The 233165-nt window shown below is 35.4% G+C and overlaps 8 protein-coding genes across 10 annotated transcripts in view; 4 read left to right on the plus strand and 4 right to left on the minus strand.

Moving 5' to 3' along the window:
* Positions 1 to 5391, minus strand: part of LOC128991988 (dopamine beta-hydroxylase) — a 15896-nt gene extending 10505 nt beyond the window's left edge. Inside the window, exons 1-4 of the mRNA XM_054415312.1 lie at positions 5352 to 5391; positions 2215 to 2444; positions 1581 to 1727; positions 80 to 340 (exon numbers count right to left, since the gene is read on the minus strand). Coding sequence (XP_054271287.1) covers positions 80 to 340; positions 1581 to 1727; positions 2215 to 2444; positions 5352 to 5391 — 678 coding nt within the window. The remainder of the gene's footprint in view (positions 1 to 79; positions 341 to 1580; positions 1728 to 2214; positions 2445 to 5351) is intronic.
* A 9118-nt stretch (positions 5392 to 14509) lies between these two features.
* Positions 14510 to 53121, plus strand: LOC128992935 (glutamate receptor ionotropic, kainate 2-like). Its single transcript, XM_054416681.1, has 17 exons — positions 14510 to 14985; positions 17777 to 17929; positions 19388 to 19572; positions 20119 to 20276; positions 22372 to 22513; positions 23325 to 23480; positions 35685 to 35837; positions 36760 to 36981; positions 38681 to 38887; positions 45351 to 45435; positions 45562 to 45697; positions 45889 to 46032; positions 46591 to 46804; positions 49486 to 49717; positions 50324 to 50439; positions 51938 to 52081; positions 52945 to 53121. The coding sequence occupies exons 1-17, from the start codon at positions 14913 to 14915 to the stop codon at positions 53080 to 53082; spliced, it is 2658 nt and encodes an 885-aa protein (XP_054272656.1). The 5' UTR covers positions 14510 to 14912; the 3' UTR covers positions 53083 to 53121.
* Positions 53122 to 53543: 422 nt separating this feature from the next.
* On the plus strand, positions 53544 to 74078 carry LOC128991580 (glutamate receptor ionotropic, kainate 2-like). Of its 3 annotated transcripts, XM_054414592.1 has the most exons (18): positions 53544 to 53867; positions 57263 to 57415; positions 58140 to 58324; positions 59166 to 59323; positions 59619 to 59760; positions 60894 to 61055; positions 61828 to 61980; positions 62552 to 62773; positions 64813 to 65023; positions 65570 to 65650; positions 65936 to 66071; positions 66935 to 67078; positions 67191 to 67404; positions 68427 to 68582; positions 69597 to 69672; positions 71266 to 71381; positions 71995 to 72141; positions 72410 to 74078. In XM_054414592.1, the coding sequence occupies exons 1-18, from the start codon at positions 53795 to 53797 to the stop codon at positions 72599 to 72601; spliced, it is 2721 nt and encodes a 906-aa protein (XP_054270567.1). In that variant the 5' UTR covers positions 53544 to 53794; the 3' UTR covers positions 72602 to 74078. The 3 variants fall into 3 exon arrangements, with proteins under 3 accessions (XP_054270567.1, XP_054270569.1, XP_054270568.1); XM_054414594.1 differs by lacking the exons at positions 53544 to 53867; positions 57263 to 57415; positions 58140 to 58324 and adding an exon at positions 58412 to 58476 and having other exon boundaries at positions 72410 to 74077; XM_054414593.1 differs by lacking the exons at positions 53544 to 53867; positions 57263 to 57415; positions 58140 to 58324 and adding an exon at positions 58504 to 58628 and having other exon boundaries at positions 72410 to 74077.
* A 6540-nt stretch (positions 74079 to 80618) lies between these two features.
* On the plus strand, positions 80619 to 137622 carry LOC128992936 (sine oculis-binding protein homolog). The gene is made up of 6 exons (XM_054416682.1): positions 80619 to 80788; positions 92438 to 92491; positions 93648 to 93804; positions 135475 to 135603; positions 135639 to 135879; positions 136245 to 137622. Exons 1-6 carry the CDS (start codon positions 80720 to 80722, stop codon positions 137350 to 137352), a joined length of 1758 nt encoding a protein of 585 aa, XP_054272657.1. The 5' UTR covers positions 80619 to 80719; the 3' UTR covers positions 137353 to 137622.
* Positions 137623 to 141138: 3516 nt separating this feature from the next.
* On the minus strand, positions 141139 to 155770 carry LOC128992118 (probable cysteine--tRNA ligase, mitochondrial). Its single transcript, XM_054415537.1, has 10 exons — positions 155296 to 155770; positions 153439 to 153734; positions 152270 to 152483; positions 149823 to 149956; positions 148811 to 148942; positions 147935 to 148071; positions 147659 to 147784; positions 146524 to 146631; positions 143086 to 143271; positions 141139 to 141247 (listed from the first exon to the last, which is right to left on the minus strand). The coding sequence occupies exons 1-10, from the start codon at positions 155586 to 155588 to the stop codon at positions 141188 to 141190; spliced, it is 1686 nt and encodes a 561-aa protein (XP_054271512.1). The 5' UTR covers positions 155589 to 155770; the 3' UTR covers positions 141139 to 141187.
* Positions 155771 to 162420: 6650 nt separating this feature from the next.
* LOC128992937 (uncharacterized) lies at positions 162421 to 175687 on the minus strand. The gene is made up of 11 exons (XM_054416683.1): positions 175616 to 175687; positions 173950 to 174056; positions 172329 to 172498; positions 171515 to 171632; positions 168347 to 168530; positions 167026 to 167169; positions 165679 to 165884; positions 165139 to 165218; positions 164268 to 164360; positions 163870 to 164061; positions 162421 to 162841 (listed from the first exon to the last, which is right to left on the minus strand). The coding sequence occupies exons 1-11, from the start codon at positions 175685 to 175687 to the stop codon at positions 162561 to 162563; spliced, it is 1647 nt and encodes a 548-aa protein (XP_054272658.1). The 3' UTR covers positions 162421 to 162560.
* Positions 175688 to 213995: 38308 nt separating this feature from the next.
* Positions 213996 to 217735, plus strand: LOC128993580 (cytochrome c oxidase assembly factor 5-like). Its single transcript, XM_054417560.1, has 4 exons — positions 213996 to 214103; positions 215346 to 215475; positions 216565 to 216666; positions 217601 to 217735. Exons 2-4 carry the CDS (start codon positions 215368 to 215370, stop codon positions 217640 to 217642), a joined length of 252 nt encoding a protein of 83 aa, XP_054273535.1. The 5' UTR covers positions 213996 to 214103; positions 215346 to 215367; the 3' UTR covers positions 217643 to 217735.
* A 2721-nt stretch (positions 217736 to 220456) lies between these two features.
* On the minus strand, positions 220457 to 227650 carry LOC128991850 (geranylgeranyl transferase type-2 subunit beta-like). Its single transcript, XM_054415070.1, has 8 exons — positions 227550 to 227650; positions 226155 to 226262; positions 224682 to 224780; positions 224060 to 224158; positions 223190 to 223348; positions 222872 to 223016; positions 222208 to 222407; positions 220457 to 220946 (listed from the first exon to the last, which is right to left on the minus strand). Exons 1-8 carry the CDS (start codon positions 227550 to 227552, stop codon positions 220761 to 220763), a joined length of 999 nt encoding a protein of 332 aa, XP_054271045.1. The 5' UTR covers positions 227553 to 227650; the 3' UTR covers positions 220457 to 220760.
* Between the last annotated feature and the right edge of the window lie 5515 nt (positions 227651 to 233165).

The raw sequence follows: 233165 nt of genomic DNA on the forward strand, positions 1-233165 counted from the left end.
TGATCATACAGACATAAATTTGACTTTATTCCTATTTTCAGTCACCCTTGAAAAGATCACTTTGAGATAGAAACCTCACCTTTACAACATGGTGTTTGTTCCTCAGTTTGTCAGACAGTTTGACCACTCTGCACCAGTAAGTAGTGTCCGTGGAAGGTACTCGGTTGTTGTTCTCGGTAACCGTGACAGCCCAGGTGTCTCGAGGCAGAGGCACCTCTCCCGCCAGGTTCTTCAGCAGCTGAGTTCGCTGGAAGCCGTGCTTGGCGGAGGCGAGGTTGAGGCCCTCGACCCTGAATAGCGGACCTGCGCCGGCGGCCCACACGATGTGCGTGGTACCCTCCTGATCAGTGATTGTCAAATAATTTACTAAATAAATGTTAAAATCTATTTATAGTTGACGCTCAACAATACTTGCTTTGCCTTCTTGGGACCGGCACTGACACTCACCAAGAGATACTATATGGGACCCTCACCATCCTCCACTCTCCCTCTGATTTCCTCCCTCTGCAGAAGGTAATTTTCTGTGCGTTTAGCATAGGTTACAGTGGGAAAAACATCCACTAGCATTATATCCCCAAAATAAAAAATAAATTAGATTTTTTTCAACTTTCGAAAGTTGTAACATTCTTTGATTATGTCAAAAATACTAGTTACCTAACCAGCTAACCTAATCAATTCAGTTAGCAATGAAAAATAATTATATACAAAGTCTAATAACTATTTTCTGGTATTGTTATTGCTATTGAAAAATTGGGCCTTGCTACAACAGTTGCTGTAGCAGTAAAAAGTTATTGATTCTTCATTGCGAGAGGGCGTACGGTACTTAATTCTTTTATAACACGCCACACTTTGTAATAGCTGTGAATATTAATCTATGCTGTGAACAGTTTTTAAAAAGAGGATAGCATTTTAAATGTGAAATTATCTCTAAAACCCATGAATATCAAATTAAGTTTAAACAGAACAAGAAGCTAGTATTTAATTGAACTATATAAGGAAAAACATAAAGGCAATAATAAATAAAGAAACATTAACAGGTATTACTTAAACAAAAATAATAGTCTAATCCAGTTTTATCACCTCATATTTTATGCAGCAAGCTTTTCAATCATAGGCAGCCCAAAGGTGTGGTATTGGGGGTATTGGCAGGAGGCTTTTTTTCCAAAGTTTGCTGACAATTTAAAAGAATTGTTGATCGCAGAACTACGACTAGAGATGATAATGTAATTTTCATAACTAATAATGGTAAAAAACGTACCTTGTCAGACAATCATTAAGATATTGTACTGTGGTGTCGTGTTTTAAAACTTGCTACACATGTATCGGTGGTTCTTTAAATACACCATCGTCAGGATTACAACGGATTGTGTTGTTGTGTTAGAATTGTGTGTCAATGTACGTTTCTTACCATTATTAGTCATAAAACACAATCCTGGGGCTGTCAAAATTAATTATATCTCTCAAAAATATACGGCTATGGCAATACTTCCAACTGTAGAGCATATACCATCATGGACGTGGAGTAAAATAAATGTAAAAGCAACTTATGTATAGTTCAACTATATCTGGTCTGAACTAACCTCAATAATGTAGTCATGTCCGTCACAGGTGTCAAATTTTCGGTTAAAGACGAACTTGGTGATGTTACGGCTTTTGGAGTATCCAGCTTCCCCACAGTCTTGCTGCTGATCCCTATAGATGATCCCATGTTTATCTGTCCAAGTATCCTGTAAGGAATATCAATGGAGTAAAAATTAATTAACCAATTTGTAACACCTAACCCTTGAATATGGGAGTAAAAGTAGTTGATTCAAGAACAAAATGCTAGAAAAGTGTGTTCACATTTTTATTTGACTGATTCTTTGTGGATAGAAACTATTCGTTGTCATTAAATATTTTACAAAAACTGTTTAGTGCAGGTTACTGAAATGTGCATGAAGGATGTAGGATACACCAAAATACATTATGCAATTTTGTAAAACTTGTCCATGGTTACAATGAAAAATTAACTCATTGCCAAAAAATAAATGTATACAGCTCCTATGTTTCAAAATAAAGACAAGGAGGTAAGAAACTATTTGACTAACCATCCTTACACAACTAGACTAACTAACTACACACAAAATTATCCCGCCTTTATGACCTTAGGTCTATTACCAACATTTTACTCCAACTTAAAACGTGTTATTCTCACCAAAAACGCCATTAACTGACCTCTAGGTGGAGTTTGCCATGCCAGTCGACCCACAGCACACACAGGTCAGCGTCAGTGATCTCCCCGTAGTCAGAGAAGCCTAGGGCTATCCAGCTCGTGGCCGGGACGTGGGAGTGGACCTCTAGTGAAACTGTCCCAGCGTCGTAGTCCAACGTCCAATACAGAGTGTGGAGACCCTCTGAGTCCAGGGGGACGGAGAATGTTCCCGGGGGCAGTTTTCGTGTGAGACCTGGGGAAGAACAATACTTCTCTTATTTAGCTTTTTTTTTTATTTTGACGACATTGTAGTTTTTTTCAAAGGGCGCACGGAAGTGTTACTATCTCATTTGGTCCTTTTGTAAATGTCATTTTGTGGCCATAATGAATCTGCTGGGAGTAAAATGAATGCCAGCATAATTACCAGGTTCAACTCAATGTCACTTCAATGTGTAAATAAGTAAACTAGGCTTATGACGATTTTTATTGTATTTAAATGCCACTTTTACTTTTTTAATATGAAAATTTCGAGAAGAATAAAGTACGTTTATATTTTATTAGGGAATAAGTTAAATTTTTTTTGCTGAATAAAGCGTGATGTGGCTTAAAACCCCCACCCATTCCTTTTCAAAAATTGTAGTACCGGTACCGGTAACTTACAGTTTTCATGAACTTTTTATATATATAAAAAATTATTAATGTGCAAATTTCATGCATAAACAATTATCTTACACTCCAGAAGATAATCCTATTATGAGTATTTCTCTGTACTGCAGCAAAGAGTGGACAAATAACTATTTTACCACATGTATCTCTGTAACTAGTACATATTCAACGCTAGTACGCAAAGTCACCCGTCCTTTGCTAAAGATAAAAGAAGAATAGTACTGTAGTGCAGCATAGTTATTTGTGTAACTAGTGGGCGAAGTAGCACTTTTGCTGCACACGAGAGAAATGTTTACGCACTTGCGGTAGGCGAGTGTAGACATTTTCTCGAGTACAGCAAAGGCAGTTTTCACTCGCGTTACACATTATATTTTTCCTACAGTTAGCCTACTATACAGCACTATTAGCACATAAAAAATTTTCTTTCAAACACTGTACATCACGTTTTTAGGTTAGGTTAAATCCAAACATTGAATGAAATGGGAAACGCTGCACCAGCTGACCGTAGTCGTAAGATCATTTTCAAGCGTACACGTTTCAACGTGCCTAAAAGCACGATGTTTTAAGTTGTTTGATTGGAATACTGGTGCGGCAAAAGTAAGTAGATGCAGCAATTAGCCAAGCCATCCAAGCTTTACCTAGGTACTTCTGGAAAGCATCGATATATATGGGTGTTAAACCATTTCTCTTAGCTCTCTGTTCTTTTTTATTTCGACCTCCGGGCCGTTATCTTGAACTGGTCTGTATATTTCCTCTGCACTTTATTTTAAGGTTTTTCGGTTCTTTGGCCAGTGCCCAAGTTTCTGAATCATCAGTACTACGGGGATAGTAGGTATGGTATGAGTCGACTTTGGTTTCTGCTGCAGTTTATTTGACAGTTTTATAGAGACCTACTACACCGATTGACGCTTTCATTACCAACCAAAATTTTACTATGCCGACATACTCACATTCAAACATACAAAAAAAGAAGTATCAACACGTAAACCACTTATATCTTAAACAATTAAGCGATAAACTGCTGAAAAAATATTTCCCGAATATGAGTTGAAATTTGCAATGCATAAACTAAATACTTACACAGATTGCATTTACGACAAAACTTGATTAAACGCAAGTGTTTGAGATGTTTAGTTCAAAATATGTGTAACACATTTCCTGATAACGCAGATCCTTCACGGTAAGGGAAAACTACCTACATTTTAAAGTGAAATAGTATATAGGCAAACACCAACGAACAATATTTTTGTAAACAAACAACTCGTAACATAAACATTTCAATTACAGTTAGAAACCAGCTGTTAGTTAAACCACCACTAAAACAACTTAAACTCGTCCGTCGGCTGCTAGACTTTTTGAAAATCAAAACTTAAAAATTTCAAAAAAACTGAAACCCTAAACTAAAACTATGGCTTCAACATTCCCTAGTTCTCAAAATTATCTTTCTTTCAACACAAAAATCATAACAATCCGTAAAGTGGTTGATTCAGAATCGTGAAATAAAAAAACCCTGTCACGTTTTAATATATAGGATGACGATGATGATGAACTAAGTAAGCAAACCTTACTCATATTCTATTTTAGGAAATCATACACCATGCAACTTATGTGTGTTTACAGCATTGTAGGCCTACTAAAGACTTTCTTTTAATCGTTCCTAAAGATGCGTGCCGGGTTCGATAAATGTTGAACTATTATACTACTTTCAATCGGTCAAAACCGTTTAATATTGCACTCTTGTGTTCCGAAAAATAAATGAAGCGCATGCTTCAAACTCTGTAACATTTGTCTGAAAAAATATTGTGTCCTGGAGGATTTGAAATATGTAATACGCCTTCTTGCAGTATTGAATATTATTTTCTCTGTATAAAAGAAAAAACAATTTGTTCTTAAACGAAACATGGGATCAATGATAAGTAGTTTATTAACAGTTAACAATTTAGTAATATTATTAACTATTTATCATTACTCCCTTGAATATGACGTCTAAGGACAATTATTATATGTCGGTCTTAGTCACTAACAAGACTACAAGATCGCGCCACTCATCCTTCACTCATATTTGGGTTAAAATACGCACATAGTGGCGTCCCCATCTTAAATAGTTGATTAACTGATTGATTGCTATTTGAAGCTACTACAATGTACACGATATTGGCAAAAATATGGAGAATTAATTATTCCATATGCTGTAAACTAGTGTTTAGTGTTAGGAAAACTATTGAAAGAAATTCCTCCAGAGAATGTTGGAAGTTACTTAATTGTTATGAAGACGTACATATTTAAAATATTTAGAATATAATGTGTTCAAATAATTAAATTTAATATTTATTAAAAAAAAATATTTTGGGGGCTCTATATCACGATAGTTTAATACAAAATACAGTACCTCAAACGTATTTAAACTATGTCAACATAAACTACTACCATTCAAAGCTACTACTTAAGTTTTTAAAGCTTTACCAACTAGTTTTGTTGACATGTTTAATCTTACCAGAAGATAAGAGAGTCGACAGCAATACCACAAGAAGCATCGCGTCAGACTGAAGTCACAAGTAGGGGATGCAACCTGGGTCAGGGGGTGGGTCGCGCAACTCAAAGGGACAGGGGAGGGTAAAGTTTATAGGGCAAAAAGAGGAATTCGTTCACTTATAATAGTTATAAACATACCATTAAATCTCTTCCAAATCAGATAAGTTGTTAAAAATTCGCTAAAATTAAACATGAGCTTAAAACGTAAAGTAAAAAAACGCATTCCTATGAAAGTATAGTCAGTTGCAGTGAAAATCTTCGCTGTAGAAAAGGCATTTAAGCCTAAACCAGTTAAGCATTTACGAAAGAGTTAACTTATATTATAAAGCCTGTTTTGAATTAAAACTTAGCATTATACGTGAAAAGCCGGTAAATTATTTGCTCTAAAGCTCAATGAGTCGTTTAGCTTAACCTCTAGTGAATTCATGGTTATAACGTCTGTGCCCCTCGTGATAACCTCAAACTTAAACATGTCTAATTAAAATAAATACTATTTGAAATCCTCATGAGAGATTTTCTGACAAAAGTAAGTTGACTGTGTATAAGCTACTATATACAGGGTGTCCCGGAACTCTCTACCAATATTTTAGGGCATTGCTCCTGGGTAAGAAACATACCTAAATATCATATTTAAATTGTCCGGAAGTCCTTAGTTACTCACACAGCCGCCATTTTGTTTTTTCCAGTTATTAATTTTTTTCTAAAGAATGGTTAAACATACGAAATGGAAACTTTGTACAAACATTAATGACGACTAGACAAAGCTACAAACAAATTATGAAGATTTTTCAAATTCATAAAACAAAATTGCGACCATTTAAAATGTTGTTTCTTAAATAGCTCAAAAACAGTTGATTTTATAAAAACTTTAAATGGCCGCCATTTTGTTTTATGAATTTGAAAAATCTTCATAATTTTTTTGTAGCTTTGTCTAGTCGTCATTAATGTTTGTGCAAAGTTTTCATTTCGTATGTTTAACCATTCTTTAGAAAAAAATTAATAACTGAAAAAAACAAAATGGCGGCTGTGTGAGTAACTAAGGACTTCCGGACAATTTAAATATGATATTTAGGTATGTTTCTTACCCAGGAGCAATGCCCTAAAATATTGGTAGAGAGTTCCGGGACACCCTGTATAGATAAATATATACGCTAACACGATAAATATATACGATAAATGGATGCACAACAGGGATTTGAAAATCAATATGGTATTAAACCGATTGATTGCATTACGCTAACAGCTATTTTAATGACTCCCCAAGTAACACAACTAATTCTATACATAAAGAACAATAATTTCAAAGTTAATATAGGTTCAAGTTGAATAATTATTGTTAAACTATTCCTAATAATGAAATGTATAATTAAATTTACAAGTTCAACAAGGCCACTACATAATAAGTTTATTTCTTTATTATTATTTTATTACTACAGTCATAGTTGCTAGCTACGTAAACGAATAAAAAATTTTCATTTCACAACATACTTCATCTATTGTATGATCATTACCTATTTATTCATTATCTATATAAATAAAATTAGAGTTTTGTCTGTACATTGCTCAGAATTATATACTTTTAGGTTATTTTTACGTTTTATACATTAAAGAAGCAGAAACGAGTCTTATCTCAATTTCTGTCTGTCTGTCTGTCTGTCCCTTTGTCTGTAACACTCAAGATGGCATTTTACGCAATCTTCTCCGTGAAAACCAGAGTACATATCAAGATCCAAGTCATTTTAATGTATTCACTGGATTGGCGAGAGTGTCTTTAGTGATTTAAATATAGCCTCACTACTTTGTAAATAAAATTACGGACGTTCAAAATTGCAGTTTTGTGCGATTTTTGTCAAATTTTCGTTCAATTTTTATCACATAATCGTCTATGAAATAACGAACAGCTGTTCGGATCAAGATTATATTTTCTAGCTGTCAATGACATGTTTACAAATGTTGTTTACAAATACCGCAACTATTTCGAATCACGTTTTGAAAGCAAATCCCAACCAAGTGAGATTAAAAACGTTTTTCTTACAGAACGGATTTAATTAATCGCAAGTGCAATAATATAGTCTAATAGTGTAACCGTAAATGAAATTAAATAACTAGACGTCGTCCAAATCGGAACCAGAAATTCTTTGAGTATAAAATGTTTCTTGAGTTTTGACAACCAGAAAGAAGAAGACCTTGAATCAGTGTTGTATAGGGCTGTGACACTGAAATGATCGTCGCCAATAGCTTACAAAAAAGGTTTCCACTCATTGACGGCGCTTCAATGGCGATTGTGTAAAGTGTAAAGTAAAAAATCACAACTGCAGTGGGTGATTGTAACAGAGGTTTAACAGAGGAAGTGCTAAACTCGCTTTTCCAATGTGTCACTTTCTGTTTCTACTCACCGTGTGATGCAATCGCTGGACCATACAGCCAATAGGCCCATAGCTCATATCTTGGGTACGTAAGCCTACATATTTATTCATAACAACCTTTTTGACGACGATCCTTGATACCGGTACTTTTCCATAGAATACATGGCCTACCTACTTAAAAAATAAAATTACAAATGACCAAACCCCCAACATTGTGTGATTTTCGTCACATTTCCTTCTAATGTTAATAGATATACTAATCATTGTTTAGAGAATGCGTAATCTATTAAATAACAAAAAGTTGTTTGGGTAAGGTTGCTTCTTTTTCAAACTGACACCGATAAGTTTACGCTATAACTTTTTACGAGAAAATCCAAAAGCAAGAGATCAATAACCTCGGGACTAGATATTAATGTATTTAATTGGTCCGATTTACTGTAATTCTTAGGTAGGTTCTTACGTAGGTACTGGTTCTTTTCCTTAGAACCGGTAGTTTACAAATTAGATATCGTTGGTGTTGCACCTTATTTATTAGAGCCGTCCGTATTCAATTTAAGTGATGTCTTAACTCTGTATAAGTTTTGCTTTTTCTGCCTGGATTCCAAATCTTAGCTTACCCGGTATGCTAAGAAAATGATAACCTATTTGAGTAAAACATTTGTTGGGCAAACCATCATGAATTGTTTACGCCTTTATATTGTTTATGTATCAATAGTTCGTGGCCTTTGTTGGATTGTTGTATTGTGTTGTTTTGTTGTATGTTGGTAACGCATTAATGTCCTTATTTCTCAGTGTTTCACGGAATGGACAAGAGCACCTTTGATACTGAAAATGTCAACCGGAATAAAGTGTTAAATGGTGAGGTTGAGGTAGTACTTTAAATACGTTTAAGTTAACCGATGTGGAAAGTAACTTTCAATTATAGGCCTACTTTAGGGCTACGCTTCATGGATCTATAAAACATTTTTAAGTTTAATCATTGGACATATGTAGGCCTACCAACACGATCCGGGTGACATTTAATTGCGAAGCATTTATTTTGGCTTGAACTGTCAGATACTGTATTTGCGAAGGTTTATATATAATAGTTTTGCCAGCATATCTGCAAATATGCAAACTAATTGCTGTTCTTAATCTTAATATAAGAAGGTTTCAACTGACTACTATAAGATCCCCGTGCGTAGAACGGGCACACAGCTAGTGAATATATAAGATAATACTTTGAGTCACATCTAAAAAAATAGGGAAATTTTAATAAATATTGGGCAATATATTTGATTGTTTAAGAGTGGCATAAAATGGCATCTCATGAAGCCGTAATCGGTTTCCCCTGTGAAAATTTAGTCAGTAATTCTCAAGAGTACTTAAAAACGTACTTAAAACAATTTGATGAGATTTCTCATCACCAATAAACTGCGTATACCGCTTTGAAACTTTCTTTGAAAATATTATTTTTAATTTAAAAAATATATAGTATGTATATTGCAGTATTCTCTATTTAAGTTGATTAAAGGTATCACCCAGTAAAGAAATTAATATGGGTTCTATGGTTTTCCTACTCAATAATGAAATCTATCTTTTTTTGTCATCCTGAAAACATGAAACACTGAAACTAGCACAAAAAGTAATTGTTTCTTCCAATTAAAATTCATTAACAATGTGTGTATATTGTAACTGTGAAAACACGTTTTAAATTATGATATCACGGTTCATTTGTAGTCCAATCGGACGTAAAAATAAAGTTATGGCTCTTAGCCAACATTGAGCGGCAGATAGACATAGACTCAAGACTCTCCGCCCGTAATAAAGACCTGGAATGCGATGATGAAATTCCTCAAACGCCGACCATCTCCTGATCAACTGCGTCAATGACGTCACCGCCCGCAAATATCATCTGATCTCATCGTCATTTGTTATTTGCTATTTAGAATATGATTATTGAAAAATCTACAACAATATGCTAAAATGTTCTTTGCTCTTTTTATCTTGACCAAATTCTAGTATAAATAACAAGAATTCAGTAGACGTAAGAGTTCAGAGTCCAGTAGTTCAGAGTTCTAGTTCGTTCAGGTATTAGTACTGGGGGACCGAGCCTTGCTTGGTTGTAGTTAATTATTGTGTGTAATAGTTAAAGTAAAACAATATTGTAAACAAACATTTTATAATTTACGAGAAATATTTTTATGACAAACCATGGACATACGAGTACATTTGATTGCTGAAATAAAAACAACTCTGTAATGTAAAAGCATGCAATTAAACAAAAAGAAGATACATTTTTATGATCTTGCTTACTACTCGCACAGAATTGTTCTCCCTTCTAGTCATTGAAACCTCGACTTTTACTCTCACTAAAGACAGCAGATAAAAATATGATACAAACAAATCATATTAGTTTCAAAATGGCTTGTGACAACAATATTTCGCCTTTTCGATACTACTTCTAAATAAATTGAGATTCTGTATGTTTTTATTTCATTGGGATTTAGCATACGGTAATAGTTTTACGTCAATTAAGATGTAATTAGTTTACTTGGAATGCCTCAGTCTCAGTACTTCAGCGATTATGGTTTGGTGGGAGAGAGCCACGATTACTAGAAAAATACTATATTACATTAATATATTACATAATATTAAAAATACCTATTACAATATATAATACAAGTTCAATGATAACCTTTCTAGAAATATTAATATATAATAGGTTTTTTCTAGTATTCGTGGAGAGGGCTAAGTAAAATAATCAGTATTTGATCGGAACTATTTTCCTTATATCGAGTAAAGTAATCTTCAGTGTAATCTTAACATTTTCTCAATAGTTACCACTGATGTTCTCCTTTTTTACTTTATTTTTTAATTTGCTGGTATACTGTGGATGGCTTGTTATAAACACATATGAGTAGTGACTATTCTTTTGTTTAATTTTTCATTGTTATTTTGTTCACCAACATAGTTACTTAGCACACCCCTAAGGTCAATGTTAATTTTTTTAAATTTTCAAATTAGTTATGTAGCGAAATACGAATTTTCCTGAGGTAGTGTCCCCAATCACGTTTTAGGGCTATAAGTACCTAATTTCTAATTTTTTTTCAAAACCCTTCCGTTGGATTTCGAGATTTAAATTGCAGAGACAGACAGACAGACAAATAGCTCGTAGTAGAGAATCTGGTTTTAACTAACGAGTCTATTTGTACCTATAAAATTGAATGCTTTTCATCTTTTATTATTTACAAGTCATACTTGATATGAATCTGACACATAGTGCAAAAATTGGTTCTATCTATCACTACTTATATACTAGGTGTAAAGTAAATTGCTTTCGAGGTAAGTAACTAATACACAAAATCTTTCCAGTAGTTTGTATACACCCTGTATATACGAGATACAGTATTTGTATAAACTAATAGCAAAACTCCTAATAAATTGGTTGCTTTTACTGTACACCTAGACCAAGGTACGAAACCATTGAACTCAATCGTTTTAGGGACTATTATATGCCAAAAGGATCGTTCGTTAAAACAAGTAATGTGTGCGACATCTCTCGTGAAAGTTCTTCAATTCTATGAGGTGAAAATGCGGATAAATCTTATAAACAAGCATTTAGGCATATTGAAATCAGTTTGCTAATCTTAGAATAGGGACCCTGGTGGATTTCATGTAGTCTATGCCCTGCGCGAGTTTAGTGTGAATTTGCTTTCATAAAAACATAGATGTCTATGATAAAAAGCACGTTTGAATAAAATAAAACATCTGGGTGAATGGGGTATTTTAAACTATTTGAGAAATAAGCGATTCACTTTTATTTTAAACACGCGATGCTGTAATTTTACTAGGTCCTTTAGAAGATTAAATTGTTTTATCCTTAACTCTAAAAAATACGGTTGTTTCGTTCTTCATTTTATAATATGTTAACTAATCGTTATGTTATTTGATAAGTTCTGGATGGACCTCATCTCTATGAGATTACACTGATAACCACTTAGCTCATAGTCTGTACTGGTTTACCAATAATCATCTACAACAAAGGTCTTATGCCAAAACAACCGCAGCGCAAACAGCTTGTGGTTAACTACTGATCGCCATTTAGCTCATAGGAAAATCAAAGCACTTCCTTGTAAATATGTTACATTTAATTTTAAATTTGAATACTTATACAAAATTTTATAGCGAATTTCCCTTATATGGAATACACTATTACCGTAGGTCTCATTGTAAGACCTGGACCCGGATAGATTTACATTAATTTTCGATTTGAGGTGCCGCCGAGATTCCAAAACACCATTCGGTTAAATTTAAGGATGTTTGGTTGCGATACGGTGTGATTAACGTCCTCACTATTGAGTATTATGAATATCCGCAGTACTATCCTTAATAATTAGACCAATTAATTTGTAATTAGAGTAAATAGTATGCTTCAATAACGAAGCAGGTTGATGTGGATCTGTAGACATATGTGTGTCCTATGTGGTTTAGACGATAACTTTTGGTTGTTTATAGAAACTCCGACACTCCTAGGAGGAAGACACAAGTATTAGTTTTGTAGTTTCGACTGGCTTCGGCGACCAAATTATCAAAGGACAGAATGACAGACAGTAATCAGCAAGTGTTGCGGAGAAGAAGAAGAAGTGTTTGCCAAGCTTAATACTACACTGGGCATTCACATAAACGTGTAGAGCATTTCTGTTTTAGATAGGCCCTAATATCAATTACTAGTCAAAGATAATATTTAAAACAGAAATTCTTTTGTTATACAGTGCTAAATTTATGTTTGTTCTTGAAAATGAAATAACCATTAACATTAGTTGTTCTGAAGCACTTAAAGATATGAAATGTTCCTAAAAATAGAGATGAGAAATGGTCAAACTATATTTGAAATAAAAACGCGTTGGTTTGTGCATTGAATTGTATATTCGGGAAGTGTATTTAAGTCAAAATTACTCAAGCTAACTGATATGTAAAGAAACTAACAAATACTTCTTGTTATTTTCAGGGAGTTCTTAAAGAGTGTAGTTTAAAGAGTTCTGTTCTGCCCTGCTAATAAAGAAGGCAGTAAGTGCAAAATTTTCGATTTTCAGATTTTGATGTAATTTAGGGTTTTTCGGGTCAGGGATTCTGAATAACGCACTTAAAAAGCCGTATCTACAACCGTTTCTGAGATATGGCAGGTGTATATTGCAGTATATACATCATTTTTCAACCAAAACTAAGCTAAAAGGCAGTAACTATAAAAGCTAAGCAAGAAAGACAGTATCTGCGATGTAGATACTGCCTTTATGCTTAGTGATGTACATCACGTACTGCCTTTTTGCTTAGCATTATGGGTATAAATGAGGAACTAAAAGCAGTTTTTACCAGCTGAGATTATGTTGTTGTGTTTGTGTTTACACTGTTGTTTGTAAATATGAAAATGGCTAGTAGTAGTTAGATACTGATTTTTAGCTTAGGGTCCTCCTATTAGCACTAGCTAAGCAAAATGGCAGTATGAGCAGATGCTGCCTTTTGGCCTAGCATGAACACAAATATTTCTAAGGACAAAAGCAGTATGTGCATTTTTATATTGACCCAGAGGAAAAAATGTATTTTTTATAGTGTCAATTGAATATTTAGGCCTAAGTATTACCTAAGATAACAAAAAATATTAGTTTAGTATTCACATGTGTCAGGGCAATGGCGGCAAAGTTGAGGTCATTTTCTGAAAATATTCACTTTTGCACATACTACCTTCTTTCTTAGCAGGGCAGTGTTATTGACTAAGAAAGTAAGTAAGTAAGTAAACTTCTCATTCTAGTATAATCTGAATTTTATGTGTATTTCGTCTCCGGTGGCGATATTTTCACTCGAGAACGTTGAGGCCAAATAAACCTTTCTCTATATTTTTAGGACGTTTAATTAATTTAGGACAATAATTAACCAGCAAAGACTAATTATTTTCTTTAACAGTACAAAACTCATAGCATTTTTCAGTCTATAACTTCAATATTAAACCAAAATTCAAAACCAAAAGATTTACTTTTTTACAGTTTTGGTTGTTGAAAATTAAAACAGTTGATAAAACTATAACAAATCGTTGTTTGCTTACGTCGGAAAAGTCCAAAAAAGATAGTAACTATTACTTTCGTATAGTAAACAATCTTTTTCAGAAGTAAACAATGATGAATTTTCGCGTGTAAACAGGTAAAAAACATGTAACGAAAACAGGTCATTTCACATTAGTAGCAAAAAAATATTACACCATTCCAGTACTTTTCAATAACACTATTTATAGTGTTGGTGTTTTTGTTACCTATTGTGTACGTGTGTGATTGTTAATGTACTCTGTTGTTATCAACTACCTGATGAAATTGTTGGCGAGATGATGCCAAAAGCGTCACTTCTGTAACGTCAGAAAATAGCTCCTGAACGTAATGTGTAATGTGACGTTTGAATACAAATTACACACTCAATTTCAGATACATGTTTTCATCCCGTTTAATTTATTCATGTATATTTTATAACTGAATTTGTTACATCAAGTTTATCTTTAGTGAATGTTGTCTTTATTTGTGATCAATCTAGCTTCTATTGATAACGTGTCCATTGTAGTCCAGTAGTAGGCGGAACTATCTAGTGAGTGTTGGCTCAATCGTCAAGTTTTGAAACGAGATCCGGCACCAAGTGGACCAAAACAAAACAAGAGTTGCGCGCGCGCACCAACGCGCTCTCAGAACGCTATACGGCTACAGCCCAGTGGGTGGAAGACATGCGGGTATACGTCTATAGTATATACGTATATAGTACACGCGTAAGGGAAATTATAGGTTTTAATTATTTTGATATATTTTACTATAGTTATTATTGACAAAATTGGTCAAGCGTGAATATATAGTTTTTGAAGCTAGATTACTAAGTTTTGCAGTTCATACCTACTATACATTTTATACGTCTCATAGGTAACGATTAAAAGTTCGAATAGGCCTAAATGTATGCAATGGCTGAATTATAATAAAGTTGTAATTTTATGCATTGACTAGGCAATTTCGTTTACAAGTTGTTTCTTTCTAATCATAAACCTACACAAGTTTAAGTAATATTACCAAGTTCATTCGTTCGGTACTATTTCTTACTTTTAAAACAGTCGATAAGAGAATCGAGACAGTGGACGTAGATGAGTGTTAACAATGCGAAGACAGTGTGTTCTATTGCTGACTTTTCTTACCACCTGTTGTGCGGCTAAGGAGGAATGGAGAATTGGTAAGAATCAATTGTTATTGTTTATTTAAATCAACAACTGTGTTTGCTTTATTATTTTGTTCACCTAACTATCTTTACTTGTATACTAAAACAAGAATAATCATTAATATAAAAATACCATTAATTTAGTTATTTTAATAATTTACAAGGAAAAACTATATATAATAAAGTAATAAAGATTGTATTTTCATTTTTTTATTTATCATACTTTGAGCGATTTTTGTCCCTTATAAATAGCTATTTATAATGAACATATTGTAACGGGTCATTTGATCTCTTTCGCTTCAAAAATGAATAGTTCCCAGCTGTATGGTAACATATAATAACTTTTTATTTGATCAGTGTATAACCAGACTAAAAAGTGTTGTTCATGTGTTGGACCTGAGCTACAGATTTAAATTATTGATCAACTAGCTGTAACCCGCGGGCTTTGCCCCGTTTAACTTCTTAATTTTCAAGATTATCTCGTTCGCATGGCTCAATCACGTCCTGGTTGAAGTTTGTTCACTACGCTCACTCACCTTTAGGTTGGAGCTCGTTCGCTACGCTCACTCACCTTTAGGTTGGAGCTCGTTCGCTGCGCTCGCTTGCCTTCAGGTTCGCTCGTTCGCTACGCTAACTCGCCTCCAGGTTGAAGTTCGTTCGCTACGCTCACTCACCTTTTGGTTGCAAATTAGCTGTTGTCATAAATGTAAAAGAAATAATAGTGCTGCACCCTGTTGGTAATCCTTGTAACTTTAATGCTATTGAACATCATGATAGAACAGAACCAACTTGTTTAATTGAAACAGCTGTTAAGATTCAATAATTCCATTTCTCATAAGGTTAACATGGGAAGCTCCAGAGCCACTGGGGCGGAGCCCGAAAGGATTTTTTAAATAAGAATATGCCTATATGTTAATCGGGAATGTGAGCTATCATCATGCAAAATTTCAGCCCAATCCGACCAGCATTTTTCGCGTTCACTTGTCACAAACATACATCCATACATCCATCCATACATCCAAACTTTCTCATTTATAATATTAGTAGGATTATCAAATCTTTGGCAAGACTTGATGAACAAGGTGATTGCTTCCTCCCAATTTTTTGTTAAATATTTTACCTATTGTTCTTATATTCTTATCAACAGATTGTAAAATAAATTCTGATACAAAAAAGATTACTGGAAAATAAGGTATTTTTAATGGTTTAGGCCTACTCGTGAGTTTTTAGATTGTCTACAAATCTTCCTACTGACATCTTATGACATCACTCTAATTAAAACCCCCTTAGACTGTTGTAGTGTAATTGTTTTAGACTCTTAGAATTAAATAAAAAAACTCAAATTTGGATTATCTGTAAAGTATTTTATATTGCAGTTTGAAAAACACGATAATTCACAGTGTCATTGCATCTTCTAACAGCTTATTTATTTATGACGATGCTTAAATTCTCTAGTTTTGTGAACCACCTGCGTCAAGTGACACATTTATATACTACTGTCTCTTTTAAAATCCATTAATTTAAAAAACTATAATATCAATGAGGTTACTTAATTTAAATCAAACTTAATATTTTCACCTACTACCGTTTTTTTAAAGTAGCCGTTTCAGTTCATTTCTTAGAATTATTGTTCACATAACATCATAGTTTTACTCATAACAACACAGATTGAGATAGAGAAGAAGTAAAATTGTAATGATTTAAACTTCAACTAATCAGCTATTTTGGCCAATTTAATTGTTGAGTGGTGCAATTAGTTTTTGGTACAATGTTTGTTGCATCACTGTCAGTGGCAATGAGAGGCTATAAACGAAAATATAACCTCTCTTGGACGTTATGAGTAGTGATTTTTAGTAATTAAAACACTGTCGTATGTAAAGTAGTGTACGCAACTCGCGTAAATAGTGTTAAAAACACTCGTAGAAAGTTTTAAGTCACTCGCCAAGGCTCGTACCTTAAATTTTCTGCTCGTGTCTTTAACACTAGTTTTATGAAATAGTTGCGTAAACTACTTTGGTTATAATCTAAGCATATTTTTCTTAAATTTATAAAATAATAATATTTAATTTAAGCAAGTTTTATTCAACAAACTCGATCGTATTATCCAACTCAAACTTCAAAAATTCTAAAATACTTTAAAACTCGCTTCATAGGAACAATTTTACAAAGTAACTGAGTGAACAAAAGACAGCAAAAGAAAGTTTTAGCCCAAGTTTATTATAAGCTCGTGACACTTTGAGTTTGGAGAATCCAAATGGCCCAAGGAGATCTGCCAAGAGAAGCCATAAAACAACACTCTTCCCCTAAATATAAACCGCTGTATACCTTGTTTACACCCCGAGAGTGATGTTAGTGATTGCTAAGTATAAATTACTCCAGACCATAAGACTTCCAACATGCAACTGCCATAAAAAGATTCTTGGGGAAAAAGAAAAGCCACATATTGGGAAAAATATTCTTCGCAACTGCTTTAATTACACAAAAATTAAAATTGCTAATTTGTTCTGTTGAATACACACCTTGTGGCCTTGTGAAACATGACTTACCTTGAAGGGATCCCTCCCCCAAAACCAGCTCAATGATTTACAAAAAAAGTCAGAATATTTTTCTAAAACGTTTTGCCCAAAAATTGGTACTCAGAAAGCGTGCTCAAAGGTAACATAAAAATCCTAATTAAGTCTACTATTATCCAAAGCCAATTAATGAATAAAACATTTTGGCAAGGTTTAAAATATAGGAGTTTTGTTTACAAAGGTAGAATAACACACCCCCACTGCAAACTACAAAATTATTGTTCATTTTGAAGGTGGGCTGTTCGAAGAAGACGCAAGCTTCTCGCAGCAAGCCTTCATTTATGCGACAGACTGGGCCAATGAGAGGGAAGACTTGCCACAGTTCGCCCTAGCAGCCGACATCACACAGGTGGATTACTTTGACAGCTATCAAATATCTCTAAAAGGTATTATAAAAAATATCAGTTACTCTTTGACCTCTTGCTATTTTGATTGAAATAAACTAATAAACTGTGTTTTCTACCGACATTGCATTGAGATAATTTTTAGAAAGGAAATATTATTTATTTTTATCGGGTAAAGTTATTGCCATAATATGGCCTTTCTTACAAATTGTGTAGCTTCATCATTGACTTTGACTTTAGATATAAATCAATTTGGACTTCTTCTTTTCAAGGACTACAACTATGTTTTCCGAAAATGAAACTATCTAAAAAATGAAGTGTTAGGTTAGAATCAAGCTTAAAACTTCAATAATCGTGTAGTGTCACCTAAAAAGTACCTACATAAATATAAACTGGCAGTCGAATAACGGTAAAGGTACAAAGGTATAATCGTTAAAATAAAAATATTTTCGTCATCCAAAATACAAACAGTAACAGACGTAGTTACATCATTTGTTTATGTTTATGATCCATACCGGGAACGTTTATATTCGTGGTTTTGTTTTAATAAACTATCTCTGTTTTGATAGTCGTGATTTTAAGTATTCGGCACAATGAAGACAGAGCGTTGCTCGGCGTCGGTCGCCTGTTTACTCCATCGAGCACTTAAGACCTAGTGCTCGCTGGTTTACTCAGGCTAAACGGGCTAAACTACTATTACGCGCAAACTCGCAGTTATAAGGATAGCATCTTACTAAAAAGCTGCTTATTTGCATTAGCAGAATTGAAAACCAGCTGGAAGCTGGAAGTCATTTTGAGAGGTTATCCTTACATAACAATTATTTTGTTTTCTAGCTTTGTTTGTTCATCAAGCAATATGACGAAAAATATAGATCACCACACGGGTAAAAAGGGACATTTTAATCCTCGCTCATTTACCGACTTCTGCTTCGTCTCGATTGTAAAACTTGACCTTGAATTAAAAAGAGTCACTTTAGGCCCTAGTGATGAAATTACTATTTGTTGTCAGTTGTACTGGATGAAACAAATTTTTAGCCCATAAAGAACTTATTTACAATTGAAGGAAATCTTCAAAGCAGTTATTGAGATCTTTGTGCAAGCAAGCATACACAGCAAAAATTGCTCATAATATATGAGGATAAGATGGAAGTAAATGACGAAGTTGTTCACTACAAAGAAAGTCTCAAAAAGAAAATGACTACGGTACGTCCATATTTTCTAATGTCAAAAAAACCAAAACTATTACTAGTGACATTGTTACAGCCTTCAGCCTACAACACTTCTGGTTGGGAGGACAGCATATGTAGCAACCATGGATAGGATATGTTTCATTTGACTGAACATGAAGAGTCCATTTTTACCCCAGGGCAAAGGAAACTAAGACCCTTGACAAGATCTCTTAAAATGCAGTTTAAGAATAAGATTAATGTTGTGCTTTTGACCATGATAAAGGAAGTTTTCCAGAAAAAATTCCAAGTTATATTGAACATTTCTTTTCAGTATGTAATATGCTGGGAGGAGGTGTCGCTGGAGTGTTTGGACCTCGGTCAGTAGACACCAGTGACCATGTCCAGTCCATCTGTGATGCCATGGAGATACCTCATGTGGAGATGAGATGGGACTCTAGACAACGTAGAGGCTCCTGTCTGGTCAATCTGTTCCCTCACCCTTCTACAATGTCCAAGGTGAGTAGACTTGTGAGGTAGACACCAGTGACCATGTACAATGTCCAGTCCTTCTGTGATGCCATGGAGATAACTCATGTGGAGATGAGATGGGACTCTAGACAACAAAGAGGCTCCTGTCTGGTCAATCTGTTCCCTCACCCTTCTACATTGTCTAAGGTGAGTAGACTTTTGAGGTAGACACCTGTGACCATGTACAGCCCATCTGTGATGCCATGGAGATACCTCATGTGGAGATGAGATGGGTCTAGACAACGTAGAGGCTCCTGTCTGGTCAATCTGTTTCCTCACGCTTCTACATTGTCTAAGGTGAGTAGACTTGTGAGGTAGACACCAGTGACCATGTACAGTCCATCTGTGATGCCATGGTGATACCTCATGGTGGAGATGAGATGGGACTCTAGACAACAAAGAGGCTCCTCTCTGGCCAATCTGTTCCCTCACTCTTCTACAATGTTCATTGTTCAAGGTGAAAAGCTACAAAATTCCTTGACATTGAAATAAAAGTGCATAAATCTTATTTGATTCTTTTATGAATGTTTTAAGGTGTTTGTCGACCTAGTGAGCATCTATGAGTGGGAGAGTTTCACGATTGTGTATGAGGACAATGATGGACTTATCAGACTGAATGGCCTCCTTACCTACTATGATCATAAGGGATATCCCGTCACTGTCCGCCAACTGGACGAGGGAGGAAATTACAGGTGAGTTTTACGCCAAAACATAAGTATTTTTGAGTTATTTATTTAGTTCTAACATCAACACAGATGCGAGGTGGGTAAGACGAAGCAATTAGAATTCCTTATGTTAGTAATTGAAAAAAATAAATAATATAACAGAACTAATGCCATTATAAGATAATATAACCAATGTGTAAATCATAAAATAATATAATATGAAAGGGTAGACTCAAATCAACGATATAGAAAAATATGTCAAAGAATAAAATCATCTTAAGGGATAGGCATATGCAGTGGCGTAGCCAAGGGGAGGGGTTTGGGGGTTACAACCCACCCCCTGGGTGTCCCTACATATATATATATTACTGTTGAAGTAAATATGTTTTCGTAGTATACTTTTATGCTAACCAGTAAATAAAGAAAGTCCCAAACAATTTACCTAGTCTTAGAAATATATTAAGTGTTTTACAAAATTTTTCATGTCACGGCAAAAGGCGTTCACTACGACTATATTCACCAAAAGCTATGATGAAACGGGGCGGGCATTGATTCTATCACATGTAGCCATGTAGTCAGAGCTGGAACAGTACAATAATAGTGGTTCCACTTCCACCAGTTCTACTCGCTCCCCGTTCCCACTGTGGATTCGCTAGTCGTCATTTTGCGCGGGGGATTAGTCTGGTTTTAAGTGTCACTGTCAGTTGTCAGTGTCGCAGTGTTTCCATTCGCGGGATTATTATCCCGAAAACGGGATTTTTAGACCTTGAGCGGGATTAAAACGGGATGCGGGATAAAACGGGATTTTCGGCTGTGACGACTATTTTTATTTTTTTCTACTTAATTTTAGAGAAAAACTAACTCAAATTGATTAAAAACTGTAGCCAAATATAATAGTGATGTTTAAACAACTTTATAAACATGATACGTTAAGTATAATACTAGGTATTGTATAAAAAAATCATGCGGGATATAACGGGATGTTTTACAATTTAAAAGCGGGATAAAACGGGATTTCTCGACCCAGTAAGCGGGATTATTTTGTTGGTCGTGTGGAAACACTGAGTGTCAGTACTCAACTCAGTAGTCACATAGACACTAGACATATCACCGATGCCCTTACTGCATTAGTGCGTGCGTTGTAAAACAATTGACCGTGATTTGAGGTTGTGAAATTTTAGATAAATTACGTATCGATTATTGGGTGTTGAAATATTACGTTATCTCATCATTATCCTTGTGATTAATTACATATACATATCTGAAGTTGAATTAAAAGATAGTCCTGAAGAATGAGTGATGATAATTGTAATCGGCCTGGAAAGAAACTGAAGTTAGGCCAAAGTTAGCAAAATGAAAAGCAGGCAAAACTATTAAGAAACTATTATAGTTACATTTTTAATATTCTTCTGTAAAACGGTAACAAATTTAAATTCATGTTTAAACACCTTAATCAAATAGGTTAAATACCTATAATAAAAACTCAATTAAAAATCAATTTATGTTTTAAAAATTAATTTGTCTAGATTGCATAAAAACGCTAGTTTACAGCTATTATTTTTCAAATTTTTCCCGGACCCCCCTCTCGACTCGGGGGGTATTCCATACCCCCAGACCCCCGACATGGTCACGTTGAATAACCTCCCCCCTTAACGTAATCCTGGCTACGCTAATGGGCATATGTTATTCGGAAACAAAACTAGCATCAACTATTAGCCAAGCATTTTATGTGCAAGAATGGCCAAAATTAAATTTGTGGATGCTTGTAACTATTACCATTGACTGCATACTAAACCATTGCTATTACAGTACTATAATTACCAACTAAGTTGGGAACACTATTGTGCATATTTTAAGCTAAGACACAAGAATGAAAATCGTGTCAGATATGTCTTGCTTAGTCTTTTTAATTACTATAACATTATAGTTTGTTTCTTTAGCTAGGGCAATTTTTTTTAACTTCAATGGCCAAGAGCTGCTGGGTCCAGTCTCAAATTTTAATTTTACCCTCCAAAATTCCAACTGTAAATTTAAGGATTTTTTTGCTAATTAAGTGTCTTAAAACATGTTAAAGTCTAAAGGGGGATAGAATTTTGATTCACGGATTTTAATTAAATTTCAGGCCAACTTTTCGGAGGATAAAGAATGCTAATCAGAAGAACATTGTGTTGGATTGCTCAGCAGATATACTCTTTGATGTATTATTACATGCACAACAAGTCGGCTTGATGGGTGCGGACTACAGTTACATTATAACATCTCTGGTCAGTACAACAAAATCCTTTAAAATCATCCACATAATAACACTGTTGTTAAAAATCTGCGGAAAGAGAGAAACTCACTCAGTTGAATCCAACAGTAGGCTAGTATTTTGTATAGAATTACTAAATTAATTAGCTCTGAATCTGAAGATAGAATAAGTGAATAAGGGTTAACCTTAAAATATGAAGTGAGACACACTGGCAGTTATTGGGTTCTACTTTTTTTATTTAAACTCAAAACTTCTTGTTCTTATTGTTGTTTATCTGGTAATGATCTACATCAAGAACTCACCAACACACTTTTATGACAACTGAACCAAAATTTGTTAGTTTATTTTTGTATGTTCGCACACTAGCAAAAGTAATTGTAGATTTTAAGTACCTATAAAGAATAAGTGGCAAACAACTTAAATGGTACAAAAAGAATAAATGAATAAAAAATTAATAAATAAAATAAAATAAATAAAATATAGATTATTATGGAAAAATTTGTACAAAGTGCTTATTTTTTAATTATTATAATTTTTTTGTCTTAAGAACCTAGGCACGAGCCCAGGATTGTTTTTCATATTACTTCAGGCTAGAGTTCAGGTTGCGACATTATCAGTTGGATAAAATTTATTGGTGATTTGGTGGGATTTACACCCGGGACCTCAGGGACCGAAGTCCAGGGCTCTAGCCACTAGACCAGCTTGCTCCCCCACTACTGTTACCTGACAATTATGCTAATATTGGTATATACTCTCGAGATATTAATCTTAATATGGTAAACTATTAACGGCACCAAGAATTTCAGAAAATATTTGTGTTACAGGATTTTCAAACTATTAACTGGGAACCATTCATGTACGCAGGAACAAACATAACTGGTGTACGTTTGTTCGACCCCGACAGCAGCAAAGTGAAAGACGTCTTGAGCTTCTGGAAGGACAAAGACAAAGACCTCCAAATATCAGGTGAAACTTTACGTGTGAGTAATCCTACAGAACTGGATCTACCAACTAAATTTATAACTTTGGTTGTCTTTGACTGAGAATTTGTGTGTAAAAGCTAAAAAATATGAAATAAATTATGGGAAAAATCTTTTAGAATATTTATTTATTTTTTGGGCTGAATAGTTGTGAATATTTTAAAAATATATTTTACCCCAACAGTTTGTAAGATTCACAGAAAATATTTATGTTCCTCTTAAAAATCATCGGTACAAAAAGAATAGTTTTCATAGAATCATCGAAATCAGATATCACACTGGCTTGTGCTTCTTCACTGGTATCAATTGTTTTGTAATAGTCAAAATTTAATCAAATTTTAAATATTAAAAAGTGCTGATCAATTATCATATTAGGACTCCATTGCAAAAGTTTTCTATTTCCACATTTAATTAACGATTAAATCATATAATACTAATTCAAAACAAAATAATTTTGTATTATCCCAGGTTATTTTACAGTTAATTGAATGAAATAAGAAGAAATGTAACCAATAGCAACAATGAAACTCAAATACATTTTTAAAGAAACCATAATCTAAACATTGGGTCCAGAAGCTTAAGTTGTCTGCTTATTTGTAGTTGATTATTTTTTAATGTCTTTTTTTCATTGCCTATTACTACGTCTAAAATAAGTCTGGCAAGGTATTAGATATACAAATAATACAAAATATATGAACACAACTCTTGATACATGTTTATTTCTTAATAATAAATGTAAACATTGAATTATTTTAAATATGAAATTATTCCAGTCATATGATCAATATTAAATAAAAGATAGATTATTTGGAATATATAACAATTCCTCCCTACTTATTTAAGAGAATGTTCATTTACAAGTTCATCCTTTTAATTGGTTTTCTTATTCTCAATGAGCGGCGAATTTTAGGGACAGGAACATCTGGTTGTGAGTTTGCATTGGACACTTCAGCGTCTTGTTGTGTACTTGGCTCTTCGGCCTCTTGTCGGCTGCTTGTACGATGGATTGTACATGACACTTCATTGTTATGTATAGGGCTTTTTTCCTCAATATTAGGCATAGTGCTTGCTGTAGGACCCGATGTTTCAGTGTCTATAGTTCCTTCCCAGCTTGGGGTGTTACTTGAGACATTTTCTGTATCTTTTGTGACTTTTCTGAATTGCTTATTGATTTCCTTAACATACCGTACCTTGTATTTCCCATGAATATAGGTTGTCTTGAACAATTTTGATTGGTATTTTGGAATATTAAAGTTCGATTAGTTTGCTTTGGTGGTACTTTGGCTTTTGGGTCGCATCGGTTGTTTGAACTTTCTTGCCTTGTTTGTGTCAATGAGCTAGGTAGAGGGCTTTTGTAATGAGTAGAATCTTTTGGCACTTGACAAGCTCGAAGTTGATTGAAGTGGCGTTTTATTACATACCCATCATCAATTTCTACGAGATAGTGAAGTCGTCCGAGTCTTTCCACCACAGTTCCAAATTTCCACAGAATGGATCCTGCGTAGTTTCTTGATTGTACTCTTGCGACGCGTACTTTCTGCACTGGAAAAAAATAATATTAAAAGTAAGTGCAGTCGCAACCGTTTGCCGGGGATAGCTCAGCCTACGATGGCTGGGTAAAGTTCCAGGGTCTGCGATAAGGTCAGGGAAACCACTAGGCCAAAAGCCGGGTCTAACCGGTATAGGACTGGCTCATACACGGGCACTGTGAACAAGTCAAAAACAAGTCACCAAAACAAACGTGCAATAATCACTACCAGGCCTACGCCGATTCTCCACACTCCTAGGGGGTCGTTGCTGACTACGCAACTCGGGCTTCGTCCTAACTATCCAATAGTTAAGCCTAGAGTGCCTAAAACACGGTGAGTTACACGACGACTTGCCAATAAAAACCACAACGCGTGTTATCACCAGGCGGGGTCTACTAGGCCACTATAATCCAATACACAACTCTAATGCCCAAGCTAACAATCAAACAGTTCACTCAATAATCGTACCACATAATAATATACAAGTACACTATAGGTCGAGTGACTACACCACTAGTAGCTGGTCTCAATAAATACCAAACCAAACAAGCAAAACTAAATGGCAATTGCACTATTAAAATATTGAGCTACTTAGTAGCAGATAAATAAATATTAAATACGTTCCAAACACTAGATAAATATATTATCTGATAGCCGGTACTCCGCTATCCAAGCTACCAAGATAACGTGTTGGACTACCAAACAAGCTGTTCAGGTTAAATTAAAATAATCAACTGAATAAACAATAACAACCCTATTACTGCTACTGCTACTACCAACTTTATGTTACTTAGCTGGGCTTCTGTTAATTGGCTAATAATATTAGCTACTAGCCTACTGGCCACGTGTTTCCAACTACGCACGCTAAATCGTGCAGCCTAGGTTTGTCGGGCCTCAGAGTTATTAGTAATATAACTAACTCTAGGTATAACGCAAAATAATATCTACTACAGGCAATTAAATTATATTATTTGCGCTCTAGCACCTGCCCAGAACCGTCAGGAATACACTTTAATATTATTCCTGACTAATATAAATCCTAACTACCGTCAGGCTTTGACCAGCACGGTTACAACTCTAACTATCGCAATTATATCAGATAATAATATTATCAACTCTTAAACAAAAATGTAAGGAACGTCGTCCACTCACCAATAGTGGGTCTGTACCCAACTTACACCAACACTCGGCGCGATCACACCACCAACGTACTCCGACACCACTGTCACGTACACTCCTCTCTACGTACACCACACCGACGTATCCCAGTCGTCCACAAGACACCACACTATCCTCACTGTCCGGGATCCACGACTCGAATGTCCGTCCTAGGCTATCCTGAAAATCTAGGATATCCCAGGCTTATCGGCACTGATAAGCCGGGTCAAAGGGCGCTCGCTAGCTTCGCCGCCGCCGCTCGTTCACCTCAACAATCGGTGCGCGGCCAAATAGCAAAAATATACCCCCCTAGGGAAAATAACTCGTTACACTCTCTCCCCAATATTGTAATGTTTGTTAAATATTGGTTGTTGAGCCTCATTTTTGTCATCTTCGCCAGGCCTTAAGAGATCTAGCTTGGTTCTCAAGTTCCTGCCAAACATTAATTGTGCTGGGGATGCACCAGTACTCAGTGGTGTAGTCGGCGACTTCTCGCCCAACCAGGTTAACTACGGACCCAGTGTCCAATAACGCCTTAAAAACGCTGCCCATCAGCACAACTTCAACAAAGGGCCTTGTCTCCGAAACCAGCCGGTTCTCGTCTACTCCACCAACCAGGCTGTCTAGTTTTCCGAGCCACTCGGACCACTCTTCTGAGGTCGTTCGTTTTGGGTGGCCTTGCCCAGTTGACCTCCTGATATCTGAGCTGGCCTGCCGTTTTCCGCACGACATCCACACTGACTCACCGTCAAACCAGGTTCGCCACACCCAAAACAGGAGACGGTCCTTGGTTTACCACATTCTCGGGCAAAGTGACCAATCTCCTGGCACCTAAAACATTTCACCGTCCCCTTTGGACCCTCAGGCACTCTAGCTGCTGTCACGGGCCGTTGACCGTGGACCCGATTCAACTTCGAAGCCACCCGCCCAAGCGACTCAGCTTCCGGAGATGGTCTCTCGAAACTCCGCTTCTCGACGGCGGCAGTTTCGGCACGCTTCTCCACCTTCTTTTTGTGTGTGTAGGCGGTTTCCAAAACCAGCGCTACGTTCAGAGAAGGAGGAGGTCTAAAGGCCACCTTCTCTCGCAGATAGGCCTCGTAATCTTCGGCTAACTCAACCATCTCGGCCAGATTGCGGAAGTCCCGCCGTCGCACCATGAGTTTGTACTCTGGTCGCATGTTGTTGTAGATCAAGTCCAATCTACCATGCTCTGACAACGTACCGCTACGCCTAAGCAAGGTACTTATGGCAACAACGTAGTCCCGGAAGTGCTCGCCTTCACCCTGTGTCCTTTTCCGGATCTCCTCATCCAAGTTCCTCCAATATCCTGGTGGGAAGAACTGGATTTCAAACTGACGCCGGAAAGCTTCAAAGGAATACAGGAGCTCCTTGCAATTCCTGTACCATAGAAGCGCTGAGCCTTGCAACAGCTCCGGCAGCGCTCTGAGCAGGTCCTCTGATGTTATAGAGTACGAGACCATCAGCTCTTCAAGGCGCTCCAGGAACGACACAGGGTCTCGTCGGCCATCAAACCTTAAACCCCACTTCCGTACCGTGTTGCATACTTTGGAGCAATTCTTTGGCTCCACCCTGCTGGCCTCATTTGAGAGCATATCCAATCCTCGTGGCAGCTCCAAGCTAGAAGGACGGACTGGTCTCTCTGAATTATCATTGGGCCGCTGCCATCCCTCGGGTCTACTTGGTAACCCAAAGGTAGACAGCTGATCAGCCACAACAGGGGACGTAGGGTTGGCGGGTCTTTCGAACCCATAGCCGACCTCATTACTCGGCGAGCCCCTTGCCTGTCGCACCACCGATGCCAGATGTTCTCTAAGAGTCCGGGTATCAGTCTCCAAAGACAACCCAAGGATCTCTTTAACCGCCTCTAACTCACTGCTAAGTCCCACTATCTCTGCTTGATTCGATCCCGTATTACCCAGTACCTGAGGTACGGTTCTCAGGGGGTCAGGAAGCTCCACAGTTGTAGTAGCCGGCGGTACATATGTCGGTGCAGCAGCCCCAGCCGTACACAGCCTATCATCGCTGTACCGACGGGCATTCCGCTGCTTCCAAAACGACGAGAATCTCTGCCGTAATTCCGCAGAAGTTCCAGTGGTCACCAAACCATACTGGTCCATCGTCCTCATGAGCTCCCCTTTCGAGAGGTCATATATCCAACCCACGCGACCGTCCCGGGGCTGCGACCCCAAGGACATAGTCGCTGGCGCGGAATAAGTCAGAGACGTTGTCACCGTCGTAGCCACGACCGATGAAATAGTCGGCCAAACGAGCGAAGACGCCGGCCACAATGACGATGTCGTCATCACCGACAGTTCGGAGCTAACCCCAGAACTAGTCGTAGTAATAGCAGACGTAATAGGCGTACCGCCCAGCACAGACGTCGTACTCGTAGTGACAACCATATTTAAAATCCGAATACCACGACTAATCCGCAAAAATAAGAGCGAAACCAATTAAAATATATTTAACACCGTTATAATAAATCAAACCAATTATGGGTGTGAAAGTCAAACCACAAATACACAATAAGGGTTCTCACTCAAATAATATCCAATGATAAGGCTCAATTAATTAGCAAAATTAAAATTACTAACTAATATCTATGTATACAACCACTAAATAAATTAGGGTTCACAACACACCACGCTGAAACAGAAAACAGGTTAGGCCTACCCAACCGACTATAAAATCACAGCAGGTCTGCCTAAAACTCTGCTCAACAGCTCAGGTCCGCAGCCAATCTGCACAAGTCCGCAGCAAATCTGCACAAATAAAATTATTTTGTTCGGGCGCCGTTAATACGTCAGCAACTCAGCACCACTGCCAACCTCAGTCCCTGTTCGCAGGCGCCATCTTGCGACGCGTCCTTTCTGCACTGGAAAAAAATAATATTAAAAGTAAGTGCAGTCGCAACCGTTTGCCGGGGATAGCTCAGCCTACGATGGCTGGGTAAAGTTCCAGGGTCTGCGATAAGGTCAGGGAAACCACTAGGCCAAAAGCCGGGTCTAACCGGTATAGGACTGGCTCATACACGGGCACTGTGAACAAGTCAAAAACAAGTCACCAAAACAAACGTGCAATAATCACTACCAGGCCTACGCCGATTCTCCACACTCCTAGGGGGTCGTTGCTGACTACGCAACTCGGGCTTCGTCCTAACTATCCAATAGTTAAGCCTAGAGTGCCTAAAACACGGTGAGTTACACGACGACTTGCCAATAAAAACCACAACGCGTGTTATCACCAGGCGGGGTCTACTAGGCCACTATAATCCAATACACAACTCTAATGCCCAAGCTAACAATCAAACAGTTCACTCAATAATCGTACCACATAATAATATACAAGTACACTATAGGTCGAGTGACTACACCACTAGTAGCTGGTCTCAATAAATACCAAACCAAACAAGCAAAACTAAATGGCAATTGCACTATTAAAATATTGAGCTACTTAGTAGCAGATAAATAAATATTAAATACGTTCCAAACACTAGATAAATATATTATCTGATAGCCGGTACTCCGCTATCCAAGCTACCAAGATAACGTGTTGGACTACCAAACAAGCTGTTCAGGTTAAATTAAAATAATCAACTGAATAAACAATAACAACCCTATTACTGCTACTGCTACTACCAACTTTATGTTACTTAGCTGGGCTTCTGTTAATTGGCTAATAATATTAGCTACTAGCCTACTGGCCACGTGTTTCCAACTACGCACGCTAAATCGTGCAGCCTAGGTTTGTCGGGCCTCAGAGTTATTAGTAATATAACTAACTCTAGGTATAACGCAAAATAATATCTACTACAGTCAATTAAATTATATTATTTGCGCTCTAGCACCTGCCCAGAACCGTCAGGAATACACTTTAATATTATTCCTGACTAATATAAATCCTAACTACCGTCAGGCTTTGACCAGCACGGTTACAACTCTAACTATCGCAATTATATCAGATAATAATATTATCAACTCTTAAACAAAAATGTAAGGAACGTCGTCCACTCACCAATAGTGGGTCTGTACCCAACTTACACCAACACTCGGCACGATCACACCACCAACGTACTCCGACACCACTGTCACGTACACTCCTCTCTACGTACACCACACCGACGTATCCCAGTCGTCCACAAGACACCACACTATCCTCACTGTCCGGGATCCACGACTTGAATGTCCGTCCTAGGCTATCCTGAAAATCTAGGATATCCCAGGCTTATCGGCACTGATAAGCCGGGTCAAAGGGCGCTCGCTAGCTTCGCCGCCGCCGCTCGTTCACCTCAACAATCGGTGCGCGGCCAAATAGCAAAAATATACCCCCCTAGGGAAAATAACTCGTTACACTCTCTCCCCAATATTGTAATGTTTGTTAAATATTGGTTGTTGAGCCTCATTTTTGTCATCTTCGCCAGGCCTTAAGAGATCTAGCTTGGTTCTCAAGTTCCTGCCAAACATTAATTGTGCTGGGGATGCACCAGTACTCAGTGGTGTAGCTCGGTACCGAAATAATATTGCACATAGTTTTTCATGTAAAGTGCCCTGTTCAAACTGCATGCACCTCAGTTTTGTCTTGAGTGTTTGGCAAAATCTTACCGCTTGACCATTTGTAGAGGGGTTTCCTGGTGCAATGAATCGTTGTCTTATTCCTTGGCGTTTACAGAATGCTTGAAACTCTGCAGATTTAAAAATTGTGGCATTGTCACTGACCAATATTCCTGGTAGGCCATGGTGACTGAATATTTCTCTGAGGTAATGAATAGTACTGGCAGTTGTTGGCGCACTTTTTATCGGATATATTTCTGGCCACTTTGACCTGGCATCTACATCAATCAAGAAGTTGTGATTCAGAAAAGGTCCTGCGTAATCCATGTGGACTCGCTGCCAATTGCGTTTTGGTATTTCCCAAACATGGGTAGGAGCCTTCTCTGGATTTTTCTTATTCTCACAACATGCCTTACAACTTGCCACCATACTCTCAATATCTGTATCAATGTTTTTCCAGTAACAGTAGTTTCTTGCCAGACTCTTCATCCGCACTATTCCTACGTGTGTTGAGTGTAATTCTTGGAGGATTTTAGGTTGTAGCTTTTTTGGAATGATAACACGATTTCCTCTAAAAATAATTCCGTCTTGAAGTGATATTTCTGGGTCAGCGACTTCTCCGTTTAGGAGCTTTTCCTTTAAGCGAGAGAGTTCTTCGTCAAGTGATGTTTCTTTTTCTATGTCTTTAGCCATGATTGTATCGGTTGCTATGCAGTGTATTGTCTCTCTTCGAACAGTGTAATCTTCGTCAACCACATTTATATTCTCTTCTTTTATTGGCAAGGGATGTCTTGAGAGGTAATCTGCATTACAGTGGTCGTTTGATTTTTTATGTACGATCTCATAATCAAATCCTGAAAGAAAATGAGCATATCTAAGCATCCTGGATGAAGTCAACAATGGTAGTTTCTTGTCTGGATGAAATATGGTCATCAGTGGTTTGTTGTCAATGGCAAGAGTAAACTTCCTTCCGTATATATAATCGAACATTTTTTTACACCCCCAATATACAGCAGTTGCTTCTCTGTCCAATTGGCTATAGTTGCGCTCTGCATCAGTGAGGGATCTGCTGGCAAATACAATAGGCCTCTCTTCATTATTTGGCATTTTATGAGACAGCACAGCTGATAAGCCAACAGGGCTAGCATCTGTAGCAAGTATCACGGGTAAGTCTGGGTTGTATGGAGTAAGGACTGTGTCACTTGCTATCTCTTCTTTAACACAATTAAAAGCTTTTTCACATTCCTGGGACCAGTGAAAACGTTTTTCTTTCCTTAGAAGCTGATGTAAGGGATTTAGCAGTGTAGATGCATCTTTGATGAACTTTGAATAGTACTGTACTAGTCCAAGGAATTGACGCACTCCTGTGATATTTGTTGGACGGGGAGCATCCTGGATTGCCCTCACCTTTTCTGGTGATTTCTGGATACCATCTTTGCTGATGATATGACCCAGATACTGCACCTTTCTCTCAAAAAACTTGCATTTTTCAACATTCACATGTAGATTGTGTTGTTCCAATTTTTCTAAGACCTTTATGAGCCTGGATTTGCATTCTTCAAAAGTGCAGCCTTGTACAACAATATCATCAAAATAAGCCACTGTCCCTTCAAGATTTTGTACGACTTGGTCAATAAATTTATGAAATTCATTTGGGGCAGTCTTAATTCCGAAAAACAGTCTTTTTGCTAGATATGTACCCTAATGTGTGGTAATTGTCTGGATCTTAGAACTTTCAAAGTCCACTGAAAGATGTAAATAAGCCTTGTAGCCTAAATGTCTAAAGTGCAAAAATAGTTTCCATTTCTCATTTTGTTAAGGATATCCTCTATTCTTGGTATTGGATAACGACTGTCATGTAGTTGTTGGTTCACAGTTACCTTGTAATCCGCGCAAATACGGACCGCTCCATTTGCTTTTGGAATCACAACAATCGGTGTTCCCCACTCAGATTGATCCACTTTCTCTATTACGTCTTCTTTTTCAAGTTTATCTAGTTCATTCTCAACAGCTTCTCGAAGAGCATGAGGTACTGGTCTGGGTTTTAAGTACACAGGTCTTGAATAATCCTTTAGTTTTAAAGAGCATGTAAAGTTGGGTGTTTTACCAATGCATTGTTCAAAAACGCTTGAGAATCTTTGCTTGATAGATTTGACAATAGTGTTGGTATCAACCTCTGGTTTCTTCATATTAACAAGATTAATATTGTGTAAGTTAATTTTCAATTTTCGAATCCAATCCCTTCCAAGAATAGCGTTTTTAGGTAGATTTACAATGTAAAATTGTAAAAGTAAAATGTAAAATTTGTCCAGTATAAGATCGAAAAAGAGCACTTGTTTTGTAAACTGGAACATGTAAGTCTAGTTTCTTGAAGTCATCATTATTTATTATGCTAACACGACTTCCGGAATCACACTCAAAACGTTGCTGTTTACCATTTAGAGATATGTTAATCATCATTCTGTCATCTCCTTCGTCATTCTTCAATACATTTATGATCCGTTGAACGTCGTATTCATATTCAGAATCAATTTCATCAACTCTTTTTACATTTTTCTCTGAAGACTGTAATTCCTGTATTCGTTTCGCTATGCAAACCTTTTCTATGTGTCCATCTTTATGACAATACCTGCAATTTAGTTCATCTATTAATCGGCAATTTTGTGTTTCGTGGTTATTCCTTCCACAGTGCAAACAGACATCTAAAAGTCCAAGTCTTTGTAGCCTTTTGTTTTTCCTGTCTTTCTTTTTGCTTGAGTCATTAGAGAAATGGTTTTTGGTTGAGAAACTTTTATTCTTAGGGCCGATATTGTTCTTTGTTGTTTTACTTATTTTGTGAATGTCATTCTGGTTATTACTAGTATATAAAATCTGGTTGTCAAGTTTTGATGCCTCTATAGCCAAGGCGATTTCTAAGGCTTTGTCAAATGATATTTCCCCCAGTTGTAAGAGTTTTTCTCTGATGTCCGAGTCATATAAGCCTCTGATGAATTGAGCCCTGAGCATGAGGTTTATAACTGATTTTGTACATTTTCCTTCTTTACACCCAGATTTGAAATCTGCTGAACAAGCCAGTTGTTTGAGGACTGTGACATAATTTGTGATTGATTCATTTCCATCTTGTAAACGGGATAAGAATTTGTGCTGTTCTGTAAGTATGTTCTTCTTTGGGCTTAGGTGCTCATATAGTAATATAAGTAATTCTTGATATGTTTTTGAGTCTGGTTTGTCTGGAGATGTTAGACTACAGATCAGATTGTAGTGCTTAGCACCTAAGCAATTGATTAAAAATAAACCTTTCAATTGTTCAGTCTCTGAATCATTGTCTGTCAATCCTTTTATTTAAAAAAATATTTCTAAACGCTGAGTGTAGCTTTCAAACGTTTCCTTACTTTCATCATAAGCATCAAACATCAAGGCATTGCTCTGTAGTAGTTCCTTGGTACTATGTTTTGATCTAGGCTGTTCTGTCTGTTGACTTGTATGTTGTGTCATTAATGTCATAAAACTGTTCAAAGTAGATATAAGGTCTTGTATTTCAGTCATTTTCTTCCTCGTCTCCAAATTATTAGATATACAAATAATACAAAATATATGAACACAACTCTTGATACATGTTTATTTCTTAATAATAAATGTAAACATTGAATTATTTTAAATATGAAATTATTCCAGTCATATGATCAATATTAAATAAAAGATAGATTATTTGGAATATATAACACAAGGTTTGCAGGAATAAATATTGGAGAACGGGTGCAAAATAGTGTTCAAAGTGTCTTTGAAGTTTAAGTATGCCGGACGTGATCTCATTAATTATTTTAGAAATCTTTCATAGCCATGTTAATTGGTTATAAGAAACAACTCAAGGCTATTCTCGGTCTATGTAAGCTCCATTACCCAGCAGTTATAAGAGTCAAAAAAATACAGTTTCGTTTAAATGTTTACACATATTTTACGTAGACTTTTGTTTGAATTTTTAAATTTTCTATTATAACCAATGAAAAGCGGTTGTTTTATCATGTATGAAAAAAATAGAGGGTCTTGTGTATTCTAAGTAAAAAAAACAATGTTATAGTTTTTTTTCATATTTTTCCATATTAGTCCTTTCACCTAATAAAAAATTACTTGGACATTTGAAAACTTAAAGTACAGTGTGGATAAAAACGAAAGTTTCTAAAAAACAAAGTTTACTACAGTAGACTCCCTCTTATCAGGACACCTTTTAACCGGACATCGGTTTAAAGGTCGATTCACACACATCAGTCCAGTCACAGTTCCGTTACAGTCCAGTTGCAGTCCAGTTACAGTCCAGTCACAGTTGCATCCGCAATTTCTCAGTCAATTGTCCGTCAGTTGGTTTCAGTCAGTCTTCCGTCTCTAATATTTACAGTAATTTACAGTCAAAAAATTTAAATTTTAAACCTATATTCTATTAAATTATCATTGCAATTTTTACAATTTTTACCAGCACATTCATTGGTTTAACCGGACTATATCTGCATGAAGTGGGCGGTATTGAAACAACTGTTCTCAGGGGAAAGATTTGAGAACAGTGATCACGTGTCTAAATACAATGCTCTCCTAAATTTAAGTTGAATATCACAGTAAACAGTCTGTTTCAACAAGTTTTTGGGGACGTCGGTTTATCTTGAAAACTATAATATAATTGTACAATTACCTCGTCACAGCTCCGTAGTTTCCGTATATATATACGGAAACTACGGAGCTGTGACGAGGTAATTGTACAATTATATTATAGTCATCATTCAGCTCAGGGGCTAAACCATGTCTATTGATATCTTGAAAACCCGTTATCCGGACTGGCCTCGGTCCCGAGGAGTCGGGATAAGAGGGAGTCTACTGTATTACCATAGTTGCTAACTATGAAATATTTTATCAAACAACATTTTTTTTACTTTAATATTAACCATGCTATTTTTCAGACTGAGACAGCTCTGATCCATGATGCAGTGTTGTTTTACGCTAAAACCGTGGATCAGCTGTTGAGAAGTATGGATATTCAACCTAAGCCTCTCAGTTGCGACACCAATGAGAACTGGGATCACGGCTACAGTATCATCAACTATATGAAAGTGGTATGTTAAACAAATGCTACTTAGTCAGTATTGCATCTTTCAATGATAAAATTCTACTCATAATTACCAAAATGCCAGTTATTAATTTATAGTCATGCTAAATAATATATTTCACTATTTGTACTTTAATTTCATGAAGGCCTAAAGAAAAACGCAGTGAGATAGAATCTGGTAAGTGGCTGTTTAGCTTGGAAACATTGAAGTCCCTGACCAAGCAGCCATAGTGTGGCTTCATCACGTCCCAATGCCACAATAATAAATTATTAGTATCAGTTCACCGTTTGTTTTTCTTGATCCTCTATTACATGCTTTATACTTTACTTTATACTTTCTTATGAAATGGTGACCATACTATGTAGGTATTTTAAGCCAAGTATGAATGGAGATGAGTGTAGGATGAGTTGTACAGATGTACATGTACAGATCTGAGCCATAAACTTTACTTCAACTAATTGGTACTAAACCCCATTTTTTACTTTGACCAACTTTGGCAACTCACAATATTTCCGATCATTTCAGTTTTTCACATTCCCTCTTCATCTTAATAGTTGTTAATATAAGAGGTCACATGGAATTTTCCAAAACCAATAAATCAAGTATATTGGTTTTATTGTTACAACCAGTAGTTAGGGGACAAGTTAAATAAACTTTACAATATTTTTTCTATGATATTGACTCCAGGCTATTACTACAAGTTCTTGACTTTATTGAACTGGATGGAAGTTAAGTACCAAAGTACCTCATATTCTTTGCCAGTCATCTTAAATCCACCATGGTGGGTGAGCGCCTATGCCTTTGTTATCTAAAGCTATGACTGAGAATGTTTTTATTTATTTTTTTTTATCACACTCGACTCAACTACCGGCTAAATGAAAATCAATTCATACTTTAGCTAGAAAAGTTATAGCAATACATGTTTCAGAGTGAAATGAATGGATTAACAGGCCTAATCAAATTCAACCATGAAGGCTTCAGAACAGACATTAAGTTGGATGTAATTGAACTCACATCTGAAGGTCTGGAAAAGAAAGGAACTTGGAACACCACAGAAGGAGTGAATTTCACGCAGACTTTGGAAACAGAAAGTGAAATTGCTACTAAGCTGGAAATGAGAAACATGACTTTTGTTGTCATGATATCATTGGTAAGCGTATTATAAAAATATTACAGTATCCCAAACAACTTAAAATCACTTAAGTCCTTCAACGTTTAAAAAAGGGATGTTAGAATTGTCTTGCGATATTAAATTAACATGTCATCTTTGACTTCAGCATCCAATCAATTAGGCCTATGTCATTCAATACATCATGAAAGTTTTAGTCCTACAACAAAAATAGATGTGTATACAACACCTCCTATCCTATTTCCCCTTTTTCCATTGTAAGAAATATAATTTTTGTCATCACAGAACGTGTCTTCACTGCATACATCCTCATGTTGAGTCCTGCCAATGTCACAATTTTACAATAGAGGCAATTCGCTTAGGTTTAGTACAAATAATATTTGGCCACTTTTACCACCTTTGGGTGAAGATTAGTTAATATTTGTATGGTTTCTTGATATTTTTGTTTTAAATTGTCTTCCATATAATTTTTCTTTATGAAATACTAGCAGAGTACCCGTCCTTCGTACGGGGTTGGCATATAAGTATCAAATGCTTATAGCAGTTATGAGTGAGGACATGGTTTAAGAAATTTCGGTTCTTTTTGAAGTTCGTTCGCTACGCTCACTCACCTTTAGGTTGGAGCTCGTTCGCTGCGCTCACTTTCCTTCAGGTTAGCTCGTTCGCTACGCTCACTTGCCTTCAGGTTAGCTCGTTCGCTACGCTCACTCGCCTCCAGGTTGAAGTTCGTTCGCTACGCTCACTCACCTTTTGCTGTTGTCATAAATGTAAAAGAAATAATAGTGCTAGTGCTGCACCCTGTTGGTAATCCTTGTAACTTTTAATGCTATTGAACATCATAGAACATAACCAACTTGTTTAATTGAAACAGCTGTTAAGATTCATTAATTCCATTTCTCATAAGGTTAACATGGGAAACTCCAGAGCCACTGGGGCGGAGCCCCGAAGGATTTTTTGGGATAAAAATATGCCTATATGTTAATCGGGAATGTGAGCTATCATCATGCCAAATTTCAGCCCGATCCGACCAGTAGTTTTTGAGATTAGCTCATACAAACACACACACAGACACCACCTCTTCTTTATAATAGTATAGATTTGGCACTTTCTGAGTTAACACAGTCGCTGAGGCTGGGTCCTCGGTGACGGATGGTGTGCTGTAGTGCACCAGGCTGCATCACCAGGGACACAGCACGCAATGCATTGTTTGCCGAGTCAGTGTGGCTCAGGCTCTCGCCGAGGACCATTGGTACACGTTAGTATAGTGTCTCTAATACCGGTCTATAATTGTGTGTAGGTTGGTAGTGAATTTCCCTGTAAAATTGGCAATACAATAGGATACTTTTTAATCAGTGCAGCTATCTGTGGGTCTTTTCTTTTTGCGAGTTATGTCGACTCTCATCATAACGCAGCACATTACCGCACGTTATTTGCTATTCGTCAGAACAAAATATTTGAAAGGCAATCGGGTTTGTTCGCCGCACCGGGGCTACACTTGCCATTGATGGGCCGCAGCGAATGTGCTAACTAGTGTAAATGCTTTAGATAATAACCATGTCCGCGCTAAAGTATTTTTGACAGAACTAAGAACTAAAGAACTCAGAACTCTAGATGCCAGAAAATATTTTCATAAATACATTGGCATGTCAGCAATTACATCACAACGGCACTAACAAAAGAGTGAAATCTACCTTTATTACTATATTTTGTTTGTTTCCAGATAGACCCACATGCCATGTTTAAAGAGACAACCACCAAGCTGGAGGGTAATGACAAGTATGAGGGGATGGCAATAGATGTTATACATGAACTGTCTCTCATGTGCGGCTTCAACTACACGTTCCGAGAGCAGAAGGAGGGGGGCAGCGGCAATCCGGACCCTGTCACCAACAAGTGGAACGGAATGATCGGAGAGGTCATCTCTGGGGTATGTAGTGTATACAATAATAATGTACCATAATGTTGCCATTTTTACGATATTTAGATTTGTGTTAGAAAGAGTTGGCAATATGTTTTGCATTTGTGTCCTGACTGCGATCAGGCGACTGTGACGTCATATCGTATGATTTCAATAAAGCTCCCGGATTGGCTACAACCCATCACGCCACTATTCCCTCCACGTTTAACCGCCGTTCCAAAAGTTTCCTTGCTGACCAGTCCTCAAGATTCCAACAAACCGTAAACATGTAGTCGGCCGGGTTTTATTTAATTCCCCAAATGGTGTTTTTATTTCAAGTCATTGCACCCCAAACGTTCCAGTGGCGACGAGGTACGAAAATGACTCAACGCGTAAAAAGTTTTTAAGTGATTTAAGTGACAATAGAAGTGCACCGTAGCAAGGTACGTGTGTTTTTAAAAGTGACAATTGAACTTCTAGTGCACCGTAGGAAGGTACGTGTGTTTACAGAAGAATTCGGTCAAGTTAACTTCGAACAGTGCGTGTGAGTGAAACATTAATGCCGCTTGATGAGAACCTTATTGATAACTTTGGAACTTTATTAAATTTCAAGATGTCGTTCATCGGTGCGATCGGTCCTTTTGATAATTCAGAAGAAACGTGGGACTCGTATATCGAGCGTTTTGAATTGTTTGTTACATGTAACGATATTACCGACGCTAAAAAGGTTAGTACGCTTTTGACGGTTGTAGGAGTGAAAACTTATAACCTGCTTAAAGACCTATGTACACCAGACAAACCTGCTACTAAGAGCTACGAGGATATTGTACGGATCATTAAGGGACATCTTCATCCAAAACCATCTTTTATTGCCGAAGGGTACAAGTTTAGTCTACGAACACAATTGGAGCATGAATCAGTCGCTGATTACATCGTCAACCTGAAGAAACTCTCTGTCAACTGCGAGTTTAAGGATAAACTACCGGATCATCTTCGGGACAGGATCGTAAGTGGGTTGAGGGACGACGCCACCAAGAAGAGGTTGCTGGGCGAGGAAGATCTCACCTACGAGAAGACGGTCCAAATAGCCACGTCAATGGAGTTGGCGGCGAGAGACACCGCGGCCCTGACCTACCACAACACGGGGGGAGGAAGTCGTCTCCACAACGTCGCTTCGAAGCAAGAGCAGCAGCAGCGGAAGCCGTGGCAGCGCTCAAAAAGTGAAGTAAAGTGCTATTGTTGTGGTAAATCTGGTCATTTAAAAAGTGAGTGCCGTTTTAAAAGTTTATCTTGCAATTTTTGTAAGAGGAAAGGCCATTTAGAAAGCGCGTGTCTGATGAAGAAAAACAATGGTGAGTCACAATCTAAATTTGCATTTAATGATAAGCGTAAAGATGGACAAAAGAACTGTACACCTAAGTTTACCTCTGGTAACAAGTCTCATAAGTATAAGCAAAACTATGTAGAGAACACAGGTGTCAATGACAATGACGATGATTATAGTGATTTAGCTAATTTATTTTCCATAAATGATGAGGAAAGTAAACAGAGGGATAGAATAAAACCTATCACGGTTAATCTTAAAGTAGAACATACTGTATTGCCATTTGAGGTTGACAGTGGAGCATGCGTGTCAGTAATTTCTGAAAAGTGTTATAACGATAATTTCTCTGATCTCGAATTAATGCCCACTAATTTAGTTTTGAGCTCCTATACAAACCAGCCAATAAAACCTGTAGGAAAACTTAACGTAAATGTACAGCATGAATCTGAGCATAAAAAGTTAACTTTGTATGTTGTGTCTAAAGGGGCTAATCCTCTAATGGGAAGAGACTGGATTAGGGAACTAGAAATATCGATCCAAATCCCTAAAGAAAATAGTTTGAACACGGTTGAAAAGCTAGATCAAAAACCTGTAATTGTCAGTAAACTGTACAGTAAATTTCCTGAGGTATTTACTGATGTGTTAGGTTGTTACAAGGGAGATGCAGCTAGATTAGAGTTGAAGGAAAATGTAATTCCTAAGTTTTTCAAACCCAGACCTATACCATTTTCGATCAAAAGTAAAGTGGAGTCTGAGATTGATCGATTAGTAAATAATGGGATTTTAACTCAAGTTAGCAATAGTGAATGGGGAACTCCAATTGTGCCTATTTTGAAAAAGGACGGAAGTATAAGAATATGTGGCGATTTTAAAGTAATGCTCAACCCCTATTTAGTAGTCAATCGCCACCCAATTCCAAGGATTGAGGACATTTTTAATAATTTACAAAAAGGGGAGACATTTTCAAAAATCGATCTTTCTCAGGCTTACACTCAGGTAAAGTTAGACGAGGAATCAAAGAAGTATTGTACAATAAGTACATCGAAAGGATTGTATATTTACAACCGAGTTCCATATGGTGTAGCATCCGCCCCGGGAATATTTCAGAGTATAATGGAACGCATTTTAGCTCACATTCCCGGCGTTGTTTGCTTCCTAGACGATATTTTGGTAACAGGAACTGATGACAAACAGCATTTAGAGAGGTTGATTCAAGTGTGTGAAACTTTAAAGAATCATGGTTTAACAGTAAGTCAAAATAAATGTCAGTTTTTCTGTAAATCTGTTGAGTATTTAGGGTACATATTAAGTAAACAAGGACTAGGCACATCTCCTAGTAAAATTGAAGCTATTGTAAACGCCCCAGTGCCTACCAATGTAACTCAGTTAAAAGCTTTTCTAGGTTTAGTCAATTATTATTCTAAATTTGTGCCAAGTATGTCTACCATTGTATCCCCACTGTATCATTTACTCAGAAAGGACACTCCATTTGAATGGAATTTATCATGTGACAAAGCGTTTCAATTAATTAAGAGCAAATTAGTTTCAGCTCCTATTTTGGCGCATTATGACCCAAATTTACCCTTGAGGTTAGCTACTGATAGTTCTGCCTACGGGGTCGGAAGTGTGTTAAGTCAAACGCAATCAGATGGATCTGAAAAACCTATTTGTTTTGCGTCAAGGACATTGTCTAAAGCCGAATCAAACTACTCTGTAATAGACAAAGAAGCTTTAGCTATTGTGTTTGCTGTTAAATAAAAGATTTAATCAGTATTTGTTTGGTAGAAAATTCACACTAGTAACAGACCACAAACCATTGTTGTCAATTTTTGGCCCTAAAAAGGGACTTCCGGCTTTTGCAGCTAGCAGATTACAGAGGTATGCTTTATTTTTAGCCAGCTATGATTTTGACATACAATATGTTTCCTCTCAGGGAAATGCTTCTGCAGATTGTTTATCTCGCTTACCTTTGCAAGCCAAACATGTTAACGAACAGTATGAGGAAAATCCTTATGTAGGAACCTATTTGCAATTTTTAGCGGAGGGAGATATTCCAATTAGTTTTGTTGATATTAAGAGGGAAACACAAAAAGACACCGAGTTAAGTAAGGTATTTGGCTATGTCTTGTATGGCTGGCCTAATGAGGTAAACGAGGAATTACGACCTTATTTCATAAGGCGGAGCGAACTAACTATTGAGCATGGCATATTAATGTGGGGTTATCGGGTTGTCATTCCAAAAATGTATAAAAGGGGACTGTTACAAGAATTGCATTGTGGACATTTAGGGATAGTCAAAATGAAGACTTTAGCCCGTTCTTATCTATGGTGGCCTTCAATAGATAAAGACATAGAAGAACTTGCCAATAGTTGCTCGCAATGTCTCATGGAACGTCAAAGCCCGTCAAGGTCATATTTACATGTATGGGAATACCCAAAGTCAGTGTGGCAACGATTACACATAGATTTTTTAGGCCCTATTAATTCAAAGTTGTATATGGTTGTAGTTGATGCTTATAGTAAATGGATAGAAGTAGAGGAGGTCAGTTCCACATCTGCCAAAGTAGTCATAAATAAATTGAGACCTATGTTTGCAAGGTTTGGAATTCCGGAACAGTGTGTCACAGACAATGGCCCTCCTTTTACATCCTGTGAATTTAGCAAGTTTCTTAAAGCTAATGGGGTTAGGCATACGCTTACACCACCTTATTTTCCCGCTAGTAATGGCCAGGCGGAAAATGCTGTAAAAACAGTAAAGAAAAGAATAAGAGGGGCTTTGTTTTCAAATCAAAATCCAGACTTAGCTTTAAGTAGATTTTTGTTGGCATATCGAAATGCAGTACATAATACAACCAATGAAACACCAGCCAAACTAATGTTCGGTAGAGTATTGCGAACTACATTAGATCTGATACGTCCTTCTGTTAGTAAAACGGTTTTGTCAAACCAAAACAAACAAGTTGTAAACAAAGGGGGCAGTCAAACTAGAGAACTGTCAATAGGACAGCCTGTTTTAGTTCGTGATTACAGGGGAAGAAATAAATGGACACAAGGTGTAGTGATTAAAATGTTAAGTCCTGTATCTTATTTAGTAAAATTAGACTCAGGTATTGTATGGAAACGCCATATTGACCAGCTGGTCGGGTTAAACACTAAGGTAAATTTGAATGATCAACAGAATGATATTACTAGAGAGGTAGTGTTGCCTCCAGCTGAACATATGTTTGACCAGGATGTTGGTAACAATGCTCAGTCAGCTGGTCGGGCTTCACCCATGAGACCGGAAATGCCGAGTACACCTCGTACTCCAGGACGTAGTAAACGTAGTAGTACGCGCTCATCGCTTACTCCACCGGACGTGACCTTTACATCACCTGTACGATCAGCTGATCGACCCAAACAAGCATCGCCATTGAGGCGATCTGCCAGAGAAATAAAACCTCCTGAAAGGTTGAATTTGTAAATATTTATTTCTGTGTTTTGTTTCCAATTTTATCAAAGTTGTTTTGTTTTAATGTTTATTGTTTTGTCTTATTTGATTGAATCATACAATATTGTTTTATAAAAGTGTTTTTGTTTTAGGCTATTTAATGATTATTTAATTGGTTTGATGTGTTGATAAAAATTGCGTATTTTAAGAAAAAAATATTTTAAACTTAAAGGGGAGGAAATGTAGTGTATACAATAATAATGTACCATAATGTTGCCATTTTTACGATATTTAGATTTGTGTTAGAAAGAGTTGGCAATATGTTTTGCATTTGTGTCCTGACTGCGATCAGGCGACTGTGACGTCATATCGTATGATTTCAATAAAGCTCCCGGATTGGCTACAACCCATCACGCCACTATTCCCTCCACGTTTAACCGCCGTTCCAAAAGTTTCCTTGCTGACCAGTCCTCAAGATTCCAACAAACCGTAAACATGTAGTCGGCCGGGTTTTATTTAATTCCCCAAATGGTGTTTTTATTTCAAGTCATTGCACCCCAAACGTTCCAGGGTAGGTGATTGTTAAATTGAAGACATGTTTAATCAACAACTCCCCTCTTGTGCACTACACCTTGGGGCCGTAGTAAGAAAAGTTTAAGGCATTTAGTCTTTTATTGAAGTTTATTTTTTATAGTTATTTTACACTATCTAACAGATATATTGCGGACACTTTTCATCACTAATAGTGAACAATGTTCACAACATGGTCTGGAAACTGACAGGAGAGAGTTAAAAATTTCTTTGATACTTTCTCATACGATCCCAAAACATCATGAAAAGTGTTTTTTAGTAATTGTAATGGAAAATTTTCAAAATATTCTGTAGATAAGGTTAAACCATAGTACATAGGATTTTTTTCAAACTGAGCATTATTTGTGAAAGTTAATAAAATCCAGTATTTTATTTAGACAGTAAAATAATACAGCAATTACATCTTACAAAAAGGTTTTAAAGTGATTGTTTGTATGACTACAGGCATAGCAGTGTATTTTATATGAACGAGGGCTTAAGTCAAACCTTTGACTATTAATACAACTTCTGTATCCAACAGTCAATGGTCACCCTCATGTAACAATCCCCAAACCTTTCAATTTCCTCACTTAACACCTCAGAGTGAAAAGAACAAGAGAGAGTACACCTAAAGAAGGGTTTTAATAAGTTTTAATTTATTGTATTGTGTTATCTGATGAAGATCGGCTGCAACAAACAATTATTTATAAATTGGTATTGGACCGCTTTTAAAAAGTAAATAGGAATTTGTTGCAATATAATATATTTTTTAATGACCACTGCTCCAGCTCCAGGTATGAGACAGATCTTACGACAATTTGATCAAAACAAAAAGATTTAATTACCCCAATATTCAATTTCTGGTTATGATAGTTGCATTTATTGGATATAGCTTTAGAACTCCAACATAGCACCAACAAGCCAAAATAAATACATTATATTCATCAGCTCAATCGACTATAACTCTTACCTCTTACCAGAATTACAGACACTCAAGATTAGGGGATAGATTATTTTCCTATGCCAAATTTCAACAAAACAATTAGTTTTACATGCTTAAAGTACTGTATTTAAAATAGCGCTGGAAATGGGTAACATAATCTAATAAATGTCAAGTTCCTCTAAATTTTCTAGTGTTTATATTTAATTTATGGTATGTTTGATTATAGAGAGCTGACCTGGCAATAGCAGATATTACTATAACCCAGGAAAGAGAAAAGGATGCTGACTTTACTTTGCCTTATATGAATCTAGGTGAGCCAACTATAATATGCTTACACTAAGGTATATACATTTCTACAGTACAAGAATTAGTAATAATAATGTAATGTCTTTTTTCAGAATTTAGCATGGTGAATAAAAGTAACCTTTTTGTTCCAGGAATCAGTATTTTGTACAAAAAACCAACAAAGTCTCCAAGCTTATTCTCATTCATGTCTCCGTTCAGCAAAGATCTGTGGCAAGCGCTGATGGCTGCTTACGTTGGGATCTCTCTGCTCATGTATATAATTGCCAGGTATTAATTGAGACTATTTTGCAATGTTTATAGACATAATTAAACTCTTTCAACTAATAAAACCCTCAAAATGTGTCAAGCTCATTAAATTAACATTGGTACATGGTTAAACTGATTTATCATAGTGGTCAACATTTTTATTGCAGTCTTATGGGTTGAATCGTTTGGACATAATCTTATTACCTTTCCAGGATAAGTCCCAAGGAGTGGACCAACCCTTATCCATGTGTCGATGAGGGTGAAATAGAAGAGTTGGAGAATCAGTTCAGCCTCAACAATTCCTTCTGGTTTGTGACTGGCTCCATCATGCAGCAAGGGTCTGAACTGGCCCCTATGTGAGTGGATGACTTTTGAGAGTGATGTAGCTTCAAGCATTGGTATGAATTGAGTGACCCTTATGGCTTATGGCTGACTAGGCATTAAGCCATGCAATCGACCATAGTGTGGATAAGATGAGCCCATAAAGTTCATTAAAATCATCCCATTATATATGTCTCAAGAATGAAATTATATCAATTTTTCATTTTCAAAGAAAGTTTTGTCTTTGACTGGGCACTTTGCTTAAATCTAATGAGAATTTCCTTTGTACAATAAATACTATTCCATGTTGTTCCAAATAAGTAGTAGAGAAAGCATAAAAAATGTTAACCATATATGGATTAAGAAACTGATCTTCCATAAGCTCATAGAAGTAGAGGTGAAATAACAATTATATGAAAGCATTTTTGACTGAGAGGTTTTTAAAAGCTCCCTTCATTGACTGTCATAAAATCTTTGAATCTTCCAGAACACAAATCTCTACACCCTTCTTTAGGAATTTTGATTAGTTCTTCTTATCTTTATAAACATATTCATGAGTATTTTCATAGTGGAAAATATTTGTTAAATTCCAGTTCAGTATCCACTCGCATGCTGGCGTCTGTGTGGTGGTTCTTCACTCTCATCATCGTCTCCTCCTACACAGCCAACCTGGCCGCCTTCCTCACAGTAGAGCAGAATGAAGAGATATTCCGCAATGTAGAGGAGCTGGCCAATCAGAAGCCTAATGCTCCTGTGTTTGTCAAGTATGGTGCCAAGGCTGGTGGTGCAACTGAAGGATTCTTTAAGGTAGAGAACTCGGGTCATAAAAAGTACATTTGATTTGACAACAGTTTTTATATTGTTTACTCTTAAAGTACTTTTTGTAGTGAAGTAAATGATTAGCTCGCATTGAAATAATCTTTTTTAAAAAGGAAATTCTGTAACAGACCTGAGTGATGAACAACCACGTTTTTGGCAAGAAGTATTTTACCATTAGATAATTAAAATTACAGAAAGTAAATAAAGGAAACGTCTTATAACACTTAAAACATATATTTACGCTTATACTGTTACTCACAAGATGGTAAATATACATAAAAGATGGTAATTGGTGATCGATTTTGATTGGACACTCCAATCATCATTAGACCCAATAGGCGAATGACAAGAATCTTGAATGGCGTCCCTACATATATCCTACTGGAAGCTACTGGAAGCACCGGCCAATACATTTTTATAAGTACAACTGGAGTCGAAATTTACTTAATCAGCTTATTTCAATTTTTTTTTATTTTCCTTATAAATATACAATTCTCTTCCCAAGCATTCATTTCATATCCTTTTTTACAACTCTTTAAAATACATAGACTATCCTCCATTTTTCCTATTGCGTGGCCATTTTGTAACAGGTGTTGTGCGACATTTGATCTTTCCGATTTGTTGTTCCTCCACGCAGATATGTGGTTTTTGAAGCGGTTAACGAAGTTCATAGTCTGTCCTATGTAGAAGCTATTACAAATCGTTACAATTGATTTCATAGATGCCCGAAGTGTCGAATTTATTACAATCTTCTATTTTAGGGTGCAGCATTTTACTCATGGTTTGTATTTTTTGAACCTGCAGCAGTCCTTTCTGTTGTAGCCCCCGTGTAACTAAATGTGACATATCTGGTGTTTTCCTCTTTCATCTCTCCTAATGTTGTTCTGCTGTGTAGTTTATTCTGGCTATTGATTTTTCTCCTCGTCTTTCTTGCGATGTCCTCTATTGTCTGGGTTTGAAATCCATTTACTTGTGCGATCTTCTTGATGGTGTTCAGTTCATTCTTCCTATTGGCTTGGCTAAGTGGGATATTATATACTCGGTACAGCATGGATCTAAAAGCTGCGGTCTTGTAGATTGTTGGATGAATAGACTTGCTGTTGATTGTAGTGTCCCTTTGCGTGGGTTTCCTGTAGATGATGTCTGTCTTTTCTCTCTAATGTGAGGTCCAGGAAGTTGATCTTTTGGTTTTCTTCAAACTTGTTGGTAAAAGTGAGGTTCGGACCATGTGTCTGAATAATTGTTTCGTGCTCTTGCTACTGGGCTTGTCTGAAGATAACAAGAATGTCGTCTACATATCGAACATACAGTTTTACATCATGATTCTTCCTTAAATTCTTTAACATTTCTTTTTCCTTGTGCTGTAAAAATAGTTCAAGTTGAGGTACTATGACAGATACATAAATAAATTTTTAAAAAAATCTTGCCTACAATTCTTAAAACAAATTAGATCCTGAAATAATTACAATGCCCAAAATTCTTATTCCTATATTCTATGTGAGGATTTTGCCTTCTTAACTTTAGAATCATCTAAGCTATTATTTAACCCCCTCTTTCACACCAGGTGCGGGCCAGTCCCGTATAGTCAATGCAGACTCAAGACGATCTTTCACACTAGCTGCCCAGATCCGGGTGTGTTTCCAGGATAAAATTTTGTGGTTTTTGAGTCTTTTTGAAATTTAAATTAATAAAAGAAAGATGGTCATGCTTTACTTGTTGTGTTCCAAAAGAATGTACATTGCTCCCATGAAGAAGTTATTAGGATCAAAGTGGTGTGTGTAAAGAGGCAGTGATATCGATTGTATTTTTTAAAGTTGTAGAATATCCACAGTATATTTGTTTTTGACTCTAAACACAGCTCTCACATTGCTTCCATTACTACATACATACATAACTATGGTATGCTTTCAGAGTTTTGGCAAATTCATCCCTATAGGGAAGAATATTTCTTCGTAGTAACAAAGCTTACAGAGATCATCTTACTCCATTCTGCACTCACCCTGCACTCATATTTGGGTACATATGTGGCATCCCCATCTTAATAATTGATAATTGATAATAGGTGGCACAATAAAATTCAGACCTTGGCCCATTAATTTTTGTTTTGGTGAGGAGAAAAAGTAGTTCTGTAGTAATATTTATGATATATGTATATTTTATGAATGTATAAACTTTGAGGTTTAGCTAAAACAACACTTCATTGTCTTCCCTATAGAAGCAAACGTAAGTGCTGAATAAAACTAATTTTGATTTAAATATGAAATAAATCAGACATGTGTAGTGAAATTATAAAAAATTAACCAGCCAAATGAAAATTGTTTGATGCGACAGGGGTATTGTTCCAAATCACTTGCCCTTAAACCAAACCAAAACATAATACTTGACCGAATCTAATGCTCGATATCAATTTCTTCCTACATATTGAAAACAGAAACTTCCCTAATAATTTAGGAAGAGTACTAGGAAATCAAGCACAATCAACCACTGATAGACTCAGACTGTCAAAACTACTGATTTATGTCCGGGCAGATCCAGCCCGGAACACGCGTGTGAAAGCATACATAAGAGCCAGTGTTACCCCCATGCAATATTTCAATCATACCAATCAATTTTAAACATTGTCAGTTTACTGATCTCAACTACAAACATTAAAATCAAGGTTTGTTTAGTCATCAAACCACTCAACATACCAGAGGATGTGGCAGTACATGCAGGAGAACTATGACGACGTGATGATGAAGTCTAACCGTGATGGTGTAGACAGAGTACTGAGTGATGCTGATGAGTATGCCTTCTTGATGGAGTCTGCCTCTATAGACTACGAGGTGCAGCGGCACTGTGAGCTGAGGCAGGTCGGCAACCCTCTGGACAGCAAGGGCTACGGCATTGTCATGACTAAGGGTAAGTTTTTTTTTATAGAAAAGCGAAAGAATACTGATCCTTACTCACAAACAAGTTGTTTTCAAAGGCTAGACTCGTGTGATAGAATAGGATGCAAGAACACAGAAAATGCACTAACTCATTACAATCTAGTCAAACAAGCATTATTTGTTAATTAGGTGTGCTTTAAGTATACCAAAAATTCAAAAAAGGCAACATATGCAGCTATAAACTCCAAAAATCAGTAGTACCAATGTATATTATTAGGATTATTGGCCAAAGAACAAGTAAAAATAAAATTTTAAACTTGTTGGCTTTAGTTTTTTGCTAAACACATTGTGTAACTATGTGTATTTCATTGCAGTCCCAAAGGAGATGTTAAATAAAACATTGGTTTACAGTTGTCAATTTTTTGTCAAACAAAATATGACATTTAGGAAAATTGGAACAATAAAAATTATGAATTTTGAGTTAAACTTTCTTTAATCAGATAGGTTTTCTTTGCGTGATTAATAAACTGTCCATTACATAGTGAAGTTGTCACCTACAGTACACTACACATAGGTAGGGGCCTACTGCAATAATGTAGACACAAAATTTGGCTTTACTGGCTGTATCGGATTTTAGGTGCTTGGTACAGAAATATTCTAAGTAGCAGTGTTATAAAGCTACAAGAAAAAGGAAAATTCACTCAGCTTTATAAAAAATGGTGGAGAGAAAAAAGAGGTGGAGGAGCATGCAATGTAAGTAAAACATTGACTGTACTTGTTTTAATTGTATAATACAGATGTATAATACTGTTTCCTTTCTCATAAACTAACATTTCAACTATCTCATACTGAAAAGACTTATACCAAATGAGTGAGGGAGATCATTTGTAAACAAGATGAAAAGAACGGGGCCCAGCACAGAACCCTGTGGAACACCCCTTACATACAGGTAATAACTTTGATCTTACTGTTTGTGTGTAGATCCCTTTTCAGTGTAACTTATTTAAGTTCAACCATCTGACTCCTTCCAGTTAAATAGCTCTTGAGCCACTCTGCAGTTTTCCCACCAACTCCAATTTTTCTCAACTTGTTACACAGTTGTGTATGATCTAAGCAGTCAAATGCTTTGCTGAAATCAAGTAAAATTGCGCTCGGTATGTTTCCTTCTTCTAGATTATCTATTACATATTCAGTTAGCGCTATTATGGCAGATGTGGTTGATTTTCAATAACCTATACCAGAGGCTCATTTACCTATGTTTTCTATAACAAAAATTGCTTCAGTTGGTCCATATAGACAAGATGTACTGTGTCCTAAAAATTAGTAAAATAAGAAAAACTATAGAAAATATCGATTTTCATACAGTCAATGACATTATTTTTGCATGATTGTCATAGTTTTATGCAGCATATGGTGTCGTTTTTTTACGATTTTCCTTTGTAATATTGGTCACAGAGCATCAAAGAAAATTTAACATTCAAATTATCGACCTTTTTTCTAAGTGGAAAATGCCAACAGAGCATTTTGATGGGGCTATTGTTGTTTGGTGAAAAAAGTAAGATAATTTAAAATCATAAACACAACCTATATAGCCATATGACCTACCTTGAGAGTAGATCGGTGTTCAATTTTTCATAGGGGAATTTAGTAAACGCTATATTGCACCATCAAGGTAGAGAGTGACGAGTGAGGACTACCTATCTGGCGTTTGGGACTTCTATTCTCTAAAACCGCTCAACCTAATACTTTAATCTGAAATGGCGACCATACAAATGTAGGTATTTTAAGCCAAGTATGAATGGAGATGAGTGTACGATGAGTGGCGCGATCTTGTAGTCTTGTTAGTGACTAAGGCCGACATGTTCCTAGACACAGCTGTTAATTATTAATATCCCATACAGCCAATGGCAACTAAGGGACCTATAGTTTATAGTGGAAACAAATTGGTCTAATTATCAGGATAGTACTGCGGATAGTCGTAGTACTCACTAGTGCGGACGTTAATCCACACTAGGGAGTTTCGCATACAAAGTGCATGCCTATAAATATCCACAATTTGTGACCTCCTATAGTAGCTGGATTACAGGACGACGCCACCGTTTAAGTCTATGCTATAATCTAGTTTGAAAAGACCTTAAGAATTAAGCTTCAAATTTGGAGCCTCTTAATTAATTATCAAATTACAATAAAAGTGAAATTTTAGATAAAAATATCTATCATATCCTTTGCAAAAATATCTTCTATTTGGCAGGATGATGGGGATGGAGCAGACGCAGTTCCATTGGATCTGGACAATGTTGGTGGGGTGTTCCTGGTACTGGTGTTTGGAACATTACTTGCTGGGGTCTTATCTCTGGGAGAACTGATGTTTGAGGTCTTCATGAAGGAAGATAGGGTAATTTAATTTAAATCTACTTTTCTGTGATTTAGTTAGCTCTTCAAGCTCCAACAGCCTATGTTAATAGGGTGCTGGATTAACATAACTAACTTTCACTTACATCCATATAATTATAACTGAACTAAAACGGCAGAAAGCTATAAACCTAACATGTGCTATGACCTGGGGGTCATGTTTTTAACTATTATGCTTGGGGCAACCAATACTGTTAGTCCAACAGAGGGCAGTCCCGTCGATGGTCGAGCTAAAACATTGTTTTTCCGCTGGAATGAGGGTTCAAATGACATCCGAGTCAGGTTGGGTATGCAACTCATGTAAAGTGCTTTCTGAGGCAGAGTCCCACGTACATTTAAGGTTGGTTGACTCAGGTTGAAGTTGCCAGGATGGGTGAATTCTTTGTGTTTTGCACGTAAACTCAAGCGGTTTGCTACTTTTTGTCTAGGTATCTTACTGAACCAAAACATTGTTTTGTAATAATTTAGATTTTTATACCACAAGCAAATTAAGTTACTAAATAATCCCTGGAGTTCTAAAGGGTTGAGTTTTAATAATATTTTATCATGAGAGAGTGTTTTTGAAAATAACTTTTTACTATAGTTTAAGTTACTAAAATAACCAGTTACTTCCTACTTAGGAAAATAATGTGATACTGTATATTGTTTCAATTAGTTATTAATTGTGTGACACCCCATGGGTTAGTTGAGTTTTTCATATTTCTTATATTATTATATATTTGATGTATTAACTTTCATCTATGTACTGTGACCTTGTCTAGATTCTATTGCAAATTGAAATTGTATAGTATACATATCATGTTTAAGACTTAAGTGAATGACTTATTTAATTTGGTTATATTTTAGGGACCTTTTTGGAATGAATTAAAACGAGAACTGAAGTTTGTGATCAGCTGTAAAGGCACTGTGAAGAAACTAAAAACACCATCGGAAGAAAATACTTCTGAAGAAAACTCAGACCCTACCAGATCTTTCCGTCTTTAGTTATTAATTGTTGGGAAATCTAAATACAATAAATTGTATGACTGCATTTACTTCCCTGACTTATCTATTTAGTTCATCCTTTAAAAAACTCTTGTGTAACCATTGGAAAAGGAATAATTTGAAACAGGACAGAATATATTTCAGATTAAATTTGACGACAAATTTGATTTCTAATGTTATAAATATATCTTTTATTTATTTTGCTCAAAAGATTGGAATATTTTTTAAAAGCTGTATTATAATTTATTGATTTTTCTTTTCATCCCTTTGTAAAGGGTAGTTCTATTTCATCAAGCTGTTTGTATACTTGTTTGTAGTTAAGTCCAGAGAAGGTATTTACATTATAAGCCATTATATTTTCACAAGGCCTTCATCCATCATCAAGTTACTAAAGTAAATAGGGTGAGAGGCAGAAGAAAAGTAGACAAACATTCGTTACTTGGACAGGTTGGCTGTTGAAAATAGCTTGCTTGGGCTGTCATGGCTCGCCAGTGTCTCTCCGACGTCCAAATTTAAACGATTTCGCATCCACAACATTCAACTTTTAGCTAAAATTGTGTATGTTAAGTTCTCAATGCAAGATGAAATAAATTAGGATCTTAAACAGTATGGCTTTTGTCAATAGTATAGTGCAACATTTGTCAAGTATTCTCTTTCAAAAATTAACGTAATGTTTTTCAATTGTGATTTTTAAGTCAGTGTATCTGCCAACATGTGGTTTTTGTTGTTTCTACTTCTTACTTCGGTCGAATCGAGAAATGACCATAAGGAAAACCTTACAATTGGTGAGTAAAAGATAATTCAAATTTTTACGATTAAATTTTACTTTTTTTATGAGATTTGCTTGTTAATATTCATAAAACTTTGCTGTATGATATATTTTATAAATGTAAGATATCTTATTTAACTTTATTATTGTTTAAATTGGTTTGTGACAAACCAAATTTTACACACTTACTAAAAGGAAACATATTTATTGACTCTTGGTTAATTATAACTCATATATATTGTGAAAAAGTTTTTATGTAAAAACTATAATATAAATGAAAAAGGATTAGCTTGTCCTAAACTCGAAAAGAGATCAAATTTATGTTTTAACTTTTTTAAACAAAAGATTTAACAAAAACGTTGGTAAATTCGACAGGACTAAAAACTATAAACACTGGACATATTTTGCAGGGTTTATTACTGTCAGTTATGAACTAACAATCAGCTTTTCTGCTGTATTTTAAAGCTATGACAGTTTTAAAATATTAAAGTAACCAACCACTTACCTCCTTCACCATTTAAGGTTTTCTAATTTGACAGATTTCTCAGTGTACCAATACAACACAGAATTTTTAAGTAATCATCCAAAAAGAACTTTAAGGCAACAACCCTTAGCCATTTGTAACATTATTTTGCTGTTTTAAAAGTAAAAAAAAACATGTTGTTCAACTGTATACTTAATTTTTATAATTTGTTGCATTGTATATTACTTATTCCGCTACTTAAAAAAAAGTATCTGTTATAAAAAATAATTAGTTTTAAACTCGTTGTACAACTAAACCTATACAGTTATAAAATAACCGATTTTTCAATGGGTCTTTGGAAAGCTTTAGATTTGTAGATGGACCCTATAGAGATTTGCATATAATTATAAAAGTGTTTTTTTCTAGGATTTATGGTAAACAATGTTTTTAAAAAACAAGTTTTTCATCACATTTTGTATTTGGAGGCAACTTTTGGCTGCCTTTATTGATTATTTTCACAAAATGCATAATGGTAATTTATAGAAAATGTTATTCTCTTTCAGATTATTAGTACAATACAAACTTTGTACAGCCAAATCAACAGTTTACTGGACCGATTTTATTAACTAATAGTTCAATGGAGAGCTTCATCCGTCTAAATTTGAAAATAATTATTGAAAGTTAAATTTTTTAATGACTTATGAGAGTAATGGGCTTGCCAGTATGCACATCTAAACACATGGAACATGTGCTAATAATTCAACATCTGGTTGTTTATTGTTATTTCCTTGATCCTTATAACATCCTTCCTTGTTATTCCTTGATTTATTTCCTTTTGTTTACATTTTGTTGTTTGCATTTGGATTTGTGGTTAAAGTGTGTTTCTTGTGTTTCGTGAGTGTTTCTACAGTTATCTGCTTAATCTGTAACATTATTAGTGAGTAAAGTGGTGTATGGATTTCATAACCATTATATTTCTAGGGAACATTGTATATATTTAACCACAACAGTTTCTGTTGCTAGTTTTGTTTTTTTTTTAACCTCATGAAATCATTACCGGTAATCATTTAATTTTATCTGATGAGTAGGTCAGCATATTAAAAGATGTTTGCAAAAAATCTGTACTATAAGGTGTTTAAATTTATGTTTAACTTGCTGGTGTTGAGTGATAGCTGATGGAGAAGAGTGGAAGTAGCAGAGTTTCAATAAATAACTCAGCTGACAAGAATATGGCCAAACTGCCATAAACAACTCTAAACTATTTAGACAACTTCTCTACAACAAACAATCTATGCATACTTAGGGTTGGGAAACTACTTTCTTCTAGAAATATTTGATATTTTTTCTCTTAAACTCAATTCATATAAATAATATACATTTTTTGTGAAACTCACTGAAAAGTTTTATCTCATGGAACCGCTAATATTTTTGTTGAAGATTGAATCTCTTTAACAATTTTTTTTGAAATTCCAAACAGTCTGAGTAGCGGTAGCAGATATTTTGAGGTACAAATTTCTGAAACTTTTTACCCCAGGTAAGGTGCAACTTTCATTTTTAACAGTTTTGCAGGAAAAGCTACCGCTTTACTTTGGTTAGATTAAAACTAAACAGTACCTACATTATTCTTATTCTTCTGACTTTAACTGCCTGATAGAATCTCAGTTAATGTTAGAAGTATTTTCTTATGGAAACTGACCAGCCAGTAGGACTTAACTGAAATAACAATTTTTACAAACTTTCACCTCATTAAATAAATTATCTTTGTCCCAATCAAACAAATTTTAAATGCAAATATTAATTTTGCAATGTGGATATTTCATGTACACAAACACAAACCATTCCCTACACTGCATTGTACTTGTGAAAGGAAGTTAACAGCACTCATAAAACTATAATTTATACAAAACCTTCCACAAGTAGGATGTACAATAAGATGTGAGCGTCACAGTTCTATTTTTGCACTCCTTAATTAGGCGGGTCCATTTCGAGGAGGTTGAGTTGCACAATATGTGTCTTCCCAATAGAATTAAACATCAACATCTAAAAAAGTCACTAATTACATTTTGTAACCGGCTCTAGAATATAAGTATTCACAACATAACAACAATCAAACTTATGCACAACTTTATACAATACCTATTACTCAACCAGTATTACATCAACTAAAATATTTTATTTTGATTCCTTTCTCTTTAATTATTTTATATTAAGTTTGGGATGTTTTTATTGTGGGCTATTTTGTCTGACTATCAAAATGGTTTTTTGTGAATGTCAATTTGTGGTTGTTTGATTGTCAAAATTATTTTTGATCTGTGTTGGCTGTGGGAGGAATTGTTGTTTTAAAAATTATTGTTCTTGTTTGATCGAGAAAATAACCATACAAATAATTATTGTTGCTTGATAGTGGAAATTATTGTTACTATATTGAGGAAATATAATCGTTCATAGGTCATTTGTAAGCTTTTAAAACCTGTTATTATTGATTTTTTAGAGAGTTAACAACATGGTAAAACTACTTTCTTCGTAAAACTAGCTTTAAAAAAATATGTGAACAATATATTCTAGTAACTATTTTCTCTGGCTTATTTATCATTGCTTCAAAACAGAAGTAAACATTTGTCAGGATTTACATCAAATGGTTAACATTTATATAGTTTCTATTGGTAAATTCTTACAGTTGCAATAAAGAAGCTTTTTTGAAATTATCAACAAAATTCTGAACAAATTATATTGTGTTTTCAACAATTAATTACTTTAAGAATAATTTTTAAAATAAATAATATGCTAAATATATTTTAATGAACATTTTGGACATTATAAATATTTGAATATCTAACATTTGACTACTCAAAAACATATTTGAAATGTGTATTTCAAATTTCAAAAGTCTGGACTGAATATGGAATCAAATTGGCTTGCACATAAATTAAAGGTGTTGAATTTTTTAGGAGGATTATTTGAAGAGGATGCTGGATTTATGCGTCATGCATTCATATATGCTACAGAATGGATAAACGAAAACCATGTTCTTTCTCAGTTCAATTTGGTACCCGAGGTTCAAGATGTTGATCCGTTTGACAACTATTTAGTGTCCCAACGAGGTAACTATCATCATACCGGTACCTGAATACAATGTTTTCAAGCTGTCTTTTTTTTTAAAGTTTGTATTTAAACTTAAACTTAAAGTGAAAAACTAAATGCCAAGCATTCCATCTGTACATTTTATTTTAGTTCGGAGTGTTTAGGTACTAGAGCTAAATGATGATGATGAAATTGGGTGTGGGCCTTTAATCCTTGAGCTATGTGGGTTTGTCAGATGAATTGATTAAGCAATAATTGAGCATGATAAATTCATTATCATATAATACACGCGTAAAAGGTTCCCAAATAAAAGAAAATACTGTCCAACACATGGAAACAAAAGGTCTGTGCTAAGAAGATGGAGCTAACTTTTGAAACTGATAGAACTCACGTGGTGCATGACATTACAAAATATGTTTCAATGTTTCTAACCAAGGAACTTACATAGTGGCAATATAATGGGTTAGCGGGTGGTGTGGTGAGTAGGAAAGACTGTGAATCATTGGCATTGAATTACTGAGTTTCTGTTACTTCAAGCTCAAATGTATCGTTCAAATCATCATCTAGATCCAATTCATGCAAAGCCTCTGAAGCCCATGGGTATAGTGAAAGTTTTGAATTATTAAAATAAATTTTTGAATTTACCTTGACAGAATAAACTGCCACTTTGGTATGATGCAGTTATTAAAATTGTAATTTATGAATTCTGAATTTTTTTTATTTATTTATAACTTGTTTACATAGTTTGTGAGATGCTGGGAGGAGGTGTCGCTGGAGTGTTTGGACCTCGTTCAGTAGACACCAGTGACCATGTCCAGTCCATCTGTGATGCCATGGAGATACCTCATGTAGAGATGAGATGGGACTCAAGACAACGAAGAGGCTCCTGTCTGGTCAATCTGTTCCCTCACCCTTCTACAATGTCCAAGGTGAGTAGACTTGTGAGGTAGACACCAGTGACCATGTCCAGTCCATCTGTGATGCCATGGAGATACCTCATGTAGAGATGAGATGGGACTCTAGACAACGTAGAGGCTCCTGTCTGGTCAATCTGTTCCCTCACCCTTCTACAATGTCCAAGGTGAGTAGACTTGTGAGGTAGACACCAGTGACCATGTACAGTCCATCTGTGATGCCATGGAGATACCTCATGTGGAGATGAGATGGGACTCTAGACAACGTAGAGGCTCATGTCTGGTCAATCTGTTCCCTCACCCTTCTACAATGTCCAAGGTGAGTAGACTTGTGAGGTAGACACCAGTGACCATGTCCAGTCCATCTGTGATGCCATGGAGATACCTCTTGTGGAGATGAGATGGTACTCCATACATTACTTTTTACCTTTAGGGATCTTTACAATCTATTTGATGATAAAAGTACAGGTTTGTTTTCTCATAAAGTAGTTTATACTTTTCTACAGGAATTTAAAATGAAAATGTTATCTTCAAAGTTAATTTCTGCCAGTTTGGTCATTTAAAATACATAGCTTGACAGAAGCTAAAGTGGCATACAAAGATTTTCCAACCACCTCAACTCAAAATAGCTATAGCCATACATAAGTTTAAACCGAGACTCTGTATAAGGTGTTCATATTGTTTTAGCATTTTTTAAATTGCTAAATAGGTGATTTCATAACTTTTAGAAATACCTAAAAAGTGATGACTTTATAAACATTAAGGAATAAATTATTTCACTTTAATATCTTAATAAAATTTTTAACAATAAAGGTGTCTATTTATAAACATTTTATGATAAATCTTATTCTTGTAGGTGTTTGTAGATTTAGTGAAAATGTACGAGTGGGAGAGTTTCGTGGTTATTTATGAGGACAACGATGGACTTATCAGACTTAACGGTCTTCTGACATATTACGACTACAAAGGCTATCCTGTCACTGTAAGACAACTGGATGAAGGAGGGAATTATAGGTAAACAATAGATATTTAATAATTAATTGTATGGCTTAATACACTTTTTGTTCACCATTTTGTCCCTACAATATATTGTCTGCATCTATCTTGAAAAAAAGGAATGATTTTCACACTTCTGTTGATAGGAAACATTTTTCTGTGCTTGATGGAGAATATTTTTATGTTGATAAACTGTTGAAGCTCATTGCTGAATTACTTTATCTCTTTTTGTGTTTAACAGTATCACCAATAGTCACAATTTGTTGAGTGCCATAGAAAATAGTATAGTCCACTTTTACACTGATTTTTGTAGGCCTACAATGAGAAGAATCAAGAACACAAATCAGAAAAACATTGTGTTGGACTGTTCTGCCAATATTCTATACGATGTACTTCTACATGCTCAACAAGTTGGGTTGATGGGGGTTGAGTACAGCTACATCATTACTTCTCTGGTGAGTAAAACATAGCACTTTGGTTGTAAAGCATGACTACTCATTTGCTGACTGGCGTAAATTGAATAGTTTTTTTACATTTTGTTTTTATTTTTTTACTCATCTTTACAAACACAAAGATTTACCCACAAAACTGTTATTTGTCCATTAAATTTACCACAAACACACTTGCTATCACAGTAACCCTAACATTTTGTTTATTTATTTTAGCTCTTTGTTCAGAAAGTTGTTTTCTAAATAGAATAGTCTGACAAGGAGCCATGTTGTCACCTGCTTCTTAACACGTACCTGCAAGAATCCCTTTGGCGGAGGGTCGGAAATGTGATGCAGCCTCGGCGCACCAGTGAATCAGCAAACCCAACAGGCATAAAAATATTTCAGTTTTGACAGCGCCAAAACAGCGGCGATGATGGTGCTGAGATACACCAGGAGTGGGGGTAGTTTACTGAAAAACTCACAGATAGCATTACTGCCTGGATCTGTAACCAGTATCTTTGTAATGTGGCTCGAAGAAAAAAATCCCCAAAAACTGGAAAAAGCGTTGCCAGACGGTATTTTACAGGAAATTTACTACCAACCTAAACCCAACATACACCAAATTAAAGTAGGACCAGCACAACATTCTGACATAGTTTAGTTGATCACCGATAAATGCGGAGGTTTCCCAAGACCAACTTGTATAACACTGCACCATGACTTCGACCAGAGTTGTACGCACGCTGTGCCAGTACAGTGTGACTCCAATCGAAGTCGTCAGCAGCAAACGTGTTAAACAGTCTGGGTTGTTCTCTCTTGGGTGCTCTGGTAGGTTGTTGAAGTACTATAATTTTAAAGATTATCTTCTACATTGCACTGGCAATCTCATCACCTCTATCAGGTGTTTTATCTTTATCAATATCTCCCAAAGGTTTATATTGTTTTGTTACACAATGGCAATGCATCCATTGTCCTTTTGATACAAATAACAAATGCAATTAGGAAATGTTTTCATTTTGATTGTGAAGCCATCAAAAGCCATACAATAGTAACTGTAAAACCCATATATCAATTTTACATTACTTTCAACTTTATAAGTACCGTACCTATTGTATCATGAGACATGAATGTATAAAACTATTGTGTCTGTTCACTAGGATTTCCAGACAATTGATTTGGAACCTTTCATGCATGCTGGAACCAACATCACTGGCATTCGCTTCTTTGATCCAGAAAGTGAAGAAGTTCAAGAAATGATGGCGTTTTGGAGGAGCAAAGAGAAAGAACATGGCTATGAAATCACCAATGAAGTTTTGCTGGTAATCAACATTATGTCGAGTGTTAATTTTACAATAAGTTCTATCATAGAATAAATAAACAAGGTAACTAATAAGCTGATCCAAATATTGATACAGCATTAAGCTCATATTCTGTAGGGGAGCGAGCTGGTGTAGTGGTTAGAGCTCGGGACTTCAGTCCCTGAGGTCCCAGGTTCGATCCCCGCCAAGTCACCAATGGATTTTATCAAAGTGATAATGCCGCAACCCCTAGGTCTAGCCTGAAGTAATGTGAAAAACAATCCCAGGCTCGTGCCTAGCGTAAAAAAAAGCTCATATTCTGTAGGAACCAGAGTACACAGTACATTCTAGAACAAATTGAAACCTAGTATTTTTTAGGCAAGGAAAAGGGGTTATTTCATTAAAGGTATTCACAACCCATAGTAGTTACTGTGAAATTGTGTTTTAAACAGAAATATAATTGCAAAAAATATTGATATTATAGATTAACAAAAACATTTTACAAAGTGTGTCTAATCCGTTTAACAGACTACTTTCAACCATAATTTGCGTTTTAAAACTACTTCTTCTGTAAGAAGTAAACCATTTTATTTAGTTGTATTTATCAGTGGTGGTTCCAAGGGAGGGCTACCAATACCCAATTGGACCTTCAAAAAATAAATGCTAACATATGTTTTGTGCTTAAAAAAAGGTTTTTGGATACAGTTCTAAATGTTTCCAAGCCCCCCTCCCTCACCATGTGACAAGGTCTTAGAACCGCCAATGGGTACTATAATATTATTTTCACTTGTAGGCAGAGACAGCTCTTATCCACGATGCAGTCTTGTTGTACACCAAAGCGATCGATCAGCTGCTGAAAAGCTTAGAGATTCAACCGAGACCTCTCAGCTGTGACAACAACCACAACTGGGAACACGGCTACAGTATCATCAACTACATGAAAGTTGTGAGTATTGTGTTGTTCTGCAAAGTTTAAGTTTACTATGATAGCATAAATTTTCAAAATTGACAATGGGATTATCCTTCCAACTGACTTAAATATTGGAAATATTTTTTGTAAAGGAGCCAAATTTGTGTGGTGTTCCAATTAATCTTCTGCAGATTCTTAAGGTAAAAGTAAGTAAACAAGAATTTACAGTTGATTTTTCATTCTTGCATTCCAAATTTTAGAAGAGAATCCAAAGTAAGGTACTTTAACAATATTTCATCAAACTACTGTCAATCTCAGGCAAAATATTATATTGGTACAGTACTGTAGTAAATTTATCGTGTATCATAATTTAAATATGTTTGGTAGTTATTTGTTTGCAACCTATAGTTGGAGAGGTTAACACAATCCCAATTAAAATTTTTAATGAAATCAGCTAAAGGTTTAGCATGAAAATTTGACTCATAAATTAGTAAAATACAAATTCAATAATTTTATATAAGTGACATTCCCAATTAACAAATGAATGAGGTGTGGATTCTATAGAAACTCTATAAATGGTTACTAATGTTTTTCTTGGTGTTCTTAGACTGAAATCACTGGCATGACGGGGCTCATCAAATTTGACCATGAAGGGTTCAGAACAGATTTCAAACTTGATATCATTGAGTTGACAACTGAAGGTATAATGAAGAAGGGAACATGGAACACTACAGAAGGAGTCAATTTTACGCAATCCTTTGATACTGAAAGTGAAGAGAATGCTAAAAAAGATCTTCGAAACGTCACTTTTGTCGTTATGATCTCAATGGTAAGATGTAGATAAGTATTTTTTAACCACACACATATTTTTATATTAGTAGGTGATATGTCATTTTTGTTATTTTTTGTATGTAGGCTGATATTTGGTCCAACTTGTATGTTGACAGATAAAAGAGAAATATTTTTTTTTTTGTGGTGCATTGGTGCCTTTAGGAATAGCCATAACATTTATCCACTTAATCAAGAGCAAACACTTTGTTTACTTACTTTTAAGCTGAATACGTGAGTTTAAAATGCAGTAAGATTGCGTTGCTTTGCTACTGACTATGATCAGCTGGTTTTTAGCTAGAGCAATTTATTAAAGAACAATCTATATAATTAATACGCTACATGAAAATTTGTCGGTTGAACTCCTCCGCCATTTATTAACCGATTTTATCCATTGACGTCTCATTGGAAAGAGCGTGTCACGTAGATTCGCAAACTGGCCTTACATTTTTTTAAAGTTCCTTGGGCTCTGCCCCAGTGGCTTTGAAAGTTCCTATGTTATCCTTATGGAGAACTTAATTGTTTACATTTTGATCAGCTGTATAATTTAATTGCTGTTATTTTTTTTTTAATTCAATGAAACGCATTGAGTACATTTATTTACCATTTGAGTTTGTGTAAACACAACCCCCAAGATGGATCGTGTTAGTATGGTTGTATCTTAAATTTGTGTATTTATCGTTGTTTTGTGTCGCTATGATGGATCGTGTTAGCATGATTGTAACTTACATTTGTGGATTTATCGTTGTTTTGTGTAGCGATAATTTGTGTATTTGTTCTTTCTTTCTTTTAAATGCCTCCGACGCGACGACAACGAAACATAGACAGGAGGCGTAACCGTGGTAACGACCGCAACTACAGAACAGTGGCCCTAGGCTTAACTCATCACAGTCAGCACCTGACCCTGGAAAATCTCAACTATTAGGTTACAAATGTGCCATAACACTACCCCCCAAAACGACTTTTCGTTCTCAATTGGCCCTCTATCAATGACCTGTGTTGCCTGTACAGCGAGGCATTTTGAGAAGGATGAAACCGGCCGGAATGCTTTAGGTTTATCAATTACGAAGATAAACATGGTCTGAGTTACACACCAGTAATCTTTGGGTTGTCTTTTTTAAACTCATTGTAAATATGACTGTTATTCGTTTTGAAATAACTCCTGTAATACTTTGCAATTGCTCGAATTCGAGCAACATGTACACTAGTGAAATGATCAATACAAGAAGGTCAACTGGGCCGACTTTCAAAATGTCAAAGCTCTGTTGCATTTTCATATGAATTGGCAATCTATTAATTTATTACCAAGCAAGCACTAGCTGTAACCCTTCAGAAACCCAGCTATATACAGTAACATATTTGCAATGTAGTTTGTTCCAATGGTCAAGTATGGGTTTTAAATAGATAAGACGGGCCATCACCCCAAACCAAAAAATACAACCACTTTAAGTTATTTCCTGAAAGAGTCTTGATTCCCAAAATTTATAATAAACATAATTGTTAACTAGGAGTAGACCTCTACAATGCTCGATTTATCACTAGGCCGGGCCTAGGGCTGCAAGTGTATTGAACAACAACTTTTTTTAGAACAAAAATGGAATTTTAATTTTCAAAATTTAATAGTTTGTCACAATCCTGGTTGACAATGATGTGATGTGGTTGCTGGAGATATTCTAGATTTGGCCATGATGGTGGATGGTGATAATGTCCATAATGTCCCCATTATCGTGGGAAAATTTTTAAAATTTCACAACAATCGCAGTAAGCTCCACTAAAGCTCGGGTTTAATTTGACCTAGTACCGCAAGTACCCTAAATAGCCCTATCTGAGAATGGTGTGATGGGACCTCATGCAATTTGATGGAATTTCCACTGAAGTCAATAGTTATAGTTACAGAAATTTGTACTTTTTATAAACTATTTGTTTACAATCCTCTGGTCAACTGTAGTATGATACCAGTTCTTTGCAATCCGTATCCTTCAACCCAAGTTTTATCTATGTCTTTAATATTACTGCTGCTTACAAAATTTACCTGAACAGGTTGATCCTCATGCCATGCTGAAGGAGACTACCACAAAGCTGGACGGCAATGACAAGTACGAGGGGATGGGTATCGACGTGATTCACGAACTGTCTCTGATGAACGGCTTCAACTACACCTTCCGGGAACAGGAAGATGGAAGCAGCGGGAACCCGGATAAAGTCACTGGCAAGTGGAATGGGATGCTGGGAAAAGTCATAAATAAAGCAAGTATATTTCAGCATTTCTTATTTTCTTAGAGCAAAAAAAGTGTTAGGCCTATATCATATTTACTATTTCAAAAGTAAACATTTTATTTTTTTTCTGATACCTACAACTACAACCCACATAATTTTCTTTTTACATTTAAATTTCCAAATTGTTTAAGTTATTCCTAAAAATATAATTGCACAGTTTAATAGTAATTACAGCAGCTTGTATTGAATTAAAACACCATGATTCATGAACTGTCCCTGAGAAACAGCTTCAACTAAATTGTACAGAAGGAATGTAGGAATCCTATGTACATAGGAATCCTAATATGCTTTTATAAAAACTCTCTTAGAAGAATAAATATACATTGTTTAGAATACTGTTTTCAAAAAAATATTATCTAGATAGGCAGAGCAAATAATCGAATCAAGAAATAGTGAAAAAAATACTTCTCCTGACAGAAAGTTTTTAAGCATTTATTTATTCTACGATTTATATATGTGTGTAAAAACTAACATTCTCTCAAGTTTATCAAACATTACAATAATTGTGTGGTTCAGGAAGCTGACCTTGCTATAGCTGACATCACTATTACCAGACAAAGAGAAAAGGATGCAGATTTCACAATGCCTTACATGAACTTAGGTAAGAGATTCAAATAATTCAATCTTGTTGTTAGTTTTTTTTTTTATATAGATTTAATGTAAAACTTTATCTGCTAATACCCTGAAAAGTCTTGTAAATTTTCATAGGCAAGTGCCCTCTGAAGACCTGACTTGATCTTGACTGGACTGACTAGAAAGATGGCAACGATGGGCAAAACCAAACAATGTAAAAACTATCTATCCATAGGAAAATTAATTTTGTAATCCCTAAAATATAATGTTATTTATTGTACATTATTTTATTGCCATTTTCCTCATTTTCCAGGCATCAGCATTCTCTACAAGAAACCCCAGAAGTCTCCCAGTCTATTCTCCTTCATGTCTCCATTCAGTACTGCAGTTTGGCAATCCCTGATAGCTGCCTACGTTGGAGTGTCTCTGCTCATGTATATCATCGCCAGGTACATGTTATTAATCTATATTATTATAAAATTGAGGTGATATCTGTCTGTCAGTCTGCGCGGCTGCTAAAATACTAAACCGATACGCCAAAATTAAGCACAAAGATGGTCCACATATCTAGGAACGTCATAGGTCAATTCACTTCCCTAAGTTCTTCTCGGGATATGCCCCTTGGATGTCCAAGGTATTGAGGTCAAGTTTCCAAATGTAAATATTTAATTAGTTCCATGGAAGCATGGGAAAATTCACAATCTTTGTTTACCTTTGTGTTGACATTGCAATGTAAACAATCAGAACTTTGACAAAATCAGACTGCTGATCCAAACAAATAAAATAAAATATCTTACACAAATATGTGGTAGGTTTATTTATTCTTAAACTTTGTCAGATTATTTATTCTAAAACTATGTCATTGATTATGGAAATGAAGAAAGATTCTATAACCGTAAAATATGATCATTATGTTATTGATATATTTTAATGTAAACAGTAGTACAGTTATAATGTAGGTCATACTTTTTGTATACATTTGGTGGCTTTTTATTCATAAATTTGAACCACTTAACTAGTGTTTGGATTGGGCGGTATAGTATGTCTTCCTGTTGCAAAGCAAGGGTACAGCAGCTAGTTCCAAATATTTTGGGACATTTTCACAGAATTAGTTCGTAACCATGAAAGAATTGTTTTCAACTACTTATAAAACAACTAAAAACAGTAAAAACATAATTTTCATCATTTATATATTTTGTTTTTGTATACGTTTATAACATGCAAATGTATTTTATTGTGTATCTCAACTATGTTTTTGTCCCTAAAAATTACTATAAACTCAGCAAATGTAACATATAATGTAATTTCCCAGGATAAGTCCCAAGGAGTGGACCAACCCATATCCTTGCATCGATGACTCTGAAGTTCAAGAGTTGGAGAATCAATTCAGCCTGAACAACTCCTTCTGGTTTGTGACTGGCTCCATAATGCAGCAAGGATCTGAACTGGCCCCTATGTGAGTTATACTTCAGGGAAAGATATTGGACTAACAAGTCATAAAGTCATCTCCAGTATTTTTTGTATTTGATTTTTGCTATTTAGATCCTTGAACTTTCCAATTGTTCCAGTTCAGTATCCACTCGCATGCTGGCGTCTGTGTGGTGGTTCTTCACTCTCATCATCGTCTCCTCCTACACAGCCAATCTGGCCGCCTTCCTCACAGTAGAGCAGAATGAAGAGATATTCCGCAATGTAGAGGAGCTGGCCAATCAGAAGCCTAATGCTCCTGTGTTTGTCAAGTATGGTGCCAAGGCTGGTGGTGCAACTGAGGGGTTCTTCAAAGTAAGATACTTCAATTACTTAAATTTCTAATTGTAACAGTATACACATTTTCAAGTTTTAACCATTGCAATGTGTTAGAGGTAATTTTACAATTTAATTTACTTTATATCCTACAATTCAAACATGTTTTAAGTCGAAGGAGCTGATTTAGTTTCCGAGGGACTACTCTTAAGCATGTATAATTATGTTACAGCTAAGGATACATGAAGTAGACTTCCCATTTTAATGTGAAATAATAAACCTATTAGGAGATTTTTAGCCTCACGGTAGTGCATTAATGTTGACAAATTGTTTTTCATTATTTCATGGAACGTTTTTCTGTTACGGATTTATCTACTTATTCTGCTAAAGTTAGTGATATACAAATAATAAATGGTGTACATGAGAACATTTTGGCTTTAAATATGTCATAAAAGATATTACTAGTAAGTGCTTAAGTTTTTTGCGGAAAATTTATAATGATGATAAGTCTTGAGTGTGACATACGATGAATAATCATTTTTATAAAAAACCCTCAATAGATATTTCAATATAAGTTTGCCAAAAGACTGTTTACTGATTAACATAAATCATATGTTTTAATTGATTTTTTTAAAAAAAGATAATAGTTCTGATATAGCGTCTCGTATTCCTGGTCAGAAACCAATGAAAACCTCCCCACTCTTTCGCAGAAGTGGTTCTCATCGGTTCTGACCAGGAACCTGAGATGCTAGTATAGTTCAGAGTGTTGTTGATTAATGAAAGAAATAAAGAAGATGGTTTTTTTTTTAACAGTTTGTCAATTCTAAAGTTTAATATTAAGTAATCGTCTGAGGTATCAAATTAAATGAATCACGTTTATTGACGATTTGAAGTATAAGGGAGGATGATTTACCTATGGTAGTACCAGAATAAACAGACAACATGGTACTTATTCACTCTATTGTAGCCTAGTATTTAAAGTTGTAAAATTATTTATTTGCAATATCAAAAACACATTATTGAAATCACATTGTTGTTGTCAACTATTTGTAATGTGACAGTCTTCGAACCACTCGACATATCAGACCATGTGGCAGTACATGCAGGACAACTATGAAGATGTGATGACAAAAAGCAACAAGGAGGGAGTAGACCGAGTGCTCAGCGACACTGAGGAGTACGCCTTCCTCATGGAGTCTGCGTCCATAGACTACGAGGTGATTCTAGAAAATTTTACAGCATATTTTTTTTAGTTTTTACGGTGAATCCTACACTCTAGGTATGAAGAATGGTTGCTAAAATTCATAACTCTGATTCAGATCACCAAAGGGGGAAATGCACTGTGACTTGCAAGATTTTTTCTTCACTGGCTTGTAGCTCCATGAGCTTCTTGTTCATCCCCATGTTCCAACAAATTAACTAGCTGGTGGGATCTATGTGAGGTGTACCCTCAATATCTAGTTTGTAGCTGCCAAAAAACTACCTCTTTTTGGGGGTCATCATCACTTTTTACCTTTTTAACAAAATCCAAATTGTCTTAAGAGTCTTCATCACCCCGCGTTTTGGGGATATGACCTTGGGGGAACGTGTTGAGGACGGGCGGGTAGCGCGAGGTCATTATGCGCGGCATTCTGAAAACATCGTAAGCACACGACTACTAAATCAACACGTCGCTGATTCATCTGCCGCCTGAGCCAAGTTTTGTAAAAGGCTAGTAGCAAAGTAGCCTCCGACAAAACATGTAAATTTTGATGTTCTTGAAATTTTGTATCATTGTAGTTTCAACTACAATGATACAAAATTTCAAGAACATCAAAATTACAACTCTCAACAATATAAGCTCTCTCTATTCATAGTTGTATTAGAGCTCTTTTACCTCAAAAGGTTGAAAATGAAAAAAATAATTAGTTTTATCAGTGTCTAAAAGTGACTCAATTTACGTTACTTTAAGATTTTTTTGTACATATATTATTGATTTTCTTGGATATATCATGTATTAGGGCCCTAGAACCAACATTAATCTGTAAAGGAAAAAAGTTTTGACATTATATCTTCACACATTCCACCCGGAGCGAGGGACGTCCAAGGCATGTTTTTATTGTTTTCGCAGGGGCGAAGTAGACTCTTAACTAATTCTAAGTCTTAGTAAGGAACGATTCCTACAGTTCATTCATCAACTAAGGAGAAAGTATAGAGATTTGTGGTGTTCATGAGTTCTTAATACTTTTCAGGTGCAAAGGAAATGCCAACTGAGACAGGTTGGAAACCCCCTGGATAATAAAGGATATGGGATTGCAATGCACAAAGGTATGTTTAATAGTAACAGTAAAGTTATATTCAATATTTTTCCTGTACATGAATGTAATATTTTGATGCATGCTATTGAATTTAAACTCATTTTGCTTGGTTTAACCCTTTTTAAGTCCCAAAACTTGACATAAGTAACATCATGAGTAACTTAAGACAACCTTTACTTCCAACCTGTTTAAACAAACACAGTTCAACAGCTGACAACAAACTGTGCTTGACATTAAATTGCTGCTGACTAGAATACAGCAATTTAGGATTGTATCGTTCATTAAAGATTAGAACTACTACACTAGGGCTATATGTAAACCAGTAACAATGTTAGTGTGGTGTAGATTGATGGTTCAAATCTTTTCATGGCTAGAGGCCAGATCTAGAGGCTGGAACTCATTAACAGTTAACCTCTCTGAGAGCTGAGTAATTAATAAATTAATTAATTCTATATCAACGCCCAGTGGCGTAAATAACAACCCCACAAACCACAGCAGTGCGGGGGACACCGAGGTCCGATTGTCCGCTCACCGCAATCACGGGAAAAGATAATGTTGTTTTCGTGACCGCGAGAGACAAAGATAACTTCTGCAAGACCAAAGAAGATATTCATGACTTTGCCGCATTGATGACGTTGTTTCCGTGACTGGGAGACACGAAGATGAACTAAAGACCAAAGAAGATTATATGTCTACAAGACCACCGATGATGTAAAAGATGTTGCCACAATCACCGAAAAAAATTATGAATGACCGCGGGAGACGATGATCATGTCTACATGGACGTAGGAGATATTTAAGATTTGGCCGCGATCACAGAACACGATAATGATTTTTCCATGACCAAGGGATGCTAACATAACATGTCCGCAAGATTGTTTTGGATTTTGTAGCAATTACGGCTTTTGCTGAGATAAACAAAAAAAAAAACATAAGGGGTGATTTTTGGTTGGGGGGACACCATACACATGTTCTGCAGAAGGGGGGGGGGGGTCAATGTCTACCCTGTCACTGAATCTACCCTGAGTTAAAACACAGGTCCATTCTTTCCGAGGACAGGAACATCAAAAATACACAAACAATAATTAAGTTTACAGCGTTGTGGGCTATGGAAACTCCATGGAGTTCATATGGAAATCTAAAATTTACTTCTAATAAGTGAAAACATTATATAACAATACAGAATTGTATTAAGAATTAACTAAAACCATAGACAAATAGAATAAATATAGACTGTCAAAGGAAGGTTCCACCATGTGCCTCTTGAGCATGCTCGTTGTTCGATTCGCTATCGTTGTGGGCTCCTTGCCACAGACAATGGAATAAACCATTAAAGTATTATATTGTCTGTGTCCTTGCCGTATGCTACCAGTGTGCACAGTAACTACACGGCACTCCTAGCGGTGGACGCCAGAATATATGCTAACCGCAGTAAAATCACAGAAAATCAACCGTCTATATTTATATATTTTGTCTATATTTGTTCTGTCGGTCTGTATTTATTCAATTTGTTCATGCTAACACTTACAAATCAAAACTTGGTAAGAGCTTATCAATCTTGGCCACAGCTGTTTAAATGTTGTTCAGCTGTCAGTTTTTTCAGGAGCTTGGTACAGAAACATTCTCAGCAGTAGTGTCATAAAACTCCAGGAAAAAGGTAAACTCACTCAGCTGTACAAGAAATGGTGGAAGGAGAAGAGAGGAGGAGGCGCCTGTGACGTGAGTTTATTTACTTATTCTTACATAGAGAAAGCTATCTTGTTTTAGTTGCTGGACACTTTTGTACTGAAACTTCTCTCATGAGAAAAAATGTATTTTCTATTATATCATTGGATGGATCAGAAAAATATCTTTTACATACTTTTACATGAAATTGTAGACAATATACATAAGCATATGATTCTTATTTGAAATGAAAAATTTTGTTTTAAGCAAAACTTAGTCAAACAACCCTGAATCGATGCACTGACTACTGATGTTTTGATTCATGATTACATGAATAACACACTCTGTCATGTTTTTTTTTTTTTATATATATACATTGGCCCACTTAAAACCCTCTGGGGCGGAGCCCTTTTGACGGATCTGCACCAAACTTCACACAAACCATCTTCGAAAGATGCTTAATAATGCCTGAGAGTTTCATTACAATCTGTCGAGCCGTTTGGGAGTCCATAACGTATATACATATATAGTTCCTCTTGCATAGATATATCTCGAGTAATGTAATCATGGGTCCAAGACAATCACTACAATTAGGCCTACAGAATGCAACCATGTAGCATGTAAAAAATATTAAGCCAGCTGATGTTGTATGATGTTGTCCGAGTAGAGTGATGGAGGAGGCGGTGGTGAAGCCGAGGAGTTGGATCTGGACAACGTTGGTGGAGTGTTTTTAGTATTGGTGTTCGGCACCGCCTTTGCTGCCTTGGTTGCATTTGCGGAGTTGGTATATGAGGTCTACAACAAGGAGGACAAGGTATTATAGATTTATTTATTTTATTTGGCTAATCTAAAACAAATTTAATAATTAATCTTAGCTTAAAAACAAAATACTTACAAATTATGTGCTCAATTAACCGCATTCGAAATGTTAAATTAGTGATTAATTTGCAATATGTACTATACTTAGTGTCTTTCCGTTGAATAGTATTATTTAAGTCTGTCAAAAACCTTATAGTTTTACCTGGAAATAATTTTCATTTCACTACAACAGTCACACAACTAAAATGTGGATTATTTTCCAGGAATCTTTTGGACAGGAATTGAAAAAGGAGTTAAAGTTCATCCTCTGCTCAAAAGACACGGTAAAACAACTCAAATCATCTGAAGAGGAAAATAACTCAACTGACGAGATTGTGGTTGACAATTTAGACACTGAGAGAAAATCAAAAACCCCTAATGGTCTACGAAACCGAGGATCTGAGGAGTCCTTATAGTGCTCTTAGTAAATCAGGAGATAGCAAATCAAATGTTTATTCAAGTTAAACTTCAATACAAATAATTTTGGCAATTTCATACAATTGATACTCAAATTAAACCTATTCTTCTACGGTAAAATTTAAATGCTACATTTTAAGAATATACAAGGCTGACCGAAAAATAAGGTCATAATCAAAATCTCTTCACAGCCAAAAGGACTAGGTCAATGAAATCTGAAACCGATGACATGTTCCTTACTTCATCCACTGCTATCCTAGCAGGTTCCTATCCCCATAGGACTTTTGGTCCGGTCATAGTATTCGATAATGTTGTGATAGGAAATTGGCGCTCTTCTGCCAACAATAAATCTTGTGATTAGGTTTCTGTAGGAAGGTGAACAAGGCAATCTCTGTTGATTACTGTTGTGAGTTCATGGATTTGGTACTGACTTAGAAAATGTGCATAAGTGGCTTAGAAAATTTGAAGAGGGCCATGCACATTTGCTCAATGGGACATGTTTATATTTATGTTTATGTTTGCAGCATGTTTATAATTTTCCACCAGTGATTGAATTTTAGGAAACTCTGCTTTCTTATCTGAATTTTGCTCAAAGGCTGACAGTAGACCTTAATAGTCTTATAAATAGAGATGTCCTCTATCAGTTCAAAAATCCCTTTTGTTCAGTCACGCCATAATCATAATTCAAATGTCCTCTAACTTTGGTCACTGCTGAAACAAGACAAATGAATGACAGCAGTTGGCCTACACCATGAAAAAACATTTTGTGCAAATATTAAAGACTACTTCTAAACTCTCATCACCCCTTGCCCCTTGCATACATTTTATACCCCCCACCAGCAAGAATAGTTAAGCAAGTGAAGTAAGGAACATAACGTTGGCCTTAGCTTGATTAGCTGCGACAAGAGCATGATGAAGACCTTAATTTATGGAAAACCCTCGTTTTCTGATCAGCTTTTTTTTAGATCTTACAAGGTCAGAATTTTGCTTATGCTTGTAGTCTATACAAATTTCAAACGATTAATTCAATTTTAGTTAATTAACTATCTGTCTTCAAACCTCTATACAGCGAAGTGTGGTGACAAATGGTAGAGAACATGTTAAACTATAATTGGTAAAATAGTTAAAAATATATACATTGTCATTGTGGTATCATGTCGACTTAAAACTACGTTTCCAGTTTAGAATTTATTGCCCAAATATTAAAACAACTCACTGAATGATAAGTTTTCTTCATTTTGTAGCAAGATATTAAAGATGAACTTGCACTATTATTCAAACCTTATGCAACATGTTGTTTTTTAGTTTTATTTATGATAAGCAATTTATTATTTCATAGGATTTTAAATAATATATGAAAATTCAGAATATTGTTCTTTATATCTACCTTGCTATGTAAAAACTCTTAACAAATTTTTAATTTTATTGTGAACTCTTTCAAAAAATATTGGTTATTAGTACACCTTTATGATTTGTAGACTTAAGTATTTTGAAAACCTAAGTAGAAGTGCTCAGTATTATTAATATTTTAGGTCCTTTACTTATCTAGTTACTGTATGACTAATATGAACCTAATTTTTGCAGTTCTAATTTCTTACCTTATATAAAATAAAAGATAAATGCATTTATGTGAAATATTAATTTTATTTCCCATATCCAAAGTTAAAGATTCTACATTTATATCAAAAAAATTAAATTGAGAATTAAGGTTTGATTTCATGGTTTAAGCAAAAAAGGTCTTATTGTTTGTGCTGATAATTATTGAAAACACTTAACAAATGTGTGTAAGTCTTTTACAGTGTTTTTTTTTTTTTTTTTTTAGCTTATAATAGATTATTTTGATTAAAACAAAACCTAGACCAAAAGTACTGTCCTGTTGAAAAATTTAATTTGGTTTTAATTCTCCTAGTTGGGGAATGACAAAATTCTCCAACATATAAATGTAAACATTTCCAGTGATAGATAGTGTTTTTCTTGAAAGAAAATGGCCAATTGGCAATCACCCTGTTGATCTTGATAACAATGGGGGTTCTCAGTTCCCCATATCCTAACCATTTACTTATTAACTTTCCCAGATAAGTGAAAAGTATCTCTGTCTGAAAAAGAAATTCTCTTTACATAATTATTATTTTGAGCCAAACAGTCTTGCAGAGTCAAAGAAAAATCTTTTCAGAAAATCAGGTCGTTTGGGGTAATCTTTTGTAAAATTTTAATTTTGTAAGAATTTTAGGATTTTGTGTACGGTAGAGTGTTTTATTTTCAAATCACGTGCCACACATCATGATTTTGTTTTGACTTTTTATAAAAATGTTTGTTGAACACGAACATTTCGTAGCATATTTTCATCGCTGACACTGTTGTTGTCTTTAACTTCCGGTACACAACGCATTTGTTGTAGCCTACCTAATAAAAAAATCCAAGATCATGGATTCAAATGTTTGAGGATTTTATATTGTGAATGTTTAGTCACATGTCGGTTTCCCAAGTGACCGTTTTTGTGATCACCGATCATCTGTTTTAGTTGGAAAGTTCCAACAGAGAGTAATAATTGTGATTATTCAAAATAAAAAGATAGAGACTCAGAAGTTGCTCTGAGAAATAACAACTACTAACAAGCTAAGCAATAAAAGTCAATTTTATTTACCTATATAATTTTATTTATTAGTCTCAACGTTGCTCCATCCATATCCTTATATATCCCCTATATACTCTGCTGATGTTTCCAACAGATAATCCAGAGCTGAGCTCACACTAACGGTCACTGGTTGCAACCATAGTCACCTCCCCTATGTTGTCACTGAATATTATCGCTTTTAGGCTCTCTTCTTTATCTAGTTGTACTTCAGCTTGTAGATTCTGTAAGGAAGCCTCCAGCACCTCCACAATAGTTAACGCAAATATTTGTAATCTCTCTTTAAGCTCTAAGATTTTTCCATTGATTTAAACAGCACCCTTTCAAAATTCCTAACTTTTGGTCCAACAAATGGCTCTAAGCTGCTGAGTTAAACAGTGCTTTACACAAAGCAAGCTTGAATTTGATAGGAGAGAAAAGATTGTGGAATAAAACCATAGCTGCTGTTGAAGGTGCATCTAATTTTGAAAGATTTTGTTTTATAGCCATCCTCAAATGATATGCACCTTCAACAGCAGCTATGGTTTTATTCCACAATCTTTTCTCTCGCATCAAATTCAAGCTTTCTTGGTGTAAAGCATTTGACACTAAATATGTAGCTAGCTTAGCTTTTGTGCATTTTAAACATTTATTATCCAACCAGTTATGTTCTTTGCCAAGATGAGTAGATAAGCAGCGCAGTTCAAACAGGGTCTTTTATGCAGATTGAAAACATCCTTCTTGGGTGATGAAAATTGGGCAGAGTCTTTGATCTACCATGCAAATCCTGTTTCAGTTTCTCCTTTTCTTTCAAAAGAGCAGAGTCTGCTTCAGCTACAAAATTGTCAGGGATAGCTCCAAATCAGTTTCTTCTCCAAGATTGTTAATTTTCTTTGTAAAAGTATCCTGCGAATTGGGAGTTTGACTTCTGGCTGAAAAGTTGTTTAAGGAAAGAAGTGGCAAAAGTTGTAGTATACTTCAAGGGCGATTGGGAGGGACATAATAAAAAATGTACAAATAAAAAATGACGCCTCCATAATGGTAAATGCTATTTTGAGACAACGGCTGGGTATAGAAACTCGGTAGAGGTGTCTAAAGAAAGGTCATGGTCTGTAGATGAGCCATCAAAAGAGAAACATGGTGAATTCCCTTGGGGCTCTGCCCCAGTGGCCTTTGAATTCCCATCCCATGTTATTCTTATGGAGGAAAACGGGGTTTTTGTCACAGCTAATTTGAGAGAACGGCTGGGCGTAGAAACTTGGTAGGGGTCTCTAAAGAAAGGTCTTGGTCTGTAGATGAGCCACCAAAAGAGGAACGAGGTCAATTCCCTTGGAGCTCTGCCCCAGAAGCCTTTAAAGTTGCCTCCAGATTTGTTTACATTACGACCATATGCATAATTCTACACTACTTTTTAATGAAACAGCTGTTAATATTCAAATTGTGATTTATTGAATTTGTCAAAATAAAGTACAGTATTTGCAATTGGGTTTTCTGATTTTAAAATGGGTTTTCTTCTGCATCGTGTCATGTTTTGCAATATAATGTTCTATTACCAAATCAGTGGAAAATCCTATTATCACAGTAACTCTTTTCTTTTGGAGTTAACTTATATCTATTGTATGGGTTGGTTTTTGCCTTTTTTACCACTTCTTGGAGATTGTACATAGGTGATATTCGTTGGCATATTGCATCTGTAGACGAAACTTGGGTTGGTGTATAGAATGGAAAAGAGTGAGAAATCACTTGACAATTTGATATAGGCTAAAAATAAAACTGAATTAAGACTGTTCTACATTTCTTGATCAATCATTGAAATAACCGATTTGCAAACAATGGAAACATAGAAAAAGTCATAGAACACAACCAAGTTAGAAGAAATAGAAAAAAAAATTTTTTTTCATTATAATCGTTATCATAGACAACCTAATGCGACTATGAGAGGGAAAAATTTATTGAAAACACTAAAAAAACAAGATCAGCTTTTTGAAAAAAGATAAGATATTTACAAAAGATATTGATTATATCTAACTGTTGTGTAGATTGTGAGTATTTCCATAATCTTTGAGTCGCCTGTAATGCAATTGCTCGAATTCGAGCAACAGGTACACTAGTCTATATATTAATTTGAAACTGTTTTTTCTTTGTGACAGCTAATTTGAGAGAACGGCTGGGCGTAGAAACTCGGTAGAGGTGTCTAAAGAAAGGTCTTGGTCTGTAGATGAGCCATCAAAAGAGAAACGTGGTAAATTCCCTTGGGGCTCTGCCCTAGTGGCCTTTAAATTCCCATCCCATGTTATTCTTAGGGGGAAAACGGGGTTTTGTCACAGCTAATTTGAGAGAACGGCTGGGTGTAGAAACTTGGTAGGGGTGTCTAAAGAAAGGTATTGGTCTGTAGGTGAGCCCTCAAAAGAGAAACGAGGTAAATTTCCTTGGGGCTCTGCCCCAGAGGCCTTTAAAGTCCACTCAGCAGTTTTGTTTACATTACGACCATATGGATAATTTTCCCACTACTTTTAATGAACCAGCTGTTAATATTAAAATTGTATTCACAGGTCTACTGAAACCAGCGAGCACATAATAATAATAATACTGAAACTGTCAAAATTAAATGTTTACACATTATTATTTATGATTTTAAATTGATTTTCCACTGCATGGCAAGTTTTTTTTATAGTTTCAACCAAATGAGAATTCAAGAAAGAAAACCAGAAATTCATTTATTGGTATAAAAGTTCTCGATAATCGGGTTGAAGTCATAGATGAGGAGAATGAGAGCTGTGTTGAAGTTTTGGAATAGACTGACTACGGAGTATGTTTCATCTATGGTTTTGGTGAAGTGGGTAATATAATGTCAATTCAGGTATTTAAAAAAAAGTGTGAACAGTGTTTTTACTTTGCTGTACACATGCAGCTAGGTCGAACAACGCATCTAAACCTCACTATATACAAAACATTCGGAAACACAACAGTGCCATCATATCTCATCGCATTTGCATAATTTGTTACCAAGGCTGGACTAAGTTATGGATTTGGTTCCACAAATGTTCAAAAATTGTCGTCAAATTTCCTACAATTATGGTTCATTCCATCCACGAAATACATGCACAGCTTTATGTGATCGATATGGCCATTGCAAAACTACCCCATATGTTAATCAATTAGCAAGTAAGTACAGGAATGCCAAAAACAGTGAACAGGTGTGTGGTGGAACGATGGAAGTAAACGTTAGATCTGTGTATGCTACAGGATGATTAAATACATAAGTCGATGTGGCAAGAGAAAGAATTAAAATTGCTTGGATAGAAGTAAGAATGTTACTGCTTTCTGGAGAATCAGATATATTTATCAAATAGAAAAAAAAAAAGATTTAATATGCCTCCCCACTGATAAAATTCTGTATTTTTATGACCAAAGATGGTGATTCACTTATACAATCCAAATACGATCTGAATGATTTTCCCAAAGCTGATAGAGCCAGTTATTTTAGTAATATTGACTCTTTCCATCAGATGAGATACAAATAAAATGAACTCCTTTCCCCATATAGTGAAAGAAGCTTAAACATGAACTAAAGTCATGAACAAGAAACAATTGTAAGACTCCTGAAAAGCCTTTTGGGAAACCTAAAGCCGTTGAAAAGACAGAAAATATTGAATTCAACAAACAAGTTTTTTAATGTACACTATTGTCTTACTCATAATTATGTTTTCCTCCCTAAGATTTTAATAACTTCACTCTATCCATCGCAGTTAGCTGAATTTACGTAAAACCTCAAGAGTAACCGTCGATTTCGACGGGATTCACCTAGTCATAGTTTTATTGTGAACATGTCTCAATGAAAATAATAACTTAAGAAATTTGTTGTCTGTGAGTTTTATATGCTGATGTGTTCTGGATAAAACAAGTCCATTTTGAAAATTTCAAAGCTAGTCTGCTCCCTACTTTTCTGTTAAGAAAGCTGAGTTTTTTTTGCAGCAGAGCGAGAGCGCAATCTTCAATGAAGACCACAGTCAGCTGTGCTAGGTTTAGAACAGAGGCAAAATCTAATCTTTCAAGTTTTTAGGAGTAGGCTTAAATGACTACCTAATGAGTCTCTGGCTTACACGATGGGTCTTTAGCGAATTGTGAGTATGATTTAGGACTAGTTTATGTTACATTGTTTAAATCTGCTAATAGTTATAATGTTGTGTTATTTAAAATGTTAAATATGTTTAACTAATTTTGTTGGGCTATTTGTTGTTTTTGTTTTTTATTGACTGCAGGATTGTGAGCGCAGTACCAACGAATCCAAGATTTGTTCAGAGGCATCTTACATAATATTAGGCTACTATTTCATATTCAGATTCATTAAGAATTTTTAATCATGTGTACAAATATCCTAAGTAAAAATGTAGGCCTACAAATCAAATGTGAATACTTTCATACACATTTTGATACTAGTAGGTCTAACTTTTCAAATTGCAATTGTGCAAGACCAAGTGGTGTGATAAGGCTACAAAGAAACCCAAAATTACTCTGCTCCTCCCTTCCAGTGAAAAGCTGCTATTTATTCTGTGGGTTCTCTACTTTTGTCAGATTTTTTTGGTATCTTATAGTTACTTTACATGACAAATAAATAAATCCTTAAATTCCCACAGCTCTTTGAAATTAAATGAAATATGTGTTTTCTTGTAGTATGAATATTATATTATAGTAACACTTTGGCTATTCACCTGTTCTTTGTTGAGTTTTTTGAAGATTTTTAAAGTAGTCAGCTGGGATTTTGGTATGTAAACTTGTATAATTATGCTACCGATATTTACGATTTCAAATTCATATTATCATTGCATTTAAACTCATACTCTATTACGTTTTATATCTATTGAGTAATTTTTATGTGAATGTAATCAATATACCTTCAGTACCCACACATCAGTCAATATAGTCAATTTATTGTTGTTGTTTGAAATTATTATTTATTTGTATACCTTTTGTTATTTTGTCAGTTTTTGTTTTGTTTGGCTAGGTTTGGCATTGTTACTGTTGTTTGTTATTAGATCATTATATATTGTTCATTTTATTCCTAATATTAAGCACAAAAATTGTTATTATCAATTTAAGTCATCCTGAGTTTATTGTTTTGTTTTGTATGCTGTAAAATGGAGATGTCCGTTGAAATAAATAAATAAATAAATACTTAAATTATTAACGAGTCTGTAGTATTTTACAAATACTGAGATTTATTTATTGAAGTTATATTGAAAGTTATATCTCTTATTGAAAGTTATATCATTCTAACGATATTTTACATTTGATCAACATGTCAGTTTGGTTTGTTGTGACATGGCATAAAAAGGGATTTTTTCGCTGCGTGGGACATGATGGTCCGTTGTGTTGGTAGCACTGGCTGTATCCGCCTCCTCAGTCGCAATCGCACAGTCGCTCACACCGCGCGAGTGGGGTAGCATTGTTGTCAGTGTACTGTTGTGCGAAGTGTTGTGTTAGCGCGGCGTGCCCTGTCCAGTACATGGGCAGCAAAACTACGCAGCCCGCTGGTCCCAAGATTAAGAAAGAGACTTCTGATGAAGAAATTAAGGTAATTTTGTTTTTATTGTCCTAAGAAAATTATAATTTAAGGTTGTTATCAGAAAAGTAAACCCCGCCTTATTCATATTTACCTATGTCACAGTTTCACTTGTTTAATGTTGTACTAAAACAATAATTTTAGTTTATAAATATTCAGACAATCTTTTTATTTTAAATTTTTTTAGATATCAGAATATTTTCCTCAAATAATGTAATATTTTTTCACTTTTGAGAAATTGATTGTGTTCTTGACAGTAATCAGTAATTAGCAAGTATTAAGTTATACCTCTAGACCTTTTTAAAGAGCTTAAAAAAAAACAAATAATTTAGTATATCAAAGTGTTTTTGTACGGTTATTGGTAACGGAGAAAATTCAAAAAATTGTAAATTTAAAATTTCCATGTTAGGTATTCTTGTGGAGAATATTGTAAACTGTTGTATTTTGCTTGTTTGTGGATATATTTTGATCAAACTTGGCAAATTTATTAATTTTATACTAAGCTATTGATATTTTACTTAAATACACACTTTATTAGTTTCCTTGTAGCAGCAAACCTAGGTAGCCTACTCGTTAAACCTAATGTTATTTAAATAAATTTAATTGAAAATCAATTCAGACAAATGGAAATTCGCTTAGTCGGCAGGTTTGCTGCGGCGGGGGTATTTTTTTTTCATTAGGTGTATAAAAATATTAGTGATTAGCTTTTTGGCTTTTTGCTTCGAGCAAGTAGGCTATGGTGTCATTTTTAAAATCGTCAGTCTGGTTCCGTTGCACAGCTTGGGTGGATTTAAGATTCGCATTAGTATTGTTGGAGTTCCCCCTTTTAAAGACAGTACAGGTTAATGACCAAGTGGGAGGCATTCGAATACCTGAGATTAGCACGATTATTATTCACTTAATAATTTATGTTAGATTGTAGTTCCAAGAGTCTGACGTTGGATCCCTTAAGACCTTCTGGGGCGAAGCCCTTTTGACGGATCTGCACCAATTTTCACACAAACCATCCTTGAATAATGCTTAATAATGCCTGAAGGTTTCATTACAATCCGTCGAGCGGTTTCAGAATTACATAGGGTACATACATACATACATACATACTTCCTCTTTTTTAGATGTAAGACTAGGATTATAAGATAGCAACCTGGGTAGCTTATAAGCGGCTTGCGCTGATAGTATGATGTGACACAGTGATACATTGTTGATTGTTGGTATTAGACCGACCTACCTGGCCTTTAAACGTCTTATCATTGTGCCCCTGCAGTCACCACTGTATTACCCATGAGACACTTAACAACAAAATGACTACTAAGACAGAATCAAATACTTATTTAATCTAAGGCTATGCAATTTTTACGAAACCTATTTAAATGCGACTTCTCATGCTCCTCGTAGCTCATCTAAGTACTAATTGGTCCTTATTACATAAATAGGGCTATGTGCGAGCATTTATTTTAAATTGCTTTTATGCACCTTTTACTAAGACATCGGTGGATGAAATTGCATACATTTGAGTTTGGCTTGATCAACGGTAGATCTAGTTTGATGGATCGTCAGTTTATCACTAGAGTTACGTGACCGTAGTCCAAGGACTAAAAACTTTTCAGGGGTGGTTACTTGGGCGGTTAACTTGCACGCCCCAATCCCAGCTACAGATATTGCAAAACTTACTCTACAAGAGAACATTCACATTTTCCACCCTCCAAGGAACAGGACGAACTGTCGGGTCGCCGGAAGACTGCCCCCTGGACAACTAACCTCCCCCCCAGAGCAGGTTACTACGTCATGTTGACGTCAGAGGGGACAGTTTTCCAGTCACGGACAATCAAGTTTCGTTGTCAAACTGTTCTAAACTAACCTAATTTAACCAACCAAACTTGCTGTAACATTTCAAAATTCTGTACGATATTCCCCACATGCCTTTTTTGTTGTTATCAACGGAATTACACGATTTAAAATTACAATTACAGAGCATCACATTTTGCTAGGGGGTAGTATTCCAGTTGCGGGCACGGCTCCCATATTGGTTAGTTGGCAGATTTCGTGACGTCACGTTTCACCTGGGGGTGGTTTTCCGGAGGGGTAGTATTCCGCATCCCCGAACTGTCCCAGTAAGCTCACCACCCACTGAACCGTTACCAACATGTCTCACCAAACTTCCTCACTTTAAGTTTACTGTACTTCCAATTCTTTTAACAATAATTCAGTTCCAAAGACAAAATTGGGAATTTACTTTAACAATCCCATCCCAGCTCAGACTATTGCAAAACGTCCAACTCCTTCACTTAAATGTTGTTTTTCTATTTATTTTTAAACTATCTCAGTTTCAAAAGCAAAACGCCGCACTATAAACGTCAGAAGGGTTTGCTCAAGTACTCAGTGTTTCTTTCATGGGTACCCAAGGGGATTTAATTTTACTGTTCCATACCAGCTCAAACTATCGTCACAACATTCATCGCACAAGAAACATCCAAGACCCAACTCCCTCACTTGAGTTGACAGTCCATTTATTTTCACGCTATGACTCCAGTTCCAATGTCAAGAGTACCCTATCCACTTGCGCTTCAGAGTCTGGTAATCAATTACAGAAACTCAGAGCTTTGTTAGTTCCTGACTTTTGCCCAGGTTGCGCCGCAGATGCAGGTGTCATGTTTCTTCTGACATCCGACACCGCTATACCCCCCCCCCCCTCTAGATTGATGGCGTCCCCTTACACACGTATCGAGTTGCCGGTACACTAGTACACTATGTTGAATGTGAGAGGCTTTGAAATGAAACCAGCAATAGGTTTGATTGTTTAGGTGTTGTAGACAGTATGGTGATTAGTGGATCAAGGATACGGAATATTGTATTACAGTACCGTATTGTATACCAGCTATATTAGAACCATTGTACGTTGATATTCTTAAGTGTGAGAAAAGGTTAGTTCGGATGGAAAAGTTTAAGTTGAAATGCAAGAATGATTAATCTGAATATTAATCATTCGGTTGTGTCACAGTTCTGGGTTGTCCATGAACAAGTAACTTTCGAAATTTCAATAATTCGGGTAGCTATCAGAATTAAAAAACGACCGTCAATTCATCAATCTCGGGCGAGCTTATTAAAAGTAATATTTTTAAATTGTCAGAGATGAATAAATTTTCAATCACTACTCCATTGGTTTATACGTGTTGATGGGTAACATGTACGCCAGTGGTGTACTCGAGCGTTCATTTCGTCCTAGAAAATAAACACTGAACAAGAGGAATGAACTCTTTAAAAGGGTTGCATTAACATTTAAAAGCAGCGGGCATCGAGGGTTTCGCGCCAAATGTTTTGCAACCTGATCCGGACAGCTGATGAGAGGCGAAACTTTACCCTCGCAAACATTGAAACGTTCTCCCCAGTCTGGCCCCACCCTTGACTTGAGATATCGCGTGTTGTTTAAGTGCCAATGTTAAAATCACTTATCGGACATTGGTCATATTACAGACAAGGTAAATGGTTAACTTAAAACTTAAAACACTGTCTGAATCTCAACCTCGGTCTGCTAGATTCGTCAAATGTTTCGTCTTGGTTCGACGGTGGAGGAAGATTGGACTGTTGATGTACGAGTCTCTACTACCGAGTTGGTCTTCCAGCTACCCTGCAGACGTGCGTTATGTCCAGTTAACTTGCAGCATAATCACTTAGTTGGTAGACACACTTCATGTTAGTGCAACAAAAATGCATCCTCAAAATTCTCAAAATTAAAATTCGTTCAATAAATTTGCAAATTTGCAAATTCCTTGACTAGGTTCTAAGTATGTAGTTTTACATAATAAAGTAGCAGTTTGTCGTCGCAAGTCATACAATTTGTCATAGAAAATAAACTTAACAAACTTTAACTTTCTAGTGTTTCAGCTTGTGTTCATCTTAAGTTTTTGTTTGTATCCTACATGGAAAAATCTTCTTTACATTTTACACGGTCAAACACTAAGCAAATATGTTTCGCTCAGATTTCAGGAAACAAAGGGTTTTTTGGGACTATAAGAGTTAATTTAGTTTTATTAGTTGAATTGAACAACATTGTCAATAATACTGTTTGGTTACTATTAAGTTTACTATTTGGTTATGCCTTATTTCTTATAGATTATTCTGGAAGTCATAATTTACTCTTGTAATTGACAGTTAGTTATGATTGTAGATTGTTGTGTGTAAGTGAGAGTAGCTTACATATTAAATTAGGGAGTGTGTTTTATCTAAGGTACAGCCTCTGCCAACTCATGACTGCAATAATTAGACGCAACATGCTGAGCACTTTATTTCACTTTGACATTTCCACGACCACAATATCGATTCCTCAAACTGGCATTTCATCTGTTCTCATAATTAACTACTTGAGCAATTCGCCAGTTCTGCCAAATCCAACTCGATTAGATTCCCGTTGATCGCGAGCGCCAGTATTAACGTTGCACGCTGATCTGTGCTCAAATGTTCAAAGCCAGAGGCAAGCTTCCAAACGAGGCCGCCTGGCGTCAAAACACCGCTCGAATTTGAATTATAACGTCACAGCCAAATTTAGAGCTCACCCTAGCCTGCCCTACCTTCCCGTTGAGGTTCAAAGTTGTTGTGTCAAAAACATCGTTTACTAAGAATTTTTGAATTTTCATGCTAAAAATTAACAGATAAAACGTCAGTTTTTTTAATGCTTAGTTTCTGTGATTGATTTGAACAATTTTCATATCGAAGGAACGAAATTTAATTTTTTAGTGTAGCCTACAAATCTAAATTTGTAATTATTTTCTAAGGAAATATTTTCATGCATGAATTATGGTGGCCATTTTGTATTGTTTGTTCAAATGTACACAATCGTGTTTTAAAAGCGAGGCGCGGCCAAGTGATGATAACCACTATTTTGTATTCACAACGATGCGACGAGTATTTTTCTCCCATTCAATCGTGAAACTAAAAATCCTACTCACAGAGCAATGTACCTCACTGAACCCTTTTCTACATCTTACAAAATGTGTCTCATTGACTCTATTGCACTAAAGTAGTTCGTACAACTGGTCTACAAGTCATTAGAGCGTGGCATTTTCATCCTGGAACCCCAATTTTAAACTCCGTCGACGCCCAATGTGTTCAAACTAGCCTATATAATATGAGGTTCAGAGCTGTAGAATTTAGAGTCACTACACCTCAAAATCATCCTAACTAGAAAACTAAAACTTGACATTTTTTGTTTTATCTAAGATCTGTATACGAATCAGGGAACTCACTTTAACAAGTCATACAATACTTTATTGAATCACTAATAATAGTTAATACTAATAAATCACTAAGAATGTTTTAAGTTTATTTCCCTTCGACAAGCTATTAAGTCTAAATTGTTAGTAAATACAAAAATGGAACTTTTTCGTGGATCCAAACACAAGTTCACCAAAAGTATTCATTCCTTTACAAATCATTGCTTCCAAGTAAGGCAGCTTCTAAACAGCGTGCGAGGGGGATGAGACGCGACCCAGCGTGTTCAGTGTTCAGTTACAGTCTAATGTTCTGAAGGTTTTTGTTTATGAAAGTTCACACGACGCCATTTGTTTACGCGCGTGTGTGTGTGCGTGTTCGTGTGTGAGAGATGGAGGTGTGAGTTTCAGTCTGGGATCAGTTTCCCAAACATTCTGGCGGCAATCCACGATGAAAATACTTCATTACATCCCGAGGCGGTGCCCGGCTGATCGAATTACGGACTACTCTGCGCTTCGTGTTTGGTAAATTGATGTCAGGTAAATAACAGGATCTTAGATGAAATTGTATGCTAAGAGGCATAATGTTTTAAAATGAAAAAAATAAACTGATACGTGGGAGATACCTTATACGGAGGTTACTCGCTATATTTCATGTCTAGTGAAGCTAAGTCCTGGACCCCTGGGACATAGCGTTATCACACCCTTGGTCCTATCCAACACTGCCAAACAAGTGTTTGACGATTACATTTTTCATCTCAGTGAGTCATAAAGCGAGGGGGAACCACTGATCCGGTAGCGGGATGTCTCCAAACGGGAGCTGATTTAGGAACCCTAACCTAGCCAACAGTTAACAGGGGAGTGGCGTTTTACTTATCACCATCCCTCGGTTGCCAGTCTATCACTTACTAGATTGAGTACGATTTATTGACCCTCTGTAGGTTAATCTAATATACATTTGATTCTCCAAGAAAATTGCGATCGGCTGGAATTGAACCCCGGCCTCCAGTTTAAAAATCTCTCTCAGTAAAGCAACCATAAACTATACCAGTGCTTCATAAGTGCTACCTTTGACTATTTGCTACCAAGCCTGTAATCTATCTATCTATATATTAATAGGCAAGCATGTTTCTTTAAAACCTTTTTTCTCAGCTCGTGTGCATCGTAGGGAAAATCTACGCATACCGTTAGAAAGCTATTTTCCTGTAGGTGTGCAGAATCCCTTTATAAATTTAAATAGGCTCAAAGATAAGCGCAAAAATGAGTTTAAAAATTTGAAAAAATTTACATGGATCTTATGCGTTGCCATGCTGGTGACGAAATAACAACGAAATATAAACAGAAAATCAAAACAAATGGAAGAAACTCCAATCACATGTTTTATTTACAGTGTGGGGTGAAACATTAACATAAGTGAGTACATTACATATTTTTGGTCGAGTTTCGACCACTGGACATTACTCGTATATTATTATATGGGTTGCTTTAAATGGGCGAACAAATGAGTGATGTGGAGTAATAATTTGGCACTGCGCTCTGTTTTGATTCATAATTTCGTACACATTTATTCTCTTTCTACCACCAGTTCTATAAAATGATGTTCTATAAAACACCAGTTCTAATAGTTGGTGTTTATTCTTATCTGTTAGTGTATTCAACAACAATAATGTTTCATTTTATGGTCATCCATTTTGTTGATCGAAACTCATGTTGCTCAATTGCTCAACTCCTGCTATAATATTTTGGATACACTGCTTGTTGTACACGACGTTTGTTAGATACGTGTTTATAATTCGCTTGTACTTTACAGTCATTATTAGTCTTCCAGAAAAATTTGTTTTAAACCAATTACGAGCAACCTTGAAACTACATTTCTAGCAAAAAACGCCGTGTTTACGTAGCTAAATCACTTAAATTTAAATCACAGTATTAAAAAAATATTTTATATAACTTTTTTATTCTCTTTAAGTGCACAATAATTGTATACTACCTCAACAAATTTCAGAGCGTTTAACACGGAAAAACAAGCACAAAAAAGTGGTTGCGCCGTATTTCAAGAGATATTCAGACAGCGGGTTAGAAGTGGCAGTCATCGGAGATGGAGTATTTTCTTGCTCTTCCACTAATTGTAACCTGAGCGTCGACTGATGGATGAAGCTCCAGTAACGTATCACGTGACTCCCCCGTCCACCCCTCACACATACACACACACTCACACACACCCTGCCCAGGGGCCGTCCAGGAGACCGCGATCGTGGACTCTTAGGAAAAGTGTTTGCATTGGAATTAACTCAATTGTTTAAGTTATCGTGTTGCTCTTAGTGGAAGGAGCTTTCCGTCCCAGACAAAAAAAATACACAAAAATGTAGTTTTCCGGGTAAATATGGACACACAACATAATGCCAACCTAATGAAATACTGCGTTTATTCCTCCAAGACAAAAAAACACAACATGATACATTTTCTTTGAACTATGTTGCCACTCATGTCAAAAATAAGGGGAGCGAGCTGGCGTAGTGGTTAGTGCGCGGGACTTCAGTCCCTGAGGTCCCAGGTTTGATCCCCACCAATGGGTGACCAATGGATTTTATCCAAGTGATAATGCTGCAACCCCTAGGACTAGTCTGAAGTAATGTGGAAAACAATCTCAGGCTCGTGCCTAGCTTCCTAGGACAAAAAAGTGTACAAAAAAAACTAAAAACGATTCTATTTACAACTAAGGGAGTCTATCTTAACGTGAAAAATAGAAGTTGTTGCTCTCTGTGGCCTTATGATCAGGGACACCAGGTCCAGTTCCGAACCATAGAAGCAATGCATGAAACTGTTCCGGGCTAGAGAGTAGAGATTCAGGAGGAACATAAATCAAAATCTACGACCTTAATTACTATTTTGATAGAGGGTACGTTAGTCACTATAAGGAAGGATTGCGTATAACTTCTTCCAAACAGAGATACTGATAGCATAATCAATAACAGGTAGTCGCACGTCGGACGGTCCAGTGACAAAGTGTCGTCTGATACTTTACACTCTTACACTTCACCCCCTCCCCCTCCCCTCCACCCCCGTCTACCCTCTGATAAACGATACCGTACTCTCCTGTTCTCGCGTAATATCGAATTTATTTCAGGTTGAAATTTCTCACGTGCTCGAGTAAGCGGAGTTAATGTTTGAAATGAAAACTCAGTAAACAATCCGATACTGCTACTGTATTATGTTACAGATTCATGTTTGCTGTTATTAGTCTACATAGGGAACGTAAATTGTTGTGCTAATTGTGATGAAAAAAGTGTTACGGTTTAGTTAAAATCGATTACTTTCAAGTTGTGTTAATGTATGAATGTTTAGGGATAATTTTGATAGTAATTTAGTAAATAGTTTTGAGTGACTTACATATTTATATGTGTCATGTATATAATATTGAATAACAACATACTACGCAGTAGGATAATAATTTGAGAGGAGTGTGTTTGTAGAGCAAGCTAAAATGAAAAAATAAACAAAGCACTACTTATGTTAAACTGCTCAAATAGCTTTGTACATGAAAATAAAGTTGATCAGTTGTTTTTAAGACTTTCATTGTATTAACAGAAGCTATAGTATTTTAAGAGGTCATGTAAAGGTTTAAAAATGTAAATAATGTTTTGAGAAAGTGAATGATCAAAAATATAAACCCACATCTATTCCTGGTGTAAGGACCCACACCTAAATTAACAATGCACCAACTACGCAGTAGTAACGGTATGTTGTGCACTCAATATAGAAAATCCTCCTACACTTCAATTAAGTGGGGGTTTGAGGAGAGGATATAGTGTAGTGACTGCTTCGCACGGGTCAGCTTATATTTGAAATTTAAAATATCAAGGATATACCTTATTGTTAGTTTCGAAAAAAAATCACACGAAAATCCAGAAGTGTACCTTATGAATAACAATAAAATTAACTGAATATGGCCATAGATAAAACATAGGTTAGTCTATAAATATGGCATCGTGAAATTACTATACTATTGCATCCAGAAGCTAAACACACCACAATTACAGTAAAAGTAAATTACTTTATAATTACTTCATTGTGTTCCCGACTACACATAGGAAATATTTTACTTCTCTCGGAACGTACAGAAACAAGAGACATTTCCAATGATCACTCGCGACGTAAGCTTTTCATTAGTCTCAACCACACAACACATCAACGTTGTTCAGCCCGCGGCCTCAGTGGACGGCAAGGCTGGAAATTATAAAGCGGAGAACGGAGGTTCTAATTTTCAGTTTCGTACTAATTATATCAATTTTGTAGAGAAAACGAGTCACGTACCCTTTAATTTCACTGGATATCCCCCAATGTCGTGCTGGATTTGCGTTTTTGGCAATATGTTGGTCTTGTGTAACGGGATGGGCTTTAATTTCCAAGAATACAAGGATAGTATAACTAATAAGTTTGTTTTTTGAGCGGAGCTAAACGAAACTCTTTGGAATGAACTTTAATGCGAACTTTCTTACAATATCTCGCAACAGTGGCCTAACGAATCTATAAAACAAAAACGTCAGAGAGAAGACAAGGAGATCAGCGCAATGTTTGGCTACAGTTGGTGTAATCGAGTCTGGCCTAGGGCCATTTTACGTCATTTAAAAGAAATCTGTTCCACTTCAGTTGTTTTTACTAGTTTCTATATTATTTTGGAATGCCTTGCATTATTTATATGGTAACAATTCCAGTACCGGCAACTAAAATAAAAGTTATGAGGTTTTTTGCATTTATTATTATCAATCCTTTTTCCATTGTTCTTTCCTCTCTACAGTGACTCACTCTACATTATAACTTGTGTATCTTATTGCCGAATATTATATCCTGCAGGAAGCAATACATTAGCCTATGTCTGCCAATCATCGCGTCTTCCTGTAACTCTAGCTTTGCGATGACAACACCAGGTTATTGGACGATCAAAAATATGCTTCCACGATTTAAATAATTTAAAAATAGTTTCCGTTCATTGTGTATATTATAATATCATCATGTCATTTTAAAACAGTCATCATTGCATGCGATCTATAATCCACTATAGTAAACATACTCCTTGGATTTGTTATCGTTATCAGTCAAAGACAGCTTTAGGTTCTGTATCGGTACGAGTATATGTAAAACATTTTCTATGTTTAGGCCTACTATTGGTGCAGTGATTTTTGTCACTGACTTCAAAACTGTTTTAAGAAGCTGGGCCGTGAAATTGTAAAATATAATATTTTAAGTTAAGTGGTATCATTCAGTACAACCAAAGAGTGCAACAACACATTGTAACATGCCCTCAAATAAAATTTGTATCGCCACCGAATCAATCGTTAACGACCTCGGTTCTCCGAGCATTAACACTCATTGTAACCTGAATCTGATGTTACTAGACGTAAAGTCTCCTTGCAATATTCAAAGTCAATGTTAATAATTCAAAGCTGATTCGAATTTTGATGACATTACCGTAACAGTAGTGGCATTCCTTCACCATGTTAAAGCTGTCACCAGTTTTAGAATAGTACGTACTGTATATGTAGAATTGAGCCAACGAATATGTGCGCCCTCTGTCAAACACTCGAATACGCACACGTTTAGCCAAACCAAATTAAAAGTCTTGTTGTAAACTGTAGTACACTAAATGTCACAACAAATACCATAGTCTCAAAAACTAAAGAAGGGATGTGAAATTTAACCACAGTGCACTTTGTTAGCGGCTCTTTCAACTATATTCCATTTATATGAGATTGGCTATTGGTCCATAAAGATGGCACTGAAGACATTCAGTATCCAAAAGTCGACGGTGTTACAAGTCTCTGGTTAGTGAGGTCACATGTTCTCGGAAGTGTCAGTAGGTAGTGTTCTCACGACACCCGAGCTGGGATTCCTCGTCAGCTTACTGGCAGACCGTGGTCTCGGGTGTACCATGGGACACCAGGGAGGCTGCCAGAGGACACCTTGGATACGAGAACCTCTCAGGTCTCCGGTGATCCAGCGTCAGTCTTGGTATTGTGAGAATGTAAATAGTAACCAGCGATGACCTGAAGTTAACCACCTTGTCTCTTGTAAGAAAACCTACACTGAGGGCAGTTGTGAGTAGGATGTACAGTAGCAGAAGAATTTGTAAAAACTTCAAACTTTGAGCAGAGATTCACAAATTCACAATTAAAACTTTTCGGAGCAATTTTTAGGCTGGGCACTGAAGCTTTTTCGTATAACTTACTGAAGTATTCTTCAGAATCATACCCAGTGGAATCTAGCCAATATTATTTCTGCCAACATCATAATATACACAAATCCTATCTAAGGTACCATTCGATCAAGTTAACAAAATTCTTATTCACTAAAAAAATTTAAGTTTCCACTCCCATCTGCTATACGATGTATTTTTTCGATAAATATTAGGTCTAAATAGTATATGTTTTCAACTTAAATTAACTGTTCATGTTCGCAGGAGTACGCAGAGACTGCAATGAATGAACTGTTGGGCTGGTACGGCTACGAAAAGGTAGGCCTATACATCTTTGTGTGCGTTATTGATTGATTACGATTTACAATAGTTATTTGTGTAACTAGTGTGCGAAGTGGCACTTTACTGCAAGTGAGAGAAATGTTGCGCAAGAACCGCAGGCGATTGTGGAAGTTTCTCGAGTGCAGCAAAGACAATTTGCACTCGTTTTACACATTATATTTATCCTAAAGTTATTATCAAGCATAGAAATAATTAATCTTTAAAACGCCAAACACTACGTTTTAGGTTAGTACCAAGCGTCGAACGAAATGGGAAACACTGCAATAGCTGATCGTAGTCGTAGTATCTTTAAGTGTTGTCAACTTATTTTCAAGCGTACACGTATTACATTCCTTTTAAAGCATACTGTTTTTTGTTGTTTGGTTGGAATACTGGAGTGTGGCAAAAAATGAGTGCGGCAAAATTAAGTAAATGCAGCAATTAACTACTTTGCGTGCTATAAGCAGTGAAAGAAAGCTCACTGTGTCAGGTAACTGTAGGAAAAACTTATATTTCTAGCTTATGTTTTATTTTTATGTTTATATAAAAAAAAAAATATGAAATAGGTACAGTGTTATGATAGTCATCAGCTGAACCATCATTCAACTCAAAATAATGATGATCTTACTTAGATTCGTTTTTTAAGCCTTAATATTCCTGATGTAGCGTATTTTTGTTCCTTATCTATAATTGCATAGTACGTGATAAGTAAAATGTATATTGTAGAATTAGTAATGGAATGTGTCTAATAAAATGACCATATCGCAAGCACATACATAAAAGTGTACATAAAGTTCTTATATACGAACAGAACTACTCTTTCCATAGTAAAACGTTTCGGTTTGGAACGTAAAATATCTTGTTTTTTTTGGGGGGGATGCGGTTTTAACGAAATTTTCATTTATTACATTTATCGGTAAGAGAACAGTTCAAAATAAATTCCTGTTGGCAACCTTTTGTTATATTTCATGATACACAATGGCAAATTGTATCCAGAATCAATCCAAAATAGCAATTCTGAAAGTAGTGCTACCAATTATCAAGCTGTTACATTCGGAGGAACGTAAGAGAGTACTTTGCTCCAGGTAGAACAACCAAGCTATTACGAATTGCAAATACACTATCGTTGCAGCTATGGTGTTGTTGTTTCCAGGTTGACAGTCGCGATACTCAAGGCCTCAACCTGCACCACTTCGCCTCCAGGTCGCCTCCCTCGGCCCACGGGGGGAGTGACACGTCCTCTGATGGGGAGAGACCCCGTAGCAGCAGCCCTAGACACTCACCCGGCTCCCCTGCCTCTCCTCCTCCAGGTACATTGTTCATAGTTTATAAGGTGGAATAATCAATTGTACCTTGGTTTGTGGTTGAACCTCCACTTTTTTCATTACTCTTTGATTTACTTTGTGTGTTTCAACTGCTATGGAATTGTTTACGTTCTTTTTACGTCCAACCCCTGGGTTTGTTACTATCTCCCGCAAACCGTTTGTTAAAATATTAGTAGCATGATGATAAATTATATTTCCATTGGAGATCGAACTAGTTAACTTCATATTTGAAGGCGATCACTTTAACTAGACAATGAATGCATCCCCTTCGATAATTGCCTGATGGTTTGATTGATCCCTTCGACGAAACGACAATTAATTTGACAAGCGGATTAATTTTAGTCTAATGGTAGAGCGCAGGACTTCGGTTCAAAACCCACCAAATCAACAATGGATGTTATCCAAGTGAAGCCGCAATCCCTCCAACATTTTGGCTCTGAATATCAACAGACCTCACACACACGGGTCATGTTTTAGGGCCCATTAAAAGAGCGCCACCCTTCGACGTAGATTAAAAATAATGACCCTTCCGATCGCCAAATGGTGCAATTAAGCAATTACGCAGAGAAAGAAAAGAAACGGCTGCCAATTAACGGTCAGAATCGTGGTTGAAACCGAGTAACCATTAATCAAAAGACGGTTGATTCGTGGAAATATCAAAAATGAAATAATTGCAGATTTTCGACTGTGGCAAATTAGAAGTTCCGTGCCGAAGGCGCCAATTATTTGACGATTCCGATGGGAAAAGAGAGATTCGGAGGTGGAATTATTGGGGTTGTTGGGTTGTTCACGATCAGTATTGGACATGGAGATGTTTTGTGGCTTCGCGGGATTTCCCTTGACCACTGCGAGGCTGATGGGAAACAGAAGTAAAAAAATACCTATATAGTAACGAGTCTAACTTAGATCACAAGTAGCAATTAGTAATTACAGATTTTAATAGCACCATAATGCATTAATCGAAATGGCTGTTTATCGATATGCTAGCAACACAATAGTTCGAATATGTTTTAAAGATACATTTATTTGGAATAGACATTTACTTAGATGGTCTTAGCTATACAGTTTATCTTCATAAAATTAATAATGTATTACGTGCCGAAAAAAGTAAAGAATTGCGCGGGTAAATTTTAGTTTCTTCATTAATTCCTCTACGATGGCTACATTTTAATCCCTGTTGTTTTTACAGAAGAATTTTTGGTAGTAAAAGACTAGCAAACTTATACGAGCAAAGACTGTTCTTAAGAACACTGCTAAGTAAGGTACGGTACATTGTTGTCAAAGATTCTAATGTTTCCCAGGAAATTTAAAGCTCTAACGAATGTACAAATTATTAGGTTTGACTCTAAGACCCCTCACACCACGGCAAGCTTTGTAAAACTCTTAAAGACTCCGGAATGCGAATATACATGACCTGCTCATCCCACGGAAATGTTTTGAATAAAGTAAGGTACAAATTATGACCCTTTAAGAACGCTTTATGCAACAGTTAAGTCTTGAACAACGTTAGGTACAAGACGTGAACATTGAAGACCCCCCCCCCCCCCGGCCCTCGTGCTTCGGAGTCCTGAACAAAGATGGGTGCTTGGTTCTACGGAAAATCCTGAACGGAGTTAGGTACCAAGTCCGCCTCTTCATTACCACTTCTTTCCACGGGAATTTTCTGAACGAAGCTAGATACAAAGGCAGTACAACTCTCCAAGACCTCTTCTTTCATCGGAAGTTCTTGAACGAAGTCCTTGCGAACTTCTAACGAAATTATGTACAAAGCCTGTTCCTCCTAGCTGTTTATCCACGGAAAAGTGCTGAACTTAAGGTACAATGTCTGATCCTCCAAGCTGTTTATCCCAAGGAAAAGTGCTGAACTTTAGGTACAAAGTCTGTTCCTCCAAGCTGTTTATCCCAAGGAAAAGTGCTGAACTTTAGATACAAAGTCTGTTCCTCCAAGCTGTTTATCCCAAAACTGTTTATCCCAAGGAAAAGTGCTGAACTTTAGGTACAACGTCTGATCCTCCAAACTGTTTATCCCAATCAAAAGTGCTGAACTTTAGGTACAACGTCTGATCCTCCAAACTGTTTATCCCAAGGAAAAGTGCTGAACTTTAGGTAAAAAGTTTGTTCCTCCAAGCTGTTTATCCCAAGGAAAAGTGCTGAACTTTAGGAACAACGACTTATCCTCCAAGCTGTTTATTCCACAGAAAGGTTCGTTCTGAACTTTAGGTACAATGTCTGTCCCAAGTTTTTTGTCCCGCGGAAAAGTTCTGAATGTTAGGTACAATGTGCGTAGTCCGTATCTCCGAGACCCCGGCAGGAAGTCACTGTTGAGTGTGTTTTCAATTAGCCTCGCCTTGACTCTGTACTCCGATGTCTCGACACACGACACCACATAACTCTCCTAACAGCGTGGATCAGGTTTCTCTTATCTCTTATCTCAGCCCGTGCAAACCCGCTGCAGCCATTCAGATATTCACCGTCACCGACCAAGTTCCAGTTCTCGTCAGATATTTCCCACACGATCCCCACGGGTTTCAGGTTACCGTTGAATCATTTTTGTTTAATTTAACAGACATTAACCATCTGGCATTTATAATTTGGTGCGTCTTAGAGGCGATCCATGAATTTGAGTTATCAAAAACTATTTGAGGTTATCAAAAACTGTTCCGTAGTCTAACAAAATTTCCACTAAACTATGATGCTATCAGCTGTTTTTGGGACACTATTTGATGAACAGAAATACCTAAATGTTGCTGCTCTTTGCTCGCCGTTGATCATCACTTTCATGTATCATGTGGATCAAAAATTACTTAAAACATTCACCGTCCATCCATCCACAAACAATCCAGCACTTATTAAAACACCCCACAAATATTAGAACATAAACTGTGCGGATCATAAACATAAACAAGTGACGTCACTGACCCGAGTCTAATACAAATACATTATCACAGTCTTAAATTAACATACAACATTCATTTCTGCAATCTAGTGAACCTAAAATATTTTCAACTTTATAAGGACAGTAAGGAACAAATATACCCTACATTATATTTTATTTTATCCTATCGTATGCCCTAGCATACGCAAACATAAAAAAATTTTTGTATGGTGTAATGTGTAATACTAATTAGTCATGAACGGCATTAACTTTGGAGGGCGGTATGAAGATGTTCCAACGCTGTAGTAATGTACGATTTTTATACTTGTACACCATATACATTTACACACCTTTTTGATAGTAGTTTTGACACAAACAACAGAGAGTTTTGACAGATTCAGCAGTGTGTACTGTGTTTGTGACACCGGAAGTCTGCCGAATGTCGATAGTAATTATACAGAAGCGGTCACTAGGCACGACAGGCTGAGGACAATGCTATGTTGCTGCAACTGCCGTTTTCTCATTTCAGATTAATTAAGGGTTGAACTCGTACTTTGTCTAACTTAGGAAGTTCCATTTGAAGATTTCCAATTCGTTTGTATTGCATTTGTATTCCGTATGTATTGCGTTTGTATTCCAGTTCGTTATTGTACAAAACTCCACATGATCACATAATGGACAAACCACTGTAATTCGCGTGATGCAATGCAATGTCATAGTGTAATATCGATACCTGCGAACCACCCGATGTCTTTGGGTTTGTCCATTCACTTAACTGAATTCAATTTTACAACGTGGAGGGCTGGAACCAACTTTACCCAACGAAACCTACATCAGCAGTTGCGGTATCTAAAGCAATAGTGCAGTATGAAAATTTAATTCGCGTACATTCCATTTAGTTCATTTTTTCATTCTTGTACTTCGGTAAAAAATGTCGTGAACAACAAAAATCCAGAGAAAAAACAGAATTTTATTTTATGTACACATAAATAACCACTTAACACAATTTAAGATGCAACTAGTTGTTCTGCCCGTGCCTCGCCACGGGGAGAGAACGCTGAGAAGATTTAGTGATTCTTCCCTGCCTCGTCCAATGCAAACTACTGGTTGATTAAGCATTTATTCTTTATGTAAATCAATTTTATCAATGTACAAGTAACAAGGGAAAATACTCTACTCTTGCTTGATGCAATATATGGTACCTAAAATCAAAAGGTTAACTCATAGTGGGCTACGTATCAAAACTGCAAATTGTGACAAGAAAAACCTTTTGTTATGAATGTAGGTTATAGTCCGACAATTAAAATAAGATGGGGAAGCATTGCCTAAAGTTGTTATAATCCAAAATAGAAGGTATTTATTTTTCACTTATTCATTCACTGATAAAAGCTTGAAAATGTCATCAACACTCTTAACTGTTTGGTATCATCTTAATCTGGAGATTCCGGACTTTAATTTAACACCAAGTCTCTATCATATGACAATTATATCATATCTATAATCTAAGGCTGAAATGTATTAGTTTTCATCCAATTCTAAAAGTATATATACCAAAAAGCTAAAAAAAATTAAAGAACACCATTTTTCATTATATATCAAAGAAAATATATCAAAACCAAAATACGGGCAGCCATTTTGAAAAATCGCCACCATTTTGAATTATAGCAACTTTGGCCATTGCCTCTCTTATTTTCATTGCTAAACCTTAAACTACATACCCACCAAAGGGCATACTCTTATCACAATTTGCAGTTTTCTTATGGGTTTTTACTTTTTAGCTCCACCACTATCAAGGAAAGTATACAAACTAAATCAAAAACAAATCGAACAGCTGGCGTATCTTCAATGTTTTTAAATATAACTAATACAGTCCTTAAATTGATGTCCCTGCCCATAGAAGAGGGCTTATCGAAAAAAGTCTGGTATTTTTTGGGGAAGTTTCACAACAAGACCTTTCATGCGATTGATAGGTGTGCGGCTTATGGTTTTCTCAAACGTTAAAATTCATTTATATTGTTATATAGATACCCACATGAAAATATATCGCATTCCTCCATCACAATACATGAGAAAATACCCCCTTATTCCCCCCTCCAGTTTTAAAATCTACCAGCCCTCCTAATCGCCACACTAGAAGGAGCGAGGAGGCGAGACGTGGTTTACCGGTGAACTCTCTAGCAGCTAGCTGGAGACAGATCACATCCTCACACCCCCAGGCCACGGTGTCTGGATCTATTTCTGTACCTCTGACACTGACACCAGAGGTAGCAGGAATAGCGTGGGTCGAGACACCCGACACTCTAGACCAGACCAGCTGATACAGAGTAGACCTACTCGACCAACGGAGTAGTGAGTAGTGAGTAGTCTTCAATATCCTCGTGTTCCTTTACACTGAGCTATACGTTCTACAGTACTTCGGCTTGTATAAAAGTTAACGAAAATTGACTTAATGTACGTATAAATCCGAAAACGTTCTATCCTTCACTATCATAACTAGAAAATTTGTTCCCATTTTCTAAGGTTTGGCCAGTATTGGAATAAATTTGTAGTTGAATTCAGCTACAGTACCCAAAAAGTTGGTGCACGATCGGTTTTGGGAGGGGGGGATTTTAAATGGCCCTTTTTATATTCATACCTTTGCGTTAGCTGTATTCATACAGTAAGCTGTGTAAAGTTTCAGTACCCTTGCGCCCATAGAATATAAGAAAGGTATATAAGGTAAAGAATCTGTTATAACCTCGTAAAAGTGGTAAAATATATTTCAAGTTTTGACACTTACGACAGGATATTTTAGTTGGGGGTCAAGGAGTAAAGTTACGAAAAACATGTAACGACTAAAATTTAAAGTAAACTAATATACAAAGCATTATAATATTTGAAAAAAAAAATACTGCGGTAGGAAAAAGTATCAAAAACCATTAAATATTTGAAAGGAATTTACAATTTTTAAGTAGAGCATTGAAGGGGTGAAGGGGTGTGACTTTCGGAAAACGTCTAAGTGGGATTTGTAGAAAATCTAATTCCTGACGATGAAAATTCTTTCAAATCTTTGCTAGCTTTTACCGTTTTTTAGTTATAGCCGTTTAAAAAACGTGGGTACTTCGGTATTATACGGAGGCCACTTATTTTACAGCGTGCTGTGGTGGCTAGGTTAGGCTGGGTAATTATAACTATGTTTGTAGAACTTTCCTCGTTTCGTTATGAATCGAACGATACCAGAAGAGTCGTACTTTCTATTTAAGATAACCCAGTCTAACATAACCACCGCAGTGCGCTGTATAAGGGTGGCCTCCGTATGGTACTTAAGTACCAAAACGTGTTTTGTCGTTTCTAGATGGCCAACAATTTCGGATTTGTTAGAGGGTTAAAATTTAAAACTTTTTACTTTTAAAAATGTTACCATTAATTCAATATCACTTAATACAATGCTGCCAAATGTTAGGTCTCTAGCACGTTTCTAAATAGTTCAGATGAGCATACCAAAGTCGGCAACTTTCAATGTATTTCCCATAAGAATAACATGGGAGGAATTCTTAATTGAGATGGGGGAGGTTAAAATAAAAATTCAACTTTTTAGGATTTTCCCGGGGGTTTGGCACCAATACTTACAATCGTGCCAAATTTCAGATCTCTAGCTATTCTAGAAGTGGGTAAACATTATCCCTAGTGAGTCAGTGAGTGAGTATGAGTTACACATCGGGCTGTTAGTGATTTAGATAGATTTAGACAATAGACATTTCATCCTATGAACATTTCAATAGTAGGTTTTTTAGTAGGTGTGAACCTACTAAAGTAAATTAATTATTTTAGTAACTATTTGATAGCAATTTATCAACTAAAAATTTATCACTAGTACACCATATTTTGACAAAACAAAACTAAAAGGACAACATCTCACATCAACTATCATAGTATCAAAAAAATAGGATAAAAATAATTTTAGTTTGAAGTGCTCTCTACAAATGGGTAATAAATTATGTTCTTTTGGATAAAAAAAAAACTGGCCACAGTTGGTAGATGGCTGAGAGGTCATTGTAGGGTTGTCAATAATGTCCATGTTTAAATGATATTCTAATAACTTGTATTTTTAATCATCCCTATTTTTGGCATAGACCTATATAAGATCATTGACTATTGCATACTCTGTGGCTTGACAGTCACAGTTACAAATACCCCATCTATCTCGCTATTCTCACTAGTGGGGACGTTATTACATCATGGCGCACAAATCATAAGACTCATGTAGTTATTGACACTATGAGACTTTTCTAGGTAACTTTTTGACATTTTAAGACGACGTGATGGTCTTGGACATTATGAAATAGACCCTCCCCAGCTGTGGTCTAGTCGTTGCTGTTGCTATATGCGAGGGCCATTGAGAGTTGGCTGCTGCGTGTAAACTGTGTGAGACAGTAACAGCAACAAAACAGCTGGGCTGGCGTGCTGATAGATCCACCACACACCACACACCACACACCACACTGACATTCCAGGCCGAGTGAACACCGTGCAAATCAAAGATAACCATGTTAGAGACTGAAGACATCTTGGTCAAGCAAAAGAGACATTAAGAATAATCACCTTAGCGATCGTCTGGCTCACTGCAAGCCTATCTTTGCCAGGCTGGGAATTCTAACAGTTAAGTCTTTGGTCACTGTATCCTCGCCTCCATAAAATAAGTATTAGATAATATTGAGGAGTTTCCTTCCAGAGCAGCAGAACATCGTCACTTTACTAGGCATCGCAACCAACTAGAGACTGCCAAGGACTCAGAAGGCCTTTAGTAATGGAGCCCTAACAACACAATAAGTTGTCAAACTCCATCGTACTCCTCGACACAAAAGGGAACTCCTTGAGATACTTAATGGGGACAGCGACTACGTGTCACCTCGACAACCAGTCACCCCGACCAACCGTCACCTTTTAAGACAGGTTTTGAGGTGACACGTTGTCGCGCATCGTTCCCGACTACCCGTCACCGTTTGAATGAGGTGACAGGTAGTCGGAGTGACAACTAGGCGCAAGCGTGCGAGGTGACAGGTTGTCATGTACGAAGGCGTCTAGTCGTCACCTCCAAAGAGAGGAGGTGACACCTTGTCTGAGTGACACCTAGACGCGAGCGTGAGAGGTGGCGGTTTAGCGTCGATGCAGCCGACAACTTGACACCGCCTCAAACCGTCACTCCGATAGTATCATCACTTTTAACTAAAATTACAAATATAAACAAACTAGCAGAGTACCCGTCCTTCGTACGGGGCTGGCGTATACGAATACAATGCTTATTGCAGTTATACTCATGCTTTGCGTTTATTATAACAAATCTAAAATAGACATAATGTTCTACCACTGTACCTAAATAATAGAAGAAAGTAAATTTTCAAACATTCGCACAATACCGCAAATTATTAATTAAAAGAAAAATGCATACGTAAATGTAAACAATACTACTTTGCAATTTTCATTGTGTATCACAGCTTTTTGTTGCTGCTTAATTCAAATTAACTGTTGTCATAAAATAAAAAAAATAAATAATAATAGTGCTGCACTCTGTTGGTAAATCTTTTAATTTTTAATGGTATTGAATATCATAGAACCAACCAGTTTGGTTGAAACAGCTAACTAAATTCTGTAATTCCTTTTAAATATGAATACTATTCTTTTCTTTAATCATACTAAATATTATAAATGTGAAAGTTTGTGTGTTTGTTCGTTTGAAGCTCAATCACGCACTAACTACTTGTCGGATCAGGCTGAAATTTGGCAGGATGATAGCTCACATCCTCGATTAACGTATAGACATATTCTTACCTCAAAAATCCTTTCGGGTTCCGCTCCAGCTAACCCGAAATATGTTTTTCATATAAAATATGTTTTATATGTTTTTCAACTTTACATCACTCGTGAAGGAGTTGTATACATCACGCTTGGGATATGGCGGGTTAGGTAAAAAATATACCTCGACGTTCAACGCTAGAAATCAGCTGTGTGCTTGAATTTTATTGTTTTTTTTTTTTTTTTTTTTTTTTTTTTTTTATTTGTTTACTTTACAATCTGTTCTATTATAGGGATTGAACAATAAGTAAATACTATATAATACGAAAAATTGACTTTGGAACATTAAAAATAGCTGTTAAGCATTCTCGACAACAAATCTTTCAATAAAAACACTTTACAAAAATCTGAAGGGCAGGTCCAGAATTGATGGCCTCTTAAGTCTGTAAATTGTATCCATGTTGTTTAATAAGTTAAGAGCTAAATGATTTTCATGAGATTCCAATTTCGTAATATATCGTTCACTTATGGTCATGATTTCGTCCTTAACTGTAGGCATCTTAAGGTCTTGATGTAGTGTTCTATTGCTGACATACCATGGTGCATTTGTTATCTTCCTCAGCATCGTCGATTGGTATCGTTGGAGAATTTCTATATTAGAAGTACTCGCTGAGCCCCATAGTTGCACTCCATATGTCCAGATTGGTTTCAATATAGTTTTATATAGCAATAATTTATTTTCTAGACTAAGTTTTGATTTTCTTCCGATGAGCCAATTTAACTGATTAGATTTTAAATTTAGTTGTTGCCGTTTTCTCCAAATGTGTGTTTTCCAAGTTAACTTCCTATCTAAATGGATACCTAAGTATTTAACCTCAGTTACTTCGGGAAGTTGGGTGTTGTTTATTGTGACAGGAGGACAAGAATTTTGATTTAGAGTAAAAGTAATGTGGACAGATTTAGTTTCATTAATTTTGAACCTCCATGTCTTAAACCAATCAGTAATTATGTTCAGATTTTGCTGTAAATTTAGAGAAGCTTGAAATGGATCACGATGAACAGACAAAACCGCAGTATCATCCGCAAATGTAGCAATTTCTACCAACTCATTTTCTGGGAGATCTGCTGTGTAGAGAATATACAAAAACGGCCCGAGGACACTTCCTTGAGGAATCCCAGATTCGATTGGACGTAGGTTAGTGAGGACGTCTTGATATTTAATTTGGAAAGTCCTGTTTTGAAGGTAGGATTTTAAAATGCCATAAATTGAATGGGGTAAAAACTTTTTTACTTTATATAACAAGCCAACATGCCACACCTTATCGAATGCCTGGCTAACATCTAAGAAGGCAGCTGAACAAAACTTTTTATCTTCAATACATTGACGTATCACGTCAACAACTCGGTGAACCTGTTCTATGGTACTGTGTTTCCGTCTGAAACCAAACTGATGTGCAGGAATCACATCTTCGCCAATAAGTTCTTGTATCCTTTTCAGAAGAAGTTTTTCAAATAACTTAGACATTATTGGTAAAAGACTTATGGGTCGGTAAGAACTTACCTGGTCAAGAGGCTTCCCAGGTTTCGGAATGACTATCAATTGTGCTCTTTTGAAATGATCTGGTACATATTCAAGTTTTAACATTGTATTAAATAAAATAGTCAAAAACATTATTCCTTTTCGTGGAAGCTCTTTAAGTATTTTACCAGTTATGAGGTCGTAACCAGGAGCCTTGTCAGAATGAAGATTGTTGGTGATGATTGATTTTAGTTCTGATGGTTTGAACTTCTGCAATGGGAAGTCAAGTTGTAGCGGAGCATCCAAATATTCAAGTATCTCTTCCTCGTTGTTTACTGCCGCATTTGGTTTGAACACATTCTCAAAGTATTGAGCAAAGGCTTCAGACTTCTCTGTGTTACATTTTGCCCAGCTCCCATCAGATTTTAAAATAGGCGAAATTCGAATCTTTGGGCGCTTCATTCGCTTCGTAGCTTTCCAGAGGGAATAATCCGTAGCTTCGGAAGGTGATAGAGATTGGGTGTAATTCTCAAACCAGCGATTTTTTACATCATATAACAGTCGCTTCAAATTTCGAGATACCCTATTAAAATTTGTTTTATCGACTAGATTCCTGCTATTTTGCCAGATTCTTCTCAACCTTCTTTTTTCCGCAATCTTCTTTTTAACAAAAATAGGGTAACTTAATCCAGGTTTCGACAAATAAGGAAGGACAGGAGTTGATGTTCTCACAGAATTTTGAATACAAGTTATAAATAAGCCAATGGCGTCTTCTAAATTGTGATTGCTTTGTAATTGAATTTTTAAGTTTAAATTTTTGTTTACTTCTTGACGAAAAAGGTCCCAATTAGTGCCCTTATTGTATAACCGTTCAGTTGCTTTTTGATGAAAGACTTGCGTGCTGATTTGCAATATTATCGGTGAATGGTCAGAGGATAGGTCGAGACTTGATTGGATATTAGTGTAGTTTTGATTAATACCTTTTGATATGAAGAAGTCCAATAAATCAGGAGTTTTCCTCATATCAGTCGGCCAATAAGTAGGTTCACCTGTTGAAATATGATTTAGAGTGTTGTCATTAATTACCCTCAGAGTAGTGGAGAACTACCGGTTTTACCCCACTTTAGACACGTTTTTCCCATGTTATTCTTATGGGGATTATTTTTGGCCACTAAATCTAAAATCCTGATCTTTGCCCAAATATCCCTATAAAAATTGTCAAACCTTATTTCTTAGTTATTCCCCATAAATATATTCGATATTAAGCAAAAATAAAAAATAAACCATTTATTGACCCATGTATGTGTATATGTATAGTAGTATAGTTTGTCGCTGCCGTTTTTTGAGGTGCGAGGTTTTTGGGCCAACTCCCCCCCCCCTCACCCCTCACCCCCTCACCACTCCCCTCTGCCCCATGCACAATTGCTAGTACATCTATCATTCCCCTTTCCAGTTGATATATTATATTTCTATTTCAAAATCATGTATGTGCGTGGTTTGCACACGAACTCGGCTCATGGCGTGGGCACGCTCCGGGCTCCTGCTTCTTGCCTCTAGTGGTGATGTGGTGAAAATGTCACTCCCTTGGGCTTGCTCCTTGCTAGTCTTGGATCTGTTGAAGTAATTTTTAATTTCTAGCTGAAAATTTTTAAAATTTCCAAAATTTTGAAATTTTCGAAAAGTCTATAAATAGAAGTGGCACAAATTTTTTTTGTTATATATAAAAATGAGGCCCACCTGTCAACACTGCTCTGTGTCGCTCTCCACCAAAAGTAACCTGATTCGCCACTACAAGGTAATTCATCAAATGAATGTATGTAAAGTTTGTAATTTAATCTGTGATAGTAACATTGCTCTAAAATCACATATATTACAAAGTCACAAGAGTTGTAGTTTTTGTAAGAAAAATATTGTTGGACATTTTAGAAGACATGTAAATTCTTGCAACAAATGTCTATACACGATGATTAAATTTGTTGGTGAATCGATTAGAGCTGAACTTGAAAATAATCTCAAGTCTTGTCCTCTGCCGATAAAATGGACGTTAGTTAGGAGAATCAAATTTATAAAATATTCAATGGATCAAAATGGAAAATTAGTTAATGAGAAAGATTGTATTGCGGATTTTAGAAGCCTTACTATCTTAACTATTGAGAAGAGAGATTTAAAGCCTCAAATTGAAAATGCACTTTTAAAGATTGATGCTTCCATACACAAATATCAAGCCCAAGGCAGTGGATGGATATATGACCATACTAAATATTGGCAGTTGCACGTTTACAAGTATAAACCCCTAACTCCAAAGTCATATATCCCCACACCAAAAAGTATTCAATCAAAACATGCTGTTTTAAATATAAAGAATTATGATAATAAATGCTTTCTTTGGTCGATTTTAGCAGCTTTACATCCAAGGAACTCTAATGAACATGCTGAAAGGGTTTCTAATTATGTACCCTATGAAAGTCAGTTAAATATGGCAAATATAAAATATCCAGTAAAAATATCTGATATAGATAAATTTGAAACACAGAATAATATAAGTGTTAATGTATTTGGGGTTGAATATGATAAATTTATACATCCATTAAGAACAACTAAACTGAATACTAGTAATACTCATGTAGATCTATTGTTATTACAAGAAGGTCGTAAATCACATTACTGTTTAATTCGTGATTTTGATAGGTTAATGTTCCACTCTACAAAAGATGACCATAAAAAGCATTTTTGCAAGTTGTGTTTGCAACATTTTTACACTAATGATATATTAGAACGTCATACAATATATTGTAAAAACTTTGATGCTCAACGAGTGGAAATGTCTAAACAAGATACATTACAATTTAAAAATTATAAATATCAACTTAAAGCCCCATATGTAATTTATGCAGATTTTGAATGCTTTATAAACTCTAATATACATATTCCATCGGGATTTGCATTTGTCGTAGTAAAAGATTCAAAAATTATTTCTGAAGAGTTGTACAGTGGCACAAATGTTATGGATGTGTTTTTTGAAAGATTATTTCAGACTTATGATTATATTAAAAATCAAATGGCAATATATATTCCTCTTCAAATGACCCCTGAGCAAGAGGTATCTTTCCAAAACTCAACACATTGTCATATTTGTGAAAAGCCCCTATATTTTGATAGGGTGAGAGATCATTGCCATTCCTCTGGCCAATACCGTGGAGCTGCCCACAATGATTGTAATTTAAATTATAAAGTAACAAAGAAAATACCAGTATTCTTCCATAACTTGAAAAATTATGATGGTCACATAATAATGCAACATTTGGGAAAGTTTAATAAACGTAAATTAAATTGTATAGCTAAAGATATGGAAAAATATATATCATTCTCTGTTGATGATTTAGTATTTTTAGATTCATACAACTTTCTGTCCCTTCCATTATATAAATTGGCTTCCAATTTGAACACATTTAGATTCATACAAAATCCACTACTACAACGTAAAGGTGTATATCCCTATGAATATATGACGGGACCAGATAAGTTCGCAGAGTCTCTACCCCCAATTGAAACATTTTACAGTTCTATAACTAAAGAACATATCTCTCCCAATGAATATGAACATGCTAAAAATGTATGGACCCATTTTAATATAAATAATTTACAAGAATATCATGATTTATATCTTAAAACAGATGTATTGCTACTGGCTGATGTGTTTGAGACATTTAGAGACCTGTGTTTAAAAGATTACAAACTTGACCCTGTACATATGTATTCACTTCCTGGACTTACATGGGAGGCCTGTCTTAGAATGACAGGAATAAAATTACAATTATTCAAAGATATTGACATGCATTTGTTCATAGAAAGTGCGATTCGAGGAGGAGTCAGTATGATTTCTACACGTTACGCTAAAGCAAATAATAGATATATGGGTGAACACTATGATCCCAATCAAGAGAGTGTCTATTTAATATATTTAGATTGTAACTCGCTATACTCAACAGCGATGTGCGAGCCACTGCCTGTGGATGAATTCTGTTGGACTAATGAGATAGACTACAAATATAATCAAAATGATGAGTTTGGATACATTTTAGAAGTTGATTTAAAATATGATAAAAGCTTACATGATTTACATAATGACTATCCATTAGCACCAGAGAAAATGAATGGCAAATTAATGCCAAATTTAAATGACAAAACTAAATATATTTTACATTATAAAGCATTACAAAAATATGAGGAATTGGGTTTGATTGTAACAAAATACCATAGAATTTTAAAATTTAGACAGTCTAAATGGCTTGCGCCCTATATTAATTTTAATATTGAAAAACGCAAATGTGCTAAAACTGATTTCGAAAAAGACTTTTATAAATTGTTAAATAATAGTCTCTTTGGTCGAACAATCATGAATCAACGCAAGTTTCGTGATATATATCTCAAGGATGAGTCACTATTAACAAAATATGTCACTAATCCAAGGTTTGACTGTAGCAAAAAGTTTGATAACAATTTACATGCTATACATTTAAATAAATTAGTTGTAAAGTTTAATAAACCAATATATTTAGGAATGACGATTTTGGATATCAGTAAAGTAATAATGTATGATTTCCACTATAATTATATGTCAAAATTTAAGAATAAAAGATTTCTAATGACAGATACAGATTCATTAATGTATGCTATAGTTACAGACGACTTTTACAAGGAAATAGAATGTGACTTACACTATTTTGATACCTCTGGATATAGTAAAGACCATTTCTTATACTCTGATAAAAATAAAAAAGTCACTGGAAAGTTTAAAGATGAATTAGGTGGTCATATTATGTATGAATATTGTGGTTTAAGACCAAAGTTATATTCTTACATTCCTCTAAAATGGTTATATGAAGAAGACAAGCAAGCTTTAGAGGTGAAGAAAGCTAAAGGAGCTGATGGTGCCACTGTTAAACATCTCCTTAGACATCAACATTATTTGAACTGTCTTGCAACTGGGCAAGATTACTATGAGAATGTGACAAGAATTAAATCTATAAATCATCATCTTCAAACCTTAACCATGAATAAAAAAGTACTATCCTTTGACGATGACAAGAGGTTTATTCTAGAAGATGGCATCAATACTCTTACGTTCGGTCATTATAAAATCGATGTTCAAAATGTGTAGATGTATAATAAATGCAAATGTAAAAAAAAATCTTTCATTTATTTACCCTTACCATCCTCTTGATAGAATTGGTCAAACATAAATCTATATTTGCCATTATTCTTTGACCTTTCTTTGTCTATTACGAAAAAGCCATATTTAGTTTTATCCCAACATTGATGACAGAGATTTTTAAATTGGTCAAATGAAAAGTCATTACCAACATGATTGTGATATACATGTTTTAAATTTAAATCATCTTGTTTGAATAATATTAGGAAATTTACATTATCACGTAAATGTTTGTGTACTTTGCTGTAAGATTGACACAAGTAAAAACAGTTAATATTTTTATGTCGACCCATTGAGAAAAATTGTGTAATATTTGGACTATTTATGTCATCAAATACAACAACTGACTGTGATTTTACATCATTTGGTGTGATTTCACAGTCAGTAAACGTGTGTAATTTCACTTCATCACACAAACTAAATATTTCAATTATTTTTTTATATTTTTCTTGTTCTAACGATTTGGATATTAAATATAAGTTTGTAAATTTTAATCCTTCCTTTCTTACAATTAAGTTATAAATTACAACCGTCTTCCCACTTCCACTTGGACCGCAAATAACACATCGAATATTGGTAGGAAATAGACCCAACTTCTTTGGTATATTTTCCTTAGTATTTACTATTTTAAATTTGCGTTTTTGTTGAATAAAAGACATTTTTTATATAATAAAAATGGTAAAAAATGTTAATAAGAAAACATGTAAAAAGGGCAAAGGTTTATTCCTAAAGCCATACAGAGGTCGAGGGTTATTGAATACTCTTATAAATAACCTTCCATTCCCACTTCACATACCATCATATCGATACTGTGGACCTGGAACGAATATACGTGAGAATCTAGCTAAAAATGTACCTCCAAAAAATAAACTAGACTCTTATTGTAAAGAGCATGACATATTCTACATGAATAATCCCGATACCGCTGCTCGGAACAAAGCAGACATGAGATTAGCAGACTTAGCTTGGACTAGAGTTACAGCCAATGATGCAAGTCTTGCTGAAAAAGCTGCTGCTTATGCAGTGACAAATTTGATGAAGGCAAAAGCAAAAATGGGAATGGGATTAAAATTTAATAAAAAAGATGGACAACTACCAGCTGTTAGAGGCCGCAAAAGACGTGCCTCACTTCAGAGGGGTGTACCTAAAAAGCGAGCTAAAAAATCTAACACCAAGAGTAAAAGAGTGCGGAATAGTTAATTTAGACAGTTCATCTGGCACACATTGGACAGCATATCGTAAAAATAAAGATATTGTAATTTATTTTGACCCATTTGGAATCCAACCTCCAAAAGAAGTAATTAAATATTTTGAGGGATATAAAATATTCTATACAACTGATCAAATACAAGATTTAAATAGTTCTATTTGTGGAATTTTATGTTTATCATTCATAAAAAATATTTCTTTATAAAAATGGATTCATTTACTATAACATTTTCGGGTACAGAGCCAGAGCTAAAGTCAGTGTTCTTTCCTCCCATAGAATTAAATGATGATTATGTAATTGGATTAGTAGATTTTCAAAGTTATAATTCAATATTTAATGTGAAAAAACCTCTAAATACTTTAACATATTACAAAGTAGAGAAAATAACATTACCAAAAGGAGATATCTCAGTTGATGATTTAAACCAGTTATTAAATGGCAAACTTAAAGTTATAATAGATAAAAATGGAGAAGCATTAATTAATACTAAATCCAAACTTTTATTCAAAGGGCTTATTCCAAAATTAAATCAACTTAAAGGCAAAAAATTAACCATTAGTGAAGGTGATGATGTTTTCTATTATGACCACAATGCTCCAGTTACAATAGAAATTTCTGAAGGAACATATGAGGTGGTTGAGCTTGCAAAGGAAATTCAAAAGCAAGTCCCAGACTTTTTCCTTACAGCTAATAATAAAACTATGAAAGCTACACTACTTTCTAGCCACGTGTTTGATTTTACAAAACCATGTTTAGGGTCTGTTTTATTGGGATTTAAAGGTGTTTCTACTCCTGGTGTTCAGTTTGAATCTACAAATAAAATAAACATTAATAATGTAAATGTGATTAGAGTAAAATGTAATATTGCAAACGGGTCCTATTTAAATGGCAACAAATCACACACCATACATAGCTTTTATCCAGAAGCTCCTCCTGGCTACAAAATTATTGAAGTTCCAAGAAATATTATATATTTTCCTGTAAATAAGAGAAGTTTAGATGTTGTCAGTATTACATTTGCCGATCAGCATGACAAGGCAATTGACTTTAACGGAGAAGAAACTACAATTACTTGTCATATAAAAAAGATATGAGAATTTATAAGAATTTATCTATAAGTGTACAAAATGCTAGGTTCCTAAAGTCAATAGGACTAAAGTTAAAATTTTCTATTAATAAAAATGGAAGATTTTCTAGATGTTACAGGGAAATCCCAATTCGACGATAGTGTGGTTAAAATTACAAATCACTCCTATGTTCCCCACAACACTTTAGCAATAAATAATTCTGATGAAATTCGAATATGTATTAATAATCAAGATTTGCTAACTCTCCCATGTAGAAGTTATCTGTATATTAAGGGAGAAATTGAAAATCATGATAAAGGTCATTTTATAAATAATGCATTTGCGTTCTTATTTGATGAAATTAGATACGAAGTCGCAGGTAAAGAAATAGACATTGTAAGAAACCCAGGAATTTCTAGTCTTATGAAAATATTGAGCTCTTATAATAAAACTACTAAATTGTCAAATGTAGCATTTGATTCTGACACGAATTTAAAAGAGTTCCATAAAGGTGGCAAGTTTAGTACATGTTTACCATTAGAGCTGTTAATGGGTGTATTCGAGGATTTTAATAAGGTATTAGTAAATGTCAAACAAGAATTGGTGTTGAAAAGATCCAAAAATGATTTGAATTGTATATTTACAACCGCTAGTGCTCCAGCCAGTGGCACTGCTGATTTGATGCCTAAAATTACACTTAACTCAATTCAATGGGTGATGCCACATGTGATACCATCAGATGGGGAGAAGTTACAAAAGATGTTATTGCAAAATAAAAATTTGCAAATTGCATTTAGAAGCTTAGAGCTGCATGAACTTCCATCATATCCTAATACCACAAGACATACATGGTCAGTAAAGACGTCTTCAAGTTTAGAGAAGCCTAGGTATATTATATTTGGTTTCCAAACAGCTAGGGATAATAGTGCACGAAAAAGAACTGATGAATTTGATCACTGTAAATTAAAAAATCTCAAAGTATTTCTAAACTCTGAATATTATCCTTACAGTGATTTAAATCTCGACTTTGAAAATGGAGATGTCTCTAAAGCTTATGAGATGTTTATGAGGTTTAGAGAGACTTACTATAATACTATCCCAGATCCTATGATTACTAGGGCCGAGTTTATGAAGAAATATCCACTAATCGTAATAGATTGTTCTAGACAGAACAAAACAGTGAAGGAAGGAATTGTTGATATTAAATTAGAGATTGAAACTGCAGAAAATGTACCAGCAAATACATCTGCATATTGTTTGATAATACATGATAAAGTGTTTGAGTATAATCCTTTGTCAAATGAGATAAATAAAATGTAAATAAAAGATGAAAAATATTCAACAAGAATTGGTTGACTCTGCAAATCAAATAAGAGAGAAATATAGAGCTTTAAAACGTGGCAAGTTTCTAGAGGCTGAAGAGAGGTTCCAAACATTCCAACCTTTAATAGAGCCATTACAAGAATTAAAGAAAATCACATCAGAGAGGCCTCGAATGGAGATACTCCCAATGACTCCATCTAGAATATCAATGATACCAAGATTACAACCATTACAACCATTACAACCATCCACTCCACAGAAATTAGATTTTGGTCTTTTAGCATCAGACTATTTAGGAAATTACCTCAGTAAAAGTAGTATGACAGACACTACATATGGTATTAGACGAGAAGCAAATAAATTTTTTATTGGAAATAAGGAAGTTGATATTGCCAATGATGATGTTACAGTTGCAAATAAAACCTACAAGGGGACAAAAGGTTTATGGGAATTGTTAACGTTAAAAGAACCTGAGAACTATACTCCGGCTGATTTGCAAAATTATAAAGAAATTTTGGAAGCTACAAACGGACATTTAAAGAGTTACAAAGATGGTGCACCAATTTCAAGTAATAGACATACTAAATATCTTAATATAATCAAACCTCTATTTAAATCTGTTGGTGAAGGTTTGAGACAAGTGACTGGTAATAAAATAGACTATATTTATTGGGATGATCCTAATGAGCTTGTAGATAGGTTAAGACTTCTTTGGCTAAGTCGCCAAGCTGGTAACTCAGGAGTGGATAATGAAATAGATTCCATTATTGAGGAATTGAGAGAAAGTGGAATTATTTATTAAATAAAAATATGTTTATAGATAAATTTTATCGTTTATATAATCCATATAATAAGCCTGCAGAACCCAGGGCGGCAACCATGAGTAGTGAACCTACTTTAAATTTACAAGACGATAGTTGGAATTGTTTAAACCGTAAAATTGGTAATGTTAAAGATGGGGAGTTTGTAGATGATGTATCAACTTTGGGACAGACATTAACTAGAAAAGGTGATGTCTTTTTACAAGGTAAAACTAAATATGAGTTTTTAGAATCTAAGAATAAAAATTGGAATGCTAAAAAACAGAAAATTACTAATGTGAAAAAGGGTGAAAGTTTAGATGATGTGCCCACTTTACAACAGACTTTAATACGAACAGATGGTGGTACATTTGTACAAGACAATAATAATTATGAATTTTTAGAATCAGAGAATGGTGTTTGGAATGCTAAGAAACGGAAAATTACTAATGTAGAAAAGGGTGAGAGTTTAGATGATGTGCCCACTTTACAACAGACTTTAATACGAAAAGAAGATGGTAAATTTGTACAAAACGATAATAATTATGAATTTTTAGAATCAGAGAATGGTGTTTGGAATGCTAAGAAACAGAAACTTAGCAATTTGATGGAAGGTACAGATAGTAAAGATGCTGTGAATGTTTCACAAGTTCCAAAAATGGAAGCAGGCTATTGGAATTTTAATAATAAAAGGTTAGTACGTGTTAAACCTGCTATTGATGACACTGACTGTGTTACAAAAGAACAGACTATAACTTATAATAAAAAACTATATTGTTTTGATGCCAGAAAACTATTTATAAGAAATCTACCAGAGGGGGAACATTCGGATGACATTTGTCTAATGTCACAAGCTATGCGTTATGATGGATCGAAATTTGTGTGTGGAGAAAAAAATTTTAATTTGATGGAATATAATCCTGATTTATTAGTTGCTGACCCCACATCTTTGAGTGGATTTAAGTATATAGATAATAGACCATATATACCAGAAAACTATGTATTTAAAAGAATGGAAGATGATCTATTAATTGGGGCTAATGGTGATGTATTTAGAGTTACAGGAAAGGATGATGTTATAAAAAATGAATGAAATTGCATACGAACTTCATAAGCCTGCAAGAAAGAATTTCATTAGAAGGTCTTTTAAAGTATTGGGTATAAACGAAACCATACAAATAGATTTAATTGATATGCAAAACTATGCTAGAGAGAATTCTGGCAATAAATATATTTTAACTTTAATAGATACATTTTCTAAAAAAGCTTATGCTGCTCCACTAAAGAATAAGACAGGGTTGGTGGTTACAGAAGCCATTAAAACCATTCTACCAAAGGGGGTTAAAAACATTCAATCTGACAATGGAAAAGAATTTTTTAATCAATATTTTAGCAAACTAATGAAACAATTAAATATTAATCACTATCACACTTTTTCTACAACTAAGGCTGCAATTGTGGAGAGGTTTCAGAGAACTTTAAAGAATTGGTTATATAGGGAATTTAGTGCTCAGGGAAGTTATAAATGGTTGGATTTACTTCCAAAGTTAATTCGAAAATATAATAATAAAGTGCATAGATCTATAGGAATGAAGCCTAACCAAGTGAATATTAAGAATAGTAAATATGTGCATGAGAGGTTGCATGAAAGGACTTCTAAAGTAGTGCAAGTTAAAAAGCCAAGATATAAGGTAGGTGATAGTGTGAGAATTTCCAAGTATAAACATGTTTTTAGTAAAGGTTATACTCCGAATTGGACAGGGGAGCTATTTACAATAGCAGAAGTAAAGAATACAAAGCCTGTGACTTATATCTTGAAAGATGAAAATGGTAATATAATCAGGGGAGGCTTCTATACAGAGGAATTGTTAAAGACCAAATATAAAGACATGTATTTGATAGAAAAGGTAATTAGGAGGAAGGGTGATTTATTGTATGTCAAATGGCTTGGGTTCCCAAGTAGCCAGAATTCATGGATTTCCACTAAGGATACCATTTCACAGCCCCACCACTAGAGGCAAGAAGCAGGAGCCCGGAGCGTGCCCACGCCATGAGCCGAGTTCGTGTGCAAACCACGCACATACATGATTTTGAAATAGAAATATAATATATCAACTGGAAAGGGGAATGATAGATGTACTAGCAATTGTGCATGGGGCAGAGGGGAGTGGTGAGGGGGTGAGGGGTGAGGGGGGGGGAGTTGGCCCAAAAACCTCGCACCTCAAAAAACGGCAGCGACAAACTATACTACTATACATATACACATACATGGGTCAATAAATGGTTTATTTTTTATTTTTGCTTAATATCGAATATATTTATGGGGAATAACTAAGAAATAAGGTTTGACAATTTTTATAGGGATATTTGGGCAAAGATCAGGATTTTAGATTTAGTGGCCAAAAATAATCCCCATAAGAATAACATGGGAAAAACGTGTCTAAAGTGGGGTAAAACCGGTAGTTCTCCACTACTCCTCAGCAACTGTCGACCTCTTGGAGTGGCCAAGCGTGAACCCCACTCTTGATGCTTGGCATTATAGTCTCCTCCAGCGATGAACCTAGTCCCTAGAGTAGTAAAAAATCTGTCAAAATGTTTATAAGCTATAACATGTCTTGGAGGGCAGTAAATTGCAGAAAGAGTAAGAGGTCCTTGCATGTCTTCGAGAACAATGCTTGAAGCTTGTAGGTACTGTTCCCTAAAACCTGGAATTTCATGATGTTTTATACAGTTTTTAACCAATATGGCACTACCTCCGTGAGCTGTATTGTCAGGGTGGTTTGTAGAGTATAAAGTATAATTTGGAATTTTAAAATAGCTTCTATCTGTAAAATGAGTCTCAGAAATAAGTAAAACATCTATTTTATGATTATTAATAAACAATTGAACTTCTTTGCCATGCTGAGCCAAGCCATTAGCGTTCCAAAGAGCAATTTTGAGAACAATATTCATTTTAAACGAGAAATGACTGTTGTTAACAGATTAAGAAGTGTATTAATCTGTTCTGCTTGCTTCGATAGCATACTTTCGAAGCGAGCAAACGAATCTTGGATTATTAATGACAAACCTGCTTCTTGTTCTGTGACTTCGACTTGCTTTCTTGAGTCACAGCCCTCATAACTGTTTCTTGTAGCTTGTGCGAACGAAATACCTTCAGTTATTAAACTGCTCTTACCGGGGACACTAGAGTTTCGGTCACCTGTGTGTTCCTGAGTTTTTTCAGGAGTTTTTCGCCGAAGGGGAGGGAATTGCTTATTTTGAGCATCCTTGTATACGGGACAACCCTTGTAATTTGCCGGGTGTTTTCCGGAGCACAATACACAAGTCGGAGGCTCTGATATGGGCTTAGGACAGACTTTAGTGTCATGATTTTGTGTGCATTTTACACAACGAAAGTCGTTGTGACAGTAGGACCTGGTGTGGCCATACTGTTGACAACGTTTACATTGAACAACTTCTTTTTTCTTTCTAGGTGGTTCAAATGAAACCTTAGCATTTAACAAAAACTGGATCTGAAATATATCCTTGTTTTGAGCGTTAGGTTCCAAATCTACAAAGAAAATAGACATGGGTTTCTTAGTGAATCTATTTTTAAGATTAGTAAGGTTTCTTACCACATGTCCTTTTTCTTCGATTGCAGCTTTAATGTCATCAACACTTGTTGAGTAGTGCATGTCCTTCAAAACAACGCTGTAAGCTCGTTCTTGCTTAAGCTGGTAGGTGTGGAAGCTTACGTTCAATTCCCTTAGACCTTTAACAATTTTTCTGTAATCATCAGATGACGATGGAAACAGTTTGATTCTATCTTGACCAAGACACTTGTATGTATATCCAGTATTGGTAACCAAGGCATCCAAAGCTCTGACCATTGGTCCAATATTTGTTACACCGGGAAGGAAGATTGGTGGAGGTTTGGCCTCCTGCTTAGTCGTCTGCCGTGCCGGCACTTCATCGTCCATTTGGTCGTCATCCTTTGAGTAAAGAGGGTCATAGCTGTTTCGAAGGGGGATGGAGTCTATATGATTTGTTACACGATGACGTTTTTGCACATGATCTGGGGATGAAGCAATATTTCTCTTGACATTTCTTGATTGGACAATTTGCCAGAAATCATTGGTATTACCTTTATCCAACTCATTAGCGTCAGAGAGATTTTGGTCGTTTGAACTTTCCTTGGACAAGGATGAGCTAGGCCGATAGTAATCATGTTCACGTGTGTGAAAGCTTGTTGCCATGGTAACAAAATTAAATAACTAACCTAAGAAACAAACTGGACAGTCACTAACTGAATTAGTTTATAAATGTACGATTTCACAAAAAACACACGAACCTTTAGTATTTACATATTGAAACGGATATAAACAATTGTTTTAACACAAAAAACTAGTTACTTTTTAAAGCAAATCGTAAAACAAATCAAAAAATATCACTAAGAAAATGCACATACATGTTTGCTTAAGTTCATCAACTGTTCTCTTACACAGAAGTGAATTTTATTGTGTCGATTTAAGAATTTTCCTAACCTAGCTTTTGTTTGTAAAAGAACCTTCCTGTTAGAAGATGAGTGAAATGGATAATACAAAATATTGAACGTAACCCCCTGTATATTTTCGGGTCAGGTAAAATCTTGTACGTTACACGTTACGCAAGAGCGTGTTTACATCACTTGGGTGAATTATGCAACTCGCATTCGCTCGTTGCACAACATTCACCTGCGTGATGTAAAAACGCTCTTACTACAGTTGTAATGTAAATAGCTATAAATGGGTTTCATTACATCACCGAGTGAGTTTTTTTCAACTTTACATCACTCGAGAAGTAACGAAGTTATATACATCACGCTTGGGATAGGGAAGTTTAACATGGTGGGTTAGGTAAAATATATTTCAAGCTTCTATATCATATTAAGACAGAGACATTCACCTGCGTGATGTAAAAACGCTCTTACTACACTTGTAATGTAAATAGCTATTGTAATATTCAGTAGATTAAGACGAAGTTAAAAGGTTAGTAAAAGGTTAGTCAGTTTTGTTGGAAGAACAGAAATGCCTCAAGTTCAAATAAGAAATATTTATAACGGTAGGAGGAGACAATTAATAATAAAATATCTTATCTGTATGAGGAGAGTAGAATAGGCCTGCTCTAACAGATACTCATCCAGATACACATTTACTTGGTAAGATATATGCCAGTTCTGCTATGCAACTTACTTTAGAAGTGAAAAACATACGAAGCACATAGTGTTGTCTTGGTGGTAAAGTTAACTTGCTTAATGTCAGATCAAATTAATGCATACAAGAAATGTTTTACTTCTGACACTAACAGATCGAGATATTTCTAACATTTACGAAACCATAATAATGCCTTGACTGTGATAAATTCAAGTTAGATTATACCAAATCTTGGCGGACCTTATGTCTTTATTGTAAACTTTAAAATTACTCACTCTACTACCTCAATTGAAAAAAAAAACGCAAATTGGTCGTTTAAGCAACTTTCAATGGTGTTGTTACTTTAGCCTATTCAAAGCAGATTATGGCTGTCCAGTTGGTAACCCAGAGTTTGTGGGTAAAAAATGGAGCACATGAAAGGGTTGATATCACCATCACCCCACTTTTCAGGATTCTCTACGGAGAAAATTCGTTTGATCAAGGGGATGCCTCAATTCAAAGAAATAAAATGGCCCAACTTAAATTACTTAACACAGGTTATCAGTGAGGCAACAGTTTTTTAAAATTTTTATTCTCAATGCTGTGATAACATTGTTGCGACGACATGTTAACTCGAACTGAAGCAGATCGTTTAGCATTTATTAGAAGTTATCAGTATAAAACTGAGAGCAGAAATAATGTAGGCGAACCTTGACGACGCAGATACAGATATTTATAATTAGTTTCTAACAAGTGTAACTCTAAGATGTAACTAGAATTACTCGAATGTTTCATACTATGCGGCTCATTGAGCCGCGCGGGTTCTCTAGTATTAAATAAACTAGGTAGCATTCGCAGAGGCATCCACAACATTGAGCGGAGTCATCAGGGTTTATTTTATACTAGGTGAAACCCGTCGAAATCGACGGTTAGGGGCCTCCTCGTTTATATGGTCGTGTAGCTTCATTGGCAACAAATAATGTAAATGAGATAGCAATGTGGCATATCCTAAGCGAAAAACATACTGTAAATTGGTTGTTACGTAAATATTGACATTTACATGCATTGTTAATCAACGTATCTTATAAAGGATTTAAAAGGAATATGACCTTTCTGTCATGACAGTAGCTGCTTAAATAGTATTTACTCTTACAGCCAAAATATCGTGTTACTTTCAATGATGTTACCAACCCAGTGAGCCACGGTCCGTAATACAAGACCAAACTGCAAATAATTTGTCAAAATAGGTACCATTTTAGGCAAGGTTTGTGTGTTTGGATGTTATTAGACACGTTAAGAGCACACTGAACTTCTTCTGCAGATGAATAACTGTTGGAGAAATATAAGCCGAATCATAAATGTCACAATGCGAGTTTGACTTTTTTCGTTAAGCTAGTAACATTCAAAGGACCTCGAAGAGTTCAAGAAAATAACATTTCAAAAAATAATTCCTTTGGACAATTCAGTAACTCTCAATAAGTGTTTGTTGTTTAAAATACAATTTAAAAATTAACAGTTTTTTCATAAAAAACAAAAATTATTATCCACATGGCCAAAATGTAAACAAATCTGTGGAGGGATCTTTAAAGGCTTCTGGGGCAGAGCCCTAAGGGAATTTACTTCGTTTTTCTTTTGATAACTCATCTACAGACCAAGACCGTTCTTTGGACACCTCTACCAAGTTTCTACGCCCAGTCGTTCTCTTAAATTAGCGGAGGAAAAGTTTCTAATTAAATAATTTAGATTCCCCCATGTTAATATTATGGGAGAAAACCCAACTTAAATGGAAAATCCAGTCCAAACTAATAAAGATTTCAAACAAATAAAAACACTTTGCAAAACTACAGATCAGGGCCATTCTTTTGACACTTTAATCATCAAAATCGGTCCAAAAATGAGGGAGGAGTTCTGTTTACAAAAATCGGCTTAGCGTATTATATATATGGATGGATGGATTGTGTTGACCTGGTCCATCGAGCTTTATAATTATTCAACCTACCATTTTAAGTAAAGACTTAATTTTCATAGAGATAAATATGTAGAGGCAGTTGTATGTAATAAGTGGGATTAAAAAGGTGTTGTAATCTAAGAAATATTCAGGTAGACTTGGTCAGACTTAACCCGCTGTTGTCAAAACATTGTTGTAAGACGAGAGGGACGAGAGGGTGCGCTACCCTTTCCCGGCGGTCATTGCCACTGTTTCTGAGAATTAAAGGGAGGCAGTAGCAATGACCGCTGAGACGCAACCCCTCGGCTTCCCAGAGAAGAACAAGAGCTACTGTATGTTTTGACAACAGCGGATTAGGCCTGTCCGGTATCTGCGCGATGATGGACGCAAACATTGTGTGACGTAGCTAGAATTGGAACACCCTGGAGAAAAAATAAAACATGATACACAATTTTTAAAAATGTTTTGTTAACAAGCACAAAAAAACTTCTCAAAATTGTTTTCAATTCACAAAACTTAAATGACATACCAGTAAAATCAGTTCAGATAAAATTTTGGCACTATATTTTGTCATTTTTCGATCTCTGATGATATTGTGATATGATCTGAGGACTTATATACTATTATGAAATTTATAATTTATTACGAAATAAAAGTTTAATTCATTGTTCAGGACTTAAAAGACTCCATTTAAAACAGATGATTTACACAATTGGCAGTACATGTGGGTGATTGCGCCAGTGAATAACCGTGCGTATGATATAAAAAATCATATCAGGCTTCCGGTCTTCCTATTCTATGACAAACAATTTTAAAAGTAACTTTCGGTCCTTACATGGTATATACTTTGTGGCTGATTAAAATACCCCCTCCGCACATTTATTCCTTGGGTTTTTTATATTTTTTTGTAAATAGTTTAATATGAATTAAAACCATATTCCAAATATATTATATGTACTTATCTTTTCTCCAACCTTCAATAATTATATAATCCTATAGATATATTTTGGTCTAAGACGAACCTTCAGTGCAATATCGGTTTTCATTTAAGCTATTAGTCATTCCAATCGGACGAGTTCAAGCAAAGGCAAGGTGAACAACCTACATAAAAATTATTTTCTATAAAGTTTGTCTATGATTTAAAATCAATTGCTCCAGTATTGTTTATGTTTTTGACTCAAAATAACCATTGAATTACAGTTTTTAATTTGATTGTTGAACTATTGATTGTTAGAATCAGCTAAGTTCAAAACTCTACTATATCAAGAAACAATATTAAATAAATTAAAAATCATAAATTTGATCATTTCTAGGATATGATAATTATTTCGACACTGCCGAGCAGAATGGGTCTTTTAGTAAATTCATATTTTATTTCCCGTGCATCGCAGAGAAAATCTACACAAACCTTTTAGAAATATATTTTCCTGTATATGTGCGGAAACCCTATATAAATAAAACAGGCTCAAAAATAAGTACAAAAAATCTGTAAAAAAAATAATACCTCCGCTGCAGCAAGCCTGAAGTCTAAGCGAATTCCCATTTACTTGAACTGATTTTCAATTAGGTCTAAAAATGCATTTTTAGCATTCAGTTTAGCGAGTAACTAAGTTTGCTGCTACAGGGCAACTAATAAAGTGTGTATTTTTAGAAAAATAATAATATCTCAGTATATAATAAATAAATTTGCCAAGTTTGGTCAAAATATTTCTATAAACAAGCAACTACAACATTTTACAATATTCTTCGTAAGAATAACATAGGAAATTTCAGATCATATTTTTATAAATTTTCTCTGTACAATAACTAATAATTGTACAAAAATACTTAGATATACTGATTTTTTTGTGTTTTAAGCTCTCTAAAGAGGTCTATAGACAATTTGGGAAATTTTGTGTCTTGAGGAACAAAAATGAGAAAACCCAGATTTTTAGCGGAGCGGAGCTCTTATACGTCGACTCTTATAACAGTTAATAGTAAACAGTGATTAACAGTTAAATAACAGTCAAACAGTTAACAGTTATATATATTTTTTTAAGTAACCCGTTTTATTAACAATATGGATTGGTTTGTTAGTTCGGGGTTTAAAAGAACAGAACGACGTTGTTTTAATGCGAACAAATTTGAAGTGTTTACATGGTAAGACATACAGCTTTTTAAATAATAGTATCTTAGTCGGTATTGTGTTTTTTTATGCGATAGGCTTACTTGAGAAATATTGAATTTATAATATTAGCATTCATAAAATAATTAAGTACTATGTACCTGTTGCTCGAAATCTAGCAATTGTCAAGTACCGTTGTTATAAAGGCGTTATTTAAAACTGCAGTAACTACAGTCAAAATTTTCGATTTTGATAGAGAAAGAAAAACTCAAAGTTTGTATATTTGTATTAACAAGAATACCTTTTACTTAAGTCAGGTAAATGCATCCTTTAACATTTAAAAGTCTATTCTTGAACTTCCCAAGAGTTATGTGTTCAATATGTAAGATACGTTTTTTTCAGTGCTGTTTGAAAGCTTATATTTTGGAATATAAGGTTTAATTTTTAATTGAATAATAGTTTTAATCTGTTGAATTACATGGATTATAAAAATTAAATATATATTTGAATTTAATGATTGTAGTAAGCTAAAGTAAAGGAACTTAATTTTAATTTAGCATGAAACGTATTTTTTTCTGACATATCTTGTAGTTTTTTTTTTATATATTTAACTAGTTCATTTTTGTGTTTGAATGCAAGAAACAAATTTCTCTCGTGGCCATAGAAGGCCTAGTGGATAATAATTATCAATTCATCCAAATACACTATGAGCTATTTCAATATATGTTCAATTAATTGGTCAAATGTCTAACGGCGTCTTAAAAATTTAGTCTCAAATGTAACATCTGTTATGATCTGGAATAAGTTTATATTTGGCACTAACATGAAAAATTTTAATCGCAAAAGGTCGTTTTTATTTCCTCAGGCACAATGACTGACTTCTATTTAAGCTGAGAGCATGCAATGTTGGCTTAAACTAAAATTTATGTAACAGTGTCACTGAACTTTTTATAAAATCTCCTACATTGGAAAATGTCCTAACTGCATTTAGATTGCAAATATTTTATTTTCTTCTACTTGTTGCAGTATACAGAACCAACCTAATGTTATTTGGTTCTAACTACCTTTATTTTAGTATTATTTTATTAATTTGTTAGATTTTTTAGTTTTATTACCCGGGTGGAGCCTGCGTGTATCATCTAGTTAGTGAAGATTAAACATGCATAATTTATAATGTATTTTATTATTTGTTTATTATTTATTGTAACATATACAATTATTTGTTTTCAAGCATGGTAGCGCCGATAAACCAAGTGGAGAAATCCTATTATGCGTTATAAGAAAACGTAAACAGATGGAGCGGGGTGGCAGGTAGTCGGGGTGACACGTTGTCGCGAGTGTACGAGGTGACTGTTTGTCGTAAACGGCAACGACAGATCGTCACCTGGGCCTAGAGTAGGTGACGGGTAGTCGGGGTGACACGTTGACGCAAGCGTGCGAGGTGACAGGCAGTCGTCTCTACACACGACAAACAATCACCTCCAGAGAAGAGGTGACAACTAGACGAGGTGACACCTAGACGGCATCGTTATATTTTTACGAGGTGACACGTTGTCGTCTGTGCCCAAAATACCGAGGTGATGGGTTGTCGGGGTGACACATAGACGGCGACCCACTTAATGCGTACTTTAAAGAAAAAGCCTACTACTCGCTGAAGGAGTATTTTGATGACGATTAGGCCTAGGCTGAAGTACGCCTGTACACAGTCTCAGTGTTAAATATAGGTTTGTTAAACTTGTAATTGTGTATATAGTCAAGTATTTCATGTTTTTATTGACGCCATCAATCCCCCGTGGGGCAAAGGATGAAGAACCGGTAATAAGGGATAATGTTGGTAAATGATCATTGAAACTGTTATTTTAGATAAACTATACTTCCTTACACATTACAATTAATTGAATTTGAACTGTGTAAGTAGACTTCACATACAACTGCTCTCTGGATCTTATTTAGATGTGTTTCACATGGGCAACGTTTAGTGGGCTGATGTCGAATAAATTGGTTGTCTATTTTTCTTATTAATGATAGTTTGATGATACCGTATAATAATATAAAAATTCTGCTTCCAAATTAAATCGGTAAACCTCACTAACAATACATTCAATTACTTTTATCGTAATATGTTGTTATAAAATGTTTTCCTGAATGCTTATGTCACCGGCCACCGTTATTATGATGCAACAGGTTGCTACAACCACGTAGTTCGCAAGGATGTGGCATACAAGAAGGCGGTAACACACACACACACACGCACAGTCTCAGCTCTAAAACCGTCTTACTACCACCTTATAATTATTATCAACTCCTCCTCTGGCCTAATAACAGACGCTACTTCCACAACTACTCCGGTCACTGCCTTCTTGTCGGCAACTCCCAGAAAATTGTAGTCCCCCCCTCCCCCCCCCCCGGGATATCAGGTGCTGGCTAGTGTGCAACCGCAAGTGTTAAAGAGTCCTGGAGAAAAAGTTTGGGGGACACTGAAAATTGTACAGTGTTTAAACAGAAGCATTGGCTCATTGGCATTTTCTGGGTTTGTAAAAGAACTTTAAACGTGTATTGTTGTACAAAATGAATATTTTATAAGTAACAGAATTATTTCTATTCGAGCCAACAAATGCTTCCCGTAAAAAACTATTCCATATAACATCGAATGTTATCGAAACTTTTCGGTTGAAATATTCTGCAAGCTCAGTGGTTGAATTAACAACATAGGTACCAAAGCACCGGCAAACCAAATGTGACCAAATTGGCACGAACTGTTTGGTCTAGACCATCGATATACAGATTTTCGACTCAAGCGTACATTAACGATTATTTTGTAATCTATAATATCAATGGAAATTGGTGTTTGGGAATTTGTTGGTGGATATTTCATTTGTTGCTAAGTAATTGCAAACAAAAAAACGTTATGTATATAAGTTGGTTTTCTTAGGTGCTAACTGATAAGAAAATGTAGATTTTTAAAGATTAATCGTGCTAATCTAGACATACTAAGCGCATGATTGGATTTCTAATAACAACAATTAGAACAATTCGATTAACAACTTCTAATAATAAAGATAGTCACTAGTATATTTTTCTTAGTTTGAAATATTAGTTTCATAATGTAAGACTGAATTACTTACATAGGCCAAATTTCGTCAGCTCAAAAAAAGGTTCACAAAGCACCAAAAGCAAAAAGCACACCCGTAACACAATAATACCTATTCCAATGTAGTTTTCATTAGTATAATCGACAGAAATAGTCGAACGCTCGTATTTCTTATTAGGTAATAAAACTAATGAGTGATTCAGTCACCAGATACCGAGGGGGGGGGGTAGAGGGGGTGTAGAGTGACAAGGATACGAGACTCCGCAGTTCATCCCTCCTTGTCACACTAAACCTTCAATCCTCGTCATTATTGAAAAACGATACTTGTCTTTCATCAGTGGGTTCTTTGTATCAAGTCAGAATCGGCAACCTGATACACAAGCGGTCCTGCCGTGACGTCACTGTACGGCTTTGGTTTTAATTAAATCTGGATTAAGAAAATAGTTAAATAAGTACTATATCAAATATATAGACAGGGGTACTTTGGTATTATACCGACCACACCGATAAATCGACTTCCAAATAACATTTTATTAATTAGTTTGAATAACAAAATCTTCCAAAACTAACCTAACTTAGCCTAATCTAACCTAGCCATTCTTAGGTTATGTTATGTTAGGTTAGGTTAGGTATAATTATTAGGTGTGGTCGGTATAATACCAGAGTACCTATACAAGCAAGGGATTAGGCTGTTTAATCTATCTATGATACTAGGTGATATAATACTTATATTATAGTAAATTGGCAATTTGATTAGGGAAATTAAGAACATATCAGCATTGACTTTAAATAGCCGAAAATTGACTTTACTTCTCAACCTATTGTACCTGAAGCTTGTTTGAATGTAAATTTTCACAACGGATTACATTAGAATGCTTTTATGTGGAATAAAAGTGTTCTATGTTTTACAGTGGATTTGACAGTGTAGTCTTTTCTCTTTGATTTTGAATACACATGGAAAGCGATAATTTAAAGATGGAACGTTTTATCGTATACGTTGAAAAGTGCGAGTACTGTATTATTATCTCTCAGCCGACTACCATTGACTTTATAGATTGACTTTACTACCTACAGTAAAATCTAAAGCAGAAGTCTGTATATGTGTTTTGAGTCTGGCGAGTAAGCTGGCTGATTCAATTTTTGTCCTCTTTTTAATCGCTTCTTTTTATCGTAAACAAAATATAGAAAATAACAAACCGCCCTCTGCATACCAGACTGAACTACCCTGAACATTTTCTTCAACCGATCCTAAAGAATATTAAACCTAGGGTGGAGTATGTTAAGCATATGAATATATATATTTGCTAAGATTATAGGGATGTGAGGACAATTTTAAGTTGTATAAATAAGTTGTTAACATTTTATAGTACTGATCTTAGATGTTGACTACATTTTTCGTCGATTTTATGACAATTTTCGTAAGCTTTACTGTTTGGTTATAATCAGTAACAAACGATATTTTACAAGGAAATGTCATTCAGTTAAAATCAGTTTTACGTTAGTAAAACAACATTTCAAATCATCATTTCTACAAGCTTACCCTGGTCGGATATAAATACAAGATTGCGCAAGGCCAAAACCGAGTCTGAGAGTTTTGGAAACTTAAGAACAAGAGATCGATAAGTAGCCACAGGCGGGATAGGGTTACACGTTGGCACCGGGCGGTAACTCTGTACCAGCTTCTTTCGTTACGTACCCCAAAATACTCCGCTGTAGACACGTGTAAACCAACCCCTCAACAGCATTCGTAGGAGCGGGTGTCGAGTGTCCGGCCGGCAACTGTGAAATGCGTTCCTACCAGTGCTGTTTGTGAGGTTCGACTAGAGGAGTGGTAAACAAATCACTGTGAAAAGCTGCTAGAAATAGTATTTTTGTTTTGGTGAAATTTCAAAAGCCTAAAATGAAACGAATATTGTATAACAGAAATTGTTTATTTTACATAGCAGCGGGATGGGAGGTGACCTATTATTTTTTGGGGTAAACCAAGAATATAAGAACAGAAACGGTATAGATCATAAACATAGACATAATCAAATGACGCCACTGTTGAGCGAATGTCCATAATAACCGTAACAGCTGGTTTGGACGTTTTTAGACAGTTCCATTTCATCAATAAAACCATGTTTACTTTTGGCTCAGTGACATAATTTGTTTATGTTTATTATCCATGCCGTTTATGTTTTAAAATCCGTGGGTACAACCCAGGGCTACAGATCTCTAGCCCTGGGTACAACCACAGTCAATGGTGCAGCCACGAATACTAGAAGAATACCGATATGGATCGTAAACATAAACAAATGACGTTTTAGCATTAACTAACATATGGTTTTATTTACTTTTGGGCCAAAAAGTCATTTGTTTATGTTTATGGTGCAAAAACTTCATTTGTTTATGTTTATGATCTATACCGGTATTTTTCTAGTATTCGTGATTGTACCATTGACTGTGGTTGTACCCACGGATTTTAAAACATAAAGGGCATGGATAAAAACATAAACAAATGACTTTTTGACCCGAAAGTATAAACACATCCCTATACTAATAGCATTAATTAACATATGGTTTTAGCGAATTTCCCATATAGGGAATAAGCTATTACCGTAGTACTCATGGTAAGACCTGGACGCGGGACCGATTTTTTTTTCGTTTTGAGGTCCCTAGAGGCCAAAAACACCATCAGTTCAAATTCATATATATATATATATATTTATATATTTATATATTTATATATATATATATATATATATATATATATGTGTCCGTCAGCACGATAACTCGAGCAAAAATGATCCGATTTTGATGAAATTTGGTACAAACGTGTAAACGTACGTTTATTCGAACGAGTTCGCAATCCAGCATGATCGGACCATGGGAACGGGGGTTTACTACGGGGGGTTTTATGGGGTAAAAATAGGTTTTTCCCATTTTTGACCCAAAAAACATAAAATTTAGCAATTTCTTTCCAAACCATTTTGTAGAGCTTAAAAAAACAAATAATTTAGTATATTGAAGCGTTATTATGCGCCTAATGGTTACGGAGAAAATTCCAACAAATTTTAAATTTAAAATTCCCATGTTATTCTTATGGAGAATAAGTAAACTGTTGTAGTTTGCTTGTTTGTGAACATATTTTGATCAAATTTGGAAAATGTTTTTATTTCTTACTAACTATTCACATTTTACAAAAAAAAACAGTTTTACCCTCCCTGATGCAGCAAACCTAAGTACTTGTTAAACTAATTCTTTTTAAATCAAGAATAAATGTTATATTTTTAAGTAGACATTTCAGTGTAAATCCAATCAGTCAAATGGAAATTCGCTTAGTCTGCAGGTTTGCTGCGGCGGGGGTATTGTTAACTTTAGGGCAGAAAACGTCATTTGTTTATGTTTATGATCCATACCGAGTCTTTTCTAGTGTTCGTGGGTATTGGTAACGACCACGGCTCCACACCATGATATTACAGTAACACCATGGTATTAACCACAACATGAATGGATCGCAGCCTATTAGAACGGCCCTGACCCCACACAATTGAATAGACCGAGTGAACTTATTAAAATAGATATTGGTTCACACATTTGATCCAATGTTCATATAAATCTGACAAACTGTGATATATGCAGTGTGTATATGAATGGTGTAAATGAACTTTTTGGCTTCTGTAGACCCTAAACAGAGTGTCAGACCTAGGAATTACAATTTAAAATTACATACAACTACTTTCCTTCGAGGAATTTTATAAATAACTAGCTGGCCCGACAGACGTCGTCCTGTCCTAATGTGGTTTTATGTCAAATGCTAGTTCATTTTCAAGATGAGCTCGTTCGCATGGCTCAATCACGTCCTGGTTGAAGTTCGTTCGCTACGCTCACTCACCTTTAGGTTGGAGCTCGTTCGCTGCGCTCACTTGCCTGCAGGTTAGCTCGTTTGCAACCCTAACTCACCTCCAGGTTGAAGTTCGTTCGCTACGCTCACTCACCTTTTGGTTGCAAATTGGCTGTTGTCATAAATAAAAAAAAAATAATAGTGCTGCACCCTGTTGGTAAACCTATTACATTTTTAATGCTATTCAACATCACAGAATCAAATTGTTTAGTTGAATCAGCTGTTAAGATTCTTTAATTCCATTTAAATATGAGTACTCATAAGGTTAACTTGGGAAACTCCAGAGCCACTGGGGCGGAGCCCTTTTGACGGATCTGCACCAAACTTCACACAAACCATCCTTGAATAATGCTTAATAATGCCTGAAAGTTTCACTACAATCTGTCGAGCGGTTTAAGAGTCCATAAAGGACAAATAAACAAACAAACAAGTATACAAACAAACATACATTGGATTTTATATATATACTAGCTGACCCGGCGAACTTCGTATCGCCTAAGTTTTAGGTTTCCCCTAAGACAGACCGATGGAAAGAAAGTACCGTTACGTTTAATTTTCAAGATGATCTCGTTCGCATCGCTCAATCACGTCCTGGTTGAAGTTCGTTCGCTACGCTCACTCACCTTTGGGTTGGAGCTCGTTCGCTACGCTCACTCACCTTTAGGTTGGAGCTCGTTCGCTGCGCTCACTTGCCTTCAGGTTAGCTCGTTCGCTACGCTCACTCGCCTCCAGGTTGAAGTTCGTTCGCTACGCTCACTCACCTTTTGGTTGCAAATTAGCTGTTGTCATAAATGTAAAAGAAATAATAGTGCTGCACCTTGTTGGTAATCCTTGTAACTTTAATGCTATTGAACATCATAGAACAGAACATGACCATATGTTAAAAAATACATTCGTACCTTTAAACACGACACCCCCAATACAAAGAACCACATTTATTCCGGTTGATTTTTTCCAAAACACTTTATGCCAGTATAAATCTTTGCAAAAGTCCAGAATTATCCTCCACCATTACTACGACTTCACCAATCTAATGCGAAGAATGACGTTGACAAACGTGGTTTTTTGTAACGGAACACCCTTAATTATTTGCGAAGGACGAGCGTCCAGCGGGATTTAAACAGAGACTTCTCCCGTTACTGGATAAAGACTAAAATCATTAGTATAATGAGTATCTGATATCGGAGTCGATCAGCTGTGCAATAATGACTGTCTGAGATGCCGAGGGGTGGGGGAGGGGGAGGGGGAGGACATATGAAACTGACATCCCAACCCGCCTTGTCATTGTAAACCTTTTCTTCGTCCTTCGCAGAACAACGGCACAACGCGCAACTACTGTTACAGTCGAGTAAACATTTTGGTCTGTCCAGTGTAGAATTTATTCTCAGAGTAAAAGGAATGTCCTTCTAAAATAGGTGTAGATTTTTAGGTATTTTATGATAATGCAGTTTAATGGCATTTGTTTACACCTAACCTAACCGGTACCATAGTTTTATGATTTTTAGATTACTTAGTGTTGTAAGTTGGATTGTGGTACCAACACCTTAAAAAAACATAGACTCTTTCGTGGTTTTTATACATCTTCAAAATAATTGAAAATGTGTTCATTAACTTTTTAAATCTGTAAAAACTACTGAAAATACGTGCAACAATGTTATGACATCGTGGACCGTGGTCCTTTTATGCAGTTACCCCCAAGATATTACCTTAATGAGACTAAATTAATTACAAAGTTAATTATAAGACACAATTGTTGTACTCTATGGCACAGTAATAGTAACACCAGTTCCACAGTCTAACCATTCAATAATCAAAAAATCGACGTGAGGATCTAAGAATCCAAAATCACACCACAATGTTAAGCCGGGATCACTACTGGTTAATTATTTATAGTAAGTAAAGTATTGTACCTGTCATGTGGGATGAATGGTTTTTTACTGCTAGGTATAATTTAACTTGTACAGTACACTAGTACAGTGCAACACACACAATAACAGAATGTGCACACAAAATATAATGCACCACAATTGCGCTCGATTTCAAGAAACCCACAATAAAGTTTTGTGACATTTTAAAGATTGTGTATTGCCAATTTAATTTAAAATTCGTCCATTACCAAGGTCTGGTGTGATTTAATTTCGCAGATCTTATCAGCATCCCTGACCTACAGAGTACAAAATCCTTTATCCCACTTGGCGATGGCTCAGTTTCACGTGTTTTGCTCCCCATATTTTCTTATTTCTGGCGCCTCCCCAACTACTTACACCACCAATCCACACAGGGATACAAGACACTGATCGTCGATGAAAATAGCTTAGACAAGAACACTCTAAACTAACGTAAAATATCACGTGGAAAAAGTAATATGGCATTACAAAAATTTTCAAAATTATAATCCCTACATAATTTAGGGTTCATGAAATTATCACCGATCGCTTACTGTTGTGGAAATAAGTATATTTATCATGCATAATTTTAATTGATATAAACATATTGATGAAGTTGCCAAATGAAAATGCATTTCTTTGAACGCAGTTCCAGACATTCTAATTATTCATTTTAACTTGATCGTAAATTATTTTCGGTGAGTTGAGAACTCCCAAACGCTGCTCCAGGTATACACATTTTTAGTCTCGTAGGGATATCATCAATTGTGTAGGTAAATCAGTTATAAGTAGGTAATTTCAAAGGAGGGGATCAATTTCTTTGGCTACAGTTTGCTCCAAAAGATTACCGCAAGATCAATTAAACGACTAAAAACTTACTTCGAAAGAAAAGTTTGAAAAAAGCGTTGTACTTTTTGTTTTAAGTATTCAAAAAGTTATAAATAAAGATACTCATTTCTGACATTATCATGTTTAAACCAACATTGCACAGTTCAAATACATTTTATGACGTTGCATGGACATTAGGTTAAATGAGTAAATGAGATTTACAGCTAATTATCGGATTCCCTTTATTGGCATAACTCACAGTGCAGAGGAAATCCAGTTTCCCTACATAATAAATAAACAAAGAGTGATCGGCTTTAGCAGAATGCTAATTAAAGTTTTTGCCGTCGGGAATAATGGGCGTATAGAGTGCGCGCAGATCGGGTGTCGCCGACGCGAACAAATTGAAATACAACACCGCATCGAAATCGGATCTCGCGGCAATTAAAAACTCTGCTAATGGCACGACTCAAACTACACACCGGCTGTAGTTAGTTTGAATAACTTTAGTTTCATATCAGCTGCTCGGATATCCGTTACAGCTGATCGTTACAGTGTTGCCAACTGGGAAGTGTGACCAACATTTGAAAAGTAAAAATACATCGAGTATGTTATATTACAAAAAGTGATATTTTAGAATAGAACAAAATTGTTATCTGTGTATGAGAAGTGAAGTATTTTGGGTTTCATAATGGATTATAAATGAATATTAAATTTAAAATTAAGTTTGTTAAGATCTACTACCTACTTGTGTAAGGTTAAATACGAATCATTGTGTGAAATATTAAGTCTGATTGAATCAGACTTAATATTTCACACAATTTATGTATCATTACACTTTGATAAGTTAATCTGTAAATAATTACTTCTTATCATTGAACTCAAAAGGGGGATTCTATATAATCATGGACATTGGAGGCTGTAGAATTGGATTGGCGAAGTCAGTCAGTCAATGGCATCATTTGGGGGGAGGGCTGAGGGGATGTCTGCCCAGTGCCCCCTGGGGGTCGCCGGAATTTTATCCCCCTGGGCAAAGCTGACGTCACTATGACGTAGGAACCTGAGTGGCCAAAAGTTTGTTCGCGGCCGGAATTTTACCCCCGGAATTTTACCCCCCGTAATTTTACCCCCGGATTTTTACCCCCCGGAATTTTACCCCCTGGCCCATCTTAGAAATTGAATGATTGATTTTCTTGTTTCTGTTTGTAATTAATTGTAAACATTTCATTATTTAGTAGCCTATCTTTATTTGTTTATTTTGTAAAGAAATGATCGAAACAATTATCATTCAGTTGATTGTTTATACGTCATATTAACCAACTGTTGGCTTCAAAGATCGAATCCTAATACTAGAATCTCAAAATAAAAATTAAAAACTTGTTCGATTAGTTAATGTTACAAATAAATTAATATACAGTAGGCTACTTAATGATAAAATGTTTACTATTAAATTAAAACAGAATGAAGATAATTAATCATTCTCACTAATTTTTATATCTGGCCAGGGGGTAAAATTCCGGGGGTAAAAATCCGGGGGGTAAAATTCCGGGGGTAAAAATCTGGGGGTAAAATTCCGGGGGGTAAAATTCTGGGGGGGTAAAATTCCAGGGGTAAAATTCCGGGGGTAAAAATCCGGGCCGTACACTCTAGGTTTTTATAATTTGATGTGTTCTGATTAAATTCACAACCGTGAAAATATATGTTTAATTCCGCGTTTAATCCATCGAACTGATGTCGCGAAACTCAAAAGTTCGCGGCCGGAATTTTACCCCCTGGTTTGTGACGTCACGTTTGCCCAGGGGGTAAAATTCCAGGGGGATAAAAATCCGCTACCCCCCCCCTGGTTCCTGGATTAGAGAAAAATATGCTGTTCTAGCAATTTTTCATACTTTTTCCTTTTGTACATTTAAAATATGCTTAAACCCCGATTTTTTGGTTTCAAAATTGCTCAATCTTTTAAGAGAGGGCCCTGGACCCCTCTCTTTGGATAAGGGCCGGCTGCACCCCCTCAAGGATTTGGTGAAATGGCCACTGCAGTCAGTGAGTCAGTCAACTATAGCATTGGGTTAGACACTTACTAAAGTAGCTATCCATCTCATAAAACATATGAGGAAAATTTATCCTGGATAAATTTGCTTTATTTTACTCCTTTGTTGGTTTCTTGGAAGCAGAACTCACTCTACTTACTCAATCTCTCAAACAGAAGAAATGGTCTAAAATCATTGAATCGGTGCTTAACTAAAATATTATTCAAAAGTAAATAATATTTTGTCAATGGTACAGTATAAAATATAAAAATGCAGTGGTAAATACGGTGGTAAAATATAATTATTGTTGAATTAAGTTACTGATGGAGTGCACTGATTACTGATTATTGTTAAATAAACAAGATTTTTATTTAAACTAAATTGAAAGGAAATCTTAATGTGAATCATGTAATTTTTTAAGTCTTTCTAAAGACCAAAAGGAATACTCAGATTTTGATAACAGCACCCTCTGTGAGTGCCTTATTGCCTTGGAGTATGATCAATTTGATTTTTTTTAATGCTACAGATGGTCCATACATAGCTTGTCTACTTCAGTATCCAACATTTAATGTTTGTCCTGAAGCCTATGTCATATCCCACCAATTACCAACAGGCAAAAAAAATTCAACCAGAGAACTCTCTCCATTAAATACTATAACAATGGTAGATTTGTTGTCGACCGTGTCAAAAATGACACAACACTACTGTCCACCGTCGTTTCCACACTTGACTTCTGCACAATTGTAGCAGCAAGTCAACACACTTATTACGACAACTTTGCGGAAGTCAAGGCACTCTGAAGTACGTCTATAGACAGTAATGTTGTGTCCTTTTTGACACAGTTGACCCCAAAAGACCAATAATCTACCATTAGTGACTATGAGAGCTTATCCAGGAAGACCTTCTGAGCTGTGCTTCACATAGTGTCATGCCCAAATAACCAACATTGCTGTTTCACAGTTGCAGTTCCCCCGGGATGTCTCTCCTGTGCCTGGTGTCGCAAGGTGGGTCAAGCCAAGCAGTTCACATTCAAGACCTCCACACCTTGGGGCTCCAAGGCGTTCTGTTCTGAGGTGTGCTTCACACAGTGTCACACCCAAATAACCAACATTGTTGTTTCACAGTTGCAGTTCCCCCGGGATGTCTCTCCTGTGCCTGGTGTCGCAAGGTGGGTCAAGCCAAGCAGTTCACATTCAAGACCTCCACACCTCGGGGCTCCAAGGCGTTCTGTTCTGAGGTGTGCTTCACACAGTGTCGGAGAGCGAGCTTCAAGCGCAACAAGACCTGTGATTGGTGCCGACACACCAGGCACACTGTCAACTATGTCGACTTCCAGGACGGCGATCATCAGCTGCAATTTTGCAGGTTGGTGTTTGTGGTGTAGCACCACCAGGCAATTTTAATGTAAAAGCCTTTCTACTCACCCCTAAGTCAGATATATCCGTCAAATCAAACTTTATTTTCTTCATAACTTTTGTAAAAACTTAGTTCATCGCTTAGAAAAATCCGTTAATGTTCCATTAATTATTTCAAGCAAAATTAATTCAAACATAACCACTTTAGTTTTTAAATTTTACAAAAAAATATTTATGCTCCAGCCCATTATTTAATTTAACCCTGGAAGGGTTAATAAATTAATGAATTTTTTTAGTTAATATACTGTAGTATAAATTGCATCAACATGATTAACGTTTTGATCAACAAACAAAGTACATATTTGATTGTTTCAGTGACAAGTGTTTGAACCAGTACAAGATGAACATCTTCTGCAAGGAGACACAGGCTCATCTCCAGCTTCATCCACATCTAAAGGAGGCAGCAGGGGCGTCTGCGGGGGTATCTGCAGGACCTGTGACGGGGCACACAGCCCCATCAGGCTCAACACTCATAACTCCCGAGCTGTGGATGAGAGACTGCCGCTCCGAGTCCCCTACTTCCGACAAGTCTCGGTCACCTGAGAGAATACCTTCCCCTATCATAGAGATAACCACCCCAGTCAAGCCCTCACCTCCCCCATCACCTTGTCAAGACGATGACGACCTCAAACCTACAAACCTTACAGTGTCACCTAAACCTTTACCAATCCCACCACCCTTACACAAAGTGTCCAAAAAAGAAAGTAGTTTCAAGGCGAGGAAAGTTCGAAGTAAGAGATTAAAAGTTTCTGCTCCGATAGTTACGCCACAGGCGGAAATCAGTGCGAATTCCTCATCTCCGAGAAGTACTAATAGCGGTTCTCCTCCCAAAAATCCACCTCCCATGGTGCCTCCTATGCATCCTTACCCACTGCCTAACCCTCTTCTACCCCCTGATCATCCGTTGCATAGACCTCCATTTCTCAACCCAGGATTTTTCCCTCCACCCCACGTTCTTGCTGAGTTAGCTTCTAGGTTTCCTCTTCCGAGGCCACAAATCCGAAAGCCTCATCCAAATAGCAATCTTCCACCTTTGCTTCCCCTCAACAGGAATGTACAGTTTCCCCCACCGTTGAATTTCCCCCCTAACCATCAACCACCTCCGCCTATTGCACCGTCCCTTCTTCCACCCCCTACTCTTATGGTTCCTTACCCTGTACTCATTCCAATTCCTATCCCCATTCCCATACCTATTCCTATTCCAGCTAATTTCAAACTAAAAGAGGAGAAAAGTACAACAGAAAGGTCAGAACCAACACCAGCAGTTGCACCTGTAAACATCAAATTAGAAGCAGAAAGTCCACCTCCGCAACAGGAGACGGGCATGAACTTGTCCATGTCACAACCTCCTAGAAAACGGAAAAGACCTGAAATTCCATCAGAAGAGGAACTTGTTCCCAAACAAAAAATTGTTCCTGCCTGACGTCTATGGTAGGCTGTTATTTACTGTCCTATACATTATGGCATCAAATGAATGTACCAGTATTTTCTGACACAAATTAATCTAAAGATTCTAAACACTCTGTTGATATAAATAATAAGCTGATAGCCTAAGTAAACAATTGGTAAATTAAAGTTTTTTTTTCTATAAAAACCACCTTTCTGTACTACAGTACTTTCACACTGAGAATTTACTTTAGAACATTAAATATCAGCTAAGGTATACACAGTGAAATCACCACACAGTGGACTATTGGATTAAATACTATTGTATTAAAAATAGTCAAAGGTGAAATGGTATTTTTGTAAATGAATGTGGTAAACTCATCTACTTCAAGCATTTCCTTTTTTTTTGTTTCATTTTTTTTGGAATTGTTGAATTTTAATTTCTCTTTTAAATTTGAAATTTAAAGTTAAAAAAGGGTATTGTTAAATACCCTTTTTACCCTTTTTTTTTGTTACTTATTTCAGCAAAAACTTCTAATCGAGTTTATATAGTTTATCCTGGATTAATTGAAACTTCAATTGTGTCAGTAAATAAAAAATAACAATACTAGTGATCTTTTATCTTAAATCACGCTATCAGAGTCATGTTCATGATGTTTCCCATAGAATAGTAATTTTTTAAATAGGAATTGTTAAAGTTACATTAAATTTAATATATGTAAAATATTTGTCCTAAAAACCTCTTAGCTACAATAGTTTTCAATTTCAATTTACCACAGTATTATTTTGAATAGGTAATGAATTTTCTCTTTTAGCCAGTTTTGTAACATGTTTATTTTTTGAAATCTAGTCGTCCATTGAATTGATTTTTCTCCAAACATAATATTCTGAAAATAGTTAAGATAATGTTCGAGTTTCATGAAAGTGCTAAATTAACTGTGATGAGAGGGAATGGAATACAAAGATTCCTTTAACATCCTTTAAAAACATACAACTGATTATAATTAAACTATTTTAAATTTTGGGTTTTAACAAATTTATAACCCTTCAAATTATTTAAATTGGTGCGAATCACACAAAACACTGAGATGGATTAAACAATTTTCCGTACTCATGAAAGTGTAAAATATATGTAAAACTTGTAAGTAATATGTATGTTTTTTTTTTTCAAAAATATTTCTATTCTGTGGACAAGTTGAAGTAAAGAAAATAACTGAAGCGTATAGTAAAGAAATACCAAGCAGAAAAAGTTATTATGAATAAAATACATATATTATGTTGCAATTTCTTTCTTTTGTAAACTTTCCCCCTGTTGTATACTACTAAGCTCTTGTGATGTTTTACAATTTGAGTTCTGTTGACTACCAGGATTGTGCTGTCTCATCTATGTTTCTATGTCAATGTTTTAGATTAGTTTCGCTTATGTACCTGATTGCTAGGTTTACTAGACTTTATTACAACCTTTTTATTATTGTGTTTATAATTAGTGTTACTATATTTAGAAATGTAAACAGTTGATTAAATGTGTTACCTCTTTTTAATGTGTTTTTATTTTAGTATCAAGTAAAATCCTGGGTAATAAGTGGTAAGCGATGTTAAGTTTTGAAACCTTTAGCTCTCTAGTTTCTACTATACTAGAGTCAAAAACTAATTGGGTGACTCTCAATTACTAGAAAAATATGGAATGAGCCACCTTTTATACCCCTATCAAGTATCAAAAATCACAGAGTTAAAAACAAATTAAATACTACCGCCACAGCAACCCTGCAAACCGAGCAAATATAAATTTGTCTGATTGGATTTTTACCAAGATATTTCCATAATCAAGTCATATTAATCCCCTAGGTATTTACATAACATAGATTTGACTAGTGCTAAGGTTTGCTTGTACAAGGAGAAGAAAATGTGCTTTTTTTCAAATAATAAGTAAAATTAATAACAGGCAAACTACAACAGTTTTCATTTTCACCTTAGAAAAACATGAGAATATTAAATGTAAGGTTTTTTAACATCTATCTAACATTTAATAGTACATTAATGTTTCAATGTACAACATTGTATCTTTGTTCAGCTCTGTCAATGGATCTGATGAAAATTGGGAATTTCCATGTTTTAAGGGTATAATTTGAAAATTTGTTTTTTTCAAAATGTTAAAAATCCAGTAACGTTTAATTTCCATAATCCAAAATTACAGGTTCACCAACTCAATCAAGCTCATCCAGCTCTGAACATTCATACTAAATTTCATCAAAATAGGACTAGAATTACTCAAGTTATCATTTTAACCCTTACATAAATAAATTTGAACAAACTGATTTTAGCCTCTGGGGACATCATGATGAAAAAGTAAATCCGTCCTGGGTCAAGGTCTTTCCTGCCACCTACGGCCATAGCTTCTTCTAGGACTTATACAGAAGCACACTCTAAAAAAATGTTCATTCAACTACCGTATGTGCTCTTGATGTAAAAAAATGCTACAGCAAGTATTTTTAGATGGGTTGTCTCTACAGTGTACAATATAGTATATTTCAGTCCTAGTCACAAAAGTTACCCATTTGGGGCGAGATAGTGTTTTAGATACAATGCTGTTTAGTGTTTGTGTGCTCGTCTTCGACTCGCATGGGAAACACTATCGAGCCCTGAAATGAACTTTCGTTACGAGTATTGAACAATAACAATACTCTTTATCACGATGAGAAAAACCACTTCATCAAATTTAAAAAAATGATCTGATTTTTCATTCAGATATTCAGTTGTATTCTAACTTTGTCGATGTCAAGCAAAGTTTTGTTTGTTGTTAGCAAAAGTAATGTTTGTGTCAGGAAAAGTCAGCTGAATACTGTTTTTTTTTTTTTGGTGTATGGAAATTGACAATTTTAGAACTATTATGACGAAAGATATGGAATTTATTTGTAAACTGTGCAAAGGAAGTAAATTTAATTTATTTTATGTTTTCTATGCCAGTGACATTTTCTTATGATTTTAGGGAACAGTCCTAACCCTGTTTTTTTTTACCATCCAAAATCAACATTTCATTAGAACAATTTTCGACTTAGAACACCGTTATCCACCATATTGCCTCTCAAATAAAACCTTGACATTACATGCAAATCCAAACAAAAACATGGCAGATGTCAATCAGGTAGTACTGGATTAAGATATAATTCAACACGATTTACTACTAGGGATGATTATCTTAAATATCATAATACTTAAATGAAAGTTAAAAAATACATTTCGAAAAACCAATAAAACTACAAAGTTGGTAAACCCCCCCCCCCTTATGACAGGGGGTTGACACAATACAAGATGGGGAGGTTCCACCCTTTCCTTGTAGTGCCTGCAGCAGGATTCCAGATGAATGGTCCAACACGCCCTACTCCTCCCCCTTGTACTATGGTAATGATCCTCCCTAGCTCTGAGTGGCCAAACTAATTAAACTCAACTGTAGAGAATTGTCAATTTGACCTACTATTTTAGTTTTTTATCTATTATACTTTAATCAGTATTTTATTGTACGGAATATTTGATTTTGCATTAAACAGAGTATTGTTGTAGTAGAGGTTTATTTATTGTAAAGTCAAACATTACACAGCAAAAAATAACGGATGAGAAATGATTACGATATGTAAAGCCTGTGTAAGGTAGGACATTATAATTTTAGTTCTAACCCTGCTACTAAACTGATTACAGTACATTTAACATTAAGCATTCAACAAATTATTTGATTGACCCCTTTTAGCAGAGTTTAGAAACCAAACCACCTTACCAACAGTCTTGTGACATTTAAGATTGGGTAAATAAAATGAATCTATTACTTAACCTTTATATTATATTTAAAATATAACCAACAATTGAAATGTTACTGTGGGCTATTCTTGAGTCACAGCAATGTCTTTCAAACTCCATGTTGATTTCTGGGACCGATGATCCTAAAATTTAGCAAATAAGTAAACATATTTTTAATTTTTATTAGATGATAGCTTATAAGTTCATAAAAGGTTAAAATATTAATAAATCTATTACCAAGTAAATATTAACTAAACATTGATTCGACAATGAACATTTTATTAAAAAACTATAATTTAAAATGTTGATAAAATATTGGATTTATTCAAGCCACGCTTTAATACAGAGCCAGCTAGAATTTATTGCAGGGGTTGTTTACTACTTACTTAATATTGTAGTTTTTTTATACATACCAGTTACCGTACGTACAGTCAAATTAGTTCACCCAGCACTCACCACAATACTTTATTCACTTAATGTTAGGGGGTTGTTTTTGGAATACAGTAAATATAATGAATGAAAGGTAAAATGAAGGTAAAATATGCCATTTAATTTAACCCTATTTAAATAAGTATATTTCTTCACATTTTAAATCACCAGCTAACTTCAATATATTAGATGGTACGACAGGTCTAAAAACGTGAATGTTTTGGCCGGATTGAGAAAGAATGTGGTTACTAAATTCCAGAAAATGTATCTGGAAGTAATGTCTGATGTGGATTTAATGTCTGAAGAAATAAGGTGTTTGTAGAGCTTACTGATCTGATGATGTTACAACAGCATTTAAAAACACAAACAAATAGAACAAAGGGTCATATCACAACTCAGGTATAGTAACCTTACAGTGTAGCACCTTTTTGTGTAATAAAACTGGGAAATAAATTGTTTGTAAAATCTCCCTAGTTACCAAACTTCAGTCAAAATTTGATATTACAAATTTGCTGTTACCAAAAATTTGGATCCAAATTCTAATTAGATTTACCCATTAGAAATGATGTCTTTCAGAAAAATCTTTACCAATGCTGTAAGGAACTACAGTCGAACCCTGCCGGTGCGACAGGATTTCCAAAACGCCCCGAAGGAGCATTCTTGTGGGATCAAGCCCTGGAATCCGCCTATCGAGATGCCCCCACCACCCAAGAAACAAGAACTGCCTACGCATCTGATCAGACCGCCGTGCATCCCCGGAATGGTTCCCGGACAATTTCCAATCTGCGACGAATGGAAGGGACTCTATTGCCCTCCCTGCAGGCCTAAGTACAAGTTCCCTGCCTTCTCTGACAACATTGACTTTGTGCTACCGAAGGACAACGACTGTTGGTGGAAAAGCAGTGTTAGAAAGTGTGACCCTCTTGATACATCCCAACTCTCCAACATTTCACAGCGGTGGGATTGTAATTACGAATAAAGCCCTCAAAACTCACTTCTTTTTTTGTTTTAAGGGTAACTTTTAATGTGCTGATCTATAGTTTGTTTATTGGTTAGGTATAATTTGTAATGTAGGATATTACAGATCATACATATCTGCAATACCAAAAATAGGAGAGGATCACAAACATATAGATAGTAATTAGTACAAACAAACACAAACAAACCAGTAGCGTTACTAATTTATGATCAAATTTTAATATTCAAAGACCAAAAATTGTTGTGATGGTTTGAAAAAAAGTGAGACAGTATAGTCAATAATTTATTAATCACATAAGATTATTATAATACAGAATGAAACTTAAATATTTTTATCTTAAATGGTGACCATACCAAAATCTAGGTATTTTAAGTCAAGTATGAATGGAGATGAGTGTAGGGTGAGTGGCCCGATCTTGTAGTATTTTTTACAAGAAAGGTGTACATGGTGGTAATGTGTAGGTGCATTTTTTTTGGCATTCACTAGAACTTCAGTTTGCAAGTGAAATTCATACTCTTTTATGACAGGGTCAAGGATTAATCTCAAAGCCCTGTTGAATCTGTTATGACTTACCTTAATCTCGATGCCGGCAGCTGCCAAATCGTCCCTAAACTGGTCACATGACTGAAGCAGCTGCTGCCGTTGAGGTTTGGCAGCGGCTGCCATGTCCGGGTGCAAAGCTACCTCTCGCACTCGGGAACGGAAGTCCATTGTGGCATCCAATACAGACGAGAGCTTCTGGTGATCAGCCGCGCCACCCTGCGGTCATTTATTGATATAGAAGGTTGTATGTTGATGGAAAGACAAGTGGCTGGTGAAGAGTGTTTTGAAAAGAGATAAGAGTTCAGCTAGCTAGCTAATATTTTGTCCTAATATAATACTCTTTCAGAGGACAAGCAGTCAGGTTGCACCTGGCCAGTTCAACTAAAAATTGTGATATTTTAGCTAGGCCTATTTATTATTCGTTCTTTCCTTTCTGATCTTGATGTCATTAGATAGGAAATTTAATACGGTAAGTAAAAGTGTTCTAATAATGTTTTTTATGAAATCAGCCATTTCTTTGTGATTTATTTATAAGAATTAAAATGGTCACTGTTTAAAAAAAATGTTTGTAATGTTTTTTTTCATGTTGTCGATATTATTGAATTGTACACCAAATTTTACAAAGATATCGTCAATAGTTTAATTACTAGGTAGCGTTCGCAGAGGCATCCACAAAATTGAGCGGAGTCGTCAAGGGTTCATATTTCATTGTTTTTGTCATACTGCAGTAAAAACAGTAGTTACTAATGCATGCGTTGCGGGTTTAAAGTAGCATTTTTACACTTTAGGGAGTAAAAATAGTTTTTAGCCTCCATGGAGTAAAAATCAGCTGTTATCAACTCGCCTTTACTTCTTCCTTCACCACTTCCTACGTCACGGATCTGTTTCCCTCCATTTCCATGGCATTTTAGGAATGCAGATACCTAAATCTAATAGTCATAAACAGTTTCCACACTCCGGACAGCTCGCATTGACTACTTCCTTCACCACTTCCTACATCGTGGACCCGTTTTCCTCCCTTCCCATAGAATTTTAGGAATGCAGATACCTAAATCTAATAGTCATAAACAGTTTCCACACTCCGGACAGCTCGCCATGACAACTTCCTTCACCACTTCCTACGTCGCGGACCCATTTTCCTCCCTTCCTATAGAATTTTTTATAGGAATGCAGATACCTTAATCTAATCGTCATAAACAGTTCCCACACTTCGGACAGCTCGCCTTGACTTCTTCCTTCACCACTTCCTACGTCGCGGACCCGATTTCGTCCCTTCGTATAGAATTTTAGGAATGCAAATACCTTAATCTAATCGTCATAAACAGTTCCCACACTCTGAACATCTCGCCTTTACTACTTCCATCACCACTTCCTACGTCACGGACCTGTTTCCCTCCCTTCCTATAGAATTTTAGGAATGCAGATACCTTAATCTAATCTTCATAACCAGTTCCCACACTTCGGACAGCTCGCCTTGACTACTTCCTTCACCACTTCCTACGTCGCGGACCCGTTTTCCTCCCTCCTTATTATAGAATTTTAGGAATGCAGACACCTTAATCTAATCGTCATAAACAGTTCCCACACTCCGAACAACTCGCCTTTACTAGTTCCTTCACCACTTCCTACGTCACGGACCTGTTTCCCTCCCTTTCCATAGCATTGTAGGATAGCAGATACCTTAATCGAATCATCATAAACAGTTCCCACACTTTGGGAAACTCGCCTTGACTTCTTCTTTACCACTTCCTACGTCGCGGACCCGTTTTCCTCCCTTCCTGTAGAATTTTAGGAATTCAGATACCTAAATCTAATAGTCATAAACAGCTTCCACACTCCGGACAGCTCGCATTGACTACTTCCTTCACCACTTCCTACGTCGCGGACCCGTTATCCTCCCTTCCTATTATCAAATTTTAGGAATGCAGATACCTTTATCTAATCGTCATAAACAGTTTATACACTCCGGACAGCTCGCCTTGACTACTTCCTTCACCACTTCCTACGTTGCGGACCCGTTTTCCTCCCTTTCCTTAGCATTATTGGTTTGCAAATACCTTAATCTATTGGTTATAAAAAGACCCCACACTCCGGATAACTTGCCTTTACTACTTCCTTCACCACTTCCTACGTCACGGACCTATTTCCCTCCCTTTCCATAGCATTGTAGGATAGCAGATACCTTAATCGAATCATCATAAACAGTTCCCACACTTTGGGAAACTCGCCTTGACTACTTCTTCACCACTTCCTACGTCGCGGACCCGTTTTCCTCTCTTCCTGTAGAATTTAAGGAATTCAGATACCTAAATCTAATAGTCATAAACAGCTTCCACACTCCGGACAGCTCGCATTGACTACTTCCTTCACCACTTCCTACGTTACGGACCCGTTTTCCTCCCTTCCCATAGAATTTTAGGAAATCAGATGCCTATATCTAATAGTCATAAACAGTTTCCACACTCCGGAAAGCTCGCCTTGACTACTTCCTTCACCACTTCCTACGTCGCGGACCCGTTTTCCTCCCTTCCTATTATCAAATTTTAGGAATGCAGATACCTTTATCTTATCGTCATAAACAGTTTATACACTCCGGACAGCTCGCCTTGACTACTTCCTTCACCACTTCCTACGTTGCGGACCCGTTTTCCTCCCTTCCCTTAGCATTATTGGTTTGCAAATACCTTAATCTATTGGTTATAAAAAGACCCCACACTCCGGATAACTCGCCTTTACTACTTCCTTCACCACTTCCTACGTCGCGGATCCGTTTTCCTCCCTTCCCATAGAATTTTAGGAATGCAGATACCTAAATCTAATTGTTATAAACAGTTTGCACACTCCAGACTGCTCACCTTTACTACTTCCATCATCACTCTCTACGTAACGGACCTCAAGCTAGTGTTATCATTTGATTATTTTTATGATGCATACCGTTTCTGTTCTAATATCTGTGGAATCATGCTATCAGGTATTTCTTTATCTACTGCATTCAAACGTCAACAGCTGATCATATGTCTTTGTTTATGTGTCAAATACTGCTTCCATAAGGTTTACATTGAAAATTTGAGACCCAGTGGGGCGGATTCCTGAGATACTTTTTTAACGCCATATAGATGTTGGCACTCACCGATATGGTATTTATCACCATGCAAAATTTTAAAACGATTGATTCAGCCGTCTAGGAGGAGTTTGCGTATTACGAAATGCACAAGAGTCGACGTATAAGAGCTTCGCTCGCTCCGCTTAATAAAAAACAAAAAACAAAACAAAACTGGTGGATATCTCGCTAACACAGTCTTTTTTTAACTGTGTTATTTATTTTTATTTTTCCTTATAAAACCTATTCCTAATATTTTTGTCAGCATGTTTTTTTACAGCAAGCATTATGTAGTAAAAGTAAAGTGACTTTATATTAAAATATTTGTATACATACTATACTCAAATACTAATATTTTTTAAACTCACTTTATCTGAAGCAAAAGTGATTCCCAAGGTGGCAAAAATATCTTTGACAAAATTCATTGCCGAAGCTATAGCGACAGGTCGAGCATTTACGTTACTTGAAGCTGCATCCTGAAAATCATTTTGGTCATATGAATATGAAAGATTGTCAGGAAGAATATTTCACAAAAATATATAAGAATATAAAGACTGATTAAAATCATATCCATTAGTATCTTGCCTTTCTTGTAGGCCTACTGTTTTTGCATTCTACCCCTATACATAGTACATGGAGAAAGTATTGGTTTTGTCAAAATCTCCGAGTTTGAGTTTTGGGTGAAATACCGGTATGTGCTTTGGGTCCCCCTGAACCCAAAAAAGTGGTTTATAACTGATGTCTGTTTGTGGATGTGTGAAGAGCTACAGACCACACATTTGAACCGATTTTTATGAAATTTGATATTACTTAACTAATCCATGTTATCTCCAGGTATTTTTTCTCATTTTTTAAAATTACAATTTTAATTTTCAATGGTGATTTTACTTTTAAAACCCCAAAAATTACAAAATATTTTATTTTCACAGCAATGGCAATATGATTTTTAAAAGTATGTATTTAGTAAGTAATAGTAATTTTAACCCTAAACAGGATTACACAACCCCTACCTAATGCTGTAATTTTTAGGGTTTAAAATTGTTTATTGCAATCTATTTGATTTCCCCAACTTAACTCTTGCACTTAACTCTTGGTTACTTTTGCCGTTCACCTATTATAATTTTAATTTTCTCTTATATAAATAGCAGGATGTTCAATTTTAATGTCAGGTTAATGAGAGAAAGTATGTGTCAGTTTCCAGTCCTGATATTGTTTAATCAAACAACTTAACAAAGAAGTGAGCCAGCAAAAACATTAAGAATGAATCTGTTGTTTGCAGAAAAGGTAAAAAATAAATGTATGTAGCATTTCATGTGCAAAAATATTTTTATCTTTTTCTTAAAAACCCACCAGGAGAAGTCTTGTGCTAATAGACCAACAAAGCCCACTAATTGCTTATTGTTTTCAATAAAATTGAGTTATTATTGTTTTTATTAATACATGAAATCAAACTGAAATTTGTTTACAACAAAATCAAAATCAAAATAAAGATTGTTCTCTTACAATGACGGGTTTCCCAATCATGGAGTTTACTGACGTCACAAATTTCAATATCTCAGTCATAGCTCTTGGTGTATCGAAATCATCAGCCAAATAGTTTTCAACTAACTTCCTAGTTTCTTGAACTTGCTGAAAATAAAACATCTAAAATTAGTGTGGCACCATAAAAGTTTACATCTAAAATTTAAAATTTAAACTACCCTAACCTTTAAAAACTACTGACACTACAAATATTTAAAAATTATATACATCAACTGTATTGTATGTTATGTGAATTACCTTTAAGACAAAGGGTTCATCTATGTCAGTTGATCCTTTTAGCCCGGCAAGATAAAGTTGGCACTCGTCAACAAATGACTGTATCCTGTGACAACAATTCTCAGCGGTTTTCATTGCCTCGGTGGAATAATCAATACCTGGAATATCATTCGTCACACTGTATTTTTGTATAGTTATGGTATTTACAAGTTGTTTTTGCAATTCCCAAAAGTAATTCTTTCTGTTCAGTGGTCTACACAGAAGATACCCTCCAATAAAACATGTATCACAGTTACAGTATCTTGGCCTGTTCTAACTCTTTCCTTTTTGGAAATTAGCTAAACTTTCATTAGAATATTAGGATATTTCTGATCTCAAGTAAAGAGGCCACTGACCTAACAATTTGTGTCATGTGGAGGCTTCTGAAGAGAAAATTAAATTGAATTGTTGTATTGTATAGTAATTACATGCATAGGCTAATGAATAATTTGAGTTTAACTTAAAGCTAGCGTTTATAATTTATATATTGTATTAATACGATATTTTTTTTATATGATATTGTGTTGATATGATTGTCAATTGGTATATTGTATTGATATGATTGAGACAATTATTGGTATCATCATGACATGACTTCGTACCACAATGGTCACAGGGCTTAATTGTTTTAAGCATATTCAATCAATACTCAAAACGGTTTTAAAATGTGTTTTCCCATATTTTAAGGTTTGTACAATACACACTTACAATCTGCATTTCAAGGAATTCAAAAATACAACGATGCCAAACCTAATACTCAAAGAAAGTTAACGGTTCAATAACAAATAAAAACTTAATGCCTAAAATTTGGAGTGTAAAACCTTATATATTGAAATCGAAAAACATAGCCTAACTCACCATGCCTGTACGGAGAGAGTAGGCAGAGCATTCGCAAGTGGTTGCTTGTGTAAGTCTTGAGGAACTCGGATATGCTGATTGTGTTTTTTAGCGATTTTGACATTTTTACATCCCCTTTCACTTGTAGATGGCCTGCAAAAATAGATTAGTAAAATTATCAATAAATATACAGAATCAATTCACAAAGTTTCTTTCCTACACCTCAAATGTCATACCTCAAATGTCCTGGCTCGCTCTGTTTGTGTGTTCCAGAACGGCACTAAGTTGGTTGTAAAACTGTTGTGCGCCTGAGGTATTTTTTTAAAAGGACTCAAAATATTTCCTTCAAAATAATACCCTATGCCTTAAAAATAAGAAGAAATCCAAAAAATATTTTAAACTGAATATTACTGTGAGGGGACTTAGATAATGCTTATTTTAAAGCTGAGCATGAGAGTAATTCATAAACGAGACGAGTATGAATAAAGTACCGTAGACAATGTTTTTGTGTTTGCTACAAGCCAGGACTTGTACACGTGTAGAACAAAACAAGTGCATAAGCAAACTAAACCATTTTTTCTAACCTAAACGAGGCCAATTTTAATGACCGAGAAAACGAATTGTCGGCCTACATCAGTTACGCAAAACGTTATTTTTGGACAAAATTAAGTTCAGTAATGGTTATGGCTCAACATTGGTTCTCTTCCTACACTTCACTTTAAGTATGAAAACCACTATCGTGGGAAATGAAGACGATTTTGCCTTGCTCGCAGGGGACAATTAAGAAAGTTGCAACAGTTGCTCAGGGTTGTAGTCTCAATAGCTTTCCAAACTTTCCAGTTTTGAAACATACAACTAAGTAGCTTTGTATAGGTACAGACTTATGATCACAGCACACGATTTGCCATTTGCCATGCTTAGCTGTCATCTTCAAACCGTCGCCATTATTTGTTTTTTTGCCTGATTGAATACTGCATTGGGAACCTACAGAATGTACAAATTGCACGTATTGGCTCTAAGACTTAGTGCTCACCAGTGTGCAGCCAGTAGTTGACCCATTGTGAGGTGTCGTGATATACACAGCTCTGGGCCTCCTCATTCTCATGGTGGGGAAACACCAGGTCTTGGCCTCCCGAATGTATGTCCAGACTAGGCCCTAGCACCTTGCTGTAAACAAACTAACACAGTAAACCACATGTAATACGATACAATGTAGGTAGAAATACTTAATCTGACATGTAATATGTTTTTAAAATAATGACAATTTTCAATGTTATTTAGACAAAGAAAAAATGTAATTTTAATATAATTTTTTTAACTTGGTAAGAATAATAAATGTTTTGAAATGTTTAAAACTAAATTTAGAATTATTCATTAGAATAAATATAGAAATGAGTGTTTGAGGGATTGTTGGTAGTTGGATGCACACAAACAGTCAAATTTGCCTTAGACTCCCTGACCAAGGTATTCTAGATCATTATAACAATTTTATATGGCTTATAACATTTTTAACTTTAGCATGGTTCATTCTACACTAGTTGTAAATTCATCTTTGTCTCAAACTACGTGCCATGGTGAGCAAGAATCGTAATTAGTATATAACTAGCTGTGTGCCCGTTCTACTGACTGGGATCTTGTAGTCAGTTAAAACCTTATATTCAGAACAGCAGTTGGTTTGCATTTTTTTAAATTTTAGTTGGGAGGTTATTAATTAATCTCCCTTGGGTTTGGATTTTTTCACAAAAAGTTATCGGAAATCAAAGTTGTCTCCCATTAATTGCAATTAGTTGTAAACAACTTTTAATGTAAACACATTGGTGACAGTTTGAAGAAACAACCTTTATCCAGAAAACGGTTTGTTATTTATTATTATTATGACACATTTTCTAGACAATGCATGGCATTGGTATATCTATTGTCGGGACCACATAAGTTTGCAGTTGAGGGAGGAGCCTATTTACCATATGGTTTTCAATGAACCAATGAGAACGGTGTGGTGTTGCCAAATCTAACAATACCAGCTGATTTGAAAATATAGCTTTGTATATTTTTATTAGTGTTGTCAATGGGTGATGTGGCAACGTCGCACTAGCCTCGTCTTGTGATTGGCTGCCACCAACTGCAAATTTACGTGGTCCCGACAATAGTAAACATTAGTAGGAAATGTGACAAAAATCGTGACCCAAACAGCTGTTAGTTATCTCCTAAATGACATACTTTCCAAACAGATGATTTGTATTTCATAAATGATGTATGTGATAAACATTCGGTGAAAACTTGACAAAAATCGCACAAAATTGGGTTTTTTAACGTCCATTATTTTATTTAAAAAGAAGTGAGGCAATATTTTAATGGCTAAAGACACTCTCACCAATCCAGTGAATTCATTAAAATGATTTGAATCTTGATAGGTACTCTACTCTAGTTGTCTCGGAGTAGGCCGCGTAAATTTGGTAATTTGGTTTTACAGACACAATGACAGACAGACAGAAATTGAGATAAGACTCGTTTCGGCTTTCTTAGGCTATGATACGTAAAAATAATAGCCAAAAACTACATGATTCTACGCAATTTATTGACAAAACTGTAATTTTATTCATATGCATATTTAGTAAAATAACGATTTCAACTTCATAATGACTCATTCATTAAAAAAAGTTTTATTATCAAAACTAGTGGCTTTTTTACATGAGTGTCAATGACAGTGACAGTGTACTGCAATATTTAGGGAATGCAAACCAAGCCCATAAGTGTTATGGATGTGCCGGGAATCGAACCTGTCCCTGCAGTCCGAATCACTAGCCTCCAGCAACACACCCAAATTCATTTCTCAATATTTGTGATTGTGTGAAGCTAAACAGTTTTCCACTACTCAATTTGTTTGCATCAAGTGTATAGACAATAATTAATCATATTTAGCTTATCAATCGAATATATTTCTGACTCATCAGTTATGCAACCAAACATATTATAACAAACTTTTAATCAGACCCAGAGTAAAATCACACATAATTGAAATGCACATTGTTTAACATTTGGTAACGCTTGTTATTTATTTACTAGTCATAAGACGTCATCATAAACAATTTCAATCAGCAGAATTTTATTTTCATTTTTTTATTTTTTATTTTAGTATTGAGCTTAAATTTTCAAATATAGTTTGTAGTTTATTTATTTAATTCTAGCACTTCCAAATAAAATAAAAAAGCGCCTGTCAACATATATAAATATCTGTAATACTAAAATAGGCATGTATGCCTCATATTTTAAACTGGCTTCGGCCTCATTAGGCCTAATGTTTCACATTAAAATGTAACAAAAAATTATCAATGACACTACATACCAAAATAGTTTTTAATCAACCAAAAACACATAGATTTTTCTTTGAAATTCATGGATTTGCAATAATCAAAGCCTTAAGAATACAACCTACTCAATCTCTAATCTGATGTCTTACAATGACGCTGTCTCACCCATTACCTCGCCATGGCTGAGCACTCTATGTGCCATCCAGGTCTCCCGGGACCCCACGGACTATCCCAATGTGGCTCCTGTGGCTTGGCTGCCTTCCAGAGGGAGAAGTCATGAGGGTGTTCCTTCTCTCCGCTTTTCTTCCCCTCCTCATCCTCTCCATCCACTAAAGAACGCAGCTTCCCATACCTGGGAAACTTCTGGGTGGAAAAGTAAACAGATCCTAGAATTTTGTGACAAGATATAAACAATTTAGGCACGTATTGCACAAGATAATAATATGAGTACTATAAACATGATTTATAAATACACGAACATAACCAGAACATAATTTAACGTATGGTAGGTATCCTAGAAAAATTGTTCCATTGTAAGAAAAACAGATCCTAGAATTGTTAATACTCTTAGATATTTTAAACAACCCAGTCTAATATCACAATCATATGAAACTAAACCAAAGTTGGGATTCCTTAAACAACTGTAATGACTGTTTCTTCATGTCAAGTTAATTGTATTGTTGCACATACTCCCTTCCTTAGCCACAAAGCCACAATTCCCATTGCAAGCTGTAAAATACTGGTGGCTTGAAATTGTTTTCTTTTTTAGCTGATTGCATAGGTACTATCTATATGCATCAAATGCAAATAGTCGTTACAGCATTACAGTCATAGGTCTCTGTATATATCAGGCCTTTTGGTGTCTATAAAGCATGTAATGTTTAATGTGAAAAACTCGAGTAATTTCTTAAACTGCAAAATGTATAACTTAGATACTCCTACTTAATCATATAAAAATAAAGCACTATTAAATACTCAAAGAATTTTTATGTATCCTACTTGTACTTATTTTAATGTCAGTCATGCTTGAAATAAGCTTTGAGAAATTAACTACCGGTATTACCTTCAAATGTAATAGGCCTAAGTTGAACAGATTATTTATTGAAAATTATTTGGTTGTAAGATTATTTTTAGCAAAGATGTAAATTTAAGTGTTTGTCAATTTCTGAAGTGCCCCCCCCCCCCACCCCAATTACTACATTTTAAAACTTGCAACAATGTGTAGCAAAGATTTTGTTTTTAATAATTAACTGTCATACTTCTGTAAGCAAATTTCTGAATCTAATTTTATATTTTTTATACCAACAGTCATTCTTCTGGAACTTGAATTTGTTACTTTACCTGATTTTGCTTTATATGCTCTATCTGTCTTCATAATACCCTTGACAAAGGATATAATTTCTGGAATGTGGTCTGAAACTCTTACTGTCATTGTGGGTGGAAGAACATTTAAATTCGATAAATCCTGGAAAAACTCAACCTCGTATCGTTTAGCCAGGGTGCGGAAATCTTCTTTCGTTTCATTTGATCTTGCAATAATCTTGTCGTCAATGTCTGTAATACCCATGAGGTAGAAGACATTGAGGCCAAATACATTTGAGAGAATTCTTCTAATGATATCAAGTCTAATATAGGATCTGAAAAGAAACCTAAAGAGATTAGAAAATACAATCCACATAAAAATCACACATACAGATTGTAAGTAACTGGTAACTGGTAACCTACTTGGGCATTGTTCAAGATTACTTTTTACAAAAAATAGGTTAAAAATAAATTTTATAAGGTAGGCCTAATAAACTTCCTACTATCATGATTCAGGCTAAACATTAATGTTACTGTGTAGTACAAAGGAATGTTAATATGTTATATGGTATTAATATTGTATACTAGTATTTTTATGTTGACACTTTATTCATCCTAAAACAGGAACAAAAATACAAATTGTATTAAGGACATATAAATTCCAAATCAGTTCTTTGATTATTGGCCTTGGGAGCAGTCATCTCTTATTTTGAATGATTTCCAAGTGTTATGATGGGAGTGTTGCTGAAGGTCTATAGCCTGGTTGCATTTTGGACTTGTTGCTGTGGGTCTAAACGGGCAGTAGCGGAAAGTCTAAATCCTGGAGGGTCTAAAAGTACAGTCAATGAAGAAAACTGATCAGTTACTGAAGGTCCAAATCCCGAAAGGTCTATCCGGGATTTGGACCTCCAGCACACAACCTTCATTTTATAAATAAATGTTTATAAAGTGAGAGTTGCTGAGGGTCTCCCCGAAGGTCTCGCTGGTCTCCACAGTTTGCATTTTAGACTAGGCCTAGTAGCATAAGGTCTAATTCTCATTTTAGACCTTCCACTACTTGTCCAAAATGCAAACTGTGTGCCAAAGGTCTAATTAGACCTTCCAGAATTTGGACCCTTAGCAACTCTCATTTTATAAACATTTAATTATAAAACTTAGGGGGTGTGTCCAAGGTTATACAATGCTGTAAGGTTTAAAACAGCAAGAGTGGATAAGTTTTCTTTATTGACTGTAATTTTAAACCTTCCGGGATTTAGACCTTTGGCTACTGCCTGTTTGGACCCTAAGCATCAAATAAAAAATGTAAAATCATCCGGGATTTAGACTCTTAGCAACTGACTTAGATAGAGCCTTTTGAGGGTACTTACCGGTAGGACTACTGTATTTTGTTGTATCGATTAGGCTTTGGATATAAGTTACAATAATTTAATTTGGAGGCCTAATGTTGAAAATAGTTAACGATCTAACATATTTTGCCCCTCCCCTCAAATTTTATCATAGGGTGGGTTAATGTCCCCACTAGTGAGTACTACGGCTATCTGTAGTAGACCTACTATCCTGATAAGTTAATTAGACCAATTTGTAAATTACAAGGCAAAAATGTGGTTCTGATTTCTCTTTAGACCATAGGTCGCTTGGGCGTAGTTGCTAAAAAAATTGGCTGAATGGGCTATTAATTTACAGTCCTGTCCAAGGAACATGTCGGCCTTAAGTAACTTAGTCAGTAACAAGACTACATGATCACGTCACTCATCTCCATTCACTTGCAAGATGGCTAAATCAGTAAGGGATCAAAGTTACAATAAAATTAACTAACATACCGGTACAGTAATTGGGTACTGAACCAGCATCTACTGAACATTCTTCCTTATAAAAAAAGGTATTTAGGCTACTTACGATGCATGTCCAATGTGAGCAGAGTCATAAACAGTTGGGCCACAACTATACCATTTAACACAATTCTCATTCTGTAAGACTAATTTTGTTTTCTTTTTTACAAGAGGATTGTAAATTGATATGTTGGTTTCATATCCTAAGGGTTGATTCCATGTTACTTGGCTGCTTGTTTTTAATTTAGGGTCTATAGCTTTAGATGTAACAAAGTTTTGGCAAAAAAATATGCTGCTCAAAACTATTTTCTTTGATAGTAAATCATATTTGTTAAATGTTAATGCAGCAGTCGAAGACATTAGGCCTGGGTTAGGTCCCTACTTTAAATAATGATGAAATCTAATAACCTCAACTAAGTTAGTGGGAGTTCACGTGTTACCACATAGTAACGATGGCCCGAGTTTAACTTAAATATAAATAAAACTGTAACCTCAACACATACACACAACACAACATGCATTAATAGTTTAATGTTGATCCGTTCAACCGGATTTTAACAACTAAACAAAAACCTAACCTTCACTAACATAAATGAATTCAAATAAAAAACAATCACAAACACAGAACCAGCAGGAGCAGACGACGCGTTTTCTGTTTTTCTTGGTATCGCTCTATAGCCTGTAGGAACAATATTTTGGGAATTAGCGAATCAGCGAATGATTATATTCATAAAAAGATTTCGTTTGTTTGTCGTAATCCCTTAACTGTATTATACTTTAATACTTTTCATTTGGTATCATCTTGTATTATTAATTACTAATGTAGTGTACACGTTGCTTGAAATCGAGTTATTGCAAAGTATTACATATATTACAGGAGTTATTTAAAAACAAATAACTGTCATAGTCATATAATTAATTTCCCATGAGTTTAAAAGAGTCAACTCTTAGATTATATAACTAATGGAGATACTCAAGATGTACATAACAGTTCGATATAGGCTAATCAACATTTCTTGTAAATATTTTAATTTTTTAAAGCTGATCTTTTTTTAGTGTTTTCTACTAATGTTTCCAGCTTTTAGCCGAAATCAGTAGTAGGCTGTCCATTTATCTTAGTCATTGATAATGTAGCCTGCATGGTACCACCACCACCCATTACCAGTACGATTACAATAATGTCAGCATTTTTAGCGAATTTTCCATATAGGGAATTTAAGCTATTATCGTAGCTGTCTCATGGTAAGACCTGGAGCCGGGACCAATTTTATTTTTCATTTTGATGTCCCCAAAGGCCAAAAACCATCATCCGTTTAAATTCACATATAGTGTTTGTATAGGTATATATACAATGTGTCCCGTAAGTAAAAAGCCAAACTCCGGGAAATGGCTCTATGGGTCAGAATAAAGAGAAAATCAGGAATAACATTTTTTCCAAAATCACTTCGTTGACAATACTTCCGCCATTTTTTTACATCAACATTTTTACCTTTAAAATTTTTCAACCGATCATTCCGAAACTTGATATGTATGTTGAGGCAAAGGAGACCCACGTTAGAAAATAAATTCATCATCTTGATTCATCTTAAGATTTCAAAATGGCGGCCATTTCAATTTTTTTAAGTTATATTACAAAAAATTGCTAATTTTATTTTCCAAGCACATTATTATTTAATTTTTTTTATTCCTTATCAAACGATTTCAAATGCAAAAAGATCGATTTAGAAATAGCTGAAATATTATGATTTTTACTTGTAAATACCTAGGTTGAAATCTTAATAAAGATGAATCAAGAGAAGATGAATTTTTGTTTTAAAGTGGGTCTCTTTTACCTTGACACAAACACATAATACAATATTACACTACACATTAAATACAAAGTTTCAAATGATCGGTTTAAAAATTTAAAAGCTGTAACAACCATTTATTTATTTACGTAAAATTCCATATTTTACGTGTCCTCACAAAGGTGGCCAAACGTTTACAATATAAACACCAGCCTAAACTGCCGTGGTATGTGGTATGTGGGTAGTGATGCGCAATTGTGAGATGTTACAATAGAAAGGTTTCGATTTGTTTTAACCTCTTGAGACGTTTCGATTGTATTTTTGCTTAGCGAGAGGTTCTTATACTGAGAGGTTTATATCGAGATATTTGGGGTGATTGTTTCGTTTCAGCACGGCCGGTATGAACATATAATTTCTCTCGTATTCGTCTAAAAGAGAACCGAGAAGTCCTTACCGAGAGTATTAAACGAGATGTTCATGGCAATTGTTTCGTTAAGTACGTCATCGGCAATTATCATTATCCAATTTATATTGTATCTGCCGGGGATGGACCCCCAATAAGAGGTCATTCTTACTTCAAAACCGAGGACGGTTTATGGATATACTGTATCACTAAACTTTATCTACGGAATAGTGACTTAATACCACTCAATAAAAACTATTGACGATACATAAACAAAATGTTTGTATCTAAATCAAAATGTTTATAACTGAAAGTTCTCGTAAATATTATTTTTTTAACATTAATTATTACAATTAATTAAAAATAATTTTCTGTTTCTGTTGACATGACGGAAAGACGTAAGTGTTTATCCAAAATAATATGTTGTAAATAATAGTCTAAGTTTACTAAGAAATCTAGAAAAAGAATTAACATCCTCGTAACAGCTCTCGATTGTACAAACCTCTCGCCAAGTAATCGAAACAATCGATAAGCAGAACATCTCGAGAAAGAACATTTCAATTGTTTAAAGTTCTCGCAATCCCGCATAACTAGGTACGGGTAAACCACCAGGTATTTTAGAACATGAGCTAATGGGAGCGCCCACACTGGCGCGGTATACCGTCACTGGCATGGTACAATTTGCCCTCGTACCACAAAAATGCTGCATGCCCTATTTTTGCTGCGCGGCATTTCAGCGGTACGCATATTCTCTGTGTAGAGCAATTGTCAGTTTAGTTAGCAGCATGTCAATACTGATCGATTGATAGAAACAGTCTATTTGTATCCAGTGCTTTATTACGATCTAAAGTCACAAGAACATAAAGAAGAAGGACCATATCTGGGATATTATTGCAAAGGAACTGGGTGAATCAAGTAAGTATAGTAATAAGATACTTAATGCTTAATGTGTTGTGAAAAAGGCTTGGATTATTTTTTTCTCAATCATATTATCCTAGGCAGCAACTCGTCAAAACATTCCATGGTCATTCGGAAGTAAATGTAAAAACTTTTTTCATCTTTTCGGAGATCTGGCATTATATTGTGATATTCACCAAAGTTCCATTCTCTTCTGGTTGATTTTGTGTATCTATTTCCGAGATCCACGATCTTCATCCTTAGCTGTAGCAAACAATAACAACAGTCATCTTACATGTCCAAGAACACAACAGGCACTCAATCGCAAATTAGTTACGACCAGCACCGCGTACAGCGTACCGCGCCAGTGTATGGGTACCCTACCATACAGCTAGCAGTATATTTGTCAAGGCGGTATAAATACCCATACCGCGGCAGTTTGGACAGGCCTTAATGCTTTAGGCACCTACACTATAACTATATTGACCAATTCATACTAAGTTACATTTAAAATTGATTTAGCACAACCACCTTGAGTTAAAGGTGGCTGTGCATTTTCTCATTGCAACTAGATCAAATTTACAGGCGCACTGGGGCACATCAGATTATTGAGTTCCTGACATCAAATCCCAGTTCATCACAGTATCAATAGACTAACCAACACATTGGAGCATGGTTAATCGATAGTGTTGTTTCTTCTGTCTCCACTCCTCTGGTTCTTTTTTCCAGCAATTTTAATCTTCCAGGGGTTGAATAGCAATGTCCACACTTGTTTGCTTTCAATTTCAATGTGCCTTTCAGCTATAAATTCAACATTCAATTCAAAATGAACCAAAGCAAGCGGTATTGCACTCCCCTTGAGGTATGAATTTTAGCTGTCCACACTCATGCGTCACCTTCCTCATTTTCTAGTTAGATACCTTTTCCTAATTGGATTAAGACGACGCTATTCTGATAGGAGGGATGGTGCAGCATATTTAGTGTTAATTAAAGTTCCAAAACTTAAGAAATCATTGCAGACAATATAGATGAAGAAGTACTATAAAACTCCAAATTATCTTTTGAATTTAATTCATTAATTGTGTGTAATTTCAATATATTTAATTTATTATTATTATTTATTTATTTTTATTTTTTTTGCCGTACATGTCTCACTAACACAAATGAGAGCGACAATCTTCTATGAATTCTGTTGTTTCTTACTTAGCTATTCAATATGCTTAAACAACTACAACACGGAAGACTTGTCAAATATGTAAAGCAGTTGTGAGTTGAAATGCTCAGAAATCAAGGGCTAGTAGATCGTCTTGCGCTACGCTGTGCGCTATCCGCTATGGAATAGAGCTCCTTCCTGTTCATTTCGGGCATGCCTTGACGCATGCGTCAGGGCATGTTTTAAGAGGCATGCGTTTAGCGGACACAAAATCACACGAGTGTGTGGACATAGCTATTGGGATACTGATGATAGTGAATCCGATTAGCGGTGGATAGCAGTGCATTATTGTTGGTATGGCAGCAACGTTCAATTTCCATATATTGTCTAAACTTTCTTCTGAATAAAGAATATTTGTTTGATTGATTTATTGATCTAGTCATTATTGGGTACTCAATGAACGGAGAGTGATGGGATCTTGACAAGATCATCTTATCTTTTGTTCTGACCCCATGTGTGTGTACCCAGCGCTTGGTCCTATGTAAAAGGAAGAACCTGGTTACTCGGCACTTTTGTGAACTAGATCTTCTATTTAAATATGGAATGAATGTGACATTTTAAGGAGACATTTTAAAATCCAATCAGGCAAATGGAAAGGTTTGGTGCGGCAGGGGTATTTTTTATTTTGTGTTTAGTCCTATTCTACTCATAGTTTGCTAGAAAGCCATGCTAAAACACCAAATGACCTATTGCTATTCTTCTATTGTCTATTGCTATTCTTGAAGATCTAAGATCTTGTTTTGGAGGTGCATTATACACGATGGACCGTCACAGGAGGGGGTCACACGAAAAATATCTTGGGAGAGGCACTTTGAATTTCCCAACTATATTGCTCTAATTCCGCAACCCAACTGGATTACTCAGATTTCCCGACTCATTAATATTAAGTTTTAACAGTGAGAAGGTTATTTGACATTTAAAGCCTCTTTAAAGCTGACACACACAAATTGTTAGTCATGAATAAAATTAGGAAAAAATAAGTAATTCAAAAAAACTTTTTGTTGATCCTCCATTTTATTTACAATATAGTCACCCTTTTCTACAACATTATAATATGTTAATATTATAACTTCAGTGGATTAACTAAGTGGGTACAACAATCATAAATTAGATTATTACCTATTGAGTTGAGAGGATAAATATTTTATTTGGTAATGCTGAAATATAATTATACCTAAATCTTAATTCTTATAAGCATTACATAAACTCCTTACTTCTTGACCTATAAATGTTGCTATATTAAATGAAACCCCGGGTTCCAAAATATGCTTATTTACATGTTTATATTCATACATAAAACTTACAAGCATTAATTTAAGCAATATATAACCACCTAAACGGCCTGAATAAAATAAAATCTGGGCCTCAAAACCGATTACTGACATATTCTGATAAAGCTTATGTATTATAATTGTTACAAAGTTATTTAACACATAACATGTAATGTTGAAGATTATAATAAATAACAATAAAAATATAGCTAGCCATAGAATTTTGTCTAAAGAAGATACTAAAGTTTGGACAAATTTTAAATAATGTCTTCCAAAATTATAAACATGAGAAACACAAAAATTATTAACAATTGATAGAATAAATATCATGATTAGCACTGACTGAGCATAAAACAAGAAGCTCTGTGTTTCAAATGTGTGAAAAACACTGTCTTCATCAATATCAACATCAACGTGAAAATATTCTTGAATGAAACAAAGTTTTGTACAAATAATAAAGCTATAAAGTAGAATGATTAAGAATAAGAGATCAAACAGTCTATGAACCTTCTTGAAGTAAATATCTAGTCCTGCAGAGCTTAACCTAATTAAAAACCTTGTTAAATATATAATTCCAAATACCATAAACATGACGATCCAAATGTCTCTTTCAAAAACAATGCCCCTCGATTCTACCTGTAAACGTCAATCAAAGAAGTTTTAAGAAGTTTTTAAGCTGGCATAGGATTATTAGTTGAATAATTTATTGCTTTTTGTACCTAACAACAAAAATTTACTTTTCTAACTGTAATCTACTAGCTTAGACCTCATACCTTATAGTGGAAGATATCAATCAAAGCATATTATATCACATATTGTGTTGGTGTTGAAGGATATTGTGCTGTCCATATTGTATTGTGTGCAAATTCTACTAGTTCAACCGGTAGAAGCTGATATTAATTTTAAAATGCATTGACAGAAACAGATTCAACAACAGAAACATCCAATCAGAATCTTTTGTGATTCAATATATGACTACCGTACCCAAAATTGTCTTGTTTATGTTCATAATGTAGTATTTGCGATGAATCTGCGAATAATCCTATCCTATTAAATTTAGGAAAAATCACCATCATCCACATAAAATTGCAGAGTATATGTATATAGGCCTACAGTCTAGTTGCTAATTCAAACACTCGATAAATTGAAACTTGATAATTCAGAACAAAAGCTCAGTCCTTAGAGAATCTCTTTACATTTCAAAGTTTTACCATGCATTTTGATACACTTGTTATTTCAATGTCCAAGCAGAGGGCAGGCCGATTTGGAACACACAGTAAATTGAAGCTTGGTCGGAAAAACACTCTGTAATTTAAAGGTAGGGATTTTTTTCTGTCATAACAGAGATATATACATTTTTCAGCACAGTAGTTTGTCTTATATAATACCATCGATAATGATATATTTTGTAATTTAATTTTGTAAATAATTTGTAGCTAACTAAAGAGTAAGTATGTTCAAGCCACAGGGGCAAAGCCCAAGGGAATAAAAAAAAATTAAGGTCAGTTTGCAAATTTACGCAACACGCTCTTTCCAATGAGACTTGAATGGTCTAAATCGGTTAAGAAATGGCGGGGGAGTTCAACAGTCAAATTTTGTGTTGGCGTGGCGTAATTGTTCTGTACCTTTCATAATACAGTATTTAAAACATAAACTCTTCGTGATTGAATGAATTATTTTCCCGCTCATGAGTCAAACCTCTTGGTAATTAAAATTTATATGCTTGGCTCATCAATTTTGAATTATCAAGATTCTACAATTTTATGTTACGAATGATTTATACAAATTTATACAATGATTTATACAAATTATCATAATCCTTACCACGATAACATTAAGAAACTCTCCAGTGACAGATTGTTCAGCCACCAGAGTGACGGGCACGATGCGTCGAGTGTTGACATTACAAAGAGTGAGGTGAATTAGCAGCGCTCGAGTGAAGTGATCCATCCATCCTTCGTCTCGCACACTCAATACCACTCTAGCCTCGCTCCACAGACTTCTGTTGTAGCCTCCACTCGGGTAACAGCGCCCAGACCTTCCTGCAACAATGGTTACACAAATTAGGTCAATAGAGCAAAAAGGGGGAATGTCACAAAAACGAGAATTTAAGAATTAAGAAAATAGCGATTAAATGCTCCCAAAAGAAATACTTTACAGTCCCAGTACGATGGACTGACTCCTTTTTACCCAGTATGTCTATAATTAAAATTGTTATATCTTTGGTCATTACAATTTCTCTCCCAGGTCAGTTTATGTTATGTTATGTTGGGTTATCATAAATAGAAAGTATGACTCATCTGGTATCGTTCGATTCATAACGAAACGAGGAAAGTCCTACAAACATATTTATGACAACCCAACCTAACATAACTGCCACAGCAAACTGTAAAATAAGTGGTATAATACCAAAGTACCTAAAAACAAAAACTATAACTATATTGAATATTCAATTACACACTTTTCAAAGGAAAAATAGGTCACAGATTGGGGTTGCAGAATATTAGGATAACATAATAAGTGTATAGATGTTGATCATGTGTATGATCATTTTACTATGGATGTTTAATGAATTTTGATGAGCAATATGCAATATTATTTGAGATGGGGAAGCTACCTAGGTGCGTATTTTAACATGAGTGAAGGAAGAGTGTAGAATGTTGTGAGATGATCTGTGTAGCTTTGTAGATACTGATTAAGATCAGCTGGTTCATCAGTCAGGATCATTTTATTTAAAGCCCAATGAATGATCAGGAACAGCTGGATCCGGTTACAAGCCATCAAAAAGCTACTGACTTTTTTTCAGGATCGAACCGGAGACCTTTTGTTTGCTAGGCGAACACTATAACTACTCAGCTACTCAGCCAGTTGATTTGCCAATAATTTAATGGTAAACAATCTTTATACAATATTTAGACCACATAAGTTTTTTATGGTTTTTGTAGAAACTCGAAAGGCAATTACATTTAGATTCATGATGTGAGGTTCAGTTAACTCAAGGTGACCTGAAAGATTCAGAGAATAAAATTAGCATATCCTAAAAAAAGTTTGAATGAATAATACATCTTACCACAGTGATTATAGTTACTATAGTGAGTGTAGGACCAGTTGCCTGGGTTCCAGTAGGAAGTGTTATCCAGGTGTTCTGGAAGTGTCCAGTAAGGTTTGTAGACTTGTGTGTCTTCAGCAGTACGGTCCCATGGAGCAGCACATTCTAGAGCTCCAGACACAGTCTGCATCACCCCAGGCACTTGGCAACGGCCTGAAAAAATGCAACTGGAGTTTGCAGTCCTTAATCCCATCACATTTGAACGCATTAGTGTAACTCAGAAACTATTTACCCAGGATATATTGCTACACCACTTATTTTTCTTAATTTTTTTGGCTACATCAATGGTATTTAAAAAGTTATTTGTAGCTGCAGAAAAAGATCAGTATTTTACTAGTTGTAAAACCAAAATAATTTACCAGGTTTAACCCTTGACAGAGTGAAGTGCGGACTTCTTAGCATTCGGTGAGTGTTGTCAGAACACCAATCCTTCTTTTCTTGGTTTCTTCTACCTGGAAATATTTATTTTTATAATTATAAACTAGCCCAAATTTAACAGAATTGACTGCAATATTAGAAGAACTCAGAAGGTACATAAACTGATTGTTTCCTAAATAAGATAAAATTTAGTGAAGATTCAAACTTTAAATTATAAAGTTATAACTTTACCAAAAACATTATCAATAAATTATTTTGCAATGATTCTATTTCAAAGAAAACATTTACGATTAAGACAACTATATGTGTAAGAGGAGACTAAGATACCTAACACAAATGGACTTAAGCAAACTAATGGAAGGATAAGTCACCAAAAACAAGTTTCCTGCAAGTTTTACACCTCATACAACTTAGTTATCAGTTAATAATATAATGGTATGTAGAAAGACAAAACATATTGAACCTTGCTTTCTTTGCTAATTTTTTTTAACAGTTTTTCCCAAACTTCACAATTTTCATCTCTCAAAGTCAAACCCCCAAAGCTTAGAACACTGGAGAATTTACAAGTGCACAATTTTATTTAACAGACAATATTGGATTTTCACTGGAGGCTATCTTAGGTTACAGCACTTATAGGTTAGCTCGCTTTAAAAAAGCTGTGGCACTATTTGTTATAAAATATAAATGTCGTGTCCTATTCAGTTTAGAGATTCTTTTTTTTTAATCACAAACTTTTTTGGTGAAAATGGAGCTAGACTCTAGCCTACACTCCATATAAATATGCAAAAATTGGTATTAATAAAGTCTTGATTAATTGAAATATTATATATAAATTAATCACCACATGCATACCTTCTTGAATTTGTTTCTTGTTGTACCAGAAAAACTTGGACAGAGATAAACTAAACGATTGCTTGAGGAATTTGTCAAATCTGGTGACAAACATAAGTTTAGGTTTTATCAAAGCATAAATAAAAATAATGAAAATAATAAAAAATAAAATAAATAAGGAAGAGAAATTGTGAAAGGACAGAAGAAGATGGAGAGGCCTAGTGAACACCCAGACCCGGAGATAACCGGAAGAGGAGAGGTTATGTTAATATAAATAAAAATGAATCTTTAATTAATTGCTATCATACTTAATTCTCAAAACCTCTACAAGATTGACTTTATTTACTGATAGATAAAATTAATCCATTTGGTGTCTTGGAAACAATTCAAAGGTGAAGATTTGCAAAAGGTTTTAACAATTTATTGATATTGGTCAAATTAAATGACTTTTTTACAATCTGCCCTAAGTTGTTCAACATATCATGGAAAAAAGTAATAGGAATGATTATAGTATCAATTCAGTGCAGGATTTTAAAATTATCCATCACACATCTTACTTACTGTGTCAAATTGTAGACAGCATTGAAACTTGGGAGATTTTTATCACCCGAAGCTCCTAACATAGAACGTAAGTGATCATTGGTAAAATACGGGAGGAGATTGTCTTTGTTCAATATCTTACAAAGAACAATTACAAACAGAATAAAAAACACGAAATCCATTGTGGCCCTCCATTTAATAATTCTCAACTTTTTTTCTTGGTACATCTGAAAAAAAATATGAGATGTAAATTTTAGGCAATATTAACAACAGTTTCCATACTTTAAAACTGAAAATCTAATTTTATCTTTGAGGTGATCACATAATTACTTCATAACTTGCAATTAAAAACAAATAAAATTGTAAAAGCAATAACACACTTGGTTTTAAGCACAACATTTGACTATTGATGGAACTAGACATTACATACCGTACCCTTGTCTAAGTTGTCGCAAATTTGTAATAAAAATAAATACGTAGGTAGTTGATTTGAGCAATTGACAGAAAGTGCTAATTTAATTAATGACTTTCTGTCGAATACACCAACTTTTTCACCGAGTCTAACTGTTGGAATAACTTATTGTAAGCTATTTAAGTCTCGTCAACTATCTTAGTAACAATAACTAAGGCAGAAAATAGAATTTTAATGTAGTGCACTCTGTGAGAGGCTCATTCAACTACGTCCTTATAATAAAAAATGGCTACAATTGGTCTATGTAGATGGGATGTCTACTTCATTATCCTAACGTCAATGGTACAATTCACAAAGAATTCACCCATTCCGCCAACTTACACGTGAGCCGTCCACCATTCATTTCATAGGTGGGCCTCTCTACATGTGCACATATAAGTGAACTTCTCATGAGCTGCGCACCAGATTTCAATCAAAATTGGATTTAAACCTTCTACGTTGTTGTAAACAAACCAAAAAAATAACTCTTCAGACCATTGCACTAACCAATTGTCGAGTCTTGGCTAGGCATTTGACTTTTGCGTGCAGGATAAAAATAGTTTTCCTACCCGGGAAGCATTTATTGGGTTCCGCGAGATGTCAGGCTTCATTTCAAGGACGATTGTGTGTGATATATATGTATGTGTGTATGATTTATGATGAGCCCTGGGTATCACTGGGCAAAATATAAATGAGTGAGGCCCACAAAAAATTTCCACAAATGAATAGCGGAAACGGAGCAGTTATAAACATAACTCTCAGGCTGCCGCATATGGTCATGTACAGCGTTCACCATTAATGTTCAGTTATACTCGCATAGATAGATGTAATTGGAAGTTTCATTGTGTTAGTCTTGGGTCCCATAAATTGGACGTAGGAGTATTACATAACTATTTAGACAGTTTAATTCTTTTAACCTTATGAACGGAATCATTCATAGGTTTATATTCAGGTTTCATGCGTTCTTCGATTACATTTGTTAGATGTTCAACGTTTCCAAAGAGATGTGTTTTGTGACAGTCTGCTGGATCATGTATGTAGAAGTCTTTGTATATGATGCGCTGCAACAATAAAAAAATATTATTGCAGCAATAATACATGAAAATATTTGGAATGGAAACAGAATTTATAGTTCCACAATTTATAAAATAAAGTACGTCATTGCAGACCGAGGTCTGTAGGTACAGCTAAAGTCATGTCAGCTAAATCTTTGTGCGGCCATACATTTTGAGAGCGACAAATGACTGTATGTGCTCGTAATACACACACGATTTTTCCTACCACCGTAATTAACTTATCATATCACACAGATAAACTTTTTGGTAGTGCATCAAATATCACCAGGGTTATGAATGCATTTTTGTTGGAACGAATGAAACGACAGATGCAAAGGTGATATCAGTTGCAGTTGACTTAGTGAGTGGGAATGAATAAAGCACAAATGAGCTATTTTCCGTACAGTTTACAGGTGAGACAATGAGATCAATCCCACGTAGTGGTTGAAAAAATATATAGCTAAAGTAATTTTTGCAAACAAAAGAAATTATAACAATATCTATTTCTTTTTGCACTGTGATCTCTCCAAGGTTTTTTTTAGGGAACTTGTGATATTACTTGTAATCTTGAGGTATTTTAATATTATGACTTTCTATACTCTAAGTTGGAACTCATCATTTTATAAAATATAAAATCAGAGTATGTTTCATATATTGGAAAAGTGGGAGTTCATTTGATATTAATGTTTCTCTTTCAAAGTGAATTTTACTGTGCGCTGTACTATTTGGTTGTAATCCACAAGACAAAATAAGTTATTCACAAATTTATTGTTTTATTTGGTCTTAAACCCCAATCAACAATTCTTGCACACCCCAACTTATGGCAATCGAACAGGAAACAGAAGTGGTTTCAAGATGCAAGGTATATGCTGTATATTGTACATATTGGGAACAATATTATTCCTGCATCTTAAATAGTTAAATATCAAACTAGGGATAAACTGAGAGGAGCCCGCCCAGTTACCCTTTAATCCTACTTAGCTACCAGTCCAGAGCTACAGTATTGGTTAATGATAATTTTGGACATGTCAATCTTATAAAAAGTAACAAAACCATAGTTTGGTCCAGATCATAGTTTTTTTTTTTATGGTTTGATGTTATTTATGGATCAAATTGCAAATTAAATAGTTTTATTCACTACTAACTTTGCTGACAAACACCAGCTTAAACAATTAAAACTCACATCAAAAGACAGTGATAGCACAAGTGACGTGATGAGTATCTTGAGAGGCAAATAGATGACAGTGTAAATTATGTTTGACATAACAACAATGGTAACCCATCTTCTGATGCGGTTAGGACTGAGGTGGTCCGATAACAACACACTGACAAACACACTTTGTAAAACAACCAGAAGGTAAAATAGTCTGCAAAATAAAAGAAAACATATCAAAGAAATTGCAATTTGTTAGAATGTTTTTCCAAGAAAGAGAATAAAAAAAGATTGTAATTTCTCCATGGTTGGTTTTATAGCTTCCATTAACTATAAATATTGAAAGTAGTTTCAATACCTGCTTGTGGATATCCAAAGAGTGCACTTAGCAACTAGTTGATGCACAAAAGCAATCTGGGAATTACTATAACCAAGTATTGACTAAGTTTCAATACGGTTTACTTTGTAAAAATCACTCATGGTAACATGTGGAAGATAACTGCTAAGATACTTTTACTGAATGCATTTATGGCCATTTCAAATGGGGGTTTCACGGGCCAAACATACTAGCTTTCTTATGAGACGTAGGAATTGGCTAACTCAGGAGCTCGCTAACTCGGTTGTGTGTCGGAACTGGCTAACCGTCTCAGTCAGGAATTGGCTAACTCCGGAACCCGCTAACTCGATTTTGTCTCGCGGCGGAATTCGCTAACTCTGGAAGTCGCTAACCCGGCCGCGCCCACTGCATGGAGCGTTGCCAATCTTGCACGACAAAATAATCGTACATTACCGTATTTCAAAATATCAGTGTCAATGAAGATACAGTAAATGCAATTGTTTTTGTTATCAATTTCACTTTTAACAGATAACTAGCCCAAAGTAATTAAAAGACAATTATTAAAAAATCATGAGAAGTGTTTTTTTATTTAACTCTAAAATGGCCAGTTAAATGTTTGTGAATTCGATCTTAAATATAAATGCCATAAGTATAAAAGAAAATAATAGAGTTGAAAAGTATTGAAAAGGTACTAAATAATTAAACCTCTGCGAAATTAAGCTAAAATACACGCTAGTTCTCAAACACGGAAAACAAATTTAATCGTAATGTCATCAAACATCAACCATCAGTCATCAACCATCGTAACTTTCATAACTAATTCATAGATTTAAAATTAAATGTTCGTCGTTGAATCGTCCAACTTACGTGTAAAAATATGACATTAGACTAAGCTTTTATCTAGGCCTAATAGTTTAAGCCATTTACTAGTAGGCCTACTAGTAAATAGTTGCCTAATTCTAAAATGTGTTGAATTTTTTAGTAATAATGTTACATGTTTTAAAACAGTTTTTAGATTGTACACCTAAGCACCACTAGTAAATAATAGGAGAAGATATAATACTCATATAATAAAACGTGACAGGGTAATTTTAATTCACGATTCTTAATCAACGAATTGACGGATTTTCTTAGTTGGGTTTCTTTTACATTGGTTTCACAATCGAAATTAACTATACCAAGCCATTGCTCGGTTCACCGTTCCCCGGTACTGAGCAACTCAATAGACAATAGAATAGCTTTGTTTTTAGATAAGATCAAGTAATTTTAGGTATGGCCACCATTCATAAGAATTGTAACAAACAACAACGCCTGGGTCGATTTAGAACCAGCCTGGAGAAAAACTCCCGACTTTTAAAAAGTAGGCCTACTGAAAGACGTAAAATTAAAATTAATTCAACAAAATTAAGAGGATTGCCCGGGTTCTACACTAATAGCCTACGATAAAAGAAATTTACAAGTTGTATTTATGCATAGACAAATTTTTAATGCAATCTATGAATAAATTAGGACTAGAACTTTATAATATTGTATTGATAAATATGTATTTAAATTCAATAGCTCTATTTAAAAATATATTGCCACTACAATGTATTTCTGTACTGACGTTTAACGTGTAAATTTTATCATGATTTATGATTCAATTTTATGATTCAAGGTTACAAGCCCAGAATATAAAATACGAACTCAATAATTTATTTGCAGAAGTTCAAAAAATGGTATTTATTCGAATAAAAGAAACAAATGGCGAACTACGAAAATAGATATTTCATAACATGTAAAAGATCCAAATTAAATGTACATTTTTATCTTTTTGCATACCAATAAGCTACTATTTAAGTAAGAAGCCCAAATATAAAACATACTCCCTTATATTAGTATATTTCTAATCCTTATGGATCAGCTGAAGACAGTTTTATTGTTAGTTCTGTCCGGTGCACTGTCTTTAGAAGTCGTGTTTTGTTTACAATTGTTTCTTGTTTCCAGTCATTTAAAACCTCGTTTAACCAAATAAAACGTTCTAATCACAACTAATAACACGTCCCCTAGTTATATAACCAAACAGTAAAGAGCAAATTATGAAGTTAACTATAGAAATAATAGAAACACAATTTTGTCGACACTAGCGATCAGTGTCACCGGACATGAACTAGACGCGAAAAACGAGCTTCAAAGTTTACAATGGGATATCAAGTTTACTTGTGTTGGTTAGTCTATGGTAAGACTATAATGCATTTTCCCCCCTAATAATCATGAGAATAATGTTAAACATACTTCTCAATATATTTATTTGATCAACTACGTTGCTCTTACTCCTAATTAATCGTAGGATACAACATTACGGTACCGATACTATATAGGTACTACACTTTCGGTAACACTGGCCAAACATATTCGTGCTTGGCTCCCATTGGACGGCCCGTGAGGCTTCTGATTGGGAGTTAGCGAGTTCCGCCCGAGGGACCGAGTTAGCGACTTCCGTACGAGGACGGAATTCGCTAACCCGGCTCTAGAGCGGGTTAGCGGGTTCCGGAGTTAGCCAATTCCGAAACCGATCAAGTTAGCGAGTTCCTCTCATTGACCAAATTTGAAGATAGGGCTTTTAACATGGGGTTAGCGAGTTCCAGAGTTAGCCAATTCCGCGGACCCTTTCTTATTGAAGAGTAAGAATGTAGAAAACATTGTCTATGTGTGAAATTGTTTACCTTTTTTAAGTAAGCACTTGTGAAACACCCCAGAATTTCCTTATTTATTAAATTTCACTTAGTTTTATAAGAACAACCAAGTATAACTACTTTTATAAACTACAATTAATTGTTCTCACTGTACGATATGCTGAAGTTTTTCAGCTGATGTATTACATGAATCTAAAGCGCCAGCCGATGTTCACGCTCACTGCCGGCTTGTCCCTTCGTAACTGGACTGGGATCAGGGGTTGCTGCATGAATTGTAGAGCAATATACTGTAGCAATGAGCAGCCTATGGAAAATAAATTCATAGCCTATATTTAACCATCCTGAGGGTAACCATACTTTTTATGTTTAGAGTTCTTCCTTGAAAATTTGTCCAAAAGATGTAATGTTTTGTTAATACCTCCTATAGTTTTATGAAAAACTCAGTTCATTATTATTGGCAGGAAATAAGCATATCTTATTTTATCATGTAATAGATTTAGAGGTAAGGAATCTGGTATCATAACCATGTTTTAATAGTAGCCTACTAGCAAGTTAAAATTTTAGTAACTTTATGTTGAAATACAGGTATTCTTTTGAATACCGATACTGTACTTTAATTTCTTCTGGAAGATTTCAAAGTGGTTTTCACAAGGTAATTTTAAACTTAACTTTTGTAATATTTTTATTACTAATAATAATTAATTATAAAGTATCAATCTTACGATAAACCTGTTTTTTGCTGTTACCATAAAAAACCTTGGACGTGAATACAGATTTTAAAAAAAACCTTCATAATGAGATATTTTTTTAATAATTTTGAGAATTTGATGAAAATTAGAACACGATAATTATAAACACTACAATTTGTTAACACCGAACATATTTTTCTCCATTCATCCCCAAGAAAGGTTTGATACCAAACTTGTATTAGTTTTTAAGTTAAATAGAAGACAGTACATTTTGAGGTACATGTTGTAATGGACTAAAGTATATAACTCACTTTTGACTCCAATTAAATTACTGCTGTTGTAACTGAGATAGGTCAGTTCCCCAGAGAAGATTTCATCGTTCTTTTTTATTAGAGTTGCATATTGAGCGTTTCTGCATGAAAACCCATCCACTTTGATTTTCTCCTCGTCTTTTGAACAGTACCAGACTGTGTAGGATTTTCTGAAACAGATGTAAACAATTTTCATATAAAACCTGTGACTATTGATACACCCTACTGTAGACATTGGGGGGAAGAAATCTCACCTAAAGATTTAATTGTAAACATTTCTTAGCAGAAACAGACACTTTATTTTTAATGTATACTTCAATAATACATAGACTTTGAACTTGTGAAAACACTGTGTTGTATTATTCACAATAAATTCTCAGAGACCTTAATCCATATAGACAACAATGCTAAACTGTATATCAGCTGCTGATCGGCAATGAAATGAAGGAAGCAGCGCTGCCAACATATGACCTTATTTCAAAGCTAAACCTTTAATCTCTGTGTCCAATATAATTTGGGTTGCATTTAAAGAAGTAGTTAAAAGTAGTAGTAAAAATACTGTTTAAATCACCTTATAGGTTTGATTTTGGTTTGTATATACAAACCTTTTATGTTGTTTTTCATGTTTTTAAATGAATACAAAAAGAGTCAGACAGCTGATTACAACCAATGAATACAAAACTTATAAGAAGCGCAATGCCTTTGTTAAAAATTCAGTCTATGAATACTTTAATTTCGTATAGTTCCTGCGGCCAATAGGTAGACTATCGCGAGCACGCGGTGAAGTGAGCTGACTGAGTGAGAGAGAGAGAAAGAATGGGCTTAAAGTGAGATAGAGATGCGTGGCCGCAAAAGATAGTAGCAGCGGCCGTGCGAAGCTCATTTTAACAGCGAAATTCCAGTCTGACTATTCTCCATAAGCATTTAGGTTTTAAAGGCTTTGTATTCATTGACTCGCACCAAAATGAATCAAATTGTACATCACTACAATAAAGTTTGGTTGAAAAACTCACCTAAGTATATAGAGCATTAGTCTAGCTACCGAAGCAGAGATAATCATTGTGAGGAAACTAATAAGAAAATCTCTCCTTTCTACTGAGAATGATGGTGGGTCCTCCTTCACTTCTAGATATCTTCCTGCATTTAGAGTTCAGTTTGAAATCATGCAAAAATATTTACTGTACATTGTTTGTTAGCTATTCAAAGTTTCTTGTGAATGTTAACATTGCTTCCAACAGTCCCTACAAATATGATAGCAGTATATTTAAATTACACCAGATTCTATAATATAAAAAGTTTATAAACATTTTTTCCTTTTTAAACTTGTAACATGAAATTACTTTTGAATTTGTTTCGGATTTATAAAACTTTATGATTTCTTGGAAAGGAATGATTGTTTCTAAGGTTTGTCTTTTGGCTGTTTTAATGACGAAAAGGAAAATTACTTTAAATTACCAAACAAATTATTTCAACCAACAGCATTTTCTATTTTAATCCAAAAGTTATAAAGAGGATTTTAAAATAATTAATTATGAAGTCAGCATGTAACTTTTTAAATATCAAGAAATGCTATGAAACACTACTTAAGTTAAAATAACTAGTTTGATAAACATCTGCTTACCTCCTTCTGAGAATACTGTTAATATGAGGCTGGCGGACACTGAGGTAAGGATGAAGATAATTCCTATCATAAGACGACCAGCTCTTCTGACTGGATCTCTTGGGTGACTGCACACAAAAGTAAATATTAAAAAAGTTGGTTGAAAACTACCTATTGTAGAAGGTAGTTTGTTTCCAACAACTTCTGCTTGGAATACAGTGGCCAATTTCCCCACGCGTACACAAAACTGCGCCTTGGTTTGACTCCATATATTGCCGCCCCAATGCCCGTTGGCTTTTTTGAGCCATCCGTATACCAAAGTGGTCCTATTTATTACTGAGTGGTTATAGTGCTCGCTTAGTAATCAAAAGGTTGCCGGTTCGATCCTGAGAAAAGTCAGTAGCTTTTTGATGGTTTGAAACTGGACCCAGCTGTTCCTGATCATTGGGCTTTAAATAAATGATCCTGACTAATGAAACTTACCTTAGTCAGTAACAAAGCTACACAGGTCATCTCACACCATTCTGCACTCATCCTTCACTCATATTTGGGTTAAAATACGTACCTAGGTTGAGTCCCCATCTCAATGATTGATAGTTGATAATTGATAATTGATAATAATTTTGGTTGCCCCTGGATTGGAAGAACAAAGTGAATAAAAATACATCAACAGAGCGATGGCAGTGGAAGCTTGATGTTAAATAAAAAATTAGTGGGTCCTGCGGAATAAAATTATCCCCAGAAGATATTATCCCCAAATGGCTCTTCCAGGTGAGCTTGTTGTCCAGCCTTATTCCAGGTCCAGGTCTTACCATGAGACCTACGGTAATAGCTTATTCCCTATACGAGAAATTTGCTAAAAATTGACAAAACAATAAAACAATCCATCGTAATGAGTTTTTTTTCTGTTAATAACCTTAAGAAAACCAAAACTGTTCGAGTTTATTTGTTTAAAACCTAGTCAAGTTAGCCTTATTAAAGGCAGAATGGAAAAAAAAATTCAGGAAATTTATGGTTCACTAAGCAGCACCAAGCAGCCATAAGACATTTTTATAAATCCAAAAAGGATATGAGAGGGCCGGTGTTTGAGAATTTTAAGAAAAAAAAAGGATTGAAAATAAATAAGGGTAAACAGACTAGAAAGCAAATTAAAATCCACAATGGACAAAGAAAGTGTGGTTTTAGAAGAAGAAACTGCATATGGTTATTAAATTAATTTGAAAGGTCATTATTATTATTACTAGGTGTATGCTCAATCTTCGTGTATGGGGACAAACCAAAGATAGTGAATAAGGCCATAGACAAATAGAATAAATATGGACTGTCAAAGGAAGGTTCCCGGGGCCCACCACTAGGAGTGCTGTGTATGTGTATAGTTATGGTGCACACCACTGCAGGCGAGGAGCGCAGGAGCCGTACGCTGCAGCGGTGTGTGCCGTAACTACAAGGCACTCCGGTGGGCGCCGGAACATGTGCTAACCGCAGCACTGCTGCCAATTTATATTTATTCTATTTGTCTATAAATAAAGGCTTAGTTTTAGATAAAAATGTACAAGAAAATTAATTCATCATACCTCAAAACCATGGCTATCCAAAGATGGTTGTAACAAAATCCATATTTCAAATGGTTCATGAATTTGCTACTCCATGTAGTCAGTGCTGTCAAATGCAGGGGCTCTACAAATACTTCGGGAATGTTGGCGGCAGTGATGTCAATCCACTCATTTACAATGAAGGTGTAGCAGTGTTCTTTTTTCATGTCAAACACCAATATTGATTCACAAAACCTAATAGGAAATGGAGTGAAAATTTAAAAACGTACGTTTTCAGGAAAAGCACTTTGCAAAATTTTTTCCCCTTTTTTCAAAACTTTTATTAGTTTTTTTTTATTTCATTAACATTTGAAGTTTCATAAAATGTCCGTGGTAACGCAATATCTTTGGTAGTTTTTTTTTTAAGAGCATCTTTAGTGGAAAAACACAAAATCCTGTCACGACCATAACGGACGTTTAAATGAATATTAAAAATAGTTAATATTATTTTTATAACTATGTTTTGCTATAAACTAATTTACTTTTATGACCATTATACAATAAAAAGGTCACTGAGCTTTTGTTATATTTGGTCTTTCTAGAAAAAAATAAAAAACTCAAAAAATTGAAAAAAAGCCAATAAAATCTTTTTAAGTTAGTATAACTCCGAAAAAACTTACCTGAGACTCGAAAAATCGCTATGTTTGTATATAGGTGTGCTTCTTTTGTGTATAAAACATTGAAATATGACGATATTTTAATTTTTTAAATTTTTATGATAGAAATCATAAACGTGATGGTCAGGGACAAGCGGTACGGTCGTGAATTGTCTGAAATAATCTAAATCTTTCTAAACAATCCTTTAATTATACTGTTAGTTATAATAAAAATATGTGTTTCAATTGAACTAAACTGTTCAATTTACAATTATATTAAAGTTATTGTCACGACCAAACACACTATAATCCATAAGGCTGGATAGGTCGTGAAAAAACCCGCGATGGTCGTGAAACTTTGGTCGTGAAATTACGTGTTATTTGGCTCTGTTTTGGCGGTAGCCCTGCACCTCATGTTCGAGGATACAAAGTGGACTTCTAGGTTAATCTAGCAATTGAAATATCTTATAAACAAAAATTAACACCATGTCTACTTCATCGAATGACTACGTACGGTCATGGACACACCAAAATTACAAAAAACACAATCTTTCCTTTATTAATCTTGTAATTCCTCCTTTCAACTCGAAACGACCGGCACTACAATCCTGACGTACACCCCGAACTAGTCTCTAAAACCAACTGACTCCATCGACGCCAGGCTTGCCACTGTCGTGCTCCAAAGTTGAAAACTTTTCCCAAATGGTCGTGACGCCAAATCGAGGGACAGACTTATTTTGTCATGGTAGTCAGTTTGCAATGACATTAAAATTATAATATGCTCCTTTTTTGTAAGTTTAATAACCATTGATGACATAAAAATATGGCTTTATATATTTCGGCATTAATAATTAGTCTAAAAACAGCGTGCAAGTTGGAAAATGTACCCTAGGGACACGTCATGGTCGTGAATTTCGAGACTTTAAAAATACAAAAAAATACCTAGAACCTATTTTAAACTAAATAAATGTGTGTAACATGTTGCCCCCATCCCAAAAAATATAAAAAGACATTATAATAAACTACAAATCCAGTATCTACGAAGTAAAAGGCCAGGGACATGAAAACGTACGTTTTTAAATTTTCACTCAATGAACCATTAAACTTGTTAAATTATCTTAAGCTACACAACGCATTATTATTTTTTTAAATCAAATAGATACCTTTATACACTTAAATTGAAAGTATTGTGATTTTCAACAGTTTTACGATCCAAGAATGTAATCAGTGTAAATAAATACCCATGATAACTATCATATTGATACACCTTTTAAAGTAAATCACAAGTTAAGATGACAAAGATAAGGTTACTTCCAGCTGAAATTTTACTGTCAAAAAGCTTGTTAGTCACTAAAAGTACGATCATAACACAGCACATGTCACAGATCTTACCCTTGTTCAAAAATATTCCACCATCTCACGGTTTGGCTTGAGTTAAATATTTTTAAGGGATCAAATAGTGCCAAAATATCCATAAAGAGAAGCCAATGAATCAGAAATAATCAGTTTAAGTAGCAGCACACTTTTAAGGACATTAGGACGCTTTTGGACTTATTTTTTTCCCTGACAACACATAGTATAAAAGTAAACATAAACATATTTTGTTTACTGTTATTCAACTTTTCATTCTTTATCTTTAGATTCCTCAAAGAGTAAAATGCTTCAATGAACATGGTCAGGTTGTACATATGTCATCACTATATAAAAAACATCAATATATAAAAAAAATTATGATTGTACAATCCTATTTTTTTTTATATATTGATGTTCTAAAATAAATAAGGCCAAGTCTTTTAGTGTTTCCTTATGCTAGTGTCGAAGCCGTGTACATTTTATATTTATGAATCACAAATGCTTGTAATGAAAAGCGGTACAACCCCCTTATGTTTTTGTGAACATGCCGAGAATCGAATCTGACCCTCTTGCACCAAAGTCCGAGACACTGACCCCGCTAGCAATAAACCCAAATTAGGCTATTGTTGAGTAATGGCTTATAAGGTATTTTTTATTATTTTTTTTTTGTCCAAGGACGCTAGGCATGAGCCCGGGATTGTTTTTCACATTACTTCAGGCTAGACCTAGGGGTTGTGGCATTATCACTTAGATAAAATCCATTGGTGATTTGGCAGGATTTGAACCCGGGACCTCAGACACCGAAGTCCCGCTCTTAAACCATTTTCATTTGATCGTAGTAAAACTAATTAAGTATAGTATACTGCACTTGGAGTTGAAAAGTAACTGAAATTAACATTACCGGTAAATCTCTTGTCCAATCTTAGGAGATTACTGTTAGTTGCCATTGAATGGGTGAAGGTAGTGGTCGTTGTTGAATTGTGTTGCAAGCAATCCATCTTCGAGGAAAACTACTTTTAAACTAACACGGTTGAAAAATTTGAATTATACAGTTTGCCGCAAAGATGAATTGCTGCAAGACATCAAAATAAATGTCAGCATTTTTCTTCCCAATGTAACAACATGGTAACTTCCCAAGGACCAATATACAAAACTACTTTTACAGTGTAAAGCTATGGTTCCACAGACTGCGGAATTTCTGACGTGTGGTGCATAATTTTCCGCTGCGGATAATTACGCAGCGTAAATCTGGAGGGGTGGTTCCACTGACTACGGAAATAACGTTGCGGAAATTCAGTTCTGTCCAAATTAGTGACGAGTATGGAACACAAATATAATACCATAAATACCATAAAATAATATAAAGTAATATTCAGACTTAATTATTTTTAATAGGGGTTACTTTTATTGTAAACTGATCTTAGACCTAGTTCCTAAAAATCGCTTTATTAATTTTTTAAGAATGGATGATAGTAAACATTAGTAAAATAACAATTTGAACTTAAATTGTAGTTTTATTGATACACAAATAAAAAATACAATCCCCAAAAAGAATAAGGTTATTGAAATGATGTTAGGAAACTAAATTGATCGGGCACAATAATTAATTGATGCCTCTTCTACGCTGGCGGAATCCGCACTGCCACTGCTATTAGACCAGTATGATTTGTCCGCCATGCGGAACCGAAAATTCGGGATGCGGAAACACACGTCAGTGGAACCGCATACATGGGAACTCCATTAAACCAGTGTCGTTGTAATTCCGCAGCGGAAAAAATCGCACCGCACGGCGGAGATTTCGCATCCTTTGGAACCAATAGCTTAAGCTTACCATGAAGGTAAAGTGTGTACTTTGACAGTGTAAAGCTATGGTTCCACAGACTGCGGAATTTCCGCCGTGTGGTGCGTAATTAATTAATTAATTCATTCATTCATTTAAAAAACGTTTGAAATTATTTCTCACCAACAGACCCTTGTATAAATTAGAAGATTTTTTCCAACTTCCTGAAATTTGATTTTTTGATAATAACAATATTTGTTGTAAGTAGTCTTATGTTTAATATTGTGTTTTTATAACTGACTCCATTCTGTACAAAATGTGCAATACGAATAAAGTTATTTTGATTGATTGATTGAAGTGTCATCATATTTTCTGCCAAACTGATCAGCCATTTATTTTTCGGAATTCGTACACTAAGTACAAAAAATAATTCCAAACTATCTTACCAGCATTTTACTTAAAGACATTTACGATAAAACTTCTACGCTAACTCGTGTAAGAAAGTCAACGTACCAGCTCGGTGATTTACCAGAGTTGTCGTGCCAAATGTGTAGAGAGTGTAGAGTACCGAGATGACGATGAGAGAACATCTGAAACCAACACTCACTGCTCCAACCCATCCCTCGGCACTTCTCACTGTGAAGCACGTGGGCCTACATCAACACATCAAATCATACACCTTCATTACTTACAAGTTGTGTACCGGTGGGCTACTTGAATCGAAACCTGTAGAAAGTTGAGTTAAGTTTAACCCACTGATGGTTTGGTTATGTGTATTGTGTTTCCAAGACATCTTTGTGTACATCAATGCACTGCAGTGACAATCTTTAATACTGCAGAAGAAGACTGTAAGCATACATCCACTACACGTATACCTACCCCTCAGGATGGAGACTTTGGTGCCAAAACTGAAGTGATCTGTAAATTACTGTAAAAGTTTTTCTAGCAATTTTTAAATGTAGAAAAATATGGAATAATATGGTTGATATAAAAGCTATAATATCATCAACCTATCTTTAACATAACCATTCCGCTCAAACATCTCAATGTCATGAGCAGATGGAAGTTCCACATGAACTTTTTACACCACACTAGACATCAGGTCCTTTTCTCTTTTGCAAACTGGATAATTGTGAAACAATCCAAAAAATGTGAACATACTGAAATGTTAGTTTAGTTAGTATGGACATAAATCATAACAAAGAAAGTAATAGACACTGTAAAAAATTATAAATTGAAATAACAAAATACCAGAGATCTCTTTCTTTTTTGAGAAAGGTGAATTGACAGTTAAAATAAACCTATACATATAAGTTTTAAAACTCACACGGCTGTCACCATCCATCCCATGAAGCCTGACTCCAACTTTGGCGTCAGTACCAGCTGAGATACGTGTTCCGGTTTTCACACAAATTAAGTAACCATTTTTCTCTTGAGGAAAATTATCAGGTAGCACAATAACAAATCGCTGAAACAGGCCAAACAACTCAATTGTATGATTGTATGCAATATGGACAGGTACTGACTGTTCCTTGTCCTTTGGTCTCCAATTAGTCGAGGGAAATACTTCAAGATACTTTTTCATAAGAATGTAAAAAGGGTCAGAGCACGGTGATTTCAATTATATTGTGAGACCAAACTATGTGCAACCGATTGGTCAAGCATATAAAATGAGAAGGTGGAAGTAGATTCATGCAATTCAAAATTTGTGAGGTAATTTCAACACAGTAAAGTTTGCAAATATTTTTGTTGACAAGAAAACTCGTCAACTGTCGAAATTTTCTTTTTTTATTATAAATATCGTTTACGTATTTAAAACTACTGCATTAATTAAATACACATCAGAAACATTAACTTCGCTTATTGTTAGTTTATCTATGTGTTTATCTATCCTACCTTGCACTGCACCCGTCTATCCACCCACCAGGATGCAATGAAAACTACAATGAATAGAAGTGCACTCAACGCAAAGCATTCGAGCACAGCTCCTCTGTTAGACCATGGAGTAAAGAAGAGAAAAAGGTCTATTTTATCAGCAACTACGGCGTGTGCCAAATCAACTTCAGCTGCAAACACACCAACCCTCGCCCACTTGCAGGTAAGGTCGTGCGCTGGAGTATTCTGGTCTTTTTTTCCTATCTGAAAATGTGTGTTGTATTTGATTATTGTGTATATTTAAATAGTTGGGTGATTAATTAACCACTTGACACGTTTTTGTGATAATAAGTGGCATTAGCATGATTTTGAGGGGAGGAGGCTGTACCGAGCAGCTTTAATCTCTACATTTGAATATTGGGCAACGTAGTTTTACTGACTGTCTACATGTTTTAAGACTGTTTAAAGTCTTAGCAAGTTTTGGAAGTAATTTTTTTTATATAAAAAAAATCAATAGCTAAACTATTATGAAAATTAAAACTGTGTATAGGCCTAGTTGATTGTGCATAAAAGTGTTTATTTAGCTGCTAATCTAATGTCGGGAAGTATGAGCCCAGCCAAAACCCCACATTGGCAATCTATTTACTAACTATATTCCAACAAAATGATTTGAAATGGGTAAAAGAATACTACCACTGAAGAATGATTAGAACATTATTTTGCTGTGTATTTTTTACCAAAAGAGTAGTTCACCTTTAGATCAACTATAGAAGACTAAGATTAACAATGCTTACCAAAGATCCATGTGACTCCCATTTCTGTAGTCTTTCATCCCATCGAACACATCGCCGATAAACAAACTTGTAGTCAAAACTTAATACACTATGGAGCGGGACCTGAAAAAATAAATTGAAGATTTTCTGTTAAATAAGAAAAGAGCTACTAACAGAATAAAAGTGGCAATAATGGGGAACTTTTGTACTATGCTAGTCTACTTCTACTGTAAGTTACTAGTTAGCTGCGTGAAATTTCACACTATAGAACAAAATACACGCACACTGGCGTGGACGTGTGTTGAGGAGGGAACTTTATACAGTGGCAAGTTTGTTGCTTCTTGTGCTAGCTTGAACTTTTTCCTATTCAGTTACGCTTGTTATCCTCACTTAAGATCACAATAACACTGTGACTTGCATGGATATTTACCAAAGCTTGAGTAGGTACCATTATTACTGATGTCCTTTTAAATTAGAAATTAGTTTAATCCTCCTGGATATGTACAAACCAGTTCTACATTATTATGGACAAAGTCACAGATCATGTCAGAAAATTGTATTCATCACAATGTTTAAATAATATTATCTGTATTTATATAAAATCCAATGTATGTTTGTTTGTATGTTAGTTTGTTTGTCTGTTTGTTTGTTTGTCATTTATGGACTCCGAAACCGCTAGACAGATTGTAGTGAAACTTTCAGGTATTATTAAGCATTATTCAAGGATGGTTTGTGTAAAGTTTGGTGCACATCCGTCAAAAGGGCTCTGCCCCAGTGGCTCTGGAGTTCCCCATGTTAACCCTATGAGTATTCATATTTGAATGGAATCAAAGAATCTTAACAGCTGGTTCAACTAAAGAATTTGATTCTGTGATGTTCAATAGCATTCAAAAGTTAATAGGTTTACCAACAGGGTGCAGCATTATTATTTTTTTAAAGTTATGACAACTGCTATTTTGCAACCAAAAGGTGAGTGAGCGTAGCGAACGAACTTCAACCAGGACGTGATTGAGCCATGCGAACGAGCTCATCTTGAAAATGAACGAGCATTTGACATAAAACCACATTGGGACAGGACGACGTCTGTCGGGCCAGCTAGTAAACTTATAAAAGAGAATCCAACTCATGAACTGAAGAAAAGAATAGGATTGTGGACATGAAAAAATGAGATAAGAAAAAAATTGCTTGAAGGAAATTTAACTTTAACTTAAGGAAGTTATTTTAAAAGTTACAGCTAGAACTTACCCTCTCACCGGCTATTATACCCAAGTAGTATTGCCTAGGCTGATCCAATGTTTCACAAAGCGCTTTGTAATACTTTCCTCCATGTCGGATTATGCCTCCTTTTCTTTCTACATCATTATAACTAGGTCTACTGCTCTTGCGGATGTAGACCTGCAATAATGTGAACTGGTTCTTACGGTTCTTGATACAGCAAGAAATAGATAAAAGCAAAACGAAAAAACCTGTTTTAGAAATTAGCATTATACATGCATACACAGTATCAGATTATAGTTGGGAAATATCTTAGGACGAACACATTTCAGATATTTTTCATTTCATCCCTGACCTGCTCTTCTACTCACAACTTCCATAGAAGTGAGTCAGTAATCCACCATTTGGTTCTAGATGGATGCAATCATTTGAAACATGGTATTAGCTTTGACTATTAATATGTTAGCCACCGACAGATTATGTTGATGTAAATTAGTGATTACTGTTGCTTATGCTGATTAATTAACCAAGTCAAACAGATATGACGACTTATTATCATCTATAGCATCTTTTATGCCATGTCAAATTTCTCAGTAAAAAAATTAGGTTGAAAATAGAATATATTAGACACTGGCACAATCTGTGACTAGCTCACTTAGCTAAGTTCTTCTAATAAATAATCGACGACAGCAGTGTCCATATAGATGGGATGTCTACTTCAGTATACAAAAGTCAATGGTATTGGGCCTAGTTTATGAATCAATTCAAAAAAAGCAAACTAGTATGATGGATCATCCATAACAAAAAGTTAAACTGTTATTTTTCTTACCTGTTTATTAACAGGTGCATTTAAATGATGTCTCATCCCTGTTTAAAAACTCTTAATGGAAGAGATAATGAAGGACATAAAGAAATACCCTCGCCGCAGCAAACCTGCAGACTAAGCGAATTTCCATTTACCTAACTGGATTTCTACTAAAATATTCCCTAAAAATTGTCAGATTTATTTCCTATTTCATTAACATTAATTTTAGTGAGTAGGCCTACTTGGGTTTGCTGCTACAGGGAAGATATTGAGATGTGTTTTTTTTGTTGCAATATCGGTAGCTTAGTATTAAATAAACAACATTTCCAAATTTGGTTTAAATATATCCATAAACAAGCAAACTACAACAGTTTATTTATTCTCCTTAAGAATAACATGGGATTTTTAAATTTAAAATTTTTACAATTATCTCCGTAATAGTTGGGCATACAACAACACTTCAATTATTTCTTTATGCAAAAGAATTTTATACAAAATTATTTCTTTTTTTAAGCTCTATAAAATTTTTTGGAGAGAAATTATGAAATTTTGTGTTTTTATGGTCAAAAAAAGGGAGAAATCCATTTTTACCCCCAGAAACCCCCGTTCCCATAGTCCGATTATGCTGGTTCGCAAACTCGTTTGAATAAATGTAGGTTTACATATTAGAACAGAATTTCATCAAAATTAGATCATTTTTGCTCGAGTTATCGCGCTAACGGACACACATATATATATATGAGTTTGAATAACGGATGGCGTTTTTTGTTGTATTATTATATATATATCACTGTAATCTAGTGATAAAGATGTAGCCTAATGGATTGGTACATTGCTTTGTACATAGGCTAATACGTTTTGTAATGTTGGTAGTCCTGCTGTCGGTTGCTGAATGCTGAATGTAATGATGTAATGTTTATGTACTGTTGACTGGTGTTGTGTTGTGTCTCAAATATAATCCGTTTAAATCTTAAAGTGTTTTAATGTTCAACCACAGTTCACACGACTAAAAATGCAAGTGGTCATGGGCCAAGTATGCTAAAACTAAAAAAGTTATTTTTTGGAAGTTAAAGTCGTGAATAACCCCATAGTCAAAAAGTGAGGTTATGCAGTCACATTGCTTGAACTGAAGTGAGGTTGAGGTTATGCAGTTAAATTGCTTGACAGTGCGAGTAAGTTCGTTTTTGGAATTAAAATTGTGAAATTATATACTCACAATGGATCCAATGAAATCTATTATTGATAAATTGGAAGGACAGCACAATTGGACTGATTGGAAATTTCAGATTAAAATTCAGTTACGAGTGAACAATGTCATGAGTGCAGTCGAAAATAAGTTCGAACTCCCGGAGAAACCTCCTGATACGGAAAGTGAAAAAGTTCATAAAGAATACGAGAAGACAGTGCTAGCCTTAAACAAAAGTGAGTTTGTAGCTCAAAACCTTATCGTAAGCTCAATAAGTAGCCAGGTGAGGCAGCTTATAAACATGTGCACCTCAGCGAAGGACATGTGGGACAAACTACACAGTGTGTTTGAACAACGGACAGAACAACGCCGCAGCTTATAAACATGTGCACCTCAGCGAAGGACATGTGGGACAAACTACACAGTGTGTTTGAACAACGGACAGAACAACGCCAGGATAGACTGTTTAATGAGTTTTTCGGTATAAAAATGAAGGACAGTAATGACAGTGTTGCTAAACACATATCAAAACTCGAAAAACTGTGGACGGAATTGCAAGATGAAACCTGGAAAGAAGACAAGGTAAAATTGCCTGAATCACTCTTTTTGAACAGAATACTCAATACTCTGCCTAATGATTACTTTGAGTTTTTAAACGCTTGGGAATCAATGCCTAAAGATCAGAGAAATTTAAAGAATCTCTGTGAGAGGCTGTGTATAGTGGAGAACAGGCTGCTCGAGAAGGATAAATGTGCAGAAGCGACAACAGCTCTTGCTGCCAAGACTAAGTTCAAAAGAAATTATGGATATAGGCCTAAGCCTAATGAAGTGGCTACTATGAATAGTAAACCCACGAATCAAATCGGACCAAAATGTTATGCCTGTGGCAAGTTTGGACATATTAAAAAGAACTGCTATTCTCTTAATAACAATAAAGTTATTAATTATATACAAAAAGAAGTGACAGTAAAAATGTAGATAAAAGTAAAAGTGAATCTTTGTTAACTGTCTTATCTGCAAGTTGTGATAAGAAGAATTGGGTTGTCGACTCTGGAGCGACTGCTCATATGACTCCCAGGAAAGAGAATTTTGTGGATCTTAAATTAGAGAAAAGTCTTAAAGTCACTGTGGCTAATAATCAAACAATTCAGTCACAAGGTGTCGGAGATGTGAAAATAACTACGGAGTATGGTGAAAAAGTTATTAAAGATGCTGTGTTTGTGCCTGATATAAAGACTAGCCTACTTTCGGTTAATAAAATGACAGAAAAAGGTCATACAGTAGTGTTTGATTCTGAGAAGTGTAAAGTGTACAACTCTGATCAAGAAATTGTTGTTACTGCAACTAAAAAGGATGACTTGTATATTTTGGATGAGAAATCAGAATATTCTCTCGTAACAGTGAAAAACTCCATAAATAGACAACTTTGGCACAGAAGATTGGGACATCTGAACCGCATTGGTATGGATCTTCTCAGTAAAGGAATGGCAAGTGGAATATCGCTTGACAATGTTTCATCTGAACCCTGTATCGCGTGTTTAGAAGGGAAACAAGCTAGACTACCTTTTAAAGGTAAAGGCGGTAAAAGAGTAAACGAACCATTACAACTAATTCATTCTGACCTCTGTGGACCGATGCCAGAAAAGTCTTGGGGTGGATCTAGATATTTTCTAACCTTCATTGATGATCATTCGAGGAAAGTTTTTGTCTATTTTCTAAAGGCAAAGAACGAAGTGTTTAATGTTTTTAAACAGTTTCAAGCCATGGTTGAAAATGAAACGGACAAGAAAATCAAAGTGCTTCGGACAGATAATGGTGGTAAATATGTATCAAACGACATGAAGAATCATCTGCAGAAACTAGGAATTAAGCACCAGTTGACAATTCCCTACACTCCAGAACAAAATGGACTTGCGGAGAGGACTAATAGGACTCTAGTAGAAAAGGCAAGGTGTATGATGAAAGAAGCTAATTGTGATGAACGCTTTTGGGCAGAAGCAGTAAATACAGCAGCATACCTAGCAAACAGGTCACCTCATAAAGCGATCAAAGAACAGAAGACTCCAGAAGAAGTTTGGTCAAAGAAGAAAGTCAGCGTAGAACATTTGAAAGTGTTTGGATGTGTTGCTTACACACATATACCTAAAGCTCAAAGGAAAAAGTGGGACTCAAAAAGTGTACCGTATATTTTTGTCGGTTATTGTGAAGAAAGTAAAGGCTACAGATTGATTGATCCAAATCAACCTGGAAATATTGTAAGAGCGAAAGATGTAATTTTCTTGGAGAATAAATTTTCAATTGACAAACTGGATAGCTTAAGAGATGAAAAAGACTCGGCTGTTGTTTCAATCCACGAGAATGAAGTCAGCGATAATGAAGACGACAATGTTATAGATGAAGAAAACCAGACTGACGGCGATGAAGAATCTTCCGAAGAAAATGAAGCAGAAGATCAAAATGACGCAGCAGACATTATCATTCCAGATGAAGCAGAAGACGATGAAAATATAGGTCTACGTCTAGGCCTAACTCCACGACGACAGAGAAAAATACCCGAAAGATTTTCTGATTACGTCTTGTTCCAGTCAAAACTTTCACATAGTGTTCCAACTACATATCGTGAGGCGATGGCAAGTGATGAAAAAGGACTTTGGCTGAAAGCGATGCAAAAGGAGATGGAAGCCCTGTCTAGCTACAACGTGTGGGATCTAGTGGATCTTCCGCAGAATCAGAAGATAGTGAAGTGCAAGTGGGTGTACAGTGTAAAAGGCAATGAGTGCGGTGAAGCAGTTAATCATAAAGCTCGGTTGGTTGCAAAAGGTTTTACGCAAGAATACGGTGTGGATTACAATGAAACATTCTCACCTGTTGTAAACAAAACCACACTAAGGGTATTGTTCGCTCTAGCTGGTAAGTTAGATCTATCAATTAATCACCTAGATATTAATACTGCATTTTTAAATGGAGAGTTAGAGGAAACTATTTACATGGAGCAACCAGAAGGTTTTGTAAATAAGAAATTTCCTAACAAAGTTTGTCTTTTAAAAAGAGCACTTTATGGTCTTAAACAATCCCCTAGGGTATGGCATAATAAAGTTGAGGAAGAGTTAAATGAACTTGGCTATAAGAAATCTAAGTATGACTCTTGTATGTTCACCAAAATCAAAAGTAACTCGTTCAATGTTGTGGCATTACATGTTGATGATTTTTTGGTGTTCTCTAATAATGATTCTGAAAAGTCTAAACTTAAGAAACATCTTATGTCAAAGTTTAGTGTAAAAGACTTAGGTGAAGCAAAATTTTGTCTCGGTTTGAATATTGAGAAATTTGATGGTAAAGTAAAAGTCTCTCAGAAAACTTTTATCCTTGATTTGTTAAAGCGATTCAATATGTTGGATGCAAATCCTGTAAGCACAACAATGGAATGTAATGTTAGGTTAGATCTGAGCAACAATGAGAAGGAAAACCAATCAAAGCCCGATGTTCCATATCAATCCTTAATTGGCTCATTAATGTATTTGGCTGTAAATACTAGACCTGATATTGCTTATACTATTTCGTACTTGAGTCAATTTAATACTTGTTTTAATCTCTCTCATTGGAAAGCTGCAAAAAGAGTTCTGAGGTACTTGAAAGGTACAATTAACTATGGTTTAACTTATGATGACAGTGCAGACTTAAATGTCATAGGTTATGTAGATGCCGATTGGGCAAACAATGTACTAGATAGAAAGTCCTACAGCGGATTTGTTTTCAAAATGTGTAATGGACCAGTTTCTTGGGAAGCTAAGAAACAACCCTGTGTAACTTTAAGTAGTACTGAAGCAGAATATGTTGCAATTACACAAGCAGCTAAAGAATGTGTGTTTTTAAAAGGACTCTTAAAAGAACTCATTGATTATGATGAAGCTATTGTAGTGTATAATGACAACCAAAGCGCTCAAAGACTAGTGTACAATCCTGTTTTTCATAATCGAACAAAACACATTGATACTAAGTTTCATTTCATTAGGGAAACTGTTAAGTCAAACAAAGTAGTTTTGAAGTATCTGCCTACAGATAAAATGTTAGCAGATGTATTGACTAAAGGTCTTCCTAAAGCTAAACATGTATTTTGCACTAAAGGTATTGCTTTGATTTAATGTGAAGAAGCGTTGGTTGAGATATCACTAGATTAAGGGGGTATGTTGTATTATTATATATATATCACTGTAATCTAGTGATAAAGATGTAGCCTAATGGATTGGTACATTGCTTTGTACATAGGCTAATACGTTTTGTAATGTTGGTAGTCCTGCTGTCGGTTGCTGAATGTAATGATGTAATGTTTATGTACTGTTGACTGGTGTTGTGTTGTGTCTCAAATATAATCCGTTTAAATCTTAAAGTGTTTTAATGTTCAACCACAGTTCACACGACTAAAAATGCAAGTTTTTTGGCCTCTGGGGACCTTAAAACAAAAAAGTAAATCGGTCCCGTGTCTCGGTCTTACCATGAGACCTGTGGTAATAGCTTATTCCCTATGTGGAAAATTTGCTAAAACGACGTGAAAACTAAATTTATGAGAGTAGCAAGAGAAGAAGATGGAAATAATACATATTTTCTCTAAATTAACAACCACAAATTCCAGAGAGTTATAATTTTAGATATCTAGGTGTTGTACTATCTGATAGAAATACAGAAGACATAGAAACAGAAAAGGATAAATGCAGCAAATAAAAGTTTGTATGCACTTGGTAACCTAATTAAATCAATGCTTTTATCAAGGAAAACAAAAATTAGAATCTAAAAAACAATAATTAGACCTGTACTTTTTATATAGAGGGGAAAATTGGATCCTAAGCAAAAAAAAAAAGGAAAATAAGTTTATAGGTAACCTTTGAGAATAAATTTCTAAGAGTAATGGTGCAGGGCTTGAAGATGGAGTATGGAGAATCCGCCATAACGAAGAGAATCATTCCGAGACCCCGATATCGTAGGGGAAGCCAAAATCAGAAGGATAAGGTGGGTTGGTCATATCTTGAGGAGAAATGAGGAGAGCTTGTTGAAGAAGTCACTAAAGGAGCCGAGGGGAAGGAGATCAGTAGGAAGAACAAAGGCCAGGTGGTGGGATCAAGTCCTGAAAGGTATAGGAAAAATGAGACTAGTAGAGGAAGATTCGGAGGACCGAGAGAACCGGTGACAACAAGATGGCGAGGCCAAATACCAGTTTGGTTACAAGTGGCCATTGCAGTAAGATGTAAATTAAGTAATTAAGTAATTGGTAAGTAAGAGATAAACAGTTTTAGTAAACATTGACAGACTTGTTTGTATATTTTAATTTTATTCATGTGTATCTTTAAAGGGGGGTCTACACGCAAGGATTTCACGTAAGTTTTACCTGCGTAGGTAAAACGTTGCAGTTAAGTCGTTGCAAAGAAATGCGTCCACTTGGTACAGGTTTCAGCACCAGATTTTAGTATAGTTTTGTGATAACTTTCAGTGTACGTGCATGTAATATCATGGAAGATGTGTTACTGTGGTCGATTTCTGCAGCCAGTGTTACAAGAAAGCAAAGAAATAAGTCTGAGCGACGACGACACTGACTATGGTCAAGACGTTAGTTACTAAAAAGACAACCAATTTCATAATAGTTTCTCTGTTCACGTTCGAATCTACTGCTTTGTATTTTTCAAAAGTCTTTAAGTCTTTTTCTTATCACAGTGACTATGTTCCTTACTCTTGACCCTCCATAAATAAGGAAAACTTCTGTACAGTTCGATGAATTCAACAATAAAATCACGGGAACATTGGCGAAGATCTGCGATCCTAATTAAAAAACACGCTTGTACCTCTGACAACACGTGAAGACAACACTGCATACTGGGGTTTTAAGAGTGAAGACGGAGTTGAAACGGATGACAGTGTACACACGCAACGACTTGTCTGAAAACGTTGTCAAAACTGTGCTCTCCGCAATAGTTTTATCGCTCCGTCTTCCGTCTCCGCGCAGTTCTCAAAAATGCACAGTTTTGCGGTACACACGCAACAATTTGACTGCAGCGATTTACTTGCGCAGGTAAAACGTACGGTAAATCCTTGCGTGTGGACCTGCCTTAAGCCTATAATAACTCAAGAACAAATTGCAATTTTTAAAGAGTACAGTAGTATTGACATATTCATTGAGACTCCAATGTTATGTAAGCTGGGATTAGATCAAATCTAAAAATTTGTATCCTGATCTGAAAAACTTTAGACTATGAAATGAGAAGCCAACCCACAGTCAGTTTATGAAATTAAAATCTATACATTGAAAAAAAAACACTCCATTTTATCATTTAAGTTTCAAAGTTAAAAAGACAATACACAATGAATGATCTCGATGTAAATGATAGAGAATGACATAGACAATAGACAATAGACAAAGCTTTATTGTACATGACGCCTGATACAATAATTACAATAGTAATTCCCAAGCTGGTAAATGGTCAATTTATATCTAATTTATATCTAGGTTCATTAATCTAATTTTACCCTAACAAGAGTAAAAACTATTAAAATGTATCTTTAAAAAACGTCTGAATTTTGTAATACGCCTTCTGGCTCAAAGTCTCTTTCAGCTTATATGTAAAATTTGATTTTGATAAAGTTCTGCATGAATTAGGTAAATGATTGAAGATTTTTAATCCCATGTAAAGAGGCCCAGTTTCAAATGTTGTGTGCGAATGTTTAGGATATTGAAAAGTTTTGTTATTATTCCTCGTTTGATAGTTATGATTTATTTTATATTTTTCATAAAAGAAAGGATTTGCATGAACATACTTTGATACTTTGCTATTTCAAATATATAAAGATATTGTAATGTTAAAATGGAATGTTTTTTGAAAAAAGGTTTACAGCTTTTATTAGACTTCTGGTGAAAAATAGTTCCGAGAATAGACTTTTGGCCAGTGAACACTTTCTTGGCCTCTGCAGAGTTACCCCATATAGTGACGCCATAAGCCAACAAAGAATGAACATATGCATGATATACTGTTTAAGCAGACTTCTAGCGGCGTGACCTTTGGATAGTACACTCAGTGAATGAATACCTTGTTGACCTTAAATTTTATTCAGCTGATGAATGTGGTCGGACCAACATAAATATTAAAATTATATTTTGTATGGTTTAAGCAAAAAGAGTTAAGTGATTTAGTAATTCAACCTTTTGTCACTTACAACTAGCTCATCCTCCTTATTCGCCAACGAAAATTCCACGTACACGCAAGCTCCAGGAAGTAAATCAATCCTAAGCATTTTCATCTCCGAGTCCAGCTCTTCAGGAGGCTTCAATTCATTCAGTCTTGTTACATTTAAGCTGCAAAACTTGAGCTGTCAAACAAAGCTTTAAAATTATCATCAAAGTCAAAAGAGCTATAGTGTTAATTTGTTTAGGATCAAATGACAAAAAGTACAATTTAAAAATATGAGTTTGTGGATGAAAATTTATTTCCAATAATTTAGGATGTTCTCCTCACTGATTTTAACTACAGACGAACCTTTAATAATTGTCTCTATGGAAAGGATTGTTGTGCAAGACAAAATGATATAAGAATATTATAAATTAGGGTTTTATGTGGAGGGATATTTTAATTATTTAAAAATAAAATTTTTTTTATGATCCAATGAAAATAAATAACAAGCTTTTGTTCAAAAAGATAAAATCATTTGAACAAGGTCAATGTATAGAACAATTTTAAATAAAGAAACCCTAATCTCAAAATAGGTAGGTGAGTTGGTGGATCAGTCGATAGCGTCACAGACTTCGGGTCCAAAGCAGTGATGTCGTGGGTTCAGATCCTGGTCACTGCCACAAACATTGTATCAGTACAGTTCACCCTTGTACTGTACCAGCTCACCCCTTGTTTTGATGGATACATTCCAAGCACAGGCCCATAGTCCATGTGGACGGGCAAATGCAAGGTTAAAAGAGGTCAGAAAAAAGATACCATTGTGTGTGACGTGAAATAAATAGCAGAGAAATAAATAGTGGCGAATAAGAGAGGGATTGACAGTTAAAAAGTGATTAGGGTTTTCTAAGTTATCTAAACCCACATAGATTATTATTAACTTAACTTTGAAATGGTGAACATACAAATCAATTTTATCAGGCAGTATAGGAATATTTGAGTATATCTTTAAGCGTATTATCTTAGCCAGAAAGTATGCAATACATAATTTCTTGTTACCTATCATAGTCACAACAATAAAATTACCTTTTCAGTGAGATTGTAAATGTAAAAGTTGACCCAGACTGCAGATCCTAACCAATGTGGGTAAATACAATTGCTATGGATTTCTTGTCTGTAACATATCTGTAATTGAAGAACGTACGTTTTCACATCACCTTTCCACCAATTTTTGACAAGCAAAGCCTGCAACCAACATAGCTGATATGAACTTAGAAAAGAAAAATGTATCAAATATCAAGATGAAACTGTTAAAACATGTCTTAAAAGCCCAAACATATTTATCCTCAAAATTTCATGTTTTGAGTTAAGTTATTTTTGTTTAAAAATTATATGATTATTACAAATAGCAGGAAAGTTTTTAATATTCCAGCAACTTAGTTTATGCATTTTGCCTTTTAAGTTTCAAATCTTACTTGTAAGCCAACGTAATACCCTGTCTGCTTCCATAAACGACTAAGCTCGCCAGGTATAGTGAAATTGATGTATTTAAGTCCAGTAGCGTAATGGTAGTTCTTTGTTGTCCACATATCTTTGAACAACGTGTCACCATGTATTGGCTGTGTAACCTAAAACAAATTTAAGTTTGTTCATACAAGATAGAAACAACAACAACAAAATAAATACAAAGGCAAGAATTTATGATAGATGTATTATAGGTTTATTTAAAGTTGAGGTATACCTACATATGAAATTAAAAACTGGAAGCTATTTTGAAATCCAATGTTCAAAGTATACTATGGATTGAAGAATCTTTAGTGATACATTTTACTTACCTACAAATACAATATTGTGAAGTACCTTCCATATCTACATTAAAGTTGCAGGCAGATTTATAATAAAAAAGAACCTCAACAACCTCCAACAGTGTGTGCGTCTTGTAAGAATAAAAACATGATTTTGTCTTTTCTAATGCAACAATAACTTTTAACGTTATAGATTAAAACTGTAAAAGCACATACCGGTACTATAAAAACAATATTTTCATCAGCAGATTTCATAATTGCAGCTTCTTGATCTGGCAAATGGTTGGAGAGTAGAGTCATGCCCATCTGGCGAATAGTGTTTAGTGAGTGTTTCTTGATCCTTTCCACCTACAAACAAATACAGTAAAAACAAAATATTGTAAACAAAAGCTTCAATGCTGCAACCCAGGGACGGCTCCAGGAGGGATTCTAAAGGCAGGGGGGATTGCACCTCTCCGAAAACATGTATTTCAGTAAGATTTAATGATTAAAGGTGTGTACATTATATGCTTTGAGAATTTGTACATAGTATAACATTAATTAAATCAATAGTTATCAAACATTATGTCTGTATACAGTATGAATACAGATTTAAAAATTGTTTCCATCTCCTGTCGATGGGGAAATTGGTCCTCGTAGCCACTATCTTTGGAGCCACAACCCACAGCAACGTTTTTAATATTCATTACACAACCGAAATTTATCAACCAATTAAAATCAGTTACGTGCAATAAATTAACTGATAAGGCTTTTAAAAAATAGTCCTGGCTAAAGAAAAGAAACAACTTCAGTCAACGATTTCAGTCAGTAACAAAGCTACACCCCTCAATATTATACACTCGCCCTCCAGTCGTATCTAGCTTAAAATAAACACCTGTGTGTGCATCAATGTCCTAATGTAACGAAATTAAATACAAAGGTTTGAACTTAGCAATAAGCAAAACTGTGAAACCTGCCTGAAGTAAATATTTCAACTCTTTATATTCTGCTGATTCGCCCAAATCAGCCCTTATCACGGCATTGATAGAATCTAACAAATTCCTGAAACACAAAACAAATTTCAGTTATATAACAAATATAGTATTAGACAAACAAGAACAAGACAGATACAGCTGTTGGCCTGTCCTACGTACGGTAATCGAGTAGCCCATTAAAACTGAATATAATTCAGAAAAGCTAGTTTACACAAATAAAGACAAATTCTGGCAATTTTTATGGGAAAAATCATCTTATACTGTACACTAATGTCACATCTTGAGCTAGAGGGTGCCGCGGCTTTGGAAGGTAAAAAATTTAACAACGATATCGGCAAACCGCAAAGGAATATTTTACGGGAAACTCATAAACATGTAATCAATGACAATGACAATTCTAATAAAAGGCGATCTATAGCTTTCATTTTATTCATAAAATAAATACCGTTATTTAATATACAACTCGTACTATTACAATTTTTACGTCTGGCATATGACTTGTTGGCAATACTACGAGTCCAAGACACACACACTGCACATTCGCCCACACGCCCCACGCCCACCTACACTTACTTGCTTGTTTCTAACCTCAAAGCTCAAACTCTTACGTCAACTCATAGTAGTTTCGTGATGTCCGTTGTGAGTCGTAAATTCAATGTTTTTAGTAATTTATTTCAGTGTAGTTGTTACGTTACGATTAGCTCAGTGTTGTCAGTTGTGCGAACTCAAACTGTGAGTTCTGACGTGGTTTTGACCATATGCTAACAGCGTAACATTACTAACATTGTTTACATTGACCATCTATGGACCCTTTACTATATTTAAACAAACTGAATACCGTACTGTATGTAAAAAGTTGATAAAAAATACTTGCAAAACGTTCGATATTGATATATATAGGACGTTGGGTCTATTGACGTAAACCCCCCAAATAGCTTTTTTGGGGAGGGGGAAAAATTTAAATCTTGCCCTGAGTATCTATTACCCTCGGGGCGGTCCTGAAAATAAGGTTCATGAAAAGTAAATTTAAAAAAAAAACATTCAGGCAATTTTACTCTTACCTAAAAATATCATAATATTCGCTGAAAGTAAACTGATGTCTCATGCCACGTGTCAGAGTTTTAGTTATGGTATCCAAGTTAACAGCTGTTTGAAGTGCTTCTTCCAAGTTTAACACCAGCGCTTGTTGTTTGGTAAAAATACTGTATAAAGTTGATGTGCACAGTTTGACATCAGACGAAGTATGAAGCTGGACCTAGATAAAACTTAAAAATTGTAGTAACCGAACTAAACAAATCTGACCATCGCCAGAAGTTGATACAAAAATTATGATAAAAGTAAATCATGTAAAGAATGAGTTACCTTGTTTAACAATGTTAATATGCTCAAAAGATCATTCATTGTGTCTTCTGAAAACTTAGAAAGTTCAACGAATGCTGAAGCTCGAGAAAGTAAATCTGCAAAATAAAAACTACAAAAGATTACATGCTCAGAACTGTTAATGTCTTGTTTTGGTAGGTACATTTAAAAAAAAAACCATAAACTTATCAGCACTTTTATCTAATTTTATTTCTTACTAGCTCTTGCCTGTCGGCTTTGCCCGACATACTTTAGAGTTTTGCTATGAAAAGGCTGAAGTTGTTACTTCACTACGGACTAACATGACCTTTTACATTATTATTCCGTATGGTAACAGTTATTAAGGATTAAATACATTCTTATATAGCCTAATCACGGAAGCTAATTAGAAAAATAGGGATTACTGAAGCCAAACTAAGGGTGTTATTCGTTACCACAAAATAATTATGTTTAAACCGATTCCATGAAATTCTACAGGTATGTACCAAGTTTTGTGGCCATCGGTCCAGTGGTGTCTGAGTTTATCACTGCCAAATATAATATACAAACATCCTCTTACATACTTATAGATTTTGTTTGTTTTCAAACTAGTTTCATTTTGTAACAATTTATATCAGAAAACAGTAAAAAAAAAAACAGCAAAATCCTACTAAAAATATAAATTTTGACTATTATTTTATCTTGTTTTCAACTAAGTGCATACCAAGAGACTAAATGTTAATGAAAAACAAAAAGCTAGCTCCAACTTTTCTTAATTTTAAATTTTAATTAAAGATATAACATCAAAATTGAATAACGTACCTATGTTGCCTTCAAAAGCCAACCAGTCAAGCATATTCCAGTAATCATTCTTCAAAGGTGAACTTTCCATAATATTGACACTTTCATTCTAAAAACCAAATTCATTGTCAAAGCATGCAAGAATACTTGAATTATTTCATACTAGTGAAATGTCAAGTTTTAAATTGGTATCTACGCTGCTGATAAACATACAAGAGCTGTCCGTGAATTAAGGTCTCCATCACGCTTCTGTCGTAGCTAATTAGGTTGGTAAAAATCTGAGACTAATTATGTTCCTTATTTCCTCCATTACAAATTTAACCGGTTTTCAACCCAATGGAATGATTTGTATTGTCATGGTCACATTGGTTCTCACATTGTGTAAGAAAATTGATGCCAAGACTCACACTCACAGTCCTGCGATCTTAGTTGTCAACCTCTCTTGAAGTCCATCGCCAGTCAACAGATGTGAATGGATAAAGTGTTTGGATTTAGAAAAAGTACACGTAGGGTCGAGAACGTTTGGTATATTGATCTTAAACATTTGCAAAATGCTTTCCATGGTGTAAGCTGACTGATTTTGTTCATCAGTCATGTTTGATGCAGTGACCAAAGTCAGGTAAGTTTTGCATGCATATCGATATGTGATATGTGTTTACTAAACGATAGAGTTTATCAAACTAATAGGTGTTATTTCTGTAAGACTGTCAAGGACTACAGTCGGCCCTGGATGTCTACAAAAAGCCAATCAACAAGACAAGTTTACTAATTCGATGTAAAGAAAGTACATTCAGTACAAAATTGTTTTATCAATACATCTTTACTAACCTGTATGTGAATAATATTGGTGGTTTTTGATTTTATCCTGTGTTTACCATAAGCAATAACACTAACAATATCTTCAGCTAGAATCACGCTGTCTATTTCTCCTGTTTTTTTATATCCAAGCATTCGACCTTTAGATAGAACAATGATTGATTATAAAAAACACATTTTTTTTATTCTGGCATTAAGTGTAAAGCTTTTACATTAAATATTTTAAATATAGGTCCTATTCATGTTCTAATATATGATATTCTGATTACTTATGTTTTTATGCCTAATTTCTAGGTATGTATACTAACTATATTAATGTGGAAACAAGATATTTGCGTACCATTAAAATCCTCCACACTTCCGTTGTGTTTGTTATAAAACTCATAACTCTCAACCAAGCCAGAACTGTTGCAAGTAATCTTAAACAAAGTTAGTAAACTGAATTTTGAGTCTGGTTCAACTAAACACTGAACTTCAACGGACTTTGTTGTTGAAAGTTCATATCTTGCCTTCAGATCTGTGTTGTTCACTGAAACAATTCCAAAAAAGGATATTTAGCATTGCAAGTTTATTAGCATAAATTGTATCAGTAAAAGACAACTTATGTACTCAAAAAAGTCTTGGTAAGCAACCAAGTGAGGTGAGTATAATTTTAAACAGAATAGTTATACGGCACTTGGAACATAGTTTGGGAACTTTTCTTCTTGAGGAGAAGTTTTATATAAGCTATATATTAAGGAAAATCTCTAACACTAATCCTGGAGCTTTATTTCTGCTATTTCTTGTTCTAATTTAAAAGTTTGTGAGTTTAATAAAAAGTTCTAATTTTATCATTGAGGTGGTTCCAGAAATGCGCCATCCGCCAAGCATGAAATATTTGATGTTCGGCAATCTAGTTGTCTTGCTATTCGCCTACTAACAAGTAGACGTCTACACACTTGTTTTGTTTTCCGAGCAACTGTTCATTTTTCGTTCAGCAAATATTCGCTCACTTTTATTTGTGCAAAAATACGGACAATGAACGGGAAAACACAAACACGAATGTTAGCTGCTTGCCAAATAGACAAACGCCTATCCACACTACTCGTCATTCAGCGAGTCGCTGCTCGGTGCTTGGCGAATGGCGCATGTCTGGAGCTGCCTTTAGCTGTTGATAGTTTGTTGTTCTGCCCCCTCAGTATCAAAAACTATGATTTTTATCAACCAATGTTAAAGTTCTGTGATTAAAAACAATAAAACATGTGTGATTAAACGCAGCCTAAAAAATTTAACAAAAAATATTTCATCCGATCATTCTTATAGTGATCATATTTTAAGGTAAAGACTTACATGAAACTTCAAACAGGTAAAGTGAGCTTTCTTTCAATTGGTCTTCAGCAACAATAAATATATGAGGAAAATCAAAACCTGTGTTATTAGCATTACTCCTGATTACAGAAGAGTTTATTATTTCTTGTTTTTCCTCAAACACCCTCCATTGTATATCTTTTGATAAGTTTCCAACATTTTGCCAAATACCATTGAGTTTCAAGTAGATTATTTCTTGGGGATTGACTTCTTCATGACAGTTGTAAACACACCTAAAATAAAATTAACGGGAGATAATCAACAAAAATGAATTGACTCATCTTTTTTAACTCTGGATGATTTGGCCAGCTCATGGCAGGCTTTCACGCACATCCAGCCCTTTGGCCAAAGCCATAAATAAACAAGTAGAAATTATGTTCCTATGTACAGATTTTAATTGCTGTGATTATTCATAGGTTAAATTAGTATGTACACCAGCTTACTAATTTTGCACACCTAATGATTATGATTTTTAAATGTACAGTATAAAACAGTCTACCACAACATTTTAAAACTTAAATAATGCTGACAAGCAAAAACATAATTTTCTAAACTTATGGTCCTATATAATAACTTCAGAACACCTCATTAAGCACAACTAATACTTCTGTGACTGAACATAAGAGCACATTAATGTTTTACATTTTATGGTTAATGACTTACTCTATTTCAAAAGACTTTGAAGGAAGCTCTAATGGAAAGTGTTTAGCAGTAACCAGTTGATGAAAGTAAGCAGGGTTCAACTGGTAGTCTACATTTCTTGTTTCTACTTTGAGTGTAAAGTTATACAATCTGTCTTCTCGAAGGTGATATGATTTCACACTATAATGGAATGAAGGTTTAGACAATCCACTGTCATATAAAATACCTGTAAATAAAATGGATCAGCAAAGTAATAAAAACAAACTTATCTGTGAATCTGATTCAAACATCCATAGAATGTTTTGTAAAATGTGATGTCAGAAAAAATTGATTTTTATGGAGTTTTCAGTCTTTATAAATAAAAGTGTATCGAACATAATGCAATATAGTCAAGTTACTTTAAAAGTACATCCCCTTAAATAATGTTATAGTACATCATTATAGAGTACCTTCCTGTTATGAAGAATACTATAAATTTTGCATAGAATTTAACAATCTTATATAGTTTTTACAGTCTCTCAATCAGTGTAATCGCATTGAGACTTTTGCTAACAATTGAACAAATATTTATCAATAACAAGAAACTCCTCCGATACTAAGTACATTTTTCATCTGTCTCTTACTTGTGAGTATATTTTTAGAGAAGGTTAATCTTCTTTAGTACTGCTCTAAATTTCTCCAACTAAATATTTTTTAGTGAATGTCAACCTGTTCATGATTGGAATCAGGGCCTCGTTAATGGTCAGTGGAGCCCTGGGCAGGGCCGATTTACCGAATAGGCACGATAGGCACGTGCCTAGGGCGTGAAGCAATTAGCTTTTTTGGGGGGCACCTAAAAATTGGAAAAAAATTGTTGTTGTATTTGCATGATCCCGGTAAACTTCTGATAATTCCTCCCGGCCGTATAGACATCGTAACCGTCTCCCCCGATTAAGGCCAAATTCTGACTATTTTCCACGGTCGTGTAGACAAAGTTATTACCTTCCATGATCACGGCCAAATATGAACATATTCCGCGGTCGTGAAGACATTATCATCGTCTACCACGAATGAGACAAAATTCTGATCACCCCTTGCGGCCGTGAAGACATCATTATATCCTCCCCCGAGGTCGTTGGTATAGCAATCGCCTCCCGCGGTTGTGGCAAAATGGTAATCCCGTGTATTGTATAGATAAACATCTTCCACGAATGAGGCAAAATTCTGATCTTTACCCAACGGTCTTGTGGACATTATCATCGTCTTGCACGATCGCGGCATTATTCTGATCATCCCTCGCGGCCGTGTAGAAATCATTATTGTATCTCCCGCAGTCCTGTAGGTATCGCAATCGTCTCTTGCGGTTGTGAAGACATCGTAATTATTGTTTCCCGCGATTGCGGCAAAATGTTAAACATATCCCGCAGTCATGTTGCAATCATCATCGTCTTCCGCGATCGCGGCAAAATTCTTACTGTTTCCTGCGTTCTTATGAGGACATTATTATCGTCTTCTATGATCACGGCAATATTCTGATCATCCATCACGGCCGTGTGTAGACATATTGTCGTCTTCCACTGTCACGGAAACGTCACTGTTGTCATTCGCGATGGCGATAAATTGAAAATTCCAGGTGGATATACAAAATTCACACATAATTCCCGGTTCAAAAAAACTCAAGCGTAATTCCCGGATTTCCGGTTTTCCAGGTCGGTAGACACCTTGTATATATATATTGCAAAGGGGCGCTACTATTAGTTTTGCCTAGGGCCCTGACACTGACAGGGTCAAAAACGGGCCTGGCCCTGGGCAAACTCAAAAGCAGCGCCCCCCTTTTTTCCTAGTGGGGGTGAGCGGTAGTTGTACGGCGCCTGCCAGGCACCTCTGAACCACCGGCGCAACCCTCAACCCTTGGCATATGCCCAGTCTGCCCGTTTATAAAAGCGGGCCTGGTTGGAATGGTGGAATTGCGTTTTGCACAAAGCATAGACTGTTCTAAATTCATAATTGCTCTGGAATTAAAACTCAAAAAATCCCAACAGTTGACAATCTGATCAGTGCAATTGTTTTATTTGACAAAAAATAAAGCCTTCAAATGATAGTACCACAATACTTTTTCCTACCTCTAGTATTATCTCTTAGTTTGCAGATTACTATAAAAATCCATCCTATATATTAATGAACCGAGGTTTTGAAATGAGTGTTAGCATTTCAGACTTTGGTATGAGGGAAGGTTTAGATCCCCAGCATATCCAGCAAAATTTTTGAGAGGTCTAGACCGCCTTCCCTTCAAAATGTGGGATAACTGGAATTTGCAATAAAAGTAAAAAAAAAATAAACTCTTAACTTACCCTCCCTATAAACCTCCTGACATACTTCCTCGTCTGTCCAGTTACAACTCAACGTAAACCTCAATGTTCCTTGTTCCAGAGGTTGGTTAGGATCTTGAGAACCTGAGGGATTCATAACAAGATCTTCTTCGGTGTTCACAGTCCTCTGAATTCCTCCTTCAATGAAAGCTACCAAAGGTTGCAGCTCAACCTTCAAGTAACACTGTAAACCAGGTATAGGTTATAGCAATTAGAATAGCGTGTTGGAGGACCGAGAGAAAGCCTCCCGCAATACTTAGAACTACACCACTTTTTTTTGGAGGAGTTTAAAAAAAGGATGTTAAAACGTCAATGTCATCTCAGTAGTGCCAGACTCCCCACACTAGGTATGTCCCCACACTACTGGCTATAAAACACCCTCATCTCCTAGGATACTAGCCTGGAACTGTTTCACACCACTATACCTTAGTAGTATTAAGTTAATTCAGCCACAAATTATGGAATTACTGCTTAAAATAACAAAATTGATGGTAGTGGAAAAGAGTTCTTGTGCACATGTGCATCCCGCTTGTCACTCTAATAGACACAATCTATTAATAATAAATTGTAAAATAATAGTTTAAAGCAAATGTATTATTTGCAATTTCCAGTAAAATCTTGATGACAAGATTCTAAGTTTGGATTACAATTTTACAAGAATGCGTATGGCTCTTTGTCTCGTTGTACTATACTTCGTTCACAATATTGAGGCGGTTTTAGGGGGGAAAATCTATCCCCTTCACTTGACCCTTAACTTTAAAATAATAGCTCGACAGCTGATTAAGCAATATACATTAATACAAAAAAGTAATGGGGAACTTCCCCTCAAACTGCCTAAATTTTGTGAACGAAGTATAGTCAATCAGAAAGATGAATAGAACTCACTTATAGATACCTACTTAGTTAAAATATTTGCAGGAAAATTACTTGTCATATATTTGACATGCTATTCTTCAGCTCTAAAGCTGTTTTCTAACAACTTCAGAAAGTGAGATGTCCGTGTGATAATAAATAGATGACAATAAGAATTTTGTACTCTCTAGCCATAAGAAACATACAGATATGTAAAGGTGATTTTTGTGACTGCTGATGCTGAAAAACTTAATTCAATTTTGATTGCTAATATTTCAACTTTGGAGAGTAATATTTCATGGTAATAATTTTAACATGAAAACCAATTAATTACCTGGCCAAAGTTGTGTGACCGTACAAGATCGATGGCGTTTACTTCTAATTTCACAATGTAAAGACCATGTTTCCATGAAAATGGAGAAATCCTCCAATAATGCTTGCCAATGAAATTGTATTCTGATTGTTGTTGAGATTGAGTGTTTGATTCAACTGTAATAAAGTAAAACTATATGCATCTATTTTTAATAGGGTGAAATTAACTACAAGGTATGAAACTAACACTCCTTGTGAATTGTGATTTACAATACACATTTAATTTGATACTTTATATTAGACACATTTTACTTAGAAGCTATGCAGCTGAGGCACATTTTAACCCCGATTATGAATAAGAGTTACTATGCATGACAGGTGTGACGATTTGTTTAGCTTTATTATTGACATAAGATTAAATCTAGCCGGTTGATGGCCACAATTGTTGATCTAAAACTTCAAAGATCAATTACAGTTAGGCCTGGTTACAAATCATTGCAAAGGTTTTCTCACAATCCAACTTTCAACTACTGACAACCATCTCTTGTTAGCCTTAGCCATCTCTATTGGTACTCAGATACTCAGTTAAAAGTAAACCACATAAAGTATTATAAAATGGTTGAATTTACATTATATGAAACATTATCGGAAGACCTGTTTCAAATTAAACTTGTACCACATGATGGTAAAACAGGAGTAACTTTGGAGCCTTATTAAAATTTATCTTTGGTAAAACCGAGCGTGAGAATAAAAAGAAATTGAAGGAAATGTAAAGGGTGGTCTGAAGAATTATTTTTTTACATGGCTGTAATTAATTTGATGAAAATAAAAAAAGAGTAAAAACAAATAAACAGAATACAGGGAAGAAATCAAGTGTTTCGCTAATTAATAATTTTACAAAAATATATAGGCTAATTTACTAAAAACCTAGAAAAAAAAAAAAAACGGCACACTATTTCATCAAGTTTGACTCAATTCATTACCTCTAACTGCACTCCATCTAAAATAAATTTTCCTTTCAATCTTCCATTCATCCTTTAATGTTAGATTTACATGGTTTTCGTTAGTGAAAAACATATCACTAGTTAAGTCAATTTCTTGATTAACGTAGTAAACCACTGGAGAGACAACATTTTTACCACTGAAACATGCGAGTAATCAGGATGGTTCCAAAAATTATAAGTATACTACTGTATAAACTACTCTGGAGACAATTTTATATCATAATATATATTTTATATACTAAAAGAGGATGAATTGCAAAGGAGAAACACAGCAAACATGTTTAGATAAATAAATGCTAAGACAGAAACCAAATTTCTGAAATCATGGATGTCTTCTTCAAAATTTGTATGTATAATGCATACTATTCCACTCCATACAGAACTACTGGAAAATAGAGCAAAATTAAACAACTGCACACTTTAAAAAACTATGAAATCACCCAAAACATTTCCAAATACAGTACACAATATACCGGTAATCCAAATACTAGATACTCAGGCCAGGCCCCTTCCTATGGCAACAGAGAATGCCTTTGCTGCCTCACTGGGACCGTTGCTAACCACACCCGCTGCAGACCAACACTTACCGAGCGACAAGCATACCAAATGGTTTGAAATTACGGTCAAAATCTGTTATGTACCCACAACTCTATTTTTTTTCAATTACATTTCTATAACTTATTGAGACCTTTATAGGTAATAAAATAATGAATAATAGAATATTTATAATAGGTTTTTGATCTCATCTACTTGCTATATAAATTTGGAGAAAACACACAAAATAGTAGAATACTAAACTGCAAAGTTTAAACTGTTCGAGAAGTTTGGTTGGTTATGTTAGGTTATGGTTGATGACACTGTTCTAACCCAACCAAACTTCTCGAAAAGGTAAATTTTTTTTAGTATAACTGAACTAAAATTCATTGTTATTTCATTGTTGTGACAAAGTCAACAGTGTGTGTGATTCATTACCGCGGGCCGTTGCTGGCGACGTGACAGTGAACCGTGATTTCTCCCAGACAAATAAGATAAGACTGACAACAATGCCTTCGTAAATAAATGTACCTGGAAATGATTCCATTCTACTAAACAAAGTACGGTACTCTGTCGTTGAAAAACTACATTTTGTACACTTAAATGTTCATATTAATAAATTTTGGAGTTGTGGGCACGTAACAGATTTTGACCAAAATTACAAAATACGCAAGCTGCGAAAGCAACGATCCTGGGGTGTACTAAGAACACTCCTATTATGCTTATACATTGGTTTGAAAATTTTTGCTCCCGTCAAATTACTCGTCCCCCACTTAGGAAAGGGCCTTTAACTGTTATGTAGATACTCTCTACTTTGCTTTACACTTTACAGCACTGACCAATTACAGATTCTTGGCACTGGAATATCAGATTGAAGTGAACTGGTGAAGGAGACAAGATATTGTTTTTGAGACAAATTCAACTTATGTCCTTTGTTTAATATTGGGAATGAGCTCTTGAATGCTCTCAATGACTGTTCTGACTGTTTTCGTTTCCACTTGACCTGATACCAAAGAGGTGCACTCATTGGGGTAGTAAACTGCAGGTCAACCCCTGAACAAATATTAAAACATGTTAAATAATAGCCCACATTTTAGATTAAATCTAACTAACGAGGTACATGGAAGGTACTTTAACTTACTCTTACTGTATCAAACCTAATTTTTTAGACTGGATCTTTTTCCCCAACGGATGGCTGGGTTAAATTTGTTTACAAATCATTTATTTCGACATAAAACATTTTGAAAATGTTTAAGCCACTGATGTGTTTCTTAAAAACTCTCGTTTTTTTTTGTACCTATATAATTAGGGGTAATATATGTGTGTACCTTTTATCTCACAATGCACGCAATAGTGTCCAGAAGATAAATTACAGGCACAACAAATGCATCCTTCTGTGGATTTATATTTTATTTCTCCAACTATACAGCTTTCATTCCCACTTTTGCTTTTATTAACTGAGTTTATGTCGCAGTCCTCAGCCCCACAATTCTGTTCTGCAATTAGGTTTATTAGTATGAAAGTATAAAATAAAATGTTAAATATCATGATCAGTAAGGTTGGTGAGTATCAGGACTATTTAGTTTGTATTCAACAAGTTTATTTACAAATTACAAAAATAAATAAATTTTAAATAAACAATTTACCATGTGTGATTAAAATTTAGACTCATAACATTAATTTATCCAATTCAGATGATTGTATAGGTCTATATCAAAACCACTGACCCTCTGGTAGAGGGATAAATTAATAATTGCATCATTTCGTTGTAAAAAAATATGATAAACAAAACACACATAATATAAAAACAAATACCTCCGCTGCAGCAAACCTGCATACTAAGCAAATTTCCATTTGCCTGAATTGATATACAATTAAATCTATTTAAATAACATTAATTATGTTAAACAAGTACCTGGGTTTGATGCTACAGGGAGGCTAATAAAGTATGTTTTTTAGTAAAATATTAATAGTTTAGTATAAAATTAGTAAATTGCCAAGTTTGATTAAAATATATCTATAAACAAGCAAATTACAAAATTTTACAATATCCATAGTCCTTAATGGAGAACCATTAAATAATATAGGAATTTTAAATTTTCTCCGTAAGCAATAACCGCACAAAATACACTTCATTATGAAATAGTTATTTGTGCAACTAGTGAGAAAAGTGAGCAATTGACTCACTCGAGAGAAATCCTTACTCACGAGCCGTAGGCGAGTGAGGAATGGTTTCTCGAGTGAGGCAATTGTACTTTGAACTCGAGTTGCACATTATACTTTTCCTACAGTTTCAGTTACCATAAAACAAATAAATTGGTGAAGAAACATAACCTATTTTTACACAGAAGTAAACTTTTAATATAACATTTAATCAATTTAATGTGAAGTGACAAATACAACAGTACAACAGCTGACCAGCTGATTTACAGCCAGTGCTGCCAACGTATTTCGCGCGCATACGACGTTGCCTGCATGTTACGCGCTCACTATTTCGCGCCTTCACGTTTCAAATCTGGAGTGAGACAAAGTAATTAGAGTGAGACAATGTTAACATTGTCTCACTGATGAGCGAATTGGCCACTTTGCTTTCTCAAATCAGTGAGAGAACTTGTACATTGTTAGGTAACTGCAGGAAAAATTATTTGTCTTTTTAAAATCTTTAAAATGGTCTAGAGAGAAATTGGGAAATTTTGTGTTTTGATGGTCAAAAATGAGAAAAATCTATTTTTAGCCCGTAAAACCCCCCTCGTAAAACCCCATTCCCATCGTCCAATCATGCTGGTCTGGTTCACGTACTCATTCAAACTACCCCTCAGAATAGTAAAAACTAAGATTTTTAGAACATGATTAATATTTGAAGTTCATCCTGCCTTGCACCTTTAAACCAAAACAAAAATTATGGTACTGAAGTTATCGCGTTCACAGACACAGACACACACACGCACACACATATATATATAAATCGGTCCCGGGCTCAAGTCTTACGATGAGCCCTACGGTAGCTACTAGGGAAATTTGCTAAAACTATGCGTAGCCTCCTCCAATACATTAGCCTGCAATTCACAAAGAATACAAAAGCTAATTAATTATGATCTGACGATTAAGAAATTACACCAAACTTGATCGAAGCAACAATCATCAGTGGTATAAAGGAGAAAGAGTCTTACTCCCAAGAATACCGATGATTTCATCCGAATTGTCCTTTGAATTCAAGCGACTACGATTTCCTTTGTTTCTTGCTTTCACAGTCACCATTATTAAGCACAAGCAGGGCAATGGCAATCCCTGACTATCGCCGGTTTAAATTTAGAAAATGCATGCTTTTCACACGGACAGCTGTATGTTGCGTGCTCACGTGGTGGTAGGTACGCCTACAAACTTATATATTTATACACCTAATAAAAAACAAAAAGCATCGTTTATCCACTTGCAATTAAAATAAATAAATACTAGTGTACCTGTTGCTCGAATTCGAGCAATTGCGAAGCATTACAGGCGACTCACGAAGATTATGGGAATACTCATGATCTACACAACAGTTAGATATAATCAAAATCTTTTGTAAATATCTTATCTTTTCTCAAAAAGCTGATCTTGTTTTTTAGTGTTTCTACCAATTTTTCCCTCTCATAGCCGCATTAGGTTGTCTATAATAACGATTATAAATGAAAAAAAAAAACATTATTTCTTTTCTTCTACTTGGTTGTGTTCTATGACTTTTTCTATGTTTCCATTGTTTTCAAATCGGTTATTTCAATGATTGCTCAAGAAATGTAGCATATTGTTAATTCAGTTTTATTTTTAGCCTATATCAAATTGTCCAGGATTTCTCGCTTTTTTCCATTGTAATAATTTCACCAACCCAAGTTTCGTCTACAGATGCAATACGCCAAAGAATATCACCTACGTACAATCTCCAAGAAGTGGTAAAAAAAGGCAGAAACCAAGCCATACAATAGATATAAGTTAACTCCATAAGAAATAATTTTAAGAGTTACTGTGATATTAGGATTTTCCACTGATTTGGTAATAGAACATTACATTGCAAAACATGACACGATGCAGAATAAAATCTCTTTTAAAATCAGAAAAACCCATTGCAAATACTGTACTTCATTTTGAAAAATTCAATAAATCACACTTTAAATATTAACAGCTGCTTCATTAAAAAGTAGTGTAGAATTATGCATATGGTAAACAAATTTGAAGAGGCAACTTTAAAGGCTTCTGGGGCAGAGCCCCAAGGGAATTTACCTCCTTCCTCTTTTGATGGGTCATCAATAGACCAAGACCTTTCTTTAGAGACCCCTACCAAGTTTCTACGCCCAGCCGTTCTCTCAAATTAGCTGGGACAAAAACCCAGTTTTTCCTCCATAAGAATAACATGGGATGGGAATTCAAAGGCCACTGGGGCAGAGCCCCAAGGGAATTTACCACGTTTCTCTTTTGATGGCTCATCTACAGACCAAGACCTTTCTTTAGACACCTCTACCGAGTTTCTACGCCCAGCCGTTTTCTCAATTTAGCTATGACAAAGAAAAACAGTTTCAAATTAATATATAGATTATATTTTTGTTTTTAACAAATTACCATTTAAAATAATAGTTGTTAGCCGAATATTCTATCCACTTCATGTTGAAGCCGGGTTTACACGATGCCAGTGGGTGAGACAATTGACGGAAGACAATTGTCTGGCATGAAATTATTGGCTTCGTGTAAAACACTTCATGCCAATTGCCTTGCCAACTGCAATCACAATTGCCCTGAAACTCAGTTGACTGAGTCCCCGGGAGTAGACTGAGGACAATGATCTGGGCCCAGCGAGGCGGCCCCATTAAAAGCTGGGTTTACTTGATGCCAGTGTTTCTAATATTCGTGAGTGTAGGCAAGCCAGTTGTCATCACGTTGTTGCGGAATTGTGGTAGGCCAGGCAAGTTGAACGAGAACCTGTTCATACGTGGTCAACACTTGCCTATAAGCATTTTACATTGAACCAGGGTACTACTGCCAAAACCAAAAGACAAGACAGTGCTATATTGACCTCTACACTGTTTACACGGCGCCAATTGCCAATTGGGTTTTCTAGGGGTGGGGGCCTCACTGGGCCCAGCTCATTGTCCTCAGTCTACTCCCAGAGACAGCTGAATTTTGGGACAATTGGCGGAAGCCAATTGGCCTGAAGTGTTTACACGAAGCCAGTAATTCCAAGCCAGTCAGTTGTCTCCTGACAATTGTCCCGCCAAACGGCATCGTGTAAACCCGGGTACCCGGCTTAACAGCCAATAGAATTGTGGAGACGTAGGAATTGGCTAACTCAGGAACTCGCTAACTCGGTCGTGTGTCGGAACTGGCTAACTCCGGAACTGGCTAACCGTCTCAGTCAGGAATTGGCTAACTCCGGAACCCGCTAACTCGATTTTGTCTCGCGGCGGAATTCGCTAACTCTGGAAGTCGCTAACCCGGCCGCGCCCACTGCACGGAGCGTTGCCAACCTTGTACGACAAAATAATCGTACACTGCCGTATTTCAAAATGTCAGTGTCAATAAAGATACAGTAAATGTTATTGTTTTTTGTTATCAATTCCACTTTTAACAGATAACTAGCCCAAAGTAATTCAAAAGACAATTAAAAAATCATGAAAAAGTGTTTTTTTTATTAAACTGTACAATGGCCAGTTAAATGTTTATGATTTCGATCTTAAATATAAATGCCATCAGTATAAAAGAAAATAATAGGATATGAAAAATATTGAAATTTCAGTTTAATTGGTACTAAATAATTAAACCTCTACGAAACTAAGCTAAAATACACGCAAGTTCTTAAACACGGAAACAGATGTATGTTACATGTTATAAAACCGTTTTTAGATTGTACACCTAAGCCTTCTTTCACACCAGCGCGGTGCGGCACCGTCCCGCACCGTCGATGCGGGGTGACCCGCAAGGCCCTTTCACACTAGCTGCCCGGATCCGGGCGTTTCCAGCCTGAAACTTTGTGCTTTTGGATGTATTTTGTTCAAATAAATAAAAGAAAGATGGTTATGGTACTTGTATCCGAAAATAAAAATACAAATAACTTGCCCCCTTGCCAAATAACTTGCGAAAATCTTTCATTAAATTGTTATTTTATTACGGCAAAAGAATGTTTACTATGCGAAAGTTATGTTTACTATCTGTTTTGGATTTTTTCCGACGTAAACAAACAAATAATTGTTATTCTTTTATCGACTGTTTTAACTGTCAACAACTAAAGTAAACACTAACTTTAAATTGAAGGCATAACCTATAACATTCTACTGTATGAGCTTTGTAATGAAGAAAATAATTATTCTTTGTAGTGCAGCGAAAAGTAACGTTAAAAACACAAGTGAAAGTGGGTCTATAATTATTCTCAACCATTTAAAAAGTGCTCGATGAATCTCGCATTGTCACAAATAATGTAATGACTCACTTTCTACTCTTTTTATGAAATATACTATAACATCTGGGACCATATTTTGATTTCATGGCACTATAGGAGATAAAGTAATTCTGTAGTTCAAATTTCGATCTATGGATTTTTATGCACATATTTGTAGGCGGTTTTAGCTTAAACAACCACTTCATTTCCTTCCATATAGAAGAAAATGTAAGTGCTTCTTAAACCAAATGTTTTTATATTAAATAAATCAGGTATGTTTAATCAAATCGTTTGTAAAAATTTTAACATGCAAATGTATGATGGTTTGCTGCAGTGGGGGTCTTGTCCTACACACTGGCCTTCAAACTAAACCAAAATATAAAGCTTGACCAAACTAATCAGCACTATATAAGTTTCAACCTCCATACCAAAAACAACAAACTTCCCTATTAATTAACAAGAGAACTACAAAATCAACCACACTCAACCACTGATAGGCATAGACTGTCAAAACTACTGCTATGAGCGGGCGAAACCAGCCCGTCCCGCGTAAGTGTGAAAGCGTACATAAGAACCCATGATCTAAAAACTATTCGTGCGGTTTCGTCCCGCATTGGAAGTTTAGGTTCGTGCGGGTGATTTTTCAACCCGGACAGAGGTTTAGGTCTGTCCGGGTCAACCCGCACTGGTGTGAAAGCTCCTATATGATTCAATAGTCTAAACACCTTCGTCCGGTGCGGGACGGTCCCGCACCGTGCTGGTGTGAAAGAAGGCTAAGCACCACTAGTAAAAAATAGGAGAAGATATAATATTCATATAATAAAACGTGACACGGTAATTTTAATTCACGATTTTTAATAAACTAATTGACGGATTTTCCTGATTTGAGTGTTGGGTTTCCTTTATATTGCTTTCACAAACGATATAAACTATACCAAGCCATTGCTCGGTTCACCGTTCCCCAGTACTGAGCTACACAATAGACAATAGCTTTGTTTTTGGATAAGATAGAATCAGCCTGGAAAAAAACTCCAGACTTTTAAAAAGTAAGCCTACTGAAAGACATAAAATTAATATTAATTCAACAAAATTAAGAGGATGACCCGGGTTCTACACTAATAGCCTACGATAAAAGAAATTTACAAGTTGTATTTATGCATAGACTAACTTTTAATGCAATCCATGAATACATTAGGCCTACCACTTTATAATGTATTGATAAATATTTATTTAAATTCAATAGCTCTATTTAAAAATACATAACCACTACAATGTAATTCTGTAATGACGTTTAACGTGTAAATTTTATTATGATTTATGATTTAAGGTTACTACAAGCCCAGTATATAAAATACGAACTCAAAAATTTTATTTGCAGAAGTTCACAAAATTGTATTTATTCGAATAAAAGAAACAAATGGCGGACTACGAAAATAGATATTTCATAACATGTAATAGATCCAAATTAAATGTGCATTTTTATCTTTTTCATACCAATAAGCTACTATTTAAGTAAGAAACCCACATATAAAACATACTCCCTTATATTAGTACATTTCTCATCCTTACGGATGATCTGAAGACAGTTGTATTGTTAGTTCTGTCCGGTGTATTGTCTTTAGAGGTCGTGTTTGGTTTACAATTTTTTCTTGTTTTCAGTAATTTAAAACCTCGTTTAACCAAATAAAACGTTCTAATCACAACTAATAACACGTCCCCTAGTTATATAACCAAACAGTAAGGAACAAATCATGAAGTTAACTATAAAATAATAGAAACACAATTTTGTCGACACTAGCGATCAGTGTCACCGGACATGAACTAGACACGAAAAACGAGCTTCAAAGTTTACAATGGGATGTAAAATTTACTTGTGTTGGTTAGTCTATGGTAAGACTATAATGCATTTTCCACCCTAATAATCATAAGAACTTCTCTGTAGTTAAACATACTTCAAAATATATTTATTTTATCGACTACGTTGCTCTTACTCCTAATTAAGCGTAGGATACGACATTATGGTGCCGATACGATATAGGTACTACACTTTCGGCAACACTGGCCAAAAATATTCGTGCTTGGCTCCCATTGGACGGCCCGCGAGGCTTCTGATTGGGAGTTAGCGAGTTCCGCCGAGGGACCGAGTTAGCGACTTCCGTACGAGGACGGAATTCGCTAACCCGGCTCTAGAGCGGGTTAGCGGGTTCCGGAGTTAGCCAATTCCGAAACCGAACAAGTTAGCGAGTTCCTCTCATCGACCAAATTTGAAGATAGGGCATTTAACATGGGGTTAGTGAGTTCCAGAGTTAGCCAATTCCGCGGACCCGAATTGTGCATCACGGGCACGGAGCGTCCCGTGAACCTTGCAAGAACTGGACTGGACCTAGAAGGATCAAACATTATCCTCCTAGGACTGGACTGGACTGGACTCACCCACAACCCACAGTGGGTTCAGCTTCAGCAGTCACTCTCACTAGTCAGTCCAGTAGTCAGTAGTCAGCGTCAGTCAGTTCTCTTCTCAGTTCAGTAGTCATTAGTCAAGTCAGAGTACTCAGAGTCAGCAGTCAGCTTCAGCTGTCGCTGTTACCTAACCTCAACCTAAAATTTCGATCTTAATAAACATTTAATTTTCAATAAAATTAACATTCAATCTTTAAAACTTTGATTACGTGTACAGTAAGTAATTTACCATACCTATATAATATATTAATTAGTGATATATAAACTCTAAATAGGCTTAGTTGATTGTTTTTTGATTATTTGTCTATTGATTATTTTTTTCGTCTAGGAAATCATTCCCTTTCCTTCTTCAGAATGTTTAACTAAAATATGTTGAATCTGTTTTGTTATAAATAAAATAGTCTAATTTCTAAAGCTTTTTTCTTCCATTGCCTGGGTCCACACAATCTTTCTTCCCACCTTTTTTAGGTTAGACCTTAGCTCAGATGCAAAACCATTGCATTACTCTGATGTAGTAAAATAATGTAAGTAAAATGTAGTATGTGTGCTCACTAATGTTGGTAAAATATTAATAGCAAACTTGGTACTTACGTATTATACGGAGGCCACTTATTTTACAGCGCGCTGCGGCGGTTGGGTTAAGTTGGGTTATCATAAATATGTTTGTAGAACTTTCCTAGTTTCGTTATGAATCGAACTATACGAGATGAGTCATAAAAACTTATGATAACCCAACCTAACCTAACCGCCGCAGCGCGCTGTAAAATAAGTGGCCTCCGTATAATACATAAGTACCGCGAACTTTATAAGATAGGCTGCAGCAAAGATAAGGCTGCTCTTTAGTTTACATCCTCCTACACTCATTTGAATGAAAAATATCAATACATAGATTCTTCGATACCTATATCGATTACCGTAAGGTATTTCATTCGGTTAGTTTGGCTAGGTTTTAACCTAACCAACCAAACTTGATATATCGAATGAAATCATCAATCGACCTATTCATCCAAATGAGTGTAGGATGTAGGCCTAAACTATAGTGCAGCCAAAGATAAGTAACCTTTTCCGAACCTAGCTTGAAATCGAGATAGGCTATTTAGTGACGTGGATAGCCCCCTTGCTAAGCTCTATGCCAGCTTATAGCATACGGTGGTGTAAGTTAGGTCATTGGGCTCATTTCATTTCCACTCTCCTCTACAGGTTACCTATGCCTATAGAACAGTTAATTCTACCTCCCGGGGGGAGGCCTAATATGTCATGGTCTACTAAGTTTTAGCCGTTTAGTAACTTAAACTGGACTTTTGTTGCCTGTCAATGTTTTCGGCTGGGAAGATTTCCAAAAGCAGCAAGCTATATCGAGACTATGTCCGATCAAACTATTTTTTAGCAAGACCTATTATCACTTAGGCCTTAAGATTTGAAAGAGGCCTAAGTTTATTTTTTATTTGATTTTTTCAGTTGAAGAAACCGTATTGTGAAGATGGGAATGAAATATGATGAGTCTGCTGAGTTAGCCGACCAATCATCTTGTGCTGGTGTTAGGGCAGATCTGAAGATGTGCCTTTTGGAATCTGAATGTTGTAAAGATGTAAGTTTTTTACAGTTTCCTTTTTTTTTGTGAATGAGCTTGTACCAAAGTTGGTTAATGTGGACGTTGTTTCAATTTAAGGTAAATATAATCATCTAGCCTAATAGGCTACGTAAAAACAACACCAAAACATTAAAAAAATTTGTTTCAACGAATGAGTTCAAATTTGTCTTACGTGCTTTGTGCAACTCTACTTGGCAAAGCCGATCAGTACCAGGCATTAACTTACAGTCAAAGCTTTGGAATTTATTTATCAACGGCCAACACCATTTCATCTCATTGCATAACATATAATAAACTAAGTGGAGCTTAATAGATCATACAAAACCAACAATAATATTACAAGCAAAACAATGATAAAACAAGAATAAATGTAACTGATAACATACTTACAATCTCCCTTCAACAGACCCCATTCTTAGCCCCCACAATATTTTATTACAATAGACATGCAATCAGCTGAATAGCCTAGCATAAAATTCTTGCATTAGGTCAAATGAGTTAGACCTACTGTAAATTTAAACACAGAAGAACATTGTTAAAATGTCTCTATCAAAGCACTTTTAGCAACAACCTATGAGTTAGCTAAAAGTAGCTTACTAAAACACAATTCAAAATTTGTCTTATGGGGTTAGAAACCAAAAATACAAAACAAATTGATAAAGTTAATCCTGTAAGAAAATCCTTTAACTAGGATAGGTACCAAGCTAGTTCCTGACTATATAGTCAATGCTAGTTCTAATTTAACCCTTGCCAACACCAGGAGTAACAAAATCACACCTGGTAACTGGTGGACTGAAATACCAGTAGACTCCTTCGACCCTAGAATACTAATCTCACAATACTATACCTCCTTGGCAAGATTGTAAATTTTCCCTTGCATCGTCATTGGCTACTACTAACGTCTGGACTGGCTAGAATATAGTGGTGAGGGAAGTAAAGAACACGGTGCTTGCTAACTAACTGGATTGGCCCAGACTAGAGGCCATTGGAGTCCTTAATTTACGGACAGCCCTCATAAGTAGCAAGTTCCGTTAACAGTTTTTTCCAACTTGAAGTCTTTTAAGAGAAATATTATGACCTTTTTAGAGAAAGAAAACTCCAAGGGAATGTTTGGAATCAAAAGACCCTCGAGTGCCGCAAGAATGTTTTGCTCTCCAAACCTTATTCTTTGAGTGCAAGAGATCAATGGTAAGAATGTATTGTTTAAGTTCATATTAACAGAGAACCTTAAAACAATATTATTATTGGAGCATTAAAAACACACTGTCAGGGTTAAAAGAACAGTATGAACTTTTGTTTAAGAATTCACCATCGACTTCTGATTATGTTCCAAGCTTGGGCTAGGCCTATGTCACAGTAATAACTAACACCCATTTTACCACTCTCTGTTAGTTGCAAAACTAAATTCGACAGTAAAAACAAATTAAAATACCTCATTTTAGAGTTGCTGATATAGCTCTGAGAGTTATGGGACGGGTGGCGTCGTCTTGTAATCCAGCAACTAGGAGGTCACGAATTGTGGATATTTATAGGCATGCACTGTGGATGCGATACTCCCTGGTGTGGATTAACGTCCTACTTTGTATGGTCGCCATTTAATAAGAAAGTATTTAAGTTGAGTTTTTATTTATTTTTTTTTTATAAAATAAGTGGAAGGGTATCTTATGACTTGTATTTTTCATTTCTGGAGTGTTTTTTGTTACCGAGATATATTTTTTAACGTAAAACTTTTACATACCATCAAAATAAAAACTACCCCTAAATTATTTTTAGTCATAATGATTATCATGTTTTTTTTTCATAGGCTAACACTTTTAATACTCTTTTCTTTAAATAATTAGTAAACTTAAACACCTACCGTATACTTTGTTCACAAAATTTAGGCAGTTTGGGATAAGAAGTCTATCACCTCCACCTGATCATACCTTTAAAACAATATATTCAACAGCTGTGGTTTGCCAAAATGTCAATCAGCTGCAGCATGGTACATTGATTTTTTTTTAAGTAGTGGGGGAACTTCTTCTCAAACCGCCTAAATTTTACGAATGGCAGTAGGCCTATAACAATATGTGTTGCTAATAAAAATATGTGCATTTTAATGATTATTCTTTTTATTTTCCAGCTTGACAATCGCACAAGGTTTCGTGGAAAAAAAGGATATTAAAAGAAAGCAAAATCAGTTCTTTGTACATAGGTTTATTTAATAGTAAGTGATTGTGTCTGTACAATAGTTTGTAAATATACGTTTTCGTTTTGACTTGGTTATTTTCTTTTTATCTTAAAGGCTGTGGTTTCCTAGACGCGTAATAGATGCGCTGCGTGTGCGCATCTAAGACGCAGAACACTTGTCTTATGTAGTTTTGTGTAAGCGGTTTCCTAGGCTGTGTATCTAATGCGCGGTCATCTAATACGCGTCCAATAGCTGCGTATTTGACCGACTGCTCTCAGAGCACTCGAATCTGAGTTACGCTGCGTTTTAGACATGTCTTGTACAATGGATTCGGAAGTAAATGTTGTACAGAAGGCAAAATTCTCCAACGACGAAAAAATTGATTGAATTTGTCTCTTCTAATGACATATTATGGAAATACTTTGTTCATACAATTAAAATTTTATAGTATTATATTTCATATCATTCGTTATGTGTGTTAATTTCCCCATAATGTGTGATTTTAATATTTAATCCTCTAAATGTTCCCTACAATTAATTTGTCCTCACATATTTTCTTATTGTTGTTACTGTATAAATAAATAAATAAACCTAATACTGACAAATATTCTTTTTAAGTCAGCACAACCAACTCCCAAATATAAGTGCCCCCATAATTATTTTAAGAACTCCTGAACATCTTAGTAATAACTATATATTAATTACTAGCATAGTACCATAGTACCCAAACTTCTTACGGAGTTGGCGTAAAAGTATAAAATTATTATTGCAGTTATACTTGTAAAAGGTATTTTCATCGATTCGGTAAATCCCGAATAGGTAAATATAATAACAGTAAAAGCAAAGTTTGACAAGGTAAATTAAGATTTATTGTTTTCATTTTAAATTGACATGTTTGCTTTAACACTACAGTTAAAAGATGTGAGAGGACCACGTACAGTTCCTAACATGTACTTTTCACTGCTTACGCTTCTTCAAAGCTCTTAATGCCAAAATATCCATTTCATTATCTAAATCATCGTATAACATCATAGTAGCCACTAGTAATCTCTCCCATGAACTTATGTTACGCACCAACCATGTGTATTGTACGCAGTCTAGGAAACCACTCTCGGCAGCTGCGTTTTGGGACCTGGATAAAAAATGTGGATAAATAAAGATATGGATAAAAAACGCGTCTAGGAAACCACAGCCTAAGTTGTTTTTGAGTCCCCATGTTGGTATAGTCATTGACTGAGCAACGCAAGTAGACTTTTCATTAAATTTGGAAGATTGTTCTTCGTGTCTAGTTCATGTACTTCAACACTGATATCACTGGTGTAGAAGAAATTTTATTTATATTATTTTAGGGTTATTTAGATGATTTGTGCTCTACTGTTTGGTTATATAACAAGGCGACCAGTTATTATTTATGATTAGATAATTTTATTTGGCTTAACAAAGTTTTAAATGACTAAAATAACAAGAAACAAATTGGAAATAAAACACGACCTCTACAGTGCGTACAGAATTAACAATAAGATTGGCTTCAGCTGTTCCATAAGAATGAAAATCTACCAAGGGAGTATGTTTTATCTTTGACTATGAATACAACTAACTAGACAATATATCCCCATGTTAAATTTGTAGCCAGTTTTGTGCTGATCTAAATTACTGATTTATGTCGAAAACAAAACCTTTTCTATCAATTCAAACTAGCACCGATTGACTAGCGGCGTTCAATGACTTATTGTGAGCTTTAGCAACTGTTATGACCCATCAACTTGGCCAGCAACAAAAAATAAGGTAGAAAATAGTTTTAGTCACCTGTGACTGACTGGCTCACACAACTACGTTCTTATTTAACAAAATATTGGCTACATCTGGTCCATATAGATGGAACGTCTACTTCAGTATCCAATATTTAATGGTTTTATTTATGGTATAATACCATTGACTATACACAGAATTGACTAGTACCCATCTACAGCTCAGGCTACTGTAAATAATAACTACACGTGATTTGATTTTTGACTATTAGATGCCTGCACAACTAAAAGTGTCTAAGACCTTTTATTCACTACCATATTCATTGAATCATAACAAAAGTAGGGAAAATAAATTCAAATCATCGTTGAAATGAGTGCTGTCAGTACCCTACCCTACACGAAACTAAATAATCTAGGCCTACATGACAAAAGATGTTTTTCTGCATCAAACTACAGAATGTTCAAATTATTGTTAAGAATAAGCATACAAAATAGGTTTACGTCGTCAATCGTCTCGGGCGACTAGTTTCAAACTAATCTTTCATTTCAGGCCCTTGTTGTCTAACATAAAATTATTTAAACATGATGACGTCGACAAAATACCCAAAATTTGTGTATATATAAGATTTAACACACACGGATACATTAAGTTAACGTTAACGAGAAATATGCGGCTGGCCATAACATTAACTACGAACACGACACAACTACCTCTGTGGAAATGGACAGACTTCAGTTCATATAATTTCAATCATAAATTTGTCTGGTAAGCACTTCTGTTTTAGAGCTTGATATTGAATCCAATATTTTATACAAACTTTAAATACAATTTAGCATAAATCTGGCAGTTAATTTCATTCATACAAACTTAATTTTAAAATGTTAGGACTAACGACTAACATTGTTGTATTCCTCAAATACTGTTGGAAAAAACATAATTTAAATTCAATATGGCAAAAAAAATATAAAATATATATATATATTCTTAATATATTTTTGCATAAAATATGTAATTAAGTTAAATTCAATTAATTGCTAAAGAGAAGGAAAAATCCTGTACTATAAACAAGTAAATACATTTATTTTGCAATAGTTTACAAAGAAATATATAGTAAACATTCTATATAAATATTTCAGCTGTTATCAGTAAAACGGTAAAACGCATCACAAATACTTGTTTATTTACTAAATAATACAAATGTTATTTTATATAATAGGCTCGACTGGTTTGTGAGATTATATAATATGTATGATCAATGACCATAAATAAATAAACACTGAAAAAACTTTAAAGTCACAGTCCACTTATAGTGGTGGTGAATTTCAGTAAGTAGATTTACATTTGAGTTGCGTTAATGTTGGTATTAAACCACAAGTTGTTGTGGCCGCAGACCCAGTCTGTCTATGACGCTTTGAGGCATGCAGTACGTAGGGTTGACTTGAGCCAACTCCGTGTTGCCGAGTAAACTGAGAGCTGCCACTCCGAACAATGTGTGGAATGGATCTGGCATGTCACCTGGCCGATCACTGAATCCCCCCGTCTCGGCGTCCTGAATAAGATATTTTAAATTACAAACAAGCATCATAAATAACCCCCGCCACATCAAACCTGCAGCTTAACACGTTCAGTACTGATTACATCAATTGATGTAGTTGCGCAAGCCCCACTACATTAGTTCAGTATGAGCTCAGCCATTGCTGGGGAATGTGAGCTTTATTTTGGTGTAGGTTGGTACTGCAAGTTCCCGTAAAATCCCATCTGACAATGCTTTAGTCTTGGTTTCAGGAATTTTCTCTCTTCAAGCCATATTACAAAGCCACTGACTACTGATCCAGGCAGTTCTGCTACCTTTGGGTGTTTTAGGGAACTACGTCCAATCTCGGGGTAACGTTGTACAATCGCCGCTGCTCTTTTGTTAATCGTCAGATTGAAATATTTGAATGCCAATTGCGTTCGCTGTTATGGTACCGCGCCGGGGCTTTGCCTGGGCCTCGCCGCCATTGGCGAGCGCCTGTTGGAATGCCTGCCGCACTGAACGTGTTAAGCGAATCTCAATTAGTATAATTTAGTGATGTGCGTATCGATACGGATATTGATAAAAGGACTGGGAAATATTTTGTATAGATACATGGGAACGTATCGATATGACCATATCGATACACCTATAAACAATATCATATTGTTTATTTATTAATATAAATCTAATTTTTAAGGTAAGTAACCTTTCCTCCCAGTTTCCTCCCCTAACATTTGAGGGGAGTAGTACACTTTGAAGGGAGGGGTACCTTTAGTAGTGGAAATTTGTTATTTTACCCTACCACCCTCAAAAACACTGATAGAACATGTATTTTTAGCTATTTTTTGCAAATAACCTCATACCTAGGATCATCATCATTAATGGAAGTGGCACCCTCATTATCCATATCATATTATTAAATGTGTATGTAAGCCTACTCACCACAATTATAAGTACTTTTTCCATAATTTTCTATAAGCTCTACATTAATTTAGCCTCTCTTTAGTCTTAATTTCAAACAGAGATCTATTGTGCTGCCTCATACATAGCTTGTTTGGATCCATTTGGTTAGAACAGGCACCTACATTGTCTAGTACAATTTTGGTGTATAGCCTAGCGTCTCAGACAGTGTGAGAGGTTTAATTTATAAGCACATTCACAAATTCAACAGGTTTGGATTTTTTTATTCAAAAACTTGTTCCTCCATATCATGTACAACTGGGACAAAAGAAACACACTCGTGTGTACATATTAAAACACAAGGGAAAATGACTAACGACAACGAAAACGTCACCTGACAAGCCAAAATAAACTGCTGTAGACTCTGTTTGTGTACCCAGTGTAGCCGTCCCAACATGGTGAGGGAGGCAAGGACCCACCACGAGTAGCACACATCGGGAAGTTTCTCCGGACGTCCATTGAGTCCACCAGAGGGTAGTTGCCGCTCACTCAACCACCAGCCCAACAAGTCTCCGTCAATACTCTCCAACTTGCCTAAAAGTAGCAAAATACCAAAGTAACATCTAATAGTTGTTGCTAGTCTAGTGGTTAGCATCTCGTACTTCAATACAAGGAGTACCAATTTGAATCTCGGCATATCCACAAAAGTTACCTGGTTGGGTTTGAACAGCTTTCCCTTACAAGGGTTTTTAACTCTTACGAAATTACACTTGCGATGACCTTTAAAGACAAAATACAGTAGAGCTTAAATTATTTGATTATTTCACCTAAACCAGCCAGTAGCAGCATATTGTTTAACAAATAGTTATATTTTCATAAATTTCAAGATAAAATAACTTATAATATTAGGTTTTACAAAACATTTCATAAGAGAAGAGCCAAAGTTTTACAATACTACACAAATGAAATATGTTCCAAGCAGATAGACTCTAGTGGGAGCTGCAACACACTACCATAAGATTTTCTTCTGCTATTTTGAAGGAGAAATTTCAACATACCGGTGATAGAAAGAAAGCCAACAGAGCAGTAGATTAGGCCTGCATGACTCTCGGAGCCCGGCCGAGAGCCAAAGCCACCATCAAAGTTGCGACACGACAGCACAAACTCCACAGCCTTTTCCACATCAATGGCATCCAACCGACCCTGAATCAACAAAAGGTAAATTTATAACCCCACCAACTTCAAATTTACTCCAAAGGAAAAGTTTAATACAAATAATGATAAGAAACGGTTTGCTAGGAAAACAGTCATTTTTAAACTAACAAATAGTTTAGATATTAAAAATGGATAAAAAAAACAATCTGAAAGGCACTCACCAAGAGTGAAAGACAGTTGACAGCACAGAATGAGAACCTGGAGTCTACTTCGCCCCACTTGTCTCCAACAAAGCTACCGTCGGGCTGCTGCAAGCTCACCACGTAACTAACCAACTTGTCTACCGGTAACACATCCACACAGTCCAACAAACATGCAATCTGAAACCAGTCAAGCTATGACATATTTGTAGATCCCCTCATATCCAACCTTGACATATCTAACTCCTCAGGATATACGAACGACCATATACATTTGGTTAACTGAAAGACCAATAATTGCGGAGGTTGCCGTGGTCGTGGAGACGATTAACAGTGTCACCGAGATTAGAAGATATGTAAGCGAGTGCCGCCACGGTCTCGGGAGATAATTACTGTACCGAGTCTGCGAGACAGGTTCGTTCTGTTTGTGGTTGTTGCCGTAGTCGCGATAGATGATTATACCGATGTCGCGGAGACCATAAGATATGCTCACGGGTATTGCTTGTGGAGTGTTTGTGCGCAGAAACTTTTTGCCGTTTCAAACTTGGCCTGGTTCCGTCGTGGTCGGATATGAGTGGTTCTACTGTACTGTAATATGCAAAAAAAAAAAACACCCGACCATATTAAGTAAGTTAAAATTTCACACTAGAGGAAACTCAGGCGTTTTGCGACTCAGTGACTTCCCAACACTGTACAATCAAATTAGGCCTATAGCAATCAAATATTTTTGAAACTGAAGCAACAAATATTAAAGAACGCTTTATAGGGTTAGTCCCACTCGAGCTCAATGAATTATCGAGTATATGAGGTAAATAGAGAGTCTTAGAAAAATATATAAACTGCAATAAATAAGTAAATAGTTTAGCTAGGTGAAAGGCAATGCAAACAGACCTGAACAGCACTGAGAGTATAGAGCAGGTGAGGATCGTGCCCAACACTGGCGCTAATGCCACCACTGTCGTCTACACATTGCTTGAGAAAACTAACCACCTGTAGACAAATGCACTGGTAAGTTATGTGAACTATGCTTAACACATTTACTGTCAGGTCACACAAAACCCCTCATACAGAGGAGTGTGGTGGCTGGTAGGCAACATGTTAACCAACTAAGTAAATTAATCAAATAAACCAATGATGGATAATAACATTCAAAAATTAGTATTGTTAGGGCCTAACACATGGTAGAGCCCTACTAATGCTAAATGTTCCTTGTTTATGAACATGTTTTGATCAAATTTGGTAAATGTATTTATTATTTATTTCCTACAAATACAGTTTAATTATTTTCCATAAAAATAACATTGGAATTTTAATTTACATTTTTTTTTACTTTCTCCCCCTATACCTACCATAGTTTATGGAGAAAGTATTGTTTTTGTCAAGTACTCTTGGGACATCAAAATGAAAAGTAAATCGGTCCCGGGCTTAGGTCCTAGATCCTATCACCTATGGTAATAGCTATTTCCCTATAGGGGAATTCGCTAATAAAAAAGGGATTAAATTTAGTACATGCCTGTTGACGATCCATCTGAGCCAGACTGTTCATGAGGGACATGGCGGTGAGGCCCCAATACATGCCAGACATACGGAGGTATTCTGTCATGCAGTATTCCTATGATAAACAAAGCCACTATCAATGAAATGGCCCATCACAATTGATGATAGCAAGAACAATAACAGCCACGTAAGGTCTGAAAAGGTAAAAGTAGTAATTGTAAACCCATTCAGCAAACTATTACAGCCCATCTAATCTTACAAAGATTCAAATGACTGAAGCACAGGTAAAATAAACCTCCAAGGCCTTTTACCTACTTCGCACAAAGCGCTGATTGTCCTTGGGCTTTAGATATTTGATTAGTTTCCATTACAAACAAACCAACCTTGAAAGCCTTTACTTTCAATAAGAAATTCAATATTTTGTCTGTACAGTAGGGTCGCCACCTGGGAATCCATTTTCGTGAGGAGGGCTGTTTTGTAAACATGTTTACATCATACTACACAGAAACAAGGTACTTTTCCATCCGTATTGATAGGCTGGAAAGTTGCCCTTTGCCGTGCCTACTCGGAAAAGTAACGTTATGTACTTTGCACTTAGTCAGCTGATGAAATAAACAGCTAATTGAACGGCAACTGTCATGCTCGTACGGTAAAACACCACTTACCGGGCTAGTAACGTGATATACTAAACCCACAGCTAGAATGGCCCATGGTGGAAGGAAAAAACATAGGTGTAATACTCCTGTCATATGCTGAAGTCACTCAGATTACAAACGCCATTTCACTCATTAGAAATAAAATTAAACAATTTTAACAATCAATTTAAAACAAATATATACTTATATGGTAGTTACAATCAGGTGATTTTCTGTTAGCAATCTGGGTGACGTCAGCAAATTACGGTATCACACCTATGTATTTTCCTTCCACCATGAGAATGGCCAGTTTGTATTTAGTTACCAAACAAGTCAAAGGTAATATAAGACTAGCTAGGCAATTAGTGCCAATGTGTAACAAAGCACAAACGATAACAGCTGTTTATACACTTAATGCCCATCAAATTGTGACAGTTATGAAAAGTTATTATTCTGAGCTGTCTCCGGTCATATTGTGGCACTGGCTATCAAAGCACTGGCTATCAAAGCACAAAATGAGTGTTGGCAAAATAAAACAGCCTAAAGAAATTATAGGTAGGCTACATTAATATATTGACCAAAAATTAGTTAGGCTAATACACGAGTAATAGGTTACTATTGTCGGGACCACGTAAGTTTGCAGTTGAGGGAGGAGCTTATCTACCATATGGTTTTGAATGAACCAATGAGAACCGTGCGGTGTTGCCAAATCTAATAATACCAGCTGATTTGAAAATATTGCTTAGTATGTTTTAATTAGTGTTGTCAAAGGGTGATGTGGCAACGTCACACTAGCCTTGTCTTGTGATTGGCTGCCGCCAACTGCAAACTTACGTGGTCCCGACTCTACTTACATATTCATCTTTGTTAGTTCCATAGGCAGCTATATACTCTATATGTTTCTTGAGAAGTAAAGTCTTCGGTTGACTGTCATTAAGTGTTACATCCTTTAGCAAATTTGCCTAAAAACAATAATTAAAAGTGAAAGAGAACTACCGTTGTTAGTTGGTTTGTACAACTTTATTATTGTAAAAGTAAACAATGTAACTTAATTATAAAATCTTTACAAATAGACCTTTCTAACTTTAATGCTTTACTAGTAAATATAACAAATAACTGGAGTGTCAATATTTTTTTTTTTTTTTTTTGTCCTAGGACGCTAGGCACGAGCCCGGGATTGTTTTTGAGGCCTAGCCTCTTCTTATGAACTAACCTAATCATTTCATCGTTGACCCATAAAGCCATGTCAGCTGATATGTTTCAATTTGTTATTATCAATATATCGGATAGAAAAATAAAATATCGATATATCGAAAAGAAATCATCGATAATAATGAATGTTCCCTTTAACAGGATAGTACAGTATTCACTACCTATTTAGTTTAATCCCGCCATAACGACTACTATAGTACAAAATGATATCATTTTGTCATTATTTTCATTTTGTCTTTGGCTGCTAAACATGGAGCAAATTAACTTAGGGCCTATCTTATATTGAAAAATTCTATGTTAAACTCAAAACAACATACCTTCTGGAAACTAAACTTACACCAAAAACAAAACTAAGTAGCCTAATAGGACAATTTTCGCCTAGGGATGAGCATTGATAGTCGAAGCTTTCAAAATATCGATGTTTTTCTATTCTTTTTTGTTCAATGTTTTAGCTTAAGTTACTTATAGGCTACATTGATGGTAGCTTACCGATGTTTTTGGCCAAGTATTGAGATATCAATGTTTTCTATTACTGGAGAGTACTTACAGTGAGCAGACCAAATAACTTACTGAAAAACATAATATTTTCGCAATTATGTTATCGGTACATCGATGGTTGACGCCGATGTAACTATCAATGGTGAACATAGTGGGGTAGACTTCCCTATCTGTTGTCAAAAACAACCGAATTAAAATATTGATCGATATAGGCCTATCGTTTGGTTAGTTAAGTAAGGTCAACCTTACTTAACCTTGCTTACTTAACCTGTAAGAAAATCTTACAGCCTTATATAGGCTAAGTTAGAATGAAACAATCGAATAACTTAATCAATATTTTCATTCGGTTGTTACAGATACGGAAGTTTACCCCATAGTGGTTGACATATCTATGCTCATCGCTAGTTTGTTTGGCCCCCTTTAAAAAAACCCACAAAACAAAAGTCTAACCTACAAAGTCTAACTTACTTGGGTTAAGAGAGGAGTTAACTCTTCAGGTGAAAACTTAATTTACTAATTGGGTTAAAAATTTTGCTTACCATTTTAAAGAATGCTGTACGTATATTGTTTGCTGAGCTACATTAAAATCTTCTACTAGAGAAGTCTGGATGATCGGTTTACAATTTTGTGAAAATGAAATAATGTAAACATTGAGAATATTGAGATTGGATTGAATTGAATCGACATCGACATTCGACAGCGACAATACCAATCACCTCACTTCAGTCTTTTTCAGTCACTTCACTACTCTACTTACTCACTTCCACTTCACTTTAGGCTTCCTTCCTTGCACAGACAGATTTAAATAAAGCAGATAGAACGATAGAACAGATACATTTAACATTACATTCGATACATTTAACATACGTTTATGCAGTACAAACGAGCTCTAGCGACACTACTAAATAACTAAAGCTGGGTTTTCCTAGGCGCGGAGTCGGCTAGCGGAGAGAGGAACGCGGAGAGCGGAATTGAAATTAACATGGCATTCGCGATCCGCTCCGCTTCTAGGAAAACAGTAACATTAAATTGCCTAAGACAAGTGGAGTCCGCTCTCCGCGTTCCTCTCTCCGCTCTCCGCTTCCGCGTCTAGGAAAACCCGGCTGAAACTGAAACAATTAACGAACTAAGGGATAGGTTACAGTGTAGAAGGAAGTATGGTACAGATTGTACAGATAGAATGTTAACTTTGGCGAACACCAGTATTCTAGCCAAACAACAAAAAACAGCGTGCTTTTATTAATCCGTAATCCGTGCACGCTTAAAAATAAGTTGGCAACACTTAAAAATATCACGCCTACGATCAGCTGGTGCAGCGTTTCCCATTTCGTTGTTCGTTTAAAGTTTGGATTTAACCAAACCTAAAAACGTGTTGTACAGTGTTTGAAAGACTAATTAGTTAATATGATTTATAGTAACTGTAGGAGAAATAACTTATATTTGTAACACGAACTTCGCCCACTAGTTACAAAAATAACTATTTCTTACAACCTGACAAAGCAGGCTTCCTTGCGGAGTCTTTTCACACCACAAATCGTGGGTCAGGTTGGTGGTCGGCTCCTCGGCTGGTCGCTGACGCTGACCTTGATGGACGCGGCCTTTGCGCGTTCCCCTTCATGACTGATTAAAGCACGCAAAATAGCTAATTGCAGCATTTACTTACTTTTGCAGCACTCATTTGTCTTTGTCGCACTCGCACTCGCACACCAGGACTAGCTCTAGCAAGCTGATCGATTTAGCAGTGATGCCAATGTCCAATACACATTACACACGTGCCTACAAGCAATCTGTTTTATGTTAATATCTTAAGTCAAATCAATGGTGCTAAGCCTAATCTATATTATTAAAAGAATTTGTTAAATTTTTGTATTCAGCTAATCGATCCCTAAATATTTATTTTTATAGTCATATTAGCTGCTACTTTTTGTTGTTAATTTTGTAGTAAATTGTGCTCAACGGTATTTATCCGCTTAGTTGTTCTACGCCCCTTTTGTTCTGTATTACTGTAATATTGTAATATGCTCGTTTTAGATTATTTATTTTTGTTGGTAAACATTGTTGTTAGGTGTTGTTAGGACTCTTTTGCTGACTCTCTTGTACTATAGTTCGGCCGCTTAGAAAACGACCTGCGCGCTTATGCTAAACCAATGCTGGAGGGCAGAGGCGGCGTTTAGGGGGGGCCAGGGGGGGCAGTTGCCCCCCCACTTTCATAAGGAATATTTATTAAAATTATAAAATAGAATTATATCAACAATAAATCAAGATTTCGCCCCCCCCCCCACCTCTCAAGCCCAATCGCCGCCACTGCTGGAGGGGGTCGTTTTCTAAGCGGCCGAACTATAGTCACGAAAATAGGGGTTTTCATCATTTTCCGTCTCTCTAAATTTACTTCCGCTCGACCTCTCGATTAGTTCTCCATTTATCCACTACGTGCGCTAATGTTTTGTTAGGTTTATTTTCATGAATAAGCTATATTTTCATTGTTGTACAATCTAAATGTATACAGAAACCATTGAGGATAGCTCAGTGAAGGGACAGAAACAGGCGTTTGTTTTGCTGTGTTTTAGTACTGTCAATGAGTTTGTGTATTCATTGGTACTGTGCTTGTTTGAAATAGCTCAAACTGCCTAATATCATCTAACTTTCACGATGATTTGATGAAAACAGCTTCAGAGGTAATTAATCACTTAGGCCTACTTCCACCAGAGAAATCAGGGGAAAGATATGAGGAGGATTACAGAAACTTTACTAACGGGTGCAAATTACAGAATATGCTAAGTAATATGTAAGTGAGAAAGTAGTTATTAATCAGAAAAAATCCATTATCATGAAACCATATGTGAAGTAGATTTCAAAGATAAAGAGTGGCCTAAAACTACTTTAATACTACTGAGGAATGTTAATCTGTATGTTTGTATTTTTGCGTCATGAAAAGTATCTTTCATATAACTCGTACCAAAAGCATTTTGCAACACTTGCTCCAGTGGACTCGTCCTTTATTTTCACCTTGTAAGTGAAAATAACTCTCACATGCTCAGTGGCGGATCTAGAACAGTCACAAGGAGGGGGGGCAAACCAGGGGACCTAGGGGGGTTTGGGGGTACCCCTCCGAAAAAAATTGTGTATACTAAGTCCCCAACATGGCAGTTTTATACCATTTCTTTGTCCAAAGTTGATGTGACAAATTATTTTTCGCAATTTGTATGCTACTGTATTACAAATAGTAAAAAAATATATGTATATGTACATGCCTGAGGGGGGCCTGTCGCCCCCTTCGCCCCCCCCCCCTGTGGAACCGCCACTGCACATGCTCGGCTTCACCTCGCACTTGAAATTTGGTCACACATGAAACTTGACCACACGCCGGAAAATGCCACTTTTGGTCCTAGTAATGAAATATACGCTGCTACAGTATTTTGTAAGCTTAAATATCCTCTATCCTCACTTTGTATGGACTATACATTTACCAACTTATTAATGCTTGTGAAAAATTATGTAAAGCACATATGTCAAATACTACTTTTTTAAACATTTCAACAAATTGTACATACAATTAATTCAGTAAAGGCTACATCAGTATACAGAACATTAGGATTACAGGGATATTGTTTTGAAATTATGAAGTAAAGCAAAAATTAAAACTAATTACGAATTTCTCTTGAAATAGAAATTTATTAACAGTAAATTAACACAACTATTTTACATAGGTACTAACAAGTTTCATAATCACTTTTTTATTTGTAAGCATTATAGTAACGAGACTATTCAAATTAAAAAAGGTTTACAAAATGTATGATAAAAATATAGTTCAAATACTTTTATTGTACGTAACTACAGTACTGTACATCAGGTCCACAACCAAAACTATTTTTGGATTAAATCCTAGATAAATTGAATAAAAATCTATCCAAATCCATTGATTGGTTCTGGAAAAGACCAAATGACAATGTTTCAGGTTATTTCCAAATAGATAAGATGCATTTATGAAACACCTTTTTACACTATTGTCTGTAGCATTACTGCATCAGGAGCCATGTTGTTTGTATTTGTTATTGTTACAATTTAAGAACTAAGTTACTTTGGGTAATTTAAAAACTGTAATTAGATAGGTAACCCATTTAGACTAGGCGCACACAGGCGACTGAGTGTAGCAACAGTTAGTCAACCAAAGTGTTCACCATTGTTTTAAATTGGAGTGCGCACACCAAGGAAACATTCGATTTACAGTCGGGCAACTGTTGTTTCCGTTCCGGGGCCAAATTTACCAGAGACAGCTCCGCGACTCAATTGTCACGGGAGTGTAGCTCAAGGATTGGTATCCAATCCATTGAAACAAATCTAGACGCACACACATACAACTAGTGTCGCTCAGTCTCAGTCGGCTACCGTCACTTGTTTTCACACTCTTGGTTAATTGTTGTGTAAAGTTTGTTTGGAAAAAGTATATTATTAAGTATGAGTAGTGTGCATGTTGAGAAGGCATTGAAAACTATTCTGATGTTAATTTGATGAAGAAGTTGTGTGAGAAGGTATCCTTTGCAGTTACAAAAGATTGGAACAATCTAATCCTCTTCTTTTTAGCGAATTTCCCTATAGGGAAGTAGCTATTACCGTAGGTCTCATGGTAAGACCTAGGCCCGGGACCGATTTACTTTTTCATTTTGATGTCCCCAGAGGCCAAAAACACCATTCGTTCAAATTTTTATATATCTATATATATAGATATATATATATATATATATATATATATATATATATGTGTCCATCCGCACGATAACTTGAGTAATTTTTGTCCGATTTTGATAAAATTTGGTTTGAAGGTGTAAGGCGGGATAAACTTGAACGAGTTCGCGAACCAGCATGATCGGACTATGGGAACGGGGGTTTACGGGGGGTTTTATGGGGTAAAAATAGGTTTTTCCCATTTTTGACCCAAAAATCATAAAATTTTGCAAAATCTTTCCAAACCATTTTATAGAGCTTAAAAAAACAAATAATTTACTATATTGAAGTGTTACTATGCGCCTAATGGTTACGGAGAAAATTCCAAAAAAATGTAAATTTTAAATTCCCATGTTATTCTTATGGAGAATAAGTAAACTGTTGTAGTTTGCTTGTTTATGAACATATTTTGATCAAATTTGGAAAATGTTTTTATTTCTTACTAACTATTAACATTTTACAAAAAAATCAGTTTTACCCTCCGTGATGCGGCAAACCTAAGTACCTGTTAAACTAATTCTATTTAAATAGGAAATAAATGTTAAATTTTTAAGTAGACATTTTAGTGAAAATCCAATCAGGCATATGGAAATTCGCTTAGTCTGCAGGTTTGCTGCGGCGGGGGTATTTTCACGTACAAAACATCAATATGTACTGTTGTTGTATCACTGAAATCCATTCTGTAATGTCCGATTTACGTCTTAAACAGTTTTCTGTGAGCACACTCCTTCCCAACTGTCTAGACTTCAGAGACTTCGAGTGAGTTGCACATCAGTCCCCCTATTAATTGGGCAACTGTTGCTAGACTCAAAGTCGCCTATATGCGCCTGGCCTTAGCTGTCTGATCTTAGTTTCGAACCACTTTCTTTTACCTTTCACACTTATCGTTATAAATAAGGCTTGCCTACTCCTATTCAACCCATTGGGTTATGTAGTTAGTGTATATCTTGAGGTATGACTCAATGGGAAAATTAGAGCCATTTTAAGCCACCTTGATAGTGACAAAGATAAGTTGTTTTAAACCTTTTACATGTTCAACTGTAAATAGAATTAGGATTTGGGAAAAAAAATGTAAAGAATTTCCATAGAGAAAAAGTCTCACCATAAACAAAATCTAACTATAAAAACTATAACCGTCAAATTATTTGCTGTAAAAATCTTATTTTATTAGTTGAAATAAAATTATATATTTAAGACTAAAATATCTCCAGTAGGTAAATAAATGTATTTTTTATGTTAGAAAAAAAAATTGAGATCTTCCTTCAGAATATCCTCTTGGCAGTGGTCCTACTAGCTCCAGACTAACTTCAGAATCAGAACCATAATCTAACCACTGGCTTCTTCGCCAGGTAATGCCCGAGCCATAGTTATAGCTCAATGGTCGACTAAAAATATTGTACAACTATATACCTTGATAATTATAATTTAATTGG

Source organism: Macrosteles quadrilineatus, unplaced genomic scaffold (assembly GCF_028750875.1).
Source record: "Macrosteles quadrilineatus isolate MER2022 unplaced genomic scaffold, UCM_ALF_1.0 Scaffold_4__1_contigs__length_99947679, whole genome shotgun sequence".
NCBI lineage: Eukaryota > Metazoa > Arthropoda > Insecta > Hemiptera > Cicadellidae > Macrosteles > Macrosteles quadrilineatus.

Excerpts from the sequence above, each read along its gene's own strand:
- LOC128991580 (XM_054414592.1), top strand. The coding sequence starts at position 53,795 with ATGTGGTTTTTGTTGTTTCTACTTCTTACTTCGGTCGAATCGAGAAAT. Across the intron at positions 58,325-59,165 it reads ACCCTTCTACAATGTCCAAG|GTGTTTGTAGATTTAGTGAA; the intron begins GTGAGTAGACTT and ends TTATTCTTGTAG. Across the intron at positions 65,651-65,935 it reads AATGCCTTACATGAACTTAG|GCATCAGCATTCTCTACAAG; the intron begins GTAAGAGATTCA and ends CTCATTTTCCAG.
- LOC128992937 (XM_054416683.1), bottom strand. The coding sequence starts at position 175,687 with ATGAAAAAAGAACACTGCTACACCTTCATTGTAAATGAGTGGATTGAC. Across the intron at positions 168,531-171,514 it reads GGCTGGCGCTTTAGATTCAT|ACTATTTTACCTTCTGGTTG; the intron begins GTAATACATCAG and ends TTTATTTTGCAG. Across the intron at positions 164,361-165,138 it reads CAAGAAACAAATTCAAGAAG|GTAGAAGAAACCAAGAAAAG; the intron begins GTATGCATGTGG and ends AAATATTTCCAG.
- LOC128992936 (XM_054416682.1), top strand. The coding sequence starts at position 80,720 with ATGGGCAGCAAAACTACGCAGCCCGCTGGTCCCAAGATTAAGAAAGAG. Across the intron at positions 92,492-93,647 it reads GCTGGTACGGCTACGAAAAG|GTTGACAGTCGCGATACTCA; the intron begins GTAGGCCTATAC and ends TGTTGTTTCCAG. Across the intron at positions 93,805-135,474 it reads CCCTGCCTCTCCTCCTCCAG|TTGCAGTTCCCCCGGGATGT; the intron begins GTACATTGTTCA and ends GCTGTTTCACAG.
- LOC128991850 (XM_054415070.1), bottom strand. Across the intron at positions 223,349-224,059 it reads ATACTCTCAGTGCTGTTCAG|ATTGCATGTTTGTTGGACTG; the intron begins GTCTGTTTGCAT and ends GACTGGTTTCAG. Across the intron at positions 222,408-222,871 it reads TGGCTTTCTTTCTATCACCG|GCAAGTTGGAGAGTATTGAC; the intron begins GTATGTTGAAAT and ends TGCTACTTTTAG.
- LOC128992935 (XM_054416681.1), top strand. The coding sequence starts at position 14,913 with ATGCGAAGACAGTGTGTTCTATTGCTGACTTTTCTTACCACCTGTTGT. Across the intron at positions 23,481-35,684 it reads TATCAGGTGAAACTTTACGT|ACTGAGACAGCTCTGATCCA; the intron begins GTGAGTAATCCT and ends GCTATTTTTCAG. Across the intron at positions 50,440-51,937 it reads GAGGTGGAGGAGCATGCAAT|GATGATGGGGATGGAGCAGA; the intron begins GTAAGTAAAACA and ends TCTATTTGGCAG.
- LOC128993580 (XM_054417560.1), top strand. The coding sequence starts at position 215,368 with ATGGGAATGAAATATGATGAGTCTGCTGAGTTAGCCGACCAATCATCT. Across the intron at positions 215,476-216,564 it reads AATCTGAATGTTGTAAAGAT|AGAAAGAAAACTCCAAGGGA; the intron begins GTAAGTTTTTTA and ends TGACCTTTTTAG. Across the intron at positions 216,667-217,600 it reads TTGAGTGCAAGAGATCAATG|CTTGACAATCGCACAAGGTT; the intron begins GTAAGAATGTAT and ends TTTATTTTCCAG.
- LOC128992118 (XM_054415537.1), bottom strand. The coding sequence starts at position 155,588 with ATGTCTTCGACTGCTGCATTAACATTTAACAAATATGATTTACTATCA. Across the intron at positions 147,785-147,934 it reads ATGAACCCTTTGTCTTAAAG|CAAGTTCAAGAAACTAGGAA; the intron begins GTAATTCACATA and ends TTTTATTTTCAG. Across the intron at positions 141,248-143,085 it reads CTGCCGGCATCGAGATTAAG|GATCATCGGTCCCAGAAATC; the intron begins GTAAGTCATAAC and ends GCTAAATTTTAG.